Below are 270,864 nucleotides of genomic sequence, written 5' to 3'. Positions count from 1 at the left end.
CGATATGGGCTCTCAATGCGTCCGTATGCCGAAATCCAATAGTCCCGTGACGAATGTCGCCGGCGCAGATATCAGATGCAATGCTGGAGGAACATTAGGCGTCTCGGGCAAGTGTTCTGTGGCTCCGGGGTCAACAGTGACGGTTGAGATGCACCAGGTATGAATTATTCAAATGGTCACCTACCCTTTGGCATATACTTACATATGTCCAACCAGCAACCCGGAGACAGGAACTGCAAGAATGAAGCCATCGGTGGTGCTCATTACGGTCCGGTCAACGTATACTTGAGCAAGGTTGACGATGCGTCCAAGTCAGATGGATCAGGGTCGTTCTACAAGATTTTCCAGAATTCGTGGGCACCAAAGTCGGGAGGCAACTCGGCCGATGATGACTTCTGGGGCACGAAAGACTTGTCCAACTGTTGCGGCAGAATGGATGTGCCCATTCCCGCAGACACACCGGCCGGTGATTATCTTCTCAGAGCCGAGGTCATCGCTTTGCACACTGCAGGATCCTCTGGAGGAGCCCAATTCTACATATCTTGCTACCAGATCACCGTGAAAGGGTCTGGCAAGGCGTCCGCCGCGGTACCGGCTGGGGTCAAGTTCCCAGGGGCCTTGAAGGCAAGCGACCCTGGTATTCTCGTCAATATCCACTCGAAGCTGTCCACATACGTGAACCCTGGCCCGACTGTCGTCCCTGGTGGCGAGGTGAGAACACCAGGTCTCGGTTGCACGGGGTGTGAGAAGACTTGCGCTGTTGGCAAGGGTGCCGTGGGCACTGTAGTCCAAGATTCACCTCCAGCAGAGACTGGTGCCTCGAATGCAGGTGGAAGTGCGTCTGGGAGTTCAGGTGTGTGTGCTCAGGCCCAGTATCAGCAATGCGGCGGAACTGGGTACACTGGTTGTTCGACTTGTGCGGTAAGTCATTGTTCACCCTTCTGCACATTGCTGTTGATAATCGAGCTAACTTGAAATAAAGTCTGGAGCAACATGCAAAGCACAATCGCCTTATTATTCCCAATGCATCTAGCGAGACATGGCACTTGAAGGGACGGGACGGATATTCAACGATGCAGATTGGACTTGCTTCTTGGTGCGTTCTCTAGGCAATTGAATTAAGCCCGACGTTGAAAGCATGCATCTATGTATGATGTCGGTGAGGAGGTCCACGCAGACAATGCTCAGAAACTTCCCCCACATAAGATCCGTATGAATGGCCGGAAGTTGTAGACTAGTTCGACCCTTCGGGGCATCAGATCACGGTGTTTTGTGTGCCAACTTCCTTGCGCATCCGGGCCCGATGATTGGCGACAGAGCGTACGCAGGGGAGACACCTGCCAAACCTGCAGCTGGTGACATCTTCGATAAGAAAAACATCATTGGTAGCACACCCTCTTGAGGTCAAGATACGGAGATAAGATCGTCAGGCCTGTTGTGCATGCAATCTGATCAGTGTTCAGTGTGCCACGTTATTTCCGAATACTTACATAGGTCATCACTCGCCTGCATGCGCCATAGACACTGATGCGCGAAATGGGTAAATGCAGCGACTTCTGAACCAATAACCTCAGGAGAACCACTACGCGACTTGCACGCGGTCTGAATCCAAGACTCCCCTCAGACCGGTTTTGTATCGTTCAGCCCCCACCTTCCTATTATATGCTGCGAACAGTACCTGACAACGGTATAGGACATCAGCCGTTTCCATTGGCACGAGAGAGCGCCGTGACGATGCAGACGAGCATCGCGGGTGGTCGAGCTTGCGAATGTGTAACACTACAGCAGTTTGCGACCCGAGGACTTCTATCATCATGTAGTGCAGCCCAAATGGTCGTCGATACATGCAACTCTGTTAAATTTTGTGCGGCCAATATACACTTGACATTACTCGTGCAACTGTCTCAGTATACCAACTAACTTATTCCCTGCCTACGTGCCGCAGTGCCGCCGGGGTAAGCCTGAGCGATACACTCACTAGTAAGCTAACTTAGGTACTTGCAGCAGCTGGACTAGGTGCTGAAGAGGTGACGTCCAGACTGGTTTGGGCGCCTTGAATCTAACTGCTACCGAGGGTCTGAGCGTACACATGCAGACCCCTTCCACCATGTTTCGCCAGCTAGTGTATCGGATGACACTCCGGCCAGCAGTATGCATCGTAGTGGTATTGTTAAGATGCAGACGGGTTGACGGCGCCAAGCATCGTTCGCGGCTCACGCGGCTGCCCCAATCGGTTAGAATGGGCTCCCATCATCAGCATCCCTCCCAAATGGCGTCCTGAGCCTATTGCCGATGCTGTGGCTGGCCCTTGTCACTGCTAACTGTATCAACACCATATCGGTGCATTAGCAAGATGAGGATATGTAAACCGCATTCGTCCCTTGGGTTGGCAGCCGTCTGCACACAGCGTGGAAGGTGGATTCCTTGGCAAGACGAGCACTCGCAGCACCCTGGAGACCTTGCCAATATGCTGTCATGGTTTTCTTTCTCAACATCTAAATCATACATACAGATTGCTTTGTCAAGCATGGGGGTCATTCAGCCTTCTCGGCCGGCTGGCTTTCTTAGCATGCCCACTTTTGCGAGGCTTTCCAACCTTAATAGTGGATCTAAGTAATAAGGCAAGGACTCCTGGTTCTTCTCTTCCACCAACAGCATCGCCAAAGACTGTCTGGTTTATCCGCGTTTACTACGCGACGGCTGAACATCAGGCGAGGATCAGATGACAGAGCCTAACCAAGCCGCCACATACTCAATCCTTAATTCAAAGTTTCATAACAACAGCACTTGTTTTTAGCCTGGAATACTCAACTTCTACTGGGTCTTTCCAAGCTGTCAGTTCCCTTCAATATCTGGCCTGTCACTACGCTTGCTCGGCATCGTATTCAAGGGAACCACGCAGGGCTTGCACTAGTGATAAGACAAACAGCCGCCTCTTAGATGTGGCGTACGCCTACTAACTTCCCATTGGAAACAATTCCAGCACATCTCGAAAAAAATGTGATGAGGCTTGAGACGACGTTGGCAGACGGCAGATCAACTGTGCATTAGTCTACGGAAATCCCAGCGGTTCCGTGGCGGGCATTGACCCTATAGACGCCATTCATCGTTGGTTATCGTCATCTACGCGCTTAAACCTGCCTTTCATAATCATTCGACTAGCTTTCTTCAAAGTCTTTCGCGTCTTCAGTAATTCTTCATCATCCAACTACTTGTCTTGGCTGGCCCTCAATACTGAGTCTCAAAATGCAGATACACAATGCATTTTGGCTAACATTGGCATCACTCACCACAGTATGTCAGGCAGACTTGATGCAGTATGCCACTCAGCTTCCACAATGCGGCGTACGTGTGCTCCTCACTGTTTCCACTCAAATTGCTAACAGCAAGACAGCTCAATTGTATACTTGGGGAGATACCAAACTCGGCCTGCAAGACGGTGACCAACTCGACCTGCATCTGCACAGATACAGATCTCTTTAGTTCCGTTCAAACCTGCGTCCTAGCCGCATGTACAGTCGAACAGGCACTTTGTGAGTCTAGAGGAGCCGAGAAGGGCTATCGTTAACGTGTTGCCAGCCATCCAAAGAACGCAGGACCAAGCGTGTGGCAGATCTTACCGTTCCCGAAGAAATGATCTATGGGGTTTCATTGCGGTAGAGGTTTTCGCATTAGTATGCTTGGGACTTCATATCGTTTCTCGAAGATATAGCCCTCGGAAGACCGGAGTGGATGACTATGTTGTATTTACCATTCTGGTAACAGAGCCCCACGGACTTGGTGCCATTCTTTTGTGCTAATCAGGACAGGCGCTATACCTACCATTCACTATTCTAGGCCAGTATGGTGGGTTCCCTGTCGTATAGTAATAAACCCCAAGTTGCTAATGCCGAATAGCTCGACTTACTGGCTTTGGAGTTGACATGTGGACAATGGAAAGTCGCACTATCACCACTGCCCTGAAGGTATGATATGCCAATGTTACCATGGTATGGAAGCTAACAGCGACAGGTCTTCTTCATCGATGAGAGTTTTTACTTGGCGCTTTTGGCCCTCTGCAAGATTGCGATCTTGTGTTTTTTCCTGAGAATATTCCCCAACAGGTGGTTCCGATATACCGTCTTCGGCACCATTTCGTTTGTGGCACTGTCTGCCTTGATTTTCATATTCCTCCAGATCTTCCAGTGTCTCCCCGTCTATTACAACTGGGAGGGATGGAAAGGAAACTTCGGAGACCATCGATGCATCAACGTCAATACTTTGACGTACTCAGCTGCTTCAATTGCTATCCTTCAGGACGTCATAATCCTCATTCTGCCTCTACCGTTGCTCATTGGGCTCAACACAAGCTGGCGAAAGAAAGTGGGAATCATTTTGATGTTTAGTCTCGGCATCTTTGTCTTGATCACGAGCTGCATTCGACTGAGATACATCGTCATGTTCGCGAGGAGTCTGAATCCGACATGGGATTACACGGACACGATTATATGGACAGCTCTCGAGGTCAATGTTTCTATCGTCGTGATATCGCTACCTGCGATACGCGCATACCTTGCCATAACCTTACCAAAGGTCTTTGCTACAACCTTACGATCCAAGTCGACTTCAGATAACTCCTCCAGCAGTAGGGGTACGGGCAAAGTCTTATCCAAGCAGCGCGCATCAAAGCTACCCAGTGTGTTCTCCGCCTCCAGGAGACCCGATGGCGACGAAGCAGAAAGTCAACTTGAGCTAGGCGATAGGGTGCATGGAAGCACTCAGACGGAAATTGCAGTGCAGTACGACCACGGAGACGATCGATCTAACAGGTCCATCACAAGCCAGAGCGGCATCCATGTCCAACAGACAACAATTTGGGAAGAGGGTGGCCCAAGAGGGTCCGCGAAGGTGACTTGAAGCTGGATGTCGCGATTGAGAGCGTGATTCGGGCCTGCAAACTTGGGACGGGGCGTTTCGGGTTAACTTGATACGAGCGGGTGATTTCCAGAGACGAGGTGCAGGGATGGGAATAAAAGTAATGCTTGAGATATCAGTGCTTCCTTCTTCGTCCTCCCAGGGAATGTCAGGGTTGTTCAATGCCCAATAGTGTTCAGACAGGTATCCGTCGTGTGAGACATCGGTGCCTGCTTTTGCGAGCCGGGATTTCGTTGCTTTTATAAACATGCAGCTTTTCGGCCGAGTACCCAGAACCATCAGACTTAGAGCGGGAAGAAAAATCGCTTCCCTGATTAAAGTTTCGTGAACCGTTATTTGCAGTGGCAGTGCTATAGATCTGGAAAGGGTGATCGCCGGGCATGCAGGAACCAGTGCAGCGCCATGGTTACCGCCCAGGGGTGGCCAGGCTCAAGCTTGCAGGAAGCTAGGCGTTGACAGCAATACTAAGGACTTTGGCATCAGTCGGTGGGCGGTGTGCCAGCTACCGGGATGCATTTTGACTTAGTTGCCTAGGTCTACAGCCTTGCGATGCGCGTTAGGCCTATGTTACCAGATAGCATGACTACGTGTAACAGCTCTGTGGACCAAGTTGACCACTGGTCTGTAATCGAGCCAAACGCGAGATGACGGGCGGTAGCTCTGGCGGTTGTGGTAACGGTTGGTATACAGATGCCGACCGCGTCCAGGGCAAGTCACGGAATTCAAAGCGCTGCTGGTGATGTGGCACTCGAACTGCTTATTGGCAGCCATCTATTGAAATCTATTAATGTATCGCAAGTACGGGTTATAGTGCAACTCTTCCTACCTCCGGGCGTCTCTAATGAGATGGCTCATCGTTAACAATTCTAGGCGCGGAGACAAGAACTTCAGACCATCGCCATAGACGATTTGCCATGGCTTCTGCCAAGGTCTGGAATTTGCATAATGTTACTCGCGAACGTAGCCGGCCCTCACTTAGTGGACACCTCGACCCGGCCACGTGAAATGCGAGATCTCATGCGGACCCAAATGATACCAAGTTCGAATGATCTAGCTCTGAGATCTGTGCAGCTTGGACCACCTCATGCACACCTTCATGCCAGAGATCTCACCCTCCCAAATGACTGTCTTGTCCAAAACGGGGGGCCCCCCGTTTCGGACGTACTAGACGTTGTTGCGCGTCCTTAAGCCAGGCTTGCCTTCTCATCATTCCAATACTTCGTACGGCTGTTGGTACAGAGAAATGGCAACGACGTTTCCCAACCTCCCCTTAAGTTAGATTAGTGCCGCCCAGCGGGAGCGCACCCGAAAAGAACTACCGATCTAAACCCCATTGGGCCGCGGCACCCATCTGCTTGCTGGGACCTCCTCGTGAGCAGAAAAGTTACCAAATCGACAGCCTCCCTGTCAACTGGCTACGTTACTGGCCGGCCTATCACGAGAGCCTGCCAAAGTCCGATCTACTGCTGCTGCTTCCTTGATTCTGCCTTCCTGATCACTCTCATTAGGCCTACTCACTGTAGCCCATCAGCCTCAGACCCCTGTACGCTCAAGGAATAGCACCGACAGCATGGCTGGCCCGGTCACCAGCCAGGAGGCTGCCATCAAGACCCGTGTGGTCACACACATGAACAAGGACCACGCCCCAGAGCTTGAGCTCTATCTGCGGGCCTTCAATGGGCTCTCCGCGAGAGCGGCCGCCAAGCCGCAGATTATCGACATGTCGCTTGATGCCATGACCATCAAGTCAGCTTCCGGGACCCACACGGTTACCATTTCGCCGCCGCTGCCGAACTACGGTGCCTCCCGTGTCAAGCTTGTTGAGATGGCACAGACGGCACTCAGTAAGCTGGGCCTCAGCGATATCAAGATCGACCAGTACGCGCCTCCCGCGGGATTCGACTGTGTTGTATTCTTTGGTATCACGCTCTATTTTGTCTGCGCTGCTACGCTGAGTCTGGTCCAACCGGGGACTGTAATTTGGGATCTGCTAGATTCATTCTTCCCGTTCGGGGCTCTGGGCTACCGATGGCTGGTCAAGGCAATTTTCGTTCCGGTATTGGTTATTCACATCACTGAGTCATGGTGGATGGCGAACACGAGGTTGATAAAGCACCGTGTCGCGACGGGTAGCAAGCTCTGGTGGCTCTGGACCGTGTCGCCCTTCTTCGAAGGTCTCATGGCATTCCGCAGGTTTGACGGTCTAGTTGAGAAGGAGAAGAAGAGAAAGGAGTCCGCAAAGCATTAGACTTACTACAGCAAAACGGCGATTGGATCCAAGCAAGTCGCCCGTCAGTATGACCAGCATCCTTCGCAGCGGTTTAGTACCAAGATCGACACTTGTTGCGGACTAAACTGACGTTGGCCTGACGAGACGCCACTCCAAGGCTGTAACTAAACATATATCGCCCTTCGACTGAGCTGGTGCATATCACTGTGTCACATCTTCGCTTGTACTGCTCTACACTGAACTCACATATAGAAATGGTCACCAAGTTCACTTTACAATCGACCCAGTTGGGATTTTGAATGTTTTTTATTGTTTCTGGTGGCACTGCTCTCCACAGTGGCCTTTCCTATAATGCCCCGACCCAATTTCGGACGACAAACTCTTCCCAACCGAAAATGCAAATGGTATCAATCCAAATGAGACGCTGTGTGGGTATTCCTTCTATTCCCTATGCTCCAAACACCGCTTTGAGTCCTTCAAAGTATATGTACTTCCCAATATCAGATGCTGCCTTGTGTCTGCTGTGCCACCGTGCCGGCCAACTTCATTGTGCATCTTGTTGTCAAAGGTGACAGGGCCTAAGCACCATCATTGTTCAAGTACTCCAACAGCATGTCTTGCATCTCCATGTCCTCTGCAGCATTCTGAGCGTCGACAGTCGCCGGCACCTGAGGACCCGACTCAGACAGTGGGTCGGCGCCAGTGTTTGGCGTCTCGCTGGCGATGGCGTTTCCACTCGCCATCTCGACCGAAGAAGCCTCGCCGCCTTGTTGCGAGATTGGCTCAACGTAAACTTCCGGTTGTTTCTCTCGCTGCCCTGCTGCTACTGCCGCTTGGGCTGCCAGATAGTTGCCGACGTGCGTGGTACACAGCCTCATGGCCTCGGCGATATACTGTTCTCCATCGGCAGTGTACTGTCTGCTGATCTTCCGCATTTGCTGCGCCTTTTGCTTTTGATCTGGGTCGTATAAAGCAGTCTCCGGGTCGTATATTTGCCTCAAACGTTCCAAGTAATTTGGCAATGGCACTTGTATCCCTTGTGTTGCGTTGGGGTATAAGCTGGAAAGAGCCTTGAAAATGATCGAGGACGACTCTCCCAGAGTGAGGCGCTGTTGCAAGAGCTGAATGATTCCCGGAGTCTCTTCACACGGATAATGCTGACACACCATCGCTGTGCGCAGGCATTCGAGTGCTTCAAACACCCTGTTGTCGATTTCCGTCACTGTCTGACGCAGCTCCTCGTTGTTGGCATTAGTGGTGCGCTTGTCCGATTCGCCGGCCGCACATGAGATGCCTCGTTTCTCACACAAGATGCAGGCCGTTCCAAGGCCGTTGGGCCGCACACATTTGGTCTTGGACCTTTGACATTGTTGACAAGTGACGCCTCGGCCGGTGCTGACTACCCTCTTGGTCTTCTGAACCCTGCCGGTCTTGTCGGCCTTTGCCTCTTTGCGTTTGGTGGCAGCTGAGACCGGAGAATGGATCTCTTCAGGGGCTCCCGCCTGGCCACTGACTGGGGCTGGAGCTTGAACTAAAGGCTGGGGTTCCAGGGCTAGTGGTGGTGGTGATTGTTGCGGTGCCACAGCTGACAACATAGGGTCTTGGTTGTGAATCAAAGGCTGAGCTGGTTGCGGTGGTAATGGTAGTGGAGCCCCAACTGGTAGTATAGAATCCTGAACTTGGACCAACGGCTCAAGTCCCAGCGCTGGCTGCGGCGGCGGTGGTTGTTGTGGTGAGACTACTACCAGATAGTGTTCTGGTATCTGTACAGAGTCGACGGATCCGTTTGCGTCGAAAAGATCATCGTCTTCCGAATCTTTTGAAGCGGGGGTTTCTTCTTGGTTCTCCACGACTCCTGAATCGACGACTTCATCCCCGTGAAGCGCGGGACTATCAGGCTCTGAAGCTCTTAGCTCAGGGGCATTCTGGGCATCGCTGCCTTTTCCTTCGAAGATAGAATCCAAACCAGGGGTGAAATCCTCGTAATGCTTGCCTGTTGTTAAGGAGTCACCAGAACCGAGCTCGGGGACAGGCTTGCTTTGGGCGTCTCCCTCGTTAGCGTTACTGGCAGCACTGATATCCGATGTAATCCTGCTGGGGGAGCTGCTTCCAGAGTTGTTGACCTCAGGGAGATTGTCGACAAGACCACCATCGGCGTTGACAATGTTGTTGTTGTTGATGTTATTGTTGCCGTGGGGTGTGTCATTCAGATTTGAGCCAGAGTTCCCCATGACAAGGTTATCGGTGAGATCGAAGTTATTCATGCCAAACTTCGGGCCTAAATGATTATTGATCTGGAGTACGGCAGGGTTGACGTATTGTTCCTGTGTCCCAAAGTATTGACTGTTGGCACGGGTGTTGTATCCGTGAGGCATGTTCGTATTTGAGCTTGGGTTAAACATGCCGGAGTTATCCATTGGAGCCCACTGTTGTGTGGCAAGGTTCTGGGCTTGATTCAATCCGGAGAACTGAATTTGTTGTTGCTCAGGTATTTGACTGATGCCATTGTTGTATACAGGCGGTATATACCAAATGTTCCCATTGGGGCCACCCATGCCAGGGTTGCATGGGAAGTTAGACTGCTGTGGGCCAGTGCTCTGAATCTGATGAAAGTTGGGTTGAATATTGTCTGAGTTGGCGTACTGCTGCGGTGGTTGCTGTGGTCCAAAAGCTTGACCGAAGCCAAGTTGTGGCATAGGATTGATCTGGAAGTTGCCTTGGTGGGCAGGGTGTGGAGGACATGAAGCAATGCTATTGTTGTTGTTGGGGTTGATGTAGCCCTGGGAAGCTATATCCCATTCTTGGTTGTCCTGAGGTTGGAACTGGGCGTAACCGCCATCGAACGCCTGAATATTCTGATGATCCATCGTGAAGATAGAGGGATTTAGTGTAGTGGGCAAGAGTTCTTTGATGAAGCCAAGGTATACAGGCTAGGTAGTTATCCTTTAAGAAAGGATTTGTGTGACAGATGAATTCTGGATGAAATTTTGGTCCACCTCATGAATGCTTGATGATCAAAATTTTTGAGGTGAAAGGAAAGGAACTGGGATTGGGAGGGTATTTGTATTTCTTCAACCGGAGAGAAGCCTCCCAGCAGCAATTATATTTTTTTACTGAATGCTGAGCAGGTATTAAGAATAGCTCGAAGTCTGGTTAGACTCTGGTCCTGTGAGTCGAACATTTTGTGCAGAGAGTGTAAAGCTTAGCCCGAATGACTATATTCTGAGATGGGGTGTGTTGTTTAAGAGGATACTACCGAAATGATTGGCCCGACCTGAAACCATTTGAACTATAATCATTCAAGACTCCGTAAATGAGCACGAATTTGGCACGGGACGACAGTTCCAGCAAAGACTTTTCCTTCGAAACTATATGCTAAGTTTTCGAACCTGTCCAGCACCCGAATCTTGACATCTCCGAATGATGCTACTGGTATCTACATTGCTACATTGAGGAAAACGCAGAAGTTACCTCTGGGAGTGCGTAGTAACAGCGCATCTTTACTATCCTGCCGTCTGTAACTTGGCCCTTTAAGGATAGCAGGTGTATCATCCGTCTTACCACTGTAAAAGACTTCGGATCACTCACCATTGCTCCCAGCTGGGGTCTTCAAGGGCTGTACATAGTATACAGTACTTATGCATAAAACACATTAAATCCGATTGGGCTGGGAAGCTGTTCAGTCGCACTGTCACTTCCAAGTCGTTAATGCTACAGCTGGCTGGAAAGCCTTGCACTGCTTCAGAGGATGATGGCGAGCTTTTAGAACAAAATGCAGCGCGCCCATGTAAACCGAATCTGACATATTTCTCTTGATGATGGGTAGACTTGTTCAGCACAGCACTGTGATACTTCGAGATCGAGAGCCGCTGGCTTCTGCATATGCCACTCTAAAGACTTATGGTAGACATCTGCGAAACGCAACTGATCTCAGTCGTCTGAACTTGGGAATGGAACAAGTACGACAGAATCCAGTGACGAAAACGAAGCGGGCATCCCTTGCGATTCGCTCACAGGCATGAGTGGGACAACTCTTCCTGTCACTGTCACATGCCTTGCCCATAGTGGAGAAAGGGGTAAAAAGTGGGACCCTGTGGTTTAGGTTTGACCCGAACATTCTCACAGTATACACCGACCCCACTAGACTCTCTGAATCTGAACCACTCTGTATGACCTGTTACTAACATACGCAACAGCTTAGAGATTGGGAGTATCGACCTCGAAGACACCTGAGATCTGAAATGAATGAGAACAGGCTGCACAGTTTCCCCCATTGTTCTGCTGACGTCGACAATTTGTTGCGACTGTGAAAGCCAAAGAAAGTTTATGCGGCGGACGCCCCTTCCAGGCTGTCAGGCATCCAGAAAATTCTCATCCGTAAGATTGTCCGGCGACGAGGTCTTGCGTGCGCACGAAAGAAACTGTCGATGAGCCATCGGGATCTGAAATACCCAAAGCACATGGCTTTCTCGCACGAGAAGTGATCCATGGAGCATCGTACCCGGCCAAGATCTTCGGGGGATGCAAAGAATGGAGCACACAATGGGCGCGCTTCGTCTAATGTGGACCTGCTCGTGAGCCGTTAAAGGCGGCTTGCGCCTCAGTAATGCAGTCTGCGAGAGGGTGGCCGTAGATCAGTGGGACGAAAAATGCCTGGTCTGGACAATATGCAGTGACCACCACGGCGAGGAGCTCAAACTGTGTAGGCATACAAAGCTGTGGGTGCGAATATGTCACCAGGAGGCCAGGAACGACGGAGCCATGAGTGATCATGCCTATGAAAACCCACATGCGGGTTGTGTAATCTTGGCAATACGTAAATCATTTTGCGTTTTGTTGGTATCAATTACATCCTTACGCATCACAACTGAATTAAAGCTTTCAGCTGTGATATCAGGCAACAAATTGTGTAGAAAGGAAGACGTTGCAAAGACTCGGGGCCAGCTGGGCTCTCATATCGGTGATTTTGATGCAACGGGAAGGGCCGAGTTCGTGACGTGTTTCGGCGATCCAGCGTGCGTGCTCTTTCCTATCTCGAAATGAAAAGATTTCCCCCCACACTGGAAGGAGCTATCTACGCGTAAGCTTCTCAGTTTATAGATAAATCCTACGCGGTTTCATGCGAACTTAACAACAGATTCAAAGAGCAGAGCCCAAGTCTCGAGAAAACTGTTTTGAGCCATTCTGCTCTCAAGACATTCCATGCCTTCTTTCAACTACCTCGATTGCAGTTTGACTGGTCACGGAGAGAGAATTCAAGTGAAGCTACCCCCTATGGTTGCCTTGCGTAGTTTCGACAACTCGTGGCTGTGCTGGACCACTTACTGAGGCTCCATTCCTGCTCGAGTTGATGCACCAAGCGACTGTTGCAAGAACAGAGAACAATGTACTCTGGAGCATCTGCAGGGCGGCTGCGCCAGTCATCAGTGCAGTCGGCTACTTTACCCTTCTCGTCGTATCTGAGACAACCTGAGTGTATCGAATAGTAAAAGATAGGAGACAGCACCTCATTGCCCGTTTGTAGGCCCAACCTTGTAGCCACAGTGCCACCAGCCACCCTGCGGCATGTTAGTATCCTAAAGAACTAGCAAATTAAGTGCCTTCGCAGCTGTGAGCACTCAGAGGACTGTCGCTTCCGTCGTCCTTGCATATGTTGGGAAAGACAGGTCAGTTGAACTGATGAGAGCACGGGTTTGGTGCCTAATCAGGCACACGGTATGATGTTGGCTTATCACAGCTTGGCGGGGCGCATATACACCTGCATACTAGACATTGTGATTGCCATTACGCCCAGGTTCAAATGCTCGTCATGATCCCTACATCTTTTGGGCCGGTGGCTTAATTTTGAACATGTGCATGTATAGGCTCACCTTTTCCATGAATGCGGAAACTGTCTAGGTCGCCGATTGCAAGAGACAAAACTTGACGTGAGAGTTTTGGCATCCTCGACGCTTTTAGAAAGGGTCTATCGAGATGAGGGTTGGATAAAAAAGCACGGGGAGTGCATGAATCACGCAGCCAATGCCTTGTGAGCCTTGAGGCTCCGTCTTAGCCCGTTGGACAGTTATATTGAGGGTACGTATCTGCTGCTCCAGGCTCTTCCGATGGACGCAGCTAATTACTGTGGACCACCATATTTGACTACGTTGTTACTACTGGCCGTAAAATGTAGATCATTCCACAGTACGCCTGTGTTATTGACCTGACGGATGAACAGAGACAAAGCGTGCATACATCCACGACTATAGAATATTATACTATTCCGATCGATACTTGGTTCGATACTTGCCTCCAAAAACTCCGTTCTTGAAGAAAGCTGAGCAGTATGAATACGCCGAGCCTGGATAGTGACCCTTTTATATCTAAGAGGAATCCGACATGATGGTTAACTTGTGAAGACAAAACAGGTATAGGTTGGACATCAATATCAAGGCACAAACGGCTCTGCTTCCCCAAAATCGTACTTGGTGAAGGAGCCACGAAGCCTTCTGTGTAGCCACATCCCCACCTGTTACATCGCCTCGGATCATACAGGCCCAATCATGCGAAAGGTCTCTAGGCATCGTCTCCTGGCACTTAAAAACAACTTCTGCGAGCCTAAACAAGGTCGCCCTAGCCTGTGGCGTCGGTCATAATCTATTTGACATTCATGATTGTACGTCATGAGATACATATGATCACATCATTCGTGTAGGAACCCCTCAGTCATCCTTCGTTGAGAAGATGCATGGATTGAGGGTCGAATATGGTAGATGAAATGAATCCAGAATGTGTGTCTTTGAGAAGTCAATACAATCTTTATGTACGAATGCTACCAAGATAAATGTACAGATCTCCATGCAAGCGTTTCATGGCCCGAGATGGCCATGCCATTCCATCTGCCCACCCACCGTGCTCGATACCGTCTTACCAAACGTCTAGAAGGAGGCAAATCCGAGCTCGTACGCCGATCCGACACTCAAGCGCGCGTGCTGGAGCACGTGGTCGAAGTTGACGTTGGCCATGGTGTCCTGAGCAGTGTGGATGCTCGCCAAGTGGTCCTCGAATGCAGACTCGAAGACCATGGCGCCGGGGTAGCCGGCCTTGGTGGCAGAGGCGTGGTCGGAGCAAGCGTAGCCGCACTCGGTGTCAACGACGGGAATTGTGACGTACTGATGCTCTGTTAGTGATCAAGAGAAGGGCGACTGGTCCTGAAAAGAATCTGAAGGGGGGGCATGAAACGAAAATGGGCCGAGAATCAGATCGCGGGAAAGAAATTCACTCACTGCCTTGATGACCTTTCTGATGAAGTTGGTCAGGGGAACGTCAACGTTGTCGGTGATGATGCCCATCTGTTCGGTCTTGCCAGGCTTGACGTAGCCAGTCATGTCCTGCTGGAGCATGGCCTTGACATCACGGCCGGCCTTGGCGTAGCTCTGGAAGATGGCTTGGCTGCCGAGCAGACCGCCCTCCTCAGCCGAGTACCAGTGGAACTCAATCGTCTGGGGAGCTTGGCCGGAGGCGACCTTCGGGTCGCTAAGGAGGACACGCATGGCCTCGAGGATCGTGACAGAGCCACTTCCATCGTCGTCTAGTCCATCGCATTAGTCGGCCCGCGCGTTTTTGAGTGCAAGAGTAGACTTACCAGCACCAGGAGCACGTCCGTTCATCGGGTTCGCCTGGTTGATGGAGTCTTGGTGAGCTCCGAGCACGATGGTCTTCGCGCTCTTGCCAGGGATCGTGGCGATGATGCTGCTCTGGCCCCAGGTGTGGGGGAAGAACTTGGCAGTGACACCCTTGGCGCCGGTGCTGGCAATCGTCTGGTTGACGAGGTTGCCGAGCCACGCGGAGGACTCCTTGCCGTAGCTTGACTTGTAGTAGCGGTTTTGGAAGTTGGAGAATGTCTCGAGGTTGGTCTTCATCAAGGTCTTGTTCAGCGACGGCAGCAGCGCGTTGACGGCGGCAGTCTGAGCCACTGCTGCAGGGAACGTCACGGCAGCTGGCTCTGCCTGGACGCGGAATGCAGCTATGTCCGACAGCTCCTGGTAGTCAGTGATATCGAAGAAGTTCTTGCCCTCCTGTGAAAAATCAGTGGCCGCTTCATATACTACCGGCCCGGGTGCGCTGGAAGATACTTACAGCCTTGAGTGCGAACTTCTCTGCCTCGGTCACAACCCTGGTCTCACCGGGCGCAAGCTCTATAGTATAGAGCTGCTGGGCTTCTTTCCGAGCGATGCTCAGAGCCGTGGTGGAGGCGGCAAGGGCCGCGATCAGCAGTGAGCGAACCATTGTGTCGAGTAGTGATACCAGAAGAGCGATGGCGAAGACGGCAGGGGACGAGATGGACTTGCACAAGCGAGTGAGGAGAAGGCTACTTGGGATAAGGATGAGGACCTATGTCTTGATATTTATAAATGCAGATCAGCTCAGTTGGGGACGCAGGGATGTAAGTGGAGATGGGTTGCTGCTCCCAGCTATAGTGGACTAGGCTCTCAGGCCTTGGGTGAAGACCGTTGGCAACCGGGTGCCCAAGACTTCGCCGTTACCCAATGCAGCAGCAAGAAGTGCGCCCAGACGCTGACCTGGGGATGTGCAAGCATTACCCGAGATAATTTAGAAAACTGCGGGATGCCATTCGATGCGATGTAACCTGCGACAGGGAACGGCAAGGCGAGATCTCTTCTGTGCGGTGCTACGCTGATCTTAAGCATGGTAAAGCTTATTTGCGGGGCGGCTCGTCCTTCCGAGATGGAGGCACTACTATCACGGAAGCTTTTTCTGCGGAAGCTTAGCAGTTCTCGCTGACTAGCCTATCATGGGCATCCCTGGACGAAGTGCGGCATATAGTTGACACCGTTCCCCAACGCGGGTGCCTGTCATTGTCCGCATTGCAAGGATGGATGGACCAGTTGCAGATACAGAGCAGTGGTCTTGGCGGCTCTGTCAAGAGAGTCACTTACAAGGGGTTCGGCAAGCGTTCTAGCGGGGTAGCCAATTGGAAGTCGTCTGATGCGAGCTTTTTGCCCAAAGAGGCAGACAGTAAGACCGCTGAGGGTCCCACCAGAACGCCAAAGTGGCCAGGTCACTCATAGCGTCATTCTCGATACCATTATAGTGCCACAAATAGGCTTGAAAGCCAAGTTCCCAACTTCCAGAAGCAAGCGACGTGCCGCTTCGTGTGGTAGTAGCCAAGGACATCCACTTGCGCGCTAATGAGCACCGTACTTGATGGAGGGCAGGTCAAGCTCACGGTTCTTGTGCTTGGCAGTGAATGCGGGTGCCAAGTTGGGAAGGTTGAACATGTGCCAAGCCGCAGGGTCCAGACACGATGCAACTCTCACCCACCGAACATTGGAAGAACACATTGGAAGTTTGGAACAGAAATTTGTCTAGAAAGAAGCTCAAAGTTGATTACAAAGTAGAGAACATCAATGGTAAGTCTGGAGATTCGGCAGCGGGGGAACCATGCCGCCGCAAGGGCACCTGACAAGACCGTTGCGACTCCAGGCAAAACGACTATAGCGGGGTTGTGGGAATGATCAGAGGGGTTGATCGGGTCTCAGAGTGCTAGAGTACAATACTCTTCAGTCACAAAACTAAGCTGCATGCTCGGGAGATCAAAAGGCGAGGTTACGTATGTTAAATAGAAATTGTATTTGATAGGTGTCCTGTCCAGATGCAGGGTCTAATCGTAAGAATAGGAAAAAGAAAATCGCCTCAGGCGCATGTTGAAATAGGTCCACGCGCGACACGGCGCTGGAACCCCAAATAGAAGTGAAATGTGTATATACACGCGTAAACCCGAGCCAGCCCCCCAGCTCTCACCCCTGTTGCCCAGAAGCCCAATGATCCAAGTTACCGCCTGCTCTCGCACCTTAGACAACGCCGTTCGTGAAGACGACCTCGAACGTGCCGGTGCCGGAGCGGATGATGGCGCCGGCGTTGTAGTTGGGGTCGTCGATCCAGACCTGGGCGGCGTCGCAGACGCTGAGCTCCCAGGCGCGGGCGGCGGCGTTGTAGGCGCGGTTGGGCTTGTCGATGGTGACGTCGAGGATGGCGTTGCCGTAGTCGTTGGTGATGAGGGCGGCGGCGGGCGCGCCCGTCAGCAGGTTGGCCGCCGTGCAGCCGCGCACCAGGTTGGTGCCGTCCGTGGTCCCCAGCGCCGCCCCGCCGTCGCAGCCCTCCAGGAAGCTGATGTCGCCGTACATGGCCCCCGTCGAGTCCACCGACGCCTCGACCCACGTGCCCAGCGTGTGCGCGTTGCCGTCCAGCTGCACCGACGGGTTGCCGCGCTGGATGCGGCCCTGGAACGTGCTGCACACAGAGACGAAAGCCCGGGTGCCAATGGGGATCTGAAGTTTCCGAAGAATGGTTTATCAGCTGGGGCTCTCTTGCGTAGAATTCTCAGGGGATATTGGGTGCGTTGAATTGGACGTATACTTCCTGTATACGCCTCATATAGGTTGTGTGTTATACGAGGTGCGGCTTACATCAAGGTATTTCCACGGGTGAGTGTCCCGGCTGTTCTCGATGATGAAGTACTTCACATTGGCGTCAACGTCGTTGTTGGTGATATAGAAGCCAGGTCCACCCTCAGCATCACCAGCTATTGATTACGTTAGCGAGCTATAGTATTGACTCAACAGAAAAATACAGCTTACTGGTTGCGAAAGCAGGCGTGTTTCCGTCGCCGCAGTAGACGATCTGTCGCTCCTGGACCGGCAGGCTTACGCTGAGACCGAGGCTGCTGAGGCAGCCAACGGCAGTGAGAGTAGAGGCTTTTGAGAAGTACATTGCGGCGAAGAGGATTCACTGGATCTGGATCTGGTTGGATGTTTGGGACGATTGGCGGATGGAGCTGGTTGAGCATGGTGATCTCGATACATCCGAAGATGACGAGACGACTTTTATAACCAACATCCTGATCATTGTCTGCATTGACTCGCCGTCTTCAAACAACGCAGAAAAAATATTCTCGATGGCACGGATGGTGGTGAGCTCTTGTTCCACAACTCAAATCCTTAGTCGGACGTCCGCGGTTCGGTTGTCTGGGACGGGAGCTTGCGCTTAAAGCCGTTTAAGTTGGTCGCTTATACTCACATTACTTCTTGACAGAGGCTGATGTGTTGACAATCCGCTCGGACGAGACTCCATGAGGATTTCTTGTCTTCGAATACTGGCCCGACTCAGGATGAAGCGGTCTCTGGCGTTGCAGGTTGCGCTGAGCTTGGCATCTGTACATGCAAAGTTCTCGTCCCCATCAGCTTCTTGTCCGAACAATAGGACCATGGATGCGATATCAGTCGAAGCTCATCTGAAATAGAATCCATTCGATTTCACCCTCCCACTGAAGGATTCACTGATGACTGCAATCTCATCGGTCAGGTCCAACTACTGTGTGTATGTCGCATTTGGACCACAAGATAAAGTTTCCATGGCGCCTCTTCTCGAACGGGTCAACTAGTGCCATGCACCATCAAATGCCATGCAAATGGACTTGACGCCCGCAGCACGAGCACAGATCTAGGGGCATTGCACCGTCTTGGCTTAAAGCACGTCCTCATTGCAACTTCGCTTGCTTGACGTAGCCGCCTCGATCGCCCTTCACACTCTTGACACGCGGCGTCCACCGCAAGCCACCAGAAACAGACCTCGCCTCATCGAAACGCGAAGCTTCAATGACTCGCTGCCACAGCAAAAGGACGGCAATTTGAGGTCGGGCTCAGCAGTATGAGCTACAGCTCAGTAGAAAACAAGTGTCAATTTACTGGAACTCGGATGTCCACTCTTGGTCAAGTCAACTTTGGCAAGGTAATATGGGTGGGAATCAGGTGTCGCATCACGGCAGGACACAGGGGCAACGCTGATGTTGAGAACCCGTGCTTTAATTTACAAATGCACGCCTAACCGGGCTATTTACGATTACGAGAAAATTGATTCTCGTAGATGACCGAGCTCACACGGTAGACAGTGTCCTAACGCCAGGTTCTCCCTTCACTACTGCTAAAAGTGGCAAATGTCTCGAACCGGCCTCCGATTTTCCTTACGTAGAACCATTAGACCACCACTTAACACCACTGAACAAGTTTGCCCAGTGGCCCTAATACCCACCGAAGATTTTGTCCGCTGATGTAAGAGACCGGAGAACAAATTTCTGGTGGGAGAAAATTCATTAATCGAGAACATCGTGTCCTCCAATGTTACAGATGACCACAACCTGTGTACCAGGGCGTGGTCCACCGCAACGCCGTGTTATTACACCAAAGACGTGTCCACAGTCGTTCATTCATCAATCGTGACCATCCTCGTTTCAACATCAAGCCTCAGATGAAGCCGGACGCAAGCCGCTAACCAGACCCAAGTGTTTCTTTGACTGGTGAATATGGCTAATCGCAGGCTGCTAGACGAATCAGAGGCAGAACGAGAAAGGAGGCGCCTGTAAGTTTGTACAGCCTGTACATATCGACGTCGAACAGCACGGTAGCGCACTTAGTAGTCGCGCATGTGCGGATTACGGGCAGTGTCGACAATGCGCCTGGCCATGCCGATGGACGAAGACATGCGGCCCAAAATTGTGCTGCCTGTAGGTACTTCCCTCGCGACACGAGCATACAGCGCTTCCATATTGTTGATGAAGCCGCCCAAAATGTTGGGGATTACCTCACGAACTTGGCTGTCCTGTAGGAATGAGTTAGTGAGCTGTGAAAAAAGAAGGTAACACAGAATAGAAAGAACGTACAATATTTGGCAGAGATTTGTACAAGCTGCCGATGATCACGCCAACCCAGTCGATCCTTTCGTTCAGATGCGGACCATCCAGATTCTGGGCAAGCTCGGCGATAACGGCAAGACCCACAAGAGGAGACAGCGTCTGCAATGGAGCAGTATTGAGTCGCGACCAAAGGTGGGCGAAAATCTCGTCCTTGCGGTCAGATTGAAGCCATCTCACAAGAGCGCCCTCAATCTCGTCACCGTTGACTTGGGCGGCTATTTCACCAATCTTACGCTCAAGGTCCTGGTCCTTCGTCACACCGGAACCGCTTGAGGGGTAAGTCATGACCTGGTTGCCCGAGTGTGCCGAGGGGCTGCTGTACGCCTGGTGGCGGGAAGATGCCTGACTTCCAAAGCTTTGGTTGTGACTTTGGGGGGCTGCGCCTGTCTGCGAAAAGGGGATGTGCTTCGCTGCCTGCTGGCTCTCGGGGCGACGATCTTGTGATGAACCATCATACATCCTCCGGAAATGAGTCTGAAACTCCGCTTGGCTCTTAGCCATGGTGGCAACGGTTTCGGAGAGCGTGTTGACCAAGGATGAGAGCTGGTCAATCTTGTTGCTATCAGCATGTAGCTTCTGTTCTAGATCCTCGATCTGGGCGGCAGCCTGCTTGTGGACGTCATCGACCATCTTGGTCGCGGCAGCAACAGCCATACGGCTGAAAGCTGGGGTGACGCTATCGTTGAGTGCTTCCACGAAAGTCTTCTGGACCTCACTGGCCAAACCATCCGTAAGCTTGCTAGTAACTGCTCGGGTGACCTCAGGCTTCAGAAGAGCTTGACCAACGGTGTTAGGAAGCAGCTTCTGCATCTGGTTTTGGACCGCGTGCGAGATTCTTCCGGTGAGCTTGTTGTCAAGCTGATCCGTAACGATGCGATTGATCTGGTCCGAGACGGTTTGCTTCAAGATTTCATCGAGAGCCGGAATGACACGTTGCTCGAACTGGCTGCTAATGGTCTTCGTGAGCAACTGCTGGACGTTGTTGTCGAGGGTAGCAGACACCACATCCAGAAGGTTCTGCTGGCTCTTCTTAAATGCCCCCTCGCGACTTCGGGCCTCCTGGTCCATCTTTTGACGGTTCTCGCGCAGTGCTTGCTCCACGGCGTTGGCGACGGTAGTTTCTACTTGCTTGACAGCAGATTGGAACGAATCAGAAGAGGTGACAGACTGCGATGTCGTCGACGATGCTTTGGCCTCTGTGTTCTTTCCTGAAGCCGGTGTGACCTGGACTGCCTGAGCAGTTCCATTCTCGCCTGCGGCAGCATTCTTCTCGGCGGCGGCAGCGGCAGCCTTGTCCTTCTTCTTTCGGGAACGACGTTCGGCCTTCTCAAGCTGACTTGGCGTCGCATTAGTCTCTGACTTGCGGTCATGCTGGTTACTGGTAGATGGAACATCCTCAGTACCCTTTCGGGCGACGTCCTCCCCAGACGTTGGCTGCGTGTTTTCTTTGTCCTTGGCGCCAGAGCGACCTGTACGTATGGGAAGGGACACTGAGTCCTCAGCAGTCTGGCTTTCGGTAGGTTGAATGGCAGGGAGCTCCTTGAGTTTGCCAATCTTGACGACACCAGTAGCAAGAGCATCCACGGGGGCGACAACTTTATTGTCTTTAGTCCAGCCAAGCTCATTTTGCTTGATGCAGATGCCTGACACGCCCTTCGAATGCATGGCGTAGAGTTCGAACAGGGTCTGCTCATCACTGTCTGAGGAAGCAGCAGGGGTTGTCAACATATCCAAACTCCGAATGACTCCCTTGTTGGCGAAAGAGTACTCGCGAACACCACTAATGACCGCAGTGGAATCAGGCTCGGGGACAGACGAGTCCTTCGCAACAAGCTTCTGAATGAAGTCGACTTGAGACAGACCCTTAAGCGTGTACTTCGGAGCCGACAGGTGCAGGAAGTAGATGGAGTTTCGCGTGGGGTGTCCGACTACGATCATACCGGTAGGTGGATGGTACATCACACTGCACACTGCATCAGATTCCTTGGAGTGCGGCAGGTTGAACTCCTGGACAGGTTTTCCGAGAGCTAGATCCCAGAGCTGCAATGTGTGGTTCTGTTTCATACCCACGATCATGTAGCGCAGGGCACAACGCTTCTGGTACGGCCGTTGCTTATCCAGCAGTAACACAGAGGTTGGCCAGGCCTTCTCGCCTTCGGGAGTGGTCGTCAGAGTCATCAGAGGCTCCTTGACTTCGAGAGAAGTCTGCGCGGGCATTGGGAACCTTGGGTCTGAGCCTTCATCGGCAGCCGTCAGATCTCGGACGTCCCAGAACTTGACACGGCCAGACTTGTCTAGAGACACGATTGTGGTATCGTCCTGACTGAACGTGAAGTCTTTGCCGGCCTTGCCAGTGTTGATTCTCAAAGAGCACTTCTTGGAGAGTGTCTCGGTATCAACAACGCGGTCGTGACCAGGCTTGAAGAGGTTGTTCTGCATGATGAAGGACGGCCAGACAATGCTGATGGTCTTGCCGCGCCCCACGGCGAAGTACTCGGGATGGGTGGACGAGGTCCTGGCACGCGTCTTGAGGACGCCACCGGGAGCATCACCTTCCTGGGTGGTAATGGGAGGGAGGGCGAACCCATGCTGCTCCGGGTGGGCGTCATCCAGATAATCCTTCTCTCCGTTCTTGATCAGCTCGTAGTAGACAGTGCCACTGATGCCGGTACCGATGATTGATTCCTTATGCGGGGTGTTGAGGTCGGCTGGGGTGGAGGAAACCGCAACATTGAAGATGCGGTCCTTGGTATCAGTGAAAAGCTTGGCATCGCGACCATCATCCTGGCGAATGACGCGGAGACCACCGGCCTTGGACATTCCGTAAATGATGTACGTCTCAGTGGCTGACACCAGGTTGCGGTCGATCTGGTCAAATTCTTTCTTCACGCGTGCAATGTCCAGGATGACTTCGTCACGGAATTGCGGACGAGGCTCCTCGTTCTCCTGTAGGGAGATCGAAATCCAAGGCTTCATGGGGAAGTTGTAGACTTTGACGGGGGAAGCCTCCTCCTCAATGACCACAATCTCATCAGCTTCAGCGCTTTCCCAGCTGTCGGCAACAGGCTGACTGTGGGCCGCCTCGTCAACAATATCGTGAATGGCCTTGGCCATCTCGGGCGGGAGCGAGTCTTCGAGGATGCCGGAGTTCTCTTCCTTCTGGAGCTCATGCTGGATATCACGGGCGACGATTTCGGACTTCTCATCAAATTCGGCCTCGCTCTTAGCAGCCAACATGTCCTCGAGCTCTCTCGCAATCCTGGCCTGCGCCTCCTCTCCCTCAGCTCTAGCCAGAGCCTCTTGTGCTTCTTCGTTGACAGTCTGAGCAATGTCGCCGACAGCCTTGGAGACAGGCTCTTTGGTGAAATCGGCTGAAGAGTCATAGTGGGCTCGGTTGGCTTCAAAGGCAGCAGGCGAGTGATTCTCTGGGCTGAAAGCGGGGCTTCGACGCGAACTGATGTGCTTCTGTTCAAACCTGTGCTCATGTGCTCCGGGAGAAGAGGTCGCGCTGGGAGCCTTCTTCAAGATCTGGAAGGTGGGAGCTGTCGCACCGTGCGCATGGCTGCCGGAAGTCATGGACTTCGGTGTTCGGTTGTGCGGCGACGGGGCCTGCGACAGGTCGTCAAACGGATCCTTGTAGTCGAAGATGGTCTTTCGGCCAACACCATTCTGGGAAGCAGGAGAGCTGTATTCGGGCTTTGTAGGGGGCGACGGAGCATGGTGCTGCTGGCCTAGGAAAGGGAAGTGTGTAGACGTGCTGCCCTCCAAAGCCTTCTCAGGTGTGTCACGAGCCCCGTGAAGGTCTCTCGACTGATCGTGGGCGGAACCTTGGGTCGTAGACTGCGGCGTCAAGGTAGTAGGGTGCGCCGACTCGTTTGCCGACTGTTGGTCGGTCTGAGAGGGCTTCTTGCGCTGGAGCAGGTTGAGAAGGTAGGTCTGGGTGTCCTCGGCCGGACCTGGCGCGGCATTCCAACTGCCTGCAGGAGCAGGTGCCGGGTGACCTTCTTGTCGTTGAGACTCTTGGTGATGGTCACCCTTCATCAATGAAGCCAGGAAGCCTTGAGGATCGGCAGGCATTGGCACCGGCGCGTGAATGGTAGTGGCACCGGCGGGCTGAGGCAGATTGGTGGAGCCATCGAACGATGGGAGACCAGGGGCTGAGGAGTGTGAGTTCCTGTGGGAATGAGTTGAGGAGTGCGTGCTACCACCACCGTTGTCCTTGAACTTGAGCAGATTCAGCAGGTTCGCGGACTGGTCACCCGGTGCGCCAGCTGAGCCGGCGGAAGGCGGCATGCTGCCAATCGGACCCAGACCCATGGTCATGCCCATGAGGCCGGGAGGACCGTGGGAGTGGGAGAAATGGCTCATGGGAGGCGTGGGGGCGGCGGGCGGCGGGAAGACGTCCGAGCCGGACATTAGAGGTGAGTCTGTATCTTCGGGCTGGTGGCCTCCACCGCCACCGGCCGAGCTGGAGCCGTAGTAGCCGCCGTGCGACTGGTTTGCCTGGTTCAGGGTAGCAAAGCGAGACAGCAGATCGCGCTCATCGCTGGGGTTTCCGGCACTGCGTCCTGCCTGGAGGCGCGCAAGCATGGACTGGAGGTGATTGTGGTTGTTTGGGTCGTTTGCACCCGACGGATTGTAGCTCGCCATCGTGACTGGGTCGGTGGGCAAGCGAGCTACGGGGTGCAGCAGTCGCAGGCGGTGGGGGAAGGCGTTGCTTCAGGGCGAAGCTGGCCGTTCCTAAAATATTGTGCGATGGTGCAGAGGGCAATCCAATTACCGTGGTAGGTGGATATGGGAGGAAGATGGAGATGGTGTATCAGACGATAAATCCGATGGATAGTGTTGTCTCCAAGTACGTACAGACGGATTGCGAGTGGCTGAACTTTTTTTTTTCCCCTTTCCTGCGGGAAGAGCTGCCCAATGCTTTTTTCCAGTCAACCGAGCGCCGGGTCAGAACCACCTGGGAGCTGGGAACTGGGAGCTGGAGCTCCAAACCGAGCTAGCCAAGTTGAGTACGGGCAGTACCCAACTCAGTAGGTACGGTAGGATCGGGCAGGACCGACACGTCACGACTGACCGACGAAATGGCCTGGGATGTGTCGGATGCTTGACTGACGGAGAGGCCGGTCAGGTGAAGAAGTAGTGGAAGAAGAAAAATACTAATGCGGGCAGTTCTGGAGGAAGGGGAAGAAGAAAAGTCGTGACATCAAACGGCGAACGCCTGCCCCGGGACAGAACACAAACTGCGTTGGACAGCTATGCATGCGGCGTGAGCTGTACGCGGTGCGATTGGGTGGCGGGTGGTGATGCAGAGGACTCCAGTAAAAAGTTACCCAGGTCGCCAGCCAGCCAGCCAGCCAGCCTCGGGGCCTAGTTCAGCCGCTGCTTTGGTGCTGGGTGCTTGTCAACTTGCGGTGCTTGGCTTCCAGGTTGGCTGTCAACTGCACAGATCCTGGTCTGTTCTGTTTGGTCAAGCCCGATCCAGACAATCAGATGTTCGCGGCCAGGCCAAATCCAGGTGAGCGAGGTGCTGGCCGAGATTGAGCCGGCCTTGTCCCACTCGAGGTCTGTCTCGACTTTTCGAGTCTACGAAGAATGGTGCAGGTGCTGGATCAGGGCCCGAATCTACACACGGAGAAGTACTGTACAGTAGATTCGCTCGATTCTAGGCGATCGGTCATAAAACATGGGCGATGGTGGCGGCCTGGGTGCCTGAAGAACTCGCGCCTTGGGGCGGCTCCCGCGTCGGGTTAGTGGTTAGTTAGCGAATGCGCGGGGCAACACATCCGCGGTAGTAGCGCCGTTACATAATCGCCTTGTCCCCTAGCCCGCACCAGGCCCGACTTTCCTTAGTCAGAGATCTAACGCCAACGCCAACGCCAACAGTAGATTCACCCTCGTCTGATCGCATCGGCATCGGCATCGATAGAGCCAACCCGCACCTCCTCGGACCCGCGCAACGACCCTCTCCTCTGCCGGAGGTCCAGCGTCGATAGCCACACGTGCTGCAAACTGGGAAGGCCCCCTCGCAACTTGCGGCCGCGTTACAGGCCTCAGTCTCTCCTTGATGCCCGCAAGAGCCCCTTCCAACTAGCCTCGCATCAGGATCGCCTCTGTCCTACCCTCATTCGTCCGCTACCATCATGTTCTGCCTCAGAAGGTGAGTTTTCGCACCACCACAGCAGTTCCGTCTCTGTTCTCCCGCTAACAGTGCCCTCCAGCTGGCTCCCGCTTCTTTTCATACCTACCAATGCCTCCCCGGCCTTCATCTTCCTCTTCTTCGTGTGCACCTACTTCCTGAACCGCCCCTGCGTGTACTGCTCTGTGCTGCTGCTCATCCTATTCGTCACGTCGTGCTACTGGTCCGACCGATGCTTTTTCGACTTCAGCAGCAACTGGTTCGCCCCGCGGCCCTCGACGTCGTACTACTACGACCCCTCAAGCGGTGCTTGCGCCGCCGGCAACGCCACCGCGATGACAGAGCCAGGCTTTAACGAGACTGCCATGGAGATGTTGAACACGACGGCAAACGCGCTGGCTGGTGCCGCTGCTGACGAGCTAGCAAGACGGAAGGCGGAGTGGACTGGGCTGGGTGTCGAGTGGCTGAGGAGCTTACTGGGAAGGCGGGAATGGAGGATTGAGTGTATGGACCTTAATATACGACTGTGAGAGTGCGGTGGTCATGGTGTGTCGGCATGGGTACGAAATACTCTGTGTACAAAACGCGTGGCAACCGATCAGACGATACCCCTCACACGACGGAGAATCTACGATCGAGTAAGGACGCGAAATAAGACACATTAAAGAGCATACGGCGGCGTTGTTTGGCTTTTCATAGAACATTACGAGTTCTCTCCATCAGTTCAAGAGCTTATACTTGACGCATGCATGATTTAGCGTGGAAATGGGAGAGGGCATGTGTTCTGCGAGTCGGCGGTTATGCTGGGTTACAGAGGTGTGATCCCCTGCTGTCCATCGCCTGTCTCTAGAACGATCCCGACCATCGTCCATCGAGGCATCCACTTTGGGCTCATTGAGGATTAAAACTCCAAGCCGATGATGAATGTTGTTAATACGTATATAACCTTAGGCTTGACGTCCAACCACCGATCCGGGCACGATATTAAATTGTCCTCGACATATACGTCCATGTCTAGCCCTCCTCACCTGGACGCTACCTGCCATCCCATAGTCACCACTGCACAATACTTCCCGGGACCGTTGGGCAGGCAGAGGAACGTTGACCATCTGTAAGCTGAGAAATGTCAGTTCGTAATTGGATATTTGTAGATTCTTCCGGCTTGTCTTCCAGGTGACGCACAATGACCACGTCCTCAGGCTTTCCACAACCTTGAGCCTTGAGGCCCGTTGCCTGAAATATACTGGGATGGGGGACCATGTAAGTGCAGCTTGGTCAAGATCAATCAATGCTGGCCACATCATAGCGTTTTTGTCAAGTGCACAGGGGAGTCAGCTAGTTCTTCGTAGGAGCCCGGCATTTGCAAACCTCAAACAATGGTAAACAGATCCCCCTCGCGGTGTTCATCCCACGACGGCAAGTTACGTCCCAACACAGACTTTAAGCGATCTATGATCATCCAATTGTTGGAAACTATGGGCTGTTCCAGTTCATTTGGGTCGTCAGCCCAGTGATTAGTCTTTGTCTTGCCTAGCACTTCCGCAAGATCATGTTACTCATCGACTTATACGGCAGCGGCTACCAGCAAACAATTAAATCCCTGAGAAAACTTCCTTGAATGTGGTAAAAGCCATGAGAAGGGTGCCGACCGGGTTTCCCCGAAGATCAACATTAAGCTTAGTAGATTTTCGATTCCATTCTCCTGTAAGAGGCTGATTTACTGCGGTAGTAAAGGTGCGCCACCCCCAGCCGGATTTGTCAAAGCCGGATACCCTTCAGACCACAGTGGAAGAGTCGTTCAAGAAGCACCAAGTGACGACACTGATTCTTCGGACATTCCATAGTATATCGGCTGATGGATATTGAATGGAAGTCACATTATCCCAGCCATTGGTATAGCTTAGCTGGATGTAGTTTACACTCTCAGTGTCAAAGCTGTGGTTCCACGCCGGCGGAAGTGGTACTTCGGAGATAGAAGGAGGTTTATTCCAGGGACGAACAATTATAGTAGTCCCTTCCCGTTGCCAATGGCCCAGTAAAATCGGCGATCGTGTAGATGGCTATCATTCTGTATCTAGCGTGCTACCGTTGGCAAAGATGAAGTTGATCTAATCGCGCTCGTAGAATTTTCACGTAAGAAGCACGCTATAAACCTCCTATTGCTGCCTGTACGGGGCTATGCATAAGTTGAATCTAATATGCGTGAGGCTCAGACATTCCTATGGAGATCAGCGTGCGAATCTCGAGAGATATTCCAACACATTTACCCCGTTCATCTGTGAAACTGGAGTGATGCTAAAGCCATCTTTCCGGCAATCTCGGTGTCATCTAGATGGTATTAGAAGCGGTCACAAGCGCTGCCTTTTTACTAAAGTTATTGGTTGGTGTAATGTCACCCAATGGCAATCTGGTAGCGTCCGAATCCGTGACCATCAACTCCAAAATACATCAGTGGCCAGATACAATTAGTATTTATAGGTTTAGGATAACAGCCGTAATATGGTATTGTCCCCAACGGATTAAATGCAGTGTTTTCGAGAGATGCCTTGGGCAGCATACCTGTGCTGAGCGATTTCGGGCGAGCCCCGACGGCTTATCACACTGGTATAGTGTGCCCTTTTTTCATGTGAAGGAAATGTCCATGTAGGGCAGCTCGTCTAAGTCCTCTCTGATTGCAATTATGCAAATGTACAGTCCGAGTCGTAAGGAGGCAGCTTTATCAGTTTTAAAAGCGCACATATGTGTACAAACCGCAAGCGATACTCTCGGTCCGTCGGAACTGCACTATCATGCCCCACGTTGTTCATCCAGGCTTATTTGAGTGTCCTGAGCTTTCTCTGAACATCACCACTACAATTGCCTACATAGGTGTCTTAGATTGCTCTAGATCCTCTTCAATTCAACATCTCTCGCGACCAGACACTTCGAGCCGCAAGATGGCTATCGCGGTACTCGGCTCTCTTCACATTCGCCACGTGCGAGCTCCGCTGACGGATCACAGGCAGTGGGGCAGATATGCTCAACAGCGTCCATGACGCACAACCTCGAGCAATGTGTCAAGCTCGTGGCAAGAGCCGCAGCAGCTGGTGCGAAGGTGAAGATCATTCCGTAGTTCCCCCAAACATGAGTTCCAAGGCGCATCGGGCCTCGCCTGCTATGTCTCCCTAAGCCGCCAAAAGCATGGAGCAAAGGCGATGGACTGAGCGTCGGTTCTCGCACTTGGACGAACGCGCAGGCGGTCATGAGAGACCGGAGATGAGCATTTGCAACTTGTGTCGCAGCATCTTTGGAACATTGAAACAGCTCGTCGTCTTGCCAACTGACCAGTAGATAGGTCTTGTTCCTCCCGGAGGCTTCCGATTACATCGCAAGCTCCAGCACCGAATCTCTCTCGCTTGCTAAACCAGTGTCATCGTCCCCCTTCGTGACCGGTCTTCAGTCTGCGGCAGCGAAGCACTCACTCGCCGTACATGTCGGGATTCACGTCCCAGTGACGGTGAAACCTGCCAGCTCATCCACCAGCAACCCCGTTCTGACCGCGATCGCCCAATCGGACTCCTCCTCGGGAGCCTCGGCAACGAAGCTTTACAACCGAACCATTTGGATCAACGACGATGGTTCTATCAACGAGAAGGCCAACTACGATAAACTGCACCTCTTTGACTACGCCTCATTGCGTGAGTCCAATACAACTCAAGCAGGAGTCAAATTCACGGCCCCATTTGCATCACCTGTAGGGCGGGTAGGCAGCCTAATTTGCTTTGATCTGCGGTTCCCTGAAGCAGCATTACATTTAGCAAAGCCATTACCGTCCTCTGAGTTTGCGAACAGCCCTGCGCAGGTTCTTCTCTATCCATCGGCTTTCACAGTTCCCACGGGGCGAGCGCACTGGGAGGTCTTACTCAGATCCAGAGCGATTGAAACCCAGAGCTGGGTCATTGCGTCCGCACAAGTTGGAAGGCACGGAGATGGTGCAAAGAGAGTCAGCTACGGGAAAAGCCTAGTTGTAGATCCGTGGGGGAAAGTTGTGCTGGAGCTCAAGGGAGTCAAGGGTGAGAAGGACACCGAGTGGGAGGCAGAAGACGGAGCTGTCGGTGAGTTGGGTCTGATCGATATTGACTTGGAGCATTGGGATGGGGTTAGGGAGAAAATGCCACTCATTCGAAGGACGTAAGTGTTGATTGGAAGACCCCGAGCCACGCAGCGAGCCGGGTCCAGTGTCCATACCATGCTAACAATCGCTAGGGACGTATACTCCGAAGTCTAATGTTCATATTGACCTGGCGTGCTAGGATGTCATGGATTGACAGCTTCAGAGCCCATCGATATATGTGCTGCTTAGACTGATACTGTGCTACTGACCGATGTAGACTTGCATAAAAATAGTTAAACCTCCTCTTATATAACAATCATAGAACGGTACATAAAGCCGATAGACTGTCGTCTGGATTCTAGGAATACAGTTCTCAAGTTTGCTATAAGATGAAAGTTGAGGGCTTATTTCATGCCTTGCCACATTGCTTTCGAAAAACTGCTGTTTGAACTATGTCATATTGAGATTGAACGGGGTTGAACCTGATCAGTATTCTGTGAACAGGAGAACTTAAGTGATTGCACATCCCCCGCACCTATACGGGCCCATCGTTTCCAGTCTCCAGGTCCTGTGTGACCGTCATGCTGTATAGCCAGCCCCGCTTAGGAAATGTCTCCGCTAAAGGTTCTCCGACTCTCAGTTGTCGGATAAGCTATATCCAGCTTGGCCATTCAGCGCTATAATTAATAGTCACCAGGAACGAGAGCCAGTCATTAGCATCGACGCGGATACAACACACATTTAACACTACATCTCTTCACCCAGGAATAAACGTCTTCCATCAAAACGCCTGTCGTCCTTAAGTACCAATACTATTCTTCTGCAGACCGTGGCCATGAAGGCAGGGCAATGGGACGGGGTATGTTGCCCAAATTGCCTTTACGAATGGATAAAGAATTGACAGCTGTAGACATTAAAAAAAGTCGTTATAAATGACATACCCATCCCAGCACCTGTCGAGAACCAGTTTCTAGTAAAGATACATTCTGCATCGCTTTGTCACTCTGACCTAATGACAGAGCTCCGTCCTGCGAGCGCTGTCACATTAGGCCATGAAGGTGTAGGCTTCATTGAGAAGATACATCCCTCAGCGGAAGGGAAAGGCTTCAAAGTTGGCGATGCCGTGGGCTTCAATTATTTCATCAACTGCTGTTTCGAATGCGATGGCTGTTTGGTACATAACATGAGATGCGAAACGGGGCAGTCTCAGCTACAAGGGTTTGCCGTTGATGGCTTCTTCCAGGAATATGCAGTCGCAGACTATCACAACTGCGTCGTTTTACCCAAGGAACTTGATATGAAGCGAGCAGCGCCACTGTTCTGTGCAGGTATCACAGGTATGCTTTCCTCGCGTCAAAGCGTCTCTATATACTGACATTCAATAGCATTTCATGCCGTGGACAGCTGTGAACTGCAACCCGGACAGTGGCTCGCTGTGATCGGATGCGGTGGGCTGGGGCAATACGCAACTCAATATGCCAAAGCCATGGGATACAAGGTCGTCGGAATAGACATCAATGACGATGTGCTCGAGTCTGTGAAAGCCCTAGGTGCTGATGCAACGTTCAATTCTAGAACCAGTTCGAACTACCTAGAGGAGGTCAAGAAAGCTACGGGGAAGGGGGCACATGCAGTTGCGGTTTTCTCTGCTGCTGATGCTGCATATGCCGGGGCTCCAGAAGTGCTGCGGGTCGGAGGTCTTCTGATGGTCATCGGAATCGCTGGAAAGCCATTGCAAGTCTCGACGTTTGATCTGTGCACTGGTAGATACAGGATCAAGGCAGACAGTACCAGCATTCCGCAGCGGATGCCAAAAGCTGTCGAGTTCACGGCCAAGCACAACATACAGCCAGGCGTCGAATTCAGAAAGCTTGAAGATCTGCCTGCTATGTTTGAGGATATGCATCATGGGAAGACAAAGTGCCGACAAGTAGTGCTGTTCTAGCTTTTAATTCCACGAATTTGTCAATAAAACGCCTTTCGCGGAAGGAGATAGGACATAAATGATATCGTTCCTGTGTCGTCAAGCCTCGGGTCTCCTCACACATATTGTATGTAATACACAGAAGTCAGATATGTCTTCCAAGCAGGTTCCCTTTAATCAATCAGCCCTCCAGCAGTACCGGGTGATTCACTGGCTAGCTGCCGTCATCGTAGCTTTAGAACTGTATAAGTATTCATTTGTTAATAGGCAGGGGCGTACGACTCGAGATCTCCCCCCACCCATGGCTATAATATGCGCTGAAGCTCTTTACGATACGATTGAAGATCATGACGGAGTTGAAAAACAGGTATTCTAGATATTCGATATAGAGAATGGGATGGGTGAGGCACACGACTGTGATGCATTCATGTCTTCAATAGTTAAAATCTCGGACGACGCTCCCACGCACCATTCAATAGGAAGTCGAACAAACTGGCATATTAAGCAGCCGTTCGGATGGAATAAAGTCAGCTCATTAGAGTTCATGACCAGCACTGCATTGTCTCGGCCAATCATCGTAGCCTCAAGTTAGAGTTCGAGAAGCTCAGTAGCTACGCCTTGACACCCGTGCGCACCCTTGTGCCCGATGGCCTGGAGAGTCGACAACACACCGTAAGGTTCTGCCGATCTTAAGAAGATCTGACCAAGCGCTCGGATAAGACATGGTCGTCGCATCACTTTAAGGATTCGTATCGGCATCGTTAGGAGAAGTCTGCCGGACCTCCGAGTTCTCGTGTTTCGAAGCAAGCCCAACTAGTCGTCTGATAGCTCCACTACGCACGACAACAATGCGCATCAGAAAGAAAGGCGAATCAGGCTGTAGCTTGTTGCTTCGACAGGCTAGGCGATGCAGGCATTCAATCCACTCATACCTGACCTGGGCCATCCAATTATGGCTGTACGCCCTCAAATAAGGCCGCCCGCAATCCTGCCAAATGGTATGAATGCTCCGTTTAGGCGACCAGTGCCAAGTCATATACTCCAGGCCCCCCACATATTCACTGACTTCCAGTCTTGGGGCTCAGTGAACGAAAATGTTAACCTCGCATAGCACATGCAAGACAACTACGCAAGGGGTTTGTCCTTGGCAACGTTCGGGCAAGAGAGAAAGTCATTGCGGCTAGGTTGTATCCTGTGATATCTGCGAGGATAGTTCATCACTAAATGCGCTCTATGTTACCACTCCGTTTTACTCTTCATTCATTCTGAATGTGGTGCTGTTGTTGTACTAATGCGACTTTCAAGTTGACCCAAGATTGATACGCGGCAACTGTTATTGCTTATCTTCATGTTGCGTTGATTGAAACTGCTTCAGGGCAGGGCATTGCTTCATTTCGCAAGTCGCGATGAAGGGGCGCGGGCCGCTCCGTTTGCTTCCCATTATTGCCGTAGCCGTTTCTGAATCGGCCGCAACGGCGACGGTTCGAGGAGAAGGTGTTGAATACCTCGGCATCGAAAATGCGACGTCTGGGTAAGGGATCTCCTCAACCGAGAATTCTGGAAGCCAAGCTGACTGCGTTAGGATTAACACTTTCTTCGGTATCAAGTATGCCGAAGCTCCCGTTGGGCCCTATAGATGGAGACCGCCAGTGCCGGTAGACTACAGCCAATCGCCCGAGACAACCTACATCAACGCTACTATTCCGGGGGACGGTTGCCTGCAGAGTGTACCTCCGTGGTCCTCTGGGTTCACTTTGTTACCAGGTCTCGTTCAAGGCTACAGCGAAGACTGTCTCTTGTTGAATGTTCAAGTGCCCACGAACCCGAAATCAAGCAAGCTCGCAGTTTTAGTGAACATTCATGGCGGCGGTCAGTCTGATATACCTTCTTCGTTTTCCCCTCCCTCCCGTTTCCTCCTGACTTAGGTCTAATTGAGGTTGTGTCCTTTAGGTTATATTGCAGGCACGGCAAGGGACGCGCCTGGCGACAGCCTGGTCTACCATGCGAATGGATCACTGATATATGTGGCCGTCCAGTATCGGCTTGGCTCCTGGGGTTTTCTCGCTGGGGACGAGATCAAAGAGGACGGAACTGCAAATGCTGGCCTCCTAGACCAACGAGCTGCACTCGAATGGGTGCAGAGAAATATTCATTACTTTGGTGGCGATCCTGAGAAAGTCACCATCACAGGGGGTAGCGCCGGTGGAGGCTCTGTGGCCATGCACATGGTTATGAATGGGGGAGACTGGAATCCCCCGTTCCGAGCGGCATTGCCAGGCAGGTTCTCGTAGTCCTGACAACGTTCATTCTACGACAACTAACACAGGCAAGCAGACTACGCCTGGATGACGCCCATGTTTGACGATCAATGGCAAAACATCCAATATAGCTACTTCCTGAAGGGCGCTGATTGTTGCGATGTTGCGTGTCTTCGAGGCCGCACCACCAACGAGCTGCTCAACGCAGAAGCATTCGCGTATTTTGCTGGCTACGGATCGCGCCAATTTGGGTATGGTGACTTCTACTGGGGCCCGGTCATTGATGGACACATTATCCGCGGGCATCCCTTTTCCGAATTCCGCAAAGGTCACTTCACGAAGGTCCCAACGCTCGTTACTCGCAACGGATACGAGGGCATCATGTTCACGAACCAGTCCATAGTCACTGTCGAGGACTCGACCAACATGCTAAAAACCCTGTGGCAAGATGGAGATGGTACTTATGTGGACATCGTTCGCAAGCTCTACCCTTCGGACGAGTACAATAGTACACTAAGATATGGCCTGAATATTGTGGCAGATTCTGGGGGGCCGGCTAGCAGTGCCTACAACTTCCCAGACGAGTTCATGCGCACGCAGGCGGTCTTTGGAGATGCACTCATCAACTGCGCGACCACTTTACTAGCTAATGCTGTAGCCACGGATGGTGTTGCTTCGTTCAAGTTGGTATTCAACGCCGGATATCAGTTGCATGGCGCGACTGGACCGTTTGTGTTTAATAAGGACATAAACCGTGAGTCAACTTTTTGAATTCACCCCTTATCCTATGAGACCTCAAAATGCTTACATCAAGATCCAGCTGATGGATCACTCGATATTGGGTTTGGATATCCAATTGGAGGTAACACGACACTTGCCGGCTATATGAGGGATTGGTATGTATCCTTCGTTCTGAATCTGGAACCCAACGGCTATACCTACGGGTTGAGTCCTGCACCGCATTGGCCACGGTACGGTTCAGGTGGGCATGAAGTGATGTACGTCGAGAAAAACGCCATAAGCGCGATCAACGACCCGGAGAAATCATGCCAATGTAAATTCTTGGAGATGGGGCGTGGAAATGGATATCAGATATGGCCCCAGTGGTGAGGTTGGATGCTTCAGACAATAGAAGGTGTAATCGCCCCCTGTAAATAAGATGCTGGCGTTTCATTAAACAATGAATTATAACGTGTCATGTAACCTACATGGTTTCGATACAACCACGACGAAGCTTGATACAAAGTATTACTCACCCCCTTTTTTCCCTACCCTATCCAAGCTCCATATGTCACACCCCTGATGACTATTATGACCAGTTATTGTACCTGGGATGCTGGTAGCTTCGGCATTGAAGTTCCTGGTTGTTGGGGTTGGGGAGGACGTCAGGAGGGACGTGCGATAGTTGGAACCACATAGCTCGGCGATTCCTATCCCTATCAAGGATCTTGAAAGAGTGGATAGACCAGGATGTTTCGCGTAAGAGAATCAAGAAGTCACCACAAGAGTTCCGACAGGGGGTGACGAGTACATATGGAGACTGCGGACGGATCACAACGAGGCGCTTGGGGCGTATATACCAGAACACTTCGGCGCGGCCGAAAGAAACCATGACAATCATTGGACTAGGATGAGACATGACTAATGAGACCTGAGAACTGAGAAACGAAGTTACTGTATCCTACGAGACGACCTGACTGCGGAAGAGCCGCACCCGAGGCCCTGGACAAAGGGGCATCTAGACCCGTCAGGGCGCGAACAGCGCCCCCAATCTGCAACAATGCCAGATCCCGGGACATCAGGTCTCGGGCAGATGTCCAGCAATACGAAATTGGGGAACCGGCTTGCCGTGTATGCAGGGATTCTTGAGATGCGCCTCCCGGGGATGATTCCCGAGAGGAAATTTTCTCGCATCGGCTGCCGTTCGATGAGCCCAATGGCGAACGGTCAGAGCGGTGAGTTCCTCTGCATACGAGCAACTTGATATTACACGGCAGCCATTCACAGGAGCCCGAAACAGCACCATCAAACACAACGTCGGAGAGTTTCCAGCTTGTCGGGCCTGAATAATACAGTTGGTTACACTGCTGCTGCTTGTCCGATGATCCCGCCAGCCTCTCCAAGGTGCACTTTTGTGACAACTGACCAAGCTTGTTGGGTTTAGAGTTTTATTGGAAATATACGATGTGCCTTGTACGACATGGACTAGAGTGCAGAAATTCTCTCATGGGAAACCTGGTGAGCCTTACGGTGGACCACGGAGGCCTGGATGGAAAAGCGCCATGAGTAAACAAAGACATCGAGGCACTTGCGTGTCTTGGTCCCCGCAAACGCCGTCGAACTCAAACGCGGGTAAAAGGAAAACGAAATGTGATACTTCAGAAGTTGAAATTTTGGATCCTGGACGATGTAACGTCTTTTGGATCTCCAGGGCTCTGGGAAACACAAGTGCCGTGAGGTGCGTCTGCCATCGGGCAGAAGTGCCTGCCTTCGTGGCCTTGGCAATCGCCGAATACATGGCGACCCTTGAAGACTGGCGCGGAACAATTCCCGGGTCCCTTACCTCCGCGTACTGCATGCATGTCCGCTCGCTAGTCCCGACGGGCAGCCGCTGCAAAGCCAGCTGAAAAGAAATGAGACTGAGTGCCTGCAGTGGCTCATCGTGCAGGACGACGCAGATCGTGTCGTGTCGTGTCGTGTCGTGTCGTGCCGATGCATCACATCGAACATGGACATGAGTCGCATCCCTTTGCACCTTTTGGAGGCGTCCACCCAAAGCGGTGGGAATGTGACAGGTCGGTCGCCCATCCGCACGCCAGTCTTGTACGGATCGGGCTTAAAAGGGTGGCCCGCGCGGGCTGGACCGGCGTCACCACCCCCGGCCCCGCCCCAGCAGTCGCTCACGCAGGGCCTTTCCCCTTCGGGCCATTAATTGGTTTGACCCGACGACGTGGTTGCTGGTACAATGCAGCCCCTTTTAAGCTTGCATTAGTCCTGCAGCCCTTGGGGGGACAGTAGTGTTTTGGTGTCCTTTCTTATCCCGAGGGAAATCATAGGCAGAAGAAAAAGCTGGGCCAGCTGGCGTTTGGGTCTTCCTTGCGACGGACGTTTTCGGCTGCTTGTTTTTCAAAAGTAACAAATCGCCGGCTACACTGGTTTGCTTCGTGCCGCAAAGTTTTATTTTGTGTGGTCGGGCAAGAAAGCAAATGATGCGTATGCTTGGCCGTTTCTGGTTAACCCCCCCAAGTTGTCATGAAGGGGCTGGTCTGGTGTCGCAGTATATGCTTGCTTTCTGTTGTTTCGTAATCATGACCACCTACCTGACTCGGTCCCGCAATAGAAGGGAGATTGGGAGAGGGTTGCGCATTCCAGAATCCGTTCCCCGAATGATTGTCTTTCTTACGTTGTTCGTCTGCGTAAGCCCGACCCTGTCAGCGGGAGGGTGTGTGTCATCCGCACATGCAGCATGTACATATGCAGGTCTCTATTTTTGTGATCTCATTGAGCGGCTCCAGGGGTGGGTGGAAGACTGCGTGCGCATTTGCGGACATCGGTCTGTTATGGGATGACCATGGGGGGTTTGGTGTACAGCATACCTCGCCAAAATTTACTACTTGTTTGCCCGAGTCTGATACCTGGACAATCTAGCTATTCGGCCGAAAGTGAGATGTGTTCCAGTGTGTCGCGCGGTCTCGGTTATCTGGACAGGGAAAGAAGCAAACAACCAGACATGTCATAATGTCTTTGTTCCAACGCCGTCCCAAGCCCCGACGAACAAATCGATTCTTAGCAGCAGTGGCAATTTTCCCTCGGTGATACCTGCACGGTCGTTGACAAAAGCGAAGTGTGAATACTAATGTTATCCATCTTTGTCCGATCATGCTCGGTGCTGTGTAGCTATGGTACTCCTGTGTTACTGTACAGTCTAACCGGGGTATCTTCTATCATCCGGGTTCCAGCCCAGCGACCAAACAAAAATTGCTGGACATCCCGCAACCAATAGAGCGTGAATAGGACGGCGGCGAGCCGTCCGAGAGTGTTGCCTATTATCCCTCACAGTAGAAATCAACCCTGCAATATCCTGGAGGTCCAACTCCCCAGCAGTACAAGCCGTAAAACCCTGAACGCATGTCCCCGCGAAGGGATCCTCAAGTGATCTGGAGATACAAAGGAAATAGAAAACAGAAAGTCTATATGCGATCAAAGCAATTCTTTTCCCGACCCATTCCCGATTTTTTGTAGCCCAACCCAATAACTGCGCATCGCGAAGTTGAAAAAGAAATCCGTATGCTGCGACCATGACCAAAAACCAAAAGGGGTATTAATAAAGGATATGTCGAGAACGACTGTGATTGCGAACCGAGTTCATGCCACGTGCGAGAACGTTGCCATCTCGCACGGGGACAAGAGATAGACCCGTGGGCTTGGATCGAGGGATGAAGAGTCGTGGGTATGCCGTGCGAACAGCTGCTTGCGAAGCGCGATGCAAGAAATTCCGAGGCCGCAATGCCTCAGAAGCCCACAGATTCCATAAGCCAACCAGTCTATTTTGAACGCCGTGAAAATTGAACAGAATTCCCAAGTGCGTGTGCGAAAAAGTGTAGCGATGATCCTCCTCCCTTGCTGCTGGGAAGCAAGTGGCGCCGAGCCAAATGTGTTTCTAGGCGGATCGGAATGTGATGTATTAAAAGTGTATTCGGAATGCGGATCATGTCGCAAAATTGTTGTACAGTCGGAAGCCGAAGTGATTATGGTTGTAAGCCGTAGTGTAAAGTATGGGGCTTGCCGCCCAAGCCGTGAAATCGGATCAGTGCGTAAGCGGTCGCTGGACAAAAAGGCAACGCTTTGAAGATTGCAAACTAGCTCGCAACGCGGAAAAGTGCGGACCAGTCCTGTGGACCGTAGTCGCATTGATGGAGATGAGGTCAAGTGTCGCGAAATTGCATGTCATGACACTTATCGTGGCTTGGGCCTCGGGGGTGGTTTGGGCACACCTGTCGTGTCGTAGGCACCGCGGCCCATGTTGGCCGAAGCTTGAAGACCTCTGTCAATCATTGTGAATGAAGATGAGGTGTGCGAGAACAAGACTATACGCAAAAGATTCCATCGTCAGCTCGGGTTCCCCAAATGCGTTGCGATCCCATTGTTATATATAAAAGCGTGGGCTGCCCGGGAGGGTGCTTCCCGCAGTCCCGTCTCGCCGCCCAAGCGTCGTTATGAGATTGTGACGGCCAAGGCAGCGACAGGTACGCGAACAGAAGGTGGCAGAAACAAGGGGTCAGCTCGGAGCTGCGCGTCTGACTCACCAAAATGGACGTCGCAGTGCAGCGACGTGTGAAATCGGGATGGTGCGGGATGGGATTGGCGAAGGTCCTGGGGCGATGATGCAGCAAGTGCAGGGAGCGTTGCCGAATAGCAGCAGACTTCAGATGCGTCAAATCCAGGGTATGAGTCGTGGCCAAATCAGAGTGTGGATGGGTCGCAATCAACAGCTGATATCAGCACCGGAGCGTCAGGGAGATGACGGCAAGGACGGATTTATATAATCGGCAGCTCTCAATGTTTGCCGTGGGTATCTCTCTTGGAGCTGAAAGCTGGTGTTGCGGAAGCCTTTCGACCGAGGCTGATGGGTTTGAGACAGCAGAGAAGCCTGGTCTTTGTCGCCAATACGTGGGATCTTTCGCGAAGGTCACGCAGGTTTCGGGAGCGCGAGCCTATTATGGGTCTTGTTGTTGAATTATTGCTGTCTTGGTTCGTATGGACGTATGCCAGGTACGATGCAGGCCGCTGGGCTGAAGGCGGAGCCGTTGCGAGGTGCGAGTGGACCGAATCGCTAAAATGCAGCACGGAAAGAGCAGCGCTGGAACGGTGTTGTACAACGGAAGTGTCGCCGAGGGTTGCAAGTAAAGTCGGTCCTGGTTCCAACGTCGCGACAAGAACTGCAAGAGTAAAACACAGAGCTAGAGAGCGACAGCTGAGGCGACGAAGGCACTATTGTACACGCAGGAAATCTAGGAGATAGGAAACTTCCAGTGAAATGAGTCGGGCAGTGGATGGGGGCTCATTTCTGTCTTATAGCCTGCTGTCTAAAGGGGAAAAGGAAAAAAAAGGTGGCTCATTTACCAGCTCCAACTCTCCCCCAGCATGCAAATGAGCTTGCCAGAAAAAAATATAAAAAAAGTACTTTGCTCAGGGAAGCCACCCGGAGCCAGGCAAGCCATGGGGGACATGGGTACGGAGTACATGCAGACAGGGTAGGGAGCTGGGGGGGACGAGGCGGCCCAGCGTGCGTGAAAGTGACTTCACTTCCTCAGACCTGCTGCGCGATGGGGGGGCCCGCCCTGGCGCTTGCTGCATGGGGGACCTTTGCGAGGATTGCCTGTCGGGTCTTTTCTGGTGCGATCCATGGGATGTGGCCTGCCTGTCCTCCCTTCCGCCAATCCGCCGGCCCAGCTCGCGCGCTCGCCCAACGAACCGATCCTAGGTAGCGGCGGCCTGTTGCCCCGGTGGGTATCGTGGAACCTACCCGGGGGGGTCCCAGAGAAGTACCCAGGTACAGAGAGTTCCATGGGACGTTGAACCGTCCCTGGCGGAAATGGAGAAAAATGCCAGACTGCCAGACGGATGTCGCTTGCAAGGATCATCCTACACGCTAGCCAGGGATTAGCAGGAGATCCTTTCGCTGTCGGTACGCTCTATCCACTCTGCTCATATGTCCCCTACGCTAGGAGCTCCATTTTCGAACTTTTCTCGAATCTTTTCTTTTGTCACTTCGTCAAGGGGCCCCCGGGCAATACCAAAACACGACATCCTCGTCTGATGCTGCTGCTGTGCTGGGCTGGGGTTTGGAAGAAGTTTGCGGTGTCGCGCGCAGTTCTTTTGAAGGGCGCCTCAAAGTATGTCGGCATGCTGTTTCGTAAAAAGCCATGGAGATTGCCGTTGGTCTCATTCGCACCCGGTAGACTCTGTCAGTTTGCGCAAACTCTCGTGTGTCTGGGTACATGGGTAAGTCAACTGCGCACCTACAGTACCTTCGTTCAGGTACATGCCTGCGTGCAGCAGTCTTCCCGGTGGGTGGGCGGGTCGGCGGAACTAGGGGAACTCGGAAGGGAAATAATCAGAAGTGTGAAATTTGGGGAACACGAGCCACCCAGCTAAGTAGTCAGCACGGCATTTACGTCGTTCGCTTGGAACCCATCCCAATTCCGCGCCCTGGGTGAGATTGGAGTCGTCGTTGAACCGGATGACACGCACTCAAGGCGCTGGAGAAATCCATCCCGTATTACCCCAAAAGGAATAGCGCGTTCGGCAGCAAGGTCAAAGCTGACCGGTGTGAGCCTCGCATGAGAAGGGCCATGATGCCTCAGTCAGTGCATGCAACATGTCAGATGGATCGCTGACGATGGAACGCCTGGTTCTTTGAGAAACCGCCGTCGGCGGGTGCGTAGCTTGGTTCTCATGCAAACTGGTACCTGGCACACCTGATTGCTCCTGATAGACTAGGCAAACAGGTATCATTGGACGAACCCCGATCGACAGGAGATAGACCATAGTATGTAGGAATAGTGGCAGATCGCCAGGAATCTGCACACAATCCAATTACCCAGAAAGATATGTGCAGCAAGAGTTTGCTCTAGCATTATGCACCAGTAAACAGCATCACCAACGCTTACTCTGTGTTGGACGGCTCATTCCATACCTATAGTCATCCATGCGATTGAATGGTGCAGTGCGAGGGGGCACAGTGCAGAGATATTTCTATTCCTGGGCTATCCAGGCCGGGGGAGTGTCTGTTTGGTCCACGTTACTTTCCCGGCATCCAATAGATATTGCAGCGCACCTAGTCCCGGAATGAGGCTTGTCCCAGCGATTCGGTTCACTGTCGAACCAATCTTTCTGCAGCCTAGAGCCAGATGCCACAGCCCTCTTCATCTGCATTGCGGTCATATTCTTGCCGCCCTCGTGTTGAAGAAGGCAGCTGGAGGGCGTTCCGACGAACATGATACGACACTACGCATACCAAGTGCTCCGTGGGCACGAGACCGGAGACTTGACATCATTCGATTCTACTTATATCTCTGACATCTGCTGCAGGAAGAGGCAGCGAGTGACACGATTGGCCCAGAAACCCGAGTGCAGCGTGCGATGTGAGTCGTTGACCCTATTGGATAGTAGATTATCCCGAAGGAATGGACATACGTAGATTTCAAACAAGACCGCTTCTGACGGGTTGCATTCTGTCGATAAGTGCTGAGGGCTCTAGTCATCCCACCTCCACGCGCACCTGCGTGCTCAGATCCCTGATCAAGCATGAGTCCCACGCAGATACAACGTGGGATGGTGTAGCACAACAGGTGATGAGTCAATACTTGGCCTCGGCTGTGACATGACAGACCGGTGCATCTTCATGGTGACTGCAAAATCTCTATTATTGGATACATGCGTCGTTAGATAGGCAATTGAGACCTGCGCCATCGTCTTTTCGCATCTCGTCAAGTCCGAACTCGCCGGCTTGTGCTCCGTAGATGCTCTCCGCGTCGCAGAATATGCCAGCAGTCTTTTCGTGGGATTATGATGCACCTTGAAAAACGCTTTCCCAATCGGAGAACATCCCACGCGCGCGGGCTTTGCGTCGGATGCAAAGAAGATCAATGTTGTCTCAAATGCAAATCTGGCACCATGGGTCTACGATAGGCGAAGCCTCCCCGACTGCCCGTCTCAAGAAGGGAAAGCTTACTGCGACCACTTTCCACTGGCCAGGTAACTGGTAAAGTAGCCACACGCCACCAGAATGGGCCAGACAGTCCGCCTGGTGTGGCGCCAAACTAGTGAGCTGATCCCTTTCTAACTAATGAGGGTCTGCTCTGCTGTATCATTGGGAGCGTGGGATTCCCATTCTGCCGTAAGCAGAGGTCCCCGGCTCAAGATCAGCCAGTAGCTGTACGTACTGGTTGGTATTCACACACCGTAACCAAGAGTGATTGCGGTCCGAACCGGTCTTCTGTGAGATGAGGCGGTGCCCGATGGCCGTAAACCAACCAAGAGAAACCAGCCGTTCGGTATGGCAAAGCTGCAATCACTTACGCGGCAGGTATCCCGTGGCCTGCTGAAGCGTGTTCAACACACTCGCCTACCACGTGCGGAGGCGTGCGGAGCAGCGACCCATCTCTCCACGGATAAGGGGAGCACGGTACAAGGCGGGCCATCATGGGAATGTCCATGAAAGGGCAGTTTGCAGCAGGAGCCCATCCAGTCTGTAGAATGTCACAAACCTCAGTCCAACGCAAACAAGATCTGCAGCCCCCCTGAGGGCAGTGACGATGCCCCCCCGGGGATCTCCTGAAAGCTTGGATATGATATATCAAGATCGTTCTGCATGGCCACTGATCACCAGTCACTAGTGCTTCATATACTGGACCCCGTCCCTTGGCCATGATTTCCCATCTTCCCAAGTCGGCGATGGTGCGCCGGCAGACAAAGAGGCTTCTTCCATTAGAACTTCTAGAAGGATGCCACCGAAGAATGTTGTGGGGAGGGTACCTTCGAAGCGCTTCCCCACCACTTTAGATGCGACAGCCGCTGATCAGGGGTATCGAGCTGATCTCTCACCAATTTCATCAAATCCGTTCAAGGCAGTCTTTCACTGCCGGCTAGCCCGATAGAGTACCCATCCGCTGACGAGATCAGCGTGCTTACCAGTCTGTTGGTCTGCCATCAAACGCAAACAGGCAGTTGGGGATCAGGATCAGAGAACAATGGGACCTGCCAAAAGCCGCTGGCACTCAGTGACACCCGATCTTGGCTTCAGCGCCAGGCAGTGCCTCATATCACGTCAGGCATCTCACACCGAAGGGTGGCATTGTCTTCGGCGCATCGCAAACATGATGCCTAATCTGTGTTCTCACCCACCCACAGAGGAACCGTAGCCTTGCAGCGACCAGAGGCCTCACACCATCTCCCGGCCACTCAGCTGCCTCTTATCACACGTGGCAGCGTGGGCTGGCTGCTGGACTCGGAGATCGCCCCTGTTGGGTTTACGTCAGGTCGCTGCGTCCCATTGATTAGGCCGGAAATCACCAGGAGCTGGGATTGTGCTGTCAAAGTACCGAGTACACTCTCACAAGCGCTGCGCTAAGTACCTGTTCCTGCATTAGCGAGCTGGAACGAAGAAGTGGTCCCCTCTAGGCAAAAATAGGTATGAAACAAGGGGAAATTCTCAGCAACCAAGGGATCCTGCTGAAGCTCGCGTTAACAGAGGTGCTCCTGCGCCGCTGTGTCCACTGAGAAGACGCGTTCTCTTCCAACAAGGCTGTGCCCCAAACGTCTGGATATCAGGGATAGCCTGGTTGTCAATGGATATCAATTCTACACCTGCTCCTAGCCAGCCTGCCTGGCAATGCGTGGTGACGTTGGCAATGCGGCAGGCAGGCAGGCGTGTTCTCTCAGAATCCGAGATTTCACCAAACAGTCTCAATAGAACCTTCACGAGACTTTTGCTGCCTATACATCTAGAGCAGAATCTCCCATTCCACCACCATGTGATGATAGTCTTTAGCACGATGCTTGTGAGCCGAGGTGCTTGAAAGAGCGTGGTTGCTTTGACCCAACCAATCTACTTGCCACACGGTCCTCCGCGACGTCGCTTCTCTCATTATGCCCGTAAAGGGCAGTCTGGGCTGGGAAGCTGAGCCGTCCGTACTATGTATATTAGCAGCTAGCCATGGTTTGACTTTTCGCTAGCCTCTCGGAAGCCTATCCAGGTCAAAGCCACTACCGAGTTCTTGTCGTCTCCTACCGAGTGCTGGTAGCCCGAGTCCCGTGTCCACTAGAAAGAGTCAGCTGGGGCGCATCCATCAACGTTGCAACGCCTTTCCAGGATGAAGAAGTCCGTCCTGAGCATTATTACCTAGACCACCATGATTAGCGGAAAAGGCTGTTTCTGCTGAACAGTTTCAGTGTTGCCATGTCAATCTTGCCTGGTTGGCTTTCAAGGGTTCTACTCCAGTGTTTTTCCGCCAACCCAACCTGCAGCCATTCCTGGTCGCCGAAGTCTTGGTCGGTCCCACTTACAATGGCTCCATCAGACCATGCTACTGGGCCGTTAGTTGTTTTCCAGAAGACTTCTAGAACTTGACGATGCATCCCTTGGACGGCCAAATGGGCTAGGCAAAATGTGGTGGAGTCTTCGTCCTCAAGAGTCGAGATGATGGCACTTCACGGCCTCCTATCCGGTTTCCGTGATGGATCGACTGCAGTGGACCTTATTGGTTCTTCGGTTTCCATGTGCCTACCCCTAGCAACTTCGTCTGCCGCCCGGCTGGGTTACCGATGCCTTCGATGTTGACATTGCTTGATGATTACAGGTACTGTATCCACATTAGTTAGCAGCGAGACAGTTGATGGTCTGTGGCTTCAAGGAGAGTTTCGTATTCCTAGACGATCATTTGTCGGCCTCTCCAGAGCTCCGCTTCGGCGACCAAAGCGCAAGCGAAGCCTCGTCTAGCAAGTCGATCTGATAACAAAGATTGGGCGACTTGCCAATTTGTTCGATAAGGGAGACCCTTTTCCTGACTTACTGTAAATGGCCATGGCCCAACAGCCTTGTGGGTGTCCACCTCTGATGGTGGATTCCAAGAGGACATGCAGAGCATCGTGACCCTAGAGCCAAGGCACTGGCATCATTCCGTCCGAGTTTCCAGAAGCTCTCAACTGGCCCACACGAATGTACCTCCATAGTCCAGCCACATTTAACCGTTATGCACGTCTCCACTGGCAGGCCTGACCTCCTGGTAAGGATCCAAGTTTTGTATCCATTTCTTACTATCGACTAGTATACATAGTAATCACGGTGCACCTGCTGGCAAGATAGGGCTATGACTCATGAACGACAGCAATGGTGCGCATGTCAGGAGACAAGCATGCAACTGATTAAGTTTTCCAATAGTATGGTTCTTCAGGGCTTCCTAGTCATTCACTGATCATATCACCGCCATAATCCCCCCTGTGACAGGGCCGACGTACCCTGGTCTAGGGCCCAGAAAACCTCGTGGCGCCGGGGAAGCTTCCGTCTGACCAGACCAAGTCCGAGTCCTACGAATACACTTCCTGATTGCCGATTCTAATCAAACTTGAGAAAAAGTTTTTAAACAAGGCATTCTTGCGGAAAGTTTCAGCAACAATGCCGGCAATGGAGGAACCAAGCCGCAGGTATCCAATCCTATAAAGCAAATCAACCATGATCGGCAACCACGCTATGCATAGAAATGAAGTTGGGATGAACATCAGACCGAATTGTGGTCAATGGCGCTCACGTACTATCTTGACCTGTAAAACTAAAGCCAACTTCCGAGTGGCAATTGGCTTTAGGAATAGTCATCAACTGCTTCTGGGTTTTATTGTCGAAAGATAATATCGATTTCAACATGTCCAGCTAGACTTGGGCCGTACACATCATGGTTCGGTTGCTAGATATGGGGTGCCGGTCAAGTCTGGCCATTCCCCTTCTGAGCCCCCGATCGCTCGGATCCTCTCTTGACACTCGCCAGCCTTCTCACACGTATATTGATGCTACTATGGAATTTGATCTTCCGTGTGACATTGACCTCATTTGACAGGGCCGCCTTTCCACTTAGGACTGATTCAAGAAACCCTTCACCATGCAGAACCAAACTTCTGCTCAGCTCCCTCGCACACCGGTGAGGGTCTCGCGCTCTGGCATCCTGAAGAGAAACGTAGTGTGGTACAAAGCCACCGCCCAAGAAATGCTCTCTCGATTGAAACTGTCTGCGCGGTTCCGATCCTGCCACGCACTGCTTAACGAAAGTATCCTGCTCTCAACGCAAGCAGCACAGTTGCGTCACGCGACAACCGGGCATTGCTAGGTTGCGCGTGCCCAGCAGTCAACGGTTCCAAGCGCTCGCTGCGAAACCTGCATCAGGCAACTTGTGTACGGATTCCACGTGGCAGGGCGCCGGGGTGGGTTACTTGAAACAGGCACTGTCGGATAGGGCAACAGCCCAAAGCACCCTGCCCGGCAGCCAGTGTTCCTCATTCGTAGCGCATCATCTCGGGCCCTGGCCATGGATGGAAAACAGGGCCGTCTGATGATGGCTGAACCTCTCAGCGCGGGATCCTCAGCCGGTTTTGGATGGTGTCTTAAGGACCGACTGGGCTCCTGACGGGTTTGCCGCAGACAAAACAGGGTATCCTACCGCCCATGGTGGCTTATCATGGGATTATCCGCTCGGCCTGATCCTCCGCCATGGTCCGAATGGTGCGTGAGATGACCCAAATTGGCCAGCATGACATGCTCGTCATCAAATTTCGCGCGGTTCTGGTATAAGCTAGCGCCAACGCCCGTTGTCCTTGGTCTTACCGGCTTCCGGTGCAGGTCGTTGATGCGCTACGATCTGTTTAACAAGCACTGGAGGATCATGTACGAGGGAAGGATGACTACAGTGACCATGTCGCATTCTAGATGATTCGTACAAACACTACTCTCCGACTAATTGAGCCATGGTCGATTTCCAGAGAACCGTCCAGTGCGTGTAAGCATTGAACCCAAGAACCCTCGCAATGCCCGCGCCACTCGTAGGTGCACGAACGCCTTGATCTACACGCAGGTTCGCGGGGTTTCACGGACATACCAGCCCATACGGGAGAACAGCAGACACATTACGTTGGCTGTGCATATGAGGCAATCGTGATGTTAGGTCGCCATAGGTTAACAACCAGTTCTGGCTGAGCCACTCTGGTTGAGTATATTCCGCCCGATCTCATGGAATGTGGAATGTGGAATGTGGCTGTGTTGAACCCGCTCCAGCTGCAGCCTCGCCCCGCAGACAGCTACTGCGACTGCGACTGCGACTGCGGGAGCTCCAACCTTGGGAGACAGCCAGACGTCAGTCAGGCCGCCCCGCCATCAGCAACCTCCCCAATTCCAGCCTGCACAGCGCACGACGACGCACGACAGCCTCAACTGCCAAAGCTCTGTCTTCAGCCTCCCTGATTTTGCCCGCAGGCGCCCACGCACGGCCCACATCCCCTCACCATGTCCATCATCCAGCAGCACACCTCGTCCTCGCTCAGCGACGCCTGGCGCACCATCAACATCGACGCCCTGGACCCGGACTCGTCCCAGAACTTCGACACCACCACCCTCCACCCGCCGTTGCCCGAGATCGGCGAGGCTGAGGTCCGTCAGTTGAATGGACAGGTGCGGCAGCTGCTGCGTGGAGGCGATGCCGAGGGCGCCCTGAGGGGCTGCCTGGAGAGCCCCGTCTACAATGGCGCAGACGGTGCGAAGGTACGCGGGCCCGTAGGATGATGATGAGATCCTTGGAGAGTCATTGGGGCTGACGAACTTTGTGAGAATACAGGACGCCCATCTTCAGACCGTCATCGAGGTCCTGCAGTCGATCAAGGCGAGCGACATGACGCCCATGCTGCAACGCATCTACAAGTCCGAGGGCGGGAGCGAACTACTAGATGTACTGGTGAAGTACCTGTACGCGATAAATGCCAAGGCCCCAGGTATAGGGGTATGAAAGGGCAAGAAGAATACTGATGGCGTTACAGGTACAAGGGCATGAGCGTATCGGCCTCGAGCAGCGGACCGCGCACACCCTCCCGAGCGTCGAGCTCCCTCACACCACAGCAGACCGGTTTCAGTCAAGTCACCGGCCGGCCAGGCGCATCAAACGAATCTACAGGTGCAGCTATGAGTGTTCTGTTGAGCTGGCACGAGAAGGTCGTCGATGTGGCGGGTCTTGGTTGCATAGGACGATGCATGTCGGACTGGAGAAAGGTATAAGCCTTGAAAAGGGGCGAAAAGGGGTGATTATAGACAGCAGCCAACGACAGCACAAACTCAGACGTCGATCAGAACTTCTCAATATAACGAATCATAATTATATGTCCGCGCTCGCTTGTTAGATGAGGTGGTTGAGTCAGCATTCAGTATTCCCGTCCTAGCAACTGTTGGCTTGGTTGATAAATACCTAGATAATGAAAAAGTAGCAGCATGCTCAGCATATAACTCCTTTCATCAATGGGATCTCAAAGCGGGAGCAAGCGATCTAGACAGGCCTCGCGTCCGTAACCTATGTGGACTTGTATCAAGCACAGCTTTCGTCAGACCTGGTACGATCCTTGTACGTGCTCTCCAGCAATGGCCATATCAGATACTAGAGTCAGCCCCTTGCTGGAAATCCTGCCGTCAGACTTTCGACAGAGCGGGTGCAAGACCTGTCTGTGAATACGCGGAGGCAGGGGCGGCAGAGGGCGCCTCGTCTGAGGCCGGCCGCTCGCACAAACTATATGGCTCCCTGTTTGGTTAGTAATGTTACTCCAGTCTCTTAGTCGACTTGAGGTTGCGGTTGCGGTTGCGGTTGCCTCAACACAAATAGTTTCTTTTCTAAAGTTCTGGGTGCTGCCTAAAATGCCATTATCTTTGACTTGGTTTTGAGAAAATTTTTGACTTCAGAACGACTCAGCAAGATATTGAGATACAGAGACGTCCTACCGACTTTTGATGAAGGCCAACCACGTGTTGGTGATGCCACAGTTGCATCCGTCATCTCATCGAAGTCCTGATCTACACAGACGAGCATCACGCCGCCATTTTGTTGACGAGGCTACACTGCCTCTCTTTGACTTTCCCTTCACCTTCCTTTCTGTCCCCAGTCCTCCTATCATCGCTTGTACAATTCATTGTTCGAAGCACTACCATCATGTCGTGGTTCTGCAGTACGTGTGATCGCTCGTTTGTCAACAGCGCTAGCCTTCGAAGCCATCTTTTGATGGCAAGAGAGCAGCATCCTGACCGAGCGTTTTGTGCGCGGTGCGATATTCCTTTTGAGGATAACGCTGCCCTGCAAACACACATTGTCCAGTCACAAAGACATTTTGTTTGCCGGCATGCTGACTGCAGACTCGATTACGCGGACGCTAGAAACTTGAATGCTCACGTAGCAGCGGCGCATCGTTGCAAGTTTTGCAGAATCGAGCTGGGTGTGAAGCAACTGGAGGATCACCTTCATTACAGAGAATGCTACTGTACTCGTTGCGATGAGAAGTTTGCCACACCAGAGGCGCTCCGAGATCATCGCGCGAACAGCAGCAAGCACTGTTGGTGCAGAGCTTGTGGTGCTGAATATCCTGATCTGGAGGAATTCAACGCTCACTGCAAAGCCAATCACTACCATTGTCAGAAATGCGACCTTGTTTTCGTCGACGGTGCTGAGCATGTAGCACATCTCAAGGAGAGTGACGCGCATTACTATTGCGCGAAATGCCAGCGAGAGTACAACACTACGCATGAGCTACTCGCGCATCTTAAGAATGTTTTCGCCTATCCGCGCGTTCACTACTACTGCTCAGGATGTTTTGCCGACTTTGACAAGGCGAAAGACTTGGCAAATCACTATATGGCCTCCAATCGGCATGAATACTGCCAAATATGCAACCTGCATTTCCAATCAAACAGTGACCTTCAGGAGCATCTCTCCATGGACCCGAAACGCCACAACCGTTGCAATACATGCAACATTGTTTTCAAGGACCAGTCAGAGTTGAAGATGCATGCTAGCCAGGCTCCCGACATACACCATTGGTGCAACATTTGCAAGCGTCATTTCGACAGCGGCGATGAGTTCGACACACATGCCAAAGCACAAGCGAGTACTCACTTTTACTGCCTTCAATGTGACCAGGTGTTTCGAACTGCTGATTTGTTGGAGCTCCATAGGAGACGTCAAGCTTCAGAGCACTATTTGTGCACCGAATGCGGCGCGCATTTCGATGATGGCTCTCAACTCAAGGCTCACCTTGGTGAAAAACACGACTCCGCCAACTACTGTTCGGACTGCAATATCGGTTTCAAGACTGCTGCAGATTGCCTGCGTCATTTGCAACTAAACCCACTTTCCCATCATTTCTGTCATATCTGCCTTCAACAGTTCGACGACAAGCAAGAGTTGATTACTCACTTCAAATCCGAAGTCGCCACTCATTTTTACTGCTACAACTGCTGCGAAACCTTCCAGGATCTCGGGGAGTTGCAAGATCATTACCTGGCTTCGGACAAGCATTCGTACTGCTACACATGCGCGGTATTGTACGATGACCTAGGAGGCTCAGCTTCTCTTCGCCAGCACATCCAACAGAATGAAGGATTTCACCACTACTGCGGTATCTGCGACATCCTCTTCAAATCTGATCAGGAGCTGAGCCAGCATATCCGATTACACTCATTGACTCATTTCTGTTGCCAGCAGTGTGACCAAATATTTTCTAGCTCAGCGGAACTGGACCAACACAAGGAGGCAGTCAAGTCACATTATTTTTGTGCAAAATGTAGACTTGATTTTCATGACATGGAGAGTTTGAACGATCACTTGTTCACAGCTACCGATCATCACTACTGCTTCACCTGTAACGAGTCTTATTCATCTCAGGAGGATCTTTGGCGGCATGTTTCAGAAGCTCAGGATACCCATCACTACTGCCAGCCCTGCAAGGTATTGTTCAAATCAGCCCAGCAGGCCGATAACCACAAAGATGACCTGCATCTCCATCCGCCGAATGACGGCAAAGACTATTATTTCTGCTCTCGATGCCAGCAGCCATTCATTGGGGCCATGGATCTCTTACAGCACATTGAAACCAGCGAGAACCACAAGGCATGCATTACCTGCCACGAAGAGTTCGAGTCTGCGGACAACTTGGATCGCCACGTCGAGAAAAACCATAGACAGACGCTGGATGAAACCACATCCGCTGACGACTCTGATATCACTGCGGTAGATGAAGAACTGGTTTCAGTCAAGGTAAAGCTCCTACGCGCGTGGGAAAAGCCTTTTCTGGTAACTGACTTATCTCAGCACCATCCAAAGCCAACCCAACGCCCATGCCGCATCTGTCACACAGAGTACACAACCAGTAAAGAGTATCTGGAACATTACGAGAACGGTGATTGCTATCTATTCGCCGACCAATTCTACGCGTACCTCAAGGCCAACGATGTCTACGGTCTGTTTACTACCGACGAGCTGCGTAGTCCGCCAGCCGTCAATGCTCTGCGACTCCCTCTGAAGGTTACTGGATCTGCAACCGAGTATCAGAATTCCCAGTACGCCTTCGGTTCCACCAGCGAGCCACACCTGTTGGCTCACATGGAGAGTGATGTCCGCCAGCCGACGCGGTTCGTATGCCCACAAGAAGACTGTGATGATCGATTCCCACGCTTTGCCAAGCTTATGGAGCATTTGCAGAAATCAAAGTGTGGAACTTGGGTCCAGAATTCGGAAATTGACGGCTTGAAGTACTTGAAAAGTTACTTTTAGACAATGAGACAGGGTTTGATCTTGCCATAATTGGCAACGGCTACACTTTGAGGGATACACTGCCAAATGGAGAATGCACCGAGGATATTGCTGAGGGATAGGAAAAATTGTTCTGCTCAGGACGGAGCTGTCTTCTGAAAGGATTTGGTCGGTATAGTGCATCTTGCAGCACGTATGTACGCCATTCATTGCTTTCCTAGAGATTAGAACGAGGCGGAAAGAACACATCACAATTGCTACACTTTTCCAAGGCCACGTCAAAATGAGTCGTGATCTTTCTGATCCAGTATGTAGAGAGCAGCTTCCTATGTTCCCCTTTCATCCATAATACAAGGAGCCTCTCTAAAGACCAGGCCTATCAGCAATGTTCATGCAGAAACGATTGCGTTCCGGTCAATGTTGGGGAGCAACTTCTTTGCTGGAAACCTGTTCTGCCCTCCCCGAGGCATTGTGTGAGCCAAATCCACATTCCAGTCCAACAAACGTTTCTCGTGATCCAAGTACTCATACAGATGTTTCCCAGAACAATAGGTGTTTGCGCAAGAGAATCTGCAGTGCCAACCGCCGTCCTTCCCTTGTCTCAAAGAACGAACTTGTTATCGGATGCCGCAGAAACAGACCATGGTCCAAATCCTGTTACTGTGCCTGGTAGGTTTACACAAGGGAGTGCGTTTGTAGTGCTGGGGTTCGTATCTCCAACTCTGCAGCCGTGCAGGCTCGTGCCCTGAATTAGCTGCTGCGGGCGTCGTAACATCGCTTACTCGAGGTAGTAAGTACCGCATGGCGACTGGCGCAGGAGTCGCTTGGCCTGCAGGGCCCAGCGCACGTTGAAGCGGTCGGCGTCGTAGAGCTGGCGGCGCTGCTGCTGGATGAGGTGCTTCTGGGCGTACAGGAGCTCCTTCTGCATGGCCGCGAGGTCCGTCGCCTTCTGCAGGCCGGCGCGCAGCTGCTCGTTGTGGTGCCGCAGGTCGCGCACGAGCTCGCACTTCTCGCAGCCCTTGGCCAGCCTGCGCACAAAGTCGTCGCCGACCTTCGGGTTGAGCCAGTTCGCGAGCTGGACTCGCCAGAGGACCGTGACGTTGCCCAGTCGGACATAGAGCTCCTTCCATGCGGCAAGCCACAGCTGGAAGTTTCGCCAGGCTTCTGGGTAGGGGCTCTTGACTGAACAGTGGCAGTTCGAGGTCTGGACCTGGGCCTCGCGAGCGGCTACACGTGCAGTGGTTGTGTTGGCCAGTCTGTGTTCGTTGACACTACAGTCGATGTTCTTGGCAAGGTTGACTATGCCCGAGGGCTGGGTCTGGCAAGCCGCCGTGGGTGCAGTTGTCGCATCGGATTGGCGGAGCTGATTGGTGAGCACCAATGTGGAAGAGCCAGGGGTGTTATCTTCGACAACGAGGACGGGGCTGGACATGAGATTCGTGGCGTTGATGTCGACGGACATCAGCGGCAAGCGGCGTTGGGCATCGTGGAGAGCAGAGGTACCGTTGTCGTGATCGATGGGCGGGATACCCTGGTGGTTGGTCTCGACGACGATGGCATAGACGATGGCTGGGTCGGATACCATGAAGCCAGTCAGTCCCTTCATGCCATCGCCGCCAGTGTTCAAGACTGCACGAGCATACAACGGGGCAAGCTGGGTAGGAAGCATACCAATCACGCCGAGCACGGCAATGGCGACGATGGCCAAGAGCCAGCCCCAGGCACGGGGGTGTCGAGAGTGCGCGAGCTTGAACTGCGCAAGCTCGTACTGCTCGCGCAGGACGCTGATGGGGTTCCTCATCTTCACGATGTTCGGAGTTGGGCTGTGTGACTGATGGGATGGTTCCGATATGGACGAGATGATGATGATGATGATGATGATAATGATCGTGTGATGAAAATCGTTGATGGGAACGAGATAATGTGAAAGAAGGTCGACGATTCAGAATAGTCGAGTGGTGGGGGAAGTAAACGAAGTCAAAGAACAAACGCGTTGCCAGAGAAAACACCAACAGTGGGCGTTTACTGGTTACAGGGGGACACGGAGGTCAACGACGCAAGAGTGGATGGATCCCAGAGTGGCTGGAAAATGGGTGAAGAGCCAGAGGGAAAAGGGAGAAAAAACATCAGGCAGAAAATAAGAGTTGATGAGCCTAAGGCGAGCCGGTGTCCGAAACGTTCCTTCCTGTTGATTGTTGCGGCGGGGGGAAGATGAAGATACGGTACATTGTTTGGTCGTTTGTCGATCAGCTCGTATATCCTAATTGAGGGGAGCATCGAAGAACTTCCGCTGCCTGCTTGGATGCTTGAGATAGGTATGAGTGAAATGTCGAGCTGTAGAATAACCGGCTGGTTCGAACGGTAGTTACTCAACGACCTCCTCACGGCAGTACTCCTCAAGCTCACTTCTCTTGTCTGAAGTTGGCATTCACCGTGCCATTGTACATTTGTAGCAGGAGCCTGGCGTGACGTCTGCATTGATACTGTGTTTGTATTCGAATGACAAAACTGCCTCGAGCTCTCTTAATCCTACTATGCTACCGATGAGGACCGTTTGAACGCCCCTGACCGCTCTCGATTCCATGACCCTGGATCACAACCTGGACGCATCTCGACCGAAGAATATATACTTTTCCCCTCCATCGGGACGTAAGAAAGATCAGCGTCCCCATCCACATCTCAAGGTATCTTATTTCACCATAACATTGCTGAATGCGTCTGTAATCTCTGCCCTCGTAGGCGGTTCGTTTAAGATCGGTAGCTTCGATATGCCAAGTGCCAGCCTGTCCTCCATCAGCTTCAGCAAGGTTGGCGGCACACTCTCGTCCGTTGCACGGATGGTGAGTCTGATCATCTATCGCAGCATGTTAGCGGGGCCCATTGGTATAGTACACTCTGTAAATCGAAGGCTTACCTGTGAGGCATAGTTCGGCTCCAACCGCAATAAGCACCCAAATTTGCCCCCCTCAGCAGTATGTAACACGCTAGCACCGACAAGGTTCTTCTGGTTGGGGTCGACACCATCCAGGATACCCCATCTGAATCCAGACACGGTCTTACGGACGAAGGTCTCTGTGATCTCTCGGTTGCCATCCTTGCCCGCACGAACACCAAAGATTTGCTGCGCCTCGCGGGGGGCTCCACCGATTTGCTTCCATCTCTTGAAGAAGTCATCGGCGGCAAGTTCTGCGGGATCCATAAACTTGTGCGCCATAAGGGGCAACTTCAATGTAAGTGCTTGTAGGGCACCAGCCAGGTAGCTGATTCTGATTGTTGGTGCCTTGTCAAAGACCTTCTTGCACTCAAACATGATGATTTCCCTGGACTGCTGGGCTGTAGCAATCTGACTGTCCGGCATGTTTTTTACGTCCCATGTCAACTTCTCCTTCTCACTCTCGTCCAGGTCGAGTGTGGTCGTGAAAGATGTGATGGGGGCTGGGGTCTTGTTGGTGAAATAGAGGATCAGGCAAGCCATTTGTCCTCTGTACTCTGATCGAACGCCGACTTGGATCTGGCCATCCTCAAAGAGGATGCCGTCAGCCTTGAGGAGCAGTTTGTAGTAGCCAGGCTCCCAGCCTGGTGAGAGATGAGCAGCACTGGCCAAGTTTGGAGGCTTAAGCTGCTTCGGTTCATTGGGACCAGCGTTGAGATCCAAGCCCATAAGATCAGTGTTTGAGTGGCCGTTTGTGCCATTGGCCGTGCCGTTGCCGTTGGTGTCATGAGAGCTGAAGGTCCGCTTAAGACCGGGATTCTTGGCCATGTTGAGCTCGGTTGCATCAGCGTTGGCGTCTTTCCCACCAACGACCCACGTTCGCTTGTCGCTCGTGCCAGCGTGCTTCTGGTGCAGTCTCGATAACAAGGCAGATTGTCGTTCTGGGAATGCCGGCATCTCGTCGCAGACGGTTCGGAGCAAATCATCGGTTGGAAGGCTGGCCAACGTCAGGTACTCGCAAGCTCTTTGTTGCAGTTCTGAATCCAAGGTATGACTGTAGACCTCAAAAACGTGCAGTAGCTGAGGCTTGATCTCAGGGAAGAGATTGACAAACTTGACAAACGAGGAAAGGATCATGGCTCGGGTGCTAGAAGAACAGGCGGGTAACTTGCTCTGGAGTGCGAGGAACTGTTCGACGGGACTGCATCCCGGTTCTTCCGCGATCAAGTGCCCGAACTCTCCAAGGACGTAAGCGCCTATCTTGACAAGGGTCTCGTGGCAGTGGTCCTGCTTGACATGTTGGAGAGTGTTTTGCGCGGCGTAAACCTGCAACTCTTCGTTGTTGGTCACGATTTGAATGACTCGTTGCCATACTTCATCGCTGAGATGGTCACCCGCTACCGCCACCAAGCGCAACGATACGTTGATGTACCACTGTATGTCGGTGGCGTACTTCTCCGTCAGAATGGCGATCTTCAAAGCCATCTCTTCCCGGATGGCGAAGTCGGCGTTTTGAAGATAGTGCAGGAGCTCGGAGACAATGGGCCCGGAGTTGGTCGAATCGCACATACTATATAGCAAATCCAGACCTTTCCTGCGGACACTGATATCGCGATCCTTCAGGGACCCAAGGATAACATCTTGATGCTGTTTGATGGAATCCAGGTTCTCGGCCCGAGCCGCAAGATGGGTCATGGCCTCCAAACCAAGGTACCGTACGTTCGTCTCCCTAGACGTGATGAAGCGGCCAAGGCGTGAGGAGATCTGTTTCATGAGTGCGTGTTCGGTGTCGAGGTGGATAATGAGGTTGATAGCTTCAAATAGGATAGCGTTCTGGGCGTTGTTCTGCTGCACGTTCTTGTTCGTCTCCATGGCGATGTTGAGGATCTTCTGCAGAGAGTCGCGGATCATCTCACGGACATGAGTATCCTCTAGATGGATGTCAGCCTCCAGTCTTACATATAGAAACTCCCAAACTTACGGGAAGGGGAAAAGTATTGTAGAAGGCGAAGTAATTTGACCTGTAGCCAAGGGCATGGCACCTTGTAGTAGAGGTAATCTGACGAGAAGTCGCCATCGATCAAGATACGCTTCATGCGTGATGCCGCCTTGACCAATGCACCCCTGTAGGCCTCGGGACTGTCCTGGGCCAAAGCCATGACGAGGGAGGTGACAGACACAGCGACACCGAGGTCCTGGTCGTCCATCAGCGATATTATCCGCTCTGCCCATTGGGGCTGAACGATATCTGGGTGTTTCCGGAACAGACGCAGTAACGTCAGTGCCGACTTCTTCTTGACGAACGCTTTCGAAGTCCTATGCGCGCGATTAGAAACCAGGTTGGGTGGCATGTCGCTGAGTTTCGTCTACTCACGGAGAAATCAGGAGCCTATGCACATCGCCGCTCAGGGCCTCTCCCATCTCCCTTCCACCCACATTTGCGATGGCGTGCAGGGCAAGGCAATTGAACAGCTCATTGTGGTCGAGAAGATCTTTTCGTATGCTGTTCACGACCAGATGCAGCAGTTCGTGCTTCTCATGGAGGAAGAGGGTTACTGCCAGGTATCCAATTTGCTTTTCGGAGTATTTGTTCGCTGAAATCAGGTTGACAGCCTCGAGATGTCCGAAATCGACGTTCCAGCCTAGGATATAGATGTAGAGAAGCTACGCAGCGTGTCAGAGGCGCCTCTCGCGCTTGGGAACTCCGGGACATGTAAATACCTTGCAGACATATTTCTTTTTATGGTATCCGCTCAGATTGCCATCTACGACAAAGCAGGTTAGTCTTGGACGCCGAACGGTGCCGCCTGAAGTCTTGGGCATATATACCTTTGAATTTCTGTCTGCAGCGGAGTCGCAACCGGTCAGTACAATGAGGCTCTATGCGCCGGGGGCCGTCTCTTACCTTATGTTTGCCAACTCCTTGTTGATTCTTTTCTCCTCCAACTCTCGTGCTCGCGCGTTCCTGAGGTCGGCGATGAACTGGACCAGACCGCGCATGTTCGCATTGCTGCTACTCGAGCGGCCGAGGAAGCCGGCGGCCGCTGAGGAGGCCATGGTGGCGATTGGTGTAGGGGCCCCCTATTTGTCACCGGCGGGGGGTTGCAAGGCGGCACGGTGCACCGGCGGAGGGTGCGATGGAGGACCTGGAGCAGGCGACGATGTCTGGGCTTCGTGGTGTAAGCGCGCCTCGGTTGCGGCTGTGGTCACTGATGCGGTCAATCCCACATGATCGGGGGTGCCGGAGCATGGGACAGTGGGAGGTTCGGGGGGCGCTCGAGGTACGGGCGGCGGATGACGGTCGATGGGTCCGGGTCTCCTGAAATTGCCCAAGCGCCGGTAGTGACAGTGGTGGTGGACGGTGCTCAGTCAGCCCAAGGTACCAACCGATCGCCGCAGCAGCGCGGAGCTCTTCTCTTGGATTACGAATGCAGCAGGGCCAGAGGGGATGGCGGACGATGGCTCCCGTCTACGATACGGGTCACGGTCGAGACGTGGGAGGAGAGTGTCTCAACTCTTTCGGCTCGGCTTCTGCAAATGCTCAGGTCTAGGTCTAGGTCTAGCACTAGGGCGCCGGCCGCCCATGGCAGGGAAGAGACAGAGAGAGGGAGTCGGGCGGTCGGGTTCATTTGTGGCTGGTGTCTGCCACCACCACCCCACCTGCCCACCTGCCCACTTACCCATCTGCAGCTGCAGGGGTGGGCGACGACAGCCCTGGAGAGCTTGGCCTGCTTGGCCCCTTGGTTGCTTCCAGGTTGCTTGGGGAGCAGGGGAGTTGGGAGGTGTGGCTTGCGTCCCCACCCTCCAGCCGCTCAACTCTGCTGGAACTTTTCCTTAGGAGGCACCTTGACTACCAGAAGTGTGGCTCGAGCTTGCTGGGGAGGTAGGGGTAGCCTTAAGCTCCGACCCGACCTATCAAAACGTCACGACTCCGGCGACGAGCTTTGTATCCCGGTGGTCCACCCCAAAGCCTTCGAGCCAGAATGTGAACGGCCAACCAATCGACCTTGGAGGATGTACGGCGCAATTCGGGGATCGTCCAAGGTCCTCGTACGGGCTTCCACGAGGACCACTGGAGCTCCATGCTTCCTCCGCCGTTCTTACGCCTCTCCTGCCGCCGGCGCTCCCATCCACCAGGTCTTCAACCGCCGCACCAAATGGCTGCAGAAGGAGCGTGCGGCATCAGACACCGAGGGGAGTCGGACCGCCGACTATCTGAAAGATGAGGTCGCCGTCCGCCTCTGTGAACGGCTGCTGGATATCAAGCGCCACTACCCCAAGGTCCTCGATGTCGGCGCCAACTCGTGCAACATTGCGCGAGCCTTGGTCGCCCCGAACCCAGACCCCGACCCCAACATGCCAGAGGTCGAGCCGCTCGTGACCCGCGTCGGCCATCTCACGTCCGCCGAATCCTCCGAGACTCTGCTGTACCGCGATGTCGACATGCCTTTCAATAAGCAGATCAACATGACGCGAGAGGTCCTGACCGACGAGGAAACGCTCCCCTACGATGCCAACTCCTTCGACCTAGTCCTAAGCTCACTGAGCTTGCATTGGATCAATGACCTCGTTGGCATGCTGGCCCAGATCAATAACGTCCTCAAGCCGGACTGCGCCTTCATGGGCGCCATGCTGGGCGGCGACTCGCTGTTCGAGTTGAGGACCTCCTTGCAGCTCGCAGAGCAGGAACGGCGTGGCGGTATGTCGCCCCGTGTCAGCCCTCTAGCCGACGTCCGCGATGTCGGCGGCCTTTTGCAGAGGGTAAACTTCAAGATGGTCGGTGTTGATGTCGACGATATCATCGTTGACTACCCGGATATATTTGCGCTGATGCAGGATCTGCAAGCAATGGGTGAGAACAACGCCGTCCTGGGTCGCGAGATGGGCCCTATACAGCGCGATGTGCTCTTGGCCGCCAACTCCATCTATAAGGAGCTCCATGGAAACGAGGACGGGACCATCCCTGCGACCTTCAGGATGATTTACATGATCGGTTGGAAGGAGTCCAAGGACCAGGCGAAACCATTGCCCAGGGGCAGCGGAGAAATCAACCTCAAAGACGTGCTAGAGAGCAAATAACGAACCACCTCGTTTCAACTCGGCAGCCTGTTACGCTCTTTTCTGCATTGTACACTATTCGGCCTGGTCACTGGCGAATCATGTAAGAGGGATTTGGGAAGATTATATAGTCACATTTTATATTGTCACATTTGAACTAAGAGCATTGAGCTGGCCTGTCCCTACGGATATACTCTTCCCACGTGATGCAATATCGCCGCATTCGAACTGTCGACCGAATACTCGTGAATCTCGTCACCGGTTATACCGTAGAACATGGTGTCCAGCGTGAATGCAATGGCAGAGAAGTTTGTCGTCGCTGGGCCACCATCAAATGTAATTTTTGGCAACTGGTGCATGCTCGCATTCGAGGCCCCGTCCCACCAGACTCCTTTCATGGTCCCGTCGCTCATCTGTATGTAGCACAGGTTTCTCGACCACGCCCCCCACTTGGTAGCGGCAATGCGCTGCTCGTTGGCCGGGAGCGGGATGCTGGACATGGCATCGGTTACTGTGGTTGACACAAGTTAGCTACTGGGGCGTCTGGTCTTATCTCACTCTATACCAAGCATCTCCCCGTACACCTGGATGCCAGTATGTGACCGCCAGGGTTTCCACCCGAAAGGCAGGACTCACCATCCTTGGTCCATCCCTCCTTGTATGGTGTTATCTTCACAGTGCCTTCCGTTCCGCTGTCGACCGTTTGGCTGATCAAGCCCATGTCCTCTTGGCTGCCCATGTACTGCGGCAGCAGCGCCATCGACGTGCCGGCCGCAACCTGCTGCCGGTCCGTGAGTGCCTCCTGGCCACTGGCCCAGTTGTAACTGTTAACAACATTGATGCCCCCTCCGGGTACCTGATACGCGAGGGTCATATTTCCCTTGCAGTCGCCCGTGCAGCGCTGCCACGCCGCCGCCAGCTGCGACCCGGGGCCTACCTGCACAACAGCCCGTATAAGCGTGTCGTTGGTCCAGCTATCCGGGTGTTGAAGCGGGTCGTTTGTGAACAAGGACCGCATCACGTTCTGCCGGTTCACGAAGTATAGGTGCATCGCCTCGGGGACCTTATATGGGTTGGGCCGGTCGAGCGACACGACCGCCAGCGGCGTTCCCGGCGCCGGGTCCGGCGGGCCCTGTCCCGAGTAGGCCATGACGGCCGTTATATTGGTCAAGGCCCAGGTCTGATTTCGCCCATCCCATCGGCGCGCCAGGAGTGCATTGCCTTGAGAAAGGGAAACAAGTCAGCTTCTTTTTCGAGGTCCCTGTTAGGTTGAGGCATACAGCTCTCAAATTTGGTCAGGTCGCCTCCTAGCCCCATCTTATACCTTCCATACTACTTCAAAGACGCAATGGACGAAGGAAAACAGAACGCTGTAGGCACTTACGCGGATCTTGAAAGAACACGCACCGATGCGCAACTCCGTTGGCGTCCGTCCAGTTAGCCGCAGCTAGTGATGACATCTTCATCAAATTTCCCACTGCGGCCGGTTCGGAATCAGGAGAGGGTTGTGAGGGATCCGGCGACGTTGACGGCTTCTGCCGTGAGGACAACACGCCACCTACCGTGCCAGCGACCACGCCGATGATGACTAGGGAAATGACTGCGAGGACTATGAAGAAGATGCGCCGCCGTAAGCCACATATTCTCCGCTTCGCGACCATCTGTTCTGTCGGGTCATCCTTTATCTCTGATAAAGATTCAGGGTTTTGCGGACTTCCTTCATAGTATTGCTGGATTGCCACCGGCTCGGGAGCACGAGTTGGATCTGGTATGTATTCTTTCTGAGCGTGATCACTCTGATCCGGTTTGAGCATCATGGCCTTTTGCTCTTGGTTTGAGGGTACCGTATCTGCAATTTGGTTTCTTTCGGGCCCATGCTGGAATCTATTGACGGCATTGTGAGGATCTTGGTTGTGGTAAACCTCAAGGTTACTATAGCCGTCCATAGCGCTGGCGAGAGCGGCTGGCGGGCAATATTGCTAGTATTGGCTCAAAGCCTCACGTGAAAGTCAGCACAGAAACATGGCTGAAAAGACGAGAAATCGGGTGGAGGGAGATGAAAAGGCAGTTGGGACCCCCAGAGGGCGAGGCTCTTGTAGGACCTGCACGGATGCTGATCCTGCTGAGGCGCATGGCCATTGGCACGATAGGCAAGTTGAGAATATGATTGGTACGTATTTCACCCTGATGCAACGTAGAGGTGCGGTCGATGCTAAACTCTATCGTTTCAAGCCTGCATTTGGTGTAATCATGGGGCTGTGTTGGAATGGCACCCGCCAGGGGTCTGGTGGTCAGTCAGACCAGAGCTGACGAGACTGAGCTTTCTACTCAGCCTCACTGACAAGGCTGAGGAAGTCCTATTTCAAGTCACTGAGATGGTGCGTGTGCTAGCCTATTTGTAGACTGGGCAAATGATCTAGATCCTTGGGTTGCCTCGATTGCTGCTTCAATAGAAGGGTCTATCAACTTCCAGGTTTGCTAATAACTCAGTATTGCGGCGCTCACGATTGGCTTGTCCTTTGACAATGTAGGCTTGAATACTCGACATGAGAACACACAATCTCGATCATGATGATCTGGATTGCACAGCTTCACCATTACATGATGTGTTTTATCAGTCCAAAGTAGTGGGCATGTTTAGATTATCTGGAAGCCGCAAATCCCTTTCGATGAAGGTGTTTACTCGCGGAGTTCCTCGCCCTTTGGCAAGCTGCCAGAGCGATTCAATGGAACGCATGAAGGTATGGCGGCATTACGCAAGATCAAATAAATTCGCCAGTTCGTTTGGTTCCTGGATCGAGAGCGTTCGCTGCCTTAACCCTGAGACAGCTATAGACGGTCAAATCTATATTTTAGGCATGATGAAGTCTGCAGTCTTACCCACCATTATCTCTCGATATTCTGAAGTTGGGTTCTACCAATTTGCCTTGCAACAGGTAGAAAGTGCTTTTTGTATAGAAGAGTATGATTCAAAGACGATGCTACATGGCTCTTTCGATATTCTGCATGGCTAAACTGTGATCTTTGCCTCGCTCTTGGGCCCTCTGACACCAAATATTGTGCTGCCGACCCTGACCTCACTGCTTCCCATGGCAATTGCGCCCTCGAAGTCCTCGCTCATGCCCATGCTCAACTCCAGGTCCTCGGGCTTGAGGCCGAGCTCCTTGGCGACCAGGTCCCTCTGCTCCCGCAGCCGGACGAAGTCCTCGTTCTCGTTCTCGGGCGTGGTGGCCACGCTGCGGGCGATGGCGCCGATGGTCATCAGGCCCAGCAGGTGGAGGTTGGGGCACTGCTCGCGGACCAGGCGGCAGAGGGCCACGGTCTCGTCGCCTGGGGCGCACCCGGACTTTGAGTCCTCGCCCGACGTGTTGACCTGCACGTGGATGTTGAGCTTGGGGACGGGTGTCGCCGGGTATGCCGATGAGATCAGCTTGCCCCGGTGCTCATCAAGCAGCTGCGCCTTCTTGGCCGTATCGATGCTGGATACACAGAAGAGATTGGGGATTTTGGCAAGGTTCTTGCAGTGGCCTATGATTTGGTATTGTAAGCCGAGGTCGAGCAATGACAAATGAAAAGGATAGAGGCATGGCTGCACAATGATTCCCCATACGAGGGGTCGTCTTTGAGTAGATCGGCAATTTTCCATCTTTCAAGTGCATCTCGCAGTGTTCCTCAGTAACATATGGAATGATATCGTCCGTCTCAAGCCGAATACGGCAAAACAAGAAATATGAATAAAACACTACCACAAAAATGTCTTACCAGATTGCAAGCCTCCAATGAAATGCCATTGGATGCTCTTCGGCAGCAACTCTGCTTTCTGGCTTAACTCCTGGGCATAGTTCTCGCCAAAGTGCAGTTGTGAGATGGGTGGTTGTGACAGGGCCAGGATGTCGTTGGCCGGCTTCAATTTGGACACGGCCACAAGGCGGACCTGTTGGACAACGTCAGCATGCTCCGAACGGGGTATGTAGACATTATCGGCAGTGGCACGACAGTACAATGCAAGGGGAAAAAAGGAGAAAATGGAAGCTTAGGGACGGATGAGTGAGTGGAGGGAAGCTCTTACACTTCTGCCCTGGGCCACGGCGGCAATGCGCTCACTGACGCTGCCGAGCTGCGAGGCCAGAGCTACGGCTCTGGACGGATCGACCTTCAACATTTCTGTTCCTTCGCTCATCTTGAGGCCATCTGTATGTTGCGGGAATTTGGAAAGTCCACTGAACGTTCAGGTCTTGAAAACTGACCTCGATTATAAGCTGCTACCCCAAGGCCGGGGCCGGAAGGCGTTGATCGGCATCATGAAGAAAGTGCCCCACAAAATGCTTTCGTACAGTGTACACACTATGTAGAACACAGTCTTTCTCACCGTTGAAATGTTAGAATGCCAAGAGTGTATCTCAGAATCGGCCAATGTAAACGAACACAGGCTTTGGGACATTGTTAATGACCGTCAAATCTTGATTCTCGGAACTCATACTCTATAGCATGCTATGCAATATGGCACACAAGCATCCCCTTCACACCCTCGTTGTAAATATCTGCCCTTGTCAAATTATTGCTTCAATTTCATCGGAATCTACGCTCAACACAGGATATTTTGGAAATGTACTCAAGACTACTACCAGATCATAAATGTTGATTATGTCACTGCGAACCCTCATCGCGGTTCCGGGGGTATCTTTTGGGGAAAACAATGCCCAAACGCCAACCAAATGCTGACATGCCAACTAATCGACTTCCATGTCCGAGTCACCGTCTGTTGTGTCGGACCCCGAACTACTCGTGGTGTCATCGTCGATTCTACCTTCTTCCGCCGCCTCTAAAAATTCGGCACGTTTTCCATTATCGTCAAACTCGAATCCTGCGTCACTACCATCCTGATCTTCATCTCCCCCCTCACCGTCCTCACGAACTTCACCATCCTCGTCAGATTCGTGGGCAACCAGACCCTGGGCTTTTCGCTTTTTGGGGTTCTTGTCAGGTTGTTGGGTGCTCTGCTTTTGACGCCTCTTTTCGACGGCATAGCCCTCGGGTAACTCCAGGCCAGTGGGCAGAGCGTAAATAGTTGGGAATTCCACCACAACAGCGCCTGCCAGGATAGACTCTAGGGTCTCCGTGGGGTCAACAGGGATGAGTTTCGGGGCCTCTCTGGATGGAATGTTGGCAACCCCGAAGAAAAACTTGTATTTGTCCCTGTCCGCGGAGCTGACATGTTCTCTGTGCTCCTGTTTCCGCTCGGGTGCCGCGCTATTCCAGCAAGAGGTGGCAGGGTGCTGCGCGATCTTGGGGGCTTCGCGCCATTCGGACGACCCTGGATGCTGAGCAACCTGGTGACCGTCCTGGTTTTGGCAGTTGCGGACCTCCTGTTGTTCTATGCGCCGCCGTGCCTTGACCTCCTTCTTCTCCTTGTCCTTCTCTTCCTGGCTCAGATGATACCGGCGTTGGTACTCTTGGCATTCTGCGAAGCCGATGTATAGGGGCGTAGTCTCCATGGTCTTGCCGAGGAACCTTGTAGGACGGTTCTCGTCGCCTTTGGGGTCGTCCAAGATCAGCCATTCGACCTGCCAATTGATCTTCTTCGTTCTCGAGCTGTAGCTGGTCTTGTTTTCTCTCTCGCGACTCATGCCTTGAGGCTGGTACATCATGTTGATCTCGAGCTTCCTCAACCGAGGAAGAGCCATCCTTGCCCATGGCCGCAAAGTATCCTTGAAGGTGGTCGCGCCTCTGCCCTGGCCGTTCTGGAGCCGCGCCCGTTTGTTTGGCGGAGGCCCTTGGTTACGTTGTGGGAGGATACCTCGCTCTTCGGTGAAGACCTTCTCGACCTGCTCGACCTTGCGCTCGATCTTGGTGAGGAAGTTGTAATCGTGATCGATGCCGGCGTCGGTGCGCAGCTTGGTGGCGGGGATAAAAACGGTAGGATCGCGTTCGCCGCTGCACGAGGACCACGTCTTGTGCTTCTTTACGCAAGGCAAGGAACAGGTCTTTGCGCCGCACTTGGGGCACTTGTATTTGGGTTCTCTCATGTGACAGATGCCACAGAGGGACGTCAGCAGCGGGTCAGCCATGATAGGCGACTGGATCTATCGCCAGTTGGTGGACAGAGCAGCCGCAGGGCGACTGAGGTGAGCAATCTCGCCAGACGCTTCTGTGTCTTAAAAGTGTGGCGGTGGTGGAGGGCCGGTCATGGAAAAATGGTGAACTGCAGATACAGCAAGAAACAAGGGGCGCCGCAAATATCTGCCGAAAGTCTGAGGATATAGATACACCGTAGAGCGGATAGTTGTAGGTGTGTTGTATATAGAAAGAAGGATAGTCCACGGATCATACACGTGAAGTTGAGGAAGATGTTGATGCTGTTATCGCATTCCCAATGCAAGTTGATAGCGGCGCCAGGAACTTTTTGGGACGATTTCGGACACTCATCTTTTCAGACGATCTCTGCGAACTGCGAACCGCGAACCCATGCAACCCATGCAACAAGCTGTACAGTGCAGTACATATGGCAAGGCTAACGTTAAGGCTTTTTTCCCGGCGAGCTTGCTGCTATCCCAGTCTTGCCCAGTCCAGTTAGGTCCAAGTTTTACAGTGGGAGCTTGGGCGCTGTCGGCCAAGCTGCGCGCACGCTGGGGCTGGGGCTGGACTGGGCTGCTGGGAGCTCCCCTCCAGCCCTGGAGGTCGAAACTGAAGACTGCCCAGTGGCCGCTCGAGTTGCTCCGCTTTTCTGGCCATCCGATTTTTCGATTTCAGCCTCCTCTCCGCTCCACGGTTTACTCACGGCTACTCGTCACCCTAACCTAATTCCCACTCAAACCTCGTCGAGCTGCTTCACCCTCATCATCCATACCAATCAGCAGCATCCTTCTCTCTCTTCCCTTCCCACCCCACCACCACCACCGCCCCGATCGAGGTGACGTCGGCGCTCTGCATCGCTGCTGGACTCGCGCACCAAGCGCACCTACGCAGCCAACATGTCTGAATTCCTTGGGTATGCCCTCCTCCATCTAGCTGTCACCGTGGCCGTGGCCGTGGCCTGGATGGGAGCTTCTTGAGCTCCCCGTCCGGTTCCACGTCCAACGCTCGTCCACTCCCGCCCCCGCTCGCACACGCAGCATAGCGACTAACCCGCCTCGCCAGCTCACGCATATCACTCATCTCCAAGAGCGACATCCGGTACTCGGGCGTGTTGCACGAGATCAACTCGGAAGAGTCCACCGTATCTCTCGAGAATGTGCGGTCCTTTGGCACCGAGGGCCGCCGAGGCAAGCCCGACGAGGAGCTGCCCCCTTCGGACCAGGTCTACGAATACATCGTCTTCCGCGGCAGCGACGTGAAGGATCTGCGCATCGAAGAAGCCGCCCCCGCCAAGGAGAACAAGCCTCCCGTCGTCCCAGATGATCCCGCTATCGTAGGCGTAAGTCCACCTCCCCGGACCCAGTCCAGCTCTCTCGGTGTGCTCGGCGTGCTTCTACATGACGAAATATATCGGATGTAAACCTTTGTCTTTACTGAACAGCGCAAACAACCCCGTGTTGATATTTCCGTTGCCTTCCTTCTGATCTACGAAGCACCTGATGCCTCCTGCTGCCAACTTGCATCTCCCTGCATGCTTTGCACCAAGCTAACGCACACGCTCGTGTCCAGTCTCGCTCCCGACCCGTCGGCCCTCCTGGTGCCGCCCCAGGCCCCAACAACCCTCCTGCCGGCTTCAATGCCTCGCCATTCCAGCAGCAGCCGCCGAACTTCTACCCTCCTGGACCCGGCGGACCGTGGGGAGGACGCGGTGGCCCTGGCCCCGATCCCAGATTCGGTGGCATGCCCTACCCGCCCCCACCAGGCTGGTTCCCTCCTGGTCAAGGCTTCCCTCCTGGTCCTCCGGGGCCCTTCAACCCCTACGGATATCCTCCCGGTCCGCATGGTCACCCCAACGCGCCCGGCCAGAACATGAGAGGCACTCCACAGCAGCATCAGCAGCCGCAGCCACCCGCTCCCATCGGTGCTGGTCCCGGTGCTGCTCCTGGCGCGGACAAGCCGCGATCAGGCGGAACCCCTTCCCACGCCGAACTGTCTGCGGAACCCAAATCTCTGGGCCAACCCCCGAAGCAGCCAACGAATGCTGCAGCCCCAACTCCGCCTGTCGAGTCCAAACCCTCCGCTGAGCAGGTCAAGGCTACCGCCCAGTCCCTCGCCAAGAACGGCCCAGCTGCGAGTGCACAACAACCAAAGAACAACATACCGACTGGACCCAAGAACAGGGTCACTCCTGCCGTGCCATTCCCAAGTGCGATCCTGCCGAGGGCTGGCCCTTCCGCTACCCAAGCCGGACCCCAGGTTACTGCCGCTGCGGCAACGGTGAAGCCTGCAGAAGCCGGACATGCGCCCATGTCCCAGGCTTCGCTTCGCGACGCAACCCAACAAGCCAAGGCGGCGGTTGCAGTGGCCATGGCCAAGCTCGATGCGGCGAATGCGGGCGGTGTCGCCCCGGCAGCAAACGGCACTGGAAATGCTATGGATAACCTGACCAACAAAGTGAATGAGATGAGGGTGAATGCCGCCGTTCGTGGCGGCTCTAGTCGCGGTCGGGGACGCGGCAACCGATCTGCGGGTCCCGCCAAGATTGATGTTCCGGATGCGGACTTCAACTTTGAGGCGTCTAACGCCAAATTCAACAAGCAGGAGTTGGTCAAGGAGGCGATCGCTGGCTCACCTCTTGGAGAGACACCAAATGGCGCCACGCCCGAGGTAGAGGAGCCGACCCCCGAAGGCGCTCCCCCTCCGGCCTACAACAAGACGAGGTCGTTCTTCGACAACATCTCGAGCGAGGCCAAGGACAGGGCTGAGAGCAGCCAACGGCCCGGGGGTCGCGAATGGCGCGGTGAGGAGCAGCGCAAGAACATGGAGACATTCGGACAGGGCAGCGTTGATGGTGGTTACCGACCCGGATACCGTGGACGGGGCCGTGGCCGAGGTCGCGGACGTGGCGGCCGTGGCGGCTTTAGGCCCCGAGGGGACAGCCAGGCCGCCGCTCAATAGTCGCTTTTGGATGGTTGCCGATCCTATTTGGACCGGCAGAACGACTCTGCAATTAACATGATCTTCAGAGCAGGAAAAGGCGCTCAGCGGATTATTCGAACGAGTCATTCGTTCATATTGTACAGCATGTAGTATTACGACATCACATGAGGTAGCTTACGAGGATCACTGAAAAAGGGGCGTCAGGTGGTTTCTATGGTAGCCAAGGAGTTGCCAGGAGCTACTTCAATGAAATGGGCTTAATACCACACAAAGCTGTTTTGCCTTGCTCGTGTGAATATATGTGTGAATACTCGCCTTCTTGTTGCTGGCAGTGTGTGACGGAGTGCCCATGTTCTACTATAAGAAGCTTCGACCTGGGGGGGATATTGAACTTGACTTCTCCTCTCATACCAAGCAATCACGGTGAGGAAACCCAGAAACTCAACATGTCCGCACCCAACCACTACACAACACACGTCTCGCTGGCCTCGGTCTCGGATTCCGACTACGAATTCGATACGCGTTCGAGCACACCGTCGCTCACCTCCTCTGTTGATGCGCGTCGACCAACCCAAGCCTGCAGTGGTGTCGATGACCGCCGCACATCCAGCGGAGACCCATCATCTCTCCCAAACCCACCTGTGACGCGCGGTGTCGAGTACGAGCGGCACGATCTGCTGCGCAGGGATATCGAGATATTTCGTAATGAGTTGGATCACATGTGGGAGTTGGTCGGCATTAACTGCGGCAGCGGGATTGACCTGCGCAACCGACTCCAGCGTTTGGAAGCCTGGGTGGGCGATATCGCCCAGGCGCAGAGCGAACTCACGGTCAAGATCATGAGCATGGAGGCGGCAATCGGCCAGTGGTTAGTTCACCAGCAGCAGAGAGGTCTTAGGCGCTTCTACGATGACGAACACGACTGAAGGCTATGGGGATCGGTCATAGGCATCTGGCTGCCAATAGCTTCGAGGCACCTATAAGTGCCGGCTTTCCACACACCCCGGAGAGAAAGAATGAGAGACTTTCGATCAAACCTAAGCTAATCTGTATATGCGCGCATTTGTGAAAAGCATATCATACAAGGCTGACTTCGCTATGTTAAGTGGTGCCCCAGCAATCCGTGAGTATAGGTAGGCGCTGAGTAGGCGCGACTTATTTTATACAGGTACTTATAAACGACCTATGGAATGCTCTGAGCCGCAAGAGCTTGGCCCCCTGCAAGCGGCCAATGACACACACGGCGGAGCTTGACATCATATTCTGGCCGAGACATTGCCCCACCACCGAATTCCTCATCCCACCAGCAGCGTTAACACCCTCATTGAAATACAGTTTTCTTGCCCCTTCGACCATCTTCCGAGCCTCTGCTCAAAATCTCCAGCGCCTAAGCGACCAGTAATAGCACGAAATGTCCACCCGACAGCTTCGCAAGCTGCAGAAGCAGAAGGAACTGCAAGAGCTCCAATCCCGCAAGGAGGGGTCAGACGAGAGCGACGACGATGTGCCTCTCCCTACCGTCTCGAGGGGTAAGCCAAGCGCCTTTGCTGGCTTTGCAGCCCTAGGAGGTGACGATGACCAAGACGATAACGACGATGACGACGACGACGACCAGCAGCCGCAACCCGAGCCCGAGCAAGAAGAGGCCAGGATAGAGACGCCCAAGGCATCCTCCAAGAAGAGCAAGAAAAAGAAAAAGAAGGCCAAGAAGGCGGCAGTAGAAGAGGATGCGCCGACCAAGGACCAGGCTTCGGCGCAACCTGCATCGCGAGAAGGGAAACCTGACGACCTGGACGAAATCGACCAAGCGATCCGCGAGCTCAACCTGAAGGCCCAAGCCTCGGGCAGCGCCGGAGCCGCCGGCGCAACGCCTGCCACGGAAGCATACGAGCGCATCTGCCAGCTACTGCGGACGAACACTCAGCACCTGAAGGTCATGAACGAGATGCGCAACCTCTTTGGCCGGGACGCCATGAGGGCGGCGCAAACCGAGGAGCAGGAGGAGGAACAGAATCGCACTCGCCGGCGAGGCCAGCAACAAGTGCGCCAGAACGTGGACCTGGAGACCTTCCTCAAGGCCGCGCCCGGAAAGCCTCTGCCGGAGGTCACCCTTCGCCGGAACCCGTTCTTGCAGGGTAAAGAGACGTGGCCGCGAGCATCCACAGAGGGCCTCACCATGGTACAGATCAATGACGGAAAGGCCTCCGGCAGGAGCGGTACCATTGAGTTCGGCTTCGCGCACGACACAAGATACAATCAGTTGGAGACCAAATTTTTCCAGCTTGTCCAGCTGTACGATCCCATGCAGCTGGTCTACTTCCTCCACCAACATCAGTACCATATTTCGAGCTTGATCCAGGTTAGCAAGGTAGCCAAGCAGGACCAGAACTCAGCTTTGGCGGGTGATCTGTGTGAACGGGCGCTCTTCACGTTTGGCCGAGTGTCCGTGTCGGCTTTTCGACAGAAGCTCGAAGAGGGCAAGGCCAGGCTCGATTTCAGCAGGCCAGAAAACCGCCAATTTTGGCTCGCCGGGTATCATTATCTCAAGAGTCTGACAATGAAGGGCACGTATCGCACAGCACTAGAGTGGACTAAACTGCTCTTTAGCATGGATCTGAGTGATCCTTATGGACTTATACACTTCATGCACCCGCTCGCCATCCGAGCTCACGAGTCGAAGTGGTTTATCGACTTCTGCGACTCGGAGGCTCTCGACGAGTGTGACACGGCCCAGGATTATATCAGACAAACCTTGGTTCTGGCGCGATTACAACAAAAGGACGAGGCTGGCGCAAAGGCCCTAGCCGTCGACGGCATGGAGAGGCTACCATGGCTCTATAGCGCGATATTCAAGTCGCTCAATCTAGACGTCCCCCGGGCAATCTGGGGTATGGAGCCGCGCGATGAGCACGAGGTGCTCTTCACCGAATTATACGTCCACCAGACCAAGCAGCTTTGGGACAATGCCCAAGCTGTCACGCTACTCAAGGAGGCCGCGTCACTTGCACAGAAACCGTCATTGTCCTCCCTGCCCGCGCCTCCTGTTGCTGGTCGCAATGTCGGGCGCTTCGTCTATCTGGACAACACACCCGCGCTCATGGGGTTGGTCCCTGGTGGCATGCTACACGGATTCCCTAATTGGGATTTTGATCCCCTGCCGCCTGCGAAAGAGGACAACATCTTCAGCTATGACTCTCAAAAGTTCCCTTGGGAGGAGAATCGTGGTAGAGCCGGAGGTGGCCTAGAAGGATTAAATCTGGGCAATGTGCGAAACATTGGCGACTTGAGGCAGATTCTACAACGGGCTGCTCAGGGAGGTGCGCCCCCCGAGATTCTGGAAGAGTTGGAAGGGGCTATCGCAAACCTAGACGACGCTGCCATTGCCCAGGGAAACGCCGATGGGGATGACGATGGCAGTGATATCAACGAGGACAGAGAAGCGTCTCCGCGACAGGACGGTCGCCAAGGCTTATGGCAGGCTTTCATGGAGATGCTCTGGCAGCCAAGAGCCGAGGGTGACGACGGGGGCAACGGAGATGACTACGCATATGATGGTGCGCCGGGCGGCTGGCCGGACGACAGCGATTACGACAACGACGAACTCCCAACACTGATTCGGGAGGCTATTGAGGATTCCGATGACGAGCCAGCGGACGAGAACCGTGACAGCGGAACCCACAGGAGGTAGCAGAAGAACAAGTGTCAAGATTGAAGCAACAGCTCGCTTGGGTATCTGCCAGCGGTTGGATGGGTCGTGATGCGACAAATAGAGAGTCTGGAGCTCATCGATAGTAATCCAATATCACTCATGCAGGCGTTCCCAACTTAGTCCCATGCCAAGCTCTGATGCAGGTCCACCAGCGCGGTGCGGGAAAAGCCACGTGTAGATCAGGAACATGTAGATCGATGGAGCTCAACCCCTACCTACTCACAGAATACGTACATAATTACCAACTATGGAGCGCCCCGTCATAGGCAAAGACGAGACGAAGCGTCTGGATTGGGCCTGTCGGTGATCGATGATCTACCAGGCAGGCACCTCCAGCGACTTTGACGTTGCCGCAGCTTCACTTGCGCGCCTTTGAAACGGCAGCGAGATCGATCATCAAACAGACTCTGGAGTCTGGTGCAGCACAGGTGTCGCGCACGACGGGGCGGCGGCGGCAGAGAGAGGGCCAGTGGTGCACGGCACAGGGCGGGTTTCACCTGGGCGAGCAAGTTTCAGAGTTCGATATGGGGAGCACGCGAGCCTCGGGGCGTAAGTCGTCAACTGAGGGTTCAGGCCAGGGCGCCTCTTTTTGGGGCTAGAGCCCATGCCGCTTTTACACGCTCTCGGCTGCAGTAAATATGTATTGGAACCAGCGAATACAGTTGACAATGATGTATCCGAGTAATGAGTAACCCGATGTATATACGTGCCTATTTTTTCCCCTGGTATGTCTTACATTGAATGAGCGAGCAACGGAAAGGACCGGCGCATGTTTGAAGATTGGGGAATGAACACTGCGATGGGGCAACTTGATAAGTTAGACTATTCCATGAGATACACTGTCTATATAGCCTGCATGTTATACAAGTGAAGTATCCATTAGCTTACATCATAAACTGGTAGCATCATATGCAACGGTCCGAGACCCCATACTGTTGTAGAGCAACTACAAGGCTTGAAAAGTAAGCCGGTTTCTTAATGGCAGCCCTGTGGGAGACTTAGCGCGGGCCGCTGGCAATGCTGTATAGGCATGCCCGGTTGCCAGCCTCGTTGACGATATTCCGCCCAAAGTTGATCCTTGTCTCCTTCTACAGCAGTATGAAACGTAAATAAGGCTTCATGGTCGTGGCTTTGATCCGTATAGGGAAATTTTGTACCGAGCATCACCTCACATCTCCCAGGCCAAACATTCGCAAACATGCAAGTAATGTTGACAAGTGTGTGCTTATTTCATACGACAAATGCCAACTTGCTGCTATCTGTTAGACATTCGAGGGCAACATTTCATTCTATCATTCGCACAACCACCCTTCAAAGTACGGCAAACTAGTAAGTATTCATGTACGAGCTCAGAACATATAGCTGTCTGCCCCTCAAACAAGAGGACTTCACGCCAATGACTGGCGACAGTACGAAGGGGAAGAACAATAACAACAAGATCATAATAAGCGTAATAAAAATAATAATAAGAAGAGGCTATTTGCTAGCTGCTGGTCTATCGGGGTAAAGCCACTTGTACAGTTAGTAATCCGTACATCAAGGGCAAAGGTCAGGAACCCAAGCTTAAAGCAGCGCGACTCAGGTCCGGATGAGGCAATCTGTAGTGGATGGCGGGGTGCTGAGCTAAGGCACCTAGCTCTCTCTGCCCGGGGGTACATTGCACAGAGGTGGGATGGGGACGGCCAGGCGAGGTACACTGTTCCCCAACGTGGCCGTTGCGTGTGCACGCGCCTGCGGCCGTCCCCCTTCTGCCGGGGCGTCAAATAACTTGCTCAAAGAAAGGGTCAGCATTATTAATGCTCCCGGTCGCAGTTCGTGATTCCTCGCCTCCAATAAGGTACCAGACAGGAGTATAAAGACCTGATAACCCGCCCCTTTGGTGTGCTGACGAATCTCATTATCTTGCATTTCCTCTCGCAGCTGTGATACCCCCATAATTCGTTCTACATAAACCAACGATCCCGCCCGTAACAACCCCGCAATCGACAACACTTCCGCCAACGGGACACTCTTGAGACAGAACCAGACATCACTCACAATGGCCGACCAACACACCTACAAGTTCAACGTCTCCATGAGCTGCGGCGGCTGCTCCGGCGCTATCGACCGCGTCCTGAAGAAGCTTGACGGTGAGTCCAGTCCGCACATGTTCCCCCATCCCCCCCCCCCCCCCCCCCCCCCCCCCCCCAGCTTGCCCGAAGAGCGGGCTGAGCTCCGCGCCGTGTCCGCGAGATGGGCGGGATGACCCAGGTCTATCATGACGCATTCCTCTTTCGCCCGCCCTCGGGCGCTTCTCTGTCCGTTCGGGTTTCGCTGTTTTCACCTTGGAAATGGAACAAAGACGGTACAAGGACTGACAGGTATTGAAACAACAGGCATCGAGTCCTACGAGGTCTCCCTCGACAAGCAAGAGGCCACCGTCGTCGCCAAGCCCGACCTCGCCTACGAGACCGTGCTGAAGACCATCAAGAAGACGGGCAAGAAGGTCAACAGCGCCGAGGTCGACGGCGTCAGCAGGAGCATCGAGTTGCCCGAGGAGGTCCAGGCCGCGGCTTAAGAGGCGTAAAAGATACCATGGGGAGTCAGCCCTGACCCGAAAGGGGGAAGAGAGACAAGTGAAGCATAGGAGCATGGCGCTGGATAGGGTTCAAGGCGAAAGGATCTCGGCACAGGTCGACAACCGACGGTCCGATAAGGGTCCTGCCGCCCGATATTACATTTTTCTGTTTTTTGTCACTAGATCGTGCTACGGCACGAGCAATGCAACATCACGATATTGATTACTTCCATTTGCGTTCGATTGTCTATGTTATATTGGACTTTGCACGTGCCTTGAACTGGTGACTCCGTTGCTGACTGTGCCGAGATGACCTGCTCCTCTGTGTTAGCGTCCAAAAGAATGGGAAATAACCGAATTTCCGCAGGACTCGTTCGTTGACTCTTGACCAAGAACAACTTGCTTGACTGGTGTATCAGAAGATTGTGACACAGGCAGTGTTGTGGTTTCAAGGCCTAGTTGAGGCTGCAGGCAACTTGTCAAGTGGAGGAATGTTCACATGTAGAGAACAAGTTCGTCTTCGTCGAACGACCGAGAGACTGTAAGTGAAATACCGGTGAAGACCGAGATGCAATTCAAAATCTGCTGGCTATGTTATGTTATGTTATCCTATCTATCACGAAGTACTGATAGGTCGAACCGGCACCCATATCTTCTCTGTTCCTAGATACTATGGTGGCAGATGACCACTACTTCGAAACATGCATGACATTTTCATCACGAGTCATGAATATGATCTGACACCATTGAGTCTGCAGCCTCCTGATTGGGCCCGGAAGCTGTCAGTCGAGGCTCAAGAGTGTGATTCGCTCTGCTGACTTCGCTACAATATAGCCGTCGGGACGCCGGCTGTATTAGACATATGCAGAGTCTCCCGAGAACAGGAGTGCGTACCCCGTGGGGAAAGCTTCTGCTCCCATCTTACCGGGAGACGATGACGATGCTCCCTTGCCGAAAGGTTATCAGACTATGAAGTCGTATTTTGGTGGGGATGACATTCGGCATCCATCCGGATCGTCGATGGAGCAAGGGCCCAGGATGGCGCCTGATTGGCCTCACGAGAATACATCACTATATACCATGGAATTATTGGAAGCATTTCCCGGGTCTGATTGAGACCTGTTTGATGGAAGCCGCAGGTAATAACATCGAACTACTCGCTCCTCGGTGTTGGCTTCATATGCTACTAAATATATAAACTAGGATCAGACACACTCCCTACGTGTGGTGTCACCGCGTGACTATCCTGTTCTATCCAAACGCTGTCAAAATGAACGGAAACCGCGTGCCTTCAGCTTTGGTACTGAGTGCTTTTTGCTTCGCAGCCCAGGCCACAGCACATGGCATCGCTTCAGCTCTTGTCGTAGGAAGCACCTTGTAAGCAGAGAAAGCACTAGAAGTGCCCACAAAACTGATTATGTCCATATAGCTACGACGGTTATAATCCTAGCTACCAGTATAAGAACCCACCCCCGACAGTGGTGGGCTGGTCTGTACCTGATGATCTCCAGTACGCTGGCCGAGCAAACATTGGATATAAAGCACCCATTAACTCCTTACTCTCTGCAGGAATACCTTCATCAGCCCCGACAAGTTCGGTACGGCAGATATGGTATGCCACCTGGGCGCGAAGCCCGCCGGGGCCGCCGTGCCATTAAAGGGAGGCGATGTCGTCGAGGTGCAGTGGACGCCATGGCCTGCCTCGCACAAAGGTCCCGTTATCGATTACCTTGCCAACTGCAACGGCCCCTGTGTATGTATCGTTTCATGCGTGTCCTGTTTTCACATGCATCAGCTGATACGGAACGCACGTATCTAGGAAACCGTCGACAAGACCAAGTTGAAGTTCTTCAAAATCCAAGAGGTCGGGTTCATCGACCCAGCATCCGATTTGTGGGCAGCAAATGTCCTCGCGAGCAACAACAATAGCTGGTTAGTGAGGATCCCATCAGATATCGCTCCAGGGAACTACGTCCTCCGCCACGAGATCATCGCCCTGCACGCTGCAGGCGGCACGAACGGGGCACAAGCCTACCCCTTTTGCTACAATCTTGCCATAGACGGCACAGGTTCGGCGAAACCGGACGGTATTCCAGCGACGCAGTTCTACAAGGCCAACGACCCTGGAATCAAGTTTGACCTGTTTAGCCACCCGACGACATATGTCATCCCAGGTGTAAGTCCCATCATCTCAATAGACCATTTTCCTTTCCACTTTTATTGTTTTGTACGCTAGCCAATTGCTGGCACTGACTATTTCCCGCAGCCACCCTTATACACCGGGGCTCTTTCTGTCAGTCAATCGAAAGGCGCCAAGATCACGGCGACTGCCAGCGGCGTGTATGCCTTCACGGCGGCGCAACACAAGATTCGCCAAGCTGTAACTACGACTCCCACCTCGTTTGCAACATCGACGAGAACGAATGTTGGGATCACTCTACCTGCGTTTGCACTACCCACAGAAACTTCGGTCACAACATCTTCTGGACTGCCCGCCACGCTTCCTTATATCGAGTAGCCAGCAAATAGCTGTTGCCCTTCGATACATTTCGGCGGAGAGGATATTGTCTTCATCACATAGCGCATACAGGCGGCATCACAGACTCGGAACGCAATGTCACACCTGCTAATTGTAGAGGTCAATTACTGATGTCAATGTATGAATTGGTGTATCCAAGCGAGCAACGAATGTGCACGATGTGACATAGCGGTTGCTGGACTTGATGATGTGACGACATCTGCGGAAAGCACTCCAGGAACAAGCGAATCTGATTCGTCCTCGAAAACAGTTTCCTTTAAAGGTGTCGGCTTCTCTTACATACAGTGTGACCTGTAATTATTATGTTGCTTGTGAATGCGATCAGCAAATTCCCAAGCTCCCTTTTGCCCGTAGGGAGCAATCTACCCAGCGATTTGGAACGAATCCCTGCTAGTTAAATTCGTTCGGATCCGAGATCCGCCACCGCACTATCGAAAAATGACCGGCGTCCTGGACCTGCGTGAATGGTTTGGATGATAATAGTATGGTCCCGAATGTCAGCGACCAACTTGACCACATCTGAACCCTGCCAAGTCCAAGTACATACACCATTGAATAGATATCCATACCAGATCATGGATTCCCAGCGACCGATGCTACAAATGTAGCGGTAATCGCGTCCAGGCCTGTCTATTTAGGATAGCATTCGGGGCAACAATTACCCCGGGCATCCCAACGCGAACCACACCCCCAATACTCTGGACCGCCTAACCAGACGGGGCAAAAGCAACGGGGTGATGAAAGCCCAGCCCGCCCAGCGTCATGATCGCATCCATGCATGGCTCAACTATTCGCATAGCAGCTTTCCGGCCCCACCAAAAGATGGACGAGACCAAAGCCCGTAGCGTGCAGCTCTAGACTAAGCCCTTGGTATTAAACCAATCTGCCTGCAACAAAGTTTCTAGAAGGCGGACTCTTCGGCCGAGTCCCCTTCTGCCCACACAACCTGTGTGCCGTCCGCCGTGTCGCGTTTGCCCCGACATACTAACCAAGTTTATCCCGTATACTATTGCATGCATAGCCAGAGGCGATAAGCGGTCATGTCAAGCAGCTCGCAAGATCCACTTTTGTCTCATTTGTGTATAGCCAAATAGGGACAGAGGGAACAAGCCGCTGCAGGCGAGTCCCGCCGTGTTGAAGTGGCAATGGCCGACCACGGGACGCCGTCGTCGGCCCACGACAGTACCTTCCTCAGCCACGCGACAGGCACCGGGCCGGGCCCGACACGGAGTGTCAAGAGGCCCCGCCCCGTCAAGTCATGCATTGAATGCCGGAACCGCAAGCTCAAGTGCGACCGTCTCCTTCCTTGCTCGCAATGCCAGAAGTCGCACCGTACGTGTCGCTACGCGGCCGACGGCGACGTGAACAACATCTCGGACGGTTCGGATGCCGAAACCTCGGAGCGGGCATCCAAGAAGAGCTGCCCACCGCCAAGCAGTGATGTTCCGGTGAGGAACCGGGACCGGTCGGTCAATCCGCCCGCCACCGCGGTCCTGGATGACTATGGCTTGCGGCTCGACCGGCTCGAGAAGATCGTTCTGACGAACTCCAAAAGCCCCCCTTCCATGAAGGATTTCGGTGGTCGGACTCAACCCCTGGCGTCCTCTACTAACACTATCCGGGGCCTGACGGTAAAAGGGAATATACGAACAAGGTTCTTTGGGCAGAACAGCACCAGAGTATTACTGAACTTGGTAAGGACGCCAAGCAATTCACCCCCGGGGTCCATACTTACCACTTACAGTTTGACGAGGCGAAGGACTTCATGTTCAGAAAGGATAAACCCCGGGACATTCGGGAGATATTCACCAACATCCAGAAGATACACGAAGCCCTTCAGGAGGAGCAACAGAAGGCATTGACTCCGATACCAGTATACGTGGATTCCATCACCCCAGTGCATAAGCGTATGGCGGATATACTGCCGAAGAAGCAGGTCTGTGACCAGCTGCTGTCGGTCTTCCTGGCAGGATCCGAGTCCTTGTACCGGAGTGTTCACATACCAACCTTCATGAATCAGTATGAGAGGTGGTGGGAAGGGACGCTGCAGTCGGAATCTTTCCTGCCGCAGCTGCTCTCGATGCTTTGTATAGGTTACCGGTTTATCGGTGCAGCCAAAGGACTGGGACCCGACAGAGAGAGTATACATATACCAACGGCTAATTCATTAGTCAGGGAATGGTTGCACAATTTGCGAGGAAAGCAATTTGTCGACTTTGGGACCCTTCAAGCAGAGGTGCTGTTGTTGATGGCCCAGCGCATGATCAACCCGAACAATCAAGATTCGTGGACGAACCTTGGGCTAATAGTGCGCATGGCAATGACCATGGGGCTCCATCGTGATCCATCCGAATTCCCCCAGAAGATCTCGCCCTTCTGGGGTGAGCTACGGCGGAGGGTGTGGTACACGATTCTTGAGCTCGACTTGCAAATGTGCATTCAGTGCAACATGCCAGCGTGCATACGGGAAGGTGATTACACCTGCCGCCCCCCGAGAAACGTAGACGACGGGGACATTTATCAAGATATGAGGGAGCTTCCTGAGGCGAAACCTATTGATCAGGCCACCGATTCACAGATACAGGTGTTCGCTGCAAGCACACTCTCTGTGCGATTCAGGGTCATCGATCTGATCAACCGCCTTGATAGTCTCACAGATTACCAGGATGTGATTGATTGCGGCAATGCGCTGGAGCGAATCTTTGAGGATATGCGATACATCCTGTTGCGAAGTACCCCGACTAACCAGGAGCAGGCCACGCGGCAGTGGCTGACCAAAACCATTCTGGATATGCATCTACGAAGAGCCCTGGTGGCACTTCTTAGACCATTCGCGCTCAGCACCCCTGACGTCCCTCAGCAGATACTGACGTCCTATCTCAGGTCATCCGTAGTAATGCTCACCTATATGGATGACCTGGATCCGACGTCCCCGAACTACACCCAGATTTTCCACATGCACCACTTGGTGCTTAAGCAGGATGTCCTACAGGCCGCTTTCAGTGTCTGTTATTACATAAAGCACATTGCCGCCACAGAGAATGGCAGCTTGTCGCCGCATCCATACTCGCACGCACCCAACCTGAGACCCGACTCCTTTGCAGAAGCGTGCAAGCTCGCGACCGAGAGCTCGGTGCTGCTTTCGCGCTCACGCCTGGTCAACGTAGTGGAGAGAGCTCTTGATGCGATGACTAGCCGCATAAGGGAGATCGGAACTGACTTGAAAGATCTCGTTTCGCTCACGGTTGTCATCGCCCTTTGCCAGGGCGGACCGCCCGACCTCGCCCAGAAAAGAGTCAATGCTGGCCTGCAGTCCATTGTCGATGCCGGGCTGCATTCTATGCATGCAAGCCAGGACAATATAGCTTCGATGCCGGTGAGAAAGATCTCTCATCTTAGTTTTGTCTCGAGTTTGAGTACTAATGTGGGACGCGTAGATTATGCCATCGACGCCAATATCTATGAACAGCATGGGGTCCACGTCAGGCTTCATGAACCAAGTTCCTCCTTTCATTATGACACCAGATATTCCAAACGTGGTGAGTTTTGAGTTTCGCTCATTTTCTCGTCGAGCCGAAATCAATTTCTAATACAAGAACAGATACCCGATGATTTTGCGATGTGGGACTTGGAGTTCTGGAATCCTTTACTTCAAAATGGCACTTAGACACCATGCCATAGTTCGCTTGAGTGTGTCTTCCGTAAGAGACAACTGGTGGTGGAGCTAATGTGAGGTGCCTGGAAGTCTTGTATATATTATCAATACCCGCGGCGCATGGTCATACCCAGCATTAGGTCGTTTAGATTGTCATTTCTGGACGGCCGCCGGAAGTTATTGGATCGCATTCTTTGAGAGAGAGCGGTAGTGGATGTTATGAATAATTGCTGATGATGAACTAGTGCATCGCAGTTCATATTCAAAAGTGAAAGTTCATTTGCATCTCATGCCATAATAATGTTCTGGCGAGGATCACCAGAGTATGTTGAAACTATGCTCCTCATGACTCTTTCCAGTATCCCCATCGAGCCAGTCACACAAGAGCTCATGTGTCCACGGAAGTCACACCATCCACCTGGTAACCTTTGAACTTCCGTGCTGGAACATTCTTGGAAAAGAGGAGGTCCAGCTCCTCGTACGTTCGTCCCTTGGTTTCCGGAACGCGGAAGAACGCCCAAACATAACAAAGGGCAGCCAATCCGCCAAAAAAGAACCCCAATTTACCTTGCATGTTGGCCTGTGGCTTAAGTTAGAGAAAAGTTCGTATTGAGGGTCCTGGCTCGTTACTCACCTCGTCTGGGTTTATCATATACGGAATCGCGACAGTCATCACGATGCCAATGATCCCCTGGGCTGCAGTGGCCACGGCAATTGTCTTTGACCTTACACGAGCTGCAGAACATTCACCGAGCAACGTGAAGCAGACTGGCCCAATCGAGAGGTCGTACGCAAAGTTCCACACCAGCATCAGAGTCGACTCCGCCCAAGCTACCCCGGACGGCCTGCCAGGTACGCAGTCAAGGATGCCAATGATCAATTGGAGAATGGCCAACATGCCCAGACCTTGAAGATAAATTGTCCTCCGCCCAAACCTCAGCATCAAGAACCAGGCCCCTATTGTACCAACAAAACCGACAGCTGGAGGTATGTTAATCATTTTGCTTAGTTCGATACAGTCTTACTTCAATCGACTCACCGAGGAATCCAATGGACATATAGAATGCGTCTTCCGTCGCGAGACCTGCCTGTTGGAAGAAGTAGGTACCGTAATTAATCAGGTAAATGCCGCTCAGAACTTGAGTAGAGTATACTCCGATAGATATCTCGGTTCGCCTCCAATTCACAGCTCTGAAACAGTCGAGGTAGCTACTACCAGCTTCAATCTCTTGCTCGAGACGATCTGTCTCCATGATAACGGCCAAGGTCGCCGCCGCATTGACGTTTTTCGATGACAAGCGTATCAAGGAACGCTCTGCTTCCTCTACCCTCCCTTTGCGAGCCAGCCACCAAGGACTTTCGGGAACGAACAGCATTCCCGGAAGGATAATCGCGACCCAAAACCATTGAAGTGCGAAAGGTATGCTGTAGGCCCAGTGGTCCTGAAGCTTCGATGTTCCGGCCGTTACACCGTTAGCGAGGAGCTGTCCCATGACGAAACACAGGTTGGTGAAGCTCGTAAGATGTCCTCTCAGTGCCAGAGGGCATACTTCAGAAGCGTACGCCGGTGCAATCACCACGTAGCAGCCCAGTACCAGACCGCCAAGCAGCTCCCCAACAAGAAGCACCTCCAAGGAACGCGCAAAGAACTGGATAAAGACCAAGCTCGCGGTGAGCACGACGCAGGCGGCGAAGGTATACTTCCGCCCGAACTTATCCATCGGATAAGCAGATATTAGAGCACCTACTACTTGTCCGACCGGGTTGCCCATGGACAAGCCTGTCTGCCAAGGAGCACCTACGAGGATAAAGTCAGTCAGTCAAGCGCAACCTCTTGACAGCTCCTATGTCAACATACTAATGATATACTACCAAAGAACGCGTCAGTTTCCGTCTCGAGTTGCTCTATAAGATCAACACTCACCTCTCCCTCATACTCATAGCCGAAATCTCGTTGAAACTGTGGCGTAGCGTATAGATTGCCCAGCAATTGAGGGTCAAATGCTAGCATAATAACACCTATTGAGACGAAAGCGGACCATCCCACAGCAGTAGGGTACAGCTTTACAGCCTCGACGAAGCCCAGGTGGTGCTCCTGATGAACGGCCTCGGAGATCGCTACATCACCCGCACCGGGTTTGCTATCCTCCGGAGCTGCATCCGACGCCATGATGCTCACAGGCAATATTGGATCAGTATCGTCGTTGTTGGCAGTGGTCCTGCGAAGTAACGATTCAATGTCAAGGGAAAAGAAGCGAAAGACTCGGCGCATCAAGGGAGGTCTTACACGTCGGGGGTTCGGTGGTGTGTACCACGGCGGCCGTCATGTGCCATCTTTATGAGAGGAAAGCATCCACTCAGGGCTCTCTACCGTTCCGTTGGGCGAGCAGGCTGATTTGATCTGCCCTTAGGCTTACCGATCCATCCATCCAACAGAGCCCGAGTCTTATCAGAGCATGGCCCGAATTGGTGCGATGGATGTGAGGGGTTGTTCTTCCCCTGCCGGCGCCGTCAACTCTCATTGATCAATGGCAATAGCCGGTCCGTGAGATAACCACCCTGGAGGGGGAAACGTTGCATGGAGCTTAGGTGGCCCCGGGATGGTCTAAACCTACTGTGTACAGTAGCGCATGGTGGGGGTAGCTGGGGTATGACAATAACCAGCACCCCGGAGAATGGACGCAAGTTAACCTGAGACCAATTGAAAGGGAGCTGAGGTAAACCTAGGGTCAATGTCATGAATAAATGTTCTTGGCCTTGAAGAAGCCCAAGATGTATAGTGAGCTTCATCATCTTAGAGCCGACTTACCTCGAACACACCTTTGGCCGATATCCAACCTGTACTCAATCCTCCGCTACGTTAGTGTCTGTGTATGTATACATTTGGAAGCAGCAGGGTTTCCCTCTCTCGGTTCCCTCTTTCGACTTTGTCATAATTTCCAACACGGTACTTGGTTGCTTCGTTGGCTTCGACCTTCAGCATTGATGCAATGATTCCAGCCAATGCTAGTCCTGTGTCAATCAGTGAATTGCGATGCGAGGCTCACACCCTTATAGGGTTCCGTCCAGGAGTCCAATAAGAGGCTTCATTCCAAGCAACCACAATCAGTTGTTTCAGACGTCACGGCCTTGTTACTGGATTTCCCGAGTTGACACCCTCAATGGCTGGTTCTGTCGTCTGATGCTGCGCTCTTGGCAGCAGTATAAACACAATTCCACAATGTTGTGACAAAGTTTAGATAGCCAATAAGAGCCGTCTAGACTCTTCTACTGTAACATACACATACAACGACTGGGCACGGCATATGGTTACCGTTGAGTGCAACAGGCTGTGCCAAGGGACGAATTTGCCGCATGCACTTGCGTCAAGGATGAGGGCCGTAGGCAGCAGCTACATTGGGCTGCGCCGCAATGCCAACCACATACGAATAGCATCTGTGAGCCAATCTGTTTTCAATCGCAGTATCTTGTCCTTTTCAAACATCAATCAAGGTCTTCAGCGAAGTCTCGAATCGACCAACTTGTCCAGACATCCTAGCAACATATAAATCATGTCCGTCTCAGCAGCATCCGAGACTCTGGGGAATGCCCAGCATGAATCCGTTGTCTCCTTCCCTCAATTCAAGACTCTACCTGCTGAGATGAGAGGCTTGATCTGGGAGTTCGCGATACCCGGCGATGTCCCTGAGCTGCATATCGTCAAACCGTACTCAAAGTGGCCTCACTGTTATCCCACGGTGGATATTGCTTTCCCGGCGGTGTTGCATGTGAGTCGGGAAGCAAGACAGTGCGTGCTAAGGAGGCTGAAGATGCGCGACTGTCCAGTAATTGGCTTCCAAGTGCCATGTAGAGACTTCAGACCGGACCTGGATACCATGTTCATCGGGGGCCTCGAGCACCGAGACTTCTTCTCCAGGCCCGAGAGCTGTTATCGGGGTTTGGTCAAGACGCTTCGGCGTATCGCCATCGACATCGTCTCCACTACCTACAGCAGTGGCATTCCGGCCGTCCTTCCTCATCTGGACAGCTTGGAAACTTTGATAATTGTATTCAGCAAGACTGGTAATATTCATCACCAAGGAGAGGCTCTGGCGTCCGAAAAATCGAATTGGCGGTGCCGCCTGCAATCTTTCACTTCTGAGGAGCTGAGTCTCACTCGGGTTAAGACATACGAAGGTGGCATCGACTTTCTACCTCCCGAAACTTACATAGCGAGATTCCAAGAACGCCTGGCGAAGAAAACGCAAGGCCTGATGCGCTCATGGGGAGATGAGGTAAAGATTTGTGCATGGGACTATGCGAATGACAAGCTGAGTCTCGAGGTCATACCCCAGCGTTTTGTCGAGTACTACTTGGGAAGTTCAGGGCCGGAATGGCGTCCGCGACGATAGTGTGTCATTTTTGCATGAAGAGCAGATCATGCAAAGCTCTTGAGTTGACTTTACTCTTTCGAAGACATATTCCATTACTGCGAAAATTATGGTCTGCTATGAAAAGCTAATCGTACAGAGTGAAAACAAATTTGCTGGTGTATCCATTAATACCCAGCGGCCAAGGCTCCTAATCGTACAGGGTATTTTCTATCCGTCTAACCCCAATTTTGAAACCAAGACTCCTGTTAACGAATTTCCACGTGAGACCAATCTCAAGGAAAGTGGCTATCCCAGTCTTGGCGGCTTTCCGACCGCTTGATCTCTGAGATGTCCATACCCCGATGAGCGTCAGGCGCGTCCTCTTCCGTGACCTGCACGCTCACGGTTTTGATTATACCCATAGGCCACGACTCAACGCCTTCAAAGTCCCTCAGAGAGTGTGTATCGTAGCTGTCCCTCTGTGGGCCTTCGATTATAAAGTTTGATCCATTACTTTTCCTCCGTGACAACTTGCTCATCTTGGACGCCTTGGACGTCCGGGACAGAATGGATGCAGCATCTGAGTCGTCCCTCGCGCTAGCTGCCTCACTTATCGCTTGGCTAATAGGCCTAATGTGCTTTGAGAAAAGTGAGGCAATCGGGAGCATGTTTGCTGACAGTATTCCCAAATTCTGCTCTAAGCTAGATGAATGTTAGTAAGCGGGTATGTGAACGGCGAACATTCCCGAGAGCGACTTACACAGCCATTATAGTACATAAAACTTGAAATTGGAACTGCTCATTGGAGCTTGTCAGGGAAATATTGTAGGTTCTGACAACGGCAAGCATTGCAATACTGGTATTTTGTTAAGACGAGAACAGTAGTTGCGGTGGTACCAAATGACTTACACTATGCTCAACCCTGAAAGGATGTAGAAAGGCCAACGAATGTTGCGCTTGATGTTGAGATCTTGTATGATGATCATAGGAAACAGCGCAATGAATAACCCAGAAAATACATCGAAGGCACCCTGGAAGTAACCGATCCCATGTTGAATACTGATATTCCAGCACTCGCCGGCGACGGAAGCGTCCCACAGCTTCTCCATCGGTCGACATTGAAGCAGAGTCGTAAAGCTATAGGCCAGATTGACCAGAAGTAGCAACAGAACCTGAACGCCGAGGACAATCCTCCAAGCCTTGACACGCGAGACCAGGCGTAGAAAGAACAGGCAAATGGACACCTTACTCAGAGTCGAGCCCATATTCAACCAAGGTTGCGAGAGGTAGTCGAATTGAATGGCAGTCTCGATTCTCTCCTGGTTGACACTTTCGATGATGGTAAAGATCGCGCCGACGAGTCCAAGTAACTGGTAGAATGTCAGAGCGTTTCAAGCTGAAACTGAGGTGGAAGCATACCATTGCCAGTCCCAGGAAGTAATCATCCCATACCACACTGCGATTGATCCTAAGCCTGACGCAGAACCGCAGTATACTTGTCAGAAGAGCCACTGCAGTCGTGGTCACCGACACGGCTAGAAGGGCCGGCCCTTGAGTCATGTCGGGAGTCTTATCATCTGGTCCCAGTCCAGACATTTTCTTCTTCACGACGCGGAAAGTATTCGCCGTTGGGAAGGCTACCGGGCCGTCGGATAGCTCATGGCATGTGCGATCGTGGAAATACCCCCTCGAGAATATAGACTCGCAAGTCGGTGGCGTTGAATATCATTACAAGAATAGCAGACCAGGAGATCACTCGGGAGAATATCCGGGGGTGGGGAATTAGTCGATGATATAGAACGTCTGGAAGAAACCTATGGGGGCGGGCCCAATCACGGGGAGCGAACCGGGGGATGCTTGTCTGCCGCCAACTGCCAAAAAGACACATGAACGCCGCTCGTACCTCCGAGACGGAACTTCTTTCAACAGGTGCACATACTTTCTATAAGAAGAAAAAGCAAGTGATGAAGCAACTGGGGCCCTGCAGGCGAACATCTTCTCTGTCAGCCGCGGGACGGCAAGTAAAGAACGGCGCCAATCAGGCTAAAACGGATCATAAGGCGAATCATGCCCTGAACAAGGGAGGTCCTATGAATAAACCCAGCGCGAGGGTTCGTCCTCAAACGTCGCCGACCCAGAACGTCGATCTGGGCCGGGCGCAACCAGAAGGCTATTGTTTCTGGGCACGCGAGTATGGGGAGCCCAAAGTGGCAGCACATCCCGCGTCGCGTAAATGCGCGAACTTCATGCATTGTCCCAGATAAGGAAACAGAAAACGTGCCTGTGCTGCTCACATGCGGCTGGTTTTCACTATAGTCCCTACAGCGGAACCCCTAGGCACTTGGTCGTATATATACTGGAGCTTCATTGCTTTTTTCTTCGCTAATGCGTCGCAGAATGGCAGGTACAAATTGCGGCGCATATTGACGAACTCAACATCTGACAGGAAAGAGCGCCATGGGAAGCCCGCGACTCCGAGCGAACTTTGCAATAAGATTAGTGTCAGGGACATGGCAGTTCCGGCTCAAAACTTTTGGGCGCTTGCATGTTGTTTGGACCAGCTCATTGGGTCGTGTTGCCAGCATGACAACGGAAGACGAGGTCTTGACGTTTAGGGTTGTCTGATCGACACTGTGGAAGCTTCATCGAAGCTTTCCCGGCGCACGCACGGTTGACCGAGGGGGAGGCAAACCCCCACGAAAGACGCAGCGGGCCACATGCAAACATCTGAGGAAACGCCATGTCGGCACGACCTATCCACAGAGACGGAGAGTAATGGGTGATACGTTCAGATGCCAAGACCCTGGAAAGTTCGGTGACTGATCAGCATAAAGTAACGCAATCCATAACAAACGATTATGCCTTATCAAGTCACGTCCATACTCGTCGCACAGAGACCTTACGAGTATCGACTGTTTACCGAGCACACAAGCTTTCCACTTCTGACACGTCACAGAATAATCAGGCTGAGAAGCCACCAAAGAACCAGTTCCCTGGTCGAGAGAAGTGCTACGATCATTACATGGATTGGGAATAACTACACATTTAGCCAGTCTGACCCAGACTTTCTGAACCCTTTTAAAACCGAGCCTCCACCTTCTGCTCGGTGTCTTGCAGCGCCCAGGCACTCGACCGGGACTTGCTTCGAACGGCCGCCGCCTGGGCAGCAGTGAAGCCCTTTGCCTCCACGGCCGGGTTGTAACCCAGCTTGTTGATTTTGCCGACAGTGGCGGAGTCGATCTTGGGCGCCTCGTCCTTGTTCGGTCGAGAGTAGACGGTGACGACGACAGCGCCACCGAGACCCAGGTTGTGTTGAAGGGCGTACTTGGTGTGGGGGATGGCTCTGTTGTTGGCCCAACCCCTCAAATGCCAGACAAGTTCGGCACATTGGGCAATGCCAGTCGCGCCAAGAGGATGTCCCTTGGAGATGAGACCACCAGACGGGTTGATGACCATCTTGCCACCGTACGTGATGTCGCCGTTCCGGACCATCTCATGAGCCTTGCCCTTCTCGCAAAGACCAAGGGCGTCAATGGTGATCATCTCGTTGGCTGAGAAGCAGTCGTGGAGCTCGCAGACCTGGAACTCTGACGGCTTGACACCAGCTTCAGCCATCGCAGTCTTTGCGGCGTACTGAGTCATTTCGTAGCCCATCAAGTCGATGGAGCTCTTGGAAAACAGGCTTGGTGCATCAGTGGCCAGGCATTGGCCAGCAATCAGAATGGCTTGGTCCTTGAGATGAGGTCTTGCGTCCAAGAAGTCTTGAGAGACCAGGACTGCGGCGGCACCACCGTCGGACGTGGGGCAGCATTGCAATTTGGTGAGAGGCTCATGGATCATGGGCGCCTTCAGGATCTGGTCCAAAGTGTAGACATCCTGGAACTGCGAGTAGGGGTTCCTTCCGGAGTGCTCGTGGTTGATTCTGCCGATCTCAGCAAAGTCCTCGGGCTTGGCTCCGTACCTTCAAATAAGTCAGTAACGCTGTCATCCTTGATACCACTAGTAAGAGGCCTACTTCTCCATGTACTCCCGCCCAGCATTGCCGAACATCTGAGCAGCGCCCGGGGCGTTTGTTACACCTCTGGTCTCGGCCATCATCTTCGCCGTGGTTCCCGTGGGGTTTTCTCTGTCGTTGAAGAAACTCTGAAGACTTCCTCGCATCATCTTCTCGAAACCGACAACCAGGACGCAGTCCGCAGCCCCGTGCGCAACGGCGTTCCTGCCGAGAGCCAAGCCGGTCGAGCCGGTCGAGCAGTTGTTGTTGACATTGACAATGGGGATCTGCGTCATGCCGAACTGGTAGAACACTCTCTGCCCACAGGTTGAGTCGCCATAGCAGTAGCATGCAAAGCCTTGCTCAACATCGTCGTAGCTGATCTGCGCGTCAAGCATGGCCTTAACGCCGGCCTCGAACCCCAACTCGGTGTAGTCGACCTTGCCACGGGGCTTGATGAACTTGGTCATGCCCACGCCGAGCACGTAGACGGGGGCTCTCTTCTTGGGTGCCATTTTTGCCCTGGGAGTGAGTTTCTCTGCGTAACCGAATGTGCTGATTTCAAATGGCCGGTATAGTTATTTTCAAGGCTTAGCTTAAGTGCCCGTGGGACAATTGATGAGTGTCTACCTAGGTAGAGAGGAGCTAGTAGTAGTAGTAGTAGTAGTAGTATGCAGTTCAAGATTCATGAACATGGGGAAGCTGCAGTTCCACACCTAAATAGTTAAACCGGGCGGGTAGTTGATGTCCACAACCGTGGCAAGGGCCAGCAACTGACGATATGGGTGCCATTTCTGGAACAGCTTCTCCATTGTCAGCTCCCAGCACTGCGGGGGAGCCGAGGTTGATCTCAGTCGGCGCACTTCATTCGCTGCAGCTCCCCCCAGCTGCCCCCAACCTATCTAATTACCCCAGATGCACGGGCCAGTTTGCCGCGATGCTTTCGGTTATCCAACCTTGGCGAGTTCGCGACCAGCAATTGAGTAACTTGATATTACAAGTAAAGGGGGCAAGCTACATGTCAACTACTTAAGTATACAGTTGTAAATGCCATCTTAGAGTGAATTCGCTGTGTCACACGGGGCGGGGCCAGAAGCCGTGGAGAGATTACAACGCTCTAGTTTCTCCCGGCTTTGTTCTAACATGATGGAACGCTTGTGACTGACTGTACATGGATCCATCGGGGATTACGACCTCTCCGACCTGGTTCGTAGCGACCTGTGTGATCGACATCTCCCTTTCAATATTGTTCACCCATTTCCTCTGTGTTGCAGATACCGAGGCAAGCCAGCCGGGGCTAACAACACTCCACAACGTTTTCAACGCAGTTCCAAGTACTATGTGTATCTGCTCTGCACAGCGGATAGGGTCCGTTCCGGCAAAGCCAACATCATCCATGCACAATTCCAGTACGTTGAGCAGTGCCACGGCGGACTGCGATTGCAAGGCACCGAGGCATCACTTTTCGTCCGTTTGAAAATTGAGCCGAATATTCCTCCTCCGAAGTCCCTGCTGAACCCGTGCCATCGTTTGGTTTATGTGGGGCGCCTATAATGTTTACTGACTGCCTAAAGAAACAGCCAGGTGAGGATACTTCGACTTGAATGTCACCTAAGGATGAGTGGTGGCCCACGACTCAGGTTTTGACCTATCCAGCGCCCATTGCCTTAGGTAGCACATTGTATAGATACAGTTTTAGCAACATACGCTTTTCTTCTGACGAAGCACGCTACTTGTATAGAGACGTACGCCCGCAGGGGGAACAAAACAGCATATCTGATCGCAGGGAATCTACCCTTTGAGTTTAAGCAATTGGTGCACTTGTACCCTTTGGAGATGAACTCAAATCGGGGATTGGTATTTGGTTCCGAGATAAAACTGCACCTAAGCAGCTCTGAGGGTAACTGGTTGGCCAAACTATGAAACATGCTCAAAATCGATTGTCAGGTTCCATGATCATTCTCAATATCTAGCATGCCTCCGATTTTGAGGTGGGAAAGAAGTTTCTAAACAATTACCCTTCCCTGAATAAGCAAGGTCATACTCTCCCAAGCTTATCATCTGATCTCTTGAACGATTCACCATATTCACAGTCCTCCAGCAACATGGCTCCGCAACAACGATGCCATGCTTCTGCTCCACAGGAAACGAATAACGCCACAATACCGCCATGGCTTTCCACGCCGCAGATCTTGAAGCCATACCTCCAGCCTCTTGTGCTGGAGGCTGTATCGACCCTACCCAAGGACGCAGCACTCTCAAACCGGGCTTTGGTAGATATCCTCTGGCGCATGATCTGCACGCGTGAGGATCTGCTGCCACTGAATGACTTCCCGGACTCGGTAGCGGACCACACTGCCAAGGCACGGCTGATCTTCAAACCCAAGGCCATGGAGTTTATTGAGGACAAGTTCACATCGCTGGGTCGGCACTGCGGCGCCCGTGCCGTGGGCGAGCTCCTGGCCGAGTGGACGCACTGGGATCTATTCCACGTGCACATGCGACAGATCCTACAGCTCGCCGTCAAGCAGAACACGGTGCGACGTCTCGTCCATCGCAACCCACTGGCGCTGGCCTGGAGGAGGTGGAAGGGTTTGTCTGGAACAGAGCGGGAGTCGCGAGGGCTTGCGCTTGAGATGGAGGAAATCGGCAGTGAGAAGGAGAAAAAGGTGTAAGCACCGAGCTTGCAAGGCACTATAGTGCTCAGTGGTCATGGGAAGCCGGTTAAGTACACAAGCTCTGCACAAACGCGGTCCAGTAACGCTCTAAATTCCCACTCAGCCTGGCGATGAGCTTGCCCCGAGTTCATGAATATTATGTACAGAATTCTATCTTACAGCTTCCTCGTTTTAGTATGACGCTTTCGCAACGAAGACTTTGAAACCATGCTCACTCTCAGAGCTTTTGGTACACTCCTGGATCACACGGATCACGCTTTTGTGTCCAGTCGTACGCCGAATAGCTCATTCAGCCATTCTCCTTCCCGGCCTTCCCTGTAGATACGCCAGTCATTTATTTTATGGAGGTGTGAACCGTCCAATGCATTGGGAGGAAACAAGCCGTCGATCTCTCCAGTGAGAATCTCTCCATGTCGCGCTTCGATGAATGCTTCGAACTGAGAAGAGCGTTAGATCATATATGAACTCATGCTGGGCTACACCGTTACTTACATGGTCTTCAAGATGGTCAGGCAAAGGTGGTGGGACCTTCTCAAATCTTTCCGTCGGATGCGTTGAGAATATGAAGCGGGGGGTTTGCTCAAACGTCCACTTCTCATCCTATGGACTCATTAGATGCTGAAACCTTGTGACAATAATCATTGGACTGACTGTTATCTCATCATATCCCTTCATGATGTCCTTATTTTCCCGGGCTTCCGCTTCGGAAATGACGTGGGCCTGGACATCACCGTACATTCCCCCAAACTCGGCGATGGCTGCTGATTCGAAGTCACTGTTGTCGATACCAACATTCTTAATCTTCGACCGCACGCTTTCCACGCCCTGGGCTGTGATGTACGGCGCAGCTGGAGACCGGAGGAACTGTCCTATCCTGTCGATATTGGGTGTTCCCAGCAGACACGTTCCATGGTGCAGTGAGCGTAGCCTGGTGAGCTTGTATGCAGACCCTGAGATCTTGTAGGTCGCTTGCCCCGCTTCTTCTGGCACATCAATGACTATATCATGCCGCTCGTTAACCCGAACTGTTTTCCTTCCGAGGTTTTGCAGAGCCCGGACCACCATCTCGGCGTGCTTGTTGCGGTCAAAGGCCGCAGGAGGGCAGATGACGCTGTAGTTGATGTTGCCATGATCATGAAACACGGTGCCGCCACCCGAGCGACGCCTGACCAGCGACACCGCCTCGTTCGGATCTGCGAGCAGGCCCCGTCGATTGATCAAGCCCAGATTGACCTCTAACCAAGGGTTCTGGTTGCGGCCAATAACTACACACGGGCGATTCGTGTATAGAAACAGGACGACCGACTCTGGCGGAGACTTCTGCAGGAGGAAGTGCTCAATGGAGAGGTTGAGCCATGGGTCCCGGCTTGCCGATGTATAGACTTGGACTTTCCTCGAGGGATTGTCAACAAGGTGTGAGAAGCGACGCGCATTTAAGAAGGTAGGCAACTGGACACGACTTCGAGTCAACAGCCGGCAGACCGATGCCATGTGTCAGCCTTAACACCCTGCGCTGGGAGTTGCACGCGGCCCTGATGTATACTTGTCGAACAAGGCTGAGCCTCCAGAGGAGAGTTTGTGTAGCCTCGCATTCCCCTGAGCAGGCCGGCCTCAGTAGCCGTTGGGCCAAGCTCCACAGCGGAATTACTGAGGTTGCTCCAGGTACCACAGTGCAGTAGCTAGCTAGGCACGCCGCCTGCATGGTCAATGCGTCACCACGTCTCTTGGTCCTAGGCCTTCCATCCATCCATCCATCCATCCATCCCACCTTTTGAGGAACCCCTCCATTTCATATGAAAATGTGCGAGCTCCGTTTCCGGAGCACATGCAGATGTTATTGCGATCCGCTTATTCCGGCTGCAACGCAGAGTGTTCCGGCAGGGAAACAGGCAGGGTGCACATACATAAGCCTGACAGGATCAATATTATGTACGTCTTAGGTGCATTTACAATGATGTGGCAGAGCGACGGAGGGACTCAAGCGCTGCAGACCATCATCCTCTGACGATTACGGGGCCTAAATGGGCTGTTGGCATACGGCGGAGCCAATCAGGGCGCTACGACGGCCGTCGAACCACCAGGGTCTAAAAAAATATTCCATGTACCAGAAACCCATTCACTCTTGAGTCATGGTAAGCGACGTCGGTCACATAGCAGATATACTCCGACCGTGGTCGTTCAATTGATCTACGTTTGTCTTCCTCCCCACCTTTGGACCGGAAAATCAAGCATCACACCTGTCAAAATGTCGACCTTTGGCCAGTACTTCAAGGTGACCACGTACGTCACGCCCCGTCCCGTCCCGTCCCGTTGCCCCCCGCCCGTCTCCCCGCGGCCACTCCGACTTGGGCCTGTTCGTACTAACGTGGCAGCACAGCTACGGTGAATCCCACTGCCGCTCCGTGGGATGCATCATCGACGGCTGCCCTCCGGGCATGGAGCTCACCGAGGCCGACATCCAGCCCCAGATGACCCGGAGGCGGCCCGGCCAGTCGGCCATCACGACGCCGAGAAACGAGAAGGACCGCGTCCAGATCCAGTCGGGCACCGAGTTCGGCGTCACCCTGGGCACCCCCATCGGCCTCATGGTCCTGAATGAGGACCAGCGGCCCAAGGACTACGGCAACAAGACCATGGATCTCTACCCCAGGCCCAGCCACGCCGACTGGACCTACCTCGAGAAGTACGGTGTCAAGGCCAGCAGCGGCGGTGGCAGGAGTTCCGCGCGCGAGACCATTGGCCGCGTTGCTGCCGGCGCCGTCGCCGAGAAGTACCTGAAGCTCGCACACGGTATCGAGATCACGGCCTTTGTCACGTCAGTCGGCGCCGTCCACATGTTCCCCCCGACGCCCGAGATGCCCACGCCCAGCCAGAACCCCGACTTCCTCAAGCTCCTAGAGACCATCGACCGCGAGACAGTCGACAAGTTCCTGCCAGTGCGATGCCCCAGCGAGGAGGCATCAAAGAGGATGGAGGACTGCATCAGCGAGTTCAGGGATAAGGAGGACAGCATTGGCGGAACCGTAACCTGCGTCATCAAGAATGTCCCCAGCGGCCTGGGCGAGCCGTGCTTCGATAAGCTGGAGGCAACACTCGCACACGCTATGCTCAGCATACCAGCAACCAAGGGCTTCGAGTTCGGCTCTGGCTTCGGCGGCTGCGAGGTCCCCGGCTCCGTGCACAACGACCCTTTCATCCGGGCCCCCGAGTCTGCCGGCGCCGGAAGCAGCGGACTCCCCCGATCCAAGCTGACCACCAAGACAAACAACTCCGGAGGTGTCCAGGGTGGCATCACCAACGGCGCGCCCATCTACTTCCGAGTGGCCTTCAAGCCCCCGGCCACCATCGGCCACTCGCAGACCACCGCGACCTACGACGGCGAGGAGGAGGGTGTTCTTGCTGCCAAGGGCAGACACGACCCTTGTGTCGTGCCACGCGCCGTCCCCATTGTCGAAGCCATGTCTGCGTTAGTGGTCATGGACTCTCTGATGTCGCAAATGGCCCGCATCGGGGCGAGGAGCCACCTTCCCCCGTTGAAGCAGACGATCCCTCCCTCAAGTAACGGCGTTTCAAGTGGGCAATAGTAGGTAGTGGATAGGCGCTGTTTATCGAACGATTTGATGTCTATATTACCAGTGCGTTTTTTGGAGTGAATCGCCGTTCGACCGAGTTTTGTCTGTTAAATACGGCTTCTGAAGGAGAAGTAGCCTGCAGCAATTGCTCTGCCAGACTGGCCAATCAATCTATAGGCCAGTCCTAGTCACCATCTCTCGCAAATCTTGTGCTCCCGAATGAACTCAGCTGGACTATTGGTGTAAATTGAGCTCAAACTACCCCTTTCCAGCGCGCAGTGGCTATACTAACAAGCAGCCTGAGTTGCCGCATCCGATGATATGATAACACAACCACCGAGTAAGTATTGCCTGAACGTTTTGACAACTTGGCAAGTGAGCACAGCCTCACAAAAGACATACAATCATTACCAAGGGTATTGAATTCGAATGTAAGCCCAACGCCGTTTCTCGACGGGAAGGAATTAATATACAAGAAGTCCACATCCGCGTCCTGAGAATAACCCCCCACAAGCATTTTGATGCCCAGTCTCGTTCCGACCGAGTCCGCTCTCTAATCGATCCCGGTCCAGTCCTTGCCCCAATCGCCACCGAGGTGGCCCTCGCCCTCGCTGACGTCCCAGTCGCGCTCCAGCCGCCAGGCGTCGTCGACGCCGATGCCCATCTCGATGAGGTTGCAGCCGCGGTGGCCCCACTTGTCGGCGAAGACGCGGCGGCCGGCGTCGATCATGGTCTTGATGCCGGCCTCGAAGCCCGCGGGGTCGCGGTAGAAGGGCTCGCCCGCGCCGCCGCTCTGCTTGGTCTGCCACGTGTTGCGGTAGATGCCCTCGTCGACCCACTTGGCCTCGAACATGCGCTCCGCCACCGCGATCAGGTGCTGGTACGTCTCGCCCTCCTTGTCCGCCCACGCGTGGATCTCGCGCTCCTGGTCCTGCTCGACCTCGCGGCCCGGCCGCCCCGGGTCCGCGAACACCGGGTCGCCCTGGAACGTCGCGTGCGACCCCGGCAGCCGGAACAGCGCGCCCACGTCGTCCAGCGGCGCGCTGACGTCAAAGATCAGGCCCGCCTCGCTCTGCGGCTGCCAGTACCCGGCCCAGTGCAGCCGCAGGTAGATGTCGCAGTCGGTTGCGTAGAAGGGAATGTGCGTATCCCAGGCGCCGACTTCCAGGTACGCGTCCCGGTTTACTAGGGTAAGGTGGTCGTACGCGAAGAAGTGCGTCGCCCACTCGGGCATGTCCGGCTCATTCAGATACCGCATCAGCCCGACGGCCCTCTCGTAGAGGGTCGCATACGGGTCCTCCTGGTAGTCGTGGTCTCGGTCCTTCTTCTTGACCTCCTCGTCCGAGAACACCAGCACGTCCTGGTGGCTCCAGAAGAACGTCTCCCAGCCCCTCTGCACCGCTGTATGCAGATAGTAGTTTTGCAGCTGCGCAAAGCTCAGTAATGTGGGCGTCGTCAAGACGTGCACGCCCAACGTTTTCAGCTGGGAGTGGTTGAGAAAGAAGGGGTTTTGCAGTCCCAGCTTCCCGTCCTTGTTGGATCTGAACGTGCCCGTGTTCTCGACCACGTATATGTCGTCTGCTGGCCATCCAGCCGCGATATAGCTGGCTACGCATTGTAGCAGCATAGGCCAGTTGCGGGTGAACCCAATGAGTAGGGGTGTGTGCTCCGGCACGTGTGGCACGGGAGGCAAATTGTTTGGCAAGATTGGTGGCAGTTTGTTGTTGGCTGTCAGCCAGGGGAAAGGGTCCTCAATGGGCGCATAGGTTTCCGGAGCTGGCTTGTAGACCTTCTCTCGCCGCGGCGCCTCCTCCATTGGAACCTGTCCTGGGACACCGGCGGCCTGGAGGTCGGGGGCCTCCGGGACCCCTTTTGGTACATTGCTCTGGTCGTCGCCGGGTCCCTTGGCCCGCAGGTTGTCAGAGGCTGAGAATGCTGGTTGGAAGATGCAGTATAGCAGCAGAGCCGCCGTAAGGATCAGGCCGTACCGCGACAGGAGCGGCGCAAGCCGACCGGGGACCCGTCGCATCAACATATCCGCCTTGGACATTGGCCCGTCACCATGTTCGGGGCAGACCAGGCCGGGGTGGTGGGGGCTCTGGCTGAATGATTCAGGCGGGAACTAGAATATATTCGACGCAGCAGTGACCCGAGCTCGTGATCGTTCAGACTACTAGTAGTACCGACGGTCCAGGTGGCCAAGGCGCTGTAAATGACGGGAAGTAATAAAGTTAGCAGAAGAGAAACATGGTCCAAGAACTCCCAGCGTCCGTATGGCGAAGAAGAGGATGGGTTGCACAGAGACGTGTTGGCGTGTTTGGGGAAAAAAAGATAGGACGAAAGAAAGTAGAGGGCCCGAACCGAGTTTCTCCCTTGATTCGAAACGGCCAGTACGTCGCTCTATCAGGGTTTACCATGAATGCCATCCCGGACGCACTAAAGTGCCAAGACGGCAGATCGTTTGGTCCTCTCAACGGCCGGCGAACTATGATTCGCCCGTAGCGCAAAATGCAGCTTCGGGGGGCCTGTCGCGATGGAGAAAGACCTTCCTGGGCTGGTCTGTCCGGTATTGATTGCGGCTCCATTACAGGCTGAAGACACCCACTCCACCTGCCTGCTTCAGGACACCCCAGGGTCCGGGCTCAGGAATCAGGATGGGCAGATACCTGGAGGCCAGGAATCAGCCACTGAGGACACGGTGCCTGAGCGACGCGACGGCTTGGCGAAACTTGCGAAGCGTCGTCGTCCTTTGGCGGGATGGCACCGCCATCGCTTGCGTCAGTGACTTGGACGACGAGAGCCCGGAGATCAGCGATCGCCAGGGGAAGCGATCTGGGGGTCCTGAGCCGACACCGCTTCTGAGTGGAGGCATATCCACGGCCTCTTTAATTTTCAAGCACAGCGAAGCTTTTTGCTCTGAGGAGAACGCAAGTTCTCGCACCAATCAGCCACGCCTTCGTTTGAGGTGATCGGCGTCGTTATCGACTGAACGGCTGCGGAGGGCGGATATCACGCAGGGCCCCCTGGGCCGCGCGGCGCACATGCGTTGGCGATCTGAGACACCCGCTTTGAAGACGAGCCGCTGACGACGACGATCCCTGGTGGCATGGGAATACAAATAGAAATAGAACCATACGGCCAATCTTACGCTGGTCGTCCGTGTTTGGGCTGCCCCAATTCAAACTTATGATGATGATGCACGGGAACTGAGAATAGTGTTGTACTATAAGATGAGCTCAGCCCTGGCTGCGGCCTTGGCGTCGGCGGCCAACAGTGCAATCCGGAGACGTGGCGTCCCATAGCGGCTGACTTTCTGGGGGAGCACAGATATTTTCTCTACTATACTACCTGTGCAGAAACACAGTCATATTCAAGCTCTGGTCTAGCACGTCCATTCGTCTGACCTCTTCCCATCTCGGCAAGCCCTGTGATGACGTTGGGTTCTGTTCAGCGCAAACTAATAAAGTATGGTCAACCATGGACCCGAGCAGCGAAAGCACACAGTCTCCCTTATAACGAGCGGCCACTGGGCGCCATTTTTGTATGCAAATTCAATTCCGCGAGCTAGCGACCTGCCGCATCGAGGACGGGTCGAGCCTTAGTAATAACCCGCTACTTGTAGCTGCAGAGCCAAGCCTGACCAGCAGCTCTGATTGCGCTACGCAGTTTCACATATGGTTCCCGAATCCTGCTGGATTTTTAGAACGACCGCTAGTTAGTACGTGCAACTCGAGACGAGCACGCAGCTTCGCATGCTCATATAATTAAAGAAATGTAGCCAGTCTCTTACTGGCCATAGCATGTGACTGGTTGGGTCTCCTGACCTTGGACATTTGCACTCGCTTTTGCGAATATTCACAGGTAAATGATAAGTGACGCATGGCGTACGCAAAAGGCAACAGCACATATTGCTTTGTCATGTTTGAACTAGTACATAAAGAATATATTCAACGTGGTATAATCCTCCGACTTCCTTTATCCAGGTCTGTAGCAGGCAAATGACAAATAACCGACCAGCTGTGCAGATAACGAAGGTCTATGATGATGGTCGGGTTCACGCAAGATGAACGAAACAAGATGCCGCAAATGACAACACAACGTGGCCTCGGAAAATTGAGGCTCGGACAGGACTGAAGCATCGCCCTTCGTCAGCGTATCCTGAACACCTGTTGGTACAGCTCCTTTCGAGAAAACAAATCTTTATCCTGATCCCGCCGCGTTTGGTATCTTTTCAATGGTCCCTGAATGATCCTCTGTTCGCCATGTAATCGTCTTCTTCGTCCAGGTGGAGAGAGGGGTCAGCGTTTGACGGCGCTTCATTCCTCATCGACGCCTCCCATCGTGCCATTCGGCCTTGCTGTCTTCTTCCCCCCAAGCTTGAGCATACTCAAGCGCTTCCTTACGCTACCAATCTTTGGTCCACCGTCGAGACCTCTGCTGTCATGGCCCTTCTCCACGATGCCTACGAGCTCGCTGCTCTTCCTCGCCACGTTCTGGACCCATTCGGGCGTAGTCGGTTCGCCATTTGTATGGCCGTGCGTGAAAGGATTGGCACTGATGGTGGTCTCGTGAGACGGTGCACGGAAGAAACTCAGCCTGTTCTCCTTGCTTCGACTGCGTTGACTTGCGGATACGCTATTCGAGTCACCGTCGCCAATGGAGGTCATATTTTCGCCATTGGACTCGCGAGACTCCTTTCTCCTGCCGCCCAAGAAACTAAGACGTGTACCTCGCTGTTTGAGCGAGATAGGCTGAGCGGCAGCTGCTTCTTCAACTACACCTGTCCCAACCGCGAAAGGAGACACGCCGTTTTGCTCCTTCACTGGTGAACTCTCGAGAATAGGAGAAGACCTTCGCCAGGTTGGCGATGGAGTGGAGGTAGTAGTCTCTCTAGCAGGCTGTGGAGGACTGATGATCTCGATTTCTGGGGCAAAGACTGACTCGAATTCTGTGCTGGGTTAGTGCTTGTCCAAACATTCTTTATTAACAGTACTCACGTGGTAAGAGATCCTTATAGGCTTTGGAAAGGATCGCATTCCTGCTTTGAGAAAAGCTTATCAAGCACCGCTTGATCATTATGGCATGGTCGACAAGAGCCATTTTGATCGCGGTTTCTTGTTGATCGAGCTCAGCCTGCTCCTCTTCATCATCTTCTTCTTCCTCCGAGTGTACGGCAGGAAGGAGTTGCCTGTAGCATACTATACTATTCTCGGATTCGGGGTTCAGAGAGATGCTGATGGCGTCCACAAGGAGCTGCGCAACATCGTCGTTCTCCAACAAGCGTTTCTCGACGACCGTCATCTCTTGCGTTTTGCGCACAATGCGTTCAATGGCGGTCTCCTTGGCGTTAAGTCTCAGCTCTTGAGCTTCCACTATCTCACTGCGACGTAGAATAGTAGGGAATGACTCTGCTGTAGTGTACAGGATCTTCTCCGCGTAGTGTTCCGTGACAGGCCCGGTGGTACTGCGCTTTGAGGATGTTGAGAACAATTGGGGATGGGCAGACAGCAGGTAATCGCGGATAGCTTGAGGGACCTTGGCACGTTGGAAGACATGATGCGTCAAGTCCCGGTGTGGGCTCATGGACGAGATCACTAAGAACTGCCCTTCAGCCTCGCTGTCAACGTCGCCCGTTATCACGATTTGGGCAGACGGATATTGCTCCTGCATTCGATCGGTGAATGCAGACGTTCTTTCAGTTGGCGAACCTTCATACACAAACTCCTTGTCGCGGACGCTAGGTGGGAAACCAAGTCCCTTGAAAACAACCTTGAAGTACTTGGGTACCAGCTTGTCACTCTTTGCGAGCGTCTCATAGATTTTAGCAATGGCACGCTCCGTCCTTGCGAGCTTGGCGAACTCGAAAACGTTATTTTCGTATTGGTGCTGCAGTTCCTTGTAGGCTGCCAGGGCACTGCTCCATGCCTCCCCGTCTTCGAAGTGCTTGATCATATCGAAGTATATGCGCTCTTTTCGCTCAAAATGAGATTGTGCGGGGAATCCTGGATCTAGCAGCGCAGGGGCAGTCTTGATGGGATTCCATTCGTAAAGGTCTGCGTGCAACCGCAGCGCCAAACCGGCTTCAGCGTGGTTCCGCGCATCAGCTTGAAGTCCTGCGAGTTGGTGGACATATCGAATAAAGATCTCTTCCTTCTGCATATCGCGAAGGAATTCCATGAGACGGAGCCGATTAATGAGTTGCGAAGCTGCACCGCTGCCGTCGCCGCTGTGGACCGCAACAAGTAGGTCAAGAAACTCATCGACGGTGCTGATGAGTTCTTGAAGGGCTGCATAGAGTGGCTCTCCCTCGATCTGCGACAAGGGTTCAAAGCGTTGGAGGAGTTCGGTGATGAACAGCTTCTGAAGGATGCTCTCGGTCATTTGCTTGTCTTTGAAGAAGAGATCCAAGTAGTCGATCATCTCCATTTGAATGACGGAAAGATCCTCGCTTAAAGTCCACTCGCTGACGATCATGGTCTGGAGAACCTCGACAGCCATCCTCCTCAGACCTTCGTGCACGCTCAAGCAGAGTTCGACAATGGGGCCCACCAACGTTGGCACGTACTGGACTTGATAGCCGCCCATCTTGGCCAAGCCATACCGTGTGCGCTCGTCAGGAGAAGTCTCCCATCCAATCGCCTCCCAGGTACGCCTAAGGAGTTCGGCTCCATGCTCTCGAACATCGCCGGCAATTTTCCACACTGCTCGGCGTTTCTGCTCCGGGAAGGTCTCGAGTGCTAGACACTCACTCCCGACAAGTTTAAGAAGAGTGGTGAAGAACATTTTCCACAACTCCGTGTTGAAACTTTCGGCATCGTCAGGATCGGGCAATAAAGTCTCCAACAGAATGGTTGCCAGGTATTGCAGTGACTTCATCACTGATCTGTGGTGGAAAATATGCACGCTGAGCCACGTTGCCGGGAACGCCTCGCCTTGAAGGATGCTCATGTAGACATTGAGCGCATTGTGGATGAGCGTGCCAAGATCATCTTCGGCTAGCTCAAGTTGCATACCACTGGGTGAATTTGATAATGCCGACAAGACAGCTGACAGTTCGATCAGTGCTTCGTCGAACTGGGCTGAGCCGTTGATTGGCTTGCTGGGGAATGGATAGGAGGAGGGGAAGAGTAAGGAAAGACGGGATTTCGGCTTCATCTCTGTTTGCTGAATGGCCAGGTACGAATCAATGATTTTGGGCATGTAATCGGGAATCTCGGGTCCTAAGTGTTCAACCTGACTGGCAAGTACCGAGCAACACAGGCGTACTTGTTCCTTCCACTGGTCTGAGACCTCATCCGTCGAACCCCAGTGGGGGGCAATCCAGCGTGCGGTATTGGCGCTCAGCGCCGATCGCTGCTCGGGTTGAGAGAATAGGTCGAGTTTGGAGTAGTTGATGATCAAGACAAGCTTATACAGGACAAGTTTGCCCTTGACCGAAGAACAAGAGTCTATGAAATCGATTGCAATGTGAAGAATCTCCTCAGTGGTTAACAATCCGGCCAACTCAGGTAGCCATGTGTGGAAATGCTGTACTGCCAATGTCTGGCTTCCAACAAGCACAGCTGCATCGTTCCGCATCATGGAGTCCAAAGCCTTGAATATGGACTTCAGGTGTCGACTGAATCCAGGACTCGTGCTGGTGATGCCTATACCAGCTTCTTTCACTCTCTGCTGGCCTCTGGCGTGAGTGATGAATTTCAAGATATGGCGTACAACTTTGAGTGTTGCACGCAATTTTCTGGCTGTCTCTCCTTCCGTAGGCTTAGACAGCAATCGTGTGAATGATCTGACCAGACAAGGTGTCGCAAAGGGGTAATTGAACTTGCTCTCGGCGTATTGATCCACAAGGGGGCCCAAGTTGAATCTTCGATCGTGCACAATACCGAGTACCCGAACAAGGGCAGTGAAGACCAAATCTTCATATTCGTCGTTATTCTGGTATTCAACAAGAATCCCGAAAAGTGCGTCAAGAACATCGCTCAGAAGCTTAACGACTTCAATCTCTGGTACAAAGATCACCTGCTTAAGGAGATTCGGAATGTCTTCTCTGGGTTGTTCTTTCCATCTGAGCAGGCCGAGGACCACTCTATCTTGCGAAAATCGTGTGCTGCATAGATAGGTGTGGATTCTCATGGCCGCCAGGGGGCCAGTAACATCACTGGGTTCGTTTCGAGTACCCCAAGGCAATGAGAGATACCCGCCCCTGCCAGACGGGCCAGCTTGCGCAGTCTGCGTGAATTCATCTAGCTTGTATAGCAGGAGAGTGTGCGGTCCATCCTTCACAAATGCTTGCTGATCCCAAAGAGGAATATGTGCAACCGCAAACGGTGTGTTTGGTAGATCCGTGAGGGTGATCACAAGATGGGCTGAAAGAACGTCCGGTGGCTGGAGCGACAGGCGCAATGTCTGGTTCCATGGCTCTCCACGCTCCACTGCGAATGACTTCCACGTTGACACGGCCTCACTATTGGAGGATTGGTAGATGCAGTTCTCAATCTTCTCCCCAGTCTGCCGCCTAACCTCCAGCGACGCAAGGAGATTTCCACCAAGGACATTACCCGAAATGGATGTTGCGCTGCCACCGAAGCGTGAAATTAGGTTTTGACGAGACAAAAGTGCCTGGTCTATAGTCACATAGATATCCGACCTAGGCTTGGTAGGAGCTCCTGAGAAGCCCATCTTGATGGTTTTTGTGACTCCGGATAGAAGCGTCGGGGTTGCCTTTATCAAGGCATCGGCGTCAGGGTTGTTGAAGGGCTTCAGATGGACCTGTAACCGTTCTGCCCTTCTTGATTTCTCGTACTGCCCGGACTTGCTGTCGAGGAGGTGGTTGATCAAGTCATCCCAATCGTCACCGTGCTCTTGTTTTTCCGACGTAAATTTCGCTGACGGCGCCCATACAGTCATGACGTGTTCTGTCTCCTCGGTTTGCTTCATGATCGCATTCAGTTTTAGTACGCCCATGCCGACCATGCGGTCGGCCGCCATTTGCACCACTGGCGCACCGTCCATCGACGCGTTCCCATTCCTCGAGCCCGCTGTGTTCGGAGGTCCATTACCATCTCTACTTTCGACATTATCAGTCCGCGGTCGTTCTTCCGGCTGTTCTGTCAAAGAATCCAGCTTCGTCCCTCCCCTAGAGAACGCAGACCGAGTCGACCCCCACATCAAGCTCCTCCTAGAAGACTTAGTTCCGCCGGATGATGTTGGCGTCTTCTCCTTGGAGAAACCGCTCATAGCTTGGGCAACTGATCCAGATCGAGAGATGGGTTTGCCTGCGACGATTTGTTGAGGGGCACGCACTTTGACGACAAGGTACAGGTCTGAGTCTGCAGACGGGGCATCGCCAATCTCGCTTGATGTCAAATCGGTAAACAAGGTACGCATCTGTGTGTTGCGGGCCATGTGTCCCATCGTACCACCAGCTGGGACATCGATTATGTAGCTTTCCGAAAGGGCGACCGGGAAGCCGCCCACGGGTTTGCTCACCAAGTAAACCACCAGAGTCGTAGCCTCGTTTGACGAACCCGCAAAACTCTTGACATCAACCAATAGATGGTGTAGAGCAGTTAGTTCAACGTGTGGCTGGGGAGGCTCGTCCAACAGACTCATGGTTGACTGGAGTTTGGTAATCTCGACCACAGAGTCCTCTCCCGTTAGGACTCGACCGCGTTCCCCAGGATCGCGCACTATGACCTCGCCTCCACAGAGCTTGTTACCCTTGACCAGATTCCATACCGTCTTCTCACGCACAGCATGCTGTTCGTGAGCTGTGAGCACATTGTGAAGCAGCTGGCGCCGCGAGAGATCCAGGGTGGTGATTAGCTGCGAAAGCTTGTCCAGCTTGGCGTACTGGCGCGACAGGAGGAGCTCGTGTAGATTTGTCGAATGCCACTCGCGCAGGCAGGACGCGATCTCGTCTATCAGAGGCTCGGATAGTGAGGTGGGCGTCTCGTCGCCGATCTTGAGCATGGGTACCGGAGCGGGAGGTTTCGGCATGCCTGGCTCTCGCTTGGCCGGAATAGAGAGCTTCACGAGCCCACCATCTGGCGCAGTTGCACTGGACGGGGACGGCAGCCCATCCTTCTTCCTGGGCCGTTCACGCCGTGGCTGTTTCTTCTCAATGGACGTGACACCGCTCTTGCCCGAATCACTGCCCATCCGCGCCGCGTCCTCGTCTCCCGCATAGCTGCCATTGTCGTCCGAGGCGTTCTCGTCCGCCTCCCCAAGCACCTCGCGGATTTCGACACAGCTGCGCGGAAAGATACCGGAGAAGACGCGCGCCTCGAGTGTCTGGCCTTTCGACGACGTCAGGCCGGCCAGCAGCGAGGGCGGTGCTAGCAGGTATCCGCGCAGCCATTGGCCGTCGGGCGTCTCCTCGATAATATACAGGTCATCGCCGATCTCGAGCGGGAGTTCGTTGTCGGCCTGTGTGCTGAAAGGATAGGTCGCGACGGCGAAGGCAATGCGCGGCAGCGGTTGCCAGGGCATTGGATCAAGCTGTGGGCGCTCTCGGTCGCACCGAAGCCGTGGGCGCGGTCAATCGCATAAATTGGTCGTCTGCGCCGCAGTGGGAGTGAGCGGCGTTGTGTCTCTCGCTGGTCCTAGCTGTCTCGCGATCGCGGGAGTCGGAAGTGGTGGCGCGGGACGTAGCAGTGGGCTCCCGCCGGGTCGGCCTGTAGGTGCAAGGGACCCTGATGCCACGAGCGCAATTTTTCGGCGCGGGTCCACGGAATGCGCTCAGCGAGTCTTTTGAAAACTCGGTACGGTCCGTGACGCAGTCTGGATACGACGGCGTCGTGAAGGGGAAAGAGGTGAAGGGCGAACAGGCTGGTTATCGGACTTCGTCGCCGATGTATGTTGTATCACGGGCTGGCAAACGAACCGTGGTTCCAGGGAGGAGCCGGGGGTCAGGAAAAGCGTAGCAACGGTGCAAATCAACTAGAGACCATGGAGCCGCGGGGTATCAGATGCAGAATCCAGAATGTTGGGACGAAAAGTCGATAGGGCCTGGGCATCAGCAGGTTTCATGGCTGTCGCGAGACCTCTGAGCGCGATGCTGCACTTTGCTGTGGTGATAGGAGAGTCACGACACAAAAAAAATTCCCCGTGCCTCGCACCTGTACGGATCCCCCCTGAGACTGAGAGATTGAGAGATTGGGGGCCAGTTCAGATAGATACTTGGACAAGGGTCATGGCATCTCCAAGGCTGGGCAACCTTAACAGAGTCAATAGACGGCTCTAGCAACTTAACCAGCTAGCACCGAGTTGTGGGCGGGGGCTCAATCTGCGTTTCGAAGTCCGTTCACAATTGCCATCCCTTCCCTGGGCCTGGGATTGGATGCATGCAACACACGGGCACAATCCGACCATTTGTAACCCAAACTGTGTCTGCTGCGGCCGATTCGCGATCGCCCTTTCTTTTTCCTCTGCATTCCTCTCTGTCGGATTTCCCCTGTGCCCTCACAAGACGACAGGGGATGTGGACAGGCGCCACTACCGGGGCCTGGCAGGCTGGGTGCGCGTCTTGGTGTCTAGCTGACTACGAGGCCACGTACATTTGGAGATGAAGGGATGATGGCTGTAGCAATAAGCTCATCTAATGTGTGGTGAGCTGACCGAAGCGAAGGTTTGGCAATCACCGACCACCGACCTCCCCGCTGGGCTCGGTCGATTTTTCCGGGGCACTTGTGTTCATTGCCTCTGGGCCGCCCGGACTGCCAGTTAGCAGGTTGGTTGCTCAAGAGACAAACCGTTCACCAGGTTGATCATGAAGCACGAATTACGCTCAGGCGCCAGACTACTGGCTATTCCCTGCCCGCTGCTGCAGAGGGGCCACAACGTGGTTGCAGACCTCCTGCAGCTTGCTACGCTACGCCACGCCACGCCCCTGAGGGGTGAAATGCGAGCGATATGAAATAAAGCCAGCTTGATAACTACACGGTACACAGTACACAGTACACAGGACCTACCTGCTCAACTCACAAAATCATTGCCGGCATGGGATCTTGTCATAGTAATCTTCAATATTTCACAGATTAGATCGGCTGTCGATCACAACACATGCTCGCCCAATACTAACTACAGTAGTTGGCAATCATGGCATTTCCCAGTTGGGGGTCTAGAGAGTGGAATCCATAATCAATGGTCGCCAACGAACTATCAGAACGTGGCGTCTCGCAGTGCCGCAAATTCTTCAAGGGCTGAAACCTTGGATCACAACCATCCGTCCGCATACGTAGGTCTTGAGACTTGATCTGGCCATGAATTGTATTTCATACCAGCATGCACTGCCTTGGCGACCCAGACAAAGCTTAACCTGGCAGGCCTAGGGGACTCGCGACGCTGCCCTCGAATTCCGGTCCACAGATCGATCCACTGAAGCCCGCCGGGGTACCTGAACTTGGATCACCTTGGAGTCCCGAGAGCAGACAACACCCCACATCCCCACCCCATGCAGATGCCAATTGGAATCCATGGCCCATGGGCTGGGTGCTGCTAAACAGGGATGTCTGTGCTAGACTCTCTGGCCAATGGGATCTGTACCCTGGAAACTGAGAGGCGTGCTCTGGCCGGGTTGTTCCTGCAGGTGATGATAATAGGATTCGGAGGTGGCTTACCGCTATACATTCTGCAGTAAGAGCTACCAGAGCACATGCAGAAATACAATTCATAGCCAACCGTGTCACAGTCGCAATGAAATCATCCTCGTCGTCAGAACTCGCCGCAAATCGTAAATTCCGCGCTGCCGATGGAACCGTTTGATCGCTTTATTAGCTACTCAGAAAACCTTCCGGTGATCTGACGAGGGCGCGTTCTACATACCTGCCCACCGCGCATGGCAGGCTTTCGTTCCCGCCGCCCTGGCAGCGGGTTCGCCACATCGGATGGCACATGGTCATGCACACACTTAAGCTGATGCCCTTGTTGTGATTCAAAGCGCACCTCGCTAAAGTGACGTTCATGCAGCATTGCCTGGCGGCGTGTGCCGAACGTGTGAGACAACTCCATGGTGGGTGAACAGGTGCAAGGTTGCTCCTCGTCTCGAAGTGCGGTTGTTAACACGATCCATGCAATTTGCAAATTTGTTAAGGCTGTATCTCATCTTATTGCAGTATTGACGATCGTCACGGCTACCTTTCGACGGTATGGGCACACCTAGACAAGCTGGTCAGCCATTTTTTTCTCGCCGCGATACGCCGAGTTCAGAGCAGTGCCAGCTTCCAAGGTCTAGTGAAACTCACATAGTCAAGGACTACGTTATATTGAAGAAACCTACAAAGCCACCCGTAACCTGCAGCTTTCGGTCTTGGCTCTTGGCTTTTGCCTGCTAGGACGGCTCGGATCCGTGCCGCAAACCTAATGTTTTGGGGCATGATTCTATCACCCTCTGCCCACATCGATTAACTCGGGGGGGTTCCTCGAGACATGGCCCCTTCATCGAGGACAAGACTAATACCAGAAGGCTTTCAGAGCACCCCTATATCCCACCGAACACATCGTATACATACGGAGACATGCCCTTCATAGCAGCAAGGTTAGTGGTTCAGGATGGGAGCGGTTGTAAATTTCCACGCGTAGTGTTGTATTTGGTAGTCTAAATAAACACGAAGAGGCTAGGAGATGGGTAGAGTAACATAAGTCTGGTGTTCTCGCGGACTGTCCTACGCAGTGATACCCGTGTCTTCCCATCAAGCGGACTAGGACGATCAAACAATCAGGTCATCCCGTAGAAGTGCTAGGAGCAGTATCAAAATCCATACATGGTCGGTGCAGCTGCCGTGCTGTTAGACGCGTATCCAGAGTCGGACTGGCACTCGATGTTGAAGTCAAATGGCTGTCCAAAGTCATCGTCCATAGCGAAGCCACCGAAGAATGAAAAGGGCGCATTCGGGTCATTCATGAAAGAGCTCATGTTGAGGTCCTTGGCGTCATCCGCCGGCATCGGGAGACTGGCCTTCGGCGTCGCGGACCTGGACACAGGTCCCGGCGACGGCGATGCTGGTGCTGATGTCGGTGCCGATCCAGATCCACCAGGCATGCCCTTTAAAATGTGGAAAATCGAGTCCCGCACGATATCGCCCAGCCCGTCGAGCACTTCGGCTTGGACGCCGTCGAAGCGGTGTTCGACCCTCTTGCGTACGGCCGAGGGTAGTTCTCTCTGGATGTGCTTCTTGAACTTCTTCCATTGCTCTGCGGACTTCGCATAGGAGACTGGGTCTCCATTCTCGTAGTCTAGATGACTTGTTAACAAAAGCTTCGCAGTAATTCGGAGGATAGTGTCGTACAAGGACTGGGTAGAGCATTCTTATTAGCCTGGGGGAACAGAATCACGTAGATATCTTTCCACTTCTGTTCTTCGGTCAAACTGGCGGATGTCTTCTTCCTTTCCTTCAGTTTCTTCTCTTGGGCGTCGTCTATGCCCTGTACACGAATTACGTCCTACGTGAAGTCAGTATCTAAATCATCAGTGTATACTATACAATGCTGCTCACCCGCTTTGTGCATGGTATGTCAGACCTCAGATGTTCCTCCAACGCCTCATCATTATCCATTGGCTCTCGACAACGCGGACACATGTGCGAAGGCAGCCTATGGCGGCGGAAGAGGTGCTCTCTGTGAAGTGGTCAGTTGCGAAAGCTCTCTTCAGTGACACAGGCTGGTCCGATATCTGGTACAACTACCATCAATTGCGTCTGGTGGGCACTTTACTTACTTCAGCCTGTGAATCGATGGCCAACCAGGGCCTACACAACTACGGTGCGTACAATGCCGCCTAGGATCGTGTTGGAAATAAGGACAGGCGAACATTGGCTTCTTTTCTGCGTCTTTCTTCGCACGTTTGTTTCCGCCGCGGTCCTCGCCACCTCTCTTCCCGTCACCGCCTGACGATGACCCATTTGTATCATCATCGCCGTTGAACTGGCGTTTCCCTCTGCCGGAGCCAGAAGAACTACCAGTCTTGCCATCACCTGAATCTTCAGTGCTGCTTCCCCCTGCGAACCCGCCCGACACCTCAGAGCTCTCCACCGCATAATCTATAATCGCAAGCCTCTTGTCCAGCCATGTCTGGAACACGGCCATCACGGCCTCAACGCCTTCTCGCCTCTTGAGGGCAATCAACTGCTCAGGTGTCTGTCCCCTGGAAGCGTTCTGTCTCGGTTGGCTATGGCTGGATTTTTGCGCAGCGCGGGCCTTCTTATCTTTCTCCATAGAGCCGTCTAGTCCTCGCAATTGTTGCTGAAGTTCCGGTGAGTACCCACAGATTATCGCGTTGGAGTCCAAGTCCTTCAAGCTCAGATTAACGTCGTCCTTGAAGGAGTTGGACTCTTGGCATAACACAGCGGACTGGCCAGCGGATACACCAGTCCCAAAACGCCTTTGAGATTGAAATTAGTGATATGTCTCAATAATTTTCCACATATCAGGTCCTTACTTTCGACTCGCGTCACCTTCGGAACCAAAGGCTTTCGCACTCGTCGCGGGGGCTGATGCACACCGGCCTGGTGAGACCGCTGAAGCTTTGATCGGGGTCAGGATTCTGACCACGCCTCGCTTGCGACGTAACTGACGGGCTTTGAACCGCCAAGTATAAGCAAGCTTTTTGATAGTAACGTGCCAAGGAATAGGGTTGAAGTCGAGATCACCAGGGACGTTCTGGTTGAAAAGGGTAGTTTCTGCAGGATAGGATGGAAACTGGGGGTGGTGTCGAGGGTAATGCAGCATCGTTCGGGGGAGAACACAGATTCAATGTATTAGAGCCGTCTATTTGCCTGGCAGGAGACCATCACGCATGGGACCGTGACGGGTTTGGCCAGTGAAAAATTGTCAAGACTAGGGGGCTGGTGGTGTTGTAGCGAGCCTACTGCGCATATGGGCATTTCTTGCGATACGAATTGAGGAGAACTGCACAGAGCCATTTCTCGTAAGGCTCGCGGCGTCGCTGACTTTATGCCCAACATAATGCGCAATTGCGATGGAACGAAGTGGAGTGATGCACCGAGTTCGCACTCTCCAATCATGCGTGCAGCGAGGCATCGAAGCTGATTGCGTACAGCCTCGGCGGATGCTGCACGCGATTCCCGAAACGCCGTCCAGTTGTCTTGCGCTAATCGTCACCAGCGAAGCTGAACGTTGCGTGCGATATTGCGGTACGGCGCAATAGATCTTGAACCGTGAAGCGAATCCTCGTGGTGTTGTTATCTGAAACCCCTTTGCGCGCCAACGAAAACACGGCCATCTTTGAGTATAAAGCTTCCGGCATTGAAATATTAAACATGGATTCGGGTGTCTGCTTCAATTGGAAAGCATCTGGAGTCTCTTTCTTGAATATCTTCGTCAATACGCCAAGAGTTCCTTGATATTCTGGCGCTCATATACAACCTCTTCCGAAGAAACGCTCTCAGAACCTCACTTAGGACGGTGCCAATTGACACGTCTTCCGAAAGCTTCCTCGTTGTCAACCGTTGCCCAGTAAAACCACTATTGCATTCTCGAGTCGGGAAATCATATCTTCATCAGCGGCACATTAGGCGCATCAGCCTGGCGATTGGGGCACCGCTGTTGGTTCGTCTTAAGGTTGCTTTCGTGGTCTGCGTCGGAATTGGCTATTTTGGGCCCCCCCTTGGGTACTTTCCAGCGGTCGGCAAGCATGTTGCCCACGCCAAGTGAGAGGTACGTGAACCAAGTCTTATTCTAGGGTGTTTTCGGTTGACTTACCTGCCGACAGTAGGAAGAGTGGCAAAGTCCCGCCGATCATGCTTTACTCGTATTTGTCGAGTCAACCCACGGTGACGGAAAAACTAGCCATGAACGGAGGGAAAAACGATTCAAGCTCAATAGTTGAACGGTATAAAGAAAAAGAGAAGCACATCAATGATCTGGTTAGAAAGACGCAGGGATCTAGTCGTTAAAGGAAGCAGGGCTTTGGGCGGTGTGAACTGGTTTTACTTGCTGCCCAATTCCACCAGTCGAAGCCAAAAAGCATTCCGGACGCGATCATATAATAAAGAAAGAATTTTGTACAAGACGATACTTCAACCTACATTGGGGTCGAGGTCGATATATACTTTCTGACAATCCATGTTCAACATTGCATTTACGGGAATTCCTGTTGTCACACTCACCGCCCAACGCAGCGGTGTGTCGTGAAGCAACCAATCAAGTCTTGAGTCTGAACAATCACTTTGCCGCTAGTCGAATCAACAATGCTTGCATTGGATACACATGTATTTGATAGTTGATGCCCAGAGAAAGCACGGGTATTGCGGCCAACCATCCTTCAGTCTCCACTCTTCGTGGCCACGTACCAGTATCTGGTTGACAGTTTGATGTTGGGCACGAAAACATGATGAAGCGAACTGTCGGCCGCCATGGAATCTATCCATGTCGCAAAGCGCCTTGCTTTTAACAAAGCACTGTGAGTAGATAGCTAGCGATGAGGTTGATCATAGATATCGCACTGGAAGGAAAGAGGTTATAAGCTTGCTGTAAGTGAGTATATGCTGCTGGCGATTGGCCTCATGTCCAGATTCGTCTCTGGATTCATATGTGACTTCGAGCGTCACCATCCTCTATCCACATGTAGTTCTCCACCTTCACATGACTCCTTGGCCAGTAGTTGACGACGATCTCCTCCCCGTTCCTACGGACAGTGACCTGCATCATGTTCTCCAAGGCATCCCCCGCGCCCCAAAGCATCCAGGCGCTCGCGACCTCGTCATCCTCTCGCAAGCCGGCCTGCTCAGCCCTTGAACCCTTTACAAGGCCCTTAATCTTGTTCGTGCGTAGAGAGTTTGGGTCAAAGCCGGCCTCGAACTGTTCAACGTCATGGCGGACCAGCTTGAGACCGTATTTCTTGAAGCTGTCCTCGGGCGGCACAATAATCTGCCCGCCCTCCATGGCAGCCCGGATCTCGGCCGTCTTTTCCTTGCCAATATACCCGCTCACGAGCTCGTGGAAGTCATCGCTATGCGTCTCGACATGGCGAAGCTGCCGCTCGTAAAGTTTCAACACAACATCGCCGACTCCTTTCTGGCCTCCTGTTTCCCGACTGATTAGACCCTGCACCTGTGCGAGATAAATGAAGCCTCTACCATACCCCGCCTTGGTATAGTCAAATCTGTCCATGTAGTGATCCGTAATGTACTTCCACTCCAGGCCGATGACCTGGGTCGTATAATAGGCCTGGGTGTTGTTGTTCAGAAGCCTTATCAGATATTCTCTGTTTACCGCGCCCTTCTCAAAGGCGGCAATGGTGGCATAGTAATTCGCAACTCCTTCATTGTACCACGCGTCATCCGACTTTATCGGATTCATGAGAGGATACTCGTGGACAGTCTCATGAGCGAGTAGATCCAGAAGATCATTTTCGTTCATCTGATCCTCGGATCCAGGACTGTACTCAAGGAGGAACGACCGGTATCCGCCTGAGCCGCCATGGCCCGACCAGACTCGCCGAACGAAGACACGGAACGAGTTCGTCGTGTCTCCAAAGAAGCTTGCGATTGACCGGAAGAGACTCTCTGTTAGGGGAGCAACGCGCTTCATGTCGTACGGAGGGTCCCCAATCCAATACATGGAGAACTCTTGCCCGATGCCTGTCTCGGTCTCCCAAGAGGGATACCGGGTGAGCTTCCCCACGGCAAATAATGCGTTGCCGATAAGTTTCTGAGGCCGGCCAACGTCTTTGTTGCTCATGCTATCGCCCAGTGAGCAAGCTCCACGAGTGCCAGCAGGAGCAGAGTCGGGCATGTCGAAATCGATCTGGACCTCCCAATCATCGTCGGCCGGAGGGTGCGGCAGAAAGCCGTACCCCATCCCGACACCTCCGCCCTGGTCGGTTCTTAGGTCTACTCGCGGCCCCGAAAGAGTACCTGGCTCTGTGTGCCTTGGTACAGCTTGGAACTTGACAAGCACAGGCCCGACCGGGTCCCGCTCTGGGATCCAAGCCCTCTTGAGACTAGACATCACGCCTTCGTCAGAGTCCCTGTATGTCAAGGGCAGGTGACCTGAATCATCCGTGGCCTTTAGTGCATCACCATCGTACCGCAGAGTCGGCGTGGAGCCCACATTCAGGAACAGTGTGAGCAAAGGCTCTGTGGCCTTCGACCTGGAGTCTATCAAGCGAACCTCGATGTTGATTGCACTTACTGCGTTATCCCTCTGAGGATCAAACTCCGGCGCCAAGGAGGCGCGGTACGAAGGTAGAGTTGACATATTTCTGCGATCTTTTGGTCTACAGTATCAAGCAAGATTACTGCTATGCAGCCAAATACGTGTATGGTTCTGGCGATCGCTTTTGTTTGCTGATTAGGATAGCCGTACATAGCTGATTACAGCTTTGACTATTTAGAGAAGCCTCTCAATATATAATCAAAGTGTAGGACGCAATGGAGTGTCCATCATCTCCATTCGCGCATCAGCGATGTGTGATTCGGAGCCCGCCAAGGCTAGCGTAGGACAAGATAACCTTGCCCGCCTGGGGAACACAAGCATAGGACTTGACTGAAATGCATAGAGCACAAGGACCTTGTTCCTTTCTGAGCTGTGCCCCACTCAAATTGGCAGGCGCCCTATGCGAAGAATCATGGTGACGCCGACGCCATCTCAATGTTTCGCTCAATTGCGCCCTTCGGCTCTGTGCAGGTAGAGACCCTAGTCTAACTTGATTCACTTACGAAGTCTTCCACGCAAGTCAGATTCGAGCCCTATTTATCTATTCCCTATTGATGTAGACTAAAACCGGCAACCGCCAGTGGTTGAAAACTTGATAACATAAGTCAAAATTGCAGCACCATCAGGACGAAAGCAAGTGTTTGGAGAAATCAAAAGAGAGTACCTAGACAGCTGTCGAGACCGGTACATTCTGCCGCCTGGATTCAGGAAGCTGGACTCGGTGCATGGTGTGAACAACACATGAGTGCCCAATTCATGGCTCCTTGTGATCAATGGCACGATTGGCTGGAGGTAGAAGACAAAGGAGACAACATATTAGCAACAGGCACAAATGGGCACAACGCCCGAATTACCAAGAGAGATTTCCGCGTCTCTGCTGTTGCTGCGTCTAATCATCATGTTCAGAATCTCTATCTAAGAGTAGTGGAAGTACCTAGACGCCCCATAGATGCATCTTAATGCCTGTCTTCCTAGTACTCTGCTTGTACATGCGCCTTTGGTGTGAAAACGTAAACGGCACGGTTCTATCACAAAATGAAGGCAATACCAGAATCTGTGTAGAAGAACTGCGAGACCCAACTGGCTCGAGGCTTGCATCACCAAAAAGATTGTCAAATATTGACCTTGAGACGGCAGCACAGAGGGCTCTCGCATGCCGCCTATACCTCAAAGTCTTAGACCAAAGTTGGGGGTCGCCGACTGTTCTGAACCGTTTGAGGAATTTGCACATCGTCGTGAATTAACCCGAGGTTGTGTCCATCACATCACCTGATGCCTGCGCCTTGACAGCAGCTATTCGCTCTGCTTTCCAGGCCTGTATCCTCTCACGTAAGTCGTCGGCTGGGACTACGTCGTTGATTGTCATTGGGCTTCGTGTGAAAGGGTCCAAGGGATTGGCAAGCAATTGCTGTACAATTGTTGACCGGTCCACGATGTTATTTGAAGGCAATATGACGGGATCAGTCATCAAAGTTCCCAGGAGGGGATCTTCAAAATCGCTGGGGACCTCACCAAGGTCCAACTCGGCTTGGTCTGCAATCTCTTTGGCACTCTTCACCTTCTGCTTGAGTCTGTCAAAAACTGCCAGCTCCTCGGGAGATTTCAGACTTCTCGTGCCCAGAATCTTGGTAGCCTCTTCAAAATTCTGAGGCTTGTATGATCGTCCATCTTCGGCAATCGCCTCGATGAACGGCTGTTTCGACTCCAGATTTACATAGATGTCGATGAAGTCAGACAAGAGGGTTTTGGCGTCGAAATTATACTTCCTTGCATCCTCGACCTTGAGGTTACCCCTTTTGGGTCCCACCAGCGTATCGAGATTGTAGTCCAACATATTGGCCAATCGACCAACAATCTCTGGCATTGTGAAGGCATCCTTCAAAGTCTCTGTAAAGAGCTTCATCATGGCCATTGTCTCGTTGACGAGTTGCATGAAGCTCTGGCACTGGCCTTCGGCTTGCTCGAGGTCTGTGACTATTTTCTCCCGGTCTTCTTGCGAAAGGGTTTGGTCCTGCAGTTGCTTCTGGTAGTCATGAATCTTGACCAGTTTAGTCATAGCTTCGTCAAGCAGATAAGTGGCGTCACTGAGCAACAAGCTGACGAAATGGACGAAAAATCCACGATTTGTCCTGCTCTCTTTGTCAAGCTGCTCCTTATACACGGTGTTGGGCCAAATCGTCTTGATGACTTGGAAAATCTCGTATCTGATATTGAACTTGTCGTAGAATGCCGTACTCGTACCGTGCTCGCATTCTGATCAGGTCAGCTAAGAGGTTCTTAAATCACTCACATGCCCCATGCCCCGAGCGAGGTTGACGCCTATTGACTGTGGCCAGGGTTCTGTTGGCTCACCTATGTAAAACTTCATGAGAGCATGAAGCAGATATTCGTTGGCAAACCCAGAACCAACTAGAATATCACCAAGTATACCGCGACTTAGATGATACATAGGGAATTGCCCGGCAAAGAGGACCGTCACCAGTGAAGATTTCAAGTAAGGGTTCTTGATGTACTCTGAGGACCTTAGGAAGGTGATTGCAAGAGCAACAATCTCGTCGCCTACAGCCGATATCATGATCTGAGGCATGAACCTGTGGTCGAGGTTAGTGTCAATTTACCGTATGGCCAGGTGTGCATGACGAACCGTAAGACAAACTTGAAGTTGTCAACCACATCCTGCAAGGCATACTCTGGTAGACAGCTGAAGGCATCGGGTTGCTCGGCTGGTAGAGGAAGTTTCAAGTCTTGGCCAGGAACGTAGGCCGAGCGACTAGCAACCCGAAGAAGCCATACTGTGACATAACGCATGAATTGTAGAGACAGAGTCTGCATACTCTTGTCCGTAAGCACACCCTCTATCGAGAATCGCAGCGCCATTGTCTTGTCAATGACAGTATTGACCCTATCCAGCTGCCTTTGGGCAATGTTCAATTGGAAGGGGCTTCCTTGGAGCTTTCTGACCTGCTCGCTCACCTCCTTCTCGACCTTCTGTAGATGCTTTATCTCACGGTCTAGGTCTTTGAGCTTTGCATTCGTGGCTTCGCTACCATAATGATGCGCAGCAAGGTTCAGAAAGAATACTTCTGATATAAAGTTTGACGCCCCGTCAGCCTTTTTGCTGTAAAAGGCATCGGAGGCGGCCTGGTCTGCGTTCAGTTTGGTCTCATCGCTCATGTCAACCCTTGGACTGCGCCTTAGATAGTCGACATCGATTTTGCCAATCTTGGAAAAGGTGGCGTCCATGAAAGGCTCGCACAGTTGATCGAGGATCGCAGTGATATTGACCATGAAGCCATCTGAGGCGACTTCTTTGGGATCAACATGAAGAGCACGTCGTTTGTGGTTCGTGTTCATGACGAAAGCAAACCAGTCCAGAGTGCGGTTTTTGGGCGTCTGGCCCGCTCGAACAAAAGCATTGATGATACTGGTCAGGTCGCCTTGGTGTGCTTTCAAGGACATCTGTAGCGCGCTCTGCGACGTCTGAATGTGGCCCCGGTCGATGGATCGGGGATTAGCAAAATACGTTTTTGTCACGTCTGCCTGTAACGGTGAGATCCGGAAAAAAGGGCCGAGGATGGTATGTGTTTCGCTGGAAATGGCAAGCTGCTCCTTTGTCATCTCTGGAGTCGTCTCCACGAGGAAACGGGGATGCTGAGCCAGGGTCTCCAAAAGAATTGGATAGCGTGCGTATGTAACCAAGCAGTTGACGTATGGCTTGTAGTCATCGTTCATAGACATGGTGGCAAGCTTGCTGCTAAGCTGGACCATGGCGTCTGCAAAGACGGGGGCAACGGTATCATCTTCCTTGATACGGGCGACTGCATCATCGAAAAATTCCAGACATATGCCGTCCTCATTGTCATGGTGTCGGAGCAGATAGGGCACAAGGGTGTCATGGTTGGGGTTGGCCTCCCGGCTGAACAACTCGGGCATCGTCACAGCAAAAATACAGTTGCTCATGCACAAACGCTTGGCCTCCTCTAGAACGGCTTGTTTCTCGGGAGTTGGACGTCTGATGGACGAGATGATCTTGACCAGTCGCTTGAAGCAGGGCAGGAGGTAGTTGAGCAGCGGCTTCTCAACCGGTTGTGCACTAGCAGCCTCGAGAATTGCCGAATCGATATTGGAGGCTGTCAGTTTCAGGGCTTCGCCACCCTGTTGCAGCTCATCGGCGGTATTGGGGATGTAGGTTTTGACACCACGGCCATCAACTGTTTGCGTTCGCGCTGGGTCTAACGTGATACGGAATGCGTCGCCTAGAACCCGGTCGATCCAGTCCTCGAGAGGCTCCTCGCGTACGTTGGCGTTGGCCTTCTTGGCTGGTGGTGACGGAACTACGTTTCTGTGTTAGCAGGTGCGTTCAGAAACATCCACAGCCTCAGGGACATGTCCAGGCCATGGTAGGCTGGGTGTGCTGTTTTCGCCCCACGTACCTGCTTCGCCCTCGGCTGTCTTCTTGAGCCTCGTCTGAGATGGTGTTTGTTTGGCTGCTGGGCTGCTGGCGGAAGGCCTCTGGACGGGCTCGGCGGGCGGTTGCTTGCTCTCACCGGTCGGGGGCGGCGAGGCTATCCGGGGGGTGCTTGCGGTGCTGGAGGATGGCTGTGACGAACCGCCGGACTGAGTTGGTGACGGGGACGTGGCGCCCATTCTGCTCAGCATGGCAAGGCGCTTCTGGCGCATCTGGAGCAAATGGGTCAGCGGCATTGCCTCTCTGGACAGAGGCCATCCCGTTGTCTACATGGCATGCGAACGGGGTGACCGGGGAGGCTACGGGCATACCTGCTCAGCCGGCGGTAGAGTCGGTTCTGGTTGCTCGGCGGGGTCCATGGTGACGATGGGTAGCAACTGTGAGGAAGGGAAGTGTTGTGAGAACGAAGCCTTGACAGGTCAGACCAAATGAAGGGCCGTTTGCGACTGTTGGCCAAGGTGGACGTCGATACTGTGAACTGGGGGATCGGAGATAAACGTATGGGCGACCACGGAATTGGTTGCCCAAGTGTGGTTGAGCGATCTGACGTGACCTAGCAAGGTAGTGGTGTAGGTAAGTCAGTAGCGTACCGTAGCTAGTAACCCACTGTAGGGTAGGCTGCGACCGCGTCAAGGCGTCAAGGCGTCAAGCTGGGAAGCTGGGCCGGGCCCCAGGCTTATCGATAGGGCTACTGAGTAGTGGGGTAGCTGCTGGAGCCAAGGTCCATCCATCGAGGTCCCCATCAGTGCGGTTACGGGGGGTTTACCTAGTTTGACTATGTACGCAGTAGGTGCCCAGGGCCACCACTGCAACATGTTGGCTTGGGCTGACTGACTAGCGTCATTTGCTTTTGAGCAAAGAGACTTCACAGACTTCTCAAATACTATGCTCATTCCGTAGAGCAGGTATTGCCTATAATTTTCCTTCCTGCCCAAGATCTTCCTTTGTACGCTCCGCCATTTGGTCCCAACCTCTCTTCGAGCTGACCAGAGGTCATACTGTACGCCCTCCCACCTCCCTCTCCAACTAGCTGGTCACTCAGCAGAAGGCAAAAGAACCGAGACGACCGCCAATTAGTCAGCTGCATGCGGTCTGTACCTTAGCCCCTTAAGACCAGCACAAGGAACCAAACATGAGACTTTGATGGCAAAGGTATATCTGCTGGTGAATGATGATGCATTCACCCCGCCTCGACTGATTGCTCCAGTTACTCCCTCAACCAAGCAATCCTCATCCAACGGGCGCACTAGCATGGTCGAATTCACCTGCCACCGACCACTTCAGTAAATTGAATGGTTTCATCAAAAGGTAACCTCTCTAGAAGACCCTCTCTGGGCCCCAGATGGGTACATACGTATGAATCAAGCTCAAGCACGCTTTTCGTGCCGGGTCTCTTTTCTCTGGTGATTTCTACCGTTGGTCATCACGCAGCCCGCTAAGCTTTGAGTGTCTTGAAGTATTGACAGTGTAAAAGAAGGGAAACATATCAAAAATGATAACACACACCGAAGCCGTATATTGCTGGTGATCCGCCAAAAGCCCACTGAAAATAAGCAAAACGTAATCTGCAATAGCGAGCTACTGTCCCTCTATGAATTTTGTTGCTTCATGAGGAGAGTTCCTTCGTCACAGTAACAGTCCAAGTCAAACCCGTGATAGACAGACTTGCTCCAAATGGGAAGCGGAAATAGGGAGAAAAGGAAACGTGAAAAAAGTAAGAAACCTAATTCACGATCGATCATGTCCTTAGGGATCCAGCATTCCCTCCATTGCTTCAGTAATTGCACGACTGTTGAGAATTTCCAGCAGTCGAGAAGGATCATTCGCGCCGTACGGTTTATTCCACCACAGTTGTGTATAAGCTTTCCCTCCCAATGCTCCTGGATCAGCACCGTGCTGTACTAGCCACTCAACGAACTCCCAGTCAGATGCAGCGCATGCCAGAGTAAGTGGTGTCTCGTCTTCTGTGTATCCACCTATAAAGTACCTCGAGTCTTCGTGTCTGTACGGCATCGGCTTAACATCATTGACATCCGCCAGGCGTTGAGCAATGATACCTTCGGCCATAGGGCGTCGCGTAGAAGCAAAGTCGTGTTGCATGGCTGCTCGTACAAGCGAGTGTAGTAGGTGAAGCCCCTCGCCCTCAGCCTTTGCTCCATGAGCTACCAGCAGGTCGAAAAGGGATTGATCACCTTGAGCGACAGCCAAATTGAGTGGCGACGGGCTTTGCCGGTCGATTGCCCATGGAGTAGCATCCCTATCAGAGGACCCACGAGCACTCTTTGGATATCTACTCAGGTTCGGATCGGCGCCATGCTCCAGGAGGAACAACAGGAGCCTCCTATCAGTGAGGACTCGAGACGCATACATAGCAACGTAAGGGTCAATCATCGCGGGTGACTCCCATGGCTGATTCGGATGCCAGAATCCGGACTTGATAAAGACTGAAAGCAGTGCGATGAAGGAATCCGTGTCTGCAGCATAGTCGGCTTCGTCGAAAATGCACCTCAGTCGCGTCGAAGTCTGGCCAGCTCCAAGGAACTCAAACAACTTCATGAAGCAGCCGCTGTGCAAAGTTGCCCCCTGATGAAGAAGATATTGTACTACATCTGGCTTACAAGCAAACGATGCTTGCTCCAGCCCAAACTGCAACGTCGCCTTGCTAGGGTTGGGGGTTCTCTCTTCCACAAATGCGACCACGTCGGACAAAGCGCCTTGCTCGCATGCTACATAAAAGAGCAGTGCTTGTTTGTCTCGTTCGAGCGAGTCGGCCACAAGTACGTAGTCCGCGCGGGGAAGTCTTGCTGGCAATGGCGGGAACCGGCCGTTCTGCTCCTCCAGATCGCGGATCCTGTCCCAGGCGTCGGGTATCAGTCTACTGAGCCGTCTGCGAAGAACCTTCGCGTCTGTTTCAGCATGTGTCACCCGTTTGCGAATGAGCTCTAGTTGCGCTGTTGCCTCGGACATTGTGAAAACAATATAGCAGGGAGTCGAGCCGAGAGAGTAAACGGAGAAAAGACTGGCTTGAGCATCAAGTTGGTTCCCCCAGTAGTCAGTCACATCATATTCAGGTTGGGGGTGCAGCGTGGCGCCCGGTTTGAAGTGGCGCAGCCGAATAACCAACTTCCACAACCTCGATCACCCGGCACTCAACCTCAATGTACTATTGCTGGGTGATGAATCAACTGGAACTTGAAGGATGCTGCGTTGAAGGATTTACTTGTGCCGTAATCATTGTATTCTTAGAACGGGGCGGAGGGAAGGTTTTCCAGCATGAAATGATTCGTTGACCACACAAACTCATTGGATATTTAGGGGTACGCGTGGTTCGCAATACACTGCCTGCCGCTTTTCTGAGGGCTGTGATATCAGTTCTTGGTTCCTTCACTCTCGGTTGGTGGCGACGATTGCAAGTGTCATATCATAATAGTTTAACGTCGTCGTGGCCAACGTAATCTGTCGCACAGAAATTGTCATGCTGCCCTGTTTACAGGCTTATGGAAGGATGCTTTCACCTTGATCATGATGGACCTCAGGATTCTAGGTCTCAATCCTGAGCTTCTGATGCAGCCAAAAAGACTGAATAATGACATAACTTGTGGCTTCACCTCGTGTTGGAATCTGTGCTTTAAGAGGCCCTTCCGCTCTCGCCAGGTCTACACGAACGGTCTCACAGCAAGTATCTCACTTATTTGATTCTCTTACTCAATATATTACTCTTGGTTTTGCTGCAGTCTGTATTGGAAATACACATATACACACTACAAAGGACAAATAATGCTCCCAAATCTCCGTCCAGTGGCAGGACTGCTGTCACTCGTGGCTTCCATTGAAGGGCAAACAACTTCCGAACATCCGCGCCGAGAAGATGGCAACCTAACAAGCTCAGCGCCCTGCCCATTCCAGCTTCAGTATCATGTGGGTTATAAATTGATTATTATCAAAGGTCTATTGTTGCGGGGAACTTAAATCATCATACAGCTTGGCTTGTGCAATCCTCCTGCGTCTTCAGGGGGGATTGAAGCATCTTCAACTATAACCGCCACTGCGCCGAAATTCTTTACCAGCCCTCTAGTGGCCAACGATGGAGTCACTCACACCATGGTTCTTATATCCGGCGGGGCTTTTACGACACCTATTACCATGTCCGAAGCTGCACCAACACAATTGAGTCCCGATGGGCCAGAAATCAAGTCTAGTCTGCTATCAGTCTCATCTGAAGTAGCTGGAGTAGTACCTCTTGCAACTGACTGGGCAAACGCACCCGACTCCACCAAGGCTTCCTCAGCTGTTCAATCCATCATGACCCTAATCCCAGAAGTAGGTGGCCTAGCCAGTAGTCTCGATGGCGGTGATGCCATCTTAAACCAATGTGAAGTCACAGGAGATGGGCTTGTCTTTGGACTGAATGATCTTATGTGCTGCCTTATAGATATGCTAAATGATCTTGAGCACGCACGGAACACCACAGACCCTGCAATTCTAGGGCCTCTCGCTCAAGGAGTTCTCAGTGATGCTGGAAAGTTGAGCAGCATTGCCAGCAATATCGGCAGTATCCCATCTACCGCGACGGCGACGGCAACAAAGACAAGTTTAGATACGAGCTCAAGTACAACGTCAAGTACAAATCTACGTACTGGTCCAATTACAGCTTCAATTACGAGTTCAAGCATAATTTCAAGTATCATAACCTCACGTTCAACCTCAAGTACAACAGCCAGCACCATGGAGCCATTCACAGTCGTCACGCTTCCCGCTGGAGCGACGTTGGTCCCCCTGCCGGAATACACTGCTCCTACTCCCATATATATCACAACCACATCACCCGGAAGAACCGAGCAGACTATCGTCCCAGGTGCGCATACACATGCTAAAAGAAAGCAGTGCAAGATCTTCAACATGTTAACACAGTCCATAGTCATCATTCCTGTCTCAGGGCCCCCGGAGATCTGCTTCGGCTGCTACACAACTTTTCCCCCCAACATCCAAATTGATGTATCAGGTAGCTTCTGTATTCAACTATTCGGCACAAAGATTGGGAATTGCCCCAAGGACGGCGAGGGTTCGGGATCCAATCCCTCCGAGCCTAGTGACCCATCCAGTCCCGACCCCGAGCCGACCGAGCCCAAAACCGAAAAGGAGTCCTGCACAGAAACGCTCACAGCAACATATGAGAGCATTTTCTGTACGGTTGTTGGAACTGCGCAGCAGGTCCCTACAGCATGTTCAACTCAGGCATACAGTGTGGTGACTGGTTGCACCATCACCGCCTCTACGACGAGCACCACTACGACAGTGACAGCAGAGCCGAGCCACTTGTACTGCAGTCCAGGGTCTTGCGGTACAGGAGAATGCCACACCAAGAGATCCATGAATGTTCATGATTCTCAAGCAAGCGTAGCCAAGCGTGGCGATCCTGACGAGGGAGACTGGGTTGATAGAAGCGACTACTCAGACCAAACGCTATTCGTCGCTGGGGAAGTCTATGAAGCATACACAAATTTTGTTCAAACTGACAACAATATCGTCCCTATACCCAAAAATACAGACATTGAGCCCGGCATGACCACATCCCAAGTAGTACAATTCAACGACAAGGTTGTCTCGTTGTCCGTGCAAGGCTTATACGGCTGCACTTCTGTGGTAGTAGTGTCACAGCGAGGCGCCTGGGCTAGTCACATATGGGAGGCGCCAACATTCACTGGAAGTATAGATAATTTCAGGGCAAGGGGGCTGGATTACATCACCAGGGGCTTGCATGACGACAACCCTCAATTTTCGCAGCACAAATACGGCCTCAAAAATCTACGCGGCAACGGTGATCTTCCGGGAAATCTTGGAAAGATATTCGGCGTCGACAATGACGATATACCTGGAACACGTGCCTATATCCTGGCTCCACGGCCACGTGTTTGGGCTCAGACGATAAGGGATGAACAAGGCAAGATCGTCGATTTGGTGAACATAATGGGCAAACATATAAGCGACCAGGAAATTCAGGATCCTAACGCGATGGCCGGAACCACCCAGTTCCCGGGACATAATGACCAGATTACTCAGACAGTAAAAGCCATTTTAGGGGAGAGTGTTCCCGTTGAGGTCATTGAATACTCACCGAATGTATTGGGCCTGGAAGACCTCAAGAAGAATCTCCCGCCAGAGAAGAGAGCTCATATATTAGGAGATTACGACAACGCGAAATCGCGAGGCAAATTATACTTGCAGTACAGGCCGGCAAGGTGCGACCGGCGTCAAGCATCTTGGCGCCTTTGGATAGAGGACCGAATGGACTTGGCTGGCAGGACAGACAGCTGGGATGCAGAAGGTGGCCAGATGTTCGTCTCGTCGCCAAAGGGGAAAAGGGACGGGGGCAGCGCTTGTACGCTCCCTACCGGCCCATCGACAAGTGCGTCCGTCACGACTACGGTCGACGGCCACACTGTGGTGGTGGGACCATCTGGTACCTCTACAGTGAACGCGCCTATTGGGTCTAAAACTCCGGGATCCTGCACATCTGATACCGTCGACAAAGACTGCGGCGGGCCCAGTTTAAGCTGCACCGGCGGTTTGGTAGCCAGATGCGAGCAGGGTAGATGTGTGTGCAGATTGCCCGAGTTTGCTCCTGGGTCCAAGTGCACTACGACGGATGACTGTCGGCCAATATCCTTGTGTGACCCAGTGACACAGCTTGACGCATGCGAGAACAGTCTATGCGTTTGCAAGCCCGCTCCAACATCGACCCGCGCTCCGGAGCCTTCAACAACATCGACCCGCGCTCCGGAGCCTACAACAACATCGACCCGCGCTCCGGAGCCTTCATCAACAACAACGGCTGCTGCTTCGGCACCAACAAAAACCGAAGTCGCCCCAAGGCCGTCACCAACGGAGGCAGTGATCATCGGCTACCAAGCAACATTAATCGGATCGGAGTTCGGCGTGGACATGTTAAACCAATGGGTCTTATATCCACAGAATGTGAAGGAGTCTTCTGTATCCCCAAATTTGTGCGTGTTGAACGATATAGGGTCCCGACTAGATGACTCGTACCCGTCTGGAGCCGATGACATACCCTGGCCAGGTAGTGTCAGTTCTGCTGGTGATGTCTTCGGCCATAAGGGTTGTCACTATATCGGTAGTGATTCAGGTGCTGGTCGTTTTGCTTGCGATGATGTGAACGAGTTTGCATGTGTCGTTGACAGTCGGAATGGGCAAGCAGACGTGTGCGAGCTTGGAACGGCTACAAAATGCTACCCAAAGATCCAATGCCTCTTCCCTGCCTAATAACCAGCTACAAGACCTTAAATTCAAGCAAAGTCTAATGGATTTTTATATATGAATACCCAGGTGACTTTGTTACTTTGCAGTATAACGTGCACCCATTTCAAATGGCTGGAAAACAGCTGCTCCGTAGTCAGGGAGAAAAGCGAGGTCCCTGGTAATACACCTTGGGGGTGCCACTGATGCTAGCATCCTCCATCTTTAATACCTTCAATACATGCCCATACGCAGCGTTAATATATGTGCCATATGCCATGTGTCCACTGTGAGCTGGTGCCAGCCAGGAGGCAGATAGAAAGATAAGTTTGCGCTGTGGTGAATATACCCGTGACCCTTTCCAGTTTCGCTGCTCTTCCTCCCGAGATGCGAGAAAAATTTACGTTTAATCTACCTATATTCCACCCTCGAGATCAGACCGCAAGCCGCCAATACACGCCAGACAGCCCTCCACCACCATTTCTTATAAACCGCGGAATTCGTCAAAGACTTTTCGGGGTCGTGGATAGTACGGGGCAGGAATGTGTCGAATATGTACATGATTTTCCGGTGGTCTTTGAGGAGGATGGCGCTAATGGCGGCTATTCGATGCAGGAACTCCAAGAATTCGAAAAAGAGATCTGGGAGGCTGGAGAGGATGCTTACGAGTATTTGTCTAATATGACCCCCAAGGTCACCTGTTGTTATTGAGTATAGAGAAATGCCGTAATTAAGTTGCAGTCTGCAGCAATGAATGACAAATGACCGGCTCGGATCATTGATGAATCGTATTTGTCTGGTGTGAAACTTCTACCGGGTCACGTACTGCTGAGCGTGTCGAATCTCTAGGCTATGCCAAACAAAGTCAAATCCATAGTCGCTGTACCCCACAAGCTGCGCCGTCGTCGCCGTGTCATCTCCTTCGATGGTCTGATTATGCCTACTTCGAGGTGCGTTCGCCTCATCCGCTGAAGTTGTCAGACCTAGGGCGTTGGACCATGCCTACATTGTATCCTGGTCTGAGGAGATAGATCATAAGGGTGGTTTACCGAGCACTGAATGGTCACGCGGAATGGTGAAGTCAGCAAGCGGGAAAAGTAAGGCAAGGTCCATTTCGGTCGGCTCTGTGACCTCGGACTCCTTCGTGCCAAGCGGGCGGTCACCAGTCTATCTATGGGATAACGGATGGCATCCCGAGTTCTCTACGACCTATGGTCGTATGCGACTTTGTATAACCCTAACTTGTCGTATAACAGAGCCACCACAGGTACCATCTCATGTACAGTGTGGTGTAAACGGTCAAATTCCAAAAGTCTACCTTGAAAGCAGGAGACTATAGGTAGGCAATGCGAGTTATACCCATCGTCTGCCCTGGTCAAAAAGGTATTGTAGATGATTCTGGAAACCCAGCCAGAGCCACCTTCTCACTTTCTCACGCATGTGGAAACATTGTATCAACAGATAAGACTCAGGTGACGACGACACTTGTCCATATCAAGTAGCTCCAGCTTCATTGGTCGGCAGTTCGTTTTTGATCTGACGGAGTAGTCCCAATCGGCCCAACTATCCATCACTAAATAGATGTTGAGTTGGACTCTATCTTCTCGAGGGAATGCTCCGAAGGCTCAATCAATGTCGCGTTGTACCACTTTGGGTATAGTAGGGCTCCAGTCCGTATATCTTGATTCGTGGCGCTTCTTCAGTATCGAATTCGCAAAGCCGCCATCGAGATGGATATGAGGTAGTGCTGGCGAGGCACCCATCGCATGGCTTGCTTCTACATCTTCGTTGTCGGAACGCCACCTTGCCCGTATGACTCATTTCAGGGTTGTTGTCCATTTGAACTGTGCACGTCAGAAGTAACCCTGTACATTTCTGCATGGAGTAGAATTGGGCGTTTTCAAAGGTTGGACCAAAGTTACAGTTCCTCTTACAGTCTCTCCGAAATTGGACTAGGTCATTCATAACTTAGGTTGTTCCGAATACCCGTAGCTGCCGTCAATACGGCGCTCCGTTATCAGGGCTGTCAGCCAACTTCCGAGGTGCTCCGCTACGGTAGCGAAAGGGGGAAAGACACCGTCCGATCGTTACATGTTTTGCAGTCATGGTACTAGAAGGTGCGGCTTGTCTAACCTTTCACCTCAGAATCCTGGCCGACACGCATGGGCATACTCATCATAGATGTGTAACAGCCGTAAAATCAGTTCTGCTCATCACTGATGGCCAATGTATGAGCTCCCACGTCGGATGAGCTTCTGTTGCAAGAACAAACGCGCACCAATTTCCACGGGCTTTCTGACAAGTAATTGTTTGAGTTGGAATAAAAAAGCGCAGAGGTGCCGTATCCCTAAACGCATACGCAGCACAGTGATACACAACGTACACCACTCGGAGAGGACGCTGGACAGCAGTTCTTGTGGCCACTCGTCTAAAACGAATGGTTACTGGACGCCCTTATCTATGTCCATGTACGCCTGAATCCCCAGCAACTGGCCACTTAGATCTTGTCCCAGCAGCAACGGAAGACTTATTCACGAAAGGTACAATGAGCCGGTACCACAACGATAGACCAGTTCATTCAAGACCCAAGCACCATGGCTTACCACAGCTCCTGTCTGAGCGGTACTATTTCGGCAGAAGTAACTTGTACTATCTTTGTGTCACTGTGTGATTCATCGACGTGTCGGTGGACACTTGGATGGGATTCGTCTAACAAGCGTGCCGATACATATTCAAACTTACGGTATCTTTACGCCATCCAATCTGATAGTATCAAAGCTTGACATTTCTGAGTTGCCACCTCTTAAGCGCTATTTGTGAAAGTCTGCTTGGTCAAATACTCCAGGTCGCTTATCATCCACCAATTACCAACTATTCGTGATCAATTCAGTGTCAAGAGGTACCTAGCAAATTAATAGCTAGCTAGCCAGCCGCCTCAGCATCTTCATGAGCCGGTAACGAATGCTCTTGGGCATAATATGGGGGATTCAGCTGAACGGCGTACCGAAGTGGTGTTCCACGAGGATCGAGCGGTTACATGCAGTTTCTCCAAGCTTCCACTTGCTACGTCGTGTCACCACCTCCTATGGCCCATACGAGAAGATTCTCGTCGGGTAGCGGCAACCTACGGCATTGTGTGACTTGCACAGTTTCGCCATCTCTTGTCACCCAGTGCCTCATCAGTTCATACAGCGCAGATTTGCCTCACCTTCGTATAGCTCCCTCCTCAGCACGCAGTGTTCTGTTCCGATTCGTTGTTGTGCAGTATGGGTTGTCGACCTTCAAGGGAGCAGGTAAGGACTATATAGCAGCCACAGGGGAGAATCTTCAATACGGGATCTATATTTTTGTGTAGTCTGATGCGGCCTGGCTGTCCTGCCGTGTCTCCATTTTCTTGATTGGGAGCAAGACGACGCGGTTACTCTTCAGCGGGCTCCGACACACTGTTTTCACGTTCGCCGATCCCGGAACGATTTACATTGCTCTAGACCACAGTACTGTAATATGACTCTCTTTGCTTGTCACACTTGTTTCTACGAAGAAATAAACCTTTGATCGAGGAAATTCAACATCTTCTCACGAACGAAATGCCAGATTTGGTTGGTAATGAACGGACCCGAACTTCAAAGCCCTTCGCCGGAGCACGTGGTCGGCAAACAAGCACCAAGCCAGCCTCAAAAGATCCTGGGAGATACGGTCTCAGCAACCCTAGCCAATGCATAGCAGCGTGCAGGAGTAATTTCACCGATTTAGCAAGAGTCGATGGTGACAGTTCTCTTGAGAAGCTATGCCACAGACTTACCAATGAACTATACAAGATTGATCTTTTTCAGTCTCTGTATTGCTGTGATTCAAATTATTGCGGCGTTGATTTCGCTTTACCAAATAAAAGTGGGTTGGACCGTGAGTTAACGTACACCCCAACGGAGCCGTATACACACCACTGAGTCTGATTACAGCTAATGTTGATGCAATAATAAATCAGTGCCAAGGGTAAGTTAATCCAACAATACATTCAATCTTTTGCTAAAAGTTTATAGCATTGGAATCTATGATATCGAGGATACAGGACCACCACCTTTGGCCCTATGCCATTCTAGAGAGCAGGAGGCCCCAGTCACGGGACCTGTACCTGCAAACAGTATCACATTTACGAGCATTTCAAGACACACCGGTACCAAAACCTTTGGAATTGTGCCTTCGTCGAGTCCTGCACAACAAGGATCTGGAGCACCAGTACCTCTAACGAAAGGGGAATCAAGCACGACCCCAACGTCGACAACTTCAAGGGATGATTCCACAGAAACCAGCAACTCCTATCTTCATACCTCAAATCAACAGGGAATGAAATTTAGTGACCAGATCATAATTGGCGTATGCGTTTCTGTGGTCGTTCTTTTCGTGGTACTCCTCACTTTTGTTATATGCCGCCGGCGGAATGGCTCGAGAGGCGTGGCAAGGGGGCGGCCATCGTCTTCGAGATCAAATTCGCAAACTCCGAGCGGGTCTCCTACGCCGCTGATATCTCCTCTGCCATCTTCTTGCTCCAAAATGATGCCCCTGACGCCGCCTCCGCTTCGTCTCAGCGACCGTAGATTTCTCCCATCCATGGTCGGACTGAGCTCCGTCCGGTCGTCGTCAGGACAGTCCCAACCATATCAAGGCGATGTGACATCTCCTAAGCACCCAGGATTCTACCCAGCAAACAACAAAATGCTACCTATGGCCGAGCAACGTAGCACCACTTCAAGTTCTGAGTTTGATCAGGGCCATGGTCGGCCGGCAATCGTTATTCGAAGCAGTACCAGCTCAGAAGTTAGCAACCTACCAACGATAATGGCCCCCGCTTTGAGATTCGACAAAGCATGCTTCTCCACGACAGGAAGCATTGCAGTCATTAGTCCTAGAACACCACCTTTATCACCAGCTCGACCCCAGAGGCCACATGACAATCCCTTAGCAATTCCAGACCTAGTAACCCCAGTGAGGTCCTCGACGGGGGCGCTGCCTCCGCCGCCTCCTTCTCTTCTCACTGTGAAGATGAGACTCTCATCCACCTCTACGCCGTCTCTCGGGTCGGCCTCAACGACAGTATCGCCAGTATCACCCCTATCCCCATCACAGCACAATGCCAAGAGGTCTCCAGTCAGCCCGCCTCCACACCCTGCGGAGATCGGGGTTGCCATCAGCAGACTACAAAACAACCCAGCAGCGGGTGTCATCCTGCCTAGCTGCTCCCACGAACTATGCGACTTGACTGAGTCGCCCGTCCGCGAGCGCCGCGAGAAATGGGCCGGCTGGGGTGGTGTCAGTAAGGGGAGCCCGGGTACCGCTGTCCCAGGTAGGAATAGGGTGAATGGGAATCCGAAGATCTCAGGTGACACCAAGGGAATTGTAAGGTCTACACTTGTGATGAAAGAGCTGGACTTGGCGAGGCTAGGTGGGAGCTACTAAGGTAATGTTTGATATGATTGACAAGGCGGGGAAGGCGCTGCACCGAAGGATTGAAATACGATTAGAAGTTCCAGAATAATACTATGATAGATGATGGATAGAAGGGATACACATGGCACAGGTGCTTCACGACTTGATGGTCAATGTAATGTAAAAATAAGCAACGAATGGCAGTGGCGGGAACCTTACGGAAAAAAAAGAGAGGGTGATTAAAATCAATCGATAAAAGATATCAATCTCCGCTGAGATCGACCATGAGAGTCGCAAAAAGCTCTCTTCAGCTGGAAATAGGACCATGTCCTAGGATCACCCTGATTATTCTATGCTTCAAGTGTGGACTGGATGAGTCGAAGAACCTACCACGGTTTTGCCATCTTGTTGAACAGGGCGGTAATTTTATGCCACCAGATTGGTCTGACAATTCAAGTGGACATCAAGATCGACGCCAAACGCTTACGTTGAAAGAGACTGAGTTATCCAATATTATTAGGTGGTAAGCGGCGTGATCTGTGGTTTACGGGGCGCCTGGTGGCTGCCGGGCAGTACTGTGCGGTCGACAATATCCTCCTACAAGAGCCGTTCCCGACAGCCTGCTGTTAATAGATAGCGGAGCATCATTAGGTTACACTAAAGACATTAAAGACGGTATCAGCCACGTCGGCAGTCATGTTGGTCACGAAACGTGAGCTAACCCAGAGATAGTTGCAGGTTGTGCTGGTCTTGTCTTGTCTATTTAGGCTACATATCTCAACCAATCTGATAGTCTTGGACGATATCTTGTCCGTCTTCATATGCTCCATGATCATGTAATTGGTAATGAATATCTATGCGCCTACGGCCTGAAGGCTCTTGACAGTATCAACCGAACTCTTCTCGATCGAGATCCAGTTGATACCGAGCTCCTTGGTGGCCCGTGAGTTATCGTAACCATAGACGCCTCCCTCAGGATAGTCGCCACCCTTGACACCTTCGGACGGGAGCTTGTCCTTCAGCTCGGGGAAGTTCTTGCGGACCGCGGCCACGACCTCGCGGTTGTTGAACTTGCCGGCCGTAGTGAAGAAACGCTTCCCACCAGCTTCAGGGCGCTCAAATGCCTCAACGTGCGCCAGCGCAACGTCGCGCACATCAACCCAGAAGTAGACGCCGGTTGGCGGGATCTCGTCCTTGAATTTGCCCTGGATCAGATCGACAAAGCGCTGGTTGGAGGTGTTGATGGCCGAGAGCGAGTTGAGGTGGTGCACGATAGGGCCGAAGACCAGCGGGGGACAGACGGTTGCGAGATCAAAGTTGGGCTTCTCCTCCTCGATAAACTTCCATGCCGACTTCTCAGCAATGGTCTTGGAAACCCGGTATGATGTGGCTTTGTTATCCTTCAGGCCATCCTCGTATGTGTTGGGGTTCCAGTCGGCTTCGGAAAAGACCTTCTTGGGATCGGCAAGTCCCTTCTCCGAAAGGATAGAAGCAAATGAGCTGGTGATGACAACGCGCTTCACGCCTGGGGCAGATTTCTTGATGGCTTTGAGAATCGATGTGGTACCAATGATTGCTGGGTCCAACAACTCGGTCTTAGGGTCAGTCCAGTTGTAATGGAATGGGGAGGCGGCTGTACGACTGTCAGACGAGTCCTTGTGAGGGATTTTACTTATTGTACGGCGGCCAGTACGCAGGGGCAGGCTGCCAGACATCGTACTTACTGTGAAGAACCACCTCGAGACCCGGAGTCTTCACAACCTCATCAAATGCATCTGACTTGGCAATGTCTGGCACAATCACCACAGCGAGCTTTGCATTTGGGTGCGCATCGCGAATCTTAGAGGCCTTGTCATCTGACCTGACGGTGGTCACAACCTCGTGGCCACGCTGAAGGAGCAGCTCGAGGATATGTGCTGAGGGGGTCGTTAATATCCTCATCCATCGCATGCTAGCCACGAATTACCTACCGGCAATGAAGCCCGATCCGCCTGTCAACAAGACTTTCGTCATTTCGTAACAGAGTGATTACAGACGACGATGATTCAATTTTTATGTGCAAAAGTTCCCTGTTGGCAGCCTTCCCTCGTGAGTCTTTTCAACGCCACAAGCAATTCTCATCAGTCTCGCGAGATGTCGCAATAATGAGTTGCGTCGCGGGGTCGTCGTCGGGCGGGCCGCAATACTGCACGTCATTGCCTAACCCCTCGCTCCATCGGCGTTAAGACGGGTTGGTCTATGGATACGTGTGAGCTAACTCCTAGGCATATCGGCTTTCAACCCTTTCCTGCCTCCATATACACCACTACACGCAATTGTCGATACTGCGCAACAACTATCTCCATCTGTTGCTCCTTCAGTAGAAACCGCAAGTTACGTGCGGCCGGCCATGGTGAATTAATTATCCCCGATACCCTCGTCGAAGCCGTTTCGGAGGATCGGCTCCTGAGGTGCGGACAGCCCCTGCGTCTGTGGTGTTCTTAGCACGTGTGGAGCGGCGGCCGATCCGGACCTCGCTTCGGCAGTGCTGAGCGGGCATCGAACTAGGAGAAGACTATTGAGCTGGGCTAGGCTAGGCTCTTGGGTTTCGGCCCCCCGTCCTTACGAAGTTGCAATAGGATGAGAACTGCAAGGTCATTCTTGGCTGCCCATCAAGCGCATCATCCGTCCCAAATCTAGATGTCATGATCAGCATGGCGCGAGGTTGAGTGCCGCAGTTCCCGCCCCTTGAGCTTGTGACGCAGGAACGACAGCCGGTTCCAGGAACTCGTGCCATTCTATTTAGCCAAGTCTTACTATGGCGTACTAGAGAGTAGCCAAATGATGTCCACGAGGGCCAGTATTTGTCATTTTCAGTGTGCGCCCACTAGACCTTGATTATATCTCCGGATCGTCCACATCCTGGCTAGAAAGTACGTCTCAAGGGTGACCCCCAACCATCTGGAAGGCCCCCCACCAACAAGCCACCGGAAGCACCTTTTTGGCAAATCCTCGGAGCATCAGATGCAAATACAGGACCATGCAGGGGTCAGTTGTGGCTTCAGGTAGAGATGTAGGGTCTCGACCGTACAGGCCGTCACAATGACGAGGCAAGATTACAATCACGCTTGTCGGCATGTTGCCAAGCCTTCCTCTGAAAGCTTGACCAAGTACCGGCATCTCAATGTGAATGACTCGCAACCATCTTGAAGCCTACCTGTCCCAGGGTACGACAGCGCTACGAGCGGCCCGTGTTGCAATGTACTTCCTATGATACTTCTTGGCTGCTGTTGTGATCGAGCTGTAGGGATAGCAACACTAATGGTCGCCGACCTGAACCATGCAGTCGACGTGACTTCACCGACGACACATGCACAGCTTAATCGGAGCACCATGATGGACCTAATCATGGGACACTAGGGGTATGCTCTTGTGGAAACGTACCGTCCTTCTTTCGTATCTACCCGTGATCTGGTCTGGTCAAAGACCAATTCATTCGATCGCTCAGGGAACTATCGCCAAAGCTTGTAACGAGCGCCACTCCATTACTTGATCTGTAAGTTCTCCGGCTTTGACCTAGCTGGCACCACGGTAGCCAAATGGTGTCAAATAATGGCAGCCTCTATGAGTGATGGTATCTCAGAGATACCTGGATGTTTCCACTCAAATGACTTTTGTCTTCTGTAGCTCAACATGAGGCCCGGAGATTTAGATACGCAATTATTCATTGATCGCTACTAGTTGTGTTTCGTGAAGATCAAAAAGCGTTGGGTATTTTGACGGATCAGACATCCCTAAGCTGGTGCATCATACGATTTGAATACTCTGATGGTACGCACAGCTCTTCATATGCTAGATCTCTATTGAGAAAATAGCTCAATCGGGTATGCATATGAAATAAAATAATTGATCCGTGATATCAAGTGTACCTGGCGCGAACACGCAGCTCTTGTTCGTTGTTTTAAGGTACATATGCAAGGCTTTGAACACTGCACTTTCGAAGTGCAAGTCTCTCGTTACAAGCTCCAATTGGCAAGGGAAAACGTATCCTTTTTCCAGAAGTGCTATTGCGTGAATGCCCAGACATAGATCACCACCGCACGAGATTTTCTACGAAGTAAACCTGCTGTGGCTAACCATTGACTTGGCGCCTGTCAGATGGATGCCCGCTTCGTGTCAGCAGCGATGCGAGGTATTGCACCCCAAATGTGTTCGGACCATTTGTAGACAGCATCATTCCTGACTTTCAATCTCTTTTCTCTGTAGTATTGCAGTTTAAGCAACATATCATAGACTGATTCTGACTCAGGACAATGCTGTGACATGCCAGTGGCGAGGTTGGTGTCCTGAATGCGAGCCAAGGACAGCCCAACGAAACATGAATTGCCCGGTTTTGGGTACAAATGAGTGACTTGACACCTTTGTTTTCTGATGTACCAACAGCTGGATGAATGCTGAGCGCGAGTTTCGATACCAAGAAGCTTCAAAGGGAATATGATGAGCCGGCGCCGCCTACGGCCCATACTCCGAGAGGTTCCATCCGGTCCTTTGCCTGTCTCAAGACATCAAAGCAACATAATGTGACACGGCAGAAGTAAAGAGGATCAAGGCGAAGCGATTACCGTCTGGGGGATTCGACCAAGCTACCGCGCCTTTAGCACTCACGCTCTCTAGATTTAGACCTCTTCATTCAAACCTGTTAATTTACAAGTCGACCTTTTCGAGTTGTAGCGGGGAGCATTCGGCAATCATTGTTGACGAGCAGCCTCCGAGTCTACAGGAGACGACAGCAGACATGTCAGTTGTTCGCGTTAACCTGTAGTGGATGCGCAGCTTATTGGTTCAATGAACCATTCAATAACTTAAAGAATGAACCCTGCCTTGTTAGCTAGCCAAGATCATTCAATCGTTGGTAGAAATTCTCATGGAGATACTATGGTATTGTGCTCGGTATCTACGTGCACTGGTAAGGTCTGCCGAAAACAAGAGTAGCACAGATGCCCAATTGCGATCAGGATACCCTGAATCGCGTACCCATACTGTCGGCAACCTTGGTTCGCGACCTTGCATATGTCAGGGGGGTGTAAATCCCGGATTTCAGTTTTTCAAGATTCATGAAACATGGGCATGTAATCGCAACGAGATATCACAGAACATACATTTCAAAATTAACATGCGTCTGCAACTAAAGCTTCATCATATATCACATTCCCCACCCCAGCCTTCCTGCATCGTGGTTTCCCACATGATTAGATCAGGTCTAGTGCTACGAGAATGCACTTCCGAATCAGAGTCATGCAACTTGATTCATACATGGGGGTGACAAATCAAGGCTTGTTGCGGTTCTAATCTATGTCTTGTGGCGACAGATTGCCTTTCAGAAACATCCGATGTGTTGCAGTTGCATAAGAGCACCGCCATGAGACTCGGGGTTTGTGGATCTTGCATTGCGTTCCGGCATCCGTTCTTGAGGGAACAAGGACAATGGGTTCGACAGATCTGACAGTGGAGCACCAATCGATTGTTAGCAATCTGCATCGATCAGAAGCAATGCTCCATGCTGCTAGATCTGCAATTCTTCCTCCCTTTCCTTTTTATTTTCTTCATCACACCACATCGACAGCACCGTTTAGAAGACAGCCAAGTCGAAGTCAACGGTTCTGCATGCTGTTCAGATAACCATCAAAATAAGCAATGAGCAATACTATGCAGATTTGAGTTTATGTTTTTTTCGGATAGACCTCGAGTCAGGAATGGCCCTTGCGCTTCACCATCAGAATCCCGTAAGATCTACGCTGTATCCCAAATGGTTGATCAGCGGTGAGGGAATTGGTTCACAGCCTATGATACCTTGCTTATGTACACTTTTGGTTCATAAAGTACTTTGCTGTGTAGCTTCGCTTGGAAGGATCATCTACGAATCGGATCAACGCCTGGTGCTTGCTTTCACAGGTGACTAGACCAGAAAGTCTCGTAGGATGTGGTGCTGTGGTTGGATGACTCGGCGCAGCACCCGAAGATCACCACGCAGGCGTCCCTGAAGGACGTCCATCTACGAGGTTGGCTCCAATACAAACAGGGACCGACCTTTCGGCACATCAAAGGTCTCATGCATCTTACAAGCTAGGGTTGATGGACACTTCCTACAACAACTGCTATGGGGTTACATATTCTACTCGTCGCATTGTAGGTGTTGGTGTGTGTCACAAATGACGGGTGGGATTTGGACTGCACAAGACGTTTTAATGTAGAGAAACGTTGAATGTTTCGACGTCTTCCGGATTGCTTCATCACGCAATAATGTTTCGAGTTTAAACCGTCTTGAGAAGATCCTTGCGGGGTTTTTTCCTATAGTGGTATCGTGTTATGGACTAAAGCCAATGAGGGTAGCGAGACCAGTGCCCCTTAGGTCCAAATAGCATTGGACGCTATGGCACAGACATCACGCCCAAGTTGTTTCTCAAGCCAAGAACCAGGCGGGCCAAGCCGTTACTAGGGATGATCGTTTTCTTCCGAGTCAAGGGGCCCGTCAAAGTCTGAGCACATCCATCTGCATTCGAACTAGCAGATCACTCCCCGTGATCAGATGCGACGATGGAAGAACTGTATACTGCATTATTACGGTACGGACAAAGCAAGCTGCATGTGGGGGTCTGCAGAGGATCGTTGTTAATTGACAGATATAATATTGCTCATGTCGCATACTTAAGGTTGCGTGCATGATCGGCTCCCTCAAACTCCGTGGCACCCCAGCGGTAAATAATGTAAACCTGCTACTCTGTACTTTCCATGAACAAGCATTTCAATGTCTCCTCCAACACGTAGCCTATTAGGCGTCGTCTTGCGTGGTGTTCTAGATGTAGCCTAGGTTCAGTGCTCCCCTATGGTGGTACTTCACCGCAGGCAAGGCAAGGATCCCCAGTTTAAGGAAGTCAGGACATGCTAATAATGGTCCGATTAAGCGCACCGGCAGTTCTACTGGGTTCCCCATGGCGCGCCAGAATCCCATGGCGTCTGTCCATGAAAGTGAGGCGCTTTATCTCGCTTATACAAGGATGACCCCGACAACCAATCATTCATCTAGCCATGTTTAAGTATACCAGAGACGAAGGATTGAGAGAGCTATTGCGACGCAAGATGGCCTCGTGCAGAACTAGTGACAGGTAATGACGATAAGCGCTTGCTCCTGCACCGCTCCTGGACCACAATGCATTCAAAAGCTAGCAAAGCTGGGTCCAGTGCTCCCTCACTAAGATACACGCTAGCACATAACTACGGTCGTTCTCGCGCCAGGGTTCAAGGGTTCACAAACAGTACTATGTAAAGCACAAAGCCTAGTCAAAACGGTAGGCTTGATAGTGAGCCACTCTGGATATCTAGATCTGCAAGCTGCAGTTTTACCCGGAGTAGTCCAGAATCCAATAGAAGCCAGTCTATTTGGGGGTTAGCGAACCTCAATCCAACATTGCAATCGTACGACAATCAAGGTGATGGTGATAGCCGACCCTCGTCTGGTCATCAGGGGCGTTTGCAACCAACATAGTGATTAAGGGTGACCGGCAGTCTTCTCCTGTCCAGGAGTCGCGAGCCAGAATAAACTTGATCTTGATTAGCTTTGACTGTAATCATTCATCAACGAAGTTGTAACTGTCCAAGTCTTGCTAATCGGCGGCTGAGAGCTAAGATCAAGTCTCGGCCCTCCTATGCTTAGGGAGCTGGGTCGTGCCGGTCGATCCGGGATCGTCAAACCGGACTCACGGATCCGGGGAAGATCTAGTGTTTAGTATCGGAGATACATTCAAGTCTGGAGTTAGCAGTGATGGCAGTTCTTCCATACCATTGTAGTTTCAGGGACCATGAACCTTCTTCAGTGGAGATGAGAGAGACAGCTCAGCACTAGTGCGTGAGTATGAGAAACATCGTAATATCCTAATTCCCTGTCAGTCTTTTTATACGGGTTTGTTCTGGAGTGAGGTAGCACATGTGGGTTTAGATTCGAATCACCACGAGGCTGAGCTTGTCATGAACTGGGCACATTACCCTCTTTTGACATTGAGCTATTTTTAATGGTGATGGACGCTTTTATATGACTACTACGATAAATTCGAGGACAGGCCTTGCAACAAGCGAGCAGCGTAAGCTGCTAAGTCTGCGGTGTCTCACATGAAACTGCGGGAGCCGTGAGGGTCAAGTGTAATCACTAAACGTACTACTAAGATGGCCATAGACCCGGTCCAACTAGCTAAGAAATGTCCAGGCTGTGTTTAATAATCAAACGACGAGAGGCGCTATTTGCTTTTACGGGTTATTAGTTGCGGAAGGGAGAACCAAGGACTCGGGTTTTAGAACCCGGAATCAGGCCTGAATTACGTTGTTGGAAGTGTAGTCTTACCTAGAATCCGGGACACATGGGCGAAACCGTCAAGGACCTACAGCCTGGTCCCATTTCGCATACATATCTAAGCAATCTAGTGACACAAAAGTACGTCCATGCCTTGCGGTCGTGGTTGTATGGACTTTTGCTGGAGTCAGAATGCTTTATCAAATTGCATCTAATAGTGCTGTGCGGCTATATTAGCTTACCAAGTAACAAAAGCTTTGGATGGCAATGTATCCTGCTTGTACTGCAGGTAGTTCAAGCTACTTTTTCTGACTCTAGCTGAGTGAACAGGCTGTTCCACCAACGCTTCCATTCTATGAGCCGGCTCAGGTTGCAATAGTTGGGTGAAGAGATCTACTCAGAGCAATTCGACGTGAGAAACTTGTCTTTACTAGTTCCAGAGGTACTTCAGGATGTGTTACGTATGCAATGACTCTAGGGTAGCCGACGGGTCACACCAGCGGGGAGTAGTGCAAGCCACCAACCATCATGTCGGAACTATGCGAGTAACGAACAAGAAAAAGCACCGTTTGAACTCAATTCTGCCCGAGTTCCTGGCGAGAGCCTGAACAAAACTCCAGGATCAGTCTCCCATACCCTGCCAGACTATCTCAAATCTCGAAGTCCCCTTGATCCACGACATCTAGGACGCCATTCCTTAAGGTATCCATAAGGACCCACCATGCATTCGGGCCATCGCCCAGGCTCATTGATCAAGAGCGAGATATTTTGTTGGTTGTGGCAGTGGCAGTGGCTGCAACTAGTTCGCAGACCTGGCAGAGTCGGACCTGCCACTCACTATCCTTTTCAATGCCTAAATGCGGGTTGGAGATCGATACACTTGCGTCTTCGATACGTACGCAACCTTTGGTTGAACAGCAGATGGCGCCGTGGGTCTCATTTGCTTCGAGGCACCACTGTAATTTGTAGCCTTTGTAGTCTAGTGGGTAACAGGCATCATGACAGGCTTTGATGACTGTCTGGATGCTTCGTGTCGTCCGAAGACCAGCTTGTCTGACTTTACGCGTCGTTGTGAAGACTTGAGCATGCATAATCCTGCTTGAAGACATTAGTGGCTTTCTCACCTAAGTCCAAGCATGCAAGGGAGGCCCCGTAAGGAACTTACTTGTGTCTGAACGATGGTCGATATAGAGAGCAATAAAACGAAAGAGTCCGATCTTCTTAGGCTGGTCATTATTCTTCGGTGATGATATCAAGGCGTTCTGGCAAGTTGGTTTCGTGTCTCAATGAAGTGTTTGGTAAGCACTGGCGGAGCAGAACACGATGATGAATATCTGACACATGGCAATATGTCCGATAAAATTTGCAGGCCATTCTTGGAAAAGGCGTGGTTTTTGTAGCATTCACTGGATTCCCCTTGCTGAATGTACTAAGTCTTGTTCAATAACGATGATATCTTCACGTTTGGGAGACTGGCTGTCATGGACTTTCTTAGGCCCCTGTCTGGTTTCATTGGCCATAGCAGATTGTATGCAACTGTCCAAGACAGTGTCCTCATCATGAGCATATGTATGCGCTAGAGAGAGGGTTCTTTTGCTACGCACGAAGTAATACGCCGCACTTTACACCATTGCTGCTTTCTCCCTCGACGGCATCGTAAGTCCTCAGTAGTGGACCTTCCGAGCGCTTCGATAAGGTCACTCTCAACATGGGTTGTCCGTATCGCGGCGCACACTTAGCGTTGGGTGTTCCAAGCGTTCGCACTGACGGGACTGGAACAGTCTCTGCAGAAGGAAGGCCATTCACACTCGAGACTTGCAGCAGGCAGATGCACAGCGCCACAGCCTAGAGTTAGGAGCGAGAACAATGCATATCAGACATCGTCCAGCGTTTTGTCTCCAAGGTGGCGGAGAGCGTACACCGCCTGATCAGCGCAAAGTGTTCCTCTATGGGTATTCAGGCAAAGTGCCGTGGTGGGTTTGCGGTTTACGAATTACCAAACAGAGATGCATTTTCTCATGCGAACTACTGCAGCATTGATCATCGGCGCGTTGCAATACGTCTGCGCACGTTGGGCTGCATTGTGGAATCAATCTGCACACTGCACAGCCTTTGGGCCCGCTGAAAGTCAGATCCCAAGATTTGGAAGAAATCTCCGAACGAAACCCGCTGGAGTCTAAAGAGGGAGTTTAACTCCATCATGCTGCATGATGAACCAACGGTTCTCAGTGCAGTGAAACCACGTATTCTTTTGCAGAATTCCAGTTGATTCAAACTTCGTGATGTCGTTTGACTCTCAGCACTCCGCCACAGACTGCCAATCCCGGTATCAGTCTGGCGATCCGTCACATCAGCATGCCGGGCGGTGGAGTTCGCAAGAAACCCGGCTAGGATTGTTAACTGCCTGCATGCCTCGCCCACGTTGAGCATGCAGGTCGCGCAGGGCCGAGAGGTGTGATGTCAAGGCCGGGTGATGTGATGACTTTGCCCCGAACCAAACCATCAGCAGATAATACGTACCATACATACCATACATACCACACAGTAGTGCGGTGTCGAATGACCTGAGGTTAGAGGGCGGGATGCTGGTCCAGTCCACGATGGGACAGGCACCTGAGGCTAGGAGTGAACTTGGATTTAGGTTGCATGCCTGGCGGGCATCGGGTTGTTTTCCGAAGGACCGGGACGTCACACAATCTACGCAAGTGCGGTTCGCAACTGCCCATTCGTCAATGGCGAGTATTTCGACGAAGGATCGGCGTTTGATTGCCGTTAGTGACAGAAAGAATGGATCAGTTCTGGCAAACACCCTGGACCTGGACACAGCTGGGATTCCCTGACTTGAGAACCCCTCGCCTGCGGGGCCCGTCTCGGTCATCTCTTGCCGTTCCCCAAGCTAACCATTTCTACAAGCGAGCTTCTGGCAGTGGCCGTCATGAGCCCAATGCAATGTCCACTTTTCGTACGTCTCAAAGCCCAGCCCGCCACACGTTTTTCACTTACACAACTAGTACACAGACGCGCAACAAGAGGGGGATCAATACAAGCTATGTGCCCATTGCGCTCATTCACTTGCCACGATCAAGTGGGTTTCCATTCTGGACCTGGCCAGCAACTCCAACTGAGGCCTCTCGTGACCGATTTGCGCTGCGGCCCAGCCCCTGCATCTGTCCCCCACATCCCTAGCCCTGCAGAAACTATCTGGGCTTGTTATAGGTAATGCCCTGTCACGAAAGACTTGCCTACACGGGACCTCAAGATGGAGCAAATCCTACAGTGAGCACTATAATTGTGATGGCCGCTCAGCTTTCTTGCGACGCAGTCCCACAACGGTCGCATGCCTTGAAACAGTAAGGGCTGGGCGCTGGATGATTCTAGCGTGTATCCAGATCTTCCAGAATCGTCACTTAAGGGGGGTGAGTGCTGCGATCAGCGCTGTCTCGTTTGCCGTCCCACGCAGGGGCGAGAGACCCTGTAACGAAGATGTGCGTGGCCGACCAAGACCGAGAGACAGACCCACGTTACTGCACGTGGCTTTGATTTACCTAGACTGTAACCAGAAGACATACATACATTACTAGTCCTTAGCTCAGCGACGTTATGCCTGGCACTGTTTCGACTAGTTCACCGGTCAACAGATGGGTCGTTACGCAGCCTGTTGAGCCTCGTCAGCCTATCATTATGATGAGCCCTGGACACCTGTTCGGGGACTTCTCATGTAAACCAGGCTACGACCAGGGCTGGGATAACCGAACCAGCTGAAGTCTTATCACCTATTGCTACCGTGGTATTATCAAACATGATATTTTCCGAAGTCTCCAATCTTCCGAACCAAACCCTGGTTTTGGAAGCGTTCCTGTCAGGGGCTCGGCTCCTCCAGTCAAGAAATTCGACGACCGAGGATCGCCGCAAGGGCGCGCTGTTCTGGCCGGACTGAGCCGTCGGACATTAAACAACCGTAAAGCCATTGATCCGCGGCGCATGCGTCTGATTGACAATCACGCAAGGGAACCAGTATGCCACGCACGGGGAACATTCGCCCTGTATGCCAGAAAGTCAAATAGGCGATCTAACGCTCAATGCAACCAAACATGATTCACGAGCCCTACAGGTCATGCGGCGCTTTCTCTGCGGGGATGGACATAAAGTTTGTAAACATACATAACTACCCAGAATACAGCAAAATCAGGTACTCTCATCGAAGCCCCATCCCCTGCCATCGGAGCCCATCGGAGGTATCAATGGGCTTGTGGATTAACGCGGGGATGGCACGCTAACCTGTCCACCGCCAGGGATGCATTCATTAAGGACGAAAGTTGAAAGGATACGATTTCCACCCACGATTCCACATTCCACCCACGGGCCGTTTCCGTCCAGGACCACCTCTTGCAGATTATTCCCACATCCCCGTAAACCTTGATGATTGTTTCTCTTACTATGTATACCTTCACGCTCCACTCGACGACATAATTACAGGCATTGGGCATTAGGCATGAAGAGTTTTCTCTCCTTCCTTAGGCAAACCCTGGCAGCACGGACGACTGCCAAGTTCGCAGTGCAACTGGAGGGAAATTTGTCAAGTTGCACGGCCGGTGGTGGCCGGCCCCCGGCGACCTGAGATAAACAGGCCCCGGAACTGGGCCGGCTTCCAATCTGGCACATCGTGATCTGCGGTAGCGCGTAGCCGTATGGACCCGGAGACCGGCCTCGACGTTTGCCATGACGCCGCACACTACGACATCCCCTTGGCATGGTCACTGCGCATCTCCAATGAGGAATTTGTTACCTGCCTCACAACTCCTTGTAAGGTCCCCCCTCTCATGCGTTAATGGCTGCTGCGGAGCTTCATGGCGCAGTGATGCCAATACACCGCCTCACATGGCCCACTGAAACGTCGAGATGCCCTGTTCCCTTCATTGATGCAAGCCTCGTGGTCTTTGAATATTGAATACGAGACGTGTTATGCAAATGATACCATGATTAGTGGTAGGTAACTTGACAGAGAAAAGAGATATCGCCTCTCTTGGCGTCGATTTAAACCTGACGTCCAAAAATTTCTAAGAACAAACTTACTTCAGGGAAAACCGATAGCATAAGTTCCCATAAAATTAGTCGTGCTGCTTCCTATGAATGCGAAGTTGTAGTTGCCACACCCTCCTTCATGCGGATCAAAACGTCATATAGCGTTCTAATCATTGAGCTCTGCAGTAGTGGAAAGTCGACCGATCAAGCATATCATCAGACATTCCTGTTGAGAGAGCGTAGTGCTGACGATCTGTATACTCACTCTCGCCCTACAACCTACAGCACAGCACCGGCCCAATAGAGGGAGCCTTGCGAGTCGCAAAGCTTCGCACGAGCCACAATCCTCAATGCAGCCAAGTTAGGTATAAGGTTTCGATCTGCTCATCTCTGTCAGTTAGCCTGACCTCGCAAACTCAGACAGTTCTGGTCTTAGTCTCAGAGAGGGCGCATAAAAAAGAATCTATACCATGCGGAGAACCGCTGAAATCAGATGATAATCCACTTCATCGGTATAGCATGAGATCGGGACGAGAATGTAGCACGAAAGACTTACTTCTAATGGCCTACCATCGTCCGATGATCTCGCAGCAGTATACTCCGTTGCTCGTGCCCTTGTCGGATTGATCATCGCCTGGACCTTGCACACTCCCCAAGGGTCTCACATGATGACGCCAAACGTGTCGCCAATTAGAAAACGTCCGTCATGTACATCCTCCTGCAAGTGTATCATCAACGTAGCCGAAAGAGAGCATTGACAGAATGCACGACATCTTCCGGCGTGTGCCGTGATGGCCACAGCTCCATTAAGGCGCAGAGAGCCAAGATTATAATGCCTGGTTGCACATGATAATCAGGTTGGTCATCAACCAAGATAGAAGAAGCGGCGATAAACACCATACTGTCATCTGTTGACGATCAAGAAGCAGTGCGGCTATGATGTGTGAGCCGCCTTGGGTTGTACTACACTGGAGACCGGTAAAGCACAGTACGTAGAAATGACAGGCATGAACTGCTGATCCGTGCACCAAAGTTTTCTGGGATATGGTAAAATCAGCTCTAAGGACGTAAAGAGGCTCAGGCCACAGGAGCTCATCAACTTGTAACGAGAGAGGTTGTCAAAGTGATCCGTAGACGCCACTCACCACTGATCATCGTGCCTAGGACAGCCAAGACTTCCTCGAGCGTCGATGCCAGCTCGCGTCCCAGACTGCTTTGGGAAGCACTAAGACATAGCTCTAGCGCCGGGCCTCCACAAGGCGACCAAGGGTCCTGGTGGTGGAGCTCATACTGCTCTACTGGTGCACATGTCCTGTCAGCGAAGCTGCGGGCGGGAGCCGTGCTCAATGAGATCAGTGAGATATACTTCTACGATGATGATCAGAGGCAAGATTGCAAAGGCGAAAATGTGCAACGGGATGTGGGGCAAATTGCGCTGCAGGACGATGTCCAAACGTGCAGCCACAATGATCTGCAGCAGGGCGAGGAGGGTTCGAAATCGCATGTGTATCAGCGGCAATCTCATAGGAGTGTCTGCATATGCCCTTGCGCGACGTGAAATTGCGACCGGCTGTTCACACCGCCATGGATGAGGAGGAGAATAGGCCAGAGAGAGACTATACACCTGGGAAATTGGAATAGCAGAGAATGTACCATACATATTTGGTTGGGTCTCAGATTCCACGGCAACCGCGCTATCGATAGAATTAACAGAAGCTTAATCAGATTGCTATCAGTCGCAGCAGTTCGTCCCTTGTCTTGCATTGGGCAGATTGGGTGTGGCACACAGGGTGCTGGTGTGCCACGATGCCTCGCATATCTATCGTCAGGCACCAGGGGGGTCTACCCTAGCAGATGCGTGCCACAGTGATTCGCGGTCTACTTCCTCGAGGCGTCAGAGTGTACGCTGTGCCTTTCCAGAGGCGAAAACGGAGCCATCTGCAGATGTCTCAATGCAGTAAGTAATGCAATGAAAGCAAGAATCGAACGTGTCTCGTGGATGGCAGCCGTGTTTCAGAATATGCGGTCCGGACTCTGAGGCTTGGTTACTGTGTGTCAATGTACATTTGCAAGCTGCCGGCCAGGTCTGAAACAGCAGCCTCGCCGGACTCATGGCCGAATACAGAGAAGCTTGATGTCTAGAATAGCGCCCACGTTGCCATGCCTGCGGACAGCAGCGCACGTCCCGAGCGGGAACTAATAGACTTGCAATGATTGGCTGTTCTGTGAGCTGCCTCGGCTGTCATGGTTTACTAGACAGAAGAAGGTATACTCGCCGTGGCTCTTGCAGGTCGAGGATCTGCTCTGCCCTGCACAACATCGGATCCGCTCGAACGCTTTGCTGTGGTCTACACTGCGAATGTTCGCCGCGGACTTGCGGTTTCTAGCAATGCCCTGGGTCCTGCGCACCCTCCCCACCGCCCCTCTGGCCCCTCTGGCCCCTCTGGCTGTCGACAAATTTCCCCTCCCCCACGTGCTATGTACGACGTCTGACCGCGGTAGAGGGGTAGCTTGGTTAAGGAAAATGACGCCCTCACCGAGAGCGACTTCTCCGTTGATCCAAGCAGGGTTCGCCGATACGCTTGGCTTCCCGAAGCCCTATGTACTGTAGTAGACCCCTACCAGAACTGACAGCTTGACAGGTGGAGTTCTACACCGCTAAAGGGAAGTCTGGCCGTCGGCAACCTGATGCTATGCGGCAACTAGGGTGAATATTGCAGCAAAGCGCGGCCAGAATGTAATCAGGTTCCCTACAAGGGTGCAGTCCTGACTCGATGCCGACTAACTTCGGTAAGTATTGCTTGCGGTGGCTCATGAGGTCGCCTCTCGCAAAGCCAATTGACAAACCCAACGCTGATTCGAGTTTGGACGTGCAGACAATTCTTCTATAATGCTTCCTTGTCTTGACAGACTCCTGTAGAAAGAGGAAACGATGGGTGCCTTAGGGTCTGTGCGGTGCAGGTCTGTATGCTGCTCTCTTTACCAGATAGGACAGGGTCTCTGTTGCTAGCCACCGGCGTGTAGAAATCGCAAGGTGCTTCAAGGATCAGGGTCAAGCGATTGCCGACCTTGTTTGGACCTCATCAGTGTCTTACAAAGGTACAGCAATAAGCTTGACACGGAGATGCAAACCTTGACGGCTATCTATCGCAGGTACGTGCAGGGCAAGTTGAAGCCCCACCAAAGCTCACAAGGATCCATCTTTCTGCAAGTCAGCTACCCAGTCTCCAATTACAGGGCCCAGGGTCTAGATAGGAGATAATGCCTCTCGCGGTCAATATGTACACCTTACAAAGGGCACAATGCAATACAGTGCATGCCATATGGATACTGCACAGCGGCCGTTCTACTTGACGTCGGCCGGATGTGCTCTTAGGCTCGGCAGAGGTGATAGAGGGAAGCCATGTCGATGCACCGCCAGGGCCATGATACGATCGCGCCAGTAATGCGCCGTCACACCACCAACTGTAGTTGACTGCAATTTGCGGTTGGCGAACCAGAACTTTATCAAGATGGGAAATGGTTCTGATACGTTCATGCTCTCCTAGGTTTACCACAAACACCAATTATAGCGAGTCTGCATCTCTCAGTACGTACGTACAAGGAATCGGACTAGTTCTCAGGGCAAGGAGCGCAAGACAACGGCCAAGCAACCAGCAAGGAGCCGTAGGTACCCAGCCTGCCAGGGTGCTAGGCGGAGAGTCTAAGCTTCGAGATTCGCAACGGGGATGCAACGGGATAGCCAACCCGATGCGGGGAATTCTGTGACAGAAAAGTTAACACTACTTCGAGGTCCCCTATGACGCACGTACATGACCGTCCCCTTGAGTCGACGCTGCCGGCTTTAGTCCTCGGGAGTCCGTGTTGTGTCGGTTGCTTGCTGTGTACTACCACCAGAATTGCATCATCACGGTTGCAATCTGTCCCGCTGGTATCTAAGATGCATATGGTGGCTTGGGGGGGGGGGTTATGTACGTACAGAAGAGAGCAGTGTGTCGTTCGACGACGACGGAAGTGGAAAGCCTCAAGACCAATGCAGAAGCCAGCAAATGCGCCACAGGACGTGACCACGCCAGCTCTAGGACCTTTGGCAAGGCTGGAAGCAGGGCACATGGTAATGCGCTCTGCTGGGTCCGCTGGCTTATTCAACGGTAAGGTCCGATGAGTAATGTGATGTCGCGATAAAGTCCGCTACCATCAGATGGAGCTCGCCGGTGCGGGCAGTACCTTGCAACAGTATTTGCCGACGAACACATCTAACTCGGGTCTGGACTCCATTATCGAGTGGAGAGTATACGTTTTGGGAGCACAGGGCCTAGGTCACGCAGCTGGGGTGGTGGCTGGCAGGCAATGCAAAGACGGCTCGAAGCCCTCAAGGAAAAAACAACCCCTGCATTGTCAATGCGTCGATGCGCCATCTAGGATAATCGCCCGACGTTGTCTGACCTTGTTTTCCTGCCTGAAGACCCCAGTTTGCCATGCGGTTCTCTCGTGAGCCTAGTCGATCAGGGTTCCTGAACGATCAGCACTTTTATTTCCTCCGACAGATGCGCTTCGCAAATATCCACGATTCTGTCGGCATTCTCCCACTACCTTGTCTTGCGCTGAGCGAGAGCCATTGAGGCTTTGAATGTCCAAAGTAGCGAACATGGTGTGCCTATCCACGAGCTGTAGGAGCTGACCCTAGAGCACATCACCGAAGGACTGTATGCGTCTGGCCATCCTCGTCACATCCAAAATAGATTAGACTTAACGCACAGACGGCTACGTGCCGTCGGAATGTCTGCCATAAAGCATAGCCCTGTGTCCTGTCAAGGTTGGAGGAGGCATCTCTGCCAAACCAGCTCAGTGAAATCAAGCCACTTCGGCGGGCTATAGAGTGTGTGACAAGGCCCGGTGAACCCTGATCCTAGGTGTGGTATTACCCAGACTCCGACTTGCGGACTCTGTGGCATAGGCCGACAACCAAGTCCAAGCCGGTCTGGCCCACGGCGCGTTGGGTGTTGTCATTGGGTAATTCGTGCCGTGCGTGCAGCTTCTCCACACGCTATTCCGCGCTGACCTCACAAGCTACAACATGTATGGGGGAAGCCCCATCCGATGTCAAATGGGAACGTAACGCAGGCTCGACGTTAGTACATGAAAGCCGCGCCTCGTGCTGCCGGCGTCTCTGCTTGCTTTCTGCACGCTTGCTTGATGCAGAAGCGTGGTGTTGATTATGATGATGATTGATGCCTTTGTAATGTGAGGTTCGTCTGGTGACCGACCAGCCTGTCCCGTCCCGCATTGCACTGCAGCTCGTCGTTCGCGCTCGAAATTGCGGGGAAATACTACAATCAACGACAATTTAGGAACTGCTCGACCAGAACGAGGTGCTCCAGGGTCCTGGACGGTTAATGCCTACCCCCGGCGAAAGCATACTCGAGGCGCCTATAGAGGCATGCTCCATGCCGTCCCGGGTGCCTCTCGCCAGTTGGCATACTCCAAATTCTTCTTTGGCCATCTCAGCGTGCCGCTTTGGCTCACTCGCGTGCGTCCTTGTCCCGGATGTAGTAACAACGGCAATTGAGGAGGTGCCGTATGGTGGGATGCAAGAGCTAGTTCGTTGCAATACCACTGCAATGCCATGGGGAGTTGGCATGCTCTCGCCCGAAGGCTGCGTTGACCGCTTGGATGAGCTCCGGCCTTGCCAAATTCGGCTGCCGAAATCCGGGGAACGGGACAGGGATTACGGGGCAGGTTGAGGTTTTTATCATGATCTTCATATCAGGCGCGCATGGCAGTCCATTGGGCCTCTCAACATTCAGTCGCGGACGGCCTACGAACAGGACATGGGGAAAGGATGTTTTAAATCTTGAGTATATTCGGCGCTATAGATTTTGAAGACATACACAAGACATAACCTTGGGTTTGTGGACCCCGATCTGCGACAAGACTCAATGACACCCGGGCAACTGAGACTGACTGTGGTTTTGGGTCAATAGTCTCAGCCACAAGGACCGCAGCGAACAAAGATGTATCACGTGCTACTGTTGCCATCAACCGTGGAGGACCGTACGGGTGTGTACGGAAATGGTTCGGCTGGTGGCGCCACGTTGTAAAGTCTTGCGTGGGTTGCGTCTTTGCGGCTCCATGCATAACGGCATGATGATCGTGCCGGCTGCACTGCACAACTGCCCACCTTCCCCCCAATTGCCCATCGTACATACCGCGTGTGTGTCATTGCATGCTTCAGATCTCAAATGCGGGCGTGAGTACTGTTTTTAAGGTCCGAGGTGTATGGACCTTCGCCGCAGTCGGCTACCACCTAAAAAGCGGTCAAGCTCTAAAGAGCCATAGATTGCATAGAAGCCATATTGTGCAGAAATGCTGTAAGGGCTTTGACTGAACTTGGTTGTAGGGAGTGATATGGCGGTTTTGACAATGCGGTCGGTCTTGCAACAGGGAATTTCTTGAAAATGGCCTGACTATACAGCCACGAAAGACCTAGACTTGCACTAAATCCAGGTAGTTGCTAACTTCATAGGCTATCGATAAGGTCGAGGCGCAAATCCGTGTGCCACTACGATTATTCTGTGGGTCTAGCTCCCTCGGCGCATCCTGCGATAGGCTGCAGGTATCACATTCGTCCCTTTCAGACCCTTGTCGACCCTCGGACGTTGGAAGTCGGACAGGGGAGGAGCTCTGAAAATCGAGCTCGGCTACCATCAGACGTGGGTGAAGAGGGACAGCTGTTTCAGGAGAGTCAAATTACGTGCTTGACTGGCTGACTATCACTTCATCCCATCACCAACGCCTTGTTTGAGGTTTAAGAACTGTCCCGGGTGGTCACCGGGTAGTCCCCGGCAGAGAACTGGTCGTCAAGATATGCTAAACCAAATCTTGGGGCTAATTGGACAGTCCATGGGAAAATATCCGAGAGAAGCCACCTTGATCCAATATATTATCGAAAATACACGGGGCAAAAGAGCACGGCTTAATGGGTCGCCTTAAGTGATGGGTCCAAACCTGGAGAGCGGCTTGATCATATATGAGTGAACCATCAATTCCCGGTTGCTACTCTTATCCCGCCCACAACGGCTGCGAGTTTCATCTTCAGGAGTAGCCGTGGAGTATCGTACAGTTGGTCGAGGAGGGTAGCATGCACGCCGAAACCTCGATAGAGCTCATGCATTATCTCGAAGCTCGTCGTCTGAGGAGATACATACATTGATCATCGAAGAACATCTGGGGCTGCGCCAAGTGCTGTCAGAACTTGCAACGTCTTAACAAGGAAGAGCAGCGGCGGAGATCATGATTGAAACACGGCGCAGATCCTGAGAGTTGAGGCTTGTTGGCTCTGTCGAGGTAAAAGACGATGGGGAGAGAGCTGGCTGTTGTTGCAAGGTGTAGTACCTAGCTATTCTGTCGGCCATCCAGCCCGATCGGGCATAGCTACCCTGGCCTATGAAACATTGGTGCTGCCAGTCGCCAATTGGGCGGAGACTGTTCAGGGTAAAGAGCAGCATTAGAAGAGAGGCTAGCGGAGGATCCTTGCCCTTCCTTGCCCAGCACAAATGTAGCAGAAGGCTTCGCCTCTTTTTCTGGCGGAGGAAGTGCTGCTTTGAGCGGAGTCCTCTCGTCTGGAATAGTAAGCAGTAGACTACGCTGGCCCGAGTAGCTCGGCAAAGGCGGCAGGGCTAGACTGCAAGCGTGTGTAGCTCTGTCTAGTGCCTAGCTGAGATGAGAAGCGAGTCTTCGTACTTTGTGTGGAGTAACTAGGTGTCAGCCAAGCTGGTAAAGCCTGCCCACAAGCCCCATGTTGGTGAGTCGTCTAGATAGTTGCGACACCATCTCAACCTTGCCCTGAACTAACGGCAACAAGTCACATTTTCTTGGACCAGGCCGGCAGTCCTGCCTCGCGACAAGCAATTGCACATGCGCTGCGGCTCGAGATCCAACATGTTCTTACTTACACATGGGGCAGACACTAAAAATGCTTGTCGTCATCGAACCCTGTTCCTAGCTCGAAAGCCTAATATCGGGGAATAGTGAGATTGTGGGCACTCGTGGAACTAGAGGATGATCGTGCCAGGAACCACGAAGACACTCGTTCCGTTCTCGATCACGTAGAGGGGTATTGTCGCAGCGAGATGGAGCACCGTAGCAGCCAACATGGGTTTGGACGGTATTCGATGTGGCTGGCTTATTTGATACCACCGCTGATAATCAGTGACATCGCTGCCAATACCGGCCCAATCTGTTACGTGATAATCTCTTGCCGCTGCGACGATGGAATAGACACTTTTTTTTGCAACAATTTGTAAAGGGGAAGAAAAGAGTCTAGGGAGAGTTGTGCAATGGGGTATCCTGGACGGGGTTGCAATCTGAGAGTGCCGGAGAACTTTCATCTCGTCTCATCACTGCTCTAGGGGAGGCTTCCGGTATTGTTTCTCACCCCACATGGTCTTATAGCTCTATTAATGTTCATGGATTGAGGTGATTGGGTCGTGTAACCAGGCAAGCAACGCCTGCAGCCAGCCAGCTCTTGGGCAACGGATGGTTCTACGTTCAATGGTACTATTCAACCTGGCGATGACGGCGGTCTCTGGTCCCGCTTCTGAGCAGAAAACCCTCCCGTCACCCAGCCTTGCATGTTTGTTTCTGACGGGGATCAACTACCCCTCACCTGATTTCTGTCCCCCCTTCTCCTCTGCTTGCCAGAACTCTGTCATTCTTGCATGCGACACAACTTAGTTGTGCGTGCAGGGAACGGGATGCAGGTGGTGGATGGTGGGTGGTGACCAAGTACCTACACCCTACTGCAGCAGTAGCGGCAGCAGCAATCTTGGTGCATATAGATTTTTATTTCCCGCTGGTCGCGCGTCAACCATAATTGCTTGCAGCCCGCTCGACTGTGTGGGTGTTGTGCGTGTGCGTGCAATGATCACCGACTGCCACTTGCCGTGCGTGCTCGTTGATGTGATGCATTTGAGAGAGTGACCTGCTTTTCCTCCGACTCGCAGGTCCACACACTATCGCTCACCCCCGTATAGTCTCAACGTTGTACTATGCAGGATCTGACAGGTACGAATCGACGAGTCAGGCTGGTCCCTCTCTGGTCCTCCTCCAGCTGGGATTTCTCCCCCAGCTCCAAATGTGACCAGAACCTACCCGCACGCGGCTCACGCTATGGCAAATTGAGTGGTTACGTGGGGATAAGCCTCGAATAGTCTGTATAATCTACGGCGGCCGAGAAACATTGAACCATTGTGTGCGTACCGGAAGTCGATGCTATCGGCCCAGCCGGTCTATTCAAACGTAATCCTCTCCAGGACGACGGCCACGGCTGGAGCAGAAACTTCACACCGCAAGCCACGCCTGCTGATACCAGAAACCTACCTGCGTCCCGGGGCCTGATTAGCGATTGCCACTCTACGGTACCTATGTACCCAGGGTGCGCTACCACGTCGACCCACCCAGCTAGCGGGTGCCATGCCCGCCCCACAGAGCAGCAGTGGACGACGCCGAAGGCTCCAAGTACCTACCGCGGTACTAGGCGTAGTACCTGCACCCTTCGACTAAGGTACCTAGGTGGGCAGGAAGGGGCCTCCATGCAACTCGAACCCCCCGGCCTCTCCCCTCGCTCGCGTTGCATCCTTGCTCGTCCATCCCCATGTCCGCCGCTTTTCTTATACTACATAGTACCGTTATCATTTAGAATTGCGGTACACTCGGTACCTGGTTGTTTCCAGGAGCCGGGGGGTCCTGCGGCCTAGTCCAACAATGTAACCGGTTCGAGAAGTAGACGCCCTGGAAGGGGGAATTAGCCATAAAGACAAACGGCACAAGAAACAGAAACACTCCCTCTGCTACTGTACGACGTGTACGTGCTCCCATCTGCTTTCCCCCCGGAGAGCACCGCTTGCTCAACCTGCGACTCGACAGTCCGGCAGCCCATGCCCCAGGAACCACGCCAGCAGCCGTTGGAACTTTGCTTCTTCCTAGGAGCCTGCGGCACGCAGGTGAGTAAAGTACCGATATGTTGTCTTACCTTTCCGCTTGCTTCCGTAGCTAGGTCGTCTAGTTGACGCGATCGCCAGCCGGCTTGCGGCAACCCTGGCGCTTGGCCGTTTCCTGCGCGGGACTACCTCGACACCAGCTCAGGAACCCACGGACGTCGAACCCTATGCCTGCTAGGCACAGCAGACCCATCTGGACGAGAGGGGCGCCCATTTGACTTCCCATTTTCTGTATTTATCTGGACACTAGGCCAGATTGATCTCCTCTGCGTCTGCCACGTTCTGACCAGGGACCGCCCCAGTATTCGTGAGGAGATCGCCGTCGCTCCACGCCTCTCCTTGTTGTGCAGGTCCCCTGGGATCTAGTCACTTCCTGTTCCACACCCCGAGCCACGAGCTCAAGGCGCTCAGGCAGTCTCTTTTCTTTCCTTTTCCTGCTCTTCGGGACTCCACAATCCCCTGCTCTGGTTATATCGACAGAAACGGGGAAGTCACTCAGTACAACCCGTAAGGTACTACTGAGCTCAACGAGTGATATACCCGTCTTGCGATATAGACCCTCACCGGAGAGTGCATACAGGTGACGGACGGGTCCCTGTATATGCACCCCCGATTATCATATTCGGCAACGTCACCCTACTTAACTCTGACAAACGCCACCTCTTGTGCTCCCATCTCAAGTTACCCTTCTCCGTCAACATATAGTCAAGTCACCTTCGTCTATCCTTGGGTTGGGGCTGCTTGTTGAGTTCTCTGCTCCCGCACGCAGTCGCCCGCGGTTGTCCTGTCTCGTCTCTTCTTGGTACCACAGATCCGACTTTGAGGTTGACTTGTCAGACGACCCAGGAACCTCACCAACACTCACCATTGCGATTAGCTGAGAGACACCACTCGGATCTCCCAGGATCTCTTTTTATCAGCTTAAAAGGCCGTGTCGACTTTGCCGTACGCCCCAAGTGGACCGCGATCTTGGAGAAAGTTCTGTGCACCTCATCGGACAACCCAACGCGTAGGCGAGGCACCAGGCTTTCCAAGTGAGACATAACTGCTGCTTACCTTCCTTCCCATCATACTTCGCACCAAGGAACGGCTTAGACTTGTTGGATCTTCGTACTCAACGTCTCTTGGTATCTGAGCGCTCTCACGTCCGACGGTCCGTCCTTACTGCGTCTGGTTGGCCCAACTTTGCTCACAGGTTTCGAAACCTAATACACGCCGGTCTTTTGGATACTCGAAGTTCGAAACAAGAGGCCACGCCTTAGTCCTCCACAGCTCGCAAGCCTCTGCATCCTTGGGCACTGGGGACTCCGTGGTTCCTGCAGGAAATACATCAGCCGGCACTCGCCCATTTGTTGGCCGATCCAGTCCGTTCGCAACGTTATTCCCAGGCCGGCTACTAATTTACGACCTCGACGAACCCTGTGTTTTAGTGCTCGTGCACAGGAGACCTTCGTTTCTCACTGTAAGTTGCAGTTATAATCCCCACTACCTCGATCACCAATCATTGCTTGGTCCTGTCCACATCAGCAAGCTCCCTCCGATATATATCGGACTGCCCCCTCGCCGCTCAGAATACGGGTTGATTCTCAGGCCATCCCTCACCTCGACCTTCTCTGTATAATACTCGAGTAGTCGCTCGTCTCTCGTCTTGTCGTTTTATTATTACTCATCTATCATCTTGTCGTTGCATCTGTTCTTCTGGAACCTAATAATATTCAGCATCATTATCTCAGAGGAAAAAAAACACTGCCACCGCGCTGGACGCTTACATTGTGTCTTGACTTTGCCGGTCTGTGGCGTCGAAAACTCATTGGTTGAGGCGAAGTCCCTCAGGAAACGCATAGATTCGTCTGTCAACGTCGCATTGATCGAGCCCGGCTCTAGTACGGTTCCGAACCAGGGTGTCCATTCGATACCTTGCCCGCCCCGAGCAACCCACAGTACCCTTGCATCCTCCTCCTCCCGGTCAACGACCCCCTGTCTGGTTTCTGAAGTAGACCTGGGCCCCTCGACTACCCTGTCTCCTCCCATACGAGACTTATAAAGTAGTACCACCCACACATACTCCCAAGACCTGATCTAGGAACTCGGTATCAGGAACACCACAGAGATGGAATTAATGGAATTGGTCGAGAATGAGCCTACGGCTCGCCCTTTCCAGTGTGATTGGCAATCATGCAACAAGGTAAGTGTTGATAGGGTTGCTCTTCGCCGTCGCTCCCGTCTCTCATGTCGTCGTCGCCCCAAGTCACTGACCCAAAACCAGAGCTTTAACCGCAAGTCGGACTTGCAAAGACATTACCGCATACACACGAACGAGAGACCTTATTCTTGCGCAACACCTGGATGTGGCAAGAGCTTCATCCAGCGTAGTGCTCTGACAGTCCACATTCGCACTCATACTGGAGAGAAACCGCACCAGTGTCAACACATTGGGTGCGGCAAGCGTTTCTCGGATGTAAGTCGCAATCCACATACCTCATCACTAGACGTATTCGTACTAAACGTGATCCAGTCGTCGAGTCTGGCCCGTCATAGACGTATCCATACCGGGAAACGTCCGTACAAGTGCGCCCACGACGGGTGCCTGAAGAGCTTCTGCCGCAAGACAACCATGGTCAAGCATCAAAGGCGCTCCCACCAGCGCGGCATCCACTCGTCAGAACTGGATGATACCTCCGACTCCGAGAGCGGCGAGTCCCCTTCGACACCAAGAATGTCTGCCATTCCATGGCCTCAAGTCAACATGGGCGGTCATCCCGGCATCCATGGTCACAGCATCCAGCGTGCTGCCTCCTTCGCCGATTTTGGGCAGCACATGAATGGGTTTCCTGTCCAACAGCCATACGGACATCGTCACAGTGTCTCAACAGGCGCTGCACACGAGTTCCACGGACAGCCGGTACAAGAGCAGCCCCAACACCCAGGCGCACACATGCTTCACCGGACTGCAAGCATGCCGCAACACTCGTTCTATGTTACCGAACACAGCAACCCCGGCGTGGCAACAATGAACACCAACCCGATGCCAACGTACCAAGTCCCGAGACAACAGGTCGAGAGGCCTCTGATCGAGATACCCTACAGCGCGGCCGCACTGACAGGCTCTATCCAGAGCAGCCCTGGCACCTTCTCACCAGCTTCAGGTCGCAGTCCTTCCGTTCACCAGGATGGCTTTTACACCCACCAACCGGCGCAAAACGCGACCTTTGCTCTGCACAACACGTCTCCTATCGAGGCTCAGACTCAACCCATGGTCCAATACGCCCAACAGATGCAGCAGCCAGTACAAGCACCCCAAGCACCTCCGGCCCAGCCAGTCCACCAGGTTCACGAGCAGTACCAGCAACCACAGCCGCAGCAGGAAGAGCAATGGTATAATGGCATCCCGTATCAGCCACCGGTTGAGGTTGCCACCATTGGCCAGCTGCCATCCTACGGCTCGGGTGGTGTGTACGACCCTTGGGCTATCAAGCCGGACTTTGAGGACCCATCTATGCAACTCCCAAGTGCTAGGCTCGAAAGCATGTAATCGACCGCGACCAGAGACCAAGTAAATGTCACCTCGCATTCCGCGATGGCTACAATTGCAGTGTCGCCTGCCGGCGCCGCAGCCTATGCCTTTAGGCGACGATGGTTCGTGTACCAGCAAAGCCATAATTGCGGACTGTTGCGCCACATATACCCTCGGGACCACAGAACCAAGGTTCGATCGCGCTCGATCTCGCCTTCTCCGCTGTTCATTTGCCGTATCACTGTGCATACGATTGCCCTCCCCTTCACCCATACCATCTACCGTCTTTTTAACCCCATTTTGCAAAGCAAGTGGCGTGTCGTCACGTTATTTCTTCCTCTGTTCGATACTCATTGGCGGCGCTTTGCATCATCATCGTCCTTGTTTTGTGTCGCTTGATTCGACTCTTTTTTCCAGCACCAATTCATTGAACCGTGTTTCTGACGCGGCTGGGCGGCATCCTGTTGTTTTTTGATTTTTGGGGTTCACACTTAATTTATACCCGGGTGAACCATTTTCGGAGTGGGATAGGAATGGGAGGGGGCCGGCAATGACGAGAACCACGATCACCGTCCAATTTAATGAAGTCCACGATATCAACTCAAGGGCGGAAGGGTGCATGTACCGGGCATATAACATGGAGGTACGAGGTTTCGGGTGATGGGCCGGGGCTGTCGAGAGGGAAGCATCAAAAATCGATCGAGGCGCTGTGGTTGTTTTCCATGTTGCTCGCACATATTTCCTTGTATCGTCGCGACCTGGGCTTTCTCTGTTGTCATTCACCGGGTGGTCTGCTGGATTGATGTTTGTTTTGATTCCAAGACTTAATATGAGACTCTCGAGAGACAATAGGGAACGGTTGAGAAGGAGGAAGCCCCAAGGCCGCGGGGCCTGGTCCCTCACTACAGCTCGGCGGCGCAAGCGACGATGTGGTGAGATCTGGGGAGGAGTTTGGGGCGGCGGAGAGCCTGGCGGAACGAAAAGCAAGGGCCTCGGAAGGCCTTTGCTGTTTTCGCCTCCTCCGCCATGCAGTTGTACTATATTTGCGCGCAGATGGTTCCAAAAGAAAAAAGCGCGAGAGTCCGGTTTGGGTTGTCGATAGTCCTGGAGTATATATCTGTACCAGTAGTAGTTTAGCCCGTCCGAATATGAATTCTTCCTCCTTGGGATCAAGCCGTAGTGATCTTGTGCAACACCCCGACTGTTGTCTTTCGCGAGCTGTGGGATTCAAACTGACCATTCCGGTGAGAAAAGGTCGTTTCTGGCCTGGCAGGAACATCGATTGAAGGGAGAGATGGATGTGCCGTGTTTTCAGTCTCAGAAGGCAGAAAGGAGGAGAGACTGAGGCGGCAACTGTCGCTGAGTCCTGAAGACACATGTCGTCGAAATAAGCGTCGGACAATACCCTCCAATGAGATGTACTGCACCACTCCTTATAGGCAGCAGAGCGTTCTCGCCGGAAAAGAGCCCATCCCCGTGCTCCTCCTGCATATACAGCTCATATACTGTCTCATGCCTGGACCCACCTCCTTCGACGGCTGTCGTGTTCCAAGTGCCGATGTTTGCTCCCACCAGTCGGTGGGACCAGGTAAGTTTCCATCCACACGACATGTGCGTGTGTATCATGAAAAGGGGGAACATGTGTGGGCGTTGGGGTGTCACGAGCTCGCGGGCTTGCCGCTGTTGGCTCGTTCCGGTTGGGTGGGTGCGGGCAGGACCTGGAGACGTGGGCGCCGTCTCCTTGGTGGATGAGAATTTCTTCTTCGTTGGACGGTGGTGCACACATGCTATTTGTTGGTTGTATGTGTAAGTCGTCAAGGCCCCCAGTTTGGGGGTGGGTAAGGGACGATGGCGCCTAGACTGACAGACAGACAGCCATCCAGCCAGAGGAGAGAGTATTATTAAGTGAGGGGGCTTCCTAAGGGGGAAGGCGACATGAGGTAGCGGACTCCCGACACCTAAAAAAACACACACCCAAAACCAAACGGGGTTGAAAGAGTTCGGACGATTTGCAGCATTTCAATTAAATGATAAGAAGGACATCATGTGAAGAAGAATAAATCAAAGACTAACTCGTGAAAAATGAGATCACGGGATAAAAGAGAAAGACAGAAATGAGGGGCCACGAGAACACGAGAGAGAGAGACTATGCATCATACATCGCAGAAACGTGAAGGAGCCTGTAGGATCCCGAAGGGGTGGCGAGCGGCTCTGGCGAAATCCCTCTGCATGCGAACTCCCGCCAATGCCATGTGGCGATCCTGTCTTATCTGTCTTATGTGCATGCTCCCATGGGTGGCACCCTCCGGTTTCTCTGGCCCCCTTTCTTTCCCCTTCCTGCTGTCATCGTCGTGGGTCCTTCAGCCTGTGATGGGCTGCAGCTGTAGTGGGAGCGAATGCTGGTAAGCAATTGGAACTCAGGCTGGGCTGAGCGGTGGTGCCGGTAGGATTCGGGGGGAGGGTTGCATTGGGAATTGACAGCTGAACAAGACGGACGCACCCAGGCACGCAGGGACGCAAGCGAGGAATGAAATATGACAAAAGGGAATGCGAGAGTATCCTAGCCGAGTAAACATGTAGGGACTGCATCGAGATAAGGTCGCTGGCGCTTCGATGTTCGCCAGTAACACATGCAGCATTAGCGGGCTGAGGTTCCGACTGTTTTTTCGGGCTGCGCGGCTTCGACCAGTTTTGGCCGTTCTCAAAGACTGGTTGCATACCGTATGGGAAATGCTCGTTGAGAGTTCGGCGGAGGGAGCAAAAGGGAGAGGCAAGTTGCCTATATACATGGATGATCCCGTGGCAGTGGTTGGACTTTATTAAGTGCTCCCGGAAACCTTGTAGGGTATTAGACGTGGCGGGCGTAATGGATTGATCTTTGGCAATGGGCTAAGGCTGGACGAGGGCCAAAGACCGATTTCGCTTTCATAAAAAGTACAGACGACGCATGAACATCGTCAATTAAACCGAAATGAACAGCCGGGCACATCGCATAGTTGGTGAGGACGGCCGGTCATACGGAGCGTCGTGCACATACAGCCTGATATGCAGCTAGTCTCGGGGTCTCCTACTGCTGGGCTTTAGACAATGAAAACAGCGTCATCGAGGCGTAAATTATGCAGATGCGTTGTACCGATTGACATTTGAATCTAGAATTACCCATTGCCTTCATCCACATGTCAAGTGCAATCTGTAGCTGGACAGTGGTCGGCCCGCTTTCACGTGTTGTCTTCGAGGATTGTTGGCATGTTAGAGGAACAAATGAACTATGTTTACATCGAGAGCTGTCTAACTGGGCGCCGCGAATGACTGGGATGAAGATCCTCGTATCATACAGCTGGTCCCAGTGCTTCTCTCAGAATAACCCACTGAACACGGGACGTCAGGCCCTCTTCTTCATGCATCAGATTGAAACATCCCAAAGGCTGGCATCTGTTCCGTAGAAGCCACCAATGCAAGATCCGCAGTAAACGCCGCGCTCCGAAGTCCGCCCCGATGCTGGTCTTCGCCTTCTTTTTATTTGCCCTCATTCAGGGGTGCTTTTTTTGGTGAGAGGTGAAGGGTGGACTGATAATGATTTTCAATACCATAAAACACTCAAGACTTGTCTTGCGATTGACTCGCCTGGTCCCGGGACGGAATACCCCCGGCTGGCGGAGCAGCCGGCGGGGCAGGAGGGGGTGGTCTTGGACTGCCGTCACCTGGAATTGAGACTCCGGGGGTGGGTGGTGCATCCGGGATAGGCACTCTCATTGGACCTTTAGGTACTGATATGCGATCCAGCTTCTCGCCCCGGATGACCTTTTCGACTTCGGCCTTGTCCAGGGTCTCATATTCGACCAAGGCCTGAGCGAGAAGGTCAAGCTCTTTCCGGTGATCGGTGAGGAGCTTCCTGCATCGCTCGTATGATTCACCGAGCAGGCGCTGCACTTCAGCCTCGATCCTCGCTCGGGTTTCGCTGCTGAGAGACTCATACCGGGTGGCATACTCCATATGTCCCAGCTTATCAGAGAAACCCATGGCGGCGACCATCTGGTAGGCAGTAGAGGTTGCCATCTTGAGGTCCTGTATTGAGCTGTTAGTAAAGGTAGTTGTGAAAATCGAGGATGGTCAACTTACAGAACTTGCGCCGCTGGTGACTTTGTCCACACCGTAAACAATTTCTTCCGCAAGCTTGCCTCCCATCGCAGTGTCGATCCTAGCCAAGTAGTTCTGCATCGAGTACGAGTACTTGTCCATCTCAGGGAGCCATGCAGTGTGACCGAGCGTTGGCCCACGGGCGAGAACGGTCACTTTGTAAAGAGAAGCAGCAGCATTCTTGACGTAGAGTTGAACCAGTGCATGGCCTGCCTCGTGATAGGCAGTCATTTCCTTTTCTTCGGGAGTGATAACCATCGTTTTCCGCTCAGCACCCATGATGACTCGGTCCTTGGCCCAATCGAAGTCCTTCAGTCCGACGAATTGAGACTTGTTACGACTGGCATGAACGGCGGCCTGGTTGACAATGTTCTCGAGCTCGGCACCAGAAAGTCCGGTGGTCGTCATAGCAATAGCCTGCAAGTCCACGTCCTTAGCAGCCTTGATCTTCTTGGCGTGATGCTGAAGGATGGCAAGACGACCGCGAACATCAGGCAGCTCGACATTGACGTGTCGATCAAATCGGCCAGGCCGAGTAAGAGCCTTGTCTAGCAGTTCCGGGAAGTTGGTGGCACCCATGATAATCACACCGCTATTCTGCTCGAAACCATCCAGCTCTGTGAGGAGCTGGTTCAGAGTCTGCTTGACGTAGGCAGCGTCACGGGCGTTACGGCGACCGCCGATGGCATCAAGTTCATCGATGAAGATGATAGCAGGCGACTTGGACTTTGCAGCGGTAAACAGCTCTCGGACTCGCTTGGCACCAACTCCAACGTAGACTTCGTCGAATTCGCTGCCAGACATGTAGAAGAAGGGTACACCAGCCTCACCAGCGACGGCCCGGGCCAGAAGGGTCTTTCCGGTACCAGGCGGACCAACGAGCAGAACACCCTTGGGAAGCTTGCCGCCCAAGTTGGAGAATTTGTCAGGATTCCGAAGGAAATCCACCATCTCCTGCAGTTCCTCCTTGGCATCATCGCAACCGTGGACGTCGGAGAAGCGAGTCTTCTGGTTTTCGGCCTTGACCTCGCTGTCGACTTTGCCGCCAGGGCGTTTGAAGACGCTCAGGCTCTCGACGACCATGGTGATAATGACCAGACTGAGGTAGGTGAAGAGGCAGAACCAAAGGATGAACTTGACCCATCGGAACAAGGAGCTGCCCAAGGTCTCGTCGACGACGACGTGCAGCGGGCCGCCCTTAGAGGCCGACGACTCCTTCGTGACAGCAATGTTTCCACCTCGCGACCGAGCAGCAAGCGCCTGCTTCACGGCCTGAAGCTGGGTTTCAGTCAAGTCGGAGGGCAGATTGTCTTCGTAGTGGCCTGGTTGCTGGGCCGAGACGGGGTTGAGAAGGTTGACAGCTTTCTGGTAGGCCTCGTCGCAGGCGGGGTTAGTGGCGAAGCGGCCAGCCCGATACCTCTCGATGACGATGGCGGGCATGTTGGCCTTCAGCAAAGCCTGGTAGAAGGCATTCTGGGCGGTTGCGCTGCCCGGGTTCCTGTTTGCAGACTCCTCCATATGCGCGAGCAGGTTTCTAGATAGCCCGCCACTTTGGTACGACCTTTGTTGCGCAAAAGCCATCCTCGTGAGAGGGGTGAAAGCGGGCGATGTACGGGATTGCGTCAGAGTGAAGAGCGACCGTGAGACTGAACGTTGAGAGTGTAACCGGCGCACGACAGGATTCGAAGCAAGCAAGGCGCCACCCGACATGCTCGAGATGCTGGTGCGGATATTGAAGGGTGTGGCGATCCGCCTCGCGGCGGACGAGAAAGGCGAAGCCATTGCTGCATCCACCTGAGCGTCACGAAGGAATTCGGGCAGGTCGAGACTGGCGCGCTGCAGGCCGGACCTGGGCTGCGACCGAACCGTCGATTCCGCTGCCGCTGTGCTGGAGGCGCGAGCTGAAGCTGCGTTCGGGCTGCGCGGCGCTGCTGGCGGAGCTCGGAAGGGCATCAGCAGAGTATTGGCCATCGACGGCCAGAGGTCCGTCGTGACGGCGGCGACGCTCGGGAGGGCAGACGCCTGAAGGGCCATGATGGCTGGGGTTGTGCGGTGGTGCACCTCAGGACTCGGTTCGATGTGGACTCGGATGGACGACGGATGAGGTGATCAATCTGTTGGGGAAGAGCCGGAGTCGGCCGAGCTGTGCATGAGAGGGAGGTTGTGGGAGGGCGGCGGAGAGGAGAAATGGTTGTCGACAGCCCTGCCAGCTACCTGTCGCAGACGAGGAAAGTAGGTCTCGACTGAAGGGGTCTGGTCACGACATTGAAAGCCGATGCTGGGCGTGGGCGTGGGCGTGGTCGTGGAGGATGACGGCGGCGCGCTTCCTACAGACACAGGCAGGACATGACTTCGGCCGGGGCGACTACGGGACGGTGGACGTTTCTAGGCGCACGACTGCGGGCTGGGGGCCTGGGTCTCGAACTGGGGGCGAAAGCTCTGAGGGTTCTGGTTGACGTTGATGAGTCGCCGGCCGCTGGCTGCAGCTGCCGGGATTCGGCGCAAGTGAAAGTGCCGACCCGACCCGACCCCAGCCCGCTAGGCCCGTCTGGGCTCTAGTTGCCCTTCAAGCTTGTCTTGATACTCGCGATATATGCTTTATGCACCGTTGCGCACCTTATTTTGGCCCGTGCAATCTATGTCTCTCAGCTCGTCATGCAACTCGGATCAATCGACCGCATGAATCAGAAGTGGTGGAACCTCTCTACTTTGACTTGCTCCAACTGCACGGACTTCACGGACTTCTCTTGTTCGTAAGCATATCGGGATTCTCTACTGCTTCCTGAGCAGACTCCGCTCTTACTCGTATCACATCATACATCACGTTGCACCGCTGCACACACCTGCCTGTGGAGAGACGACGACCGCCAAGTGAAATTCATTCCTCTGAAAAGCTACTACTGTGTTGAGCCAGGCAGCATACTCTGTTATAGTCTATCCTTCTAAGCGACAGTGCCGCTTGGAGTGCCGTTAGTTTTCAGTACCGCGTCAGCCCCATTCTGAGCTCCGTTGTGTATGGGCAACGTCTTCTCCTGGGCCGCCGTCAACCCCTTGCGGATTGCAAGGACGTTGTCTACAATCACCGCGTCTATACCCTCGTTGACTTGCCGCTGCAATGTGAGTGGTTAGCAAGATCCAGAATACGTCCGGGAAGTGAGTTCTCTTACCTGTACCAACTTTGGGTCATTATTTTGTGCGCCGTAACTGACGCAGACCAGACCGCTCTGCTTCACCACCCTGACAAGCCGGGGGCTGTTGACAAACGGCTGAGAAGTGCTCACAATGCCGAGCAGATTCCAGCGGCTGGCGAAGCGGATGGCCTCCTGTAGACTGCTGGCCCGAATGTCACCAACAGGACTCGTACCAGCATCCGACAGGAACATGATCGGAATACTGGGCTGCTTGAAGCTGAGGCAGAGGCAGATATCCGGGTTGAAGCTGCTGAAGATGATGTTGCGATCCTTGGTCAGGTCGTAGACCTTGGACAGAATCGTGTCGCAGAACGAGTTGATCTCGACCGTATACGTGTCCATTCCCTGCTCCTCCGTCTCATGCAACATGGGATACTTCAACTCTATGTTGAAGCCAATGTCTTCTCTCAGATTCTTGAAGAGATCCTCCAGCGTGGCAAAGGGCGCCTGGATAAAGTTGCCTCGCGAGTTGGCCTTGAAGCCCTTGGCCTTGTAATCTCTCGTGTGCTTCATGCGTTCCTCCAGGCTGTTAAGACCGTCGCCCGCAAAGCCCATAGATTGAGACCTCTGGCGCGACCCAGGTTGGTTGTTACGAACAACATCTAGATCATGTCTGATCACCTCCGGTGCATGCTCCGAGCGCTCGGGGTTGATGTGCAGGAACTGCTCTAAAGTGAGGGTGTGCACGGGCGCATCTATACCCGTCTCACTGACCAAGAAGTCGTGGTAGATCACAGGTACATGATCCTTGGTGAGCTGGACATCGAACTCAACGTAGTTGGCGCCCAGGTTGGCAGCGGCAATGAAAGACGGAACTGTGTTCTCTCCGAGCTGCAAGGACTTGTTCGTCACCAGATTTTTGCCTAGACCGCGGTGGCCAATAACCATAGTCTCGGAAGACATCTTCTTCCAATACGTCTGCTTGGAGTTGATCCCCATTCTAGGATGAGAGAAGGGAGTGATGATCAGGAAGTTGAAGTTGACTGTCCCGATGACCTCCAGGCTTGCGTTCATGATAGGAACGCACACGTCACCTTGGAGGTTCATTCGATTGGTTCCGAGGGAAGGCTTGATTGACGAAAGCAGGGCAACTGCACGGCCGACCTTGTTCTTCTCGTTTCCAGAGTAAGTGGGTACAATGTCGAACATCAGCTTGACCTTGGCAATGTCTGTCGTGTTGAAGAGAATGGGCTCCGTGGCAATGTTGTCATGCACTGGAAGGTCGACGATTGTGGGTTCGCCCTGTGCCCCTTGAGCAGATACCACGATAGACAACGCAGTATCAAGCTGGTTTGTGTGTGCCTCGGCCAAGGGGACACGATCCAGCGTCACGGCGCTGATGTTCTTCCGCATGTCCATAGATCCCAAGCTGACCAAGACCAAGCTGGAATCCCTGAGGTACCGATGGCCGAACGATTTGACTGGGTCAGGGACGCGTGTGCTTCCCGTAGACGTTCTGTCTTCAAGTGAACAAGTTTCTGGGGGCGTAGGACTGGCCCTAGCAGTCTCTTCATCGTCGGAGTTGGAGGCTTGCTCTTCCTCCTTGGTGTACTGCAACAACAGGTTGGCGATGTCGATGTGTCCTCTAAGAGCAGCATGCTCTTTAGCAGTCCAACCGAACGCATCCATCCTATTAGCCTCGGCTCCTGCTTCCACAAGGATCTTCGCCACAGGGAGTTGACCGTCGACAGCAGCAATATGCAGTGGCGTCCAAGAGAACGACTTTTCAACTAGTTCCATATTGGCTCTGTGGTCAGAGAAGCCATCAAGGAGGATCTTAGCGCACTCCAGATGACCAAAGCGGGCGGCGATATGAAGCGCTGTTTCACCGGTCTCGTCCTGCCAGTTGATATCGACGCCTGCTTTGACAAGCATCTTGACAATGGCCGTGTAATTTGATCTGACGGCAATCGCCAAAACAACACTGGACTTGGATACAGCGCCACGTCCATCAAAAACAGCGTCAGCTTCTCCACGCCAGTTCTCACCTCGGAGCAGCGCTTGAGTCGTAAGGGGATGACCGCCAAACACAGCAAGATGAAGAGGTGCGCTGCCTTCGTTATCCTGCCAATCGGGACCATCAATACCACTCCCAACGTGGAATTGATCCCACTGCTGCATCTTGGCCATGATGACTTCGCACACGACCACAAAACCGAACTGAGCAGCGTAGTGCAGAGGCCAGCGGCCTAATGAGTCTCGTTTGACGAGAGCCGGGCGCTGTTCGGGCTGTAGGCAATCCAGAAGGTATGACAAGACTTGCACAGCTTCATCGTCTTTGCTAAGAAGCGTTGTAGCACCTCCGTTCTGCGACGGTATGGCGGGCTGATTGGGAGTCGCATAGTGGCTATTGTAATGCGAACTCACAGGAAAGGGCACGGCATTTGGCTCCAAATCTCCAGCATTCGCGGACTTTGTCCGTCCAATATGAATGACAAGACGGTGGATGCAGTTGCGCTCGTTCAGATCATCCGCTTCGTCAAGTGACCTGATCTGTTGGAGCAGATACGCAATGCAGGCCTTGGAACGAGATGAGATTGATCGCTGGAGCAGGTTGAGCAGCATTTGCTGAGAAGACTGGTCTAGCGACACCAGGTTGCCTTCCAAGAGGCTGGTCTGAAGTTTCGCTACGTCATCGCTCCTAACAGCCTGCTCGAGTGTGTCGAAAACTGATTGTGGCACACTCAGCATCGCTTTCGCGGATGCTCTTCCAAGTGACCGCGCAGACCGCGCAGATCTATCAGACTTGGCATCATCGATGTTCTGGTTGTCACCGAGCACCGACAGCCACTTGTTGATCTCGTTGACCAGCCGAGCGATCGTAGTGTCTTTCGCAAACGGCCTGGGGTCTACCTTGGTTGTGATATACCGATGTTGGGTAGTTGTATCTGGAATCTTCTTATCCAGCTTCTTCGTGATCTTGACGAAACCTCTGCGGTTGATTTCGCCGAACCACTGGAGATTTCTGAGCTGATTCCGCAACTCAAGGAGTGCTCCCATAAGCTCTTCCACCTCGTCATCGTCGAGGTCGGACACCACTTCGGGGCTCCTGCCATAGCGATCCTGGAGAAGCTTGAGTCTTCGGTGCGACTCGCCAAATTTCTTGTTGTAGAAGGAATCGACGTCTTCCAGATTACGGTCCAGGGCGTAGAAGAATTCTGTTGGGGAGGGTTAGGGGATAGACACGACCTCGGTCGAAACCCGAGGAGGGTGGCCCACCTGCTAGATCCGCCTTCTTGCCCGTCTGCGCACCCTTTTCGGCCGCTGCCTTGATCAATTTCTTCAGACCCTTGTAGTCGATATACGAGGATGCCCACTCGGGGACTTGGTTACGAGGGAGACTGGGACATGATGTGAGCAGGCTGGAGGCAGCCACCCCAGCAATGGCAGGTCCTCACTTTCTACCAAACTTCATTTTCGCGAAGTCAAACTGGGTGTTCTACTGCAATAGGTCGTGTATGTCTAGGTATCGTGCTTGCCGCGATTGGGGACAAGCGGTGTGTCTAGGTTCGAGGGCGGCGGAAAAGCACAATTGCCTTTGACTTGATGATTGTCGCAACAACGAGAAAACAAGAAAAAGTGATGGAGAGAGGTTCGGTCGTGTCTGCTCGGCTTTGGTCAGACTACACGTCAAAGGTTTGGAGCTCAACGTCACTGCAGTACCTCAATCCACTTGGAAAATGCCCGGGTCCCGTTTCTGTTACGTCTGGCAAGTGGGTAAGGGATGTGGTCAAGAGAAGCCTTTGGGCTTGATATTGTGTACAGCGTTAACAAAGAGACATGAATCAGACGCCATTGAAGTTTTGGTTTTGTTGGTGATGGCAGCAGGTTGGAGGGCGCTGTTCGAGGACAGCAGAGGTCTGGAAGGGAGTCCAAGCTGGGAGGAGTGCCAACTACCCCGGGTTTGCTTCAAGAGTGCAGGTTCGGTGATGCAGGGCAAGATACGAAGAATCTTCAAAGCTCACCTTGGAATTGAAGACGTTCGAGCTCGTGGATCGGACATGGGCCGTGACTGGTCGATCTCGTTGCAGCGGCCTCCACCATTGCCCGGTTCATTGGCTGACAGAAGCTTTCGGCGGGCCGGAGGCTACCCGCAACATGCCCCCCAGTGGCACCAGGCCCTTGGCGATTGACCTGATAGAGTCATGCATGAGGCCTCTAGAGGCAAACGGGCGGGATGTAGATTGCAGGCCAGGGGGCTTGTCGTCGACAAAGCAAGTAGCGGGCTTACGCAGCTACAATTTCGACGGTGAATCAATCGCGATCACACGACGGCGATAGCTCGTAGTTGTCGCTCAGCTGACGACCCCGGACCCAGGCGAAGGGGGCTTCCGTGGTTCAATGAGTTACACCGACTCGTTTTCAGGTGCGCCATCGCCGCCGACTGCGGTCAGCTTGCTCAAGCCCGAGTTACGTCCAGGAACCTTGAAACTGGAACGGGTTTACTCTACTGGGGCGAATTCGGACAATCTCGTGTCATCCTAGTCAGTCAAGCCTTCAAGAGACTCGACTTGTGACGCGGAATAGATGGCAACGATGGGGTGGAGAGTTGTGCAGATTTCCCAAGCCCCGCGCCTCGGCACTGGCCTGCTGGCCACCCCTGAGATTGTCCCGTCATCTATCACATTCTATGTCAAGACAAATTGCACCTCTACAGGTGAGCAGTCTCGCGATCTGCAACCCGCCAATTTGGACATGAAAACTGCCCAGATCCCAGCGGGGTTCCATAAGCTTGTCAAGAAGGATCTTCACCTTCTAGCTGCATAAAGAGCCAACAAACACGGTAGTCACTGTACCTTACCTCTCTGGATACGTACTAAGCAAGCGCACTCGACCTGGTGGGGTTCACCCGGGTCAAGGCCAATGGTGGAGTCTAGTTCACAACGTGGGCCTGGAATCTCGGGGCACGTCCAGTTGTTGCTCTGTACAGTCTGCATAGGTAGGTATACATCGAATTATGTGTTTCTTTATACAGATGGACATTTGCCTGTCCAAGTCTATCTTGTATACAATCGTCGCACTTGGTCACACCCATGACTTCCTCTGATCGTGAGATTCAAATCGTCAGGATGCGAAAGCAGCCTGTCGTGGCGGCGTGGCCACTGGTTCCTCTAATAATACTTCCGGTCTTGGATCAGACAAGACGCTTCTGGCCGATTTCGCACCAGTTGTTGATGTATCTACATATCCAGGGGGCGGTGAGTTCTCGTAGACCCCGGATGGCGCAGCCGGGGTTGTAGCTGCTAGAACGCAGTCTTCCACAGCAGACGCCTCGTTCTCGCCCTTCATCTCGGGGTCATACAAGTCCCCCAGGGGCATTTCGTACCAGTTCCGGTAAGCCTGTCTCAGTGTATCCTGTCGGGCCTTCGGAAGCTGGCAGAACAACATAGCTTTTGTAACCTCCTCCGCTGCGACATCAGCCACCGGGACCTCACAATCCGCTGTGCTGGAGCTTGAGGCCGTGGTCTGCGGTGCCGCGAACATATTTTGTCCACGGTGATAGAACCCAATCAGTGAGTCTATGCTCAGGTTTTCCCATTGAGCAAATCTCAGGAACTTCTCGGCCAGGTTTTGGTCGGGCATTCCGTGCAATAACTGTGCTCGTACATCGTGCAATGTCATGTCTCGACTGACAACTACCGACTGCAAGGCATGAAATACAGCAGGATATGCCTTGTCCTCTTTGTGCCAATCAATAGGAGGTAGCCAAGCTTCGTGGTCGAGGTCGTGCCCAGTTCTGATCGTCAGAGCCAGATTTTTTGCATGGGCATCTATTCTCGCCATTCTCGCCTCTAGTGTTTGCCACTTTTTGTACAGCCCAGCTATCTTGAACAGCGCCCGAAAGTCACCTGAAGCCTGAGATTTCTGGACCTCCTTGGCGTGAACTTTTCTGTTTGAAACTTTTCTCGAATTGTAACTTGGGGTGCGACTTGCCCTCTTCGTAGTGACGCTTTCCCCAGGCTCGCTCTGGAGAATTTGCAGCTGTTCAGTCAGCGTCGTGACTTGCTCGGTGAATGCTTGACCGCCGAACGCTTGACCGCACAGATCAAGGAGATGGCAGAACATGTCGGCTATCTTCCTTACCACTGGGGCGGACGCCTGGATAACAATTTGATTCATCAATGCCTCGCATTGCTCGTAGTGGTTCATCAGCCCCTTGAGAATTGCACGTGCGGCACTCCTATCAAGAGTAGCGAGGCAAGATTCCAAAAGCTGGTATGTCACGTTGAGGGAAACAGTTCTTCCTTCGCGAAGGCACGCAATGAAGGCCGCGCTAGCATGAGTGAGCTTGCCAAGCTGCAGCCAGCTACGGATGAGAGTATTAAATACTGGGTCATCACGGTACGCCCTCTGCACATACGTATGTTTGCGAGGGGTAGCTCTCGCACGAGCCCACTCAGCCCTAGATGGGGTGAATATTGCCGGTTTGCTGAGTAAGCGGTAGTGCAACCCATCCTCACCTGCACCTCTCATGCGACGCACGATGTGGCGAAAGAAACGATGGTCACCAGCGTCTGCTGTGTGTTGTAGAAGGCAACATATGGTCTGCCGGGTTGCAGGCCACGTGGTATCTTCGAGGTATGACTTGACCACGACTTCTGCCAGATCAGGCCGTTGAATGCGGTTGAAACCAGCAATGAGGGTGTTGTAGTTGTGGATGTTGGGGGCAGATTCCGAAATCAATATGTTGCAACATATCTTGCCAACTGCCTCCTTGATGTCTGCAGGGCCATCCAGAATCTGGCGAAACGTCCTGCTCAAAAGATTTCGGCCAGATGAAGACGACGCCGGGTCCGCATTCGGGTTCTCATACATTGGGTACGTCCGTAGAAGGTCTTCAGCTTCGCTAAGAACCCGATCTCCTGATGAAGTTTGGCCAGAATGGTCCGCTCGCACGCGCCATATGAGGCTTTGCACCAACGCCTCCATAGTTGCTGTCGTCCTTTTCATTTGATCTGGATCTTTGGGGTGTCGCATAGGGAAATAAAGAGCCTTCTCCTCCGTTGCAATGGCCGCTTCGACCTGAACCCAGTCTACTCGGTATCGTGGCCAGGGCTGATGAGCGCCGGGACGTAATGCTGCGCCGGCCATCTGTTCCAATTCATCCATGAGAGAGGCCGTGCTCTTTGTTCCGGATGTTCTCCTGTTGGATTCGTAACCGCCGCGTTCGTTCGCGCCATCTTGAGGTAAGTCCGAGTTGGTGTCGTCCAAACCACTCGGTGCCTGCTGTATCGCCAAAGCGCTCAACGACGCTCGAGCTTTGTCCAGCTTCGCGTCCAGCTCCTTTCTCCGCACTTCCTTCTGCCTCGTGTCGACTACCACCGCAGTGCCCAGGATTGTCGTGTAGCAGGCCGTGAAGAGGTCGGCAGCAGTCACTCTTCGACGCGAAGCTGCGGTGGTCGACCGCCGAGCTACGGCATTGGTCGAATGGAGGCACAACCTGCAGCGACAGGCTGATTGCGCCTGCGCAGCGCGGGACCACAAGGTCTGCATAGCGCAGGCATGTCGGTCCGGGTCAATTGAGTGCTAGGATGACTCTCACGGCTGGGACTACACGCGAAACATTTGATCGGTATGCACAGATTCGAAGGAGCTCCTGGCCATCTGATGTTGTCGAGGGCCGCAAGCTAGCGCGGATCAAAATTGAGCCTGGGCCCGGGGTGCTGGTTCTGGTTGTTACTGTTTACAGGCATATGCGGGCATGCATAAACGGATTCACGCATAGCTTGCCTGCATTCTCGACGAAAGCTTCATCACCATCACCTCCTCTTGATCTTATCCGCGGGCACAGCTCTCGAGTTCCTCTGTCACTATGTACGCGCTCACTTTGACGGCGGAATTATCCGGGTACGTGTGCCAATCCTCTGTACGGATCTATACGGCCGGGTAGCTTACGGATTGGCCATCAGGGTTACCAACCTGCGACCCCAGGACACAGAGGATAGTCCGTTCTGGTATACTTTCACGGTCCAGTGCACATCATGCCGCGAGACACATCCAAACACCGTCGCCGTCAGCAGATTTGTGAGCCTAGGATCCTAGTTCTTCGCCTCCTTTAGAGCAGAGCTCACACATAATCCGAACTTAGGAGAACAATGAGATGAGCGGCAGCAGGGGCGAGGCCAACTTTGTTTGGAAGTGCAAGAACTGCAAGGTCAGTCTCATCGTACCAAAATCTGTATAGTGAGTCAAGCGCTAAATTACATCTAGCGAGAGTCGACTGCCACCATCAAGACTACGCCAAAACCGTACGAGCAAGGAGAGCCGGCAAAGGCGCAGCCCATCATCGAGTTTGATTGCCGGGGCCTGGAATTCACAGCTTTTCACCCGGAGGTGAGTCGACTTTGAATTGGACTTTGACACGGTGTGCTAATGAAGCTGGATGGTCAGGGCAACTGGCTCGCGGAGGGTGCGGACTCGGGCACCAAGTTCACCGAGATTGACACTCTGGCGGACGGAGAGTGGTTTGACTATGATGAGAAATCCGGCGAGGAGGTTAGCATCAAGGATCTCACCTGGGATATCAAGCGTGCGTAGGAGATATTTGGTACATGCTAGGATTCGAAGACAAGGAACCTGGGCCTGGTGAGTGCCCAACGAAGGAATGGCTTTGCCGACACCAATGGGATTTTCACCTCACCCAAATATGCCCAGACAGGCCTGGCGTGTCACATTGAAAGCCCGCCAATTTCCACACATTTCTAAGTGACTAAACCTATGGGAACATAGTTTTGTGTAAAAAGTCCACGAAGCCTTCCACTCAACGCACCAACACCAAGCGCTGCCGGGTATATGCATGTAGCGGGGCCTCAATTGTCTCGGTTTCTGCCTGCCCCACCACCGATAACCCCAAGCTCTGCAGCGTATCACCCATCTCGAAATCGCCCTACGCGAAAGCTTCCAACCACGAAAGACATAGCAGAGCGCCGAGGCAATACCAGACCCAAGCCGCCCACCATGAGTGTAAGCCGCGCCGACTTTCTCCCCATGGCCTCCCGGGATTCTCGAGCTGACCTTATGGCTTCTAGTTCATGCCCTACAACCCGCGGTCTATGCTGCAAGACCTGTGAGTCTCCGTCCCGGCCTCGTCCCGTTCCTAGTCGTTCGCGTCTCGCCAGGAAGGCAGACCCTCCCGCAGGCCAGAACTGAGAAAACTAACGCATCCGTGGCTCTACAGCGTCAATAAGGACATCGTCGTGCGCCTGAAGTGGGGCCAGACCGAGTACAAGGGCCGCCTGGTGTCGACCGACAGCTACATGAACATCCAGCTCACCAACGCCCAGGAGTTCATCGACCAGAAGTTCACGAGCGACCTCGGCCAGATCCTGATCCGCTGCAACAACGTGCTGTGGGTCAAGGGCGCCGACCAGGGCGAGAGCGGCGACGTTAAGATGGAGGGATGATGTAACGGTTGTTGGTGCTTGTTGCTGCTTGGGGAAAGCTTTGCGGTGAACCCAGAGCTCGCAGTTTTTTGGGCGAGCAGGCTGGGCCTGGTGCAGGCCGGCGCGTACAGGGGATCACGACCAAGTCAATCTGTAGCGGACGAGAGTGTGCAGGGCCCATATACCCAGGCTGGAGGGTGAGACAGCGCGCTCCGGCTGGCACAGAGGTCATACGAAAAGAGTCCAGCTTCTCACTGAGGACGCCGGATTGCCATGGCATCCGGGCCGTGGAAATTTGGGAATAGCAAAAGGCGTTCGGTCATTTGACAAAAAAAAAGAAAGACAAAAGGAATTTATGACCTTCAATGTCTAAGAAAAGGTCCACACCCACCCACACACCATACGGCGCATATATATGTTGCCCCTGTGTTTAAGCCTCCTCGCTCTTCCGTCTCCCCTTTTCGTGACGTCTACTACATCAGGCATGCTACTTGACGGCTGCTGCACATTTCAGATGCGCCGACCTTGACCCTCTGCGCCTCACTAACCCACATGAAAGCCTCGACCGTCCACTCATACCAGACCTTGGTATCGTCCGTCTGCCTCCACATGCTGACTTCTAGCTCACTGTCCGGGGGAAAGTAAAGAGGTTGCTATTAGACTGTCAGCGTGATCCAACGCAAGTGCGAGATCTATAGGCAAAATTCCGCTACATACCTTCAGGGGGAAGAAAATGGGGAACCAGGAGATCATGTCCTTGCTCTTCTTGTCAATCGCATCCGGCAGGGTGCTTAGCTCCACCAGTTCCTTGTTGCTAGCGTGCGGGCGGTAGAGGACCGACTCAAAATACCCAGCAAGGCCGTGGATGACGCCGCGGTCCCTGCAGACAAAGGTCAGGTGGCAATGTCGTGAGTTGTGATCATTGGCGCCAACACCTCCGGCCATGGAGCCGCCGCCTCCACCAACTACGCCTCCAGACCTCCTGGCCTCGATTCTGTCCATGGTGGACTGTGGCAGGGGGTGCACGAACTCCCACGCCTGCTGGAAACGCTCGTGGCTCGGTACACGTTGGGCGACGAAGTCAAGCTGGAACAGGCGGACGACCCACGGCGTCTCGAAAGCATTCGGATCCATCGGTGAGCGCCGGCTGATGTCGGCGTGGAGGCGGGGAGTAGAAATAGGGGAGAGATGGGCCGTGTAGGACTCTGGGATAGAGATGCCGTGGGGCTTGGCAAGCACGTGTTGGATACCATCAAGACACTCTGGGGAGAGCTCGTTGTCACCGAACGATCCAAGCAATTCCGAAACCAAGATATCGACTTGCCCGTGCTCCGGCTGATCCGCTGTCCCGCCTACGATGGGTCCCTTCCAGGCTCGCATGTCCGTCTTGACGACGGTGACACGGCCTCCCCAGACCATCTGGTTCTGGCGGAGCAGATAGACATAGGCGTTCGGGTTCTTCTCCACCGCCCAAACCTGCACCGGAACTCCAGTGTTCTCGCTTGCCCGCAGGGCCCGCGTCACTAGTGGCCCGCGGCCTGAGCCTGCGACGGCAATGACCACTGCTCCCGTGGGCGATGAAGTCGGCTTGCGTTGATGTGACCAGTCGGCAAGGGCCTTTCCAATCGCAAGCTCGTATTGGTTGTACTTGACAGGATCGCCCTCGAAGACCTCGTACGTGACAGACTCTAGGTTGTCTGAAAGTGGTTGCAGAGGAGACTGTAGCCAGTCTTGGAAGTTGGTCAAAGTACCTTGCTCAAGAGCCGACACTGGCTGTTGCTGACTTTCGACGTATCGCAGGTACGAAGCATAACGGTTCAGCTCGATCGTCTTGTGATTATGCTTCTTGGGTTTCTGCGCCGCTTGTGAGAGGGTTGGGAACTCTTCAGCGGCCAGTTGCTCAATCTGCTCTTCGATGGCTTTGACTTCGGGTCCAACATCGTACAGCATGAAGTACGGGGCGATCTTGAGCCTCATGTAGGTCATGATCATATCCTGGTGGCGCTTGGTCAAAGATGGATAACCCGCCTTGTTCGTCTGAAAGGACTTTGGCCCGAAAGTCAGGTATTGCACTGGCTCTGAGAACCATCTGGTCTGGACTTCGTTGCCGGGTAACATCCTAGGCATTCTTACAGCTAAAAGCCCGAGTCAGTCTCTTGATGCATAGTCTAGAAAGCCCAGTCTACTTACCAGCGAAGAGCCTCGAGTCGTATTCGCAGACTGAACGAATCGTGTGCCAGGTGTCCCAAGAGCTGAAGATGTCGATTTCTTCCCCTTGAGGCTGCGACCGATCGCCATTTTCACCTAGGACGGTGGTCGACAGGACATCGGTCTGTTCTTCCAGTCCGGGCTCTCGGTACATGGGAAGGTGAATGACGAAATTAAGGCGGGTGCCAATGACCAGTGCCTCTTGGATGGCCCGCGCATACTGTGCGACACCTTGGTGGTTTCCGGCCTTGATGGAGTCTTGCCTCGGTCCCGGGATCACGATGGTGCGCACACCGCAGAAGTTGGCATACGCGATTTCCAGATTCAGAACCTGCCTCGAGATGCTGGACACGGCAGCGTTTCCAGAGCAGAGGTCCAACCAGGGGCTTGAGTAGGCTATCAGTCCGCCTGTAGTTGGGCTAGGAAAGAGTGAAGTATCCTCAGTTGTCAATGGCGGCACGATGGGATCTGGGTGACAACTGGGAATTTCTGACTTGTCGAGTTCGCTGATGCTTCTAGACGCCAGCTCTGTCACTCTTTGGCGGAAATGTTCATTCGTGACAGGTGTGGTCACGAAGCTGAACTAGAATCTGTTTAGACGTTGAAGCTAAGCGAGGTCCAAGTCACTTACACCAGCGTTGAGCACCTGTCCGTACTGAAGGTCGCTCAGTGTCTCGGATCTCGCAGAGTCATGCTGGCCGATGTAGAAATAGGGACGGATGTCTTCATTGGCGTCGTCGCCATGCTCATACGTGTTCTGCGCCATGATTCGGGTCGGGCGCTTTTCAGCGAGGGCTGTGGTCTTTGCGCCTCAGGGTTGGGTGAGGTGGAAAAGTGTGTGAAAATTTCGAAATGGCTCTTGTAGGAAAGATGATCACGACTCCATTTTGAGTCTATCTTATAAAAGGCAAACGTGATCTGCGTCAAATTTTCGAGACACGATAGGTCTGCTCAAGATATTGTGACGAAATCCCTTTCAGTTGGGCAGGTTGATGAAGCATGAGAAAACGAGAAACCTAAGGCGCCTTTCTTTAGCCGACTACTTTGTGTGCGCTCCAGTGGGAAGCACCGCGCTGGGCGCTGTCTATATCACGAGACGTCGGTACTACGAACCAAACACTGCGCAATGTTGGAGGGGGGATAGGCCCGAAATATCTCAACTACTGAAGTGTTTCTACACATTACTTCTCAAACAAGACTTGATAAATTGACCTGTTAATAATGCACTGGGTATTGCAAACTGCCAGACCCTGAAGATCAACGAAGGAGCTTGACGCAGCCTGATAGACGATTGGCTAGCCCTTGCGCGACGCCATACCCCACCTCTGCTAACGGCCCAAAGCAATCCATGGTGGGGAGCAATTTTGTAGTCTCCCAAACCCCCCCGACAGCGGCACCGGTGTGCATACAACACGTACAAGGCGCACTCTGTACCGGCAAAGCAGCACAATGAATCGGCGCATGGTAAGTACCGCCGGCCGTCGCATCCATGGACCGGATGACCGGACTAGCTCTAACCTGAACGTTTCCACAGCTGTCCAAGGACGAGGAGGGCGCGGGCGATGAGGTCGAGGTGCGCCGCGAGGACCAGGACAAGATCAACAAGTTTAGTCGTCTGCACCAGAAGGAGCTGAAGCTCGAGGAAGATCTCAAGACGAAGAACGTGAGTCAGTTAATCGGCGGCGATACGGGCGCATTTGGCTGACCACTGCTACGCCACCGCAGAAGGAGAAAGAGGAGCTCGACGATGTCACGACCGAACTAGAACTCGCCGACGAGGACGAGACGGTGCCGTAAGTCGGCCGCCGGCGCCAGGCGCCTCAGTAGCGACTGTGCGACTGTATACATCCAGCATGGGTAGCTAATAGCTTACTACACAGGTATAAGATTGGCGACGCCTTCTTTCACGTCTCGTTAGAGCAGGCGCAGGAGATGCTATCCACATCCAGCTCGAACATTGAGGATGAGATTTCAGCGTTGGAAGAGAACCTGAACACGGTGAAGGAAGACATGACCCAGCTGAAGGTGGAACTATACGCGCGATTCGGCCGCAGCATCAACCTGGAAACCTGAGCCTGAGCGATAGCAAGCACAGGACAGGGCGGTCGAGGCCCGATATTGGTCAAGCCTACAGCACTCCACGTCCGTTCAAGAGGTGATTGGGGAGGTGGTGGACGGCAGCCAGCCCTCTCCTTCAGCCAGTGCAGCGATGCAGCATGTGGTGTGGTGTGGTGTGGGTTCCAGGCGAAGTGATCCCTGAATCCATACGTACTTGGACAGGAAAGCCGGGGAGGGGGAGCTGTTCCAAGGATTCTATGTAATAGACGAATGGACTCGGACAGCAGGGGCCAAGGCCAACAACAAATCCAACTTGCGAGTTACCCCTTGCCTTACTTTGCCTTGCCTTGCTTGCCCTGCCTTGCCCTGCAAATTGCTTGTCTGAGCTGGCGGCGGGCTGCGTTTTAGGCGGGCTGAGGCTGGAAGGTGCCTCGCCGGGCCTCGGGACCGCCCTGGCTTAGCGCCGTTTCAGTGCGGCTCCAGTTGCAGCCCACTGCAGCCCGCTGCAGCCCACGGCCAACAGATGATGTCATTTGTGTATTTCCCAGGCACAGGTGCAGCCGGTGGGCTAGCAGAAATCATGGCAGAGCCCTGGCGCGTTCTCAAATAGACGAAATCAAAACCAGCCTTCTCTCCGCGTTGCTAGGCGTGTGGTTGCATCCAGGCTCACTTCATAACCAGTGCATATCTCCAGGCACGCGCCAGACTGCCCTCCCTCGTTGTTCGAGTTCTTCGGCCCTCGACGGTGTCACTGCAGCTGCCCATCTCCGCAGTAACTTGCAAAGAGTCTTCCGTATCGTAGGATCGTGTGGCCTTGTAGCTCTGCCTAAACCTCACGAGACCAATTCGTCCTGGTCTAGTCGCCATGGCTACTCTCCGTACAGTATTGCCCGTATGGGCGTTGGCAGCCATCGCCGCAGCTGTGCCAGCCCCCGAACCCGTACCGCACCCGATGATCACGCCTGCCCCGGAACGCCGAGCCTTGGATCCCGGCTCCTATATCAACAGCGTGATCAGTAACATCGGGAGCGGCGTGTCGTCTTATGTTGCTTCAGGTGTCCCGCAGTTCTTCCAAGACTTCCCAACGGGCGACGCCGTCGAGAGTTCTCTGGGCATCAACAATGACGACCTAAAAGCGACACCAACGCAGGTTCTGAATATACCGTAAGCAGGACAATCACGCGGCCAAGCATCCCCTAAGCGCACAGCTGATACTGATTTCCCAGGGGCTACGGTAACTGGACAAATGACGGCTGGAATGTGCGAGTTCACGGCAACGTCTTCAAGCAGCCAAACATCTCGCAGGACGATGTGGACGACCTCGCCAACAAGTTCCTCATCGGCACCGATATCCAAGATCTGCCGGAAGACCAGCAGAACCAAGCCAGGAATCTGACGCGATCTATTTTCGTAGTGCAACAGGAGGACCTCAATGTCACCATCAACTTCGAGAACGACGTGTCCGTTGAGCCTGACGCAAGCGGCGGTGTGATCAACGCCGAGGGAGGAGCGCAGACTATACAACTACCGTATAAGACGACCGACCAAGGAGATTTCGATACTTTCGTAGTCCTTGCTAACACGACTGGGCCCAACGGCGGTCACTTGATAGCCGGCAATGCCACCAGCAGCATTCAATCATTGAACATGTACGCCAACGGAACTAATACCGGCAACGCCACGGCTTACTTGGTGCCCCCCGAAGGCCTGACGATTATTTCTGATATTGACGACATCTTGAGAATCACCAAGATCTATGACCCAAAGGAGGGATTGCTTAATTCTTTCGCAAGAGCCTTCACGCCGTGGGAGAACATGCCCGAGATATATGCCAATTGGTCGGCCTCGATCCCTGACTTCCACTTCCACTACTTGACCACCACGCCCGAGCAGGTCACAAGAAACTATATGGAGTAGGTTTTCTCTAACCTTTGCTGCTCCCAAAGGACTATCCCAGCTAACCTCTTGCCCAGATTTATCTACAAGACATATCCCCTCGGTTCATTCGATACACGACCACTCAACTTTTCCGACGTATCGGCAACGCTCTCGATCCGACGCTTTCTCTTGGACAAGATCTTCCAGACCTTCCCCCAGCGAAAGTTTGTCCTCATGGGTGACACCACGAACTCGGACGTAATGGTTAGTTTTCCTTGATCCACTCCACAAAGTTCGGAGGAAGCTGTGAACACTCCTAACAAGAAAACAGAAAGCGTACCCTGCTCTAGCCAAGGATTATCCTGGCCAAGTCCAGTGCATATTCCTTCGCAATACCTCTGCAACAGATAGCACGGATTTGTTCCCCTACGATACATCCGGCTTCGAGGGTCTCGATCAGAAGCAATACATGGTAAGCCCCCAGACCGAGAGAAATGTAACGTGCAAATAATTCAAATGCTCATACACCCTTCCAGTTCTTCATCCACGCAAATGACCTTACCAACCTCGACGTTGTTGGTGGCAACTGCTACAACGCAACCATTCCGCAAAACGTTACATTTGGTTACCAAGGTTATGGATTCGGAAACTCCGCTTCGTCCAGAGCCTTTGGAGGCAGTTCGGCCACTGCTCTCATCATTGCATGGTTCTCCCTGGCCGTGCTGCTCTTTTAAAGGAAGAGGAATCGGCATAACAGCTACGGTTAGCAATGCAACACATGGACGTGTGGATGAAATGAATTCAGTGTATGAAGTCAACGTTTCCCAGGTGGTTTACGATAACATAGGGTTTGGTCAGTTTAGGTCAGGAAGTCCGTCAGTAGGCGTTCAGGGCATAGCCAGTTGGTGGTTTCTGGGAATTGGAGCTCATGATTACTACAAGTATAGGTGCTCTAACTATTTGGTGCATTTTGAGATAGTCCAAAAATGTCTCTGTCTCCATTTCATTTTAGTATTCTTGAGTATATATCAAAAATCCATCAGATCAAGGAACCCGATAGATACCAACTAGCAGGGTCAAAGCACCATTTCACCATTCTCCATCAAGTATAGTTGGCTCTCTCAAAGTACGAGTTTTCAAGATCGGCCGGCGGAAGTACCATAAATTGGGATTGCCTTCATACGTCATGACTTGAATAGCAACGGAGCTAAGAGGTACTGTAAGCCTTGTACTACAATAGCAACATCTATACCCGCAGCAACCTCCCATAGTCTGAACATCGATCTTGCACTTTTGCCGCCTCTTATAATAAGCCCCTGACGCAAGCAGGAAAAGACCTCTGGAATCGACACGCCGATCCCGCAGATCAGCATGGCGTCCCAGCTCCGCGCCCTGCCGGCCTACGTGCTGGTCGTCGAGTACTTCCTGGGCGGGATCCCGCGCCTCTCGCCGGTCCCGCTGCGCGCGCTGCACGAGCGGATCCGCGACAAGTCGCGGCGGACGGCGCCGCACCTGCGCCCCGTGTTCCCGTTCCCGCCCCGGGGCGGAAGCGACGCTGACGTCAGGCACCAGATGCGGTGCATCGGCGCCCTCATGGTCGCGACCGGCCTGCTCCTGGCGCTGCCCGCCACCAGGGGCAGCCCCGTCACCCTCGCCCTCGAGTGCTTCCTCACCGGCGCCGGCGCCTGGAGCCAGATGCGCGCCGGCCTGGTCTACTGGCTGCCATGCGTCAACTTCGTGCTGGCGTGGGTGGTGTGGGCGATGGAGAGGCGATAGAGACCAGGTGTTGTTTTATGTGCTACGGAAGTAGTCAACTTTAGTGTTGAAGCACGGTAAACTATGTGGGTTTGAGTTGGTCCAGCTGGGTTTGTTGCTATTATAACAGCCGCTTGGTCTACTAGATATACTGACGTGTTGAACAGCGTTTCAGATACGTGAATTAGTAACCACCATTACATTGTTCAGAGTCTCCTCAGCCTAGGCACACCTAGGGTTGTCCTTTGTCGTTCGTTGGATCATCCCGAATAAGCAAGTCGGAACGATCGCCCCGTCCTCCATGACTACCAATACGATCGGAAACTACTGTGGTAGACCGGCACTCCATCTTAGCATGACTATTCAGGGGTGCGTAGAGAGGTTCAAGATATGTGGAAAGCCCCTGGATGTTGTACTATCACTCCACCTGTTCTGGTTCATTGTTGCGTAATCCGGAATGGATGATATTCATACGCTTACTGTATTCCACAGGAGAAGTAAAACCAACCGCAGTATCATCCTTTGGCTCGAGAGCGATTGCTGCCTTCGACAAATGGAGCAATTCCCACATATGGGCTCGGAGGCAGGGATGTCATCCTCGCCAGTCATCATTAGGCTTAAAGAAATTTCAAGATAATACTGACTCAACAGAAATGGTCTGCATCGGCAATGCAACATCATCGTTGTGGTTTCATTTGGCCGTGCAAACGATTGCCTGTGGCCATTCCAGGTTGTCGACGTATACTACAACCATGCATGCAAGAAATGTAACTAGGGACTGCGCCCTTTTCGGAAATCTGGACCCGGAAACCAGAACCGGCAGATTGGGACTCCGGGGAAGCCGACCTGTTCCATACGCTCGGGAGGGCTGAACAGCGTCTCGAAGTGCCAGAGCGACGGCGCGGGTGAGCATGACCCAAGCTCGTCTGATTGGCGTGTCGGGCGATGATACACTGAGGATTTCGACCGGTGAAGCTCCCCAGACGACGTGTACCGGGCCTGCCGATGTGACATGTTCATCGCAGTCTGGGACGCCCACGCAGACGGTCGTCGTGTGCGCTGCGATATGTGGTTTACGCAGTTGCGCAGCGCAACATTGGGCCCGAGTCCCTGGCTCCTATCTTCGCTTCCCTGTCACGCAGGGGCAATAGCCCCGTCCCAATGGTCTAGAAAAGGTCAATTGGCCTGCCTCGGATCCCGAGAAGAATGCGGAGCTGAAGCTGTTGTACATTTCGCGGATTCCCTCAGGTCAGCACATGCTTTTCAGAAGACATATGATCCCTGACCTGGGAGGCGTACCATAGCAACCTCGTCTGCCACGACACGGTGGCACGGGGATCCACTCGCGATGGCACTTCCACCCGCGATCCCGCAAAGGGCCGATCTTTTTCTGGGACCCCAAATACTTTTCTTGTGTGGTCCTGCGAAAGAAAGGTGACGTGAATCTCTCCCAGCCCACATGAGCTCGTTGTGAGGAACGTCCTCTGGGTATGCTGGATTGCTTTATGCATCGATCTTGGGCAAGCAATGGCAGCAGGCTGCTTCCTGGGCCCATCGCTGAACCTGGGCCGTAATAACACCACTCGGAGCAGTTGCCGGTCGCGGACTCCGCCAGGTCGTGCCCTGTTCAGTACCATGGGATAGGGATACATAGTCCCGTAGTACAATGCAGGAATAGCGTAATACCGTCCTTTTCCGCCCGCCCACTGCACGATCGCGGCACAGGGTCTGGGTCCCTACTTGCTCCTTCGGATGGTTCATGATTCTCGGTCCTTCCAAGCCCCCGGCAGCTTAGTTATGCCGGAGTGGGCGCTGACTGCGTTCAGGTTCGGAGCCATGGATTCGGTGCATGTCAGATCTATTGACAGAGCCCCTGGGTCCCCCTTGGGATTGAGAATCCTTGAAGGGCTGCCAAGAACGTCTTCTGTATCGGGGAGAACCATCGAAGTTAATATTCATGTCTGTAACCGAAAAGTGAAGTTACCGTCACATTCTCAACCCGACGACCCGCCGGACACGCTAACATTAGCGACTCAGGTGGTTCCTGGTGTGGGGAAAGCGTGGATGCAGTATAGTCTGGACTGAGCAGAAAGCCAAAAACCGACAGAGCTAGACGGTTGAAGCATAGTTGCGGCTTAGGCCCATTGGGTTTCGGGGCTCATCTAGGAAAACTTGCGGGCAATCCCACTTGAAACGGACCTGGTATTCGGCAAAAGGAAGCATGGATCGTCGATGCTGTTGGCCCATAACCCATAAAAGGACCCAGTCCGAGGCGCCAGCTGCCGACTGACGGAGAGGCTCTGATATCACGACTGGCCTGGAACCAATGGGATACCGATCCAGACGACCCTAGATTTCGGTTCTCTTATGTAGCTGCGGAGATAAAAAAGACAGATTGGCGGTTCATATCATGCTCTTGATGCGGCATCTGCCGCATCTGTATGAAAGGGAAAGGGAGCCAGATGTTATACCCGACGCGAATGAGCTGTGTTGCGCTTGCGGTGCATTGAACTCGGGCCGCATGACCTCTGATAGCTGCGGCCTGAAATGCGCCTATGCATATGGATTGTCGCTCGAAAAAGTCGTTCATCCCATCAAGCAGCCGTGAAACAAGCGAGCTTGGTTCCCCGAGACCGGGGATCCTTACCCTGATCCTTGTCAATTTCGTAGGCTATTCATGATACGCAGCAGCGTATGCGGCAGAGTACTGATCCAGACATGGCCCGTTTCCTCTCTGTGCGCTCACAATACTGGGCCCGAGGTCTGTCGGTTTATGGCTGTGGCCGACCGGCCGGTAGTTGTCGTGGCCCAATGCCTCTCAGAGCCTCCCGGCCAGACCAGAGCGACAGAGTCAAGGCCAGGAATTGTGGTACTATAACTCTGTAATTAATTATGGAATCGACCTACGCCAGGCTACTACAATGCTGATAGCCCAGCTACACCATTTTGTTGAACCATGCCATTCTGATAGGTTAAGCAGATGGCATCCTATTCCGGATCCCACTCCAAATATCTCCATCCAGTGCTTCCAGGTAGCCGAGGCGCGCCCTTGGTCCCAGCAAGCGTTCCGTGGATGGCACTCTTTCCGAATCGATAAGACGTGAACCGCGATCCGTCACATGCTCCTTGACAAGACCGGGGGCCCGGGTGTGGCACTCGTGACGACTGTCGATACCGGGTCTTGATTCGCCTTGTACCTCAGCGTCCAGTCACTGCTCGCCTCGTCCATGTTCACCATCTCCATCAGCGTATAGTACAGCTCGCCATCGGCGGCACGTGGAACGAAAATGTCGCGAGAGGAGTTTCGTGAGGGGCCTGGAGGAATTTCCATATCTCGTCCTTCTGCCTGTTCTTCGGCGTTAGTACACCAGGAGACAATGGGGCGCCCGTGGCTAAGGGGGAAGGCTTACACAGCAGGAGGAGCAGGCCGAATTATTCACGTACACCCAATTAGGGCAATTGTGAGTATAAAAGTACTTGCAACGGTACTTGTAGAAGCCTCCGCCACCTCCGCTGCTCATCTTGTCCGTGGGTTGTAAGGTAAGGTAAAGGTGGAACGAGGAAATTAAAGGTATTAAGACAGATGGGAATTCTAGCTCTTTGTTGGTATTGATACAGGGAAAGGACTGCCCGCTGGCAGTGAAGCGACTTGGATCGGCTGGAGAATGAAGAGACTCCAACAACGAGAGAAGTTGAACGTCTTTATCCTGATCGTACAGAATTCCGTGGGCAAGCTCACCCTGGCCAGTCTCGGGAAAAGCAAGAGATCTACTCAGGGTAGAGGGTAGTTATTTATCACCAGGCACCCTGGCAGGGTATCCAGCAGGACCCAATACCCAAGAATCGCTGACATCCATGGCTTTGCTTTGCAGATGCAGAAGGATGCATGTGGTGTAGCCACTCGACTCAAGGGGTCGAGCTCGCTGCCGCAGCCGATTCTTATTAGGAAGACGCTTGCTCACGCCACTTGGGTTGACCCTTGCCGCAGTAGCTCTAGGGAACAATCGTAACCGAGTGACAAGGGTTAAGTTAGCAGTTAGTTAGTGGCTACGACAGGACCCTGCCATCCATGGATGCAACCTGCAACCTGCGGGCTCCGGCCAGCTGCACGAACCGAGAAGGCGCCTGTAAGCAGAACGACGTCTCGTCTGCCTGATACGTACGGTTCGAGATGGCCTGGATCCGCCAGCCTGCTGATGATTGACTGCAATGATCGAGGTTGGAATCGATAGTTTGTTCCGTCTGCGAACGGGTCCTGGTGCGGCACTGGTTTGGCCCAAGTTCCGGGGGCCCTCGAGGTACAAAGAAGGTAATAAGCTAAACTCCGACTGGGAACACGTCTTGATAATGCCACTCGACAGATCTCAACGTTTGCCGATTGGTAGAACCTGCAATTGGCTCGCCGTGGAGACTGTGCTGTCTACCGCGGGACGGAAGTTGATTTCTGACGAATGCGATAGTCCTCAGCTGGTTATGCAAGGCGAGGGTCTGCATTCCTTCGATGACGCCACATGGAGGAGAGTATCAAAAGGACCTTTTCCTGTATGGCGCACGCGCCGAAATGCAGTCATGCTTGGCAAACGTCCATATCCACGTTTGCTTTGAATAAGTGCTGATCAATCATACATTTCGAAAGGCTATACGGAGCAGATGCGCGAGCAGGACCATCGCAACTTACAGCCTTGCAGACGGGAAATACTGAGCGTCATTGTGCTCCGATGGCTTGCGTTGGTGGCTGGTGGTGACAGTCAACCTGCGGGAGTCGCGCAGGGATCCTGTGTCGCCCGTTGATGGGGCCGCTTGATGACAGGCATTAGAGAAGGAAGTGAGAAGTCCAGAGACGCCCATCGCCATTGTTGATGAAGCACCTTGGTAGGAGAACATCGAACTCCGACTGCAGGGAGCTTGAGTGGTTACCGCCGTTGAGGGTCCTTTACGCTAAATTCTCCGGCGACTAGGGGGAGGGTGACCCTTGACACCCTATGCGCGCCAACCTACAGTTATATCCCACACGCACGAGATCAACCTCTACAACGCTGGCCTTCTCTAACCCGTATCGTCCAGTCGGGTGCTCGAGGCGCTGCCCGCGTGTGCAGCGAGCATATTTCTCCCGCGCAGCCGACCTTTGCGCCGAAATTTGTGCTTTTGGCGCACACCCCTCCAGGATCGCAATCTCGATATCTCTCGATCAGGAATCTGGCTATAGGGCCTCGGACATCTGCAATGTATCCATTCCGGCCAGTGATGTCGCTAGCACAGCCGGGAAACAAGACAGGGTTCCCAAAGACCCACAACCCTTGATTGTACTACGTACTCCGGAAGCTTTCCGTGGAGCAACTAGCTCCGTCAATGCTGTGGCTTCGTCCCCGGGTATGGATGTTTCTCAGCCTTGATGCCGTTTGGCATACGGAAGTGGAACTTGTATCTCAGTACACAAACGGATGTTACGCTTACTACTTTCTTGTGACAAGGAATGGCCACAACATCAGCTTGATCTCACATGTCGGGTCATCCGATGAAACATGCATACGAGATGCCAAGTCATCTGGCTTACACTGCTGGATCGCTGTGGACAGCAAAGTCTCGCGTGGCTCTGCCAAGGATCCTGTGTATGTGTGTTTCACGCTTTCCCGACGCCAGAGGCTCTTATTTGGATTAACCGGCAATGCCGGAAGCGAGAGGGCATATCATTGGACACTCCCCCTTCTTTTGTAATCGTATACTATGGCCGCTTTGGGTGCTTTGAGGTTATTAATCTTGCATACTATTTTCTTGCTTCCTTCCTGTCCATTCATCTCGCTGCGCCCTTGCGAGTCTATGATGCCTTGAAACTGCTGTGGTGTTTGGTATAGTGAGACAAGTGGAGAAGCACATGATAGATATATATCCATTGGCATCATGAGTATCACGGCAGAACTAGACAAGACTACCAGAAGAGCAGGAATCACGAAGAATAATACATGTGGCTCCAAAGTGCTTGAAAATTTGATGAGGAACTCACAGAAAGCGTTCATCTGGCTAATTCATTGCTATCCTCGTCAATAATCGTAAGGACTGAATGCCGGTTCTGGTAAATGCTGCCAAGAATGCGCACCCGTGTCAGAGCGATATTCATTACATTAGGGTCAACAGAGACGGCTTTTGCTTATTCGGCCCGGTCTATTGGCAACAGAAGACTCACACATGTTTCAAAATCGATTTTGAAAAAAATCGCAGTCGTTCGGCTATGGATCTGTTGCTATAGGCTGGACAGACGAGGGCCAGCGATGGGGGTGACACGTCGAAGAGGTCACGATGAATTGAGTTTCAGCCACCCGCCCTCCATGCGTCTACACGAACACGATACAGCCGCCAAGGGGGCCGAACCCTGCACCCTGAGCTGGCATGTGGTGATCGCATGTATGTATGCAGCCAGGGATGCCAGATCGCATACGGGTGGGGGCCGGAACATCACCGGTGGCGTCCAGTTGCTTTGCGGCTATGAGACATGATGGGCTGTTTTTCCCTCCCCCTTTCTTTTGCCTCTCCGCATGCAGGTGAGCCGGTTTCCTGGTTTTCGGTGGATCGAGCAGCAAGAAGGACGCTGCAGGCGCGTTGAAAAGCCACATCGATAAAACGCTGGGTCGAGTCGCACGACAGGAGGATCGGGGACCTAACGCCATGCCTTCCTTTCTTGATTGGCTATACTTGGCGTTCCACCCTTGCCTTGGATATGGACGAGGTCCGATTATATGATCCAGAGCCTGACCATGTGTCAATGAGGCTCTCAACAATGAGTCACCCGGTGACCACCGAGATTGGGGATGGGTCTCGCGAGGGGTACATACATCCCTTGCTTGGACTCTCTGAAGTCGCTCCTTTCATGTTATTGGGTCTCCAAACAGCAGTTGTCCTTTGTTTGCACCACGACTGACAATTCGAGGCTGTGAGGCTGGCAGAAGAAAACATAGCAGGGAAGATTCTGTAGCAGCGCTCACCACCATGTGCGATTGCGATCTAGGTGGCGGTCCTCGCGTATCGGAGGGCGAACTAATTGTTGACAAGAGGACCGTGGGCTGATTTGTCCTTGTGACGATCACAAACAGCATGAAAACACATCCGACGAGCCGCTTGAGTTGCTTACTCTATGCATAAGATACTCGACGAATTTCAGGTCCAGGAGATCAAACATCGCTAGGTATGTTATTGACGAAACGGCAATGGGCTGGATCGTTCTCCTATGCCTTCCATTTCGCGGCTATTACACACAGCATGTGTGTAAAGCGTCTACTCAGAGTTGCATTGGCGTTCACAGGACCGACGACCCGCTTGAAGAATTGGTTGGTCCACGCGAAAGACATTCGATCCATCTCAGTTTTAGGAAGGCCTGAAAAAGATCTAAGGCTATGTCTATCTTCTGCAAATGCGTACACGTGCTGCCAGCCAGCCTCTCTGTGGCTCTGGACTGTTGCGCAGTATTCCATCACCCTTCTAATAGCACACGTACCCTCTCACTTCTGCCGCTACTGCCTGGGGAAACGGTCTGCCTCCGCGATGTTTCCTTCCGGCGCGGGTAACCTGGTAAGACTATCAAATGTAAGGTCTTGACTCGAATCAAGCCATGCTGAGCAAAGAAGACCCAAGCCAAGGTCAATGGGTACCGAAAGGTCCAGCTAGAATAAGTCCCCGAAGACTGACTTTGGCATGGCAACTGCGGACTGAGAGCCTGCGACTTGGGACGATGGACCGCTAAATTGTCTGTGAATATTCTGTGCGTCTCAGAGAACTCAACGGCCACCCTTCATGGCTGCGCGACGTCTCATCTTGTCCTGAACGGACTTGAGTGCCTGCTTGACATCCTTCTGTCCATCCCAGGAGTCCAGATCGTAGTAGACAGGGGCAATTTCCTGTCAAACAAAGTCAGCAAAGGTCCAGAAATGGTTACATATTTGTAGAGTAAAAAGTTATCAACTTACCAGGAGCCATTCTGGCCGGATGCCAGTGACGGTTCTAACGTATTGCTTCGTGGTGAGCACAAACTCGTTGTAGAGCACCCACTCGTAATCAGTCTGGAGGACACTGCTAGGGTGGATCATGACCGCCTGATTGTTGTCCTTCATGGTGCGGTAGATCTTGCCGCTCGACTCCTTCTTGGCAACCTGCATGAAGAAGCCGGCCACCAAAGCACGGCGAATGTTGGTATAGTAGTTCTTATCGTTGAAGTCGGTGCTCATAAGCTCGAGGCCTTGCGTCTCCATAATGCGCTTCAGCTGGGCACGAACACTGTCCGCGCTGGATAAGTGTCGATGCGAAAGATAGTGCTTGTGGCACCACTGCTTGGGGTCCTCTCCGCTGTTTTGAATTCCCTTGAATGCGTGGTAGACGTTCAGCATCGTGAGATGATCACCTTCTGGGTGTTTGAAGAGGTCCTTCATCTGGTCGGCCTCCCGCCGCTTGTTCGCAGGGCGCACAAACACGTTCGGGACAGACAAGAGCGATGTGATCGATAGCATCTCGTTCGAGCAGTAGAACTCGGGACTCGAGATAAGCATGACTGCCAATGTCGGATCCAGAGGGAACTCGGATGCCAGGCTACCAAGAGGCGTCAGCTCACCCTCGTCATCTAAGCACGCAAGGTAGTTCAGCTCCTCAAGGGCACGCATCATCGTCTCGGGAGCAGGAGGGTCCATCAGATCGAAATGGACAAGATCCTCGACGCCCAGCTTCTTCAGCTCCAGGACAGTGTTTGCCAGGTTTGATCGCAGGATCTCAGGATAGGTTTGCTCTATCAGCTCCTTCTTGAAAGCCTCCTCGGTATACAGCCTGAAGCACTTTCCGGGCTTTGTTCGACCAGCACGACCAGCACGCTGCTGAGCGGAGGCCTTTGAGATGGCGGAAACCAGAAGAGACTCTACCCTGATGCGGGGATTGTATATCTTCTGTTTGCTGAAGCCAGGGTCGACGACGTAGACGATACCATCGATTGTCAAACTGGTCTCGGCAATGTTGGTCGAAACAATGCACTTTCTGCCGGGTCTGCCACCCTTCTTGAGCGGCGGCGGGGCGGGCTGGAAGATCTTTTGTTGTTGGTGAGGGGGCAACGTGCCGTAGAGCGGGTAGACAACCATGGGACCACTGTCGGCTTCCCGGATCATCTCATCTACCTCGAGACTCAGCTTGCGGCAGGTATCTTCGATTTCCTCTTCACCGGTCAAGAAGAGGAGGATGTCACCCTCGGGTTCGGTGGCGTGGATCTGAAGAACCGTTCTAAGGGCAGCTTCGACGTAGTCGTTCTCGGCCTCTGGAGTGTAGTAGATCTCGACAGGGTGAGTACGACCAGGCACAGCCAGAAGTGGGGCATCGTAGAAGTATTTTTGGAACTTCTGGGCATCTAGGGTGGCAGACATGACAATGATCTTGAGGTCCGGGCGGCGCTGGGCCAGCTGCTTCAAGAGTGCCATCAGGATATCGGTAGCCAAAGTGCGCTCGTGGGCCTCGTCGAGGATGATGCAGCTGTAGCGGGACATCATGTGGTCGTGCATGGCCTCCCTCAGCAACATACCGTCAGTCATGTACTTGAGCATGGTCCGCGGGCTCGTCTTGTCCTCGAATCTGATGCTGTAACCGACCTCTTGGCCTAGTTCGACATCCATCTCGTCGGCAACACGCTGGGCGACGGACATGGCGGCAACACGACGGGGTTGAGTACAGGCAATGAGCTTCTTGTTGAGTTGAGGCAGCTCGTCGTACACGACGTACTGAGGGATCTGGGTTGTCTTTCCGGAACCCGTCTCACCGACGAAGACCAGGATCTGGGTGCTGTGGTACATATCGAGGAACTCTTGCCTGGCGAGAGAAAAAGAATCGAGGTTAGCGGGGCGAGATGCAAAAGGGCTGGCAGTTGCCAAGGAGCCTTACCTCTGCTTGTGGACGGGGAGGTTCCTGCGCCCGTCCAGGATCTTGAAGTACTGCTGTGAGTGCGGCTCGCCAGTGAAAGGGTTGTTGTCGGAATCCTCGGCCTTGAAGGCCTGCTTTGCCGTGGTCTCTCGGCGCGTGAACTTCTCGAGGGGCGAGCCCTTCGGGATGGTGCTGTTCGCATAGCCGCCATTCTTCTCGGCCTCTAGATGCGCCAGGTAAGGATTGTAGGCGGCGGGCTTGTCGTCACCGCCGTCTTCCTTCTTGACGCGCTTAGCAGTCGCGAGAGAGTCAGAGGCATCGCTCGATCGTTTCCGATCAGCATCTCCGGTCGCCATCTTGGAAGATTCGGTCCGTGTGGGAGGCAAGTTCGGCTGCCTTTGAAGTGAATGAAGGTGGGCGTCGCTTGCCAGTTGCTGGGAAAGAGTCTATCCGCAGAGAAGGAGATACAAGCGGCTGATAAGGGCGGGTATGGCCTGGATGCCAATACGAGTAGGTGCGACTCAAGAAAACCTTGCGCAAGCCGCGGAGCAGAACAGAAGTCGAAGGCGCCTCGACTGAGAACTCGAAGCTACAACCAAAAAGTTCAGTTGCGACGAGGCAAGGCGAGGCTGAATAGAAAATAATTCTGGGACCCCACCACACGCAGGGTGGCCAAGGCATCTGGCCAATCAAGTCACGCCCTGGCAACGAGCCTTGGGCAGTGGCCCACAAGATTGCCCCTCCAACACCATCATCCACCGTAGGTGGCCGTCCGGTGATATGAGAAAGACGGAGAGGACGCGGCGCATGTTTCCATTCGTAGCCCAGCTGTTGTTGTTCACTGAAACGTCTTGTCAACTTTCATGACACATTATTATTCATGGTTGGGCTGATCGCGCTGTTTTCTACCCTTGCTGAGAGCAGCAACCTTCCCTGGGTTCCTAATAAAGGCCCAGCACGGTGGCTAGCGACCGTTAATGTACACGGGAATGCACCCACAAGCATCATCTCGTCCCCATCACGATGGCTATCACCTATCGACTCTGGCAGACGCGAGAGCACAAAAGCAACCCTACGAGTCTAGAACCCTTCTCACCCCAAAAAACAACTACCGAGGTCAAGCTTCGGAAATCTTCCTAGCCACTGATGCTCTCGGGATCAAAAATAGCAACCCTTCAACGGGTAGGCATAAATGTAGTGCCGGATGCAATACCGCAAGACCGAGAACGCCTAAAACTGCAAAATCCGGATCCACTTGCTTAGTGTATCATCCATCCGATCATCCATCTTTCATTCCATCCACAGCACCTAACGCCTCATTCCGTTCGAAATTCATGTTTATATAGCCGCCGCCTGATAGTGACCAGAAGAATTTAGGCATTATCAGTCGTGAAGAATATTGGACTCGCTTGCCCTTCGTGCGTTCCTGATGATCTCCTCGACCAAGTCTAACGATCCTGCAGGCACTTCCGGAAACGACTGCCCCGGCGCCGAAGACACTGGCTCGGGCGTCATAGTCTTTACTGCTGGAAGTTGATGTACTGAAACGGGTCGAAACTGGGCTGGGGCGGGTTCTGGGGTTGGGGTTGGGGCTGAGGCTGCGGGCTGAGACTATTGCTGTTAGGCATCGTCTTTTGCGGGAGCGTCTGCCAGAAAGGTCCGCTTACATTGTTGGGCTGGGCCCCTTGACTTGGCGTGGCTGGTGGAGAACTGCGCACTTGATTCGTTGGCGTTCCCAGTGGCTGCGGTGTCGACGGCGATATTCCGCCCGGGTTTCTAGTCCTCTGCAATTGCTCCCACGGCCTAGGTGGTGGCACAAAGGTCTGCTTGGTCGGTACCTGAGGCGCTTTGGGCGATGGACCTGGCGCGCTTGCCCGCCCCTGGACTGTACCGGGACTGTTTTGCGCCGCCGGCGTCCCCACGGGTGTCTGGTGGGCACTAAACGAATGTGAACCTTGCGGCTGCGTTGGGGTGGCACGATAAGGACTTTGGCTTCCGGCAGTAGACCTCGATGATTGGTGGTCACGTCCTGGTGCTCCATCTGGGGAAGCCTGGTAGGCATGCGGACTGTGGACAACAGCCGGTGGTGCCGGCGATCCCTGCTGGGGTGGTCCCTGAGATTGTGCAGGTCCGGCGGTCTGACCATGGTCAAGGGATTGCTTCCTCTGTAACATGGCGGCATACTGGGCCCGAATGGCAGGATGCAACTTGGTTAGGACGGAACTGGGGTCATACGGTCCATTCGCCGTCTGCAAGATCTGAGACCCGGCAGGAGTCGAAGTAGAAATTTGTCCTCCAGAAACGGACGTGGCGAATCCTGCTGCATATGGGGATGGTGACGGTGCGGACATGCCCGGGGTTTTATACGGACTATGGTACGGAGCATTGCTCGGAGAGACCATGGAATCCTGAGGTGTGCCTGGTGAGTACCGCGGAGCGGCTGGCAGAGCAGGATCGCCCGCGTTGTCGAATGGCTGCTTGTTGCCAAACAGGACATCCGGCGTCTTGATCAGATGTGCCCGCAAATTACCTTCATAGCCATTGGTGAAGCCACCCCAAGGAGCATAAGGGGTCCTGTACTTGGTTGAGTCCCTGGTTGCAATCAGTGTGAAGAAATGTCCGAGAATTGAAAAAGGAGACAACCTTACCTATTGTGATGAACTTGGAAGAACGAATATTTCTGTAGTACGCTAGGCGGCGGCGGCTTGGGTATAGGGAGCTTGACGACTTGTGTCTGCCCGCCAACGCCTTGACTCGATGCGGAAGACGACGGCCTTACCGCAGACGATGTCATGGGCATGGTGACTGACTTGGCAGACGCAGCCGAGCTTGACCTTTCCCGCGCCTGTGCCTTGAACACCTGCCCGTTCTGTGGCGACGGAGTAGTGCCAAGGCCGGGGGGTTGCATGATACCATAGCTGAATGGTGAGCTTGAGTTCGACTTAAATCGAGCGGAGCCATACGTAGATGAGGTTCTGTAGCGCGGGTCTGTACTAAAAGGTAGAGACTTGGTACGCGAATGGACTGGGGCAGAGTGAGGTGCCACATTTTGGGATGCTTGAGCAAGTCTCGGCGCGGTGTGAGGAGCGGCTCTCGAGGCTGGCGTTGACAGTGGCTGAGAGGTCCCCGGCGTTTGCGGAGGCGGCTGCCATGCCGCTTTCGCAGTCGCTTGAGATGCATATGTAGGTTGCGTGCTAGGTTGGGGCACGAAGGTGGAGGTCGATGTAGGGAACGGCTTCGCTGCCAAGTTGTTGGGAGCGAACTGCTGGGCCGTGTACCGCTGAGTGTACGGGTAATGGTGGAAAGCAGGCGGCATTGGGTTCTTTGGCTTGTACTGATAAGGCCTGTCGAACTTGGCAGGCGTGGCATACGGTGTGCCGTACGTCGTCGTTGGAATGGGCCGAGCCACCACTGACGGAGGCGGTCGGGGGATCGTATCCAAAAAGTTACTCTTTGAGTTGTGAGCGGGTTTCTTGGGGTCCTCTGTATATTGTGCCCGAGCCTCTGTTGACGTCTTGCCCAGGTAGTGCCAAATCTGGTTTTCTTTGGAGAAATCAATCTTGACCTGTGTTTTGTTAGTGGGGTTCTCGGCGGTATGGAACTCTGCCCAAGTGAATCCTTCGACGAAGTCATCCTGAGCCCTCGGGAGCTCCTCAACTGTGCGCTTGGTCGCGTTGATCTTGTCCTTGGCCTTCCGTGAAGTCGGCATTGGGATGGCATTTGGCGATGCCTTTTGTAGTCGCAAATCAGCTGGGTTCGGAAGGAGCAGCCACTTCCATTCGACCTCAACACGGTCACTGATCAGAGTTAGCATTGTTTGTTCTGTGGTGGAGTATGTTTTGTAGGCTTCGCACCCATTGGGTATAATGTCGACGAGGAACGTCTCTTCGTCATGTCTGTTTTCAACGACGACACCGGCGAAAATGTCGCCTCGGTAGTACTGCAGCTGAGCAATCTCGCCTTCCTTGAGAGCCGCAGCTGCTTCGCGGGTCTTCTTGCATCCTTCCAGAGCATCACCGTCGAGCTTTTTATCACGCTTGCTTCGGTGGAACCGACAGCTGAACTCAAAGGCTTGCTCCTTGTACTCTGTACCATCCTCACCAAATATGGGCACCTCGCCGTCCTCGACAAAGACGCCTGCTGCTGCTGCGCAAGTGGCGTGGTATGATCTCGCACACTTTTTGTGCGAGCACTGAAAGCAGGCGCCTCGCTTGGAACGGCAGTACAGACACTTGAGGTCGAGACGAGCCTTGCTGATGTTTGCGGCATTCGCCACGGTCTCCTGGCCATCGACTGACTCGATCCAAGTCTCTGGACCGTACAGGGCGCACAAACGATGCGCCTTTCGGCCGTCGTCCGTGGGTAGCAGGTCTGCGTGGAGAATGTTGTTGGGGCAGAGGCAACACGGCGGCTCAACCTGCGTCTTGACACGAACACGTAGTCGAATTTTCTTGGACTTCTTGTCGCCCTTATCATTCGCGGCGCGCTTCCGCTTCCGGCTGGGCTGCTTGATCCTGATGATATGCGAAGGGGCAGACACATCGAGATCATCCTCTTCATCTTCCTCGTCTTCTTCTTCGTCCTCGGTCTCCTCGTAGTCTGTCGATTCTCCCCGTAGTTTTCGCTCAATCTCGTGAACGTCGATCCAAACACTGTCCTGAGCCTGGGCACACTCGCATTTCTTGGCAATCTTGCCCATGGGCAGCCACGAATCGAGGGCAAAGTTGACCGCTTCCGCGCAGTTATATCCCAGGTTGTATCCTGAGTGGTAGCCATATGGGTAGGTGACGACAAATTCTCCGGGATAGGAGATACATTTGTTCACCCTGATGTTGAAATGCGACAAGAGATGGTTTGGCGAGATGAGAAAAGCCTTGTGGCGCAGGAACTGGTCACAAGCTTTGGCGTCCGTCGGCCATATGCTCTTCATGGCGGCCTCAAACCGACGAGCATCGCCCTGGGAGATGCTATACCATTGCTTGGGGGCGCCGAAATGAAGATAGTTGATGCTGTAGAGATCGACGTCCTCAAGGTGCCAGGCGAAAGTCGCTTTCCACATTCCAAGGTACAGGTATGCAGTGTTGACGCCAGGAATCTTGCTACCCAAGACATCTAGAAGGTTAGGTAGTTTGTTCAGGTTCCAGTTCTCGGTTTCCTCCGAGAAGAGGGTGCCCAGCAGATCGGCGCCGTACAGTGGGGGCGCATAAGTCAGCGTCTTCCAGTATATACGCTCAAGCTCCTCGCATCTCTCCGGAGTGTAGTCGGAGATATCCATGTTGTAGTCCCAGTCCTTGAAGGCTTCTTCGTCGATTCTGGCCGACGCCTCTCGTCGGGAATATTTCCTGCGTGCAGAGACAGACTGAGTCTTTGCCTTTGGCTGTCGCGATCCACCCATCCTACCCATCCGTCCGATGGGCGGAACATCATCGTCTTCCTCGTCAACGTCTGCACCAGGGTCATTCTCGACGGACTCCATCACATCCTCCGTGGGCTTTGGTGATACCGGGGTCATGGGGCGGTCCTCCTGGGCAGAGCTATCCTTGGCCTTCTTTGCGCGGCTTCTTGTGGCACGACCTCCGCGTCCCTTGGATGATGCGCCATCGGAAGATGCTGCGGGTCTGGGTCTGGGTGGAGGCCTTGGCTTATCAGCGTTGGCTCGTCGTTCGCCTCTTCGAGCGGGAGGCTGGTGCTCGCTCTGGTCGCAGAGCTGGCGCCATTGGGGGAGGTTGTAGGCGCGCTGATGTAAAATATTGACCTGCCGATAGGTGCCGTTCGAGCCCATGATGTCCTGCTTAATGGGCTCCCGGACTCTGATCTGTTTGATCATGTCGTCGTAGGCGGGCAGGTTCTCCCTCCACTCTGTCGGGGGGATAATTTTGATAATTCCCGACTTCATCCCATACGAGTCTACCTTGTTCATCTGCGCAGTTTCGTCAGTGAGAGTAACGCGACCCAAGGGGAATCAATGATCGCATGGCGAATGGATAGGCGGGTTTCTTTCCGGGCGGCTGCGACTCACGAATTTCTTGAAGTCCTTGAACTGGTGCATGTCGGGCTTGAAGACAGGGACAGTGCCAGACCAATGGTCCGGCAGAACTTCACCAATGTCCTCATCTTCCTCCTGTGGCTCCTGCTTCACGCCGTCCTCGGCACCGGCAGCGGCCCCGGGCACGGATTGCGCTTCGGCGTCGGGAGCAGGAGCAGATCCGTCGTCGGCAGGGCGAGCGCACGGGGGATCGCTCAACAGCGGCTCGGGGTCTTCCAGATCACTAAGCTCGGAGTCATCGCTGCCGTCGAGCTTCATGGCGTTGTTGCTGTCGGGAGGTGAATGCAGGCCAGTCGTAGGCTTGGGTGACTGGCGGACTGGTTCGGTTGCGACGTCGATCTGAGCAGAGGCGACCTCAATCTGAGGGAGCTCAGGCGCCATTTCGGCGGTCGCTTCGGCCGACATGGTGAGGTGAGAGGCGCCTACATGCGATCCGATCCGATCCGATCAGGTGAGAGAAGGCGCGGTCCCCGGTTGTGTTTGCACCATTGGGTCCAGCGGCAGGCCGAGTGAGTCCTCGCGGAGAAAGGCAGGTAGGTAGGTGGACTCGGCGATGCGATGCGATGCGATACGATACGATACGGTGCGGTGCGATGGGGCCAGTGGTGCGGGTGAATGGGGGTGGCTGACTCTCAGATTAGGTGGTCGTCCTGTAGCAGTCACAAGTCGAATGGGCTGATGGATGGGTGACGGGGGCTGCTGGCGGCTCCTGCTGGCTGGGCGGGCCTGCTCTGGCTGCAAAAGCGGGAAGGACCAAGGGCCAAGCAGCCAAGGGCCTGTGGTCTGCGGTCTGCGGTCGACGGTCTGCGATCTGTATCTCGGCTGAACTGCGGGCCCTGATAGGTTGGGCTGCTGCAAGCTTGGCGGGCAAGCGGGGGGCGAACTCGAACCTCCAACTTTGGAAAAGTGCTCGGAAGAGTTCGAATTACCACCAATATGCAGCTTGTGTCCAGGAAGAAGCCTGGTGGGATGCTGGAAAATGCTCTCGCTCATACGGTGTGTTCTTTATGATTATTACATCGATCAGAAAGTGGAAAGACGCGTGAGAGCGTAAATAGCCCAGTGTGGATTTCGGCAACACTTGCTGCTATTGCTTGCAAGGGGGTTACGTATTGCTGGAATAGCATGATCCAGCGGCCGTCATCGAACGATTTTCCTAGGTTGCTAGCACAGTTGGACGGCATTCCGGCGTTAACCTCCGCCCCCTGCATGCACTTTCCAATTCCAATTCCATCTGGACCGTGCGCGGCAGCCTTTTGGTTTACCTAGTTTAGAAGTCGGGCTAGTTAACAGGTAGCGGTCCCAGTTTTTGTTAACGTCAAGGGAAAGGCCCCTTTCCACCCCCGGATTATATACTATCCAGCACAACCGAAAAACGTCAACGGCACGACCACTCCTTGGGCTCATGGTAGCTTGGCGAGCTCTATTTATCGCGGCTCATCTACATTATTTGTAGAAGTACCGTGCTGACTCCCTCCGAATTCATTCTAAGGAAATGGGGCTTATCACCTCACTGAGGTTCAGCTCCCGGATAGCAGCCGCATGTGACTGAATATCCTGCTTGCCAATGCTCCGACTCGCCAGTACAGACAGCTCGTTCCTCGTATGGCGCAGCGCGACCTCCCCCCATACGTCCAGGACGTCTGTGTCCAGCTCCAGCTCCCAAGTACCGCACCAACCGAGCGTCGTAGAATTGGCTGTCACCTGGTAATGGAAAGCGCAAGCATGTCGCTTCAACCCGTTCCAGATAACCATGTTTTGGAATCGAGGCATCCCAATAGCTGCTGTGCCTGCCTTTACTAGCATCTTATTGATAGCCACCGGTCGAGGTTTGCAAAGTGGCAGCGGCTTTGACGTTAGAGTAAGTGTTTTGAGGTTGGCCCACATCCACCCGGTCTGGCATGCTTCCAAAAAGCCCTTTGCGTCGACTATACAGGAAGCAAACAGCCTATCGAGGCCAATGCTCCTACAGGCTAGAGCGGCGCCAACTGTCACGGGCTTGGGGTCCTGACAAGTTCTGGAGGATATGGCCATTCCCTCGCCATGTCGTGGAAACAACGGACAATGTTGTAGCCCTCATTGAAGTCCTCAAAAATCGTCAGAGTCCTGAGTGCTTCTGGTAATGACATGAATATCGTCTTTTGATAATCTACAATAATCAGTCTTGGTGTCGCAAGGTAGAGAAATGTCTAGATGGATGCTACACTTACGAGGGTCTTGAATATACCGTGGAAGTCGGAAGAAGTCTCTCCATGGTTCGTACTTCATAGATTGGAGATTGGGAAGGCTTTTCAGGATCTTCTGCAAGGACACAGCACGAAGACTGCGTCGAGTTTGTCGACGCAAAATAAAGCTCGTTACAGCCTTGACCAACGGCAGTCCTTCGCTGAAATGCGGCCTCATAATTGACAAGACTCTAGGTATACCTTCCATGGACGGACGATCCAATCGCTGACCTCGGTACCAACCATTGTATAGGTTATTGGCACTACTGAGCCTCTGGCTCTCGTCGTCTTGTGTCTCTAAAGGGTTCGGACCAAATCGTAAATTTCCACTGAAGGTATGCTGCGGGTCAATCGGCGAGTAGAAGCTGATTTCCAACGTCAATCCTTCGTGCACCGCCGCATGAGGTTCCGACCACGTAGTGAGGGTGTCAAATAACCTCGCGGTAGCTTCTTTCACGGTCTCATGGTCTCGTCTGCTCCATGGGTATTTTTCGAAATCCATGCAATCTGGACAACCAGAGGGAACAAGAGCCACTGCGAAAAGGTGGCTGGTGCTCTGGCTTGTCGCCCGCGGGTCTTGTGAACCAAATATGATATGGTGAGAGGTGTCCGCAGCGAGTATGGTGTGGCGGTGGAATGGATGGAAGCCTTTGACGAACGAGGAGATAGGGGTTCTAGGCGCAGACGGCACGAGGGACAGAGATGTGGGCGCCCAGAATATGCGAGTTATAGTAAGTGCTTCTCGACTGTTCGTCAATCTAGCGACAACTCCAAGGTGTGGAAGTGACAAGATACAAGATGCAATGCTGTCTATTAGTCTACATGCGAAGCGCGCGAAAGCGGCCTTGAGAATCTTTGAGTACCAACCTACGGGCCACAGGGAAGCGGTAGTGTCCCAACTCTACCCAAGTGACTGTATCTTTTTGCGGTAACTTTATACACCTTACATAAGGTACCTAGGTACTTGCTAACCTCCAGGTGGCAGGGCTTCGGATGGCCCAAGCTCCTGGCCCGGTGCTGGGATTGAGGGTCCCTTGCGGGGCGGCCGCCCTTGCGATGCGCTCCAAAGTCAACAAGAAACATGGGCCAACGGTTATTGCACTTGCTCTGCAACATCGAAGTCATTCCCACCGACCACCGACCACCGAAACCCACCACCATGGCGCCAGGTCAGAAGCTGTATCCGAGGGCGACGGTCAAGAAGATCGTCAAGGCGCATTCAAAGTGCAACGTCAGCAAGAATGCCGACGTCCTGGTGAGCCGAACTCGGGCGCCTCTCGGCGCGTCCCAGACGCGTGCTGACTTGCGACGGCAGATTTTCCTCGACTACGCTCTGTTTATGCAAACGTACGTCTTGCGCCATGCCAACTCCCACGTGCCTACTGGCGAACACGGCATCTAACGCAGTGTTGATAGGCTCGTGAAAGAGGCCGCAATCGATTCCAAACAGGCCGGTGAGAGGGGGATCAGTGCGAAGAGCATCAAGAAAGTGACAGCGGTATGGTTTTGACCGAAGCATCCCCCCCGGTCTGCTCTGCAGGACTGACGCGAATATGACACCAGGACGCCCTCGCCAAATTCAAGGGATGAACAGGTCAAGCTCAATATGCAATGACAACCATGGCCACGATCGCGAAAAACTACGCCTCGTCAACGATCGCCTCGGAGAAGAACGTGTCGCAAGCAAAGGCGCAAAACTGGCTCCACGGAGGATTCAAGAATCGTCTACAAGCAACCCATGATGCAGCACAGGCGGAAGATACCCTGTCTTCACATTCTCTGGGCAGAAGAGCACAGCATGGCGGGCAATGGCATGATACGGGCTTAAGGCAGAGGATCTCTCAGCACGATGCACTTGTCGCGTGAGGTGGGTGCGTTACTAGTGCAGGGCCGTTTAGTTTGGCTAGGAGGGGCAGTTGGACACGAGACCATGGAAGGCGGAAAACAAGCCCCATCTTAACGGTCGGCTTCAAGAGAGCGCCAAGCTTTTGGGCCACTGGATGATGTTTTTGTCTTCAAGGTAGTCGAGTCGATATTCCTTCCTTAGGCGAGGAGAACTGGAAGGACTTGCTGTCAAGAAGCGCTTCCAATGGGCAGTCATAAGAGTACCGACAGGTGTACTACGGTAGTGCATGCTTGCAAGCGCTAACTCGGCACCGCGGGAGCGAAACCATGACTTGCAGGCCGAGACCCATCCGAGCTGGGACATGAGCTGCAGACGACGGGAAGCACCAGCGGGCAGGAAGCATAACACTGCTTCGATGCTCATGCATGGGCTTGCCTGGGATGGCACTTGGTTATCTTCGCAGCTGCTAGGCACAATGGTTCACGGAACGACAACTGGCCAACTCGTCCTTTATGCGAGCTCCCATTTCGTAATCAATGTATTCAGCAGTAGAATACATTTGCATAAGCGGTAGGACTCGCTGCATTCTACTCGAGGTTTTCCGGATATCTGTAGGATCCATGTGCTTGTTCGACTTGGTCCTCGCATCGTCATCTGCATCCGCCACGGCTTCCAGGTTGCTTCGCCCGGCGGATGTAGGTTCGGCTTTCTAGCAGAGAAGAGGGACGAACAAGAAAATAGCACACAAGCAAGCATGATGGAAATGCCATTGATCTGATAACAAAATGACCAAGAGCAACATGATCCGATTCGATTGATCCGATTCGAGAGGGCCGGGCTGGGCTGGGCTGGGCCGGGTCCCTCGCCTCGGGGGTGTAGGTAACTAGATACTATCCAATGGCAGGGCGGTCCCACGGCGACCCGTAGGCCAGTTTGGGAAAGCTTCCCCAGGATTCCTCAGGGTTCGCGGGCTGGAGCTTCCAGACAGCTAAGCAGTAGGGCGACCTACCTAGGCACCCTGGCGCTACCCTACCCCTACCCTGGCAGGGGGCCAGGCAGCCTGGGCGACTGCTGGTACACTGTATCTTGTGTTGCAGGCAGGGGTTTTCTGAAAATCCGAGACCAAGTCGAATTTGGGGCCTTGACTCTCTGCCTCGTCTCCCAACGCAACGCAATACGCCGACGCTGAACACCTTGCCTACCTACCTACATACATAGTCTCTCCTCTGCTCTGTCCTGTAGAACCAATTCTCACCTTTGCCCTGCTCTGCATTCGCCAGAACAAACACGTCCAGTATCCATCCATCCATCCCCGCCTCCGTCCCCATCTCACCCCTCGAGCCTCGTGCAAACAAACAGACCAACACACCTCAACCAAACACAGCCCACGCGCGCCGCGAAGCTCACAATGCCTTCTTCCGCCGTCCAGAACCCCCCACCCCAGGCCGAGTCCAAGTCGGCCAAGAAGAAGAAGGCCAAGGCCGAGCTGCGCACCGAGTCTCCTGCCCCCTCGGCTTCCCCCGCCCCCGTCTCAGTCTCGGGCGAGGATTCCAGCGAGAGCCCCTACGTCAGAGAGCTCCAGAAGTGAGCATCTTCCTTTCTGTCCTCCCTGGCCTCGTCTAACTCATCTTATGTGGCCTGAAAGCTGACCTGTTTGTCCTCCCCTTACGCAGGAACATCCGTAACCTAGCCAAGAAGATCGTAAGTTGGCACACCCTCCTACCGGAGCTATCCATTGCTCGTGGGGCCTTTCTATGTGCAGATAGCTGACCAATGCCCTACAGAGCAATGCCGCCAAGACGGCCACCCTGATCGAGCAGCACAAGCCCAAGACTCCCGACGACCTTGTTGCCGCCAAGATCATCAACGCCGACCAGAAGAACCAAGCCCTCAAGAAGCCCCAACTCGAGTCACAGCTGGCCCAGCTCGAGGAGCAGGTCGCCCAGTACAAGAAGATCGAGGAGGAGTACCGCAGTCGTGGTGCCACCGACAAGGCCAAGTTCGAGAAGGACCTCACCGAGAAGCTGGAGAGGGAGAAGGCTGACGCTCTGGTCGCCGCCACCGAGAAGTCTGCTGCCGACATCAAGCAGTCCCGCCATGACAACTTCCTGGTTCTCTCCCAGTTCCTGCGACTGGCAGCCGCCCGCAGGTCCGAGGATGCTGACGCCGGCTTGGATGAGAACATGGCCTTGGAGGGCGTCCTGCTGAACGTCTACTCGGGCGATGAGAACGCGGTGGCCACCATGATCAAGCTCGTGGACGGCGCCGACGAGAAGACCCGAAGCGTCAGTGGGGACGAGCTTGAGACGACTTGTGAGTTGTGCATGCCCATCTACTCTGTAGACCCACACATGACTGACAGCTTTGCCCGCAGTTGCGCAAGTCAAGGCCGCCAGCGTGGCTCATGCGGCCACCTTTGCTGCTGTTGAAGCCGAGGCCGTGCCCGAGTCGACCGACGCCGCGCCTGAATACACCGCAGCTGCCGCTACCGATCCGACCGTGGCCAACGCTGGTCTGACCGAGATCGACACTGGTGCAACATCCATGACCAATGGCCACCCCGAGTCCACACCAGCCTCGGGCATCCCCGCCAGTGCCGATGTTGGCGACAGCGCCGCCAACGCTGCCGCCGAGTCGCAGTGGGACCAGCCCAGCAATGATTTGAGCGCTTCCATCACCCAGGAAGACTGGGTTAAGGTCCCTCGTGATCCTGCTGAGACCGACACCGGCTTGGACGCCACCCCGGCTGCTACCGGCCCCGTACAGTCCTGGGCCGACGACCAGCCGGAGAACCCCATCGAGGTAAGTTTGGATCAATTTCTTCACTGCACAAAGAATGCTCTTGAAACCAGTGGGACAGTTTCACTCATTCATTTTACACAGACTCCCGCAGCACAGGCCGACGATGGTTTCCAGTCGGTGCAGCGCAACCGACCCCGCGGTCACGGTGAGGGCAGCGGCCACCGTGGTCGTGGACGCGGCGATTACCGAGGCCGCGGACGTGGTGAGGGCCGGGGACGTGGCCGCGGAGGACAGGGCCGTGGCAACTTCGGCTCGCGCGGTGGAAGACCCCGCAACGGTGATTCGTAGAGAACTCGTCGTCTTCACTCTTCCAGGCGCATAGGAACCCCCCGGGGCGGCGGCCCTATCCACAGCGAAGAGCGGATAGCAACGGGATGAACGGCCAGCCAGACTCCGCCGCGAGACTTTTGTCGCGAAAGTTGGAGGCGGCCTGTCTGGCTGACACCGGCATCCCCACGAACACCTCAATCATGAACACTTTTTGAGGCTGACGAGGACGTACGAGGCGGTAATTGCATTTTGGACCAGCCTTTGATTCATTTTTTTGGGGAAGCACTAGAAATGGACATTCGCATAACGGCGTTTGGCTCTCCCTAGCAGCACGCCACGGCACAGGCACAGCACAGCGCTATGGAGGGCGTTCCGGCCCAGGATGGGTTTCTGTACAACTAAAAGAAAAAGTCAAAACTGCATTTACGAGACGAGACCCCGAGTAGAAAATTAAAAATGAGCATGATTACGATCAACCCAAATCAAGCCGAATCGCCGTGAACATTTGCTAGACGAGACCAAAAGGGGTCCTGTTTGTTTCCATGTATTCGCTGTATTTCGGTGCGAGCACAAGTGATTTTACGTATTTCATTCCCTGGTCATGGGGAACGACTCTGCGGCAAGTATATCCATGACCTCCCTTCATTCCGGGCACCAATCTGCCCACCTCTCCCCATCTTTTTCTTTTCCCTATTTTCCGCTTCTTTCTCCCCTGCTGCTTAATGTACAAGTTCGCTAAGACTCACTTGACTTTGTTAATAGTTGCTCGTTGAGCGCCGCCCCGGCTTGGGCAATCACAGTCCTCCTAGGTCCTTAGGAGATATACTGGTTGGCGGCCAGCCACTCCTTGATGGCGGCGGCATCGCGCTGGCGGTAGGCGGCGCGTCCGCGCACGACGTCCTTGACCTGCTCCAGGGTGCGGTCAAAGGCCGACGTGTCCTTGCCGCGGAAGAAGGCGTCGATCTCGTCGAGGTACTTCGCGTCGGTGAACTTGTTGAGCGTGACGCGGATGAAGCGGTCGAGGACGATGGGGTTTGCCATCTTCTTGGTCGCCAGGTCATAGTTGTCCTGGAAGAACTTCCAGAGGAGCGGTCGCGCGGCCGAGTTGCCTGACAGGACGGCACCGAGCGAGTGCATATCCGCAGAGGCGACCGAGTCGGAGCTCATGTTGAACAGGAACGGGATGACCTTGTTGTTGATAAGGTTTTCATCACGGATATGGCCTACAGCGGCGAGCGCGAAGTCCTTGCCATCAGGTGACGTGGACGTTCCCCATTCCCTCTTCAGAACGTCGAATGCCTTGGCAGGATCGGTCTTGACACCAGCTCTGTACACTACCGATCGCAAGCTGGGGTTCAGCCCGGTGCCATCCTTGCTCCAAGTGTCGAACAATTGGGCACCCTTCTCGAGCGAACTGCAGGGTCGGGTCAGCTAAGTGGTCCAGGACTCGTGCCGGGCAGTAACGTTACTACAATCACAGGTAAGACTTACTTGGGATGGTTGTTAGCTACAGCACTCAGGAGAAGTCGCTTTCGCAGGAGTCCAACAAGGAACCCCTCGTCACCCTTGGGCTCCCAACCCACGGTCTCAACAGCATCGTTGATCAGCTTCAACGTAAACTTCTCCAAACCAGCCTTGATAGCATCATCGTCGTTGAAGATGGACTTGACAGCGTTCAAAGAATCTAAGGCTTGGGCCCAGACAACCTGGCTAGTCTCACCGCTGAAACTTTCAAGGAAAGATAGCAAGGCAGGAGTTGTACCGTAACCTGATCTCGCCAAAGCAGCGGCTGAGCCGATGATGGAGGTCTTGTCATCAACAGTGAGCTTGTCAAGCTGGGATCCAAGTTTGGCTAGCCTGGCAGGGGGGTAGTTGGTGCGATAGAAACCGGTACCATTGTGGTTCAGCTTGTAGAAGTCATCATCAACATCGCGGATGGTGTCCTCCTTGGCTGTCAGTGCAATAGTCTGAACGTCTTGGGTGCCCGCCTTGCCCTGCAAGCCCAGGGGAACCCACCAGACCGTTTCGTCCTCTTCTGGCTTGACATCACCAGTTGACAAGAAGCGGGATTGCTTGACGGTGATTTGGCCAGGCTCTTCAGCGACGGTCAACATGGGAAATCCTATCTTCTTGATCCAGTTGCCCATGAGTGCGTCAACGTCAACCCCCGATGACTCAGCTAGACCAGCCCAAAGAGCTTCAGTCTTGGCGTTGCCGTAAGCATGCTTGTTTAGATAGATAGCCACGCCCTTCAGGAAATCCTTAGTGCCAAGATGGTTGACCAACATGCGTAGTGTGGAACAACCCTTCAGGTAGCTGATGGCATCGAATATTTGGTTGACGTCCAGAGCATCCTTGACTGGCACGTGGATGGGGTGGGACGCACGGATAGAATCAAGAGCAAAGGCTGATTCCATGCCATCAGTCAGGAAAGTTGCCCAGACCTGCCAGTCAGGATGGAATTGGTCAACCGCATACCAGCCGGCCCATGTGGCGAAGGATTCATTGAGCCACAGCTCATCCCACCAATCCATGGTGACCAGGTTGCCGAACCACTGATGAGCAAGTTCGTGGGCAACGACGTAGGCAATACGTCTCTTGAATTGAGCGTCAGAAGTTTTCGGGTCGAACAGGACGGCCGTCGTTCGATAGGTGACCAAACCCCAGTTTTCCATTGCACCGTGGGTGAACTCATGGACAGCTAGGAGATCAGATTTTGGAAGAGGGTAGTCGATGCCGAAACTCTCAGAGAAGAGGTCAATCGTCTTAGGTGCATGCTCCAGGGCCCAGCGGCCCTGTTCTTTGAGGCCACGAGTTGTGTAGACCCTGACAGGAATCTGCTTGCCATTGTAACGACGCTCAGTGAAAGCCTCGACGTACTCAAAGTCACCAACGGCCCAAGCTAGGAGATATGTGCTCATGACGGGCGTACGTTCGAAGGCTACCATGTGGCGGCCTTGGACGGTTGGCGTGGTGCTCTTGACGGGCATGTTAGACAGCACTACCTGGTCATCAGGGATCTCAATTTCGAAGTCGAAAGTCGCCTTGAGGCGAGGTTCGTCGAAGCATGGGAAAGCTCGTCGAGCATCGCATGACTCAAATTGGGTGCTGAACATGTAGTGGAAGTCCTCATCCCGGGGCACCGATTTGGCAGCCGGAACGACGGGCTTATACTTGCTGCGGTAGAAGCCAGCCATGTCATTGTTCAGAATGCCCTCGAACGTGATCTCAAGGGACGTCTGCTGAGAAGCAGGGATCTCGTCCGCAAAGACAAGCGTAGCGCGCTGCTTTCTCTCATTGTAGCTGAAACTTGTGGTCTCATAGGTCTGTGACGACTTGTTCTGAGTGACAGTGATTTTGGCTGCGGCCAATTTGAGCTCGAGAGTGTTGATTATGATCTCCTTGGTGGGCTCAGTGACCTCGGCATCAATGCTACAGAACGTCAGAAACGAGACACGGTGTGAACAGTCCCATAAACAATTGCCAACAAGGTATACACCATCTCGAATAGGCCTTATAGCCACGCTCTAATACACCCGTGCTCCAATGGCGACTCGCGGGTGAAGGGGTCCTCTGGAGCCGCTATGCGAGGGACAGGCACTACTTACGTCACTTTTCCGTGGTAGGTCCAGCTGTTGAAGTCCAGTGCGGAGATGGAGAGTGCATAGTGCGACGGCTTGACCGTAGCCGGCAGAATGTCTCTGTCAGCCATGATGGAGGAGGGTATGATGGTTGAGCACCGAGAGGAAGAGGTGGAGGCGAAGGTTCTTCTCGGGATACAGCTGGGTGTACTTCTCGGGTGGGGTTCGAAGGGTGTCTCGCGTTGTACGAAGATTAAACTGGCAGGTGACGCCGTGAACCGCGGGCGGCCGAGTTTCGTTGCCCTGCCGCAGTGCTCGGCCTGGCAACCGTACGTGCTCACCGACGCGATGCTGCGACCAGATATTTTGAGATTGGCTTGTGCAGCATTCGCAGAAAGCACCGGACGACCCGTTGCCCTCAGATATTTGAGAGCATCTCGTGCGGCGGGTGCGCAGATGGGCTGCTTCAAGAGCGCCCCAAAATGCACCAGTCGACCAATGGCGTCCATACTGGTCGTTAGGGCCCGCTATCCCCCGTCCTGCTCCAAAAATCTAGACTACGGGCAGGTGAAACGGGTGTACGGGGGGAACGTCCACATGTCTCTCCTTGGCTTTTGAGAATAGGTAATAGATTCGGATCTTGCCATGCGGAGTCACGCCCAATGACTTGAGTGCTCTATCGGCGCCAAAGTAAAAATAAACAACCTTACCTCACGATAACTTTGGCTCAACGTCGGTGGTTGGCGCTATCGTCTGCCCACACGTGAGGATTGAACGAGACAACTCTGTTGATCAAGTTCAGCAAGATTGCTCTGGATGATGTGTGTAAGCTGCGAGCCAACTTGCGAGTCAACTACGCAACGGAAGAGGAAGTTCCGATGTACCAAGTCCCCAATGGTTCCTGCAACGTCGCACGTGTGTTGGGACGATGCTTCGTGGAAGTGTTCAGGGGGGATTCGGAGGAAAAGAGGATAAAAATACAATGAGCGTGACCTAGTCAAGGGTCAGGTCCGGTGCACCTTTGGAGGCTGGGCGTGGGTATGAGAGAACGCCCGGAAATACAGCCTGTGCAATCCGTTGTAGACTTTCGAGCTTCTATAGGGTAGCAAATCTCAAGTGATCCTTTCGTTGATTGTGTCTGGCAAGGCCATCGGGATGGGGCGGACGGCTCACGCGTTTTGTGCATAGACCAGCCTGTCTAATGCAATACAACGATGCGGAGTGTATGCTTACAGTGTTGACGGTTCACGCTAGGGACGAACGCGGAAATATGTTTTCCTGTGCCCCGTTGCCTCGATATTGTACGGACGCCACTGCATTGCATAGGGTGTTTTGATGCTGACTCGGATCGGATGAGAGCCCATTCAGATTTGTTGAGTCTGGGTTCTCGATAGCACTGGCACCGAATACAGGACCTCAATATGGATGACCAACACGGCAGCCTAGACCAGGTGCGGCAGTTATTGAGAGGACATCCAGGCCAGGCGTCCGGCAATCCTTGGGCGGTTCAAGGCGAACTGGATGGGCGGGCCCGTCTTGCTCAATGGGCTCAACCAAACCAAGGTCAGTAGGTTCGTCAAATATTCCAAACGGATCAGCTTTTCTGTAGCTCAAGATGGCGGAGCTCTCAGTTGGTGCCTTGCCCCAAATTCACTTGTTAGGGCGCAACAAACTTGAGAGCACCAATTCTGCAGGCCATGCCCTCGTTCCCCAGCCGTCGCCATGGACTATAACTGGTCATGGCTTCCCCAACAAAGGGTCACAACACCTCCACCTACTCGTTCAGATTCTCAGGACCATGACAGTGTCGAGGTCTTTGAGGAGGAGGGTGGGGTCAATACCCAGGCAATGCGACAGCATTTCGTCCGTTCATTCCCGCATAACAACGTGGAAAATGCGGAAGATGACGAATTCTCCTTAGTCGACAGTGACGAAGAGGATGTAGCTGACTCGCCTGAAGTAACGAACGACGACGATGATGATGAAGATGGAGACGATATCAACGAGGGTGGAGATGAGAATGGTAATGGTGACGATGCCGATGCTACCGGCGAGGAGGACGTCGACGAGGCGGACGAGGGAGAGGAGCACGAGGAGGAACCCATGTTTGATCCCGCCTCTGTAGGCTTGAAGGAGATCAGCAACCTCGCCAGCTTCACGGTCAGCAGCTACAAGCCGGGTTGCGGAGTAAAGGAGCTTCGTGACGATGATGTCAACCAGTTTTGGCAGTAAGACACTTCAAGCTCCGCCCGAGCACCACCTGCACTGACACATTGCTCCAGATCTGATGGACCTCAACCTCACCGCCTCAATATACACTTTATCAAGCGTGTAGAGATCCGGGCTCTACGGCTTTATCTAGACTATGAACTCGACGAGAGTTACACTCCAACCAAAATCCAGATCAGTGCTGGTTTTGGACCCAACCTCACCATCCCTTTTACAACCATGGAACTCAACACGCCAAAGGGCTGGATAGACGTTCCCATCGCCGGCGCAGGAGGCGGTCCGGACGGCAACTCCCTCGGCTGCTGGTTCGTGCGTGTTCTCATACTGGAGAACCATCAGAACGGCAAAGACACCCACCTTCGCGGTGTCAAGGTCTACGCCCTAGATGACAACGCCGATACTGCAGAGAACAATCCACTGGAGGACATGGTGGAAGCCTTCGACGACTACGAAGACCGCATGGGTCGGATGAATATTCACGATCACGATGAGGACGGCCTGCTTCGGCACGAGGCGGCGATGCAACGCCAGAAGGCCAACGCCAAGAAATTCGCCCCAGGCGATGGTGGCTTGAGCATACCGGATTTCATGAGAGAACCGGAGATTCGTTGATGCATGAATTTGGGCTTGGCACGCTTGGAGGAAGCGTCTTATGTGAGGCGTTTTGGCAGTATGGGCCTTGGATGGTCATGACGTATGAAGAAGACATTGATACCCCCCTAAAGAGGACTGAAATCCCGTAGTCTGCAAGCTTACCGTTTAGAATAAACACCTCTAAATGATTGCCCAGCACATTTTCCTCATGCGTCTATTGTGATAGTGAGCAAATCTCCTCAGTCTCCCCCCAATGACACAGTCAGGTTGACAGGATGCAACGGCCGTCGCGCAAGTGGGGCCGAGGTCCCGCCCCGAGATTGTGAGCTTCCACTCCCGTTCCCGGCCATGGACCTCGCCTCCGTCTGACATCACTCCGGCACCAACCTCCGACCATCTGCTTTGATCCGGTTCTCCCCCCTTGGACTGGAAGTGCCAACATGAGCCTGGTCTCCTTCTTCGCGCACGCGCTGGGCGCCTTCCAGCAGTCCAAGACGAGCTTCCGCGTGCTCTGCACGCTGCCGCTTAGCAAGCCCGGAGCGCTGGCGCCCCGGCCGCCGGGCGGCGACCCGCTGCGGACGCTGCTGGTGCTGGACTCGTCGTTCAACCCGCCGACGCTGGCGCACCAGCGCATGGCGCTGTCAGCCATGCCGACAGAGCCGGGGCCCGGCAGCCACCGCCTGCTCCTGCTGCTGGCCATCAACAACGCCGACAAGGCGCCGCAGCCGGCGGCGTTCCCGGAGCGCCTGGCCATGATGTACCTCTTCGCGCTCGAGCTGCTGCGGATCCGCAGGGGCCCCGGGGCCGAGCTCGGCGACAAGGAGGCCGAGGCCGTCGACATCGCCGTCACCACGGAGCCGTACTTCCACTCCAAGAGCGGCGCCGTGGCCGCTAGCGACTTTTACCGCGGCAGCGGCGACGGTGGTGGCGAGGCCGCGCCGGAGCAGGTCTACCTGACGGGCTTCGACACCTTGATCCGCGTCTTCGATCCCAAGTACTACCCGGACAACTCGATGCGGCGGGCGCTGGACCCGTTTTTGACGCGGTCGCGGCTGCGCGTCACCATGCGGACGGACGCAGACTGGGGGGACGCGGCGGCGCAGCGGGCGTATCTCGAGTCGCTGCGCGGCGGCCGGCTGGACGAGGTCGGCGGGCGGGCCGAGTGGGCTGACCGGGTGGACATGGTGGAGGGCCGGCGGGAGGGCGAGGCGGAGGCCGTCATCAGCAGCACCAAGGTCCGGCAGGCCGTCCGGGGCCGGGACTGGGCGGGACTGAGGGAGCTGGTCAGCGATGGGGTGGCGGAATGGATCGAGACGGAGGGTCTGTACAACGAAGACCCTGGTCGATCGATGAGCGAACTTTTGTCGAAGCCCTGAACGAGGAACAAGGCCTTCTACGGCGATCACATGCATACCAGCCAAGGAAACCGGCAGAGAAGAGTCTACTTGTCTTCGAAGTGTCTTCGTAGGTACCGAAAATGATACCCCGGATCACGTTATGCGCAGCTGGACCTTCATATGGTTTATAGCATCAGGGCATCCAAACAGTTTGATACCAGATTTTCTATATACACGACTCTGGTCTTAAACCTATAGTATAGACGAGACGTTGAACAACCTGGTTACAGCAAGTCGTGACGTCGTAAAAATGAAATTGGGGAAACAAAAAGAACAACCAATTGAAACGCCACCGTGCCTCATTCCCTGATATCTCGTACATGACGTGAAAGCGTCAGAAGAAACTCACGCGTCAGCCCAACGCAAGGGCATGCAAGTCATAGGCTCGTGGACCGTCGTTACTGACCGACTCATGAAACGAATTCAAGATCCCTGTTTCCAACCCAGATCGCTCTTCCTCTGCCTCGTCCCTGAGCCCCCTGGCCAGAGGTACCGTCCTAGTACTTGGCTCTCAAGCTTTTAGTTTTGAAGCTGCGTCAGACAGTCCCCTTATAAACTCGTTTCAAGCTATAAGTCCTGTTTCATCACTGCCATACCTCCTAGACAGACTTCGCTATCGCCTAACGCAAGGCATGTTGGGGTACTCAAAGAGCCTCCCCGAAGCGAATGTCCAGCTCCATCCCGGCATTCTCATCCCATACCATACCACCACGCTTAAAGTGGTCGGGTATGCGAGGGACAGATGGTATGCCACGGTTCATGTCTGGCACAACACACAGGGGCTCCGCCGCAAGACCAAGCTGGCCGTCCCGAAGCAGGCTGCCGACCCTCTCGATGTCTCGTTCTCGTTGATGGTCCAACGACCGGCGACTGGCACCAACACCGCTGTCGATCTCCATGGGTTCCCAATCTGTTGTCTGGAACTGACCCAACGTCTGGCTGCGGTCATGGTTACGTAGCGAAACAGGTGGCGCGCCGCGTGCAGGACTCTTGTCCATTCGCTTGCGTAGTCGGTTACCGCTATTGCTTCTAGATACAGCGCTGCTGCTCGAACCAGGCCTGCGACCGCGGTGGCCCGTCGCCATTCCAGGTGCTGCCGGGCTGGGGCTGCGCATACGCACAGCTCGCTCCTCCTGCATCGAGGGAGTGTTGGAGACGGACGGCACAAGGCGCACTACACCGTCGCTCTTGTATTGACCCGGAATAAGTGCGCTGGGCATCTTGCGTAGCTTCTTGGAAACACGCTTCCCAAGGCCAATCTGCGCCGTGGACGCCTGTTGGGTGAAGGATGCCGACTCGGAGACGTTATCGTCCGAATCGGTCCGCCCACGCTTCCTGCCTCGCAACGGATATCGGAAGCTCTCCCAAGACGGCCGAGGCTGGACTTCCTTCGCGCTGGGGAAAAGAGGTGGTGGCGGCGGGAGACTGGTAGGCATAGGAGGTATAGGTGACGATGGTGTTATGGAGAAGGATGGACGGCCAGATGCTGGTTGGTCTACCGAAGACCGCTCTGGAGATGGGATGGGAGACAAGGGGGCGGGCTTCCGTGCATTTTGGGGACCTGGACCAGGCTGGCGAGTTGACTGAATGGCATGTGCCTTGAAGAAGCCGGTTGCCATGAGCTGGTTGTAAGATTGGAGGATCTCCTCGCGCGAAGGCCGGTCATCAGCGCCAGCGCCGTGGCCGTGGAAACTGCCAGGCAGCTGAGGGACTTGAGACTGGCTGTACGACTTCATGACGCCGTTCGGGCTGGGTATTGGCATGGGCATTGGGCGTGTATGGGTAGGAGGCTGCTGTAGACTAGCGCGCTTCCCCATCTCCTGCTGCACTCGGCCGGCCGGCTTGTTGGTCGTGTTGCCACCGGCTTTCCCGGAGCCGAAGCCGAAGACGTCGCGCACGCGTTCGAAAAATCCAGATTTCCTCTGGGGCGGTGGCGGCATATCTTCTCGGTCTTGTCTGGCCTGCTCGTCCCGGACCTCGAGCGTGTCGTAGGGCAGGGTCTGAAGCTGGGCCTGGGCCGACAGTGGCCGCTCGCGGCGCCGGCTGATGCTGCGAACCCGCTTCATCTTGAGCGTCCCATTCTTGCTGGCCTCGGGATAGAAGTGCTTCTCGAAGTCGGCCACGGCTTCGGGGCCCAGAAACTGTACTGGGGGTGCAGCGCTAGTTCGATCGTTCATGGAGCCTTCCTGGAAGCGTGAAAACGGGCGAGGCCCTTCTGAAGACGGCCGGGCTGCGTCGACCGAAGCCATCTTGGGAGGGTGGCCAGCTTCGCGTCGCTGCTCCTTTCTTTGATGCGCACGCTGTTCTCTGTTGATTCTGTGTTGGTGTTGTTGGATGAGATCGCGGGTTGGCGGCAGGGCGTGTAAGTGTATCTCAGAGGGCGGCGCTGAGTGGGTCCCCGGTTTGTTTACTGCGGTTGGTGGGGTGCCCAGTGCTGGTTGGCAGGTCTACTGGCAGACTGAGACAAGGGGGGTTGCCTGACCTCGGCTGACTATGTATTGCTGTGTAGACAGGAATGGAGGTCTTACCACAACGCCTGGCCCTGAGATCGTGGTTCAGTTTGAGCTGCAAATTCTTTGTGGAAAGGATGCAAAGTGCATACGGACCATTAAACTGATCCAAGGCGCGCCCATTAAAGTTTGGCGCGGTCGCTTCTCATCGTTCAAATATCAAATAGGTTCAAAAGTGCTCTCAAAAGCGTGACCGTGCCGCCACTTAAGCCAGTCACCCCAAGCGCTCTCGCTCTCACGCGACATCAGCGATGCCCACGCCAGGCCAGAGCGACGACATAGCCTGCTGGCATTGCTCATTACTCCCGAGCTCACAACAGGCTATGTTGAAAGAAAATCCTCGGGAACTATATCTGCTGATTCCAGTGGCCGACTCGCACACCACCAGCTTCTGCAGATGCTTTCTGGGGGATACCAAGGGAAGCCCGTTCCGTTCATCAAAGGCGCCTGCCACAGGGAGGGCTTTTCTGCTCACATCAATTGAGGGCTTGTATTGTTCCGACCGTCTTGTCTTACATTTCTTGTTACTAAAATGTAGGTACCTATTCTTTCTGGTAGAACGCTCTTGGACCTAAACTCCAGAGTCCAGATATCAATGCCTTAAACAGACCAATATTGAACATTAAATATAAAAAAACACCCAGCAAGCCGTAGCTTACGGATCAGGTGGCGTAATCCTTGTGCCGACACCGTCTCCGGAAATCTAATCAAGGCCAAGAGACAAATGCAGCCTCCAATGGGTATGATGCCATGATCCCCGTCCCAACACCAAAATGGCCCCCAACACGAGGCTGCCACCTCCCCCCAAAAAATGTTTGCGACGCGAATGAAAAACATGCCTGCGGTAGGGTAGTCGACATCCTACGCTGTAATCCTTTGCAGAACCCAATGGAATGAATGCTGTCGTGAGCACATATATACAAGCAAAGCGCCAAGTACCACAAAGTCGAGGTACTTTCAAGGTGATTCAGTCGTCAGACTTGTCATCTCATCCCCGGTACGGCCGTTTGCGTGAGTACTGCTCTGCATCACGTTCATCCTCTGCCCTTAACCGTGGGTCGATCTCCGCTGCTTCAGGTGATTGCGGCTCTTCCTTCATATAGCCCGGGGCGTTCTTCTCCGCTCCATTGCCACCTGCACGCTTGTACGCGAGAGTGATTTCGAAATCCTCATCCTCATGATCCATGTCATCTGCTGAGCGTTTCAGAGTAGAGCCTAGGGTGGACTGTTGCGAATGCGCGCTCGGCGGTGCGGTTGTCGTAGGTGACTGGTCTACCTCCATCTTGAGATCTGCGAGCGATGGGAGAGATGGGGTCTGACGAGGTTCCCGGAAACTGGTGTCGATCGGCGCAGGCAGCGGCGGCCTGGGCTGGATCGGTGTGCCGTATGTTTGTGACGACGGCAAGGGAGGGTATGGCAACGAAGGGCGACGGTCATCGCGAGCAGACGACGTCGGCCTGTCCGAATAAGGGTGCGAATATGTGGGGGTTGCCGGATACGCTGGGGCTGCAAAGGAGCCATGGCGATAGGCAGGTGGGCGAGTAGCAGGCGATACCGGCTCTGAAGGTGGCGCTGCTGGGGGTTGGTACGGTTTGTTATAGCCCGGTGGTGCAAAGTTTAGAATCCGTTGGTTTGGTGCAAGAGGCGGCTGATGGTCATACCCAGATGGCCGCCGATCGATGCTCGAGTTGCTGGCTGAGCGATTCCGGTAGGCGTCCGCGGGCGACTGAGTCCTACGATCTCTGGGATACTCTTCCTCCCGCTGCTCATACTCGTTCTGCACACTGCCCTTGGTGTCACGACGGCGCATACGTACATCCCGACGTATACGCACGCGGCAACCCTGCTCTGCGACGGTCCTGCTGAGGGGTGTACTTTCGGCCAGGCCAGGAAACTTCTTGGCGCTGTAAACAGTAAATGGTTGCGACCTGACATCGTTGAGGAATGTGAAGAAGAGGCCGTCTTCGTCTTGCAAGCTCTCTGGCTGGTCAGCCGGGTCGCCCAAGCTCAGATCTTGTACGTCCTTGTTGCGCTCGTATAATCTGAAGACCAGGCGGTAACGTCCTTCGTGGCGCACAGATGGGTCGGGGAACAGGAAGTAACCTGCTGGTGAGGGCCGGTCCAGGTAGCAGCAGGCTGACACAGGAACGCCCGTCAGAACTGGTGGGGAGGTTGCCGCCGGGGTCTGAACGCGGCCATGTGCCATGGGTCGGGCATTTTCCAAGGAGACGAAGAGGAAGAAGTCCGAGTTGTAGTCCATCGTCACATCCTTGGCGTCGCTCCAGGTCTCGCCCTCAGAAACTAGTAAACGTACAATCGGTGGCGGGTCAACAGGCCGGCGGTCTGCGGATGATTTGGGACCAGAACCACATGCCCTGGCGCGTTCGGGCTGCTGAAGCACCATCAGATCATAGTGGATTGTCCTTCCCCCTCTGGTTCTGCGACTCCATCGCATATACGACTGTGGCTCGCCAGAGTGCGAGCTCATATGGGTCGCCATAATGCCTATTCGTGGGTCAGCTCAGTGTCATGGGAACTATTGCGTTTTAGATGCAGGAGTCACCACAGCAAGCAATTTACTGAGGTGCGGCGCAGCTGGTGTTGTTGCCGTGCACTCATGAATATAAGCCATGCCATGGCGTGGGGCGGAGACCTACGTCAGATCAAGCCAGCGAGGCGCTGGTTTTAGGACGGCTTCTGCGTGATGCTATAGCACTCAATTATCCCGTCGAGGCGGGATGAGTGGTTCGCAGGAAGAGCGAAAAGAAGTGATTCGGGACCCGGGGGCTCAAATCAGATCATGAAATTGGACAGTGAGATTGAGGCGCACAGGGCGCAGAACAGCCAGTTGGAGATTGAGAGGATCAAACAGAAATGGGACCCGTCGGGCTGGGTCGTGGGCGGGAGAAGCTTAAAGGGCCGAGGACGACTGAGAGGGAGATCCAAAGCGCCGGGCGTGCGATGCCGCGCGTGTTGCTGACTCGCGAGAGTTGATTGGGGTCCGGCAGAAAGGGAATGGATGGGTGGGCTTCCCAGGACGGTTTATGCTAAGTTAATGCCGTAATAACGGGGCCACACAGATCTGACACCACAGCCAAGTCGCCGAGCGAGCGCCCTTGCCGTCGACGGGGGCGGTGGTTGACAAAGACGCAGCCGTTGGTCTTGCACGACAGCAACCGACTCTGATCTGTATCTCTCTGCTCTGGACACAGCGGCGCGAGGACGACGATAGGAAGGAAAAAGGGGACGACGGGGGACGTGTGTCTCGTGGGCGGAGCGGCAGACGGTGGGAAAAGAGGGAAGAGAGCGAAGGTTTGGGGGGCCAGGCAAGGGATAAGTGCGGTTGGCTGTGTCGACGAATGAATGGGCTGGGCTGGGCTGGGTGGGCTCCGTGTTCCCCTGCACGCGGGCTTGAGGGTATCGCCCGTCTGGGTCGCCTGCCCGAGTCCGCGATCCACAATCCAAATTGACGGGCGAGCGTGACTGCGCCTGTGAATGGCTGGGCTGGCTGGCGGGCGTGCCAGAGTGCAGCTCCCAGGGCTCCCAGGGCTCCCAGGGCTCCCAGGCCGCCGACCCTGGCCGCTGGCGCTGCTCTCCCTGCCCTGTGAGGCCTACCCTGCCTACCTTGCCCACCCACCCCCTGCTGCCCTCCCCCCCTCAGGCGGCAGTCGAGGGTACCTACGCGGCTAGCTCCAGAGTCGCCGGTGGCAGGGGTGTCTGGGCCAAGCGACCGAACGCTACTCCATCCTTCACCCCCAATTTCTGGTTGTCGGTACGCTGCCCCGAGCTCTCTTCCAGTAAGTTGGGACGGACAGGTCCTGGCTTTATTTCCGGCCTCTGCCCATCGCTGCAACACAAGTTGCGGGCCTACCTAAACTCTACCACAGGCGCTGTGCGCAAGGAAAGCAGAGGGGCGGGTTGCGAGGCTACGATGCGACGGCGTCGCTGGCCCTGGGCAGCCGAGGAGCGAGGCGCTCAGCGGTCGACGTTATTCTCGTCTTGGACGACTTCTCTTCTCCGGCGTGGCCAACGATGTCATATGCCTATCCAGGCATGTACAGTACCTCGTCGCAGCAGGATTCAGGGAACCGTACTTCTGCTCGCTTAAGGGCCTCCCTTGCACCCGGCTCCCAATTTTGGCTCCCCCGAGATCTGGGTGCCAGTGTTCCAAGTGGGGCTAGCGGCAGCAAGGTGGCTGCAGTGGGGTCGAAATGAACCCACATCTCGCCAATCACCCGCCTCGAAACGAGCCAGGATCTGGCCTGTGCATGTCACGTCTTCGTGCCATCTCTCCTCTGGGCTGGCAGGCTGGCAGGCCCTGGCTGGCTCCTCACCACCCACCCAGTCGGGCTGCTTCTCAAATGGCACTGTCTGATGAACGGAGAATGGCGTGATGCCGACAGAGTCCAGACTGCGGACTGGGTAATTTTGGGCACGCAGTGAACTGGGTAGTATGCGCCGCTGCTCAACTGCCGAACTAATTGTGGGTATCTCTGTATAATCGTGCCATTTCCAAGTCGTTCCAGACAGAGTAGAGTGCAACAGAATAGTTACGCTCCAACTCCAACCACAAGGGCGGCGCCCGCGGATGTTGAGACGGACGGCGCAGCGCACGCCTTGGGGACCCAACTGCGTTAGTTATGAGATGGCTTGCATAAGACTCGTGAGCGCGAGCGAGTTTCCGCATAGCTTGGTACCAATCAAGACGGCTACCGACTAAGCGAGCCCGCGTTGCTTCTTCTGGGGGCGTTCTCTTGCACAAAGTGTGGATTGGAGTATTTGCTTTTGTCAATGCAACAGGCAGGCAATAAGACCACGAACCCCACCGGCAACGGGGAAGCACACTCTACTGTAGCAAACACGCTGGCAATAATGGCAATCTCGATTCTCGACATGCCATCTTGGGAAGCGAGGAACGCGGCTGCAAAATACAGCAAAACTCATCAGGACGCTACTCTCCTCATACTCGGCTGCACTACTGTGTAGGCTGCCGGCTCCAAGACGGCGGCGCCGTCTGGAAAGCTTATTACTGCGGACAACGTGCCGCCAAGTGAGCTCCAAGAATACAGGAGCGATCTCAGCAATGTCTCTAAGAAATCCATGTACCTGACAAGCTCCTGGACGCAAGGTTGTTGAACAGTACACAGTCATTAGCATCTCGGCGGCATTCCCTCCATCCATGATGCGATGCACAAAGCACTACGCCGGATACTAACCATCATGGGCGTGCCTTTTTCACATGCCGCCTTACGAGTGCTCGTCTGTTGAGCAAAATTCAAGAGCTCGTGAGCTTTAGCGTTTCAACTCTCCCCCTAAGGTACTTAGCCACGAGCACCTAAGATCTGAGACAACGCACGAGTTACCGTTCTCCAGAGGTCAAAATTGCGTGCGGCCACGTTTTCTTTAGCGTAGCGGACAAGAGCGGTGCTCATGGCCTTTTCCGTCTCATTCAGAGACATTTTCAGGGCATCCAAAGCCTGGCCAGCCCTCATCCAGGAACTGCGACAGGGGAATGGAAATAGTCGAAACAGCAACTTCCTACCTACCTGAGCGCCATACAACACACTGCATGAGTGCAATCCCCACTTCCCCTACAGAGGAAGCACTTCGCAGGACCTGGCGCAATAAGCTCCCCCAGGGCTGGGCTTGACAACGAGTGACAGATCCGTGCCGAGGACCATCAGTGGAGACGAAAGCGATCGTGCACGTCCGGGGTCGCGAAATTAGCTGGGTAAAATGCCCGAGGGTGACAAGCAACCAGGAGCCGGTGCATTCGTCCACTTCTTCAACTCTACTTTCCTCCCCCAATTTTCCTGAGTATTCCCGGTGATCTGCGATGGCTCCGACCGGCCTCTGCAGGTCTTGGTCTGTGGGCCGTCGGCAGGCACTGTGCTTCCCAGGGCTGGCACCGCGCGGTCATCTGCACAACTAGTTAACCGCCATCCAACCACACTTCTTTTCCTGCCAAGCCATGGAAAAGAAGAAAACGTGCCGCTTATAGTGCAAACCATCGGCGAGGATGCGTCTGGTTATTGTGCTCAAGGCCATCATGGACACTGTATAGGTCACCGGGCGGAAAAGGCACTCCGATAAAGTCTCTCAACGACATTGGGGCATGTGATGGTTTCCAGAAACTTGTGTGCACACCCCGAACGTCGATTGACGCCGCTGTGGATCAAGACGGCCATGCACTGTAACCCGACAGTGGAGTCCTCGTTGTTCGAATCACCTCGTAGTGTACTGGAACGACAAGGAACTAGTCTCAACATCATTCGAGTATCAGAACCCAACTTGCTACGCCAATCACCGTCCTATAAACGGGGAAAGATATTGAGATGGAGCAGTCCACAGCCAGCGACAACATTTGGGAGTATATCAGATTGGATCGCATGATATGTCACTTGACTCGTAGTCCATAATAATGTCTTGCCGTTGGTCCTGTTCTGTTCCCAATGAATGGCTCAACCTGCTCTGTATCAAAGCAGGGGTCTTCTTAGGTTCGGAGACTGACGATTCCAGCTGTTATCATACATATCGTGCCACTGCGTTCCTCTTGGTCACCATGACTTTGAACTTGCATATCATTCGTCGTACAAACTTCCTTGATATGGTCCAGAACTTCCAAGCGTCAGAGTTCTCGAGCGCTGTTGTCATCTGAGACCTGCAGAAATCAAAAGCTGCAATGAACCTTATATATCAGACCACTTCCTGGAGTTTCTTCTCAATACGGAGTACCTCGTGCTAGTTTCGCCCGAAGAATTTGACTCCTCGGTTCGGCAGGGCTGATCCCTAGAGATTGCCATGCCTAAGATGAACTCTGCTGACGTTTAGCTTGGAGATCTAACTTCAAACCATGAGTGACGCTGGCGGCGTCCCAACGTTGTCTATCTCCTATCACGACATTACCCTAGGGCCGTAGACCCGAGGAGTTGAGAGACGCCTAGGCGTCTTTCAAATGTCTGTAGGCTACGCTGGCGTTCTAAATTCTACTGTACAGGACGAATTAGGCTGAATGAGCTGGCCGTCATCGGGCTTTCTGAGAATCTCAGCAACCGGCTGAAGTCTATCAGTTTGTGTCACGTCATATGAGCCGCTTGGGCAAAGGAGCTCTCCCACCATTACGGGCAATTGCACATCTCCAGGGATCCGGGATCTACAGACTCTGATCCATGCGGCTGGGACTACGGCACAGCAACATCATCGACCTGCCATCCCAGGGCGAAACCAAGCAGTCGGCACGCAGGCAATTGAATCTTATCCCACCGCTCATGTCGTGTGATGACGAGAGAGTTGTCTTCGCGCAAGACCCGTGGCTGGCATCTCCCGTCCTGAGCTCCAGCCATGATGACCAGACTAAGAGTGGCCTCAATGAACGTTTTCTGGACAAGTTCACGATCTGAAACAGGCTACTTTCCGCTTGGATTGTGACACCTTTGGCAAGGAGTTGGTAATGGGGGCTGGCAGCGTTACGGGATGGGCTTGGTGCACGCCGCTTGTCATCACTCTAGTGAAACGCCGCGAAAAGCTTCTCGAGGGCAGCTATTAGAGCAAGGCGCGCGCCCCCATTGTTTTGCAACTCCATTTTCGTAAGTGTTAGGCTTCCGGGGCCCTGTCTTCACTCGACCTAGAGGGAAAGTAAGCGCCACGTGGAGTTAGAGTGTCTCATCTATGCGCTCGCTTCGTCTTTCCTCATCTTGCTTTCGACCTCTTGCTCATTCACCTGTGTCCGTACAAGTACTACCTGACTACTACTACCTAGGCGGCAAATCTCTGCAACTATTGGCGAGAACGACGGTGGGCCACTTCGCCTACACATGTATTACCACTTGGTCTCTTAGGTAATAAGCATAGGAATATCATAGGAATATATTCACATCGTTGAAGGATCATTTCTATCTCGCCTGGAGTTTGCACACATGTATTGGATCTTTGCGGTTATTGGATACCATCCATGTATTCTTAGATCAATTTACCATGGCTCGCTAGATTGGCCTTGGAGCTTTCGCTGGCACTGTGTTTGGGAGCGCTTGAGCATAACTGCGATTCTCGATGGAAAACATAATCACCCTGAATTTCTGAGATCGGGGTAGAGAGAGCTTGAGGAAAAAACGGTGCAGCTGCCCGAGGCGGTCTGCTACAGTCAACCGTGGTTCGTTAGCAGGAACAAGATTGTTCACGTTGCTTTTTTTTTTGAGGGTCACTGCACTCTCTTAACGTCATCCTGACCATTTCAAACCGTCATGACGAAGTTGATAATTACCATGAGCTTTTATGTAAATTGCTCACCTAAATTAAGCACGTCGTTCAGCTCAATAAGCAGGTCTATTATAAGTGTAACTTATATATGCCCGATCGCGGACATGGCTGCACTCACTTCCTGCCCGTGACGGCACTGTTTGTCTATCCATAGGAATATTCCTACTGGGATGTCGACTAATCTATGTACCGGAATCCCGGCAGCTACTCTGATGCGCGACTTATCATGCCTGGGTCGAAAGCGAAGCAATCACAGTGCATGATGAGCAGTGACACCAACCCGCGGCTTCATGCAGGCAGGAATGACTGTTCACAAACCACCTGGCCACACTGGGTCTTTGTTGTAGACCACCTGTGGTATATTTTACAGTTCCCTATAGCCCCAATGCCCACCTGTCGAGCCTGTCGGAGTAGACAAGAGGGATCCGCCCCAGCTTGGAACCGTGAGAAGTCACAGGCATGTCGCAATCTGTGGTAGATCTCTCTGGGTGGAAGGTTATCCGTGTGGTGTAAGACAGGCACATGCAGCAGAATAAGATAACAGGGCAAAAGTCAACCGAAATCAACTGTCTCTTCTGATGGTGTGGTCTCAATAACCGACCGTATCCCACCTTTGGCATTCAGTGTTTAAGTTGTGCTCAGTTGCATCACTGGAAAGTCATCCCTAGAAGGCACTACATCCCGACGGAAGGAATTCAACTGGGAAGCCACCGGGAGTAGCCTTTCCGTGATCTAGATCCAGATGTTCTCAATTAAACCATCGAAGAAGAGGTATATATGGCTCTTTTCCTCTGCCTGTCTGCTCCGACCCTTCTTGGTTCGGATCCAGCAAGACGTTCTCGTATGAAATTGAGTCACACCATATGTGGTACCCCCTTTATCCCACAAACCCGAGCAATCGGTAACCTGCAGGCGCCACATCTTATTCGGCAAGCCTAGAAGCTAAAATGTATGTTCACAAGCACCGCCGGTTCAGGAGGCACCTCTCAGCGTTGTCGGTTGGCTGAGTCCGCCCCTGTCCACGTGCGGCAGACATCGATCTGACTAACCTCACGCAGGGAATCTGCCTAGCTCAGTCACGGGCGATACTGCAGAGGGAGACGGATGGCGACAGAAATGGCCAAGTGCATGTGTGCTACCGGGCTGGGACGCCAGTGGCAGCTCTGGTTGGCTTGGAAAGTGTACAGATCCAGAGTAGGAACATCACACTGTTGCTGGCGAGCTTTTTGCCTAGTTTGGAAGACTTTTCGTCAAAGAAAAGTGGCATTTTGCCGCAAATCCTTGTCACGAAGCATGCGCTCGTCTTACCTCAAACAGGAAAGGTCTATTGATAGACATTTGGATTTTGCCGTGATTGCTACATGTATAAGATCTTGAGGAAATAGTATAGCCTAGGTAATTTGGCTGGTGTAATTAAAGAGGTATTATGAATGGTGTGTCACAAATATGGACTGGTGTTTCATGGTCTCTAAAAGAGAGGTCAACAAATGAACGATGTCGAAATACATCTGCTTCCTAGGATTGCCTGTTGCCTTGGCACTGAGTCGTCGTTGGTTCAAATATATTCAAGATCTCTCGTTTTGGGAGCGATTTTCGGGAAATTGAACAGAAATAGCACTTATCGGAAGATTTGGTTTCTTAGTAGTAGTGACTGTGCCAGAAAAGAATGATATTAATCCCACCAACGCCTGGAGATATATTTGTTGCTGTAGACCATGAGGTCTCTTGAGTCTAATTTTGACCTCACTGGCTTGACAGATGTAGACAAGTTGTAACTCAGTGTTTTCAACTACTATACTGGAGGTCTGAAATGCACCCGATGAGGATCTTTGAGTCACGATGTTAACCCTCCAAAACCAGTGGCCATATTCCACCTGATGGAAGCCGTCTGTGATGACCCTCCAAAACATCACCCCTCCATTCATCATCACATTCGTGATACCAATCGTAAATTTCCGGTGGTCGGCAGGGCAGACCTGGGTTGCCCCAAATGTTGACATTGCAAAGAGTATCATAGCATTCCACAAGGCCGCCGGCTGAACAATAGAACCATCCAACGTCCTCATCTGGATTTCATTCTATGAGTGGCAGCCCGTCAGTCAGGTCCTCATACTTATTGTTGCGTAGAATCTTCGAATGCCAAGCAGGCAACCAATCCTTGGATACGATGGCCACAATCGGACGGTCGTGGTTATTGGTACTGCCTGGCCGGCGGACAGATTCGAGAGAGCGCTGGTCAACCACGACACAGTAGCGGAAACACGCAGCCCAGTACAATGCCTCACTGTTTTGTTCACTATCCGGTTCGTACACGGGACTCTGTCCAGGTCGCGTCTCGGTCAACGGAACGCCTCGGTCGAGACACAGCTGGATGAAATTCTCACGCACTACCTCTGTTGCAACACTATCGAAGCACTGTTGATCATCGATGACTTCCCATCGTAACTTGTTCCCCAGATCTGAGCGTCCCATGCGCTGTGTCAATGTGATAGCATCAGCCTCTATCTTGGTAATTAGGCGCTGGAAGAGCGAGTCTGTGCCTTTGCCATAGGCCGTGCGGTAGATTACAAAGCCCCAGTGAGAAACGGGCGGGTCGGCGAAGCTGGCCTCGACGCGAAGAAGCTGTCGATCCTCATTGCGGATGCGTCTATACACGGATTCCGAATATTCCACCCTGACGGACATGCCACGCTTCGATGCCATGCCGCGAGAGTACTGGAGTTGGCTGAAGCTGAAAGCCCTACGCCAGTATGTGGCAGTCCTGAACACGCTGTCGGTGGCAAGACATGTGCTGCGCTTCGCAAGGCCATTGACTTGGATGCTCTCGGGTTCGTATTGTGAAAGGACAGTTAGCCCTGTCCGAATGTCAGGTTGCCTGGCTTCGGACAGGTCAATCAGCAAAGTACGTTCCGTACTCAGGTAAATCAGGGCAGAACTCCGGAATTTGCAGGGTGTGCATTGTCAAGGTAAAGATGCCTGTTCTTCTAGTTTTGCAGTACGACTTGCCATCGTACCATATGAGCACAGACCACGGCTACAGATCCCACACATACAAACTACAAGATAAAGTTAGCATTATAGTTTTCTATTCTTTATTCTCTGTACTATCCATTGTAATCTGATAGTAGAGCCGACAGTGGGGCGCATGATGGTATAGAGCTTATGTTGTAATACGCTGTAGCAGTTCGAGATCATCCTTAGCTCTTGTCGAGGTCTCTAACAGCGATTTGTCCAAAGCCATTGCTATGGAGTCGCCGCTCCTGAAGACACAGAGGTGTTGGGTTTCATTCTAATTTCCCTTCATCTTTGATAATTCATAGCCAGTATGGAAGACCATGGCAGCTGCATTGAGCGACTGCTACTCCACTGCGCCATTTCCGTTATACTGCCGAGTTTGTTTCCAATATAGACAGCGATAGCCCAAATTTAAACATGATAAAGTCTTGAAAAGATCCTTCAAAGGTCACTGCGTGCACAGCACGTTGGTACATAGAATAAATATGTGATCTAATGTGAGGCAGCGTGAAAAGGCCCATTGGCTACCGACGTAAGGATCATCCACAGTATAGGCCTGGTGCGGAGTTATAGTTACCAGACTGCGGCGGAGAATATCGCCGACGCAAAAATTGAGTTTGAGCTTGTTTATTGCTTCGCCCGAAAGGTCTATCGAGATCTTCTTCGCATGATCCGTAGGCTACCGATCTCATTACCTCATAACTATTCTCTAAGCCCGTCAAGCTATCCAAGGAAGAGGTAGGGCTTGTCAAACCAATCATCCCAATGTGGATGAGGTGAACTCCATACACTCCTCAGGACAGTCTTCCCTAAAAGGGGCAGCTGAGATCCTAGGCTTGCAGACGTCTCCGTGAGCTGCCTCTCCAGGAACAATCTATCGTCTCCAGTGCCTGCCCGCAGGCCTGTGCCAGCAATGATCAGGGGCCACAACGTACACTTCATCATGCCTCCTCTTAGCGACGCGGACTTTAGGCAATGTTCGAGTAACCCCATGAGCCGCTTGTGATGTTTTTCTTTTGTGGCAAGCAGAAGCGCCGAATGCCCCAGAACGTGAACGCTCTGCAGGGCCGCAATGCAGTACACCATGATCGCCGACTGATAAATGCTCGCTAGTAATGACAAACCTTCGCCTGATGCTCTATTTTCAGCGGCCCAATCGGCTTCTGTTGTCATTTCGATATAAGAAACCATTTCAAGGGCCTGGATCTGAAGACCTTCCATCGGCACTGTTGACCGTGTTGCTTGAGATCGGAGAACATTAATCCTGACCAGAGCTAGGAACAGCTTGGGAGGACAGGGGCAAGTCGAAAGCAAGCCGTTCCCGTATATCTCTTTTATGGCATCAATCTGATCGGGTGAGAAATCTGCCCGAGCCATGTCACTTGCAATGCAGGTGGTGTTCCCGAAAGCTGCGAACCTGCGATGGCGAGTTCAGTGCATATGCGACTAGGATCTCTGGGATGGACTGCGGTAGAACTAGGACCTACAGGCAATAGTGAACCAGATGTCGTTGGGATTTCAGGCTGGCTTGTGACGTGACGAATGACTGGATCCCGCCCCTCAGATTGATCAACTGGGTCATGCCGTCGAAGTGATGCCTCCAATCACTGGCACATTGTCGGATCTAGGATCAAGTCAGTCCAGGAAAGTTTCAAGTAAGTGAGTAGAAAGTAATCGTTGAGTGACCAAAAGAGGGAACGGTGGTCAAGGAGATAATACTCGATAGCAGGTAAGTAACAAAGTGTTTACCTCCACAACTAGAAACATCAATATCGAATGGAGAGTGCTGTCTCTAGACCTCTTTCTTTCGTCCTTGATCGAGCTGCTGAGCGCCTGAATCGCGAGGTTCCTGTGGTACAACACCTTGGTCCGCACGTGCCGTAGATCATCTAACCCCGAGGGATTGACGCTGTCTGCAGCTAGGAGTGCGCATATGCGGTATCCTAATGCGAGGCAGGTCATGGTGTGCCGGATTGCTGGGTCCGCATCGTGGAAAGCGTTGGGCGGCAAAGGAGGAAACCACAGCATTGGCGCGACGGACTTCGGGTCGCGATAATTGGGATAAACATAGACATTCACTGGGACGGAAGACTTGAGTATTATTCATTTCGAAAGGGGCCCCATATGGGAGTACCTACTGAAATATATGGCCTGAGCCACGTCGGCAGCATCCGATTGCCATTCTGCTCGAAGGATAGTTGCTCCGTGGTTACCTTTAGTAGCACTGCTTGAGGCTTCTCGAGCACGAACGCTATTTCTGAAGGGGTGATTCTGGATAGGCCGTGGCCGAGCCGTGATCTTCCCGGAGGAAAGCCGTGTCAGCGGTTTCTTGTCGCCATACCCAGGGCATTCCGTTCTGGTCCCTTCACACCGGTTGCAAGCAGGGTGTACTCCGTCGCAGACAAGCTGCCGTCGTAAGCACTCCAAACAATGGTGTTTGTCTTTATTGGCACCTTGTGAGTGGTCTCCAAACATAGTTCATTGAAATTGATAGTGTCAAGATTCATGTGCTCCGGGCTTCTACTATGTAAAAGAGTCGCCCAATGATTTTATACGGGCAACACGCTGGACATTTACAGGAGGGACGCTACAACCGTGCACTCGCCGAGCTTCAAGCGCTGACGCAGATTGGACGGAAAACCTGTAAGATGGCGGCGCAGCAATGCTACTCGGCCCTCAACTCACCGTTTCCTTCGCACAGCCCCAGGCAACTCTTCAGTACCTCTCCTTTGTGTCTCTGCCGCACTTTGATAGCCGACAAAAACGATCTGTCTTATTCGGTGGTGTTACTAAGGTGTAAGAGGCCGCTGCAGCACCGCATCCCGGCGAGGAAACGGTCGAGTGGGTCTAATGGCCGTGAGCGCGCAGCCACTCGCGGGGTGGTTGCCCGTTCTCCCACTTCTATGGAGTCCGAGATTCGCTGCTGTATAATGAGCATGCCAATCCGCCCTCCACTTTGCCAGGTGGATGGATTTACTTCACCTGATGACCGAGTGGTATGCATAAATCATGTACTAGAGCACTGGTAATTCTGTAATGCAGTCAAACGGTTCAGAAACGGCGAGAAACCGGCTGATTCTGCACACGATATCAGTGAAATGGGAGGAGCTACGGCGTGCCTCTTGTGAAGGAACGACTGTCCCGTGAGAGGCAGGCTAAGTAGACGCGGTTCTCAGAGCTGGAAAAGAAAAAAGGACAAGGACGTGATAGAAGGACTGAGATATACGTCGTCTATCTGTACTGTGTGGGGTGTTTACAACCAGGCGCGTAACCAAATGGCTGAGTACATCCCTTTAGCTGGACAAGTTCGTTCGTAGTCGCGCATGTACGTGGTCAAATCACGATGAATAGCTACCATATGAATCACAATCTGAGACAAACATGGGCATGCGGTCATGACTAGGCTTAAGAAGCCTTAACTTTCGTAGGTGTTGCGAAGCTGTGGGTTAGAAAAGAGTCCGGCAGGACTGTAGGTCCATGTCGGCCAACACCAAAATCAGATCACATGTACAACATGGCAAGCTGCGGAAGATATGATGCTAAACACTTTTGTCTTCATTCCCATATGCATGGCCCTTGGCACGAAAAGGCAGATCATCAGCCCTGCTTTCCGAGCAGTGTGCGCTCAAACCAACCAGGTACAAATATACCGTCGTAATGCTAGTCCAGTCGGACGACATTCGTTGATGCATATCCATCTTGCCTCGCCATCTAGCCTACGCGAGCGTGCATGCCAATGACGCGCAGAGCATAACCTGTGTGTACATGTGGCGGGCCACCCTAGACCAGACGAAGAAGACAGGATGAAACGTCCCAAAAATGTGATGCAGTGACGAACGAAAAGACGTTTAGTCCTCGTCCATCTTGTCGTCGTTGTCGCCACCGGCCTCGAAGTCATCGTCCTCGTCCTCCTCGTCGTCCTCGGCGGGGATGTCCTTGGCGGCCTCGGCCCAGTTGATGACCTTGCCTCGGGTGCGGCGACCGCCCTCGACGATGTTGTTCAGGTCGATCTCGTCCATGTTGTCATCGTCCTCCTCGGCGGCGGCCTCTGTTGGGGGTCAAGTCAGTCAATTGGTCGCCATCGCGCATGGCGCATTGCATGGCACACAGTAGGGAAGTCGCATGCGCTTACCGTTGTCGCCACCCTGGGTTGTGTATGTTAGCATTGGACCGGAGCGCGCGTGTGCAAACAGCCAGATCTCGACATACCTCATCTTCGTCGGAAGAGTCGTCATCGTCCTCCTCCATGGACTGGTCGACGGGCTCCTCGGTGGCAGCAGCCTTGCCCTTGCCCTTCCCGCCAGCGGGAGCCTCAGCGACCTGGGCGGGGTCCTGGGGGATGGTGGCTGAACCGTTCTCGGCGGACATTGTGATGGTGCAAGTGTGTGAAGTGAGAGTGTTGATGATAGACTTCGGGGATGAAGTGTCGCGCGAAGTTTGCGAGGAAGAAAAGTGAGGTTTGCAGGCTTGCGATCCGCGATGGGTGTATGCAGGGAAAGACGGGAGGAAGGTGAGGTGAGGGCGGCTGGCGCTTGGAGCTTCGCTGCAGGTAAGTTATGGGTATGGACCATATGGATGGACCGATGTACGTAGCCCTGGTAGCTGTTTATTAGCGCCATCGCGACTCGAGCTTCCCGTGTGGAACAAGCGCGCTTGGCCAATCAGGGCCTAGCCGATAAGATCGATAGCGCTGTGCCGCCATCAGCCCCGTTGGCTGTCTGTTGTCTGGGGGAGCGAAGACCCGCTTCTTGTGTGTCTGCAGGTAAGCCGTGAGCTGCCATCGGCCAGACGAGTTTGGACCTCTGGAGAAGCTGACCGAGGTCCGCACACGTTGCATGGCTTGGCAACTGCTTGATCCCTCGTCATCTTGACTGCTTTTTCTACCGTCGTATTGTTGAAGCTACTAAGCAAGATTCATAGCATTTGGGTTCCAGTAGTCATGACCAGGCCGAGCTTCATGGGATTACTCTCATCGCAGTTGGGGGATTCAAGGTGGCTATAGCAGACTGGATCTGCAGGAGTATTCAATATTGTGAGAACTTCAAATGGAGCCAAGTACGGAGTGAACACAGGCTGGCTGGACATTCGATTTTCCCACAATGATCCGTGATCTAGAGGCTAAGGCTGAGGTGAGCTAGACCCCCAGCAGGTACGCAATGTGACGGCCATCCCTCTCTCGCTCCTGGCAGTTGGAAGCTCGCAAGAAAGCTAGAAACTGCTCCGGCAAATTCTTTAGGTGTGCAGTTTCCTAGCACGTGCCGGATACTGGCCTATAGCTTCGTGATCCAGAGTATTGGACACAATATCGATCAGGACAACCCTGCGTTGGCCGTCCTGACACACACAGAACATATGAGGAACCAAGGGGCCCTGAACAATAATGTGAGAGCTCGGTCAAGCGACCGTGCAGAACAAGATCCATTTATGCCGTCTATACCGTCTATTTGCCGTCCCCTCCTCCGCCAGTCACTGTAAGTAGGAGCACGATGCCGATCACCCACCAGTACCTGTCTAGTTGTTAGCATCAATACATCACCATGGAGTCCCAACCTAGGGGGAAGAAAGAGACAAAACGTACTTCTGAAGCAGCGTCTTCTCCTCGGGCTCGCCCGCCGCCGTCTTCTTGCCCTCGGGGCTCAGCACCACGGGCTTGCCGAGCTGGACCTGCTCGCCGCGGGCGACGGTGGTGACGACGGCCTTGGGGCCAAAGTCGCGGGTCTGACCGGCGTCGATGCGCACGCCGCGGACGCCGGCGCTGACGACGTCGCCGGCCTCGTCCGTCGTGAGCAGGAGGTGCGGCTTGTAGCCCTTGGCGAAGTTGCGCGCCGAGGCGATCGACGTCGACGACACCCACGCGCCGCCCTGGCGCACGCCGACCCGCACCGTCTGCGCGTCCTCCGGCAGCTCCGGGAACTCGAACGACGACACCACGGCCTCGCCCGGCAGGAACGGGTCGTACGTCACCTCGGCCAGCAGCGCCGGCGCGCCGGCGCCCGACAGCACCGGTTGGATGTAGATGGCGGCCGTGTGCTCGGCCGCGGCGGCGAGGCTGGCGCAGGCCAGGCCGGCAAACAGGGCGGAGAGCCTCATTGCGGTCGCATCGATCGGAGAAACAGCGCAGGAAGGATAGGCGTGTGCGGCGAGGATTTTGTGAGGTCGTCGGGTTGATATTCAGGTCGAGGAACGAATGGACGATGGGAGGGTTGAGAGGTACCCAAGGCCTAGGCGAGCACGGTGGTTGTCAGGTCGTCAGTCTCGGCCCCCAATCAAATGGGTTTAGGGGGGACCCGGGACCCAGAACCCTGGGTCGACACGACATGCTGCAGATCTCATCACTGACCATCCAGTTCAAAGCCAAGCTTTTGCAAGGCTGAGGCTACGAAATTGATTGACATGAACTAAATCGGCAACGCTCTCTCGATCTTGTCGTAAGGCAATACTGTTTCCATTCGTTCTCATCTGAGTGTTCGTGTTTGTACTCAACGGGTGCGACAATGACGACGAGCGACATAACAAAATGCAGATGACAGCCGTATGGGTAGTACTTCTACCCAACCAGCCGTGAATACTTGAGGAACGCATATCACTTCTCCGAGTGCAGTGCCGCTGAGCCATAATTCTCGGGATACCATTCGGAGAGTGTTGCTATCCCTATTGCTAAACCAACACTGATGCAACCCCAATGCTCATGCTAAATATCAATGCCCTAATTTCATAGTCGCCTTTGAACTCCTTAAACCCCAAGCCCACAACATGGCGTCATTTTCAGCTGGACGCCCCGTTGGCTCGAATTTTCCCGTCACTGTCGTCACTCTGTCCTAAATCGTCGCTGTCGTCTTCGTCAATGTCCTCAGAGCTCCCCGCATCGCTGGAAGGTCCGTCTTCTGCCAGGGTATAGCCGTCACACCTCTCCACCAGTCCCTTGTAGTACGCCACCAGGACCTCCGGATTGGGAATGATCTTCCAATCTACTCGGTACAAGAACTCCAGCTCCAATAACTTGAGCTCCGCCACTTTGACTCCTCCAACGCGGGCATAGAACGAGTTGTTCCAGAAGGAATCCGACAGGCCCTTGCCGGCAACTGTTGCCGCTGTAATCAGGAATCGATGGACCGTCAGGGTGTTGATGGTGAAATCTGGGTATAATGCGCACAGGCGATCAATGTAGTATACCATCGAAAGCAGTAGCGGAGGGGTGATGGTGGCGTGTTTTGCGAGTCGGTGTAGATAGTCGACCACGGAAATGCCGGGTGCCGTTCTGGGTCGGGGTCAGCATAACATGCTCCACGAAGCGCACTGGGCTGGAGGAGCCCAAGTTCCAAACTCTACATACCTGGAGTGAAATCTCGTGAGATGGCCGCTCTTCATCGCCAGTGAGTCGTTGGTCTCAATGAGCTCGGAGAGCATGTTCGCGATCAAGACCACCATATCCTCGACATCGCATAGCTCATATCTTAGCGGTAACACCTTGGCGGGGCCCTGAGCAGTTTTTGATCTTTTGGGAGAGCTTGACTGGCTTTGTATCACAGCCGAGGACGACATGGCGGAGCTCTCCGACAACTTGGAGAGATCTTGCGAATTGCGCCTTTTTGCGGGGGATAGCGGGTTTGCTGCCGAACTGACATTGTCGAGCTTTTTGGGCGACAGCGACGGTTCGGGAGGCTGCTCAGGCAGAGCAGACTGTGGTGGTTGCGCTGCTACCGCAGAAGAGGAGGATAGAGACTCGGCTGTGGGCGGTGCTGGCCTCGCATTCCGCAGTGGCACCGTTGGGTCGAACGGCTCCATCGGTGAGTATTGTGTCGCGGCATCGACTCCCACATATTGGTTCGACCGGCCTTGCTGCAGTTGTGACTGCGACTGCGTTTGCGGCTGCGGCTGCGTCTGCGGCTGCTGCGACAAGTGCGACGCCCGCGACTCTGGGGGCGAGAGTACTAATGAATGCTTCGAATGGCGGCGCGGTAGGTTTGCCGTGACCCTGGGAGAGAGGTGTGGAGATCGAGTATTAGGTGCATAGTGAAAAGTACGGGGTGATGCGCTCGTGGACCGGGGGGCTATGGGGGACGAAGTCAACATGATCCCCTACGCATCCTGCTTTCTCAGATCGTCTTTGGATGAGGATGTGCGTCTGGCGGAGAGAGGGGCGAGGCGAAAGGGAGGGCCCGGGGTGACACAGGCCCGAAGTTTTTCATATGAAGATGGTCGCGGGCTAGATTGAGCGGTCTCGCAGGATCACAACCCGGCCGCCGTCGCGGGTGCTAGATAGTGAGACAGGCTATTGGGGTGCGTAGCGCACACTGGGCATCAGTCGGAGATGGAGGCAATCAGCGAGGTGTAACTCGTAGTACTGTAAGGGTAGGAGATCGGTTCGAGGAGGGCCAATTGCGAGTCGACGTCCTCTAGCAATGTAGGTTTGGACCTTAGGCGCCCGTTGGTTATTAATATTGGATCGCACAAGGCTCCGTCGTCGGTCGGGTTCAGCGAACGAACGCCGCCGAGCCGCCAGAAATTCTCGATACCTGGCAGTGGGCGGTCCAGAATGCTAACAAGCCTACAGTGCTCCGTCCTGACCCTGGCTGGACTCGACTCAGCCCGACGCTGGAGGCAAGGTGCAAAGGGTGTCTGCCCAGGTAGTCTGGGGTTATGTACGCAGGCAGGTCTGAGGAGGCGCTGATGGTGTCTCGATGATAAGGGTGCCGACACCCGAGCCCACTTGGACCCCCCCCCGAAAAATCCAACACAGAAATCGGCAGACTACCTAAATGAGATGATCATGGCATTTCCATCAGTGCATCCCGGGACCACATGGGCAAACGAGCCCAGCCCAGTGGACCGAACGGAGAGCCAAGATGCTCCAGGGGCCCAGGCTGCCCGCTAACTCAGGCTACGGCCATCAGATGCCGTCGGAGGAGGAGACAACCTATGGGGCCGCTGCCGGGGACTGCCTGTCGCTCGGCGGTTTGACTTTGCATATGACCTATGGCCTGCTGGGACGATGGCGACTGTTCTTTATTATGGGGGTCTGGAAGAAGTTTGCTCGACCGAGGGCTCAAACGAGGCTAGTCAGCTGGCCACGCTCGCCTGCAATTGAGGGGCAGAGGGGCGCTATCTTGCATCTCTGGTCAGTAGGCCACCCACCGTCATGGACTACCAATGACGGCTTGGATTCTCCTGTCCAGCCTGATTGTCTGGCCCTCAGCACGGATTTGCCTGCCGCGACGCTGCGGCCTGTCTACCGTACATAAACGAAGGACGTTGATAGAACCTGCAGATAACGCCCAAGCCACCAACACCATGTGCGAGGTGTATTCCAATTTGCATGTAAGCCAGCCAGCCTTGCGCATCCGCCTCGCACCCAACCGACCCTTGTGGATAGTAGTCCCCTAGCCCTGTAAGCTATAGAGCCGCAGTATCTGTCATTTCGTCATTCGAACGTCAGGACCTGCCATTTGCTATCTATGTAGTTTCCCAGTTCCCTTCCCCAAGACATATCATATCATTCTGTGGGACTCGTGGTACGGTGCCAGGTCACAAGCAGTTCGTGCCCGCTTACTTCAAAGGTGAGGTCTATACTATGTGCTTGGGCCAGGTAGGTGTATACTGCGGCTATTCTATAGACTAGCAATCATCTTTGATGTAAAGCTTTGTCTCTTCACGTATTTACGTATACGTGCCTTTGGAATGGATTATGTTGCCGAACCTCGACGCTATCCACGCAGTCCGGGGATGCATAGCACAAGCATGTAGACAACTGAAGCCGATGCCCGGAGGTTTGTATAGGTAGTTTCCCAGGCCGGGTCTTCAGGCGCACTTTCAGAGGATGAGCTCTGATCTGAGGTGCATCCCCTATTTATCAATCTACATATGTAGTCTGTGCTCCAAGGCTATAGCTTATCCGCTATCTCTGGGTTCTGGGGTAAGGGGGAAAGAAAAAAAAAGAGAAGGGCGCTCGCTCGCGGACAGGGATGAGCTCTGGCTTGGCCGGGGTCTCAATCGCGCCACTCGGGGAGATTTCACTGCGCAGGCGCCCAGCGCCGAGCTCTGGACGACAAGTGCTGAGTGAGTATCAAGATTTGCACCCAACCTCACTTTGGAGAGACATTGCTCAGCATTCAGCCATCTTGGAATGTCTATTGCTACCTAGAAATCGTTCCGCGCGACATCAGGCCTTTCCTGCGCTCCACTTGCGCTGCCTTGAATGCCTTCGTTGCCGGCAGCGATTCGGAGCGACTGGTAGTCTGTGCGATTTACGACGTCACCACGCGCTTCCGAGGCCTCTGCACCAGCCCGCCGACACGATGGCGGTCGATGTGATAGCGCAGCTCAGCAGCTCCCGTTCGGCCGACGATCGACTCGAGGGCTTGAGGATCCTCAAGAACGACATCGTCGGCCACATCCAGAAAAAGGAACAGTGGGTGCAAGTTGGGGTCCTGCCGCCTCTCGTCGCCCTTCTCGACCGTGACGACGAGGATCAGACCACGAAGCTTCACACTCTCCAGCTCCTTGCCAGCTTTGCGAGCGCCGGCCCGCAGTTTCTACCCCCGATGCACTCCTCGGGGGCGTTGCCGGCCATCCTGAACTGTCTGCAAGATCGACGCCCGCAGATTGTTCTGGGTGCACTCCGTATCTTGCGCGACATTGCGGATGCCTGCGCTTCAGCCCCAGCTTCCTCGGCAATCAATTCGACTTCGCTAGCCCAGCTACTTTTCGCCGACGGCCATATCGAATCCCTTGCTGCAATCCTAGCCCAACCAACCCCGACCCGAGACGTTGCCGCACAAGTCACCATTGTAGCACGGCTGATCAGCACTCTGTGTCGAGAAGAAAAGCATCAATACGCGCTCGTCAACTATGGGGTTATCGATGGCCTCGCGACACGGCTGGCCAGCTTCGCGGTTGCTGAGGGGCAGGTTGTCCCACGGGCTGAAGTGATAGCACGTTCAGAGGGCTTATCCGATTTTCTCCCAGCACCTGCAAAATCCGGCATCAGACTGTCAGATATCTTAGGGGCAATAAGCGCTGTTATAACTGACTCAGCGTTTCGTTCGTGCAGACTGTTATACTCGCCTTCGATCCTGGCCGTTTTCCCCAACACAGACACGGAATGGGGCATCTCATCTGCAAGGGTCGAATCCCTTCAGCTCGCGGGGTTGCGGCCAACGAAGCAGAAGGAATATGAGCCAATGGATCTACTTCTTCCATATATGCCTAGCCAACTTCGCGGACAGCCAAGTAATCCAGCTTTCCCTCCCCTCGGCACCAGCGGTCGGTCAACGTCCAGGTTTAATCCAGAGTTATCAGGGTGGACAGGCTCGGCTAACGAGGCAACTGGTGCCGCCGGCGAAGATGAGGAAGCCGAAAGCCCCCTGATTCCGTGGTTGATCAGCCTGGTACGAAATAGAGATGACAGCGAGGCGCTTCTCGCGGCGTCGGTTCTTACCTCTTTATACAAGTGTGGTTTCGCGTATAAGTCACGAGAGACTACACTTGGACTCCTCGTTATCCCAAAACTACTACAGTTACTGGATAATGCAGATATGAGCAATCAAGACGCCACATCCACTCTTGGTTGGGAAATTGTCGAGCAGACGCCGGCTGTTGTAGCCCGTCTCATTACGGATAGCGAGTCCCTGCAGAAGGCAGCCTCTGACTCAAACGCTATCAAAACATTGTGCAAGTTGTTGAAAAACACGTACGACACACCGCTACCGTCAACTCCGCCGCATACTTGGAGCCCTGAGGGTGACTTGCAACCGCCTCCCTTCGCCTCTAGTCCAGAGAGCAGGTTAGGGGAGCCTGGACAGCATCCTTTGCTTGCTCATCGTATCCGAGTTCGGGAAAGCACACTGAAAGCCTTGGGCGCGCTGGCAACCTTCAAAGAAGACTATCGCAAAGCAATCGTTGATCAAGATACAATTGGGTACATTGTGCAATCACTGCATATGTTGCCTGGCGCACCCAAGGAATCCAAAGTCAATGGTAATGATAAAAGCGACAGTCACAGCGAACAGTTTGGCATGAATCCTACAACTGTAATTATCGCTGCATGTTACGCTGTCCGTATGCTTTCGCGATCCGTTAGCATTCTCCGAACTGCGCTGGTCGACAACGGTGCAGCAATACCCTTATATTCTCTACTTCGGCATCCCAATCTCGACGTGCAAGTTGCGGCTACTGCAGCAATCTGCAATCTGGTCACGGATTTCAGTCCGATGAGGGAGACCTTGACCAGGGTTGACATTGTCAAGGTTCTCTGCGAGCATGCACGGCAGTCAAGTCCGGCCTTGCGCCTGAATGCGCTCTGGGCCCTGAAACACTTGGTACACTCAGCTAGTATTGAGCTCAAGAAGAACTGCTTGGAGGAACTACAGTCAGGACGTCTGGTATGGCTCATTTGCGACGACACCGAAGATGAGGCTCTATTTTCCGCAACATCCAGAGGCGAAAAACAAGGGATTCTAGGTAATATCGAGGATTTCGACGAGGAAATGGATATGGACGATCAAGTGCGGTCGTCTCAATCTAAATCTCAAAGCATACCCGTTCAGACGGATAGCCGCATCATCCACGCTGCGAACGAAAGGTTGGCTGCCCTCCGGGAAGCCGAACTGAATCCGGTCCGAAAGGCCCGACAAGATGATTTGGCTATTCAGGAGCAAGGCCTCGGATTTATACGGAACCTGATTGGAAGCTCACACGCCGCTGGCAACGCCGATTCCATAAGTGACACTGCGGAGATGATCGACTTCCTCTTCAACACACTGGGCCAGGATAGGTTTTTCAGTATCCTGGCGTCCAAGATGAAGTCCAAGATGTTGCGTCCTTTAAGTGGCCGACGCAACTCCACAAATAATGCACCGCGCGTGCTTTACCCTCAGGCTAAGATCATCGAGGCTGTTGTCTACATTCTCGTACATATGGCCGCGAGCATCCCCCGGCATCGCCAGTTAGTCATTGCACAGACGGAACTCTTGAAACTACTCGCCGGACTTTTCAACAGCCAAGACCGGGAGGTACGGGTTGCTCTTTGCCACTTGCTGAACAACCTCACTTGGCAAGACGACGCCAATGACGCTCCGGCATGCTCCCAAAGAGCAATCGAACTGAAGAAACTGGGATTCCTGACGAAGCTCGAGTCGCTTGGACACGATGACGAGCTAGACGTGCGGGAGCGTGCGAAGTCAGCCTTGTGGCAGATGAAGCATGGCTACTAGGGAAATGTTGTTGGTTTGTAAAAAGCATGTCTATCAGGCTCGGATCAAACTGCTGCGAGCCTAGAGGGCTGCTTGCCCACGTGATTTCCCTGCTTGTACTAAGATAGTACAATATGCGGCACTGGTTAAGAATGATGAGGTCGGCGTTCGGTTGCATTGATAGAACAAAAGCACATTTTGCGACGGCCGGGGGCCTTATGAGTAACATTGCCGACAGATCGGTCTCGATCATGATGCTACAGAATAAAAGCTCGCATAAGTTTCACTCACTCGTTCGCACATCTACGTCCGCCCTCGCGCAGCGAATAGTTGTCCGAAATGGCGCGATTGGTGTGCTTTCTCATTGAGCGTGGTCGCCGGAATGACCGGGATTGCTTCTTTAGTTAACCACAGTCTTGTCCCAGGTTTCGGACATCGCGGCCCAGATAATCTTGCCTGTGTGGCGTGACAGGTCAGATGTGCAGCTTTAGACATCATCATGAGATACTTGGCCGAGCTCACGCCACGGCAGGGATGAGAAGTTCTAGCTCACTTGCCCCAGTTGTTGCAGCGCAGAGTCATGCATGCATGATGAGGCTCTCTCAAGTGCCGAGTCTCTCTGGACCTCGCGCTCCGACAAAAACCGTCAGTTGCATTGCGAATAGTGTATGGTTGGGGTTCGCCTTGCAATGCGACGTCGATGTGTGGGTTCCCAATCAGAGCTACATCTGCCATGCATTGCAGAAGATCTGCATTGTGTATGCAGTCTGTATAGACTTTTACCAACCCATAAGCTTAGCGAGTGGTCTGACCCAGACCGGACTCGGGCGTGTTTCTGGCAACCTTGGTAGGTCGGGCTGCCATCCCAATTGCACATCCGTCTTTTGACTCCCGAGCCTGCCGAGGACCGTGTCCTGTCAACCGGACCTCTCCCCCGCTCATTCCAACACATGGCTTTGGCTGTAGGGAAAAGGGATTCTGATAGACAGGCCGGAATTGAGCTCCGGATCACATTGCTTCTTGAACTCCCTTGCTGGCAGGATTTCCCTGGCGATGCATAATGACCTGGCGAAGCTCGCGGTGCGCTGGCAAAGATGGGAATTGCTTCTGTTCTACCGCTTCGTCTCAAGTTTCACAGCATACTTACTAGTTACCTAGTCACCAGTATTCCCCGCATCCTCAAGGTAGGTGCAATCGATGACAAACTTGCTTGACGCTCGAGCTACATGCGTGCAACGATGCAATATCACCCTAAAATTTCTCGTCCTTGTGACAACGAGGAGCCAGCCAGCCGTGCTCCGGGGTCCACCCCGGACGGAAACTGCGGGTCGGCCGGACACAACTTTGGCGTGTCGTGCTAGCCCATCGCCAATAGCCATTACTGGGCGGAACTTGTAGAGACTGTTGATTGTTTGGCCTTGGCTCTCGTCGGACACATCGGCTCCCAGCATCGCATCTGACAAATGAGTGGTATCCTTGTCCTGAGAACCAGAGTGACGTGATGAGCGTGCCCGTAGTCTTCCATCGCGCACATATAATAACCCTCTCGCCTGCCTGTCCTACACAGCCTCCATGCTCATACCAATAAAACACCCAATCTGTGCTCACTTGGAAGAGTCCTGTTTCGATCCCGCCACTAAATTGCCACATCGCTTATACACATGCCGTCCATACATACAATGGGCGTGATAGCTCGGGCAAACGAAGCGCTGCAGGTCAACCCCAGCTTCGGGGGAGACTCACTGACTACGAATGGCTCCGACTGGTTGTGGGCAGTGACGGCGATATATGCCTTGTCTTTCTTGATCTTCTTCGCAACCAGCTTCAAGCCCTTCTCTGGCGAGCGCATCTTCCACTACATCTTCACGGTGTCCCTGCTCGTCGGCACTATCGCGTACTTCTCCTGGGCCTCGAACCTTGCTCATGTGATTATCAATGGGCGGCAGATATACTGGGCCAAGTATGTTTACTGTAAGTAATACAGATTGCCTGTTGCCATGTGGATTCGAGACTAACACATTTCAGGGGTTGTGGAATTCCCTGCCATCATCGTCGCGCTTGGATTATTGAGTGGTGTCTCTTGGGCCACCATTCTCTACAATACCTTCCTGTCGTGGATTTGGTAAGAATGATATACATTAAGCTCGTAATGCTGTTGCTTACACTCAGCCAGGGTGATTTCGTACCTCGTCTCTGCCTTCACCTTAAGCACTTACAAGTGGGGCTTCTATGCATTCGGCACCGTCGCTTGGCTTATCCTTGCCTTCAACACCTTGTCCTCTGGAGCGTCTTCCGCAAAGCGCGTCGGAGTATCCGGACACCACTCGTTCCTGGCCGGCTGGACGAACCTGCTGTGGCTTCTGTGGCCCATCGCCTTCGGCGTCTCGGACGGCGGATACACTATCGGCGTTACCCCAACTGCCATCTTCTTCGGCGTTCTCGACGTCCTCTTGACACCTGTTCTGGCCTTTGGCTTCCTCGTCCTATCCCGTAAGTGGGACTATAACAAACTGAACCTCGCTTTTACGCGCTACGGCCGCGTTAACGATGGCGGTCACTTTCCCGAGAAAGCCGCTGCTACCCCAGCTCATGGCGGCGTGTCGACTACTGCGCCGGCACCTTAAACCTCCATCGTCTTCTGCTACGGCTTGAAGGGAATGTTGGACTAGGAGCATATGATGTTGGCTCCCTGAGGCTTCGCGGACATGGTGGACGAGACGCCACAGTCTCTTTCCGATCGTTTTAGTCACTCTTTGATCGCAATGGTTTATGAAGCGGGGCGCACTCGTTAGGATGATACCATCATTTGAAATATGTCGTACGGAATACCGAAGTGACGTGGACTGTGCTTAGGAGGATGATTTCCCGAGATATGATACCATGATTGTTTATCGCGACCTAATGAGGAGAGATTAGTAATGAGAGTATTAATGTCTGATAATTTCCGTGTCGTTACAACGTCAATGTCAATCAGGTGGAAGTATCAAACTAATCAATACTTTCTTCAAGCAACGAATCTACCCTCCCTTCACCATAGCTCAGTTCGACATTTCACTTCAATCAATCCTGTTGTGTAGTTCGAGTGCCAATTGACTATGTTTGCAGAGCTGAATACCAGTTACACTGACATAAATATGTAAATAATAAGTCTTGGACTTGCACACTACCAGTAGGCCTGTATTTCACCGACTCTTCCCACCCACCTTACTCCACGATGTCTTTTGTTAGCTCCTGTCAGTGCCTCGATCCTCTCATTGCAGCCCTGGGACCTTGGTAACAAGAGGCCAGAAATCACATTATGATTCTATCTTGTCCATTCAGCCAATACTGCCCTTTCCTTTGAACGCCTCGTTACTCCGCCACCAGTCGGCCAGACCCCTCCGCACGAGCTCCTCACCGAACCCGGTCATGCTCGTGAATTCCTTGAACCGCTCTCCGTACACCTTGGTCGGCCGGTCATCTCGGACCGGCGCCCGTGTTGGCGGCAGAACGCACTTGAAGATCATCTTTTCCATGTTCCCAACTAGCGAGGCCCATTTCTGCAGCGCTTCCTCGTCCCGGCTCTCTGCGTATACAAGGCCGGGCCGCTGCTCCGTCTTGAACATGACGAAGGGGATATCGCACTTGCGTGCGTAATTCTTGATGGTTACGGCGGATTCGCGGGCCAGGCTGATCCGTTTGACCGGGAGGTTCATACACTTGAACATTGTGTGGTAGAGCGGCGGGTTCATGGTGGCCGAGACGGGGTGTGTCGGTGTGTAGCAGGTATCTAGGGTTCCTCGCACACGATCAACATACTCGCACGGAAATTTATGGAATTGACAACCCAACAAATATAGCCATGCATTGAGTGCGAAATAATATGATTCAGTGACGGGTTGTTTGTATTGTGAACGGTTGAGTTGACCAAAGTCCCCGAAGTCCCCGCATCCACCGTCAGAAGGCTCTCCGTCCCAAGCTGGCGGGGCAGCCTGATGTACATGCAAGGGATTGCCTGTGAGTCAAGCCGAACCTGAGACAATCAAGCTGCTGTGCAAGCCCGCGTAGTATTTGGATTGACCCGCATCATACGGTTGCCTTATAGTAGGACCAAGTTGTGAGCAAAGGGCTGCGCTATAGCAACTATGTCAGACAGACAGTGCACTATTTCGGCAACCTAGCGACCGTTATAATTGATCATCGAAGACTTGCATCTATGCCTACAAGCACAGGCGCTTTACTTGGGCGCTTGCACTGTGAAGTGAGAAAATCCAGAGCGATACTGGGCTCGTATAGACTATGTATACAGCACTTGGTACGGTCGTGTGGCATGAACTTAAGTGGGATAAGTGAGTGGATGTGGATGTGGATGTGAATGTGGGATGATGCAGTTGTGGGCGTGTGGGATAATGAGCTCAGCAAGCCTCAATACGTTGGAAAGAGCAGACCCGGTGGGCTTGATGAGATGCGTTGTGATTAGTCCTCGGTACAATTATCCCCCTTGGCATCTGCAGTAAGCAGTGTGTCCTTGCCGTCTATCTGCCAATGTCGCGCCCTTATTTCGGGATCTTACGAATGGCATCAATGTGGGAACAGCGGTAAGCAGAGACTTCTAGCAAATGTTAGTAATTGCCACACTGGTTCGCTGGGTTGCAGGGTATTATCCTTTTCGTCCTGCTCAAGTCCGTCAGCTGCGCTTTGTAATAGAAGGGGGATGATGCCATTAACGCCAAGATCTGATTGGCCGCCATAGTGGCACTACCCCACGGTGTTGGCATCATGAGTGCCGATATAAAGGCTGGACTTGTTCCTGGAATTATGTCACATCCAATATTCTATTCCGAAACGGATCAGAAGTCGGTAATCGAACATCGGCGAACATACGGCAAACAACCCGCGCCAGGACTATTAGGAGCTCATGCAACTCGCGTCAACTATTGCAAAACAAGCCATATCCAAGTTAGGACGGAACACTAGAGCCACTACCTCGGTATTGCAACTCCGGCAAGCCAGCACAATGACGACCGGCACCTTCAGACACATTGATCTGAGTGCTCTGCCACCAGGTGTTAAACCATGGGCCAAGGTAGATGCGGATGCATCGTCTTTCAAGTTGGCAAACCACAAGCGATCAGTGCACAACCTGAGGGGTCGCGAAAACGAGTTCACCACTGATAACTCAGGTTTCACGGTTTACAACGAACCAGCCAAGGAGAAGACATTCACCAACGAAGCCGACGTCAGAGACGGCTACTACCAGGAGGTTGAGGCACTATTGCGCAAGCGGATACCTGGCATCAAGAAAGTTACCATCTTTGACCACACGATCCGCAGGCGCACGCCGGATTCCCCGCGGGCACCGGTCCAGCAGGTGCACGTGGACCAAACCCCGGGAGCCGCCGAAGCCAGAGTGCGGAGACATCTGCCGAAGGAAGAGGCCGAGGAGCTCTTGAAAGGACGATACCAGATCATCAACGTGTGGCGACCCATCGAGAACCCGGCGAGCGACTTTCCGCTCGCTGTGATTGACTGGAGGACCACAGTGCCAGATGACTTTGTGCCGGTTGACCTGTTGTACCCCAAGCGTGCCGATTCCGTTATGGACGACGATGACCGGGGCAAGGAGGTGCGCCCGGACGAGTCCGCGTGGTTTTCGACCGAGGGCTACGAGGTCCGAGGTGAGACAATGGGCGTGAGCCACAACTCAAACCAGAAGTTCTACTACCAGAAAGACATGACACCGGATGAGGTCCTGCTATTGAAGTGCTATGACTCATTTGGCGAAGGACAACCGTTGGGGAAGAAGGGCATTGCTGTTCGCACGCCTCACACGGCGTTCGTCGATCCAGCGACGCCCGAAGATGCTCCCGGCCGTCAGAGCATTGAGGTCAGATGCTTAGTGTTTTACGAGTAGTAGTAGGTGTGAAACAAAGGACAGGAGAAGTCTTGTAACGAAAGCTGTTGATGACATCGTACGAAATACTGCGGGCTACTGCCGAAGCGCTGAGTTGGTCGTTGATCACTTGAGGAGAGAGAGAGAGAGAGAGAGGGGCTGTATAATCAAAAACAAAAAGATCAACCTCCAGACGCAAATTGAAGCACCCATTCTCCATCCATTCATGTCTTGAAAAAAGGAAGCTCGATTTGAGACAAAACGTATCTGCGCAGATAATCTAGGTTGGAGACACCGCCACAGTCAAGCCACAACAAGGCTCCCGGCGGTACAAATGTAGCCAGGTGTTGTTCCTTGGTTCTCGGAGATAGGTTTAATCAAAGTAACAAAAGATCTGCGAAAGAAAAATAAAACGATGCATCTTCCCAGACTTGACTGACCGACACCATGGCATCAAGGTACGTGTACACCTGTTCTGCGCCAGGCGGCGCGATTCCCTCTTGTCTCCTTGGGGTGCGTCAACTGGTTTGAAACCTGTCGGCCGGGGGGGAACCAGCGGCGCCACGCTCGACGACCAAGAGAAAAGGGGGACGCCGGGGGCGAGGACGCAGAGCAGCGCAGCGCAGCTGCGGTTTCCGTCTTCTACGAGATCCTGAAGTGCTGACGCATCTCGGCACTGTAGCAGATTCGGGAACGCGACGCTTCACCAGCGCGACTCGCGCAGCCAGCTGTTCGAGGGCTACAAAGGCAGCGGCTCCGATGCATCGAGGCGGCAGTACAGCGCCAGCCCGGCCTCCGTAGGCGGCGGCTACGGATACGGCGGGTACCCGGGCGCGAACAACAACGGCAATGGAGGGCATCTGGGCGTCGAGAACAGGGGCTTCAGGCCCGCGACGCCGAACTCGAGGTAAGCTCAGATCGAGACGCTACGCCCCCCGAGGAGTGACGTTTTGGCCGGGGGGGACTGACAAAGGGGGCTTTCTGTTCTTTGCTGTAGGGGCCAATACGATACCGCGACGCTCGACGAGCTCGAGAGCCAGAATGACCAGGAGGTCTCGGGAATCATGAGCAAGGTCAAGGTGCTCAAGACGCTGTCGGTGGCCATGGGCGAGGAGATCCGCGACTCGTCGGCCATGATGGACAAGATGAACGACACGTTCGACACGACGCGCCTGCGGCTGCGCGGCACCATGAACCGCATGATGATCATGGCCGAGAAGACCGGCGTCGGCTGGAGGGTGTGGCTCGGCTTCTTCGCCTTCGTCATCCTGATATTTGTCTACGTCTGGCTGTTCTGATCCAGAGAGACACGAAGACCCCGGGGGAGGCTTTGGCGGCGGCAGCGGCGGAGCTGGGTCACGAACGGGCGGAAGAGATGTGCAAAATGACTTGGCTTTCACGGACTCGGCGTTGTGGCGTGTGTTTGATTGGGAGGAGCGTAGATGCGTTGCAACCCACAGCATGCCGTTCATACAGGGAAATGACACGAAACGCGTATATACAACGTGTGCACATGCGAGCAGGATCACGGTGGGCAGAATCGGTATATTATCTTTTGTAATTTCATGTACGCATAACTTCATGTTCTCATCTTGGCATTAGACTCTGTATCTAGACGACTGGCTTGGTCTAGGGGTACCAATGAACAATGCAGCAAACCAAACGACGACTAATCGATAAAGTGCCCCGGGGTATCATGCTCTCGAAACGCCTATCTAAAGACCTCCAGCGGCTTGCCCGCGCGTCGAGACGCCACCTAGGCACGTCTCGGAACTTGTGGACTGCTACCAAGCAGGCTGCTGCCATCTACGGACAGCAGATCGCTGATGGCCAGACTGTGGCGCGTGGCATCTGAACGTGCAAGGCTGCCTCTAAACCTGACGGAGTGGGGAGCTCGGGCGGCGGCGAAGCTCACCTCGCCCTGGTCATCATCGTCGCTGCTGCTCAGCTCGGCCTCCGTATCTGTATGTTCGTAGCCTCCCGCGCTTTCGGCCTCTGGGATATCGTCGTCCAGATCTACCTCCATGCCCATGTCGGTGCCGTTCCCAACGTCCTCCTCGATCATCTGCTCCTGGTCTTCCTCGTCGACCTCGTCCTCGCCGCCCACGCTCTCTCGAAGCTGGTCATGATTGCGACGCATCATTTGCGTCATGAGGTCTCGCTGGAGCCGTGCCGTCCTGGCGGCCCCGGCTGGCGTGCCAGTCGGTTCAGCCTCTTCGTCGGAGGAAGAAGCGCTGCCATCCTCGTCGCTGTCCTCGTCGCCTCTGCTCAGGAAGTCATCGTCGGCCTCGGGGATATCCTCGTCCAGGTCCCTTGCCCCGTCCAGCTGCACGTCGTCCATGCCGTCACTGCCGACGACATCACGCATGACAGCATCGGGATCGCCGGCAACGGCTATCATCCCCTCGGGAGCGCCGGCAGCCTCTGCTTCGGCGAGCTCCTGGGCCAGCTGCTCACGGCGCATAGCCTCTTGGTGTTCCTCGTGCTCGCGGCGCTCTTCACGTAGCTGGTGCAGGGTCTTGGGTATGCCGGGCGGCTTCAGCCAGGTGCTGCCGAAATGCGAGACATTGTGAAGCCGGCGCTCGAGGTTCTGCTCGTCGGCGCGCAGTCGGGCGAGGGGCGACCTGTCGATGACGTGGGCGTTACGGCGCTGGTTCGAGGGGTGGTGCGGATGGGCGGTGTCTGTTGACGGTTGATGGTGGTCTTGCGGCACACTAGGGTTCCGGGACGACGTGTACCATAAGGAGTGGGACTGGAGATGGCTCCGCGTTAGTCACGAGCGGTCCTGGATGAGAAGTCGGCACAAGACCTACATCGCGAGGCGCAAGGTCCGGCAGAAGAGACAACATGTCGGCGAATCTCAGGGCTCAGAGGCCGTAGTTGGTTCCCACGGGGCAGTCGTAATGCCACATGCCAAGGCAGGTGGGTGTATAGAGCCGAGTTGACGAGTTTCCACTAATGCATACGTACTGCACTGCAGTCGGAATGATATTCGGCAGCTTTGAGAGCCACACGACGTCCACGATAGTCACGATAGTCACGATAGTCACGATAGCGAGGGGAGCTGCTTCATCATGTCAACAAAAACCCCACCATCCGAAAAGCAGGTGCCACACGACACAGGCCCAGCAGCCGGGCACGAGCAAGGGGGCGCAGGGGCGCAGGGGCCATCTTGTCCTGGGCGGGTGCCCGGGTGGGGTAGCGGGGCCCTTTCCCAGCGATTGGAAGGGCCCCAGCAGACCAGACCAGGTCTCACAGTAATTCATCCGTAAGGCGAGTTACATAGTACTGTAACTTATATTAGTTCATCATCACATGCTGGACGACAGTGCAAGTGGTCCAGTTTACTCCATGCTTGAATACATTACCGTCCATATCTAGCTGCGAACTGCCTATAGTCACGGCCATCGTACCAACAAACAAGCACATACTAATCTCCGCATCCCATCTCTGCCTCGCAGCCTGCAGGAAGTAACTTGGTTTGCCCGATGGGGGTCTTGTTGCTCCCTGACACGCTTAACTCACCTGGATGGGCCCTGATCTCCCCAGACCCCAAAGTCCACTGACAAAACGTCCGGGGACGGTCCTGACTCGACGCAAAGCGTTGCCCGTACCACTTGAGACTCCCGGAGTTCTACTACTGCTGATCTGAATCTTTTGCGTGTGCCTGTAGCTGTCTAACGAATCATGTAAGGCTTTACGCCCGTCAGCCGCTGACTGGAAGCAAGGCCGCGCCAGTTGCGGGCCTCTAACTAGCCTCCCGGTACCCGCTTCGCCGGTCCGTGGCACTCGAGTTTCCATGAGGTAACGGAAAGGGCCCTGCAGAGTTGGCTCCCGTCGATCTCAGAACGATCTCAGTCCCTGAAGCCAGTCTGCGCCAGTCAACCGTGGTCAATTTGGCAGCGGTGAGCGCTCGGATTTAAATTGCACGTTGGACAGTCCATTCCGCTCTGCGGGCCAAGACTATCCCGGCGTAGGGCCACCAGTCCCATGCAGTGTGTCTCAGTCTCGCCCAGCGGGATCCATTAGCACGAGCGACGGGATTTTTCGGAACAGAGGGAAAATCTTCTGGTCTCCTGCGGAAGCACACAAGCCTTTCCCGATCGATGAGCTGGCCCGACTTCGTTGTTGAAACCTCTCTGATGTTTTCCGCCGTGTCCGGCCGATGGTACGAGGGAAAAAAAATTCCCAATGCTTGGCGCCGATGTCGGGCGACGCGCCAGGAGACGAACGGGCTGGACTAGACAGTCCGAAGGCAATGCCACCATAGACAAGGGCGAGCGCCTCACAGCGCAGTCATCCCGCCAGGGAAAAATCAAGATGGTCAGCCCAGCGTCCATAGTCTCTTAAGACAATGGGAGGAAGAACGGAGATCATATACTAGAGTACTGTACAACACACGTATCGTTATCAGATATGAGCTACATATATCCCCTGCTTATCTGATCAGATCTCACAACGGCGATGGACGCGGAACTGTAGGCTCATTCATGCCAGTCATCGAGGATCTGTGCTTTCGGCAGCTCTTCCACAACCAAGACCCCTACCAGCTCTTTAGAGTTCGCCAAATGACGTTCGTGTGCTTGTAGCGCAGCCCGTCACATTCTACGAAGGCGCTCTAGCCTTTTAGCCAAGTCGAGATAAGACTCTTGATATATACTTCGTCGACTCTGATTGGCTCTCTTGCAAGTTGACAAGTCTTAATGACAGACCAATGAGCCGAGCATCCCCAGGACCAACCGTGTCACGAGGCCGCGATGCGTTGAGTATAGTGAAATTTGCAGGACAAGACATGCATACGACCCTCTCGCATTGACTCACTGGTCGAATGGAGGACCATGCGCTTAGGATATATTCCGTTATACCAAAATTGCTCCCACCAGTCTTCGGCCGATAGTTGATTGGCCGCCTTGATTCTCGTATGGTTCTCGTATGGTAACTGCTCACAAGAATGAAACCGCAGCGTTGATCACACTCAAAATTGCTTTGGTAGCATCACGACGGTAAAACGTTGCACGTTCTGGGACATGACTGGCTCGCCAAGTCACCGAAGCCGTACGCAAGTCGGCTTCGGGCTGGCACAGGGTTGCCGCCCACCCATGCCGCTGGCCGTTGGGGCTTGCTGTCTAAACAGTGGATGCCCTGCGATCTGTCCCGAGGCAACGGGAGTATGCAACATGCTATGTCTTGCACCTCCCGGATGCAATGGTTGGATTTCCCCTACCTGATCCCTCAAGTGGCGAGTCGGGCACGGCAGTTCGGGTGTAGTAGCACTCGCATTTACTATGTACACCAAGTTGATTATGGTGTTACAACTCTGCTGCGCTTTCTCGTCTCAAACACTTCGATTGTCAGTCCGACCTTCAGCTCGCTGGTGTCGTCGCCCGTTCGCCTGCTCAAGAATAAAACAACCCCCACCCCGCGCAGGACCCTGGCTCGGTCGTGTTTGGACCCTGGCGCTTGCTGAGGCTACCGATGGTCGCATACCCAACACTTGTTCCATCCATGCGAGCACGGCGTCACTGCTTGACGAGGCGACATCGGCCAGGACAGCTATTGAAAACATGCGCTCTGATTGGGCTGGCCCGCGTGGCAGACGTGGATGCTGAACAGCTCCCCACCCGCAGGCTCCAAAATTTTGCGGTTTGTCGAGCTTTGGCTGGGCGAGGGAACCGGCCGGACTTCTGCTGCAGCCTGGGTGGTGCAGTAGTGCCATCCCTGCCACATGCAGGAGCCCATGTGTGGGGTGCAATTGTCTGTCAGCTTTGGGCGATATTCGTGTGTCATTTCATAGAGAGTCCAGAATTCAGGCATGTTGGAACACTTCCGATGAACGGGCCACAGTGAGACTAGCGGCAGTGGGAAGCCAGCTCGGTCGGATCTGGCTTGCCCACCCAGGCTGCTCCGAGCGCTGTTCCCGGGAACACTACTCTGGCGCCGAAGACTGAATTGGTAAGGACCAGAGTCGACAGCAGTAAGCTGACCATATGTGCGAGGAGCAGCCTCCGTACGAATTCCGCGACTGTGGCAAGAGTAGTGATGACCATTACTCACACTGCTCACCGTCTGAGCCATGACTGGTTCGGGGATTGATACTCGGCACTTGTTCGCTTACAGTCTGGAAAGATCAACCTGAATACACCGGTTGACCGGCTGACGTGCACGCTCCCAGCCTACCTGTCCTCAATGGGTTGAGTTCTCATTGGATCGTTGTATACTCGGGCGACAGCCTCGAGTCCACCGGCTGACAAAAGCAAGATTGCGGAGAGCACGGAGGCCCGAGATGATCCATATGCACATCGCAAATTAAAAGGTGGTTGACATTGGGTGAAAGGATTATGAAATACTAGGCGGTTGCACCGGAATCGCTGCTCTCCTACTACGTGCAGGACCCCCTAGTCAACCCAAAGGGGACTATGTAGGCCAGATGCATAGTCTTTGCCATGCGAATCAGAGACAGTCCGACTCCTGGAGAAAGTGGAGGCTGCCCCGCTCGGAACACAGGCCAATAGTGAGACTCTTTAATTTCGACTGGGGTTGGCTGGGTTGGCAAAGTCGCCGTGGTAAGGGAAAGCCGGGAAAGGCAATGCGTAGGGTGACGGGCAAGACGGGCCACACACATGCCTTGATGAACTCTGCCAGCATAGTCATTAGTCCAGGGCGCGTAGTTGATGGCCTGACATGTGTCGGTTAGCCTGCGCGGCACCAAGGGGGGCGTTGCCCGTGTTGCATGTGCTATTTGCTCTGTGTGTTTATAATTTTTTTTTCTGTCCCTTCTCCAATCCAGTCAGACTATGGAGGGCGGAAGATGGTGTGCATAGTCTGAGTCTGGGCCAATCAACAGACAGCATTTGTTAAGCTTCAGGGACTCAGGGTAAAGACTCCGTCAACGTCACCGAATTCGTTAGCGGTTTTGGGCAAACCTCTAGGCGAAATAGTCGACCAGGGTTGGCCAAGAAGTGGGCTGGAGCGAGGACGCTCGCACCACTGGCTGGTTTGATTGCCTCCCACCAGGGCCACCAGTCGCTTGTCCGTCTCTCGGCGAGTTCCCCTCCCCCACCCTGGATTATCGAGAGGCTAGAAGGCTGGAGGGGCCCGATCTACCCACATGCCTGGGAGGTGATTTGTGAATACATTTTTCCCTATGCTCTGTCTGCCGTACTCGTAGCGGGCATGTAGGAGGAGATGGCCTTGTTTCTACCCGACTAGGGCACCCCCCTCCTCCGCTCTGTCTATTGTATCCCATATAAGCGAGGCAGTCCTCCCAATTTCTCAGCAGCTCTTCCACCCTTCTTCTCTTCTTTCGCGAGACCACTCTACCAAACTCTCTACTGCTAGTCGAGAGCCGCAAGCCGCCTAGTAGAGTCGCCTCACCCACCCACACCGCGATAAGAGAGAGTTCAGCGAGAACCTACATGTAAGTATGAGACATTTCTTGATGAACAATGCCTTCCGACCCAGACGGGATCCACCCTGGAGCGACCGAGCAAGAGAACCCGGACCAGCGCCACGGATATCAAATCATGTATGAAGCATTTGGGGGGGACTGTGTGTGTGTGTGTGTGTGTGTATTGGGCTGTGCGACCCGTACGGAAACCCTTCTGAGAGGATCGACAACAACACCGGTTTGCGACGAGCATCACATCAAGGCGTGGGCAATGCAACCTCGGTGCGCAATTGAGCGCGCTCCTCGTGTAACTGTGCGATTCCACCCTCCAACAACCGCGGAAGCCAGCGAACAGCGACTCAGCTACGGAGTGCCTATCGCGCGGCGGAGTATGGGGGTGGGAGCGAGAGAAAAGAGTCAGCGAGCGCGGCAGCGGACTGTGATGGTCGCGGCCTATCAGGGCCCGGTCGCGTTAGCCGCATGCACAAGTACCGTGGCGGCCATTGGCCTGTCGTCATATCTTCCCCACGCCAGATTTCTTTGCAGCGCCTGTGATTCGGCAGGGCCATTGCCAAAAGCGGTTGCAAGCTGCCAGCTTACCCAAGCTCTGGTACTCTGGGTACTCTGGGCACTCTGGGGGGGCCGCTAGAGCTGTCCCGTTGCATCACAGACTGGAGCGACTCAGACAGACATCTCCGGGCCGCCCTGTGGTGGCACGGTGGATAAGCTGATTCGTGGCCGTTCCTCGCAATTGACTTTCGAGTCAGAGGGCAAAATCCAGACCTACCAGTCAATACACAATATTCACTTTTTTGGGTGTCTGTCGACTTTCTGTGGCAATCCCTGGACTCTCGGGCTGCTCCGTTCAGTCCCAACCTCAGGTCCACGCTCTAGCTCGTCCTGGCACCAGAGGGAAAAAAATAATTCTGGCCAGCCGGATCACAAGCCTGCATGCTACAAGCAACAACGCCAAACACACAAGAATTGCCAGCCAACCTCAGCGCTACCGCAAACATCTGAGGACATCATTCATTGCAAACAGCCAGCGTCTTGACTGGATCCTCACGCGAATCTCGATCTCGTCAGGTTGCGTCTGCCTCTGACCGGAAACCAACCAGTACTGCTACCACCCCGCTTCCCACAATACTGTATCCATCCGTCTGGCTAGCTGGTTCGGAGCTCGCCGCCATTCACCGGATCTCACATTCCTGTCGTGCCTGGCCTTTTGTCATTTCCACGACACATACACTCTTGCGAGTGATTGTATACTAACGAGCTTTCTCCCCGCGCAGATTCGACGTTTGAGCGGCGTCCGCTGCCCTCATCGCCAAGTGCAACTCCCTCTCCTCCGAACTCTCGATACCCACGATACCCCACACAACCACTCCGTCAGGTTCACCGACATACTCGCCTAGCATGGGCTTGCCGGTGGATTTCGACGACAGACAAACACACATCGAATCTGAGGCTGAATCATACCATCCCTATGATTACCAAACAGAGAACAACGGCTCATGGGCTGGCGCCCTGCCGGTGAAGCAGTACGTTGATGAGCCCCGCCAATGTCACCCATGATGGAGATCAGTTGCTGACCCAATTACTCTACAGAGGATTGTATGATCCTGATTTGGAGAAGGATGCCTGTGGTGTCGGTTTTGCCTGCCACATCAAGGGCCAGGCAAGCCACAAGATTGTCAGCGATGGTAGGTCGACCCAATTCATCATTGCCGCTACTGCATACTAACCCAACCTCCAGCACGAAACCTTCTGTGCAACATGACCCACCGTGGAGCGGTGGGTTCAGATGCTCGAGATGGTGATGGCGCAGGTGTGATGACTTCGATCCCCCACAAGTTCTTCATCAAGAACTTTGAGCGCGAGGTTGGCATTAAGCTGCCGCCTCTGGGCCAGTACGCCGTGGGAAACCTTTTCTTTAAGCCGGACGAGGAGACTCTGCAGGAGTCAAAGAGGCAATTGGAAGATATTGCCGACTCGTTGGGCCTCAGAGTCTTGGGCTGGCGTGAAGTACCCGTAGACTCTACTCTTCTTGGCCCCGCTGCCAAGTCCCGCGAGCCTACCATTTTGCAACCCTTTGTCGTGCTTGCATCTGCATATGGCTCTGGAGATGCGCCTGAAACGACGGATCCCGAGAAGTTCGATGACAGATACTTCGAGAGACAGCTCTATGTGCTGCGAAAGCGTGCCACCCACACTATCGGTCTCCAGAACTGGTTCTACTTGTGTTCCTTGTCAAACAGAAACATTGTTTACAAGGGACAGCTTGCCCCTGTGCAGGTTTATCAGTACTATCACGATCTGGTGAACGCTGACTATCAAGTGCACTTTGCCCTGGTGCACTCCCGTTTCTCCACCAACACTTTCCCTTCATGGGATCGTGCGCAGCCTCTGCGATGGGCAGCACACAACGGTAAGATATCCCACTGATCTAATTACGTCTGCATTCATGCTCACGACTACTGCAGGTGAGATCAACACCCTCCGTGGTAACAAGAACTGGATGCGCGCCCGAGAGGGTGTCATGCAGTCTGACATCTTCGGCGATGAGCTCGAGCAGCTCTACCCCATCGTTGAGGATGGTGGTTCCGATTCTGCTGCTTTCGACAACGTCTTGGAGCTGTTGACCATCAACGGTGTCCTGTCTCTTCCCGAAGCCGTCATGCTGATGGTTCCGGAGGCATGGCAAGGCAACACTGCCATGGACCCTAAGAAGGCCGCATTCTACGAGTGGGCAGCATGCCAGATGGAGCCGTGGGACGGCCCGGCCCTCTTCACCTTCGCTGATGGTCGTTACTGCGGTGCCAACCTGGACCGAAACGGTCTGCGTCCCTGCCGTTACTACATCATGGATGATGACCGCATCATCTGCGCCTCCGAAGTTGGCACCATCCCCATTGAGCCCGAGAAGGTCATCCAGAAGGGTCGTCTGCAGCCGGGTCGCATGCTTCTTGTCGACACCAAGGCTGGACGCTTGATTGACGATGCGGAGCTCAAGGCTGCTGTCGCCAACCGAGCTGACTTCCGCTCGTGGATCGACACCGAGCTTCTCACCATGCCCAAGATCCTCACCCAGTCGACTGAGTCAGGCCTGGACGTTGCTCCTAAGCCCGATGCTACAAAGCTTCAAGAGGATCCTCTCTTGTTGGCTTATGGCTACACCCATGAGCAAGTTAGCTTGCTGCTGGCTCCCATGGCTTCTGACGAGAAGGAAGCTCTTGGCTCTATGGGTAACGACGCTCCTCTGGCCTGCTTGTCTCAGGCTCCCCGTCTGCTGTACGAGTACTTCCGTCAGCTGTTTGCTCAGGTCACCAATCCTCCCATTGATCCTATCCGAGAGTCCGTTGTCATGTCCCTTGACTGCTACGTCGGACCTCAAGGAAACCTGTTGGAGATGGACTCGACCCAGTGTGGCCGTCTCCTGCTGCCCAGCCCCATCCTGTCCATCCCCGAGTTCAACTCTCTCACAAACATGTCGAAGCTGTACCCCGACTGGACAGTCAAGACGATTGACCTCACGTTCCCCAAGAAGGATGGTGTTGCTGGTTACCTGAAGCACCTCGAGCACATCTGCAACGAGACTACTGCCGCTATCGAGGCACGCGACAGAATCATTGTCTTGTCCGACCGCAAGACATCTGCCGACCGTGTGGCTGTGTCTGCTCTTCTGGCCTCTGGTATGGTCCACCACCACCTTGTCAGCAACAAGTGGCGATCCATGGCTGCCATCGTCGTCGAGACTGCCGAGGCTCGTGAAGTTCACCACATGTGTGTTCTCCTCGGATACGGTGCCGACGCCGTCAACCCTTACCTTGCCATGGAATGCATCATCAAGCTCAACCGCGAGGGTCTTATCCGTAAGAAGCTCACCGACGATGCTTTGATTGCCAACTACAAGCACTCTTGCGATGGTGGTATCCTCAAGGTCATGAGCAAGATGGGTATCTCCACTCTTGCCTCCTACAAGGGTGCTCAGATTTTCGAGGCCCTCGGTATCGATGACGATGTCGTTGAGAGATGTTTCAAGGGAACTGCCTCCCGTATCAAGGGTGCTACCTTTGAGATCATTGCTGAGGATGCTTTCCGATTCCACGAGAGAGGTTTCCCCTCCCGCGAGACCATTGGCGTCACCGGTCTTCCGGAGTCTGGCGAGTACCATTGGCGTGATGGTGGCGAGGCTCACATCAACGACCCCACCTCTATTGCCAACATCCAGGATGCAGTCCGCACCAAGAACGACAAGTCCTACGAGGCATACTCTCGATCGGAGTACGAGCAGATCAAGGCTTGCACGCTTCGTGGTATGCTTGACTTCAAGTTTGACGAATGTACGCCGATCCCTATTGATCAGGTTGAGCCCTGGACCGAGATCGTACGACGCTTCTGCACGGGTGCCATGTCATACGGTTCCATCTCCATGGAGTCTCACTCGACATTGGCGGTTGCCATGAACCGTCTCGGTGGCAAGTCCAACACCGGTGAAGGTGGTGAGGACCCCGAGCGATCGCAGGTTATGGCCAACGGTGACACCATGAGATCTGCCATCAAGCAGATTGCCTCTGGACGATTCGGTGTCACCTCGGCTTACCTCGCTGACTCCGATGAGCTCCAGATCAAGATGGCTCAGGGTGCCAAGCCCGGTGAGGGTGGTGAGCTTCCTGGACACAAGGTCTCCAAGTCTATCGCCAGAACTCGTCACTCCACCCCTGGTGTCGGTCTGATCTCACCTCCTCCTCACCACGATATCTACTCTATTGAGGACTTGAAGCAACTGATCTACGACCTGAAGTGCTCCAGCCCTCGGTCCAGAGTCTCTGTCAAGCTTGTCTCTGAGACCGGTGTCGGTATCGTCGCCTCTGGTGTCGCCAAGGCCAAGGCCGACCACATCCTGATCTCTGGTCACGACGGTGGTACCGGTGCTTCCCGATGGACCGGTATCAAGTACGCCGGTCTTCCTTGGGAGTTGGGTCTCGCCGAGACCCACCAGACCCTTGTCCTCAACGACCTCCGTGGCCGTGTCGTTGTCCAGACTGATGGTCAGCTCCGAACTGGTCGTGATGTTGCCATTGCCTGCTTGCTCGGTGCCGAGGAGTGGGGTTTCGCTACTACTCCCTTGATCGCCATGGGCTGTATCATGATGAGGAAGTGCCGTAAGTTCTATCAATTTCTACCAAGTTTCTAAGCATATTCCTTGCTAACCAATACTAGATTTGAACACTTGCCCCGTGGGAATTGCTACGCAGGATCCTGAGCTCCGCAAGAAGTTCACTGGTACTCCCGAGCATGTCATCAACTTCTTCTACTACGTCGCCAACGAGCTCCGTGCCATCATGGCCCAGCTTGGTTTCCGTACCATCAACGAGATGGTTGGTCATGTAGAGGTCCTCAAGGTCAAGGATGAGCTCCGAACCAACAAGACCGCCAACATCGATCTCTCCCTGATCCTCACCCCTGCTCACAAGCTGCGTCCTGGCGTTGCCACCTTCAACGTCCGCAAGCAGGATCACCGCCTCTATGTCCGCCTGGACAACAAGCTCATCTCAGAGGCTGAGTTGACTCTCGACAAGGGCCTGCCTAGCAGAATCGAGTGTGACATTGTCAACACTGACCGAGCGATGGGTACATCCCTGTCCTACCAAATCTCTAAGAGATATGGTGAGGCTGGCCTGCCCCTGGACACCGTCCACGTCAACATCAAGGGTTCCGCCGGTCAGTCATTCGGTGCCTTCCTCGCACCCGGTATCACCTTGGAGCTTGAGGGTGATGCCAACGACTACGTCGGTAAGGGTCTTTCAGGTGGTCGCCTGATCGTCTACCCTCCCCGATCTGCTGTCTTCAAGGCTGAGGAGAACGTTCTGATCGGTAACACCTGCTTGTATGGTGCAACCCTCGGAACCTGTTTCTTCAGGGGTGTTGCCGCAGAGCGATTTGCTGTCCGTAACTCCGGTGCGACTGCCGTCGTTGAGGGTGTTGGTGACCACGGTTGTGAGTACATGACTGGTGGACGCGTTGTCGTCCTTGGCAGCACTGGCCGTAACTTCGCTGCTGGTATGTCTGGTGGTATCGCCTATGTCCTTGACATTCACCGCGACTTCATGTCCAAGCTCAACATGGAGATGGTTGAAGCCTCGGAAGTTGAGGATCCCACTGAGATTGCCTTCCTGCGTGGCTTGATCGAGGACCACCACCACTACACTGGATCTGAGCTCGCCGCTCGTATCCTGGTGGACTTCAACAGGGCGCTGCCCCGCTTCGTCAAGGTCCTTCCCGTCGACTACAAGAGAGTCCTCGAAGAGGAAGCCGCCAAGGCCGCCGAGGCCAAGCGCGCCGAGTACAACCTGCCTGTCCTCCCTGGTTCCAAGCACAAGAAGGAGGAGAAGGGTGGCAAGCTCCAGGACATGGAGGAGGCCGTCGGCGACAATGCAGCTGAGAAGAAGCGCGCCCTCGTCTTGGACAAGACCAAGGGTTTCATGAAGTACCAGCGCCGCTCGGAGAAGTACAGAAACGCCAAGACACGCACCAAGGATTGGCAAGAGCTGTCCCAGCGTCTCGACGAGGACGAGCTCAAGTACCAGTCGGCCCGTTGCATGGACTGTGGTGTTCCCTTCTGCCAATCTGAGACCGGTTGCCCGATCTCCAACATCATCCCCAAATGGAACGAATTGGTCTTTCAAAATCAGTGGCAAGATGCCCTGAACCGCCTGTTGATGACCAACAACTTCCCCGAGTTCACTGGTCGTGTCTGCCCTGCTCCTTGCGAGGGCGCCTGTGTGCTCGGCATCAACGAGGACCCCGTCGGCATCAAGTCGATCGAGTGTGCCATCATCGACAGAGGCTTCGAGATGGGCTGGATGGTTCCTCAGCCGCCCAAGGTACGCACTGGCAAGACCATCGCCATCGTTGGCTCTGGTCCCGCCGGTCTGGCCTGTGCCGACCAGCTCAACCGGGCTGGACACACTGTCACGGTCTACGAGCGTGCTGACAGGCCTGGGGGTCTGCTCATGTACGGTATCCCCAACATGAAGCTCGACAAGCGCATTGTCAAGAGACGTACCGACTTCATGGCCGCCGAAGGCATCATCTTCAAGACCGGCGTTGCCATTGGCGAGGACATCTCCCTGTCCGACCTCAAGGCCCAGAACGACGCCGTCGTCATTGCCACTGGTGCCACTGTTGCCCGTGACCTTCCCATCAAGGGCCGCAACCTGGAGGGTATCCACTTTGCCATGGAGTTCCTGCACAAGAACACCAAGTCCCTGCTCGACTCGGAGCTGCAGGACGGCGCCTACCTCTCGGCCAAGGACAAGGACGTGGTCGTCATTGGTGGTGGTGATACCGGAAACGACTGCATTGGTACCTCGGTCCGTCACGGCGCCAAGTCGGTCATCAACTTCGAACTTCTGCCGCAGCCGCCGCCCCAGCGTGGCAACGACAACCCCTGGCCCCAGTGGCCTCGTATCTACCGTGTCGACTACGGTCACACCGAGGTCAAGCAACACATGGGCAAGGACCCCCGCGAGTACTGCATCATGTCGGAGGAGTTCGTCGACGACGGCACTGGCCGCGTCAAGGGCATCAACACGATCCGTGTCGAGTGGACCAAGTCTGCCTCGGGCGGCTGGGACATGAAGAAGCTGGAGGACACCAAGCAGTTCTTCCCCGCCGACCTGGTGCTCCTGTCGATGGGTTTCCTCGGCCCCGAGGCCCGCGTGCTCGGCGAGGAGATCGAGAAGGACGCCAGGAAGAACGTCAAGACCCCGGCTGGCTCGTACGCCACCAACGTTCCCGGCATCTTCGCCGCTGGTGACTGCCGCCGCGGACAGTCGCTCATCGTCTGGGGCATCAACGAAGGACGACAGGCTGCCCGCGAGGTCGATCTGTTCCTCGAGAAGTGCACCAGCCTGCCGGTCACTGGTGGCATCATCAAGCGCACGGCCCAGGAGATCTTCAGCGTCGCTGCGGCATAAGCACGAAACGACTCTACGCACAGAACGAAACCCGTCATGTAACGTTATGTTTACGAATAGAAACGGAAGAAAAATATGATGGCCACGGCTTCGGGTGCTTTGGGGGGGCAGGCGGAAAATACCTTGTTTTCATGCAGGTTTCTTTGATTTTACGATACCATGAGAATACCATGAGAGATCAAGTGGCAAAAAAAGGAGATCAGCATTTGCATTGGAATTTGCATTTCATGACAGTCGTTGCGGCAAGAGGTTGCTACGCGTTTGGTTTTGTTGCCTTTCAGTTGATTTGGCTTTGGCTTTGGCTCTGTACATACGCATATTACGAAGAATGGTCTATAAGTAGTCAAATATAGTACATGATTAGGAATGTTCTATACGCACATGGCTGAACCGTGTCCCTGTGTGTGATGATGAGATGTTACAAATAGTGCGACTCCGTGGACGCGAGGCTAGAAAGAAGCACACGGCAAATGATCTGCTTATCTGAGTTCCGAAGCAGACTCTGTAGTTTATTCCATACGCACGTGGATCGAACCGACAGGCTGCGGGCCACAAACTTGGTGGGAATTGAGTTTTGAACCACATCAGACGTCTTTGATCAGTCTGCAGTACCTATCAATCCCATCGCAATAAATACAGTGCAAGATGTACACTCTCTAGCTATCGGCCACTTGCAGAAGAAAATAGATCATATTTCGCACATCAAAGAGCACACTCGGTACCCAGCTGTGCGGCCAAACCCGAGGCGAGACTGAGGAAATCGAACGTAAAGAAAAGAAGCAGCAGCGAATAACTCAACTGTGTCTGCCCCGCTAACTTGCCGAGTTTCTGCAGGTATTGTCAGGCCCCCTCGACCAGCCCACCGCACGTGTATGCCGCGACGCCTAGCCATTGGTCAATGGGGTCGGCAGCTATCCCCATGCGGCAACAAGCTCTGGAGGCTTTTTTTGCTTCTGGGAGCTGGCACCACGGGCGACCTGAAGGTGGGCAGAGTGGGGTCGGGTGCCGCCCCGGTGACGAAAGGTTCCCGACATGGGACCGCCTGGACCGCCTGGACGCCAGGACGCTGAAGTTTTGAGGTGGGGACAACGAGAACGAGGGCCAAGAGGGCGGCACCCGACGACCAAATGTTATTCATCAGTGCTCTGTACCCGTCACCCAAAACAAGCATTGGCCTCGGGCTCGGCATTGGCTTCGCAGACCTGCCTTCTTGTCGTATTTTTTCCATCTCCTCGTCCTTGATCCGACTCTCTTCGATTATCTTGGCTGCTGCGTACACGTCTAGGTGGCCGGCCTTGTAGATTCTGTCAATCGGGTAGGGTAGTCTTGGCCTTCTCTTGGTCGGATAGCTCGCCTAGCTCGTCGTCCCCGTAACGAGAGAATACATACATTCCCACCTACCTACCTACCAGATTCCCGAACCTCAGAACCCTCCTCCCGTCGCCGCCGGAGCCGTCGCTCTGGTGTCTGCAGAAGACAAGTCAGGATGCGTTTCGGCAAGACCCTGCGCGAGGCCACCTACCCGCCGTGGAAGGGCCAGTACATCGACTACTCCAAGCTCAAGAGCCTCCTGCGCGAGGACCAGCGCGACGATGACACCCCCTGGACCGAGGAGGACGAGACCCGCTTCAGCGACGAGATCTTCAACGTCCAGCTCGACAAGGTCGCCACCTTCCAGGAGCAGACGGTCGCCAGCCTGCGCCGCCGCATCGACGACGCCTTCGACAAGCTCAAGGACATCGCCCCGGCCGAGGGCAAGCCCAAGAGCGACATCACCGACGGCCGCCTCAAGCAGCTCAAGGACGAGGCCAACGCCATCACCAGCGAGGTCGAGCAGCTCAAGAAGTACAGCAGCGTCAACTACACCGGCTTCCTCAAGATCGTCAAGAAGCATGACCGCAAGCGCGGCGACCGCTACAAGGTCCGGCCCCTCATGAAGCTGCGCCTGTCCGACCGCGGCCTCAACGCCGAGAAGGAGTACTCGCCCCTGCTCAAGAAGCTGTCCACCATCTACTACATCATCGACTCCCACCTCGACGACGGCGCCGACCAGTCCCAGCCCCCGGACCTAGAGCACCAAGAGGAGGTCAAGAACGGCGAGCGGTACACCGCCCACAAGTGTAAGTCGCCAACTATATCGATACCAAGTCAAGTTGCTCATCTGCTAACGCCGAATTTCCTGCGCCAGTCTGGGTCCATCCCGATAACCTCCTCGAGGTCAAGACCTTCATCCTGCGCCGCCTACCTGCCCTGGTCTACAGCGAGCAGGCCTCCAAGGAGCTCGAGGGCAACGAAGACCCCAGCATTACCTCGCTGTACTTTGATACGTCCAAGTTTGACCTGTACATGCGCAAGGTGGACCGCCAGGTGGATGCGTCCTCGCTGCGCCTGCGCTGGTACGGCCCCCTCAGCGCCAAGCCCGAGATCTACCTTGAGCAGAAGATCATCCACGAGAATGGCACCAGCGAGGAGAAGAAGATCAACATCAAGGACAAGTACATCAAGCAGTTCATCAACGGCGAGTACAAGATGGAGAAGACGATCCAGAAGATGGAGCGCCAAGGACAGCAGCCCGACAGGGTTGAGTCGTTGAAGAAGACCGCCGACGAGATCCAAGACTTCATCACCAAGCACAAGCTCGACCCGGTCTTGCGGGCTGTCTACACCCGTACGGCGTTCCAGAAGCCGGCCGACGACCGCGTGAGGGTCTCGATCGACTCGGATATTGCCTTCATCCGCGAAGACACCCTCGACCGAGATCGGCCCTGTCGGGACCCCAGCGACTGGCATAGAGGGGACATTGACAACAGCAACATGACCTACCCCTTCAAGAACATCAACCAGAGCGAGGTGTCCAAGTTCCCTTATGCCCTGCTCGAGATCAAGGTCAAGGAGGACGCCAACCGCAAGAAGCCCACGTGGGTGGAGGACCTGATGGGCTCGCACCTGGTGCACTCGGCTCCTCGCTTCTCCAAATTCGTCCACGGTGTCGCCTCGCTGTTCGAGGACTACGTCAACAACTTGCCCTTCTGGCTTAGTGACCTGGAGAGGGACATCCGCAAGAGTCCCAAGCAGGCATGGGACGAGGAGGAGCAGAAGAAGAAGAACCGTGCCGAGGATGCTCAGGTTATCGGAAGCTTCCTAGGCAAAGGCTCTGCCTCGTACAAGGCCGCGGCCGGGTCCTACAAGCCTGCCGCCAGCTCGCCTGTCGGGCAATCCTACTTGGCTCAGCGCGTCGAGGCCGAAGACCATGCCTCCGGCGCCAACGGTCGGGAAGAGGACGGCGAGGACCACCACGACCAGCCCGGCGGCCAGCAGGACTACGGCACGCTCGGCAAGATCCTGCCCAGCTTCTCCATCGGCAGCTACGCCCGCCTGCGCCGCGACCGTGTCAAGCTTCCCGAGGGCGTCGTGGAACCCACGACCTGGATCAAGAACGAGGGGCCCCTGCAGATCGAGCAGAAGGTCTGGCTCGCCAACGAGCGCACCTTCCTCAAGTGGCAGCACATCTGCGTCCTGCTCGGCAGTCTGGCCGTCGGCCTGTACACGGCCGCCGGCGAGAACTTCCTGGCCGAGTGCATGGGCATCGCCTACATCGCCATCGCCGCCATGGCCGGCATTTGGGGCTACTTCATGTTCAACCGCCGCCAGAGCATGATCATCGAGCGCAGCGGCAAGGACTTTGACAACATGGTCGGCCCCATCGCCGTCAGCATCGCCATGATGATCGCCCTGATTCTCAATTTCGTATTTGCGTACCGCGCGGCGTTTGGGAAGCTGCACGACGGCAACGGGTCGGCGGGTAATGGGACGCGGGAACTTCTGATGGGCGAGCTGTGAAAGAAGGACCCCTGGCGAGCGGGTTCCGAGGGCTTTTGGAGATAGTGTACAGTTGTCTTGGGTAGAAGGGATGTATATTTTTTGTGTACGCGAGTCCTGTAATGAAACACTACCGTAATTATGCTACACCCTGCTAGTTCTTCATGGTTTTATCGCTGATTGATGTAGCCCCTTAACGTTTGGCGCCACGAATTAAGCCATCTAAGTCTTAACGACAAACCCGACATGTTAAGCAAGGTTCTGTTTTGCTTACATAACTTCAACTTGCTGCTTAACGTGGGAGGCTCCGTTCAGGGGGTTCACCATGTCAACTTATCTTTACAGTATCCTCGAAGCCGAGTAGACGGAGCGGGCCCTCCAGGACGGTGCCAAGCGAGCCTCCTCGACCCTGACCTCGACGCAGAACAGGTCGAAGCCCTGCACCTTGCCCGGCCGGCCCCTGACCACGAGCTGCTGCCTGCCATGCAGGATCGTGTGCTCGCTGCCCGGCTCGCGGGGTTTCCTCGCGGCTAGGAACCACGCATGCGCCATCTCGGGCGGCGCGGTCTTCACGTCAAAGGCGTACGTGTAGAGCCACGTCTCCGGATCCCGCGTCACCCAGAACAGGACCAGGATGCGGCCCGGGACGCCGGGGCACTCCAGCACCAGGCCAGCCTTGCCGTCCGCGACCCATGGGCCCAGCTCCAGCAGCCGGAGCTGCTTGTCGTACTTGGCGCCGTCCGGGTAGACGGCCTTGGCCTCGGAGCCCCGGGGCAGGAGGCTGAAGTAGATGGCGCTCTGGCGGTTGAGCTTGGGGATCGGCGTCACCTGCCGGAGGTGGACCGACTTGGCCACGTAGATGGTCTCCTGGCGCCCGTACGACGGCAGCGACATGAGCTCGGTCGGGCTCGTCCGGAAGTACTGGTCGGTGCCGCCGTGCGAGACGAGCGCGATCCCGATGACGCTGTCGAAGTCGTCGCCCCAGCGGCAGTTGAGCCCGACCTGCGCCACGATGCGGTCCTCGCGCGCCGCGTCCCAGAAGACGGTCGAGGTCAGCGAGACGCCGCGGCTCGTCGTCGTGATGAGGCTCGAGCCGGCGGCGCGGAGGCTCGGGAACGGCACGACCTTCTGGCTCCCGCGGAACTCGTCGGGCGAGTCGGCCAGGATGCCGCGGTACGGGGCGGGCCCGCCGTCGCGGGCCGCGCGCCAGCAGAAGATGGAGTGGTCCTCCGACTCGCGCAGGATCTCCTCCTGCAGCCGCACGAAGGCCTTGGCGCCCTCGCCGTACAGCATGGGCATGTGGACGTCGAACAGGCCCAGCAGGCAGTACGCGATGTCCTCGACCCGTGTCGTCTCCCGGCCCGCGGCCCAGCTCATCTTCTTCGCGACGCTGATCAGCTTGATGTCGGTGGGGTTCTCTCCCAGCACGTCCTCGTCTATCCCCGTGATCGCTGCCAGTGCGGTCTTCATGGCCGACCGCTCGCCGATGGCCTGCCAGCCCGCTCCGAAGAAGTGCACCTGTTTGGGGGCTATGAGCTCCTGGAGCGTCCAGCCGCGAGAAAACCATCGGCAGGCTCTCAGCTTGGCCGTCATCTTGATCCCGACGTCATCGTCAGACAAGTCAAAATCCTCGATGTAGGCATAGCAGGTCGCAGACTCGCTGTACCACCGGAACATGGAGTTGATGGCCTCGCTCAACTCGGCGCTGCTGGACTTGTCGATGCAGCAAGTATCGATCCACACGTACTCCAGTCCATCTCTTCGGGCCTGCTCGCAGAGAAGCCTGACCTTGGGATAACCGGCGTGCGCCTGCCGCTCTTCTGGGTCACGGTATGACTGGTAAGACAGCTCGTCGGGGCCCCATGTGTGAGACAAAATGGCGTACGGCGGGACTTGTCCTACCACGTCTTTGAGTTGCAGGGTCTCAGAGTTGATCAGACGCATAAGGAGCGTGGTAAATCTGTGTCTTTGAGATATGGGATGATAGAATGCCTTCTCTGGTCAAAAATCCAACTACGCTGGCTTAGAGTGAGAGCGCGGAGAAGGCCCAATAGGAGCGAACCTGCATGGCCGCAGCTGAACAGCTGAAATCCGCATCTGACCAGGGTGCATATGCACTTCGGTAATGCGGCTGAACCAAGTTCTAAGCAAGCTCGCTTGGTACACTACAATAGATCGAACCCTGAGGCAGCATGCAGTCTTTTTTTTTTTTCTTTCTTTCTTTTTTCTTCCCCTTCAGCCAAGATATGTACATATTGGTACGCTGTAGGATCTGTCTATGCTATCCTCTTTGTTCGACCTTGGAGGCTTGTAAGCCGATTAGGCCTGCATGTGTAGCGTTTCGAGAGCAGAGAGAAGGATCAAGTAGAGCCCAAGGAGCTGGTAGGTGTCAACGACATTCAAACGAAGTGGGAGATATACTTACCACAACACCATCCAGATAAGTCGAGGATCCATGTTGAAAAACATAAGCACCGACGGCGGCGGTCATCAAAATCGACGTGATCTCAGCTGGATCCAATCAGTCAAATATTTGGTTTATCGGGAAATACTGATTTACCCACCTGGCATGAAGTCCAAGGTAAAGGGCTTCATGGACAGAGCCCCTCCCACTAGTACAAGTAAAGGCGCCTCGAGAAGGACGACTTGAACTGTACACCCGTAGAGAACAGCCATGGCCTACTCTTGTTAGACACTCATCAGTCATGGAACTGGCATACTGCTGACTCACCATATCCATCTTATTCTTCGTTGCTATTATAATCCCTACAACGCATTCCGCACTACTGGTTATCATTGGGAAAAGGAATAGCCCGATAAGAGGGGAGGACCTGGGGCCCCAGGCATCGTCCATGGCTTGCACGAAGGAATTTGTACAGAGAATACACAGCGTTGCCGTCAGCAAGTAAGCTAATGCTGCAAAAGCGGGCGGCAGATATGCAGGCTCTTCTTCCTCAAATAGCAGCTCCACTGGCCCGTCGCCTGCATATTCAGACTCGCCAAATGTGAAGAAGTTGTTATGCGTCCGCAATTGAAACACGAGCCACACACAATAGAGTAGGAGGAGAACGAGAGAAGTCGCCCGCGAAAGCGCCAAAGAGTCGTTAGTACTTTCCGGAGTGCTCAAGTCTAGGGCGGAGTTCAACTGAAGTCATAGGTAAGCAGCAAACCTGATTCCACTTATCTAGATAGACTTACCACCGAAGGAGTCACCAAAATGAGGGGAGATATTATCAATGGTAATGTGGCAGCTGTTGTGGCAGACGCGGTAAAGCGTTGAGCCTGTCCCAGGCCACTACCGTCCCGCATATTTGTAAGGCCGCCAACCAAAAAACATAGGCTGGCGACGAGAAGCAGGGGAAACATGATACCTCCGACCAAAGATAACTGAACAAGTCGAACATGTCCATGACGGAGAGTAACAGCCCGTACCTGTAGTGTTGAGATGAGTATTGCGTGGTGGATGCCTTCGACTCGGGGTG

At 53.6% G+C, this 270,864-nt stretch overlaps 75 protein-coding genes across 75 annotated transcripts in view; 36 read left to right on the top strand and 39 right to left on the bottom strand.

Annotated features, from left to right (window-relative positions):
- Positions 1 to 1,033, top strand: part of JN550_009672 (uncharacterized protein) — a gene marked incomplete at both ends in the record, with an annotated part of 1,125 nt that extends 92 nt beyond the window's left edge. The window contains 3 exons of the mRNA XM_049321770.1: positions 1 to 157; positions 217 to 921; positions 983 to 1,033. The exon at positions 1 to 157 is cut by the window's left edge and continues 92 nt beyond it. Of these exons, the coding sequence (XP_049168410.1) occupies positions 1 to 157; positions 217 to 921; positions 983 to 1,033 (913 nt within the window). The remainder of the gene's footprint in view (positions 158 to 216; positions 922 to 982) is intronic.
- A 2,213-nt stretch (positions 1,034 to 3,246) lies between these two features.
- On the top strand, positions 3,247 to 4,896 carry JN550_009671 (uncharacterized protein; the record flags this gene model as incomplete). The annotated part of the gene is made up of 4 exons (XM_049321769.1): positions 3,247 to 3,345; positions 3,395 to 3,533; positions 3,898 to 3,965; positions 4,012 to 4,896. The coding sequence occupies 4 exons, from the start codon at positions 3,247 to 3,249 to the stop codon at positions 4,894 to 4,896; spliced, it is 1,191 nt and encodes a 396-aa protein (XP_049168409.1).
- Positions 4,897 to 6,484: 1,588 nt separating this feature from the next.
- Positions 6,485 to 7,162, top strand: JN550_009670 (uncharacterized protein; the record flags this gene model as incomplete). The annotated part of the gene is made up of 1 exon (XM_049321767.1): positions 6,485 to 7,162. The coding sequence occupies one exon, from the start codon at positions 6,485 to 6,487 to the stop codon at positions 7,160 to 7,162; it is 678 nt and encodes a 225-aa protein (XP_049168408.1).
- Positions 7,163 to 7,722: 560 nt separating this feature from the next.
- On the bottom strand, positions 7,723 to 10,011 carry JN550_009669 (uncharacterized protein; the record flags this gene model as incomplete). The annotated part of the gene is made up of 1 exon (XM_049321766.1): positions 7,723 to 10,011. One exon carries the CDS (start codon positions 10,009 to 10,011, stop codon positions 7,723 to 7,725), a length of 2,289 nt encoding a protein of 762 aa, XP_049168407.1.
- Positions 10,012 to 14,061: 4,050 nt separating this feature from the next.
- On the bottom strand, positions 14,062 to 15,412 carry JN550_009668 (uncharacterized protein; the record flags this gene model as incomplete). The annotated part of the gene is made up of 4 exons (XM_049321765.1): positions 14,062 to 14,295; positions 14,410 to 14,714; positions 14,769 to 15,201; positions 15,263 to 15,412. 4 exons carry the CDS (start codon positions 15,410 to 15,412, stop codon positions 14,062 to 14,064), a joined length of 1,122 nt encoding a protein of 373 aa, XP_049168406.1.
- Positions 15,413 to 16,998: 1,586 nt separating this feature from the next.
- JN550_009667 (uncharacterized protein) lies at positions 16,999 to 17,917 on the bottom strand (the record flags this gene model as incomplete). The annotated part of the gene is made up of 3 exons (XM_049321764.1): positions 16,999 to 17,475; positions 17,614 to 17,729; positions 17,785 to 17,917. 3 exons carry the CDS (start codon positions 17,915 to 17,917, stop codon positions 16,999 to 17,001), a joined length of 726 nt encoding a protein of 241 aa, XP_049168405.1.
- Positions 17,918 to 19,612: 1,695 nt separating this feature from the next.
- On the bottom strand, positions 19,613 to 24,545 carry JN550_009666 (uncharacterized protein; the record flags this gene model as incomplete). Its single annotated transcript, XM_049321763.1, has 2 exons — positions 19,613 to 19,801; positions 19,863 to 24,545. The coding sequence occupies 2 exons, from the start codon at positions 24,543 to 24,545 to the stop codon at positions 19,613 to 19,615; spliced, it is 4,872 nt and encodes a 1,623-aa protein (XP_049168404.1).
- A 1,496-nt stretch (positions 24,546 to 26,041) lies between these two features.
- On the top strand, positions 26,042 to 26,567 carry JN550_009665 (uncharacterized protein; the record flags this gene model as incomplete). Its single annotated transcript, XM_049321762.1, has 2 exons — positions 26,042 to 26,058; positions 26,120 to 26,567. The coding sequence occupies 2 exons, from the start codon at positions 26,042 to 26,044 to the stop codon at positions 26,565 to 26,567; spliced, it is 465 nt and encodes a 154-aa protein (XP_049168403.1).
- Positions 26,568 to 29,068: 2,501 nt separating this feature from the next.
- On the top strand, positions 29,069 to 30,304 carry JN550_009664 (uncharacterized protein; the record flags this gene model as incomplete). The annotated part of the gene is made up of 3 exons (XM_049321761.1): positions 29,069 to 29,131; positions 29,372 to 30,207; positions 30,283 to 30,304. 3 exons carry the CDS (start codon positions 29,069 to 29,071, stop codon positions 30,302 to 30,304), a joined length of 921 nt encoding a protein of 306 aa, XP_049168402.1.
- Positions 30,305 to 31,142: 838 nt separating this feature from the next.
- On the top strand, positions 31,143 to 32,075 carry JN550_009663 (uncharacterized protein; the record flags this gene model as incomplete). Its single annotated transcript, XM_049321760.1, has 2 exons — positions 31,143 to 31,467; positions 31,516 to 32,075. 2 exons carry the CDS (start codon positions 31,143 to 31,145, stop codon positions 32,073 to 32,075), a joined length of 885 nt encoding a protein of 294 aa, XP_049168401.1.
- Positions 32,076 to 33,460: 1,385 nt separating this feature from the next.
- On the top strand, positions 33,461 to 35,422 carry JN550_009662 (uncharacterized protein; the record flags this gene model as incomplete). The annotated part of the gene is made up of 5 exons (XM_049321759.1): positions 33,461 to 33,585; positions 33,637 to 33,923; positions 34,005 to 34,311; positions 34,381 to 35,066; positions 35,133 to 35,422. The coding sequence occupies 5 exons, from the start codon at positions 33,461 to 33,463 to the stop codon at positions 35,420 to 35,422; spliced, it is 1,695 nt and encodes a 564-aa protein (XP_049168400.1).
- A 12,940-nt stretch (positions 35,423 to 48,362) lies between these two features.
- On the top strand, positions 48,363 to 49,124 carry JN550_009661 (uncharacterized protein; the record flags this gene model as incomplete). Its single annotated transcript, XM_049321758.1, has 3 exons — positions 48,363 to 48,617; positions 48,691 to 48,818; positions 48,890 to 49,124. The coding sequence occupies 3 exons, from the start codon at positions 48,363 to 48,365 to the stop codon at positions 49,122 to 49,124; spliced, it is 618 nt and encodes a 205-aa protein (XP_049168399.1).
- A 919-nt stretch (positions 49,125 to 50,043) lies between these two features.
- On the top strand, positions 50,044 to 52,656 carry JN550_009660 (uncharacterized protein; the record flags this gene model as incomplete). The annotated part of the gene is made up of 1 exon (XM_049321756.1): positions 50,044 to 52,656. The coding sequence occupies one exon, from the start codon at positions 50,044 to 50,046 to the stop codon at positions 52,654 to 52,656; it is 2,613 nt and encodes an 870-aa protein (XP_049168398.1).
- Positions 52,657 to 53,413: 757 nt separating this feature from the next.
- Positions 53,414 to 54,436, bottom strand: JN550_009659 (uncharacterized protein; the record flags this gene model as incomplete). Its single annotated transcript, XM_049321755.1, has 1 exon — positions 53,414 to 54,436. The coding sequence occupies one exon, from the start codon at positions 54,434 to 54,436 to the stop codon at positions 53,414 to 53,416; it is 1,023 nt and encodes a 340-aa protein (XP_049168397.1).
- Positions 54,437 to 55,324: 888 nt separating this feature from the next.
- Positions 55,325 to 58,624, bottom strand: JN550_009658 (uncharacterized protein; the record flags this gene model as incomplete). The annotated part of the gene is made up of 7 exons (XM_049321754.1): positions 55,325 to 55,489; positions 55,550 to 57,498; positions 57,549 to 57,883; positions 57,942 to 58,231; positions 58,289 to 58,332; positions 58,397 to 58,410; positions 58,473 to 58,624. The coding sequence occupies 7 exons, from the start codon at positions 58,622 to 58,624 to the stop codon at positions 55,325 to 55,327; spliced, it is 2,949 nt and encodes a 982-aa protein (XP_049168396.1).
- Positions 58,625 to 59,581: 957 nt separating this feature from the next.
- On the top strand, positions 59,582 to 60,646 carry JN550_009657 (uncharacterized protein; the record flags this gene model as incomplete). Its single annotated transcript, XM_049321753.1, has 1 exon — positions 59,582 to 60,646. The coding sequence occupies one exon, from the start codon at positions 59,582 to 59,584 to the stop codon at positions 60,644 to 60,646; it is 1,065 nt and encodes a 354-aa protein (XP_049168395.1).
- Positions 60,647 to 60,807: 161 nt separating this feature from the next.
- On the bottom strand, positions 60,808 to 62,571 carry JN550_009656 (uncharacterized protein; the record flags this gene model as incomplete). The annotated part of the gene is made up of 3 exons (XM_049321752.1): positions 60,808 to 61,136; positions 61,262 to 61,846; positions 62,010 to 62,571. 3 exons carry the CDS (start codon positions 62,569 to 62,571, stop codon positions 60,808 to 60,810), a joined length of 1,476 nt encoding a protein of 491 aa, XP_049168394.1.
- A 1,064-nt stretch (positions 62,572 to 63,635) lies between these two features.
- JN550_009655 (uncharacterized protein) lies at positions 63,636 to 64,805 on the bottom strand (the record flags this gene model as incomplete). The annotated part of the gene is made up of 3 exons (XM_049321751.1): positions 63,636 to 64,153; positions 64,388 to 64,559; positions 64,695 to 64,805. The coding sequence occupies 3 exons, from the start codon at positions 64,803 to 64,805 to the stop codon at positions 63,636 to 63,638; spliced, it is 801 nt and encodes a 266-aa protein (XP_049168393.1).
- Positions 64,806 to 65,355: 550 nt separating this feature from the next.
- Positions 65,356 to 66,693, bottom strand: JN550_009654 (uncharacterized protein; the record flags this gene model as incomplete). Its single annotated transcript, XM_049321750.1, has 1 exon — positions 65,356 to 66,693. The coding sequence occupies one exon, from the start codon at positions 66,691 to 66,693 to the stop codon at positions 65,356 to 65,358; it is 1,338 nt and encodes a 445-aa protein (XP_049168392.1).
- Positions 66,694 to 67,596: 903 nt separating this feature from the next.
- JN550_009653 (uncharacterized protein) lies at positions 67,597 to 69,658 on the top strand (the record flags this gene model as incomplete). Its single annotated transcript, XM_049321749.1, has 3 exons — positions 67,597 to 67,613; positions 67,763 to 68,039; positions 68,270 to 69,658. The coding sequence occupies 3 exons, from the start codon at positions 67,597 to 67,599 to the stop codon at positions 69,656 to 69,658; spliced, it is 1,683 nt and encodes a 560-aa protein (XP_049168391.1).
- Positions 69,659 to 70,086: 428 nt separating this feature from the next.
- On the top strand, positions 70,087 to 70,566 carry JN550_009652 (uncharacterized protein; the record flags this gene model as incomplete). Its single annotated transcript, XM_049321748.1, has 1 exon — positions 70,087 to 70,566. The coding sequence occupies one exon, from the start codon at positions 70,087 to 70,089 to the stop codon at positions 70,564 to 70,566; it is 480 nt and encodes a 159-aa protein (XP_049168390.1).
- Positions 70,567 to 71,051: 485 nt separating this feature from the next.
- On the top strand, positions 71,052 to 73,328 carry JN550_009651 (uncharacterized protein; the record flags this gene model as incomplete). The annotated part of the gene is made up of 1 exon (XM_049321747.1): positions 71,052 to 73,328. The coding sequence occupies one exon, from the start codon at positions 71,052 to 71,054 to the stop codon at positions 73,326 to 73,328; it is 2,277 nt and encodes a 758-aa protein (XP_049168389.1).
- A 2,059-nt stretch (positions 73,329 to 75,387) lies between these two features.
- JN550_009650 (uncharacterized protein) lies at positions 75,388 to 75,906 on the top strand (the record flags this gene model as incomplete). Its single annotated transcript, XM_049321744.1, has 2 exons — positions 75,388 to 75,478; positions 75,725 to 75,906. 2 exons carry the CDS (start codon positions 75,388 to 75,390, stop codon positions 75,904 to 75,906), a joined length of 273 nt encoding a protein of 90 aa, XP_049168388.1.
- A 1,270-nt stretch (positions 75,907 to 77,176) lies between these two features.
- JN550_009649 (uncharacterized protein) lies at positions 77,177 to 78,424 on the top strand (the record flags this gene model as incomplete). The annotated part of the gene is made up of 5 exons (XM_049321743.1): positions 77,177 to 77,283; positions 77,336 to 77,416; positions 77,476 to 77,659; positions 77,726 to 78,082; positions 78,173 to 78,424. 5 exons carry the CDS (start codon positions 77,177 to 77,179, stop codon positions 78,422 to 78,424), a joined length of 981 nt encoding a protein of 326 aa, XP_049168387.1.
- Positions 78,425 to 79,590: 1,166 nt separating this feature from the next.
- On the top strand, positions 79,591 to 82,112 carry JN550_009648 (uncharacterized protein; the record flags this gene model as incomplete). The annotated part of the gene is made up of 4 exons (XM_049321742.1): positions 79,591 to 80,139; positions 80,190 to 81,821; positions 81,883 to 81,984; positions 82,047 to 82,112. The coding sequence occupies 4 exons, from the start codon at positions 79,591 to 79,593 to the stop codon at positions 82,110 to 82,112; spliced, it is 2,349 nt and encodes a 782-aa protein (XP_049168386.1).
- A 376-nt stretch (positions 82,113 to 82,488) lies between these two features.
- On the bottom strand, positions 82,489 to 84,434 carry JN550_009647 (uncharacterized protein; the record flags this gene model as incomplete). The annotated part of the gene is made up of 6 exons (XM_049321741.1): positions 82,489 to 82,680; positions 82,735 to 83,081; positions 83,140 to 83,898; positions 83,959 to 83,968; positions 84,025 to 84,319; positions 84,388 to 84,434. 6 exons carry the CDS (start codon positions 84,432 to 84,434, stop codon positions 82,489 to 82,491), a joined length of 1,650 nt encoding a protein of 549 aa, XP_049168385.1.
- A 1,217-nt stretch (positions 84,435 to 85,651) lies between these two features.
- On the top strand, positions 85,652 to 86,491 carry JN550_009646 (uncharacterized protein; the record flags this gene model as incomplete). Its single annotated transcript, XM_049321740.1, has 1 exon — positions 85,652 to 86,491. The coding sequence occupies one exon, from the start codon at positions 85,652 to 85,654 to the stop codon at positions 86,489 to 86,491; it is 840 nt and encodes a 279-aa protein (XP_049168384.1).
- Positions 86,492 to 86,745: 254 nt separating this feature from the next.
- Positions 86,746 to 88,048, bottom strand: JN550_009645 (uncharacterized protein; the record flags this gene model as incomplete). Its single annotated transcript, XM_049321739.1, has 4 exons — positions 86,746 to 87,154; positions 87,213 to 87,308; positions 87,362 to 87,822; positions 87,872 to 88,048. The coding sequence occupies 4 exons, from the start codon at positions 88,046 to 88,048 to the stop codon at positions 86,746 to 86,748; spliced, it is 1,143 nt and encodes a 380-aa protein (XP_049168383.1).
- Positions 88,049 to 89,530: 1,482 nt separating this feature from the next.
- Positions 89,531 to 90,961, bottom strand: JN550_009644 (uncharacterized protein; the record flags this gene model as incomplete). The annotated part of the gene is made up of 2 exons (XM_049321738.1): positions 89,531 to 90,413; positions 90,468 to 90,961. 2 exons carry the CDS (start codon positions 90,959 to 90,961, stop codon positions 89,531 to 89,533), a joined length of 1,377 nt encoding a protein of 458 aa, XP_049168382.1.
- Positions 90,962 to 92,551: 1,590 nt separating this feature from the next.
- JN550_009643 (uncharacterized protein) lies at positions 92,552 to 93,121 on the top strand (the record flags this gene model as incomplete). Its single annotated transcript, XM_049321737.1, has 1 exon — positions 92,552 to 93,121. The coding sequence occupies one exon, from the start codon at positions 92,552 to 92,554 to the stop codon at positions 93,119 to 93,121; it is 570 nt and encodes a 189-aa protein (XP_049168381.1).
- A 254-nt stretch (positions 93,122 to 93,375) lies between these two features.
- On the bottom strand, positions 93,376 to 94,615 carry JN550_009642 (uncharacterized protein; the record flags this gene model as incomplete). Its single annotated transcript, XM_049321736.1, has 3 exons — positions 93,376 to 93,561; positions 93,617 to 93,724; positions 93,776 to 94,615. 3 exons carry the CDS (start codon positions 94,613 to 94,615, stop codon positions 93,376 to 93,378), a joined length of 1,134 nt encoding a protein of 377 aa, XP_049168380.1.
- A 754-nt stretch (positions 94,616 to 95,369) lies between these two features.
- Positions 95,370 to 96,708, top strand: JN550_009641 (uncharacterized protein; the record flags this gene model as incomplete). The annotated part of the gene is made up of 2 exons (XM_049321735.1): positions 95,370 to 95,386; positions 95,502 to 96,708. The coding sequence occupies 2 exons, from the start codon at positions 95,370 to 95,372 to the stop codon at positions 96,706 to 96,708; spliced, it is 1,224 nt and encodes a 407-aa protein (XP_049168379.1).
- A 541-nt stretch (positions 96,709 to 97,249) lies between these two features.
- JN550_009640 (uncharacterized protein) lies at positions 97,250 to 98,731 on the bottom strand (the record flags this gene model as incomplete). The annotated part of the gene is made up of 1 exon (XM_049321733.1): positions 97,250 to 98,731. One exon carries the CDS (start codon positions 98,729 to 98,731, stop codon positions 97,250 to 97,252), a length of 1,482 nt encoding a protein of 493 aa, XP_049168378.1.
- A 2,281-nt stretch (positions 98,732 to 101,012) lies between these two features.
- JN550_009639 (uncharacterized protein) lies at positions 101,013 to 107,187 on the bottom strand (the record flags this gene model as incomplete). Its single annotated transcript, XM_049321732.1, has 2 exons — positions 101,013 to 101,644; positions 101,694 to 107,187. 2 exons carry the CDS (start codon positions 107,185 to 107,187, stop codon positions 101,013 to 101,015), a joined length of 6,126 nt encoding a protein of 2,041 aa, XP_049168377.1.
- Positions 107,188 to 110,446: 3,259 nt separating this feature from the next.
- JN550_009638 (uncharacterized protein) lies at positions 110,447 to 112,422 on the bottom strand (the record flags this gene model as incomplete). The annotated part of the gene is made up of 5 exons (XM_049321731.1): positions 110,447 to 110,931; positions 110,985 to 111,138; positions 111,192 to 111,312; positions 111,413 to 112,075; positions 112,133 to 112,422. 5 exons carry the CDS (start codon positions 112,420 to 112,422, stop codon positions 110,447 to 110,449), a joined length of 1,713 nt encoding a protein of 570 aa, XP_049168376.1.
- A 1,818-nt stretch (positions 112,423 to 114,240) lies between these two features.
- Positions 114,241 to 115,914, bottom strand: JN550_009637 (uncharacterized protein; the record flags this gene model as incomplete). The annotated part of the gene is made up of 1 exon (XM_049321730.1): positions 114,241 to 115,914. One exon carries the CDS (start codon positions 115,912 to 115,914, stop codon positions 114,241 to 114,243), a length of 1,674 nt encoding a protein of 557 aa, XP_049168375.1.
- A 1,198-nt stretch (positions 115,915 to 117,112) lies between these two features.
- JN550_009636 (uncharacterized protein) lies at positions 117,113 to 120,699 on the bottom strand (the record flags this gene model as incomplete). Its single annotated transcript, XM_049321729.1, has 5 exons — positions 117,113 to 118,125; positions 118,225 to 118,463; positions 118,517 to 120,206; positions 120,306 to 120,552; positions 120,652 to 120,699. 5 exons carry the CDS (start codon positions 120,697 to 120,699, stop codon positions 117,113 to 117,115), a joined length of 3,237 nt encoding a protein of 1,078 aa, XP_049168374.1.
- A 1,387-nt stretch (positions 120,700 to 122,086) lies between these two features.
- Positions 122,087 to 123,307, bottom strand: JN550_009635 (uncharacterized protein; the record flags this gene model as incomplete). Its single annotated transcript, XM_049321728.1, has 1 exon — positions 122,087 to 123,307. One exon carries the CDS (start codon positions 123,305 to 123,307, stop codon positions 122,087 to 122,089), a length of 1,221 nt encoding a protein of 406 aa, XP_049168373.1.
- A 1,134-nt stretch (positions 123,308 to 124,441) lies between these two features.
- Positions 124,442 to 127,621, top strand: JN550_009634 (uncharacterized protein; the record flags this gene model as incomplete). Its single annotated transcript, XM_049321727.1, has 4 exons — positions 124,442 to 124,660; positions 124,873 to 125,003; positions 125,050 to 125,195; positions 125,259 to 127,621. 4 exons carry the CDS (start codon positions 124,442 to 124,444, stop codon positions 127,619 to 127,621), a joined length of 2,859 nt encoding a protein of 952 aa, XP_049168372.1.
- Positions 127,622 to 132,145: 4,524 nt separating this feature from the next.
- JN550_009633 (uncharacterized protein) lies at positions 132,146 to 133,048 on the top strand (the record flags this gene model as incomplete). Its single annotated transcript, XM_049321726.1, has 1 exon — positions 132,146 to 133,048. One exon carries the CDS (start codon positions 132,146 to 132,148, stop codon positions 133,046 to 133,048), a length of 903 nt encoding a protein of 300 aa, XP_049168371.1.
- An 824-nt stretch (positions 133,049 to 133,872) lies between these two features.
- JN550_009632 (uncharacterized protein) lies at positions 133,873 to 135,031 on the bottom strand (the record flags this gene model as incomplete). The annotated part of the gene is made up of 3 exons (XM_049321725.1): positions 133,873 to 134,651; positions 134,743 to 134,934; positions 134,989 to 135,031. The coding sequence occupies 3 exons, from the start codon at positions 135,029 to 135,031 to the stop codon at positions 133,873 to 133,875; spliced, it is 1,014 nt and encodes a 337-aa protein (XP_049168370.1).
- Positions 135,032 to 158,471: 23,440 nt separating this feature from the next.
- Positions 158,472 to 159,893, top strand: JN550_009631 (uncharacterized protein; the record flags this gene model as incomplete). The annotated part of the gene is made up of 3 exons (XM_049321724.1): positions 158,472 to 158,546; positions 158,628 to 158,819; positions 158,877 to 159,893. 3 exons carry the CDS (start codon positions 158,472 to 158,474, stop codon positions 159,891 to 159,893), a joined length of 1,284 nt encoding a protein of 427 aa, XP_049168369.1.
- Positions 159,894 to 163,472: 3,579 nt separating this feature from the next.
- Positions 163,473 to 166,046, bottom strand: JN550_009630 (uncharacterized protein; the record flags this gene model as incomplete). The annotated part of the gene is made up of 2 exons (XM_049321722.1): positions 163,473 to 163,940; positions 163,995 to 166,046. The coding sequence occupies 2 exons, from the start codon at positions 166,044 to 166,046 to the stop codon at positions 163,473 to 163,475; spliced, it is 2,520 nt and encodes an 839-aa protein (XP_049168368.1).
- Positions 166,047 to 166,954: 908 nt separating this feature from the next.
- On the bottom strand, positions 166,955 to 170,618 carry JN550_009629 (uncharacterized protein; the record flags this gene model as incomplete). The annotated part of the gene is made up of 4 exons (XM_049321721.1): positions 166,955 to 167,122; positions 167,180 to 170,361; positions 170,423 to 170,544; positions 170,602 to 170,618. 4 exons carry the CDS (start codon positions 170,616 to 170,618, stop codon positions 166,955 to 166,957), a joined length of 3,489 nt encoding a protein of 1,162 aa, XP_049168367.1.
- Positions 170,619 to 172,267: 1,649 nt separating this feature from the next.
- JN550_009628 (uncharacterized protein) lies at positions 172,268 to 174,697 on the bottom strand (the record flags this gene model as incomplete). Its single annotated transcript, XM_049321720.1, has 1 exon — positions 172,268 to 174,697. The coding sequence occupies one exon, from the start codon at positions 174,695 to 174,697 to the stop codon at positions 172,268 to 172,270; it is 2,430 nt and encodes an 809-aa protein (XP_049168366.1).
- Positions 174,698 to 175,016: 319 nt separating this feature from the next.
- JN550_009627 (uncharacterized protein) lies at positions 175,017 to 176,607 on the top strand (the record flags this gene model as incomplete). Its single annotated transcript, XM_049321719.1, has 8 exons — positions 175,017 to 175,051; positions 175,114 to 175,228; positions 175,293 to 175,358; positions 175,415 to 175,537; positions 175,595 to 175,733; positions 176,124 to 176,167; positions 176,233 to 176,270; positions 176,382 to 176,607. The coding sequence occupies 8 exons, from the start codon at positions 175,017 to 175,019 to the stop codon at positions 176,605 to 176,607; spliced, it is 786 nt and encodes a 261-aa protein (XP_049168365.1).
- Positions 176,608 to 177,059: 452 nt separating this feature from the next.
- Positions 177,060 to 179,560, bottom strand: JN550_009626 (uncharacterized protein; the record flags this gene model as incomplete). The annotated part of the gene is made up of 4 exons (XM_049321718.1): positions 177,060 to 177,239; positions 177,304 to 178,721; positions 178,777 to 179,377; positions 179,426 to 179,560. 4 exons carry the CDS (start codon positions 179,558 to 179,560, stop codon positions 177,060 to 177,062), a joined length of 2,334 nt encoding a protein of 777 aa, XP_049168364.1.
- Positions 179,561 to 180,243: 683 nt separating this feature from the next.
- JN550_009625 (uncharacterized protein) lies at positions 180,244 to 180,867 on the top strand (the record flags this gene model as incomplete). The annotated part of the gene is made up of 4 exons (XM_049321717.1): positions 180,244 to 180,258; positions 180,329 to 180,457; positions 180,520 to 180,587; positions 180,675 to 180,867. The coding sequence occupies 4 exons, from the start codon at positions 180,244 to 180,246 to the stop codon at positions 180,865 to 180,867; spliced, it is 405 nt and encodes a 134-aa protein (XP_049168363.1).
- An 850-nt stretch (positions 180,868 to 181,717) lies between these two features.
- JN550_009624 (uncharacterized protein) lies at positions 181,718 to 183,464 on the top strand (the record flags this gene model as incomplete). Its single annotated transcript, XM_049321716.1, has 5 exons — positions 181,718 to 182,016; positions 182,079 to 182,765; positions 182,826 to 182,994; positions 183,062 to 183,202; positions 183,267 to 183,464. The coding sequence occupies 5 exons, from the start codon at positions 181,718 to 181,720 to the stop codon at positions 183,462 to 183,464; spliced, it is 1,494 nt and encodes a 497-aa protein (XP_049168362.1).
- Positions 183,465 to 184,101: 637 nt separating this feature from the next.
- Positions 184,102 to 184,506, top strand: JN550_009623 (uncharacterized protein; the record flags this gene model as incomplete). Its single annotated transcript, XM_049321715.1, has 1 exon — positions 184,102 to 184,506. The coding sequence occupies one exon, from the start codon at positions 184,102 to 184,104 to the stop codon at positions 184,504 to 184,506; it is 405 nt and encodes a 134-aa protein (XP_049168361.1).
- Positions 184,507 to 187,600: 3,094 nt separating this feature from the next.
- Positions 187,601 to 188,006, bottom strand: JN550_009622 (uncharacterized protein; the record flags this gene model as incomplete). The annotated part of the gene is made up of 2 exons (XM_049321714.1): positions 187,601 to 187,831; positions 187,896 to 188,006. The coding sequence occupies 2 exons, from the start codon at positions 188,004 to 188,006 to the stop codon at positions 187,601 to 187,603; spliced, it is 342 nt and encodes a 113-aa protein (XP_049168360.1).
- Positions 188,007 to 192,251: 4,245 nt separating this feature from the next.
- On the bottom strand, positions 192,252 to 194,717 carry JN550_009621 (uncharacterized protein; the record flags this gene model as incomplete). The annotated part of the gene is made up of 3 exons (XM_049321713.1): positions 192,252 to 192,371; positions 192,441 to 194,310; positions 194,383 to 194,717. 3 exons carry the CDS (start codon positions 194,715 to 194,717, stop codon positions 192,252 to 192,254), a joined length of 2,325 nt encoding a protein of 774 aa, XP_049168359.1.
- Positions 194,718 to 195,744: 1,027 nt separating this feature from the next.
- Positions 195,745 to 200,812, bottom strand: JN550_009620 (uncharacterized protein; the record flags this gene model as incomplete). Its single annotated transcript, XM_049321711.1, has 4 exons — positions 195,745 to 195,972; positions 196,029 to 196,953; positions 197,010 to 200,281; positions 200,381 to 200,812. The coding sequence occupies 4 exons, from the start codon at positions 200,810 to 200,812 to the stop codon at positions 195,745 to 195,747; spliced, it is 4,857 nt and encodes a 1,618-aa protein (XP_049168358.1).
- A 2,901-nt stretch (positions 200,813 to 203,713) lies between these two features.
- JN550_009619 (uncharacterized protein) lies at positions 203,714 to 204,222 on the top strand (the record flags this gene model as incomplete). Its single annotated transcript, XM_049321710.1, has 4 exons — positions 203,714 to 203,887; positions 203,948 to 203,979; positions 204,049 to 204,130; positions 204,196 to 204,222. 4 exons carry the CDS (start codon positions 203,714 to 203,716, stop codon positions 204,220 to 204,222), a joined length of 315 nt encoding a protein of 104 aa, XP_049168357.1.
- A 1,664-nt stretch (positions 204,223 to 205,886) lies between these two features.
- On the top strand, positions 205,887 to 207,568 carry JN550_009618 (uncharacterized protein; the record flags this gene model as incomplete). Its single annotated transcript, XM_049321709.1, has 5 exons — positions 205,887 to 206,062; positions 206,152 to 206,179; positions 206,263 to 206,791; positions 206,853 to 207,280; positions 207,362 to 207,568. 5 exons carry the CDS (start codon positions 205,887 to 205,889, stop codon positions 207,566 to 207,568), a joined length of 1,368 nt encoding a protein of 455 aa, XP_049168356.1.
- A 795-nt stretch (positions 207,569 to 208,363) lies between these two features.
- JN550_009617 (uncharacterized protein) lies at positions 208,364 to 211,640 on the bottom strand (the record flags this gene model as incomplete). Its single annotated transcript, XM_049321708.1, has 3 exons — positions 208,364 to 208,964; positions 209,042 to 210,982; positions 211,159 to 211,640. The coding sequence occupies 3 exons, from the start codon at positions 211,638 to 211,640 to the stop codon at positions 208,364 to 208,366; spliced, it is 3,024 nt and encodes a 1,007-aa protein (XP_049168355.1).
- Positions 211,641 to 212,853: 1,213 nt separating this feature from the next.
- JN550_009616 (uncharacterized protein) lies at positions 212,854 to 213,972 on the top strand (the record flags this gene model as incomplete). Its single annotated transcript, XM_049321707.1, has 2 exons — positions 212,854 to 213,359; positions 213,414 to 213,972. The coding sequence occupies 2 exons, from the start codon at positions 212,854 to 212,856 to the stop codon at positions 213,970 to 213,972; spliced, it is 1,065 nt and encodes a 354-aa protein (XP_049168354.1).
- A 422-nt stretch (positions 213,973 to 214,394) lies between these two features.
- Positions 214,395 to 215,330, top strand: JN550_009615 (uncharacterized protein; the record flags this gene model as incomplete). Its single annotated transcript, XM_049321706.1, has 1 exon — positions 214,395 to 215,330. One exon carries the CDS (start codon positions 214,395 to 214,397, stop codon positions 215,328 to 215,330), a length of 936 nt encoding a protein of 311 aa, XP_049168353.1.
- A 665-nt stretch (positions 215,331 to 215,995) lies between these two features.
- Positions 215,996 to 217,600, bottom strand: JN550_009614 (uncharacterized protein; the record flags this gene model as incomplete). Its single annotated transcript, XM_049321705.1, has 1 exon — positions 215,996 to 217,600. The coding sequence occupies one exon, from the start codon at positions 217,598 to 217,600 to the stop codon at positions 215,996 to 215,998; it is 1,605 nt and encodes a 534-aa protein (XP_049168352.1).
- A 1,249-nt stretch (positions 217,601 to 218,849) lies between these two features.
- JN550_009613 (uncharacterized protein) lies at positions 218,850 to 220,361 on the bottom strand (the record flags this gene model as incomplete). The annotated part of the gene is made up of 1 exon (XM_049321704.1): positions 218,850 to 220,361. The coding sequence occupies one exon, from the start codon at positions 220,359 to 220,361 to the stop codon at positions 218,850 to 218,852; it is 1,512 nt and encodes a 503-aa protein (XP_049168351.1).
- Positions 220,362 to 228,190: 7,829 nt separating this feature from the next.
- Positions 228,191 to 228,820, bottom strand: JN550_009612 (uncharacterized protein; the record flags this gene model as incomplete). The annotated part of the gene is made up of 1 exon (XM_049321703.1): positions 228,191 to 228,820. The coding sequence occupies one exon, from the start codon at positions 228,818 to 228,820 to the stop codon at positions 228,191 to 228,193; it is 630 nt and encodes a 209-aa protein (XP_049168350.1).
- A 1,035-nt stretch (positions 228,821 to 229,855) lies between these two features.
- JN550_009611 (uncharacterized protein) lies at positions 229,856 to 231,639 on the bottom strand (the record flags this gene model as incomplete). The annotated part of the gene is made up of 5 exons (XM_049321702.1): positions 229,856 to 230,549; positions 230,620 to 230,756; positions 230,882 to 231,210; positions 231,271 to 231,345; positions 231,474 to 231,639. The coding sequence occupies 5 exons, from the start codon at positions 231,637 to 231,639 to the stop codon at positions 229,856 to 229,858; spliced, it is 1,401 nt and encodes a 466-aa protein (XP_049168349.1).
- Positions 231,640 to 232,980: 1,341 nt separating this feature from the next.
- Positions 232,981 to 233,500, bottom strand: JN550_009610 (uncharacterized protein; the record flags this gene model as incomplete). The annotated part of the gene is made up of 3 exons (XM_049321700.1): positions 232,981 to 233,180; positions 233,265 to 233,277; positions 233,342 to 233,500. The coding sequence occupies 3 exons, from the start codon at positions 233,498 to 233,500 to the stop codon at positions 232,981 to 232,983; spliced, it is 372 nt and encodes a 123-aa protein (XP_049168348.1).
- A 1,072-nt stretch (positions 233,501 to 234,572) lies between these two features.
- On the bottom strand, positions 234,573 to 235,222 carry JN550_009609 (uncharacterized protein; the record flags this gene model as incomplete). Its single annotated transcript, XM_049321699.1, has 2 exons — positions 234,573 to 234,639; positions 234,711 to 235,222. The coding sequence occupies 2 exons, from the start codon at positions 235,220 to 235,222 to the stop codon at positions 234,573 to 234,575; spliced, it is 579 nt and encodes a 192-aa protein (XP_049168347.1).
- Positions 235,223 to 235,897: 675 nt separating this feature from the next.
- JN550_009608 (uncharacterized protein) lies at positions 235,898 to 236,917 on the bottom strand (the record flags this gene model as incomplete). The annotated part of the gene is made up of 2 exons (XM_049321698.1): positions 235,898 to 236,390; positions 236,466 to 236,917. The coding sequence occupies 2 exons, from the start codon at positions 236,915 to 236,917 to the stop codon at positions 235,898 to 235,900; spliced, it is 945 nt and encodes a 314-aa protein (XP_049168346.1).
- Positions 236,918 to 239,427: 2,510 nt separating this feature from the next.
- Positions 239,428 to 242,343, top strand: JN550_009607 (uncharacterized protein; the record flags this gene model as incomplete). The annotated part of the gene is made up of 1 exon (XM_049321697.1): positions 239,428 to 242,343. The coding sequence occupies one exon, from the start codon at positions 239,428 to 239,430 to the stop codon at positions 242,341 to 242,343; it is 2,916 nt and encodes a 971-aa protein (XP_049168345.1).
- A 1,658-nt stretch (positions 242,344 to 244,001) lies between these two features.
- JN550_009606 (uncharacterized protein) lies at positions 244,002 to 244,946 on the top strand (the record flags this gene model as incomplete). Its single annotated transcript, XM_049321696.1, has 3 exons — positions 244,002 to 244,293; positions 244,348 to 244,444; positions 244,496 to 244,946. The coding sequence occupies 3 exons, from the start codon at positions 244,002 to 244,004 to the stop codon at positions 244,944 to 244,946; spliced, it is 840 nt and encodes a 279-aa protein (XP_049168344.1).
- A 693-nt stretch (positions 244,947 to 245,639) lies between these two features.
- JN550_009605 (uncharacterized protein) lies at positions 245,640 to 246,053 on the bottom strand (the record flags this gene model as incomplete). The annotated part of the gene is made up of 1 exon (XM_049321695.1): positions 245,640 to 246,053. The coding sequence occupies one exon, from the start codon at positions 246,051 to 246,053 to the stop codon at positions 245,640 to 245,642; it is 414 nt and encodes a 137-aa protein (XP_049168343.1).
- Positions 246,054 to 247,318: 1,265 nt separating this feature from the next.
- JN550_009604 (uncharacterized protein) lies at positions 247,319 to 248,215 on the top strand (the record flags this gene model as incomplete). The annotated part of the gene is made up of 1 exon (XM_049321694.1): positions 247,319 to 248,215. The coding sequence occupies one exon, from the start codon at positions 247,319 to 247,321 to the stop codon at positions 248,213 to 248,215; it is 897 nt and encodes a 298-aa protein (XP_049168342.1).
- Positions 248,216 to 248,641: 426 nt separating this feature from the next.
- On the top strand, positions 248,642 to 249,492 carry JN550_009603 (uncharacterized protein; the record flags this gene model as incomplete). Its single annotated transcript, XM_049321693.1, has 3 exons — positions 248,642 to 248,652; positions 248,877 to 249,101; positions 249,192 to 249,492. The coding sequence occupies 3 exons, from the start codon at positions 248,642 to 248,644 to the stop codon at positions 249,490 to 249,492; spliced, it is 537 nt and encodes a 178-aa protein (XP_049168341.1).
- Positions 249,493 to 249,950: 458 nt separating this feature from the next.
- On the bottom strand, positions 249,951 to 251,043 carry JN550_009602 (uncharacterized protein; the record flags this gene model as incomplete). The annotated part of the gene is made up of 2 exons (XM_049321692.1): positions 249,951 to 250,946; positions 251,008 to 251,043. The coding sequence occupies 2 exons, from the start codon at positions 251,041 to 251,043 to the stop codon at positions 249,951 to 249,953; spliced, it is 1,032 nt and encodes a 343-aa protein (XP_049168340.1).
- A 5,954-nt stretch (positions 251,044 to 256,997) lies between these two features.
- On the top strand, positions 256,998 to 263,563 carry JN550_009601 (uncharacterized protein; the record flags this gene model as incomplete). The annotated part of the gene is made up of 5 exons (XM_049321691.1): positions 256,998 to 257,122; positions 257,190 to 257,284; positions 257,338 to 258,009; positions 258,065 to 260,746; positions 260,805 to 263,563. The coding sequence occupies 5 exons, from the start codon at positions 256,998 to 257,000 to the stop codon at positions 263,561 to 263,563; spliced, it is 6,333 nt and encodes a 2,110-aa protein (XP_049168339.1).
- Positions 263,564 to 265,049: 1,486 nt separating this feature from the next.
- JN550_009600 (uncharacterized protein) lies at positions 265,050 to 267,403 on the top strand (the record flags this gene model as incomplete). Its single annotated transcript, XM_049321689.1, has 2 exons — positions 265,050 to 265,683; positions 265,752 to 267,403. 2 exons carry the CDS (start codon positions 265,050 to 265,052, stop codon positions 267,401 to 267,403), a joined length of 2,286 nt encoding a protein of 761 aa, XP_049168338.1.
- Positions 267,404 to 267,721: 318 nt separating this feature from the next.
- JN550_009599 (uncharacterized protein) lies at positions 267,722 to 269,326 on the bottom strand (the record flags this gene model as incomplete). The annotated part of the gene is made up of 1 exon (XM_049321688.1): positions 267,722 to 269,326. The coding sequence occupies one exon, from the start codon at positions 269,324 to 269,326 to the stop codon at positions 267,722 to 267,724; it is 1,605 nt and encodes a 534-aa protein (XP_049168337.1).
- A 375-nt stretch (positions 269,327 to 269,701) lies between these two features.
- Positions 269,702 to 270,691, bottom strand: JN550_009598 (uncharacterized protein; the record flags this gene model as incomplete). Its single annotated transcript, XM_049321687.1, has 5 exons — positions 269,702 to 269,761; positions 269,808 to 269,893; positions 269,947 to 270,061; positions 270,114 to 270,527; positions 270,581 to 270,691. 5 exons carry the CDS (start codon positions 270,689 to 270,691, stop codon positions 269,702 to 269,704), a joined length of 786 nt encoding a protein of 261 aa, XP_049168336.1.
- Between the last annotated feature and the right edge of the window lie 173 nt (positions 270,692 to 270,864).

Source organism: Neoarthrinium moseri (genome assembly GCF_022829205.1).
Source record: "Neoarthrinium moseri strain CBS 164.80 chromosome Unknown scaffold45_Wmoseri_CBS_16480, whole genome shotgun sequence".
NCBI classification, from domain to species: domain Eukaryota; kingdom Fungi; phylum Ascomycota; class Sordariomycetes; order Amphisphaeriales; family Apiosporaceae; genus Neoarthrinium; species Neoarthrinium moseri.
Note: the sequence above shows the minus strand (reverse complement) of the source record. Positions and strands in the feature narration are given on the sequence as shown.